Source organism: Salvelinus namaycush, chromosome 23 (assembly GCF_016432855.1).
Source record: "Salvelinus namaycush isolate Seneca chromosome 23, SaNama_1.0, whole genome shotgun sequence".
Lineage (NCBI taxonomy): Eukaryota > Metazoa > Chordata > Actinopteri > Salmoniformes > Salmonidae > Salvelinus > Salvelinus namaycush.
Window position 1 is genome coordinate 24,776,123 of NC_052329.1, and position 288,358 is coordinate 25,064,480.

Genomic DNA, 288,358 nt, shown 5'->3' on the forward strand with positions numbered 1-288,358 from the left:
TGTAAGACATTTCACACACACACACGTGCATTCTGAAAGTATTCTGACCCCTTGACTTTTTCCATATTTCGTTACGTTAAAGGGTAAGACTTTAAAATTGATTAAATATGTTTTTCCCTCCTCAATTTACACACAATACCCAACAATGACAAAGCAAAAACAGATTTATACATTTTTGTTAATGTATAAAAAAATAAAATAATGGAAATATCACATTTACATAAGTATTCAGACCAAAGACTCAATACTTTGTTTAAGAACCTTTGGCAGCAATTACAGCCTTGAGTCTTCTTGGGTATGATGCTACAAGCTTGGCACATCTGTATTTGGGGAGTTTCTCCCATTCTTCTCTGTAGATCCTCTCAAGCTCTGTCAGGTTCGATGCGTCGCTGCACATCTTTTTTCAGGTCTCTCCAGAGATGTTCGATCGGTTTTAAGTCCGGGCTCTGACTGGGCCACTCAAGGACTTTCATTGACTTGTCCCAAAACCACTCCTGCATTGTCTTAGCTTTGTGCATAGGGTCGTTGTCCTGTTGGAAGGTGAACCTTCGCCCCAGTCTGAGGTACTGAGCGCTCTGGAGCAGGTTTTCATCAATGATCTCTGTACTTTTCTCCTTTCATCTTTCCCTCGATCCCCACAGCATGATGCTGCCACCACCATGTTTCACCGTAGGGATGGTGTCAGGTTTCCTCCAGACATGATGCTTGGCATTCAGTCCAAAGAGTTCAATCTTGGTTTCATCAGACCAGAGAATCGTGAGAATCAAAGTCCTTTAGGGGCCTTTTGGCAAACTCCAAGCGGGCTGTCATGTGCCTTTTTCTGAGGAGTGGCTTCCGTCTGGTCACTCTACCATAAAGGCCTGATTGGTGGAGTGCTACAGAGATGGTTGTCCTTCTGGAAGGTTCTCCCATCTCCACAAAGGAAATTTGTCACTGTCAGAGTGACAATTCCTTCGACCTCATGGCTTGGTTTTTGCTCTGACATGCACTGTCAACTTTGGGACCTTATATAGACAGGTGTGCCATTCCAAATCATGTCCAATCAATTGAATTTACCACAGGTGGACTCCAATCAAGTTGTAGAAACATTTCAAGGATGATCAATGGAAACAGGATGCACCTGAGTTCAATTGAGTCTCATAGCAAAGGGTCTTACGTAAAATAAGGTCTTTAATTTTTTTTAAATACATTTTCAAAAATAAATCTAAAAACCTGTTTTTGCTTTGTCATTAAAGGGGTACTGTGTGTAGATTGATGAGGGATTTAAAAAATGTAAATACATTTAAACAAATCAAATATATATTTTATATTTGAGATTCTTCAAAGTAGCCACCCTTTGCCTTGATGACAGCTTTGCACACTCTTGGCATTTTCTCAACCAGCTTCATGAGGTTGTCACCTGGAATGCAGGTGGGCCTTGTTAAAAAGTTAATTTGTGGAATTTCTTTCCTTCTTAATGCGTTTCAGACAATCAGTTGTGTTGTGACAAGGTAGGGATGGTATACAGAAGATAGCCCTATTTGGTAAAAGACCAAGTCAATATTATGGCAAGAACACCTCAAATAAGCAGAGAGAAACGACAGTCCATTATTACTTTAAGACATGAAGGTCAGTCAATGCGGATCATTTTAGGAACTTTTCAAGTTTCTTCAAGTGCAGTCGCAAAAACAATCAGGCGCTATGATGAAACTGGCTCTCATGAGGACCGCCACAGGAAAGGAAGACCCAGAGTTACCTCTACTGCAGAGAATAAGTTCATTAGAGTTACCAGCCTCAGAAATTGCAGCCCAAATCAATGCTTCAGAGTTCAAGTAACAGACACATCTCAACATCAACTGTTCAGAGGAGACTGTGTGAATCAGGCCTCCATGGTCGAATTGCTGCAAATAAACCATTACTAAAGGACACCAATAATAAGAAGAGACCTGCTTGGGCCAAGAAACACGAGCAATTGATATTAGAGCGGTGGAAATCTGTCCTTTGGTCTGATGAGTCCAAATTTGAGGTTTTTGGTTCCAACTGCCGTGGCTTTATGAGACGCAGACTAGGTGAACGGATGATCTCCGCATGTGTGGTTCCCACCGTGAAGCATGGAGGAGGTGGTGTGATGGTGCTTTGCTGGTGACACTGTCATGATTTATTTAGAATTCAAGGCACACTGAACCAGCATGGCTACCACAGCATTCTGCAGCGATACGCCATCCCATCTCGTTTGCACTTAGTGGGACTATCATTTGTTTTTCAACAGGACAATGACCCAACACACCTCCAGGCTGTGTAAGGGCTATTTGACCAAGAAGGAGAGTGATTGAGAGCTGCATCAGATGACCTGGCCTCCACAATCACCCGACCCTCAACCCAATTGAGATGGTTTGGGATGAGTTGGACCGCTGAGGAAAAGCAGCCAACAAGTGCTCCGCATGTGGGAACTCCTTCAAGACTGTTGGAAAAGCATTCCTCATGAAGCTGGTTGAGAGAATGCCAAGAATGTGCAAAGCTGTCATCAAGGCAAAGGGTGGCTACTTTAAAGAATCTAAAATATATTTTGATATATTTTACACTTTTTTTTAACTACATGATTCCATACGTGTTATATCATATTTTTGATGTCTTCACTATTATTCTACAATGTAGAAAATAGTAAAAATAAAGAAAAACCCTTGAATGAGTAGGTGTGTCCAAACTTTTGACTATATACACACACACACACGACCGATTGGGTGAGAACCCAAACTTTCTAAGGTACAGTAGAGCACATTATCCTGCACACACACACAGTACACATATATACACACACATTATTTCATAGATGTGTCACTTCTTTTTGGCTATCATTCAATGGACCTTGTGTGTGTGAATTGTAAATGCCTGTACCTCAAAACAGAAGAGCTGGGGAAGTGTATTTGGTCAGATCTCTTAGGTAGAGTACAGGCATAAGGTACAAGGTCTATTGGCCACAAAGTGTGTATTTATATGTGTGTGTGTTTGTATGTGACTGACATCCTCGCGCTCCCGGCTTCGCTACAAGATGTCTTATGTATCTCTCTGTGTGTGTACGTACGTGTGTTCATACATCCTGCTCACCCTCTCGAATACTCAAGGACATCTCATCCATCTCTGCCATTATCTCTTCTCCCTCCCTTCCTTCCTTCCTACGTCTCCTTCTTTCCCTCTCCTTGCCCTCTACTCTCTTTACAGTCCGTGGGCGTGGGTGTACTACTCTTGAGGAAGTCAGACCTCAGCAGGCGGTAGAAGAGCACTATATTCATGGCAGTCATAATGGCTAGCCCTACACTCCCCGCTGTGTAGCTGAACAGGGGGATGTTGTCCCGGTTCAGGACCAGCCAGCGGGTCATCCAGGCCAGGGTGTTGATCCGGAACACCACATAGGTACCTGGAATAATATGTTGTTCGTCATTATCAGCACTAAGAACAGAGATCCTATTAAATTACACAGAACAGAGATCCTATTAAATGACACATGTATTTCTATATGTAATTCTATGGGGCTAACAATTGTATAATCTACTTACTACAGTGCTTTATGACAGTTGAAAGGTCATGTAACCAAACCACTTAATGGCAACACCTCATGATGTGAAGTTATAGATAATAAATGTCTAGCACAAGCTAGCTGTTCATAAAAAATATCCTTTCATCATTGAAACCTTATGAACGTGACAGTACCTAGGTTGACCATGCTGTTGATGCGGTAGAGGTCGCCCTCTGCTAGGCTGGCCATGCGTAAGATCTGCCGCAGGTGGAGGAACACAGAGTTGATCTCAACCAGGAGGGCCACCACAGCAAAGCCCACGTAGCGACCGGTCAGGACGGTGATGCCGAAACAGCTGATCACCTAGGAGGAAGAGAGAGAGAGAGAGAGAGAGAGAGAGAGCGAGAGAGGGAGAATGAGAGAAAGTTAGACACCAAGTGGCAGTGATTTAGTCAAATTCCTAAACCTAGAGTTTGACTTAAGTCCTAAGTCCCTAGCTTTCGAGTCCAGGTCTGAGTCAACTCACGAGTCCTAACATAACAAACAACCTACTCATCTACCCAGAAGTCACATGGTTAACCATCATCTCATGAGGTAGTGGTGGGATGACTGGGATCTCATGACTTAGGTCATGTCCACCATATTAGCCACGGTGCAAAACGCACCACATCCTGTGACCATCTGACTCAAAGCACTACAGACTTTTTTTGTATTTATGATAAACATTGTATTATTTCCAGGAAAATTTCATGCAGTTAGATTATCATAACAAGCCTTTGTTTGTTTTTCATTTATTTGCTTGTCAGATACATGCCTTTGAATGTCAAACACTGACTACTCTTTACTTAATTACATTGAGGAAGGTCATTATGCTTATGAAACATCTGCAAGGTCATGGTTATGAAATGAAAGTCTGAGGTTACAGCGTATCAGACAGTCTTTGTAGTAGCGTACTAGAATCAATAGGTGGCACCCAATGCCAGTCTACAATAGAGCCACTACAGAATGTGTACATACTGCTCTGTTATACAATAACTTCAGGGAAATATTTTTGAATAATCTTTTATTAGACTGCAGCTGCCTTTACAACGTCTGTATTGTGTTGTGTGTCAGAGTTAGATCAGTAAATCTCACATCCATCTTAGTTACTGTAGCAGACTGGAGGGCAGATTTATGTTTTCCCCAAAATATCCCATTGAGAACAGCAATGCCCTAGTAGTCCAATGACCCCTGTCCACACTGTTACTAACCCGAACCTTTCTCAAAACTCCTGTCACTACTCTCAATTCAAACCACTGAATTACTCAGTCTGTCTCCCAAATGGCACCCTATTCCAAATATAGTGCACTGTGTGTGTGTGCACAAAAGTAGCAAACTACATAGGGAATAGGGTGCCATTTGAAATGCAGCTTTAATTCTGGGAAGCTGTAGACCATGTTACATAGCAGTTACTGGCACACCAATGTAGTGATGTAAAGCACAAAATCTCTTGTTAGGACACTCAAACATCCTCAATGGCTCAGTTGTGCAACTGAGCTTAACAATTAGGCAGGACCCAATGGAAGGGCTTTCAGTGTGTGTATGTGTGTGGCCCCAGGGGTGAGGCTGGAGTCAACAGACGAGGTGCCGTCCCTAAACTGACAAATGGTGATGGGATAAACAGCAGCACACACACTGAGGTCTAGTCTAAAGGTCAGCACACACACTGGCTAGTGGCTACCCCCTAAAGAGGAATAAAAAGACAGAAAGAGACACTTACATGTAGCAACTCAGGTCCAAGCATGTCTGAATAATAAAACCTATTTAGCCAGACTACCAGTAGGCCAGCACTGACGTGAGACACAGCATTATGTCCTATCTCCTGCTGCAGGTTGTGTGTATGTGTGTGTATATATAGAGGCCCTAATCCCATGCTGCTCTTAGCCAATAAGGTGTGTGTGACTCTTTCCCCAGGGAGAGAGAAGTCCCAGGTAAACACCCCAGTCTTTCATACATACACACTCACACTAAACTTCAACCTGTCTTATCGTTCCTCCAGGTCACACATCTCCTCCCGGACACTCAAAACAGGAACTGTGGAGGTCAAATAAAAGCCTTATAAAATGCTCTGATAAGAGACCTCATGGCCAGGATTCTGTTTACATGATTATCTATCACCTTGTAGCTCTCTCTGTGACGTCTTGTATGAGTGCTGTATGGTCTCTCAACGTTGATCCTTGGCACTCACTGTGTAGGCTGGTTCTCACTTCAGCTGAACATCAAGACAGACACGTACTAACTGTATGTATTAAGAATAAGTGCTTGGTTAATTAGAACAAACATTTTTGAATCACTTATTTCAGAAATACTGTTTGATATTCAGAATCCATTTTGGTTACTTATCTGTGATACTTCAAATAGTAGAATTTGACCATGGATTATTGGTTGAAATAAAAAGCCTGCATACATAATGATTCCTGATGACCCTGGGACAATAGACTTAGCAGACTCATTGGAGATCCTACTATGTGTGTTTATGTCTGCTTGTATGGCCATGGCTTCCTCGATGATGTTTGAGGAGCGTCGTTAGTGAGAGGTATCTTCAGTAGAGACACTGATTGTAGTTTCCTCCCTGTCCTTGGGAAGGGAGTGGGTAATCAGAGCCATGTATATAATGACTGACTGTAATCATTGATAGAAGTGGGTGAGGAGGCACTCACTTAATAACCCCTTACACAAGCTCTACACTACAAAACCTTTATTCCCTACTATGATCCAGCGAAGCAGTCAGGCCATAATCAGGAGATGGTAGCCTCAAATCGCCACTGAGAGAGACAGGGGGACGTCACTTGCCCCAAGCTCAGGCACGTGGCTCTTTTTGTGGGGTATAATTAGGACCAGAGACCATAGCATAGGTCCTGGCTGGGTCCTGTCAGTTAACCAAATTAAATCAAACCATGAAAGGGGATGAACCCCAAAACCTTGCCCGACAGTGAGCCCCCCTGGCTGGGGTTGAAGCTACTGTAATCCTCTCTCCCCTGTATCAGACAGACAGATAAGACAGCCCTGGACCATCAGAATGATTCAGCATTAGCAGGCTATCCCCTGCTAAGCCAGGGTCAGGCTTGGCAGCGAGCTGCTGGTAGCCTATTAACAGTGCCACAGACAGAGACACATAGTGGATATACACAGGGCCAGGAGGATGAGACTGCTGGCAGGGGACCCAGTCTGTGACAGCATGGATGGGAAAGTGGGCACGGTGAGGTTAGCCTTGCTCTTACACTATGTGCTGCTGTGTCATGTTCAGTAGGGTACAACGTAGCAAAACGTTTTGAAATGGAAAGCAAAAATCAGCAGTAGAACCCTAGTTTCAAAGCATTTTCTCTCGTTTTGTGTATATTGAACTGGTTGGGGGTAAAGGAGAAAGGGTGAAAACAGCTTGTGTTTGCGTGTGTTTCCTTAACCACAGTGAAGAATGGCAGATAAGGGAAAGATAGATCAAAGATGGCCGATATTGTTAAGAAAGACCCAAGGTGGCACACAGCACTGGCAGAGCGACAATGGCAGAGGATAAAAACAAAAGTGGCCTAGATACTCAATTTCTAGGAATAACAGATAATTGGCTTGGGTGTTGATAAGCATTTAGATGCAACTTCATCCTACTAAGATTTGTAGAGTCATGGGCAAGATGGCAGAAAAAGATAAGGCAGCAGAAAAAACAAAAATGTCAGCCTGGTGGGAATGGAACGGAGTCAGTCCATCTGTAGAGCATTGACCTCACTCTGAGCCCCGAGAGGTTAACGCACCTCAAACCAAACCTGTTCCCCTGGTTACAGATGAAAAAAAAAGGCCTCCAGAGTGAATCTTGGTAGCCTGAGCAGCCTGTTCTGCAGGTGATGAAATGAAGACAGTACACACACACACACCACCTAGAAGGCGGAGACAGAACAGGGATCGAGAGACTGATAAACAGCTTCTATCTCCAAGCCATCAGACTGTTAATCAGTCATCACTAGCCGGCCTCCGCCCAGTACCCTGCCCTGAACTTTAGACACTGTTACTAGCCGGCTATGACCCGGTTACTCAACCCTGCACCTTAGAGACTGCTGGCCTATGTACAGTTGAAGTCGGAAGTTTACATACACTTAGGTTGGAGTCATTAAAACTCGTTTTTCAACCACTCTACACATTTCTTGTTAACAAACTATAGTTTTGGCAATGCGGTTAGGACATCTACTTTGTGGATGACACAAGTCATTTTTCCAATAATTGTTTACAGACAGATTATTTCACAAATAATTCACTGTATCATAATTCCAGTGGGTCAGAAGTTTACATACATGAGGTTCACTGTGCCTTTAAACAGCTTGGAAAATTCCAGAAAATGATGTCATGACTTTAGAAGCTTCTGATAGGCTAATTGACATAATTTGAGTCAATTGGAGGTGTACCTGTGGATGTATTTCAAGGCCTACCTTCAAACCCAGTGCCTCTTTGCTTGACATCATGGGAAAATCTAAAGAAATCAGCCAAGACCTCCACAAGTCTGGTTCATCCTTGGGAGAAATCTCCAAATGCCTGAAGGTACCACGCTCATCTGTACAAACAATAGTACGCAAGTATAAACACCATGGGACCACGCAGCAGTCATAGCGCTCAGGAAGGAGACGCGTTCTGTCTCCTGGAGATGAATGTACTTTGGTGTGAAAAGTGCAAATCAATCAGACTTTTTCTATTGTGTTATTGACTGTATGTTTGTTTATTCCATGTGTAACTCTGTGTTGTTGTTTGTGTCGCACTGCTTTGCCTTATCTTGGCCAGGTCGAAGTTGTAAATTAGAACTTGTTCTCAACTGGCCTACCTGGTTAAATAAAGGTGAAATAAAAAAATATATAAAATATATAAATATACAGTGTGTGCAAATGTTGTAAGGAGGTAATGCAATAAACAGGCCATAGTTGAAGTAATTACAATTTAGCAAGTTAACACTGGAGTGATAGATGTGCAGATGATGATGTGCAAGTAGAAATATTGGTGTGCAAAAAAGTAAATAAAAACAATATGGGGATGAGGGAAGGTAGTTGGATGGGCTATTTACAGATGGGCTGTGTGCAGCTGCAGCGATCGGTAATCTGCTCAGATAGCTGATGCTTAAAGTTAGTGAGGGAGAGATGTCTCCAACTTCAGCGATTTTTGCAATTCATTCCAGTCATTGGCAGCAGAGAACTGGAAGGAAAGGCGGCCAGAGCAGGTGTGGGCTTTGGGGATGACCAGTGAGATATACCTGCTGGAGGGCGTGCTATGGGTGTTGTTATGGTGACCAGTGAGCTGAGATAAGCTGGAGCTTTACTTAGCAAAGACTTATCGATGACCTGGAGCCAGTGGGTCTGGTGACGAATATGTAGTGAGGGCCAGTCAACGAGAGCATACAGGTTGCAGTGGTGGGTGGTATATGGGGCTTTGGTGACAAAACGGATGGCACTGTGATAGCAAACTGGATGCAGTCTGAGTAGAGTGTTGGAGGCTATTTTGTAAATGACATCGCCGAAGTCGAGGATCGGTAGAATAGTTAGTTCTACGAGGGTATATTTGGCAGCATGAGTGAAGGAGGCTTTGTTGCGAAATAGGAAGCCGATTCTAGATTTAATTTTGGATTGGAGATGTTTAATATGAGACTGGAAGGAGAGTTTACAGTCTAGCCAGACACCTTGGTATTTGTAGTTGTCCACATATTCAAAGTCAGAACCTCCCAGAGTAGTGATGCTAGTCGGGCGGGTGGGTGTGGGCAGCAATCGGTTGAAAAGCATGCATTTAGTTTTACTAGTGTTTAAGAGCAGTTGGAAGCCACAGAAGGAGTGCTGTATGGCATTGAAGCTCGTTTGGAGGTTTGTTAACACAGTGTCCAAAGAAGGGCCAGAAGTATACAGAATGGTGTCTTCTGCGTAGATGTGGATCAAGGAATCACCCGCAGCAAGAGTGACATTGTTGATATATACAGAGAAAAGAGTCGGACCAAGAATTGAACCCTATGGTACCCCCATAGAGACTGCCAGAGGTCCGGACCCTTGAATGAGTAGGTGTCCAAACTTTTGACTGGTACTGTATGTAACAGTCCAAGTTGGTGTTGGGGTGTGTATATATGACCGATGGGGTTAAAACCCAGACTTTCTAAGGGACAGTAGAGCACATTAGCCCGCTAAGCTGAAGTCTAGGCATTCACTTAGGGAGCCAATGCAACTAAATTAGGTCTCTGGCAAGTGTACTCATCATGCGAGCGTGGTTACCCAAAGACCTACAGTTGAAGTCAGAAGTGTACATACACCTTAGCCAAATACATTTTTTTTTAAATATTTAAAAAAAAAAAAGTGTTATCCCCTTTTCTCCCCAATTTTCGTGGTATCCAATCGCTAGTAATTACTATCTTGTCTCATCGCTACAACTCCCGTACGGGCTCGGGAGAGACGAAGGTCGAAAGCCACGCGTCCTCCGAAGCACAACCCAACCAAGCCGCACTGCTTCTTAACACAGCGCGCCTCCAACCCGGAAGCCAGCCGCACCAATGTGTCGGAGGAAACACCGTGCACCTGGCCCCCTTGGTTAGCGCGCACTGCGCCCGGCCCGCCACAGGAGTCGCTGGAGCGCGATGAGACAAGGATATCCCTACCGGCCAAACCCTCCCTAACCCGGACGACGCTAGCCCAATTGTGCGTCGCCCCACAGACCTCCCGGTCGCGGCCGGCTGCGACAGAGCCTGGGCGCGAACCCAGAGACTCTGGTGGCGCAGCTAGCACTGCGATGCAGTGCCCTAGACCACTGCGCCACCCGGGAGGCCCTAGCCAAATACATTTAAACTCAGTTTTTCACAATTCCTGACATTTAATCTGAGTAAACATTCCCTGTCTTAGGTCAGTTAGGACCACCACTTTATTTTAAGAATGTGAAATGTCAGAATAATAGTAGAGAGAATGATTTATTTCAGCTTTTATTTCTTTCATCACATTCCCAGTGGGTCAGAAGTTTACATACACTCAATTACTATTTGGTAGCATTGCCTTTAAATTGTTTAACTTGCGTCAAACGTTTTGGGGAGCCTTCCACAAGCTTCCCACAATAAGTTGGGTGAATTTTGGACCATTCCTCCTGACAGAGCTGGTGTAACTGAGTCAGATATGTAGGCCTCCTTGCTCGCACATGCTTTTTCAGTTCTGCCCACAAATTTTCTATAGGATTGAGGTCAGGGCTTTGTGCTGGCCACTCCAATACCTTGACTTTGTTGTCCTTAAGCCACTTTGCCACAACTTTCGGAAGTATGCTTGGGGTCATTGTCCATTTGGAAGACCCATTTGCGACCAAGCTTTAACTTCCTGACTGATGTCTTGAGATGTTGCTTCAATATATCCACATCATTTTCCAGCCTCATGATGCCATCTATTTTGTGAAGCGCACCAGACCCTCCTGCAGCAAAGCACCCCCACAACATGATGCTGCCACCCCTGTGCTTCACGGTTGGGATGGTGTTCTTTGGCTTGCAAGCCTCCCCCTTTTTCCTCCAAACATAACGATGGTCATTTTGGCCAAACAGTTCTATTTTTGTTTCATCAGACCAGAGGCCATTTCTCCAAAGAGTACGATCTTTGTCCCCATGTGCAGTTGCAAACCGTAGTCTGGCTTTTTTATGGCGGTTTTGGAGCAGTGGCTTCTTCCTTGCTGAGCGGCCTTTCAGGTTGTGTCGATATAGGACTCGTTTTACTGTGGATATAAACACTTTCGTATCTCTTTCCTCCAGCATCTTCACAAGGTCCTTTGCTGTTGTTCTGGGATTGATTTGTACTTTTTGCACCAAGTGAATTATAAAAGTGAAATAATCTGTCAGTAAACAATTGTTGGAAAAATTACTTGTGTCATGTACACAGTAGATGTCTTAACCGACTTGCCAAAACTATAGTTTGTTAACAAGAAATTTGTGGAGTGGTTGAAAAACATGTTTAAATGACTCCAACCTAAGTGTATGTAAACTTCCGACTTCAACGGTGTTACACTAGCGTGCCTGGGGGTTAATTTCCTTAAGGGGATGTCAGGCAGGATAGGAACCTGATGAGGAAGGCTGGCTGGAAAAGGTAAACAGTCAGATTCTGATATGTCTTAATTTCTTGTTGTTTCTTTATTTGTTTTACTTTTGGATTATGTGTGTGTTGTTATTGTATTGCTAGATATTGCTGCATTGTTGGAGAGATAACATCTTCAAAACTGTGCAGGCGACCAATACATTTTGATTTCTTTTGACAAATACCCCCCCACGCCAAATTGTGTGTGTCTCATCTCAGTGCCGAGTGAAAGGTGAAGGTAAACAGCATTTGTGATGGCCAGTCCTCAATGCAGCGCAGTATGTGTAATGTAAACATGGGGGGATATTACAATATCCCCAGTGGGGGATATTGTAAGGGAAGGGAAAATGGGCTAGGGAAGTCTATGGTAAGGAACTAAATGGGAAAGCCTATGGAAACCATCCTGTCTTGTATAAAGCAGGGCCAGGGTGTGGTTCAGGAGAGGACGTTTTATGTACAGTATGTAAGTGTAGCGAGGGGTCAAAGTCTACACGTAAAAAATATGTGTATGAACCATCATGTTCACACAAACCCCCCACCCCCCCACATGAACACAAACCCCCCACCCCCCCACATGAACACAAACCCCCCACCCCCACGTTACAGAAAACAACCCACATCCGCAGTAGTAGATACTGTGATGACCCTTCTAGGGCTGATCAGGGTTAATGCCACGGTGAACGAATGACGATAGATTTAGAAAGAAAAAAAAACATTGTGTGTATGCTGGGCATCCACGGTTAGTAATGGTAAACTACAAAAAAAGTTGTGTTTTCATCATGAAATGTGTTTCGAAAGGTCGCTGTGACATTCATACTCAAGTCACTAGTCCTCACTAGTGGTTGCCAGGTGATAGGTGTGGAAGTGTCAATTGGTTTTGGTGACTCACCTCACCTAACTTTCTCCTAGATGTTGATTAGTATAGAAGCTACTTCAAAAACAATGTACCTACACTACTCAGTGACCACTTGGCTGTATATGTACACTACAGACTACTGTCAGTGTAACAATACATTTATCCTATGAATACTTGTGCTTTACATTTTGAGCAAATTCAAATGTTTCCATAACTACCCAGCATACATTTAAATGGTGTGTTTTTTGAACTACTGTAACTGAGCTAAATATAGGAATTTCCCTATACACATGTTGGAATCTGGGATTGTCTTTTGAGTACATCCTCTCCTCCCAAGACTGCACACACTCCATAGTTGCTGGAAAACCGTAGACATAAATGCTTTGGAATTCACAGCTATCCTTCTGGCTGGCAGCCAAGTCTCTCTCTCTCCCGCTCCCTCTAAATAAAATACAATTTAATTGGTCACATACGTGTTTAGCAGATGTTATTGTGGGTGTAGCAAAATTCTTGTGTTTCTAGCTCTGACTGTGCAGTAATATCTAACAAGAAATATCTAACAATTTCACAACATATACCCAATACACACAAATCTAACTAAAGGAATGGAATTAGGAATATATAAATATATGGACGAGCAATGTCAGAGCGGCATAGACTAAGATACAGTAGAATAGTATAGAATACAGTAATACATATGAGATGAATAATGCAAGCTATGTAAACATTATTAAAGTGACTAGTGTTCCATTTATTAAAGTGGCCAGTGATTTCAAGTCTATGTATATTGGCAGCAGCCGCTATGTGCTAGTGATGGCTATTTAACAGTCTGATGGCCTTGAGACTGAAAAACAGCTTCTCTCTCGGTCCCAGCTTTGATGCACCCGTACTGACCTCGCCTTCTGGATGATAGGCAGTGGCTCGGGTGGTTGTTGTCCCTGATGATCTTTTTGGCCTTCCTATGACATCGGGTGCTGTAGGTGTCCTGGAGGGCAGGTAGTTTGCCCCCGATGGTGTGTGGGCAGACCGCACCACCCTCTGGAGAGCCCTGCTTCCTCCTATAGCGTCACCTTGACTACAGTATGAAGTCACTAAAGACCAACTCCCTCATTCTGTTCTCCCTGGGCCTGGCTCTCTGTTTTCTGAACGTAGCGGATTCCTTGAAGAACCACATTCCTGGTTGCCATGCCAACATCTCACAACAGTCACTCTGTTTAAGCACATCTGGATTTCCTGCCCAACCTCTTAGCAACAGAATAATGTTTATGACAATGTGGGTTCTTCCTGACAATGTGGACACTTCATAACAATGTAGGGACGTTATGACTTCGCAGAGATTCTTATTGTCAGGCCCTAGGCACAATAATTATGTTTCTGTCCAATACCAGTGTATAACAAAATGTTAAAAAGTTTACTGTTGAGGTATTTATTTATTTAACTAGGCAAGTAATTTAAGAACAAATTCTTATTTTCAATGACGGCCTAGGAACAGTGGGTTAACTGCCTTGTTCAGGGGCAGAACGACAGATCTTTACCTCGTCAGCTTGGGGATTCCATCTTGCAACCTTTCGGTTACTAGTCCAACGCTCTAACCACTAGGCTACCTGCCAGAAGATTTACTAGCACTTTGAGAATTTTACTCATCTGCCCTGCATGTTTTTTCGTTGACTGGTTTCTAGTTAAGAGGCTGGTTCAATCTATGTGTGGATATTGGATGAGAGGGGTCTTAGATAGGCTGGTATCATTGGATGAGTAGTTTACTGTATGGAACGACACTGAGGAATGGAAACAAAACGTTTTACAAAAGAAGAACACTGGACCTAGATGAAAACATGCACATAACTAACTACAGATCCCCATCGGTCTGTTGCAATGAGAAGGGGCAGAGGCTGTCTTGAGTGAGTGGATTTGGGGTGGATGGGGTGCTGTTTTGACTGTTTGGGTGTATGGGATATGGGGGTGGAGATCTGGGCTGAGCGTGTGTGAGAGGGGGTTCATGTGGAGACCAGATTTCTTCTGTCTGGAAACACATGCTGAGGAGAGAGGCAGAGGGGTTTCCCTCCTCCAAAGAGATGTCGGCTGCAAAACACACCACAACTCTCCCGCCAAGAATCTATAGACACATTCTCTGCCTCACCCCACTTTCCCTTTCCTCTCCTTCACACTCAATCTCTCACTCAATCACATTATCCTTCTCTATTGTACTTCACAGTAGGTGGTGTGGGCTTGGGAGAATGGCAGCCCAACTCAAAGTTGGTGTTCTCACTTTGGTAATTGTAAGTTCTAATAACATCCATGGAGTGATAGGGCTAAAACACATGAGGTTATAGCTCATAGCTCTAGGTTTAGGCGACATGTTGAAAGAACTGAAACTTGCGCAAAAATAAATAGAAAGCGATACTCCTTCTGCCTCCTCAACCCACAGAGTAGAACCCTGGCCAAAAGAGGAATGTCTGTGGAGCACATGAAGATCTCTGGAATATTTATTTGGCAAATACATTCAGCAGCCTGCTATACAAATGAAACTGCTCCTACTGACATTGCTTCTTCAAGTCCAGGGACATTTTAGTGGTTTGTGAAAAGCAAACCACAATTTCACAAACCACATATTACAGAAAATGATGTTCATGAATTTACTTCCAAAGCAAATTCGAAATTATAACTCAACATGCTTTTTTTTGCTTTTAGAGTACACTTAAGAGAGAGTAGGGATGAGAATGTTCAATAACTTTGGAATGAAGAAGCAGAATGCATGGCATGTACTACAGCTTTGGCGGCTGCTGTACTAAGGCTATATTAGGTGGCGAGTCAGTGGAATCTGACAGAACGAGGGGACATGGACAAAGACTGGTCTGCAGGAGCGGGAATATCAGGGTCTTTTGAGAAGAAGCTGGGGGGAGAGAAAGCGAGAGGACAGGAGATGAAAGGAGAAGAGAAGATGGCAGGCAGTAGGGGCATATTTGGAAAGTATTCAGACCCCTTCCCTTTCTCCACTTTGTTACATTACAGCCTTATTCTAAAATGTATTAAATAAAACAAATTCTCATCAATCTACACACAATACCCCATAATGGCAAAGAGAAAAAAATGTTTTTTAGACATTTTTATAAATGTATTAAACCTAAAACCCAGAAAAATCAGATTTACATAAATATTCAGAACCTTTGCTATGAGACTCAAAATTGAGCTCAGGTGCATCCTGTTTCCATTGATCATCCTTGAGATGTTTCTCCAAATTGAATGGATATGATTTGGAAAGACACACACCTGTCTACATAAGGTCCCACAGTTGACAGTGTATGTCAGAGCAAAAACCAAGCCATGAGGTTAAATTAATTGTCGGAAGGGTACCTGGGGAAGGGTACCAAAGAATTTCTGCAGCAATGAAGGTCCCCATGAACACAGTGGCCTACATCATTCTTAAATGGAAGAAGTTTGGAACCACCAAGACCCTTCCTAGAGCTGGCCGCCCGGCCAAACTGAGCAATCGGGGGAGAAGGGCCTTGGTCAAGGAGGTGACCAAGAACCTGATGCTCACTCTGACAGAGCTCCAGAGTTCCTCTGTGGAGATGGGAGAATCTTCCATAAGGACAACCATCTCTGCAGCACTCCACCAATTAGGCCTTTATGGTAGAGTGGCCAGACGGAAGACATTCCTCAGTAAAAAGAACATTACAGCCCGCTTGGAGTTTGCCAAAAGGCTCCTAAAGGAGCCTAACTTCCTATTGAAGTCTTTTAACCGAATGCCAAGTGTCACATATGGAGGAAACCAGACACCATCCCTACAGTGAAGCATGGTGGTTGCAGCATCATGCTGTGGGGATGTTTTTCAGCAGCAGGAACTGCGAGACTAGTCAGGATCGAGGGAAAGATGAACAGAGCAAAGTACAGAGAGATCCTTGATGAAAACCTACTCTAGAGCACTCAGGACCTCAGATCCTAAGCACACAGCCAAGACAACGCAGGAGTGGCTTCGGGACAAGTCTCTGTATGTCCTTGAGTGGCCCAGCCAGAGCCTTCAGGAGAGACCTGAAAATAGTTGTGCAGCGACGCTCCCCCTCCAACCTGACAGAGCATGAGAGGATCTGCAAAGAAGAATGGGACAAACTCCCCAAATACAGGTATGCCAAGCTTGTAACGTCATACCCAAGAAGACTCGAGGGTGTAAACGTTGCCAAAGGTCCTGCAACAAAGTACTGAGTAAAGGGTCTGAAAACTTATGTAAATGTAATATTTCATTTTTAATACATTTCTAAAAAACAGTTTTTGCTTTGTCATTGTGGGGTACTGTAGAAATAATCAATTTTAGAATAAGGCTGTAACAAAAAAAATTGGAAAAGGTCTAGGGGTCTAAATACTTTCGAAATGCCCTGTAGATACAGATGTAGTATGTAAGGGAATCGATGATAGTATATCTCAAAGATGGAACACAGCAGTCAAAATAACAGTTTGAGAGTAGCGCATGACACTCGCTTCCCTACCAGCACTAAGCACTACTAATAAGCAAACTCAATAATACGTAACGAGACAGGGATGAAAGCAATTTGTGTTGGAGGGAAACAGCAAACACTGTTGAAACCTTCAAAAACATCTCAGTCAGAGAGCGGTTGAATTAAGAGCGCAGCTATAGCGACTGCAATTAGAAAAGCAACTAGAGTCAAATTACATCTCCCCTGCTGACCTAAACATCTTAAATGAACTGCATTAGGCTCAATTCCATTTTCTAAATGCTTCTTTCATTAACTTCTGCAGCAGTGGTCTAGTATCTACTCACCCTCGTTCATAGCAACCTCAATATTTCCAACTGTCATGGCCAACTGGGGCAGCCTACATACAAGGAGGAGAGGGGAGCTTTTTACGGTAAATGTTTCCTTGTTTTTCCATGAACCCAGTCAAAGGCAGTGGCAACTCCAAAAATGTTTTTTTTTTTTTTTTTCACCTTTATTTAACCAGGTAGGCCAGTTGAGAACAAGTTCTCATTTACAACTGCAACCTGGCCAAGATAAAGCAAAGCAGTGTGACACAAACAACAACACAGAGTTACACATGGAATAAACAAACATACAGTCAATAATACAATAGAGAAAGTCTATATACATTGTGTGCAAATGAGGTAGGATAAGGGGGGTGAGGCAATAAATAGGCCAAAGTGGCGAAATTATTACAGTATGGCAAATTAAACACTGGGGTGATAGATGTGCAGAAGATGAGGGTGCAAGTAGTGGTACTTGTGTGCAAAGGAGCAAAATAAATAAAATAAATAACAATATGGTGATGAGGTAGTTGGATGGGCTATTTACAGATGGGCTATGTACAGGTGCAGTAATCTGTGAGCTGCTCTGACAGCTGGTGCTTAAAGCTAGTGAGGGAGATATGAGTCTCCAGCTTCAGTGATTTTTGCAGTTTGTTCCAGTCATTGGCAGCAGAGAACTGGAAGGAAAGGCGGCCGAAGGAGGAATTGGCTTTGGGGGTGACCAGTGAGATATACCTGCTGGAGCGCGTGCTGCGGGTGGGTGCTGCTATGGTGACTAGTGAGCTGAGATAAAGCGGTGCTTTACCTAGCAACGACTTATAGATGACCTGGAGCCAGTGGGTTTGGCGACGGATATGAAGCGAGGGCCAGCCAACGAGAGCATACAGGTCGCAGTGGTGGGTAGTATATGGGGCTTTGGTGACAAAACGGATGGTACTGTGATAGACTGCATCCAATTTGCTGAGTAGAGTGTTGGAGGCTATTTTGTAAATGACATCGCCGAAGTCAAGGATCGGTATGATAGTCAGTTTTACTAGGGTATGTTTGGCAGCATGAGTGAAGGAGGCTTTGTTGCGAAATAGGAAGCCGATTCTAGAACTAATTTTGGATTGGAGATGCTTAATGTGAGTCTGGAAGGAGAGTTTACAGTCTAACCAGACACCTAGGTATTTGTAGTTGTCCACATACTCTAAGTCAGAACCGTCCAGAGTAGTGATGCTGGACAGGTGGGTAGGTGTGGGCAGCGATCGGTTGAAGAGCATGCATTTAGTTTTGCTTGCATTTAAGAGCAGTTAGAGGCCACGGAAGGAGAGTTGTATGGCATTGAAGCTCGTCTGGAGGTTAGTTAACAGTGTCCAAAGAAGGGCCAGAAGTATACAGAATGGTGTCGTCTGCATAGAGGTGGATCAGAGACTCACCAGCAGCAAGAGCGACATCATTGATGTATACAGAGAAAAGAGTCGGCCCGAGGATTGAATCCTGTGGCACCCCCATAGAGACTGCCAGAGGTCCGGACAACAGTCCCTCCGATTTGACACACTGAACTCTGCCAAAGAAGTAGTTGGTGAACCAGGTGAGGCAGTCATTTGAGAAACCAAGGCTGTTGAGTCTGCCGATAAGAATGTGGTGATTGACAGAGTCAAAAGCCTTGGCCAGGTCGATGAATAGAGCTGCACAGTATTGTCTCTTATCGATGGCGGTTATGATATCGTTTAGGACCTTGAGCGTGGCTGAGGTGCACCCATGACCAGCTCGGAAAACCAGATTGCATAGCGGAGAAGGTACGGTGGGATTCGAAATGGTCGGTGATCTGTTTGTTAACTTGGCTTTCGAAGACCTTAGAAAGGCAGGGTAGGATAGATATAGGTCTGTAGCAGTTTGGGTCTAGAGTGTCTCCCCCTTTGAAGAGAGGGATGACCGCGGCAGCTTTCCAATCTTTGGGGATCTCAGACGATACGGAAGAGAGGTTGAACAAGCCAGTAATAGGGGTTGCAACAATTTCGGCGGATAATTTTAGGAAGAGAGAGTCCAGATTGTCTAGCCCTGCTGATTTGTAGGGGTCCAGATTTTATGCTCTTCAGAACATCAGCTATCTGGATTTGAGTGAAGGAGAAATGTGGGAGGCTTGGGCAAGTTGCAGTGAGGGGTGCCGGGCGGTTGACCGTGGTAGCCAGGTGGAAAGCATGGCCAGCCGTAGAAAAATGCTTATTGAAATTCTCAATTATGTTACTGAAACTACAGCAGAAAACCCCTTGAAACAAAAAGCACCCCTGACAACTTCTGCAAATGCAAATATGGTGCTTGTCAGAATGTCTGTTTCCAGACCCTGATATCTTCTGTTATGAATCTTCCATATGCTCTTTCATACATATGACAGTACCTCCTCAGTCAGATCTGAGTGGGGCAGTTTTGTGTTCATACGGACGCCCTATTACTGGCACAGACGGCAGGACTTCCTGTTTCCCAAAGGAATGGAGGGGTCAGGGGTTGTTTGGGGGCTATACGAGGAGTATCCGTGTTGCTCTGTGTCAAACTGCCAGTGGAGTACCCATATGTCATTGTAAGATGACTCACACCTTTCTAACACAGTGAGCTCCAATAAGAAACCCTAGTTTATGTTTTACATTGCCCAACCATTCTGCTATGATACTGTATGCCCTGATTAATACGAGCCTGGTCGACGACTACTGGAACAACTACCAAAGCTTTGCCTTATGCTAACTCTTTAGCGTCAGTCCTTAGCTTGAGTCTTTGGTGTTGTTATGTCTGCATTTCAGAGAAACCCATCTACAGCATTACAAAGTGAGTGACTAACCAAAATTACTTTCAGAGGATGAGGGGGTACGCCAAATAAAGGCTGTTTTTTCCACAGACCGTAGAAATTGTCAACAAGACCAATGAAATGCTCCATTGAGATCTCAGATTCAGAAGAAGAGTTTCTCTCCCTTTACTTCTCACAAAAAAACACAAAACAATGTTCTTATTTATCATTACTGCCAGGCCCTGACCCCATCAGTAAACCACAGGGGGAGAGGAAAAGAGAGAGTGAGAGAGAGGAGAGATAGAATAAAGAAAGACTGATAGAGACACAGGAAGAGAGCAGGAGACAGAAAGGGACCACAACACAGACAAAAAGGATGATGTGAGAGAAGGAGATAAAGTGGAAGTCTCAGTTCCTCCCAGGCCACAGTCATGGACTGTGTATTTGTCAACACTCATCCAGACCTCCTCCTCCTGTCCTGAATGGAGCTTCCAGGAATGAAGGGAGCGAAGAAGAAGAACAACAACAACACCTCAGAATGGGGGACTGACTGGCTGGCTGCTGGCCCTGGAAGAGGAGAGGATGAGAACCATAGGGTGACGTCAGGGGAGAATGAAGTCCATGGAGGGACTGAGCCAAAATACACTGGGCCACTATCCTTCCAGGGCCAGAGGCATGTGGAGCTGCCTAACAAGCTGAGCTGAATCCAGTCAGCCAGTCATTTAGTTTAGATATGGAGCTGCCTGCAGACTGAGTCCAGTCAGTCAGTCTAGATATGCAGGGCTTTCCCTGGACAGTGTTGATACATTGACGAGGAACAGCCAGCTGTGAGTCATACATACACGAGAGGCTGAGTGTGAATACTGTACTACTCACCAGCATGTGTGCGCGAGATATAGAGAAACACACACTTATAGAGGCTCACACATATAAATAGGCATGTGCCCACATACACTGGCTCAACTTCAGACGCCTATACACAAACATTAGTTATATAAGTATAATACATCTATTAGAAAAGCAGACATGGACAGACTTGACAAAATTCTACAAATTCAAATCTACACAAATCCTCTTCTAACCACCCATCTAAAAATGTACATCAACATCACAAACCGGTCCTCAAAATAAAAAGGTCTTCAAAAGCTCAGTATTGCCATGAAAATGGGTCAGGCAGAAGAGCCTTGGCATATGCCATGGTCAGTTTAGCATTTGGTTAAAGTTAGGATGGGGGAGGGCAAACTGATCCTAGATCTGTTGCCAACAGGCAACTTCATACCCTGATGCAAAGCCTCAAGCAGCATTCTACAAAGACGAGAAACCCATTCTCAAGGGAATGAGAACAACACTATGAGGTCTTTCTCAAGAACACTGGTGAACAATGAACATTTTTCTCAAAAGGACAATGATGAACAACGACTCTTCACCAGGTGCTCTCACTTGAGGCCTATTACGTAGCACTGGAGCTGTCTAGCCTTGATGGGAAAGAGAACGATAATGAGGGGTAGTTCCTAGCTAGTGTGTCTCCTGACCCCTCCTGTCTCAGCCTCCAGTATTTATGCTGCAGTAGTTTATGTGTCGGGGGGCTAGAGTCAGTCTGTTATATCTGGAGTACTTCTCCTGTCTTATCCGGTGTCCTGTGTGAATTTAAGTATGCTCTCTCTAATTCTCTCTTTCTTTCTCTCTCTTGGAGGACCTGAGCCCTAGGACCATGCCTCAGGACTACCTGGCATGACGACTCCTTGCTGTCCCCAGTCCACCTGGCCGTGCTGCTGCTCCAGTTTCAACTGTTCTGCCTGCGGCTATGGAACCCTGACCTGTTCACCAGACGTGCTACCTGTCCCAGACCTGCTGTTTTCAACTCTCTAGAGACAGCAGGAGCGGTAGAGATACTCTTAATGATCGGCTAAGAAAAGCCAACTGACATTTACTCCTGAGGTGCTGACTTGTTGCACCTTTGACAACTACTGTGATTATTATTATTTGACCATGCTGGTCATTTATGAACATTTGAACATCTTGGCCATGTTCTGTTATAATCTCTACCCGGCACAGCCAGAAGAGGACTGGCCACCCCTCAGAGCCTGGTTCCTCTCTAGGTTTCTTCCTAGGTTTTGGCCTTTCTAGGGAGTTTTTCCTAGCCACCGTGCTTCTACACCTGCATTGCTTGCTGTTTGGGGTTTTAGGCTGGGTTTCTGTACAGCACTTTGAGATATCAGCTGATGTAAGATGGGCTATATAAATAAATTTGATTTAGTGTGACCGATGGGGTTAAAACTCACTTTCTAAGGGACAGTAGAGCACATTAGCCTGCTAAGCTGAAGTCTAGGCATTCACTTAGGTTGCCAATGCAACTAATCAGGTCTCTGGCAAATGTACTCATTGTGCAAGCGTGGTTACCCAAAGACCTCTGTTACACTACCGTGCCTGGGGTTAACTTCCTCAAGGGGGATGTTAGGCAGGTTAGGAGCCTGATGAGGAAGGCTGGCTGGAAAAGGTTAACAGGAAGGTCTTCATTTTCTTGTTTTTTATTTATTGTAGTGTATTTTTATTTTTTTAATTTTTTTTCACCTTTATTTAACCAGGTAGGCTAGTTGAGAACAAGTTCTCATTTGCAACTGCGACCTGGCCAAGATAAAGCAAAGCAGTGTGACACAGACAACAACACAGAGTTACACATGGAGTAAGCCAATAACACAATAAACAAGTCAATGACACAGTAGAAAAAAGAAAGTCTATATACAGTGTGTGCAAAATGCATGAGGAGGTAGGCAATAAATAGGCCTTAGGAGCGAATAATTACAATATAGCAGATTAACACTGGAGTGATAAATGAGCAGATGATGATGTGCAAGTAGAGATACTGGTGTGCAAAAGAGCAGAAAAGTAAATAAAATAAAAACAGTATGGGGATGAGGTAGGTAGATTGGGTGGGCTATTTACAGATGGACTATGTACAGCTGCAGCGATCGGTTAGCTGCTCAGATAGTTGATGTTTAAAGTTGGTGAGGGAAATAAGTCTCCAACTTCAGCGATTTTTGCAATTTGTTACAATCACTGGCAGCAGAGAACTGGAAGGAAAGGCGGCCAAATGAGGTGTTGGCTTTGGGGATGATCAGTGAGATATACCTGCTGGAACGTGTGCTACGGGTGGGTGTTGTTATCGTGACCAGTGAACTGAGATAAGGCGGAGCTTAACCTAGCATAGACTTATAGATGACCTGGAGCCAGTGGGTCTGGCGACGAATATGTAGCGAGGGCCAGCCGACTAGAGCATACAGGTCGCAGTGGTGGGTGGTATAAGGTGATTTGGTAACAAAACGGATGGCACTGTGATAGACTGCATCCATTTTGCTGAGTAGAGTGTTGGAAGCTATTTTGTAGATGACATCGCCCAAGTCGAGGATCGGTAGGATAGTCAGTTTTACGAGGATAAGTTTGGCGGCGTGAGTGAAGGAGGCTTTGTTGCGAAATAGAAAGCCGATTCTAGATTTGATTTTGGATTGGAGATGTTTAATATGAGTCTGGAAGGAGAGTTTACAGTCTAACCAGACACCTAGGTATTTATAGTTGTCCACATATTCTAGGTCGGAACCGTCCAGGGTGGTGATGCTAGTCGGGCGGGCAGAGGCGGGCAGCGAACGGTGGAAAAGAATGCACTTGGTTTTACTTGCGTTTAAGAGCAGTTGGAGGCCACGGAAGGAGTGTTGTATGGCATTGAAGCTCGTTTGGAGGTTAGTTAGCACAGTGTCCAAGGAAGGGCCAGAAGTATACAGAATGGTGTCGTCTGCGTAGAGGTGGATCAGGGAATCGCCCGCAGCAAGAGCGACATCATTGATATATACAGAGAAAAGAGTCGGCCCGAGAATTGAACCCTGTCGTACCCCAATAGAGACTGCCAGAGGTCCGGACAACATGCCCTCCAATTTGACACACTGAACTCTGCCTGCAAAGTAGTTGGTGAACCAGGCGAGGCAGTCATTAGAAAAACCAAGGCTATTGAGTCTGCCGATAAGAATACGGTGATTGACAGAGACGAAAGCCTTGGCCAGGTCGATGAAGACGGCTGCACAGTACTGTCTTTTATTGATAGCGGTTATGATATCGTTTAGTACCTTGAGCGTGGCTGAGGTGCACCCGTGACCGGCTCGGAAGCCGGATTGCACAGCGGAGAAGGTACGGTGGGATTCGAAAATGGTCAGTGATCTGTTTATTAACTTGGCTTTCGAAGACTTTAGATAGGCAGGGCAGGATGGATATAGGTCTGTAACAGTTTGGGTCTAGGGTGTCACCCCCTTTGAAGAGGGGGATGACCGCGGCAGCTTTCCAATCTTTAGGGATCTCGGACGATACGAAAGAGAGGTTGAACAGGCTTGGTAATAGGGGTTGCAACAATGGCGGCGGATAGTTTTAGAAAGAGAGGGTCCAGATTGTCTAGCCCAGCTGATTTCTACGGGTCCAGGTTTTGCAGCTCTTTCAGAACATCTGCTGTCTGGATTTGGGTGAAGGAGAAGCTGGGGAGGCTTGGGCGAGTAGCTGCGGGGGAGGCGGGGATGTTGGCCGGGGTTGGAGTAGCCAGGAGGAAGGCATGGCCAGCCGTTGAAAAATGCTTATTGAAATTTTCGATTATCATGGATTTATCAGTGGTGACCGTGTTACCAAGCCTCAGTGCAGTGGGCAGCTGGGAGGAGGTGCTCGTTCTTCATGGACTTTACAGTCTCCCAAAACTTTTTGGAGTTAGAGCTACAGGATGCGAATTTCTGCTTGAAAAAGCTAGCCTTTGCTTTCCTGACTGATTGCGTGTATTGGTTCCTGACTTCCCTGAACAGTTGCATATCGCGGGGACTATTCGATGCTATTGCAGTCCGTCACAGGATGTTTTTGTGCTGGTCAATGGTAGTCAGGTCTGGAGTGAACCAAGGGCTATATCTGTTCTTAGTTCTGCATTTTTTGAACGGGGCATGCTTATCTAAGATGGTGAGGAAATGACCAGGCATCCTCGACTGACGGGATGAGGTCGATATCCTTCCAGGATACCCGGGCCAGGTCGATTAGAAAGGCCTGCTCGCAGAAGTGTTGTATTGTTATTGTATTGCTAGATTTTACTGCATTGTTATAGCTAGAGACATCGCAGGTGCAGCAAAATGCTTATACCAATAAAATATGATTTGAGCTCTGCTGTATGCTAACAGGGGCCAATGACTGTGGGGGTTTTGTGTGTAAAATGTGTGTGCACTGTGTGATGCTTTCACTGCTTCAGTATTCTCTGGTGGGTGTTTTAGCTAGATAATGAGGTTGAGACAGAGATTCTAGGCTATGTTTCACCTAACCGCTGATACAGGGTCAGATATTTATCAAGGTTATGGTGAGTGAGGTCAGGTAACCTGATCCTAGATCTGTGGTTGTACATAACGTGTACCTCAAACCTTGTAGATGCTACCAGGGCCACTTACCACTGTGTGATGGAATAGGAGCTCCCATGATAGGATCATCTTCTGGTTGAGCACCATATCAAGGAAGTCATAGATGAAGTAGCCTGTTGAACAAAACATGGAAAAGGCATATTCTAGCTTAGAACCAAAACAAAGGAATGGAGATTGATAGAACAAAGGTTTTTTCAGTGGAGGAGCATTTGGCATATCAAGTATATTTAGTGGGGACCCCTCTTGCCAGTCGCTTCCATGACGACACCAAGGATGGTAACCAAGATGTCAGTTAAAGAGCGCTATTTAGATCAGTCCCCTGCTATGGGTGTAACCATGGAGACGGCTTTTCAGAATGGTGGAAAAATAATGAAGCATTAAAGATAGTCGGGTGTGTGTGTATGTAGCGGAGGGGGTCCTCCTCTAGGGCAGACTAGAATTAACCCTAGTCTGTGTTCCTCCTACATATTCTATTTGACATTCAACACCAAACGGCTTCTGTAAACATTGTGATAAGACGTGTCCCTTTAGAGCATCCTCAGCTGCTATATGACAAACACATGCTGAAGAAACAACGGATGTTTACTTAACCAAATTGTCCAAGTTGAATCCCAAAAATAATTCTTACTGTGCATTGGGAATTGATTTTGACTGAATAGGATCCATATTAGATTTTAAAAGTGTCATCCATTCATCATTCCTAGACGTGTATAAAGAAAAGCCATTTTACAACCAGCGAAGACCGTCAACCTAGGTCAAGCTCTCACGTTATTGAACCATGGTGGCATGTGACCAACTGTCCACCCGTTGGCCTTCCAACAGGCTCTCTTATCATTATGACACTGACTGTGTTCCAAAAGGAATCATTGGTTCGGTCTCTCTCTGTCCCTCTCTGTGTGCCTCTGTCCCCGTCTCACACCCTGCCCCTGTCCTGCCCCAGTTTCTCACACCTTTCTGTACCACCACACGTGGCTGAAAATGTATTTAAAAAATTGTAGTGTTTAAATTCAACAGCAGCATAGCTCTACATGTTATCTCAAATGGCTGGTGACTGGAGCCAATCTCTCCCGTTCTGTGGGTTTTGGGCAGTGACTGTCCAACGACATGGTGATCAAACACAACTTGTCTATACACTGGCTGACAGCCAAACCCTGGATGTTTGGTTGAGATGAGTCTACATCAGAAAATCTTTGACAGATTACAGTTTCTCAAAACAAAAATATTCTTAAAAATGAACTTAACGACACACCCAATAGGAGAGTGGCACTTCATGATAGTGTCATGTTTGGTGTGTAACACTCCATTTACCTTTGGTCAGCCTGGGAGGGTACCTACTGCAACTGTTATGCATTCCAAAATGTCAACACCTTTGCCTTGGCCTGACATAATCAAGTCAGCCCACAGACAGAGGCCCAGACTAGTGTTTGTTTGGTCAATCAGAGCGAAAAACAAACAAAACATTTTAAATATAGCCTCTGAACATACAGTAGGTTTCTACTATGTGGCCAAGCTGCCATGTCAAAATTGCCTATAGTGAAAATACTTTGTCTTTCTAGCTTTGCATAGTGGCCTGATAGTGACGACCGTACTATAGGCTCAGTGTCACTGTCACGCCACATTGTTGTAGGCAGGTCTCAGAGGAAGCACCATCCACCATCCCTCCTCACCCGGACTCCCTTCTGTGTTACTTCTCTGTTATAGATGGCATTTGACCCGGGCAGGCTGCTGCGGCATATATCAACAGCCTACTTCTCAGGCGCTACGGCCCATTCTAGGGTCACGCAACCTACAGGGGTAGGTCCGGAGCAGTGCCTGGGACGAAGCATCATAATGCTCCCCATTGATTCTAGAATTCCGGCAACACTAACAACACTGACAGGCAGCATTCAAGGGTGGGTGGATTCTCTGGGAGAACGCTAACAATCCTTGGAATTCTAAGGGAGCCCTTGTTAGCCAGGCACAGATCCAAAACATTAACAGCTTATAGAGTGTAAATTAGCTCAATACACGAGCCAATTAGAGAGCATGAAGTCAAAATAGAGGAATTTTTATTTAAAGGGGCTGTACTGCTGGGGTTTACTTTAAGCTCCGTGTTGGACTAGTAACCGAGAGGTTGCAAGATCGAACCCCCGAGCTGACAAGGTAAAAATCTGTCATTCTGCCCCTGAACAAGGCAGTTAACCCACTGTTCCTAGGCCGTCATTGAAAATAAGAATGTGTTCTTAACTGACTTGCCTAGTTAAATAAAAATAAAGATTTTGTCCATCTAGCCGAGACTCCTAACCAAGTGAAAGCTATGGTCTGCTGTTTGACTTAATACTCCTTCTACAGACCAATTTTTGCTGTCAGACACATGAAGCGTGTTGGGGAGGTCAGTGGAGGGGTATAGGCTGACACACACACACACACACTATTGCTCTAAGTCATATGAGAGATAGACAAGGTCAGGTGGCATATTCTACCAACGGGACATTAAATACTGTAAAATCTTATGTTTCACCGAGTCGTGGCTGAACGACGACACGGCTAATATAGAGCTGGCGGGATTTTCCATGCACCGGCAGAACAGAGAAGCTACGTCTGGTAAGACGAGGGGTGGGGGTATGTGTCTTTTTGTCAATAACAGCTGGTGCGCGATGTCTAATATTAAAGAAGTCTCAAGTTATTGCTCGCCTGAGGTAGAGTACCTTATGATAAGCTGTAGACCACACTATCTACCAAGAGAATTATCATCTATATTATTCGTAGCCGTCTATTTACCGCCACAGACCGATGCTGGCACTAAGACCGCACTGTTCATTCACAACTGCATGACCAAACACGACTCCAACATCATCATTAAGTTTGCTGACGACACAACAGTGGTAGGCCTGATCACCGACAACCAACTCTAGGCCATAAGCAAACAAGAAAATGCTCATCCAGAAGTGGCACTCCTAGTGGCCGGGGACTTTAATGCAGGCAAACTTAAATCAGTTTTACAATTTTTACCAGCATGTCACATGACTGTGTGATAACGCTCTCAGTAGCCGATGTGAGCAAGATCTTTAAACAGGTCAACATTCACAAAGCCATGGAGCCAGACGGATTACCAGGACGTGCACTCAAAGCATGCGCGGACCAACTGGCAAGTGTCTTCACTGACATTTTCAAGCAGACCACCATAGTCCATTTGCCCAAGGAAGCGAAGGTAACCTGCCTAAATGATTACCGCCCCGTAGCACTCACGTTTGAAGCCATGAAGTGCTTTGAAAGGCTGGTCATGGCTCACATCAACAGCATCCTACCGGATACCCTAGACCCACGCCAATTCGCATACCTCCCCAACAGATCCACAGATGTCGCAATCTCAAACGCACTCCACACTGCCCTTTCCGACCTGGACAAAAGGTACACCTATGTGAGAATGCTGTTCATTGACTACAGCTCAGCGGTCAACACCATAGTGCTCACGAAGTTCATCATTAAGCTCAGGACCCTGGGACTAAACACCTCCCTCTGCAACTGGATCCTGGACTTCCTGACGGGCTGCCCCCAGGTGGTAAGGGTAGGCAACAACACATCTGCCACGCTGATCATCAACACTGGGGCCCCTCAGGGGTGTGTACTTAGTCCCCTCCTGTACTCCCTGTTCATCCACAACTGCATGACCAAACAACTCCAACATCATCATTAAGTTTGCTGACGACACAACAGTGGTAGGCCTGATCACCGACAACGATGAGACAGTCTATAGGGAGGAGGTCAGAGAACTGTCAGTGTGGTGCCAGGACAACAACCTCTCCCTCAATGTGAGCAAGACAAAGGAGCTGATCGTGGACTACAGGTAAAGGCCATTAACACCCCATTAACATCGACAGAGCTGTCGTGGAGCGGGTCGAGAATTTCAAGTTCATTGGTGTCCACATCACCAACGAACTATCATGGTCCAAACACACCAAGACAGTCGTGAAGAGGGCACGACAAAACCTTTTCCCCCTCAGGAGACTGAAAGGATTTGGCATGGGTCCCCAGATCCTCAAAAAGTTCTACAGCTGCACAATCGAGAGCATCATGACCGGTTGCATCACTGGTATGGCAACTGCTCGGCATCTGACCGTAAGGCGCTACAGAGGGTAGTGTGTACGGCCCAGTACATCCCTGGGGCCAAGTTCCTGCCATCCAGGACCTATATAATAGGCGGTGTCAGAGGAAAGCCCATAAAATTGTCAGAGACTCCAGTCACCCAAGGCATAGACTGTTTTCTCTGCTACCACACGGCAAGCAGTATCGGAGCGCCAAGTCTAGTACCAAAATGCTCCTTAACAGCTTCTACCCCCAAGCCATAAGACTGCTGAACAATTAATCAAATGACTACCAGACTATTTACATTGACCCCCCCCCCCCCCCCCCATTTGTCTTGTACACTGCTGCTACTCGCTGTTTATTATCTATACATTGTCACTTCACCCCTACCTGCATGTACAAATTACCACAACTAACCTGTACCCCGCACACTGACTCGGTACCGGAACCCCCTGTATATTATTGTTATTGTTATTTTATTGTGTTACTTTTTATTATTTTTTACTTTAGCTTATTTGGTAAATATTTTCTTAACTCTCCTTGAACTGCACTGTTGGTCAAGGGCTTGTAAGTAAGCATTTCACGGTAAGGACTACACTTGTTGTATTCGGCGCATGTGACAAATAAAGTTTGATTTGAACTAGGCAAGTCAGTTATTAAGAACAAATTCTTACTTACAATGACCGGCCTAACCCGGCCGGAATGGAATTATTTTAGTTATCTAATGGTTAAAGTGGAGCTCTCGGGGAACTGTGAGGGGGATCTTGGAGGGCTGGTGGCCTGGCGGTTGGGAGTTTGGGCCGGTGGCTGACAGGTCGCTGGTTCGGGTCCCCGTTTTTGACCTTGTGGGACATCTGTCGACATGCCCTTTTTGGTATTTTGGTATTTTATTAGGATCCCCATTAGCTGTTGCAAAAGCAGCAGCTACTCTTCCTGGAGTCCACACAAAACATAATACAGAATGGCATAATACAGAACATCAATAGACAAGAACAGCTCAAAGACAGAACTACATACATTTTTAAAAAGGCACACGTAGCCTACATATCAATGCATACACACAAACTATCTAGGTCAAATAAGGGAGAGGCGTTGTGCTGCGAGGTGTTGCTTTATCGTTTTTTGAAACCAGGTTTGCTGTTTATTTTAGCAATATGAGTTGGAAGGAAGTTCCATGCAATTAGGGCTCTATATAATACTGTACGCTTTTTTGATTTTGTTCTGGATTTGTGGACTGTGAAAAGACCCCTGGTGGCATGTCTGGTGGTATAAGTGTGTGTGTGTCAGAGCTGTGTTGACTATGCAAACAATTAGGGATTTTCAACACATTAATGTTTATTATAAAAAGAAGAAGTCATGGAGTCAGTCTCTCCTCAACTCTTAGCCAAGAGAGACTGGCATGCATAGTATTTATATTAGCCCTCTGATTACAATTAAAAGCAAAACGTGCTGCTCTGTTTTGGGCCAGCTGCAGCTTAACTAGGCCTTTCCTTGCAGCACTGGACCACACTGTGCAATGTGAAACTGTGTAGATGTGCGTTCTTTGACAGCTAAGCTAGATATAACATTGACGATGAAGATGGATGAATTCAGCTTACCACCACCAGCACCATTCCTCGCCGTGCCTGGCGAACCTCCAGTCACGTGGAGTAACTGGCTTGAAAGTTTTAACACTCATCTCGAAGCTATGGACTTTTCTAAGATCTTCGACAAGCGGAGGACAGCACTGCTCCGTCACTGCCTCGGTACAGAGGATTTTCAGAGCGCTTGGATCGGCTCCTACATTCACCGCTGAGGTCAGCCTCCTACGGAACCACTTCGCCAGGAAAGAGCGAATGCTCCTCCGACGCTACCGGTTACGGAAAAGACACCAACGTCCGGGTGAGTCCATTCAAACCTACGTGGCTAATCTGAGGGATTTGGCTAGCTCTTGTAACTACGGGACACTTCAGGACGAGATCATCAGGGATCAGCTAATAGAGGGGACGTTATGTGAAAAGACAAAGGAGAAACTGCTTTTGGAATCGGATAATTTACAACTTGATGGAGCTATTAAAATAGCAATCCAGGTTGAAGCGGCTTTGGAATGCTCTACTATGCTAACAGACAGCTCTGCAGCATACACTCGGCCCCCTGCCATTCTCACACAGCAGCTTCAGCCCGAGCAGGCGCACTACAACGATCACTTACTGCACACGCCCTCTCACATCGATAGCTGCATGGACACAGACACCGGCATGCCCGTGCAGCAGGCACACAGACAAACAAACAGAAGTAGCTGTGGCAACTGTGGGGCTAGCTCTCACAATTCAAGGGCTTCAAACTGCCCAGCCCGTGGGAAAATATGCAAGAACTGTTCAAAATACAATCACTTTGCTAAAGTGTGACGTTCTGCCCCAACTACTAGCTCCACCCAGAACAGGCCCTTATTTTCATCTCGCTCTCAACATGAACACATTGAACTCCAAAACGTCTTCACCAACCATGTGGCATTCAAGACATGCACTGTGCAGCTGGGTGAGGTGGATTTGCCTTTGCTACTGGATACTGGCGCTGCGGTGTTGTTGCTCAACCTTGCAACTTACTACAAGGGTTTCAGTCACCTACCACTCCAACAGCCCTCCACTGCCGTGTGTGGGTATGGTAGATCCAAGATAGACATTGCAGGCACCCTCCAGGTCCCAGTGCACTACGGTGCCAAGCAGCTGCCCTCATTCACATTTCACGTTACAAAGCAGGGTGCCAACCTTCTGAGCCTCGACCTCAGCACAGGCTTGGGGTTCACACTGAGAGATGACGGTGGATAGCTGACCCACTAAGTAACCGGCACATAGCAACAGAGCTGGCCAAGTCTGTTTGATGGACTGGGCTGCCTCACAGCTTTTACTCATAGGCCCCTAGTGAACCCGGACATGACCGCAGTCATGCAGCCTCTGCGGCGCATTCCCTTTGCACTGCGTGATGACGACACAAAAGATCTCCAGTCACAGTTGGAAGGCAGGCATCATCGAGCCAGTCAACGCTGTGTCCTGGATTTCAAACTTGGTCATCGCAACCAAAAAGTCAGGTGGAATCCGGACCTGTGTGGATCTCCGTGCTGTGAACAAGGCTGTTGTCTTACATGCTGTTGTCACACATGCTGGTGTGTTCAGATATACACGCATGCCTTTTGGACTTCGCACCGCCCACCAGCTGCTTCCAGAAGGTGATGAGAACCATCCTCACTGGAAAACCCGGGGTGGCAGTCTATCTGGACGACATCGTGGTCCACAGCCCTGACCTCCACATCCATCGACTCCACAGAGTATTCAGTGCTCTACTACAGAACAACCTGACCCTGAACGGTGGAAAGTGCTCCTTTGCAGCTCCAACCATCGAGTTTGTGGGTTTCCGCCTGTCGGCCAAAGGCATTGCCCCACTCATTTCAAACATTGAAGCCGTCCTCCGCATCCCGGAACTGACATCAGCCTCTCAGGTGGCCTCATTCTTGGGTATGACAGCCTATTACCTCCGGTTTCTGCCCCACTACTTTCAGACCAGAGTGCCCCTGCGCCAGCTTCTCAAGAAGGACGAGCCATGGGTCTGGACAGCAGCCTGCTCAGACGTGGTCCGCTTCCTGAAGAGCCAGCTCACCACAGCCCCAGTTTTGGCTAATTTTGACGTTGTCTGCCCCACCATTGTCACCTGTGATGCCTCAGATGGAGCACTAGGAGCTGTCCTCTCACAGCTGCAGAATGGCATTGAGAGGCCCGTCGCCTACGCCTCAAGGGCCCTGAGCCCCACTGAACAACGGTACTCTGTGGGAAAACGAGAAGCACTGGCCTGTGTCTGGGCATGCAAAAGGTGGCACCTCTAACTATACAGCCGGCTGTTCATACCCCGAAATGACCACCAGTCCCTCACAACGCTACTGTCAGCATCAGGAACTGGCCACAAACCACTTCGGCTGCACAGATGAGTCGACCGCCTCAGACAGTATGACTATCAGCTGAAGTTCACTCCGGGGAGGGATAACATGGTGGCAGACCTCCTCTCACGCTCCTTTGACGCTCCTACTCCGACCGTCTTGCCAGACGACAACGAAACAGAGCTCGTACAAATGCTCTACGCACCCGTTCAGTCAGCCGTCTCACTGGAGGAGCTGAAGCAAGCATCGGAACAGGATCCCACACTGTCTACCCTGCGCACCTACATACGCACTGGATGGCCAGCACGTGTCCCGGAAGAGCTGGCGACTTAAGCCAGGGTGAAGCACAAACTTTTTTGCTGGGAAGAAGTCTGTGTCTCTCGAGGGTTTTGCACTGTGGTCCTGAGTGGCCTGCGTGCGAGTGTTCTATCAATTGTGCACAAGGGTCACTTGGGCATAGTGAAGGTCAAGCAGTGATGTCGAGACCTTGTGTGATGGCCACGCTTCGACCACAACATTGAAGCCCTGGTCAGGGATTGTGCTGCATGCCTTCTCAGTGGGAAAACAGGAAAGTCAGCCCCCCTCCCTGCAGCACCACGTGTTGCCGTCCCGCCCCAGGGAGCACATCCAGCTGGACATCTGTGGCGAGATCAATGGGCACGCAGTCCCTCACAATCAGAGCTTCCTGGTAGTGGCATATGACCTCCACTCTAAGTGGCCAGAAATGGTTCCTGTCGGAACTGTCACAACACAGGCCATCGTGGACATCCTAGACAGCCTGTTCACAAGGTGGGGCCTACCCCTCACCCTGGACAATGGGCCCCAGCTAACCTCTGAGTTTTCCTCCACTCTCAGCAACAAGGGAATCAAACACATCCGCATGGCCTACTACAACCCACAAGCTAACGGAGGGGTGGAACGCTTAAACCAAACACTGAAGAACGGCATCAGAGCGCACCAGGTCCAGAGGTGCATGTTCCAAACTACTTTGAACCAAACACTAATGTACTACAGAGCAAGCAAACACAACAACACAGGTCTCCCCGGCATCTCTCATGCTAGGTCGTGAGATGGAACTGCCACTGGACAGACTCAGAACACAGAGAGTAGCAGAACCGGCGACTGGGCGCACCCAAGAAAAGCAGGCAGTGACCAATCACCAAAGAGCAATGAAACAGTGTTTCGACAAGGCACACAGAGTAAAGAAGCCAATCATTCAAGTGTCAGACTGGGACCGAGCCTGACGACCTCAGCGGCGCAACAAAATGGCCTCAATCTGGTCGGACCCCTTGCAGGTCAGTCGACAACTGGGGCCCGCCACCTTCAAGCTGAGCAATGGATCACGCTGGCGTGCCAGCCACCTCAGAAAAGTCCCTACCCCTCAAGGAACACAAATGCCCACAAAACTGACTTACAGGCCAGAGACGCCACCTGGTGGACCTCCTCCACTTCTACCACCCGAACCCCAGCCTCTGTGGGCTCCCCAAGGGCCAGAGCCACAAGTGGAGGCGGCTGACGAACGGCCTATGAGGGCACAAACTCACCCTGCTCATCTGGGGGACTACTTAATCTCCTTTCATTCTTAGGCTCCGTTAGGCATCTTAGTCAACCTCCAGGTTAATGGACTGAACTGACTAGTTGGGAGAGTCGTTATTTACCTCTTCCGTTTAAGGGTTAATGTTTCTTTCTTACAGGTATCACTCTAGGTTCTTGCCCTATGGACATTTTTATACAGTTGAAGTCGGAAGTTTACATACACCTTAGCCAAACACATTTAAATTCCGTTTTTCACAATTCCTGACACTTAATCCTAGTAAAAATTCACTCTCTTAGGTCAGTTAGGATCACCACTTTATTTTAAGAATGTGAAATGTCAGAATAATAGTAGAGAGAATGATTTATTTCAGCTTTTATTTCTTTCATCACATTCCCAGTGGGTCAGAAGTTTACATACACTCAATTAGTATTTGGCAATAGTAGCATTGCCTTTAAATTGTTAACTTGGGTCAAACGTTTCAGGTAGCCTTCCACAAGCTTCCCAAAATAAATTAGGTGAATTTTGGCCCATTCCTCCTGACAGAGCTGGTGTAACTGAATCAGGTTTGTAGGCCTCCTTGCTCACACACGCTTTTTCAGTTCTGCCCACAAATTTTCTATAGGATTGAGGTCAGGATTGACCTTGGGGTGGCAGGTAGCCTAGTGGTTAGAGTGTTGGACTAGTAACCGGAAGATCAAATCCCTGAGCTGACAAAGTAAAAATCTGTCGTTCTGCCTCTGAACAAGGCAGTTAACCCACTGTTCCCAGGCTGTCATTGAAAATAAGAATTTGTTTTTAACTGACTTGCCTAGTTAAATAAAGGTTAAAAAAGGGCTTTGTGATGGCACTCCAATACCTTGACTTTGTTGTCTTTAAGCCATTTTGCCATAGATGTTATATCCTTGTATTGCTACTGCTGCATCATCAAATTAATTATCTCTATAGTCTTCGAAATGGCTAATATATGAATGTTGTTATCTGATGGTAGCAAGTTATTGATTTCATGAACCTTATTTCTAAGGCTACATATATTAAATACGGGCTATTTGCAGCCCTTTCCTGTGTAACTTATCAGAGATAGACATAATACTGAAAAGAGCAAACAAAGCAAGAGAAAAAAATATACATTCATCAGTCCATTAATCAATTGGTGTGTGTGTGCGCTGCGGGGTTGAAGCTACGAACCCATAGGCTTGGCTCTCTCATCCCTTCCAGGCTTCTGGGAGGGAGAGTGGACAATGAGCCTGTCATAGCAGATGTAAGCAATGTACCCACGCACTCTGGCAGCTTTCATAGCTGGGATCAGTTCTTCCCTCTTCTAGCGCACAGCTTCAGGATAGTCCTCGTTGAGGAAGATATAAGTTCCTCTGAAGTTCTTGGCTTTTTCCACAACAGCTACCTTGTCCTTGAACCTCAGGAACTTTACCACTATTGGCCTGGGCCTGTCACCTGGGCCGGTGGTGGGTTTTCCAGTCCTGTGGGTGCTCTCCACCTCAATCTTCCTGTGGTCCATCTTCAATTTTTCTGAGATAATATCCCTCACTTTGTCCTCAGACTCTGTCCAGGTCTAATGTGGAGATTCTGCAATTCCTTCCACAACCATGTTGTTCCGCCTTGATTGTCCCTCAAGATTGTCCCTGATTTATCTGTCATTGTTATCATGGATTCACACATAGAAATTGATGTCCTCTCTCAATTACTTACAGATTGATGTCATCTTGCCGTTCTCCTGTTTCAACTCGTTGAGGTGGCCCTAGCCCTCACCCTCCGATCCAACAGGTCCCAGACGTGCTCAATGGGATTGAGATCCAAGCTCTTCGATGGCCATGGCAGAACACTGACATTTCTGTCTTGCAGGAAATCACGCACAGAACAAGCAGTATGGCTGGTGGCATTGTCATGCTGGAGGGTCATGTCAGGATGAGCCTGCAGGAAGGGTACCACATGAGGGAGGATGTCGTCTTCCCTGTAACGCACAACGTTGAGATTGCCTGCAATGACAACAAGCTCAGTCTGATGATGCTATAACACACCGCCCCAGACCATGACGGACCCTCCACCTCCAAATCGATCCCACTCCAGAGTACAGGCCTCGGTGTAACGCTCATTCCTTCGACGATAAACGCGAATCCGACCATCACCCCTGGTGAGACAAAGCCACGACTCGTCAGTGAATAGCACTTTTTGCTAGTCCTGTCTGGTCCAGAGACGATGGTTTTGTGCCCATAGGCGACGTTGTTGCCGGTGATGTCTGGTGAGGACCTGCCTTACAACAGGCCTACAAGCCCTCAGTCCATCCTCTCTCAGCCTATTGCGGACAGTCTGAACACTGATGGAGGGATTGTGCGTTCCTGGTGTAACTCGAGCAGTTGTTGTTGCCATCCTGTACCTGTCCCGCAGGTGTGACGTTCGGATGTACCGATCCTGTGCAGGTGTTGTTACACATGGTCTGCTACTGCGAGGATGATCAGCTGTCCGTCCTGTCTCCCTGTAGCGCTATCTTAGGTGTCTCACAGTACGGACATTGCAATTTATTGCCCTGGCCACATCTGCAGTCCTCATGCCTCCTTACAGCATGCCTAAGGCACGTTCACGCAGATGAGCAGGGACCCTGGGCATCTTTCTTTTGGTGTTTTTCAGAATCAGTAGAAAGGCCTCTTTAGTGTCCTAAGTTTTCATAACTGTGACCTTAATTGTCTACCGTCTGTAAGCTGTTAGTGTCTTAACGACCATTCCACAGGCGCATGTTTATTAATTGTTTATGGTTAATAGAACAAGCATGGGAAACAGTGTTTAAACCCTTTACAATGAAGATCTGTGAAGTTATTTGGATTTTACGAATGGTCTTTGAAAGACAGGGTCCTGAAAAAGGGACATTTCTTTTTTTGCTGAGTTTACATATGAGATGAGTAATGTCGGATATGTAAATATTATTAAAGTGGCGTTATTTAAAGTGATTAGTGATACCTTTATTAAGTCAATTTCTTAGTGGCCAGAGATTTGTTGGCAGCAGCCTCTCTATGTTAGTGATGGCTGTTCAACAGTCTGATGGCCTTGAGACTGAAAAACAGATTCTATCTCTCGATCGACATCGTGACATCGGGTGCTGCAGGTGTCCTGGAGGGCAGGTAGTTTGCCCCCGGTGATGTGTTGTGCAGACCGCACTACCCTCTGGAGAGCTTTGCGGTTGAGGGCGGTGCAGTTGCTGTACCAGGCGGTGACAGGATGCTCTCAATTGTGCATCTGTAAAAGTTTGTGAGAGTGTTTTAGGTGACAGGTCAAATTTCTTCAGCCTCCTGAGGTTGAAGAGGCACGGTTGCTCCTTCTTCACCACACTGTCTGTGTGGGTTGACCATTTCAGTTTGTCCGTGATGTGTACGCCGAGGAACTTAAAAAACTTTCCACCTTCTCCACTACTGTCCCGTCGATGTGGATTGGGGGGTGCTCCCTCTGCTGTTTCCTGAAGTCCACGATCATCTCCTTTGTTTTGTTGACGTTGAGTGAGAGGTTATTTTCCTGACACCACACTCCGAGGGCCCTCACCTCCTCCCTGTAGGCCTTCTTGTCATTGTTGGTAATCAAGCCTACCACTGTATCATCGTCTGCAAACTTGATCATTGAGCTGGAAGCGTGTATGGCCACGCAGTCATGGGTGAACAGGGAGTACAGGAGAGGGCTGAGAATGCACCCTTGTGAGGCCCCAGTGTTGAGGATCAGCAGGGTGTAGATGTTGTTTCCTACCTTCACCACCTGGGGGAAGCCCGTCAGAAAGTCCAGGACCAAGTTGTCTCGAGCTTAATGACGAGTTGAGGGTACTATGGTGTTAAATGCTGAGCTGTAGTCAGTGAACAGCATTCTTACATAGGTATTCCTCTTGTCCAGATGGGATAGGGCAGTGTGCTGTGTGATGGCGATTGCATCGTCAGGGGACCTGTTGGGGCGGTAAGCAAATTGGAGTAGGTCTAGGGTATCAGGTAGGGTGGAGGTGATATGATCCTTGACTAGTCTCTCAAAGCACTTCATGATGACAGAAGTGAGTGCAACGGGGCAATAGTCATTTAGGAACAGGAACAATGGTGGCCATCTTGAAGCATGTGGGGACAGCAGACTGGGATAGGGATTGATTGAATATGTCTGTAAACACACCAGCCAGCTGTTCTGCGCATGCTCTGAGGACACGGCTAGGGATGCCGGCAGCCATGCAAGGGTTAACACGTTTAAATGTTTTACTCACATTGGCCACGGAGAAGGAGAGCCCACAGGCTTTGGTAGCGGGCCGTGTCAGTGGCACTGTATTGTTCTCAAAGCGAGCAAAGAAGTTGTTTAATTTGTCTGGGAGCAGGACGTCGATATCCGCGACGGGGCTGGTTTTCTTTTTGTAATCCGTGATTGACTGTAGACCCTGCCACATACGTCTCATATTTGAGCCTTTGAATTGCGACTCTACTTTGTCTCTATACTGACACTTTGCTTGTTTGATTGCCTTACGGAGGGAATAGCTGCACTGTTTGTAATCAGTCATGTTTCCAGTCGCCTTGCCATGATTAAAAGCGATGGTTCGCGCTTTCAGTTTTGCGCGAATGCTGCCATCAATCCACGGTTTCTGGTTAGGTAAGGTTTTAATAGTCACAGTGGGTACAACATCTCCGATGCCCTTGCTAATAAACTCGCTCACTGAGTCAGAGTATACATCAATGTTGTTGTCTGAGGCTATCCAGAACATATCCCAGTCCACGTGATCGAAGCAATCTTGAAGTGTGGAATCCGATTGGTCAGACCAGCATTGGATAGACCTGAGCACGGGCGTTTCCTGTTTTAGTTTCTGTCAATAGGCTGGGAGCAACAAAATGGAGTCATGGTCAGATTTGACAAAGGCAGGGTGGGGGAGGGCTTTGTATGCATCGCGGAAGTTAGAGTAGCAATGATCGAGAATGCAACCAGCTTGTGTCGCGCATTTAATATGATAGAATTTAGGAAGTCTTGTTCTCAGGTAAACTTTGTTAAAATCACCAGCTACAATAAATGCAGCCTCAGGATGTATGGTTTCCAGTTTACAAAGAGTCCAGTGAAGTTCTTTCAGGGCCGACGAGGTATCTGCTGGGGGGGGGGGGGGGGATATACACGGCTGTGACTATAATCGAAGAGAATTCTCTTGGAAGATAATGCAGTCGGCATTTGATTGTAAGGAATTCTAGGTCAGGTGAACAAAAGGACTTGAGTTCCTGTATGTTGTTGTGATTACACCATGAGTCATTAATCATAAGGCATACACCCCGCCCTTCTTCTTACCAGAGAGATGTTTGTTTCTGTTGGCGCGATCATTCACAAGTGACAATATATAATTCACACGTGATACTGTCACGCCCTGACCATAGAGAGCCCTTGGTTCTCTATGGTGTAGTAGGTCAGGGTGTGACTAGGGGGTGATCTAGTATATCTATTTCTATGTTGGTGCTAATGTGGTTCCCAATTAGAGGCAGCTGTTTATCGTTGCCTCTGATTGGGGATCATATTTAGGTAGCTATTTCCCCACCTGTGTTTTGTGGGATATTGATTGTTTGTTAGTGTGTTTGGGCACTACGTCCTCACGGTCTTTGTAAGTTTTCTTGGTTTGTTTTAAGTTTCACTAAAATAAAGATGTGGAACTCCAATCACGCTGCGCCTTGGTCCGTCTCTCCACACGATCGTGACAGATAGGCTAATATTGTCACCCATCACACTATTCTTGATTTAATCTTGTCTTTACATATACTAAAGAATATATGTGTGAAATTTGTTTAGAATGGACCATTATCATGCACCTGTACCAAAACAGGGGCACCCGGGAAAAAATAAATGTCATCTATGCACTTAAATAGCGAATGGAGGAATATTTTCATGTGGTTCATTTTCATGCCAGCCAGGTAGGCTATACTCCTGTTGTAAAGAGAAGCAATGTGCTTAATATTAGGAAAGTTGAGAAATAAATATAGTAGGCCTAGCCTATAGAAAGCTGATGGGATCCTCCTCCTTTTAATAGAGTTGAATCAAAACTCTGTTTTCTCACGCAGTTGCATAGCCTATAGAAATGTTGGCAACATGAACTTATGGGCTTTCATGTGTTTGATTAGATTTTCAAATACATTTGCATTGATGTTAGAGTGATTAGAGGGACAATAGAGTGCTGAGTACCAGGCAGTTAGCAAGTTTGGTAGGCTCCTAATGACCATCAGCAGCAACAGAGCTTGGAAAAGCCTAATTACCGTGACTAAATGGTCACATGGAATTTTACTGCCGTCATGACTCGTGACCGCCGGTGTGGCGGTAATAAGGTCACCATAAGAGCCCTAGTTTAGAGTTTGTTTTTCTATTTAAACCTGCGTGTCCTGATCTTGTCTGGTGTGGATGGACAAAATCAGCATGGACGCGATGGCGGATGCAGGCGCGTGCCCACTCTAGTCAGCATGTAAGCTTCTCTTCATTTATATTTTTTAAATATTAATATCACAGTGGACGCCTAAGCCTACAGGCCTACGCATGCCTTGCCCTGATGCATTTAGTGCTCAAATCTCTGACAGCTGAACCGTAAGGAGGATAATTGTTGTTTTATGAAAGTATAAACCAATAGGCTATAAAGTTTTGCATATGCTACACACACACACACACACACCAATTTCAAAGATTTTACTGAGTTACAATTCATATAAAGGAAATCAGTCAATTGAAAAAATGTATTAGGCCCTAATCTATAGATTTCCCATGACAACGGAGGCAGTTTATGGTAGAAATTAACATTCAATTCTCTGGCAACAGCTCTGGTCGACATTCCTGCAGTCAGCATGCCAATTGTATGCTCCCTCAACTTGAGACATCTGTGGCATTGTGTTGTGTGTCAAAACTACACATTTTTATGTGACCTTATAATTGTCCCCAGCACAAGGTGCACCTGTGTAATGATCATGCTGTTTAATCAGCATTTTGATATGCCACCCGTCAGGTGGATGGATTATATTGGCAAAGGAGAAATGCTCACTAATAGGGATGTAAACAAACTTGTGCAAAAAAATTGAGAAATAAGCTTTTTGTGCATATGGAAAAAATTAATTCAGCTCATTAAACATAGTACCAACACTTTACATGTTACGTTTATATTTTTCTTCAGTTGAGTATAGCTACAAAATAAACTTTCCAGTAACACTGACTCAATGATGAAGATAGATAGCATAGGCTACTCACCGGTGATGGCCGATGTGCTCATGCCAATATCTCAAGTTAAGATACTTTGAAAAGCAGTGCTGTTCGCTCAGAATCGCTCAAAAGTTGAGAAACAAATGTGTTAGCGTCTACAGACAGATTAGTCTTCTCTTTTCAGCAGTAGGCATTTTCTTTCCAAACGGTAGACCTACGTTTTTCTCGTGATTGTATTTTGCGAAAGGAATAATGACAGCCGCAACCAACCACACAAATATAATCCATAGATGGCAGTTCCCATTCAAGTCTGGACTGGCAGCCATTGCTAGTGTGCCCATGAGTTCAACAGTCAAAGTGGCAGAGTTAGAGGTTCCAAAATCTTTCTATGGATTATATCTATTTGTATTTATTATGATTCCCCATTAGCTGCTGCCTTACTCTTCCTGGGGTCCAGACACATCACACAACTAAACCAAAAAAATGTAATAAAAGTACATCTTATAACATCATTACAACACAAAATGTATAATACCACCATATAACAATATTGAAATGTGCGTGTGTATAGTGTGTGTGCTAGCGTGTGTATGAGTATGCGTGTGTCTCTTCAGACCGCGTTGGCCACAACGGAACAAACTGTTCTATATTTAGCGAGTGTATTGGCCAAATTGCAACCTTCCCAACTGTAAATACTCGTGATAAAACTTAATCCACTGCTATTTTTTAAAAGACATTGATCCTCTGTAGCTAAATTATGCTCTCTGGTGTAGTATTTGGAATAATTGTACTTATGTCTGTTTAGACTGGTGTAACTTTGGGGTAAATTATTTTTATATCCTGATTTCTGAAATTATTTTGATTGATCAGGGGTGCTTCCTGCTGCTATGTGTGGAAAGCTCACACACCGCTTCCCTTTCCCTCTGCCCATCCACACACTCACTCACCAATTGATACAGAAACCAACGTGTGCGAGAACACAGAATGGGTTCCTATCAAATCTTCGGCCATCTGTGGGTGTACGAAAAAGCTGCAGGGGAAAAACAGACACATTCATTTGAGAGAATAACCAGAAAGCAATTAAAATGGATATATTATTCAAAGCAATGAAATCGTTTTTTGTATTATTGGGAGAGAAAGTTGGAGAGAATTAGCATAGTGAAAAAGGTGTAGGCTAGATAAAATTGATTCTGAAGCATTCTATATGACCATAGGTTAATTGATTTAACATTCCACAATTCAGTCCAGAATAAAACATTATGTTACCTTACCCTACAAAAATCAAAATTTTTACCTTTAAATTGTAAAAATGTATTATAAACCCTATTATCAGTTACTACCCTGTAAATGTGTAAGATAATTGAAAACAATTGATCTTTGCATGTCAAGCATCAAGGCAGTGGAAAACGACTCACCATAGTACAGCCCATATCCCAGTTATCAGACTGTGGGTGAAAGATGTGCAGATATTTCTCCATTTCCAGGCGTTTCTGCAAGCAGTTTTAGGAATATGGAGTTTACTGACACCACAGTTGACAAGTTTAAAAAATCCAATAGAGCCACCCGCAGTCAAAAGCACTGAATTCAACTCCATGGCGACGACAAACTCCTTTCTGTGTCCTACTCCACTTGAAGAATTCAACGTTAGAAAATTCGCGCGCTGTAGTTGTTCAAGATCGACGCGCTCGCTCTCCCTGCTCGCGATTGATATTTACACTGTCAAAGCAAACATACTGACTTTACTTTGGAGTTCCGTGTTAATTCATCCCAAAGCGATAAATGTTCTTCCGACTCCTGATGTCAGTCGACTCAAATGTAGGCAATTTGATCGTTTTGTCTCATAAATGGAAGGTGAGGCGTGGACGTCAATGATGATCTATTCTATTCTATGATTTCAGGTTGACCATTTTTATTGTAGTACCAGCCAAAGGAGAATACATAATTGCTTTCTCGGACGCATGTGCTGAGCGTGCGAATTGATGTAAAAGTTGTGAAATGCTCCTATTATAAAATGATCCTTGCTTGTGTAACTTGTGCTGTGGAGTTACCAAACACAGACAATACCCGCCCTACTATAAGGGGGCGCAGCTAGAACGATTAAAAGTATACGTCATGAATGTATCACTCCGCCTCCGTTCATTCATAAAGGGTTATGGGAATAGTAGTTTCATGAAATAAACCAGACAACATAGACGCACGTAGTTTTTTTCTGTGGGCCAGGACACGACGTGTATCTTTTATGACACGCAAAGACCCAAACGGCGTTCCATGCGATGCAGATAGTTGTCTCGCCTAGTGCTGGTCATAAAAGAAAGCTAGCTAGCTCATGGACGCAAACAATGTTCTTCCCCAAAAACACAGCAAAACGACATCATCTGTTTCAGTAGTACTATATAGCTAGGTGTCGTCATCTAAAATAGCCCTCATTTGTAAAACAGTTCTTATTTGATTAATGGTGGTCGGTTCCATCTATGTGAACATAGCCATAATAGTAGACTTTGCGGTTAGCCTTCAAAATAAAAGTATGCCATTGACAGTGATGCAAATTAATACAATTATAATTATGCCATAATTGAATAGATCATGCTAAACGAGGTTGAAATGTTGTTATATAAAATCAACAAATACAATAATTTGTTTATTTGACAAAAAGCTGTTGAAATCACACTGGATGTATTAGACTTTAGAATTGCATTGGGGGCATACTTATTTTATATATTTTTTATTTTTTTATTTCACCTTTATTTAACCAGGTAGGCTAGTTGAGAACAAGTTCTCATTTACAACTGCGACCTGGCCAAGATAAAGCAAAGCAGTTCGACACATACAACAACACAGAGTTACACATGGAATAAACAAACATACAGTCAATAAAACAGTAGAAAAAGTCTATATACAGTGTGTGCAAATGAGGTAGGATAAGGGAGGTAAGGCAATAAATAGGCCATGGTGGCGAAGTAATTACAATATAGCAATTAAACACTGGAATGGCTGATGTGCAGAAGATGAATGTGCAAGTAGAGATACTGGGATGCAAAGGAGCAAGATAAATAAATAAATACAGTATGGGGATGAGGTAGTTGGATGGGCTATTTACAGATGGGCTATGTACAGGTGCAGTAATCTGTGAGCTGCTCTGACAGCTGGTGCTTAAAGCTAGTGAGGGAGATATGAGTCTCCAGCTTCAGTGATTTTTGCAGTTCGTTCCAGTCATTGGCAGCAGAGAACTGGAAGGAAAGGCAGCATAAAGGAAGAATTGGCTTTGGGGGTGACCAGTGAGATATACCTGCTGGAGCGCGTGCTACGGGTGGGTGCTGCTATGGTGACCAGTGAGCTGAGATAAGGCGGGGCTTTACCTAGCAGAGACTTCTAGATGACCTGGAGCCAGTGAGTTTGGCGGTGAGTATGAAGCGAGGGCCAGCCAACGAGAGCGTACAGGTCGCAGTGGTGGGTAGTATATTGGGCTTTGGTGACAAAATGGATGGCACTGTGATAGACTGCATCCAATTTGTTGAGTAGAGTGTTGGAGGCTATTTTGTAAATGACATCGCCAAAGTCAAGGATCGGTAGGATGGTCAGTTTTACAATGGTATGTTTGGCAGCATGAGTGAAGGATGCTTTGTTGCGAAATAGGAAGCCAATTCTAGATTTTAGTTTGGATTGGAGATGCTTGATGTGAGTCTGGAAGGAGAGTTTACAGTCTAACCAGACACCTAGGTATTTGTAGTTGTCCACATATTCTAAGTCAGAACCGTCCAGAGTAGTGATGCTGGACTTGCGGGCAGCGATCGGTTGAAGAGCATGCATTTAGTTTTACTTGCATTTAAGAGCAGTTGGAGGCCACGGAAGGAGAGTTGTATGGCATTGAAGCTCGTCTGGAGGTTAGTTAACACAGTGTCCAAAGAAGGGCCAGAGGTATACAGAATGGTGTCGTCTGCATAGAGGTGGATCAGAGGATCATCAGCAGCAAGAGCGACATCATTGATGTATACAGAGAAGAGAGTCGGCCTGAGAATTGAACCCTGTGGCACCTCCATAGAGACTGCCAGAGGTCCGGACAACAGGCCCTTCGATTTGACACATTGAACACTGCCAGAGAAGTAGTTGGTGAACCAGGTGAGGCAATCATTTGAGAAACCAAGACTGTTGAGTCTGCCGATAAGAATGTGGTGATTGACAGAGTCGAAAGCCTTGGCCAGGTCGATGAATACGGCTGCACAGTAATGTCTCTCATCAATGGCGGTTATAATATCGTTTAGGACCTTGAGCGTGGCTGAGGTGCACCCATAATCAGCTCTGAAACCAGATTTCATAGCGGAGAAGGTACGGAGGAATTCGAAATGGTCGGTATCTGTTTGTTAACTTGGCTTTCAAAGACCTTAGAAAGGCAGGGTAGGATAGATATAGGTCTGTAGCAGTTTTGGTCTAGAGTGTCTCCCCCTTTGAAGAGGGGGATGACCGCGGCAGCTTTCCAGTCTTTGGGGATCTCAGACGATACAAAAGAGAGGTTGAACAGGCTATTAATAGGGGTTGCAACAATTTTGGCAGATAATTTTAGAAAGAGAGGGTTCAGATTGTCTAGCCCTGCTGATTTGTAGGGGTCCAGATTTTGCAGCTCTTTGAGAACATTAGCTATCTGGATTTGGGTGAAGGAGAAATGGGGGAGGCTTGGGCGAGTTGCTGTGTGGGGGGAGGGGGCAGGGCTGTTGATCGGGGTAGGGGTAGCCAGGTGGAAAGCATGGCCAACCGGAGAAAAATGCTTATTGAAATTCTCAATTATCGTGGATTTATCGGTGGTGACAGTGTTTCCTAGCCTCAGTGCAGTGGGCAGCTGGGAGGAGGTGCTCTTATTCTCCATGGACTTTACAGTGTCCCATAACTTTTTTGAGTTTGTGCTACAGGATGCATATTTCTGTTTGAAAAAGCTAGCCTTTGCTTTCCTAACTGCCTGTGTATATTGGTTCCTAACTTCCCTGAAAAGTTGCATGTCACGTGGGCTATTCGATGCTAATGCAGAACGCCACAGGATGTTTTTGTGCTGGTCAAGGGCAGTCAGGTCTGGAGAGAACCAAGGGCTATATCTGTTCCTGGTTAAAAAAAAATTGAATGGGGCATGCATATTTAAGATGGTGAGTAAGGCACTTTTAAAGAATAACCAGGCATCCTCTACTGACGGGATGAGGTCAATATCCTTCCAGGATACCCGGGCCAGGTCGATTAGAAAGGCCTACTCGCTGAAGTGTTTTAGGGAGCGTTTGACAGTGATGAGGGGTGGTCGTTTGACCGCAGACCCATTACGGATGCAGGCAATGAGGCAGTGATCGCTGAGATCTTGGTTGAAAACAGCAAAGGTGTATTTGGAGGGCAAGTTGTTTAGGATGATATCTGTGAGGGTGCCCGTGTTTGCGGATATGGGGTTGTACCTGGTGGGTTCGTTGATAATTTGTGTGAGATTGAGGGCATCAAGCTTAGATTGTAGGATGGCCGGGGTGTTAAGCATGTCCCAGTTTAGGTCACCTAGCAGCACGAGCTCTGAAGATAGATGGGGGGCAATCAATTCACATATGGTGTCCAGGGCACAGCTGGGGGCAGAGCGTGGTCTATAGCAAGCAGCAACGGTGAGAGACTTGTTTCTGGAAAGGTGGATTTTTAAAAGTAGAAGCTCGAATTGTTTGGGTATAGACCTGGATAGCAAGACAGAACTTTGCAGGCTATCTCTGCAGTAGATTGCAACACCGCCCCCTTTGGCAGTTCTATCTTGTCGGAAGATGTTGTAGTTAGGGATGGAAATTTCAGGGGTTTTGGTGGTCTTCCTAAGCCAGGATTCAGACACGGTGTCAGGTGTGTGCATACTGGAAGCGAAGTCAGGTGCAGGAGAGCAGAGATTTGTGAACAGGCGCACACTTTATTGAGGCAAAAGTGCAAAACGCACAAAACAGTTACAAGAATAATGTTTAACAATAAACATCTTTGTGAAATATCACGTAAAAAACTAACCAGTCTGGCGTGTCAACAACAAAGACGTAACACAAACAATCTTACACAAAGACATGATGGGGAACAGAGGAATAAATACATGTAGATTGATTGGGGAATGAAAACCAGGTGTGCAGGGAACAAGACAAAACAAATGGATACATGAAAAATGGAGCGGCGATGGCTAGAAAGCCGGTGACGTCGACTGCCGAACGCCGCCTGAACAAGGAGAGGAGCCGACACCGGCGGAAGTCGTGACATACGGCTAGGACATCCGGGTTGGCAGAGTGTGCTAAAGCAGTGAATAAAACAAACTTAGGGAGGAGGCTTCTAATGTTAACATGCATGAAACCAAGGCTTTTACGGTTACAGAAGTCAACAAATGAGAGCACCTGGGGAGTAGGAGTGGAGCTAGGCACTGCAGGGCCTGGATTAACCTCTACATCAACAGAGGAACAGAGGAGGAGTAGGATAAGGGTACGGCTAAAGGCTAACAGAACTGGTTGTATAGTACGTTCGGAACAGAGAGTAAAAGGAGCAGGTTTCTGGGTGTGATAGAATAGGTTCAAGGCATAATGTACAGACAAAGGTATGGTAGGATGTGAGTACATTGGAGGTAAACCTAGGCATTGAGTAATGATGAGAGAGATATTGTCTCTAGAGACGTTTAAACCAGGTGATGTCACAGCATATGTGGGAAGTGGAACTAAATGTTTGGTTAAGGCATATTGAGCAGGGCTAGAGGCTCTACAGTGAAATTAGACAATAATCACTAACCAGGACAGTAATGGACAAGGCATATTGATATTAGGGAGAGGCATGCGTAGCCAAGTTATCATGGGGGTGCAGTGAGTGGTTGGGCTGGCTGGAGACATGGCGATTCATACAGCTAGCAGGCCGGGGCTAGCAGGCTAGCAGAAGGACGTCGCGACGGAGGAAAGTCTGTTTTAGCCTCCGCGTGCGGTGACGTCGTTAGACCAGTCGTGATGGATTAGTAGGGTTCCCGAGTAGCAGAGGGGTCCAAGTCCAATTGGCAAAATAGGTATAGTGGCCCAAGAAATTGGCCGATGGATCTATTCAGCTAACAGTCCAATATGCTCTACACAGCTAGCGGGCCGCGTCTAGCAGCTAGCGGGCCGTAGCTAGCAGGCTAGCAGATGGGCATTCAGGAGACGTCGCGGCATAGGGGCCAGTTGAGTACCTCCTCGAGCTGGTTACGTCTATCAGAGAAGTAGTTGGTTTCACTGTACAGCCTTACCTGTGGATTGTGGATCAATGACATAGGGTATCAGTCTACTTAGTGACACCCAGAGAAACATTAGCGTCATAGCTCTTATTGCGGGAATCTGAAACAACTGAATTGAGCCACATTTATTGTCAACCCATGTGTATTGAACACCATTCCCGAGGAAAAACAATACTGCGTGGATGTTTTGGAGTCTGAATACTCTGAGGAGGACGTTGGGAAAAAATATCTTGGGTATTGAGTAGACTGATACCCCATTTAATTGATCCCCAATCTTTAGGTAAAGCTGTACAGTGCAATATGAACGTCAATACACACAATAGGCTGACCGGGGAGGAGATTTCACACAGTCACAGTCACAGTCCCGCAATAAGAGCTACAACACTAATATTTGCGTAAACTCTTCACAGTTGTGTTCTGTGGGTGTCACCAAGTAGACTGGTAACCCATTTCATTGCTTCACCTTGTTTAACATTATCTAGTCTAAACATGGCATGATTCCACCAATTGTAACCTTCTGCATCACTTTCAAATAGGTACTTTTTTTTTGAAGGCAAACCGCAAATTCCACTATTGTGCCTAATCCTTATTGTGGCTAGCTTCACAACACAAAACCTGGTCCGGTCGAGACTCACTAGCCAGATGAAGCTAGCTGGCTGCTTATAACGTTATCTTTGGGCATTAGTGAGGTCGTGCACTGATGTTGGGCGATTAGGCCTTGCTCGCAGTCAGCGTTCCAATTAAGTGTTCGATGGGGTTGAGGTCAGGGCTCTGTGCAGGCCAGTCAAGTTCTTCCACACCGATCTCGACAAACCATTTCTTTATTGACCTCTCTTTGTACAGAGGGGCATTGTCATGCTGAAAAAGGAAAGGTCCTTCCCCAAACTGTTGCCACAAAGTTGGAAGCACCGAATCGTCTAGAATGTCATTCGATGCTGTAGCATAAGATTTCCCTTCACTGGAACTAAGGGGCCTAGCCCGAACCATGAAAAACAGCCCCAGACCATTATTCCTCCTCCACCAAACTTTACAGTTGGCACTATGCATTGGGGCAGGTAGCATTCTCCTGGCATCAGCCACACCCAGATTCGTCCACTGGACTGCCAGATGGTGAAGCATGATTCATCACTCCAGAGAACGCATTTCCACTGCTCCAGAGTCCAATGGTGGCGAGCTTTACACCACTCCAGCTGACGCTTGGCATTGTGCATGATGATCTTAGGCTTGTGTGTGGATGGAAACCCATTTCATGAAGCACCCAACGAACAGTTATTGTGATGACGTTGCTTTCAGAGGCAATTTGAAACTCGGTATTGATGACTATTGCAACCGAGGACTGACGATTTTTACACGTTATGTACTTTAGCATGCGGCGGTCCCATTTTGTGAACTTGTGTGGCCTACCACTCCGGGCTGAGCCTTTGTTGTCCCTAGATGTTTCCACTTCACAATAACAGCACTTACAGATTACGGGGCCAGCTCTAGCAGGGCAGAAATTTGACAGAAAAATTCCAACAACTGACTTGTTGGAAAAGTGGTATCCTATGATGGTGCAGCGTTGAAAGTCACTGAGCTCTTCAGTAAGGCCATTCTACTGCCAATGTATATCTATGAATATTGCATGGCTGTGTGCTCGATGTTATACACCAGTCAGCAACCGGTGTGTCTGAAATAGCCGAATCCACTAATTTGAAGGGTGTCCACATACTTTTGTTTATATAGTGTATCTGTGACCGCAAACATTGAGGGGATTCTATTAATGTTTCCGATTAACCGGTTTAGCACTGCTTGCATTCGTTTTGGAACAGGGCTGCCTCCCGGGCATGAACCGGTTGCCCCGTTTTAAAGTCGGTTCAAAACAAAAGTGAAGTAGGTTAAGCACTTGGAGTAATGAGTAGGATTATGTGTTTGTGCACATGCAAAAGCGACTGCTTTTGATAAAAACGCTTTATCTGCCTTCCCAATGAAAACTAGTTTAAACATTCGAACATATGTTCTTTGGAAAATAGATGTTGTAGGCTATGTTTATGAATTATGCATTACGCTGCCTTGTTGACAACATGACCAAGCGGCGCAGATTAGGCTCCCTCACTGTCTTTGCCCGTACGTACCACGGGCCATGTCCCAGTGCACCTAATCGAACTCCCTTACCGTGGGTATGGAAATTGAAGAGTTCCCTAGCTCCACCACTATCACATTTCTGCTTAGTCACTCTCACTGAGTGTTTTGTTTGCCCAAGTGATGACTGTATGGGTGATTTCAGTTATTTATTTTGTCGCAAACAGCCTACAGCCTTGGATAAGATAAGACGAATTCAGCTTTGGTTCTTTTGGTGCTGCTGTCGGTAGAAAAGGTCGCCGAAGTCTTGGGTCCATCTGCACAGTGACAGACTGCACTATCATCGTGATACCGCGTGACAGTGGCTTGGGATACACGCGCGAACGACTCTTTGGTTGAAAAATAAGGCGACCGGCGGTATTGTACAGAGATACGGTTCACGTTTCCTTTTCTCGGGGACCAGTGCATTGTCTGGCAGGAAAACAGGTGAGCAAAGTTGGTTATTTAGCAAATTAATGGGCTGTTCTAGGAAACTATGTTCATAATTTTGACAGCAACCGTATAGCCATCGGTTGGAAAACACAGAAGCCATCGGAGAGAATAGTTCCCCATTTGACAGCATTTGCTTAAAAACCTCTTAAGGATCGGAGGATCACCTAAAATGACATACCCAAATCTAACTGCCTGTAGCTCAGGACCTAAAGCAAGGATATGCATATTCTTGGTACCATTTGAAAGGAAACACTTTGACGTTTGTGGAAATTAATGTAGGACAATATAACACATTAGATCTGGTAAAAGATAATACAAAGAAAAAAACATGCGTTTTCTATTTTTGAAATGCAAGAGAAAGGCCATTATATGATTTAGGAGTCTAGGCGCAATTTAGATTTTGGCCACTAGATGGCAGCATTGTATGCGCACAGTTTTAGACTGATCCAATGAACCATTTCATTACTGTTCAAAATGTTGTATCAAGTCTGCCCAAATGTGCCTAATTGGTTTATTGATACATTTAAGTACATAACTGTGTACTCTCCTCAAACAATAGCATGGTATTCTTTCACTATAATAGGTACTGTAAATTGAACAGTGCAGATAGCTTAAATTTCTGTTAATCTTTCTGCCCATATCAGATATGTTTATGTCCTGGGAAATGTTCTTGTTACTTACAACGTCATGCTAATCACATTAGCGCATGTTAGCTCGGACACCAATCCTATAGAGGATAAAAACCATCCCCTTTGCATTATCTTCTTTTTGGGAAAAAACTACAGAGATAAACTTCCTTTTATATTTTCCCTGCGCAATATGATTTTCTTCCTTGCAGATATGAGTCAAGGCCAGGGTCAAGCTACTACAGGTCAGGACCAAGATCAGGTCACTGGGATGGTGTGTCTGGAGTCTGACCTGCAAGATGGACAGTAAGATTTTATCACACACCCATCACACAATCAGATAGCTTATTTATATTATAGTACTTCTGCTGCAAATGTAAGATACTAAGTATATTATTCCATAGTAGGCCTAAAGGTAGAGTATTACACACTGACATGCAAGTATTCAAATAACATTATTACGTTCATGTCATTACCCATAACTGGATGTTAGAGGCAATATGTAAAATACATTCACACAACTTTATTTGATCCTTTCCATGTTCTTCTTATATTTGTCAGCTATCTAAATGTGACTATCTGTTCTTGTCTATAGGATGAAGGAGGTGGAGGTGGATGAGCAGAAGATTCTATTGGTCCGTACCCAGGGCCTGTACAGTGCTGTAGGGAGCAAATGTTCCCACTATGGCGCTCCTCTCATCAAAGGTATTATCTACACACACACACGCATGCACATGTAACGGATGTGAAATGGCTAGCTAGTTAGCGGGTACGCGCTACTAGCGTTTCAATCAGTTACGTCACTTGCTCTGAAACCTAGATGTAGTGTTGCCCCTTGCTCTGCAAGGGCCGCGGCTTTTGTGGAACGATGGGTAACGACGCTTCGTGGGTGTCAGTTGTTGATGTGTGCAGAGGGTCCCTGGTTCGCGCCCGTGTCGGGGCGAGGGGACGGTTTAAAGTTATACTGTTACATTGATGCTGTTGACCCGGATCACTGGTTGCTGCGGAAAAGGAGGAGGTTGAAAGGGGGGTGAGTGTAACGGATGTGAAATGGCTAGCTAGTTAGCGGGTACGCGCTACTAGCGTTTCAATCAGTTACGTCACTTGCTCTGAAACCTAGATGTAGTGTTGCCCCTTGCTCTGCAAGGGCCGCGGCTTTTGTGGAACGATGGGTAACGACGCTTCGTGGGTGTCAGTTGTTGATGTGTGCAGAGGGTCCCTGGTTCGCGCCCGGGTCGGGGCGAGGGGACGGTCTAAAGTTATACTGTTACACACAGAACACCCGTCCACATGCACGCACACTCGCAGTTGGGTAAGCAAGTCATTACATGTTCATGGCTGGGCCATGAGTTAACAGTTATTATTTATTCTAAACCATTGTGTTGAAAATTGGGTCAACCCATACAGGCTTGTGTTCATTCATGTAGAGTGTATTTACATAGAGAACACTGTATTCAAAACTCTGTCATGAAAAATGTAATCTGTCAGGCTTGTTGACAGTTCCATTGATGCAAGTGTACAATAATGGCATTTGTCAAGGTGTGTCATTCACCATGCTCTGTGGATGCTGGCTATGCCCTTTTCATACGTCTCACATTACAATCTGATTGGGTGCAAAAAACGTCAGTTAGTCATTAACAGGGGTCAAAGTAGGCCGGTACAGTCCGGTGTCCTGGTAAGTAAATCGTGGGGGTAATAAACACAGTTATTAGTCACATTGGAGAGTGGAGAGAATATTGTGACTACTGTAGTGTTTTGAACAATGAAAATGCCATGCTCTTTCACGTCACAGGAGCCTTAGTCGGGGACAGAGTGAGATGTCCCTTTCATGGTGCATGCTTCAACATCAAGACTGGAGATATTGAGGAGTATCCTGGCCTGGACTGTTTGCCTAGTTATAAGGTATTAACTTGCTTTATATTAATAATGCAGTTCAATAACTGAGGAACAATAACTGTGAATCAATGGATACTTTGTCTTGAATGTGTTGACTGTCACCTACACTAACTCATCTTTATTTTCTAAGGTCAAAGTTGAAGATGGTAAAGTTTATGTGTCAGTAAACAAAAAGGTCAGCAAGACTGCATGATTTTCTCAACATAGTCTCTCTTTCCTAAATGTACATGTAGCTTACTGAGTACATTTGATGCGTAGATGGACCTTATGACTAAAGTATCCACGATCTCCTCAGTCTCTGAAGCTGTACAAGCGGGTGAAGGATATGAGCTGCAGAGTGTCAGGGGTCAGGCACACCATCCTGCTGATAGGAGGAGGTGAGGATTGGGCCTGAAATGTCAGGAAAAAGGGGAGGCTTCTTCAGGGAGTGGAGACCTCAAAACTAAATTATGTGTGTGTGTACAGGACCTGCCTCTTTGCTGTGTGCCGAGACTCTGCGACAGAACCGCTACGAAGGTCGAATCGTCATGGTGACCAGGGACACCCTGCCACCCATTGACAAACCTAAGCTCAGTAAAGTAAGGGTGAAAGGTCATGGGTCAGTTGAAAGCTGGCATGACCACCGCTGTTCCAGAACACTTCCAAAAAGAGCATCTTTTGAGCCCACAGGGGTGTGACGTTATTTTAGTATCCACAAAGTTTGTAATGCCCCTTCTCTTCCTCTCTTGCTACTCCTCCTCAGGCAATGCATTTGGAGAGTGCTAGCCTCCTCCTTCGGCCAACTGACTTCTTCCAGCAGCATGACATAGAGCTGTGGATGCAAAAGGAGGTGAGACCAGGGGCAGGAATAATGTGTCAATAATTAGCCTGTTGACATAGCCTACTGGAGTATCTTTTTATGAGTTGCTAGCCCACACAATGTATTGAAGCCATATAGATAATGTAGCATACTGTCTTTGGTCAGTAGCACCATGTGATCTAACTTGTGATCAAAGCCCTGGCGTAATCTAAATGTGTGTGTGTGTTTGCCTGAGTTGTTTGTAGGTAGTATCTGTGAACCCAGTGGAGAAGACAGTGAAGCTGAATGACGGCTCCTTGCATTACTATGACCAGCTGCTCATATCAACAGGCTGCAGGTCAGTGGCCTGTTACTGTTACCCCTCCCTTATCGAACGCCGTTTGGGTCCTTGTGTGTCAAAAAGATCCACGTTAAATTATACTATTTGACGTGCCGATTAACAAAATTCTATTATAGAATATTGTGTGCGCTGACTTTGCTTGTGCAGGCCAAGCACCACCACTACAGTCAGTTGCACTGTCAAAGCTGTAAAAAAAAATTCTGCAAATAAGCACACACACCGGCCCCTATTGATGTGTTTACAATACTGCGTTGGTAATAAGCCATAATTTGTTCAACTGAATGGGAAAGCAGTGTGAACAGCCTTCTATACTCCGCTTCCATTGTTTTGATCACGCGGAATGGTATATGTTCAGAATAGCTTCAGAAAGTAATATCGACACATATACCGAAACGGTGAATGAGTTTATCAGGAAGTGCATAGGGGATGTTGTACCCACTGTGACTATTAAAACCTACCCTAACCAGAAACCGTGGATAGATGGGAGCATTCGTCAAAACTGAAAGCGTGAACCCTCGCATTTAACCAGGGCAAGAAAACTGGGAATATGGAAGAATACAAACAGTGTAGTTATTCCCTCCGCAAAGCAATCAAGCAGGCTAAACGTCGGTATAGGGACAAAGTTGAGTCCCAGTTCAACGGCTCAGACATGAGACGTACAGTGCCTTGCGAAAGTATTCACCCCCCTTGGCATTTTTCCTATTTCGTTGCCTTACAACCGAGAATTAAAATAGATTTTGGGGGGGTTTGTATCATTTGATATACACAACATGCCTACCACAAATTTTCTATGGGATTGAGGCCAGGGCTTTGTGATAGCCATTCCAATACATTGACTTTGTTGTCTTTAAGCCCTTTTGCCACAACTTTGGAAGTTTGCTTGGGGTCATTGTCCATTTGGAAGACCCATTTGCGACCAAACTTTAACTTCCCGACTGATGTCTTGAAATGTTGCTTCAATATATCCACATAATTTTCCATCCTCATGATGCCATCTATTTTGTGAAGCGGACCAGCCCCTCCTGCAGCAAAGCACCCCCACAACATGATGCTGCCACCCCCGTGCTTCACGGTTGGGATGGTGTTCTTCGGCTTGCAAGCCTCCCCCTTTTTCCTTCAAACATAACGATGGTCATTATGGCCAAACAGTTCTATTTTGTTTCATCAGACCAGAGGTCATTCCTCCAAAAAGTACGATCTTTGTCCCCATGTGCAGTTGCAAACCGTAGTCTGGCTTTTTTATGGCGGTTTTGGAGCAGTGGCTTCTTCCTTGCCGAGCAGCCTTTCAGGTTATGTCGATATAGGACTCGTTTTTACTGTGGATATAGATACTTTTGTACCCGTTTCCTCCAGCATCTTCACAAGGTCCTTTACTGTTGTTCTGGGATTGATTTGCACTATTCGCACCAAAGTACGTTCATCTCTAGGAGACAGAACGCGTCTCCTTCCTGTGCGGTATGACGGCTGCGTGGTCCATGGTGTTTATACTTGCGTACTATTGTTTGTACAGATGAATGTGGTACCTTCAGGCATTTGGAAATTGCTCCCAAGGATGAACCAGACTTGTGGAGGTCTACAACTTTTTCTTCTGAGGTCTTGGCTGATTTCTTTTGATTTTCCCATGATGTCAAGCGAAGAGGCACTGAGTTTGAAGGTAGGCCTTGAATTACCTCCACAGGTACACCTCCAATTGACTCAAAGGATGTCAATTAGCCTATCAGAATCATCTACAGCCATGACATCATTTTCTGGAATTTTCCAAGCTGTTTAAAGGCACAGTCAACTTAATGTATGTAAACTTCTGACCCACTGGAATTGTGATACAGTGAATTATAAGTGAAATAATCTGTCTGTAAACAATTGTTGGAAAAATGACTTGTGTCATGCACAAAGTAGATGTCCAAAACGACTTGCCAAAACTATAGTTTGTTTACAAGAAATTTGTGGAGTGGCTGATAAAGTAGTTTTAATGACTCCAACCTAAGTGTATGTAAACTTCCGACTTCAACTGTATGTGTAAACTGCGCTCCACTATTCTACGGTATCTTAGTCACTTTTAAATTGTGTTTACATATTGCATCACCCATTTCATATGTATATACTGTATTGTATTCTATACCACACCACTGACTGTTAAACAGCCATCTCCAGCACATCAGAGGTTGCTGCCTATAGACATAGATTAGGAATCACTGGTCACTTTAAGGAAATTAAACACTAGCCACTTTAATAATGTATCCATATCTTGCATTACTCATATGTACATATGTGTAAACTGTACTCTATACTATTCTACGGTATCTTAGTCACTTTAATTGTTTGTAAATATTGCATCACTGCTACGTTCATTGAAAGATGGATTGGACCAAGGTGCAGCGTGGTAGGCGAACATCTTACTTTATTTAAAATGAACACCGAAAAAATACAAACCGAACGTAAAGTTCTGCAAGCTACACAGCAACTATACAAAATCAAGATCCCACAAACTAAGGTGGAAAAAAGGCTGCCTAAATATGATCCCCAATCAGAGACAATGATAGACAGCTGCCTCTGATTGGGAACCATACCAGGCCATCTCATGTATATACTGTATTCTATACTTTGCCACTGTATCTTAGTTCAATGCCGCTCTGACATATATGTATATATATTCTTAATCCATTCCTTACTTAGATTTACCTGTATTTTGGGTATATGTTGTGAAACTGTTAGATATTGCTTGTTAGATATTACTGCACTGTCGGAGCTAGAAGCACAAGCATTTCTCTACACCCGCAATAACATCTGCTAAACACGTGTATGTGACCAATAACATCTGCTAAACACGTGTATGTGACCAATAACATCTGTTAAACACGTGTATGTGACCAATAACATCTGCTAAACACGTGTATGTGACCAATAACATCTGTTAAACACGTGTATGTGACCAATAACATCTGCTAAACATGTGTATGTGACCAATAACATCTGTTAAACACGTGTATGTGACCAATAACATCTGCTAAACACGTGTATGTGACCAATAACATCTGTTAAACACGTGTATGTGACCAATAACATCTGCTAAACACGTGTATGTGACCAATAACATCTGCTAAACACGTGTATGTGACCAATAACATCTGCTAAACACGTGTATGTGACCAATAACATCTGCTAAACACGTGTATGTGACCAATAACATCTGCTAAACACGTGTATGTGACCAATAACATCTGCTAAACACGTGTATGTGACCAATAACATCTGCTAAACACGTGTATGTGACCAATAACATCTGCTAAACACGTGTATGTGACCAATAACATCTGCTAAACACGTGTATGTGACCAATAACATCTGCTAAACACGTGTATGTGACCAATAACATCTGCTAAACACGTGTATGTGACCAATAACATCTGCTAAACACGTGTATGTGACCAATAACATCTGCTAAACACGTGTATGTGACCAATAACATCTGCTAAACACGTGTATGTGACCAATAACATCTGCTAAACACGTGTATGTGACCAATAACATCTGCTAAACACGTGTATGTGACCAATAACATCTGCTAAACACGTGTATGTGACCAATAACATCTGCTAAACACGTGTATGTGACCAATAACATCTGCTAAACATGTGTATGTGACCAATAACATCTGCTAAACATGTGTATGTGACCAATAACATCTGCTAAACACGTGTATGTGACCAATAACATCTGCTAAACACGTGTATGTGACCAATAACATCTGCTAAACACGTGTATGTGACCAATAACATCTGCTAAACACGTGTATGTGACCAATAACATCTGCTAAACACGTGTATGTGACCAATAACATCTGCTAAACACGTGTATGTGACCAATAATATTTCATTTGATTTGATTTATCGTCCCTAGAGTGAATACAGTACTTGTCAGCACTAAGCAAGAGGATGATATTTTTAGGTCCTTTTGTTGACTACAGTAATCAAATATGGGCACATTTTAAAGAATCAGTCACACTGGTCCCCTGCCTGTCTTGGTATATGCTACCTAGACAATGTCAGAGCCAAAGCTATAGGCCTACAGCGTTTGTCACCAAATTCTCCATGACAATCACATTCTCATTTGAATTGGTGACCTTTTGAATTCTAGATGTCAAACTCTACTGAATCTGTATGCCTATCTAATGCTCTGTCCAATGCTAGCATACTAGCCGTTTTACCCACGTCTCCCTCTCTTTCTGCCTCCTTGTAGGGCGAGGCCTCTGAGCTGTCCTGGCTCTGAGTTGGAGGGAGTGAGGATACTGCAGAGCTACGAGGACGCCAAGGAGATCCACCAATCCTGTGTGGGAAAGAAGGCTGTGGTCGTTGGCGCCTCCTTCATAGGTTAACCATAAAGAGATCACTTCATACTGTACACTGAGGAAAAGTCCTATTTTTTTAAATTTAATTTATAAACGAAATGTATAAGTAGTTTATTAACTATAGGTTTGTGACTTGGTTGCTTACAGTAAGTTGAGGTTGTTGTATTTGATAAGACTTTCATTTGATTTGTGTGCCTCAAAACCAAGTTTTCCCTCCTCCATTTTTACATCATAGGTATGGAGGTGGCATCCTACTTGGCAGACAAAGCTGCCAGTGTGGCGATGGTTGGCAACGGCTCATATCCCTTTGAGAGGTCTCTGGGCCCAGAGATTGGGAAGATGACAATGCAGGTCTGAGACAATGGTTATCATATGTAATGTACTCTACCTGATACAACACCCACCACTAGGCTACAAACGTTTATGAATATTTAACTCCCAAGTTTTGATAGTATAACTCAAACATGAGTGTGTGTTTCTCCTCTGTCGAAGATGTTGGAGGAGAGCAAAGTCAAGTTCTACATGAATGACGGAGTGGTGGAGATCATAGGGCAGAATGGCAAGGTCAAGTAAATCAATAATCACCCAGCAGCAAACATCACCACAACTTATATAACTGTAATACACGTTATGGACATTCTCTCAAGACCCATAGAGATGATTAAGATGGAAAATTGTTGTTTGTATAGGTGAAAGAGGTTGTTCTGAAAAGCGGTGCGGTCGTGGAAACGGATGTGGTGATAGCAGGGATCGGTAGGTAATCTGATACTTCTGCATATCCTTAAAGATCTATAAAGGATCCATTAGAGTTTCCATCAGCTCACACTTTCCCTGTTAAATCTCTCAACATGGTCTCTGTGGAACTTTCCCATCCTATTTCCACCATTTGTTTGAATTAACCAGACCTAGGTTCAAATAATATTCGGTGTCCGGCAAGCTCAGTCAAGCAGAGCTGAAATATTTTAATGGAAATAAATACTATTTGAACCCAGGTCTGATAGATGGGGTTTCACAATGTTGGAGTTATTGATGTAACCATCATGGTTTCTCCTTAGGTGTCATCCCTAACTCTGACTTCCTGAAGGAAAGCCAGGTGGAGGTGGATTCTAGAAAGGCTGTCATCATTGATAAGGTAACCATGATGATGGTTATCATTAACAAGCTATAGTAATGTTGAGGTAATAACTATGGTACTAATGGTTTACACTCCCCAACAAATTGCTGCTTCCCTACAGTTCATGAGGACCAACATTCCAAATGTTTTTGGAGCAGGAGACGTGACGTCCTTCCCTCTCACCATACGGAAAGACCAGAGGGTCAACATTGGACATTGGCAGTTGGCATCAGCTCACGGTAAAATCTAATTTTATTTGTTACATGTTTTGTAGAAAAAAGGTGTAGATTAACAGTGAAATTCTTACTTACGGGTCCTTTTCCAACAATGCAGAGTTAAAAATAAGATAACATGTAGATAGTGACATGAGGAATAAATACCCAGTGAATAATGAGTTGAAATAATGAGTAAAAATAACATGGCTATATATAGGGAGTAGAATATAACATGGCTATATATAGGGAGGAGAAAATAACATGGCTATATATAGGGAGGAGAAAATAACATGGCTATATATAGGGAGGAGAAAATAACATGGCTATATATAGGGAGGAGAAAATAACATGGCTACATATAGGGAGGAGAAAATAACATGGCTCTATATAGGGAGGAGAAAATAACATGGCTACATATAGGGAGGAGAAAATAACATGGCTACATATAGGGAATACCAGTGCCTACTAGATGTGCAGGGGTACAAGGTAATTGAGGTAGCTATGTACTGTACAATACTGTAGGTAGGGATAAAGTGACTAGGCAACAGGATAGATAATAGACAGTAGCAGCAGCGATGTGGTAAGTGTGTGTGTGTTTGTGTGATGTCATTATGCATGTGTGTGCATGTTATATGTGTGTGGGTGTATGTAGTGTGTGTGTTGGGGTGTAAGTATGTGTGAGTGTGTGGGTAGAGTGTGTGCACAGAGTCGGTGCAAGAGAGTTAGTGCAAAAAAGAGTCATTGCAGGTAGTTTGTGAAGCCATTTGATTAGCTATTTAGCAGTCTTGTTTAGAAGTCTTCTGGCTTGGGGGTAGAAGCTGTTCAGGGTCCTGTTGGTGCTAGACTTGGTGCATTGGTATTGCTTGCCGTGCGGTGGCAAAGAGAACAGTCTATGACTTGGTTGGCTGGAGTCTTTGAGAATGTTTTGGGCCTTCCTTTGACACCGCCTGTATAGAGGTCCTGGATGACAGGGAGCCCTTTTTGAGGATCTGAGGGCCCATGCCAAGTCTTTTCAGCCTCCTGAGGGGAAAGAGACGTTGTCGTGCCCTCTTCATGACTGTGTTGGTGTGTTTGGACCATGATAGATCCTTAGTGATGTGGACACCGAGGAACTTGAAGCTCTCGACCCACTCCACTACAGCCCCGTCAATGTGAATGGGAGCATGCAAGGCCCTCCATTTCCTGTAGTCCACAATCAGCTCCTTTGTCTTACTGACATTGAGGGAGAGGTTGTTGTCCTGGTACCACACTGCTAGGTCTGACCTCCTCCCTATAGGTTGTCTTATCGTCGACGGTGATCAGGCCTACCACTGTCGTGTCGTCAGCAAACTTAACATGGTGTACAGGAGGGGACTAAGCACGCAGGAGGGGACTAAGCAGGCACCCATGAGAGGCCCCCGTATTGAGGGTTAGCGTGGCAGAAGTGTTGTTGCCTACCCTCACCACCAGGATCCAGTTGCAGAGGGAGATGTTCAGTCCCAGGGACCTTAGCTTAGTGATGAGCTTTGAGGGCACTATGGTGCTGAACTCTGAGTTGTAGTCAATGAACAGCATTCTCATGTAGGTGTTCCTTTTGTCCAAGTGGAAAAGGGCAGTGTGGAGTGCAATAGAGATTGCGTCATCTGTGGATCTGGCGAGGTATGCGAATTGCAGTGGGTCCAGGGTGTCTGGGATGATGGTGATGATGTGAGCCATGACCAGCCTTTCAAAGCATTTCATGGCTACAAATGTGAATGTTATGGGGCTATAGTCATTTAGACAGGTTACCTTGGTGTTCTTGGGCACAGGAACTATGGTGGTCTGCTTAAAACATGTAGGTATTACAGACTGGGTCAGGGAGAGGTTGCGGCCTTGTGAATGTTAACCTGTTTAAAGGACTTACTTACATCAGCTACGGAGAGCATGATCACACAGTCGTCCGGAACAGAAGGTGCTCTCACGCATGATTCAGTGTTGCTTGCCTCGAAGCGAGCAAACAAGGCATTTATCTCGTCTGGTAGGCTCGTGTCACTGGGCAGCTTGTGGCTGGGTTTCCCTTTGTAATCCATGCCAGTTTACAAGCCCTGCTACATCCAATGAGCGTCAGAGCCGGTGTAGTAGGATTCAGTAGCAGGATTTCTTATATGCGTCCGGGTTAATGTTCGGCACCTTGAAAGAGGCAACTCTAGCCATTTAGCTCAGGGCGGATGTTCCCTGTAATCCATGGCTTCTGGTTAGGATATGCACATACGGTCACTGTGGGGACAATGTCATTGATGCACTTATTAATGAAGCCGGTGAGAGAAAAAAAGACTGCTATGCCTGTATTCTTCATTCATGATCCTGAAGCTTTTGTCCCAGCCTATCACTAACACACCTGATTCAGCAGAAAAAAACAGAAGTCAACCACTATGGATATGGCAACGAGAGAATGTCAATTGGTTGGATGTTAGAAATAAAATTAACATTTTTAATGTGTTTGCTTTTTCCTCAGGAAGGGTTGCAGCACTGAATATGTTACAGAAGCAGATTAAGATCGATTCTGTTCCTTTCTTCTGGACAGTGCTGCTAGGGAAGAGTGTCCGCTACACAGGTGATAATCCGAGATGAGATAGTGATACCTCTAAACTCTTAGAAAAAGGGTTCCAAACGAGTTCCATGTAAAACCCTCTTTAAAATGTTCCACATGGAACCCAAAAGGGTTCTACCTGGAACCAAAAATGGTTCTTCAAAGGGGTCTCCAATGGGGACAGCCGAAGAACCCTTTCAGGTTCTAGATCGCACCTTTGTTTCTGTTTCATTCTACACTCTTAGAAACAGTCACTGTTCAATTAACTTATAGTGCATTCGGAACGTTTTCAGACTACTTTACTTTTTCCACATTTTGTTACGTTACAGCCTTATTCTAAAATGGATTACATCATTTTTTCCCTTATCAATCTACACACAATACCCCATAATGATGAAGCAAAAACAGGTTTTTAGAAATGTTAGCACATTTATAAAAATATATATATTTTTTTAAATATCATATTTACACAAGTATTCAGACCCTTTACTCAGTAATTTGTTGAAGCACCTTTGGCAGCGATTACAGCATAGAGTCTGTTTCGATATGACGCTACAAGCTTGGCACACCTGTATTTGGGGAGTTTCTCCCATTCTTCTCTGCAGATCCTCTCAGGCACTGTCAGGTTGGATAGGGAGCGTCGCTACATGGCTATTTTCAGGTCTCTCCAGAGATAGTCGATCGGGTTCAAGTCCATGCTCTTGCTGGGCCACTCAAGGACATTCAGAGACTTGTCCACTCCTGCATTGTTTTGGCTGCGTTCTTAGAGTCGTTGTCCTGTTGGAAGGTGAACCTTCGCCCCATTCTGAGGTCCTGGAGCAGGTTTTCATCAAGGATCTCTCTGACTGTGCTCTGTTCATCTTTCCCTTGATCCTGACATGTCTCCCAATCTCTGCCACTGAAAAACATCCCCACAGTATAATGCTCCTACCATGCATCACCATAGGGATGGTGTCAGGTTTCCTCCAGAAGTGACACTTGGCATACAAGTGTCCAAGCGGGCTGTCATGTGCCTTTTACTGAGGAGTGGCTTCTGTCCGGCCACTCTACCGTAAAGGCCTGATTGGTGAAGTGCTGCAGAGATGATTGTACTTCTGGAAGGTTCTCCCGTGTCCATAGAGGAACTCTGGAGCTCTGTCAGAGTGACCATTGGGCTCTTGGTCACCTCCCTGACCAAGGCCCTTCTCCCCAGATTGCTCAGTTTGGCCGGGCGGCCAGCTCTAGGAAGGGTCTTGGTGGATCCAAACTTCTTCCATTTAAGAATGATGGAGGCCATTGTGTTCTTTTGGACCTTCAATGCTGCATTTTTTTGGTACCCTTTCCCAGATTTGTGCCTTGACACAATCCTGTCTCGCAGCTCTACGGACAATTCCATCGACCTCATGGCTTGGTTTTAGCTCTGACATGCACTGTCAACTGTGGGACCTTGTATTGACAAGTGTGTGCCTTTCCAAATCATTTCCAATCAATTGAATTTACCACAGGTGGACTCCAATCAAGTTGTAGAAACATCTCAAGGAAGATCAATGGTTTAATTTTGAGTCTCATACCAAAGAGTCTGAATACTTATGTAAAAATCTGTTTTTTATTTTTAAGAAATTTGCAAAAAATGTATGACAATTTTCACATTGTCATTATGGGGTATTGTTTGTAGATTGATGAGGATTTTTTATATATAATACATTTTAGAATAAGGCTGTATCTTAACAAAATGTGGAAGAAGTCAAGGGGTCTGAATACTTTCCGAATGCACTGCATGTTGTCCTATTTGTCTCTCATACCTATCGTTTCCAAGGCTACGGTGAAGGATACACAGAGATCATATTCAAGGGCAAAGTTGAGGAGAGGAAGTTCCTAGCTTTCTATATCAAGTAAGTGACAATGCATTGCTTTACATTCCCTTTCTGTTTTGGTCGGTAGTTTTGTAAATGTCATATCTATGCCTAAGATGCATCGTGTGTAGTTGGTCACAACGTAGGAAAATGTTTTGCAGCGGAAATTAAAATGAGCGTTCTTATTGGACAGGACAAGTTCTGTTTTAATATGTTTCCTGGGGGCCTTCCGAGTGGCGCAGCGATCTAAGGCATTGCATCGCATTGCAAGAGGCGTTACTACAGACCCGGGTTCATTCCCAGGCTATGTCACGTGGCTGGAAGTCCCATAGGATGGCGCACAATTGGCCCAGCGTCGTCCGGGTTTGGGGAGGGTTTGGCCTGGGGGCTTTACTTGGGTCATCGCGACTCCTTGTGGCGGGTCGGGTGCCTGCAGGCTGACCCCGGTTGCCAGTTGAAAGCTGTTTCCTCCGACACATTGTTGCGGCTGGCTTCCGGGTTAAGCTGACGGGTGTTAAGGAGCGCGGTTAGTCGGGTCATGTTTTGGAGGACACATGACTCCACCTTCGCCTCTCTCGAGCCCGTTGGGGAGTTGCAGCAATGAGACAAGATTGAAAAAAGGGGGGTAAAAATAGAAAAAGACAATTTAAATAAATATAATTTTCCTTGAACACAACTCTGAAAGCATACATATGTGATAACCAGGGATGATCAGGTGGTGGCAGCAGCCAGTCTGATGTTTGACCCTGCTGTCGCTCGACTGGCAGAGATGATGTCAAACGGATTAGTCATAACCAAGGCACAGGCACAGTGAGTTACCATTTTATATGTACACAAGCAAGAGAAATATATGAGAGAAAGAGGCAGTGTGTTCATGCCTTAGAATGGTGTTAAGTTAATCAAAATGTTGTATTTCCCACATAATCTTAGTTTACGTCTCTTTTGTAGATCTGATGACCTCAGTTGGTTGCAAATGTAAACCTCCTCTTCCTGCAACACTCCATGGTCAATGCCCGGTCCGACGGTACCTCCTTTAACCCTCAAATCAATAGATATAATAAAAAATAAAAAAATTCTTACTCTTCTCTCTGTTTCCTTATCACTCTTTATTCTTTCCCCTCATGCCAAAGTGGATTTTTCCATTAAAACCAAACCAAAGGCCATTCAGATCTGTCCAAGGCACTGTAACCATGGTTACAGAGTACTTTGATTCCATTCTTGTTCCCTGGCCTGTGTGCCCTTTGATGACACATCAAATTAGCAAGAAAGACTCTGTAATATACAGTGAGTGGGAACAGCATATTAAAATTAACACAAATGGCAACAATTCATACTTTATTGAAGGCTTTGAGATGTAGAGACTAGACTGCTGCTGTTACAACAGCCAGAGAGAGATGGACAATGGATTAAATGATCTGAATAACTAAGACAGTAATCTGCTAGTTCGTTAAACATGGTACTGTTACTGTACAATAAAAAGCCAAATGGTCTCAGGATTATGTTTGCTGATCGAAAACTACTGGGTGTTCTGTGTGATCTGTAGTTTTTTAAATCTTCTTTGGAATAAAAGGACTATTCAATGACATGTCTTCATTGCCTTTGAATGTCTTTACAGTTAAGGTATTTGGAATAATGGTAGTCTATCACACCTTTTCTCAATACACAATAGACCTATGCTCCATATGCTGTGGTTCAGGTGGTGAGAAATAAGAGTAGCTGCCTCGGGATATCACGGTCCTCCAGTATCCCAGAAGTATCCCAGAAGCCTCAGCCCGCCCTAATATTGAATGTGATGTGTTGCCTGTCAGGAATGGAGTGGGGGGAAGATAGAATGGTGTTGAAAAAGCACTGTTAAGGTCATCACTGGATTATCGAAGTGTAACAGCATATGAAACAGCAGCTCAGACATCTTTTAAAAAGATAGATGTAATCCAGGCCCAGTTGTAAGTGAACATTTAAGAACACAATACTATGCCTTCTTGAATATATTCACAGATGGATCTAAGGACCCTAAAACAGGGAGGACAAGTGCAGCTTGTAGTGTTCCTGAGTTGGCAGTGACAAAAGAGCAACAAATCATTTATCTGTTTACACAATGGAGTTGATGGCCATACTCTTGGCTGCAGAGTGGCTGGAGGAGACAGGGTAGTCATCTACTCTGACTCTGGTGTAGCATGGATTACCTTAAATTAATTTGTGTCTCAGAGCAGACAGGATGTATTATATGAGGTTTTGTAAAGGGTGGTTAAAAACAGTGGTTAGAAGCAAAGGGAGGTCCTCAGGCCGCGAGAGAAGGGAGGAAAATGTAATCACAAGGCTGAGACTGGGACACACAAGGCTCAATAATAATGTAACGACCCTGGGTTTATAAGCACGGAAATCGACTCTGCCGCACGAGCATGCTTTTGCGGCACAGTCGATAGTGCGCCGGACCTCGGGCTAGGGGGTCGAGGGTTCCAGACCTGCTCCCTGCTGTTTCATTACATTGGTGTCAGAAGTGATCGGGCCTTGCATCCACGACAGTGCGTGTGCTTGGCCGGTGAGCGCGTTCCTGTAAGAGGTAGAGTCGCAAGCTAGTGTGAGGATGTGCTCTTTGAAAGGAGGGAGTAGTGTAACGACCCTGGGTTTATAAGCGCGGAAATCGACTCTGCCGCACGAGCATGCTTTTGCGGCACAGTCGATAGTGCGCCGGACCTCGGGCTAGGGGGTCGAGGGTTCCAGACCTGCTCCCTGCTGTTTCATTACATTGGTGTCAGAAGTGATCGGGCCTTGCATCCACGACAGTGCGTGTGCTTGGCCGGTGAGCGCGTTCCTGTAAGAGGTAGAGTCGCAAGCTAGCGTGAGGATGTGCTCTTTGAAAGGAGGGAGTAGTGTAACGACCCTGGGTTTATAAGCGCGGAAATCGACTCTGCCGCACGAGCATTCTTTTGCGGCACAGTCGATAGCGCGCCGGACCTCGGGCTAGGGGGTCGAGGGTTCGAGACCTGCTCCCTGCTGTTTCATTACAATACATTGAATTTGGTGGGGAAACATCCAACTGGGAGGTGTGGTCATTGTCAGGAGGAGATGGAGACAGTGGAACACATTCTATTTCAGTGCCAGAAATATTGGAGGGAAAGGGAGCAATTGTTATTAGGTTTGAGGAGTAATGAGGTTGAAGAGACAAGATTAAGTGCACTCCTGGGGAAATCTTCAGGGGGATGTAGTATTTAATTATGTATTTCGTTTCCTTAAGGAGATGAGAATATTGGGTAGGATTTAGGCCTTCTCTGGTTCACACTCCAGTCCAGTTGGTGGCGGTAATGCACCTTAAAGTTGGTTGCTAACCGCCATGTAAAATCTCCAAAAGAAGAAGGAGGCAAAGACCTGGCTCTGCTTTCTGCGGTAGCTAGCTAGTTGTTCATGATGATGGAGGAGGAAGAATTGGAATTTGCGGAGGATTTGGAGGCTATTTTGCACCTTACTCCAGAGGTGCAGTTGGCCATCGAGCAGGTAATCGTGTGCTAAGTGGGATAGTTTCTTATCTACAATGAAAATAGTAATCTGTATTCAGGCATGAGCTAGATAGCTAGCTTACCTAATGTTAGCTGTGTTGTTATCCTAGTTAGCTACATTAGGCTTGTTAGCTGTTTTAGGGACCTTTGCTTACAGCTAGATAAGTTATTTTCAATACATGTAAACAGTCATTGTCTCCGAAGTTTTGTATTTCTAGCTAGGTAACGTTAACTGACTAGCTAGCTTTGTCTAACAACAGCACCCTCCCATTTGGTAAAAGCCAGACAGGTTGCCACCCCGGCCTTACTGGCGGTACCTGTCATTGAAACTGACACTAACACGGAACCCAAACCGGCAGCGCGTGTGTGCCATCGTGCATAAATGTATTTTGTCCCCCCCACACCAAACGCGATCACGACACGCAGGTTAAAATATCAAAACAAACTCTGAACCAATTATATTAATTTGGGTACAGTTCGAAAAGCATTAGACATGTATGGCAATTTAGCTAGCAAGCTTGCACTTGCTAGCTAATTTGTCCTATTTAGCTAGCTTGCTGTTGCTAGCTAATTTGTCCTGGGATATAAACATTGAGTTGTTATTTTACCTGAAATGCACAAGGTCATCTACTCCGCCAATTATATTTTACCTGAAATGCACAAGGTCATCTACTCCGCCAATTAATCAACACAAAACTGTCAACCGAATCGTTTCTAGTCATCTCTCCTAGGCTTTTTCTTCTCTTGACTTTATATTGCCCTGAGGCACTGTGCGGTCACCCATAAGTGATGGTTGCGCTTTGGGTGCAGGTGGTGGGAGTTGAACCACCGTTGAAGAGGCCGAATATGGAGCAAGCCCAGGGGAATCAACAAGGCAGGTTTGGGCAGATACCACCCACCCCTGCCGAGAGTGGTCGAGGCAAGATAAGATCGCCTGAATGCTGCTGGTGGGCAGGCGTGCTCTCATGAGAACGGAGTCCAGTTCCATGCCAATGAAGGCGATCCTCTGGGTGGTTGTCAGACGACTCTACTTGTCGTGTACAATAATGCCCAGGCCACTGAGGTGGGTCAGGAGCATGCCTCTGTCTGACAGGACCTGGGTCCTGGTCGGGGCACAAATCAGCCAATCATCCAGGTAATTGAGGATCAACAATCCTCGGGATGTGAGAGGTGCCAGGACAGCGTCCATGCACTTTGTGAAAGTGTGGGATGCCAAGGAGAGGCCGAAGGGAAGAACCATGTATTCGTAAGCCCTCCCTTCGATAGCGAATTGGAGGTACTGCCAATGAGCTGGGTGAACAGGAACATTGAGGTATGCATCCATCAGGTCCAGCGTCACAAACCACTGGTCCCTGGACACGGCCTGCAACACGCGGCTGGGGACAGCATGTGGAACCTTAATACCTTCAAGTACCCATTGAGGTTGCGGAGGTCCAGAATCTGTTGAAACCCTCCGTCTCTTTTTGGGACCACAAAACAAGTGGAGTAGAACCCACTTAGCCGTTCTGATGTCTCAATCATGCGGATGACACCCTTGTCCAGGAGTGAGGAAATCTCCAGCCGCAGTGTTTTCTTCAGGGGGTCGGCCACTGTGGTGACACGAAGGCCCCTGAAGGACGGAGGCCGGAATTGGAGTCGGTACCCCTCGAGCATTGAGGACAACACCCATGGGGACTCACCCATGGGGACTCACACACCTTTGAGACTTGGAGAAGCGGCCAGGGAAGGGTGTGTCAGGGGACCTGCCGGGGCCCACCTCTCCTCTGGCGCCCCGAGCACATGGGTCCCCCAGGCATGTCCCTATGGCGGTGACGGTTGACACCATCACACCTGTCACAAAGGGAAGCCATATGCTCAGCCAAGCCAACAAGGCCATGGAGCAGGGGTCCAACGCCCTGGGAGATTTTATGTTGTGACCTCCTTGGAGGAATAGGAACCCAGTGAGGGATAAACTACCCAGTACCTCTGCAAAAAACATGGAAGAACCGTGTGGGGGAAAAAGGCTGTTGCTTCACCTCACGCTCTGACCCTCCCCGCTGTTGTCCGTTAGCATGAGGCGATGGGGCAGGATAGGGACCCCACCGTCGTTCGGGTGCAGGTGGGTGGTGACGGGCCGTCTGCCTTGGACCCGAGGCCTGAGGAGGTGGCATGAACCGTCTCAGGGTCTCCCGGTCCCCACGAACCTTATCGGTCTGCTCTAGAACGTCAGCCTTGGGGTGAGCAAATGCTCTGGCACCAGGAGGTAACCACCTGCCTCATGGCCCGTCTGTTGGCGCAGGCCACATCCCTCTGGAGCAGGGAAAGCAGGCGAGACACATCTATCACTTCCCGGAGGAGCTCCTATGTGCCCTCTTGCAGCAAGGAAAACAGAGTCTGCAGGTAGGCCTGCAGCAGCATGGCCGTGTTGGTAAGGCGGCCAAGAGAGCAGAGGGACCCATATGTGGCTTTCAAGTCCGCATCAAAGACTCTGCGGGGGTCTTGCATTCAGTCGCGGGTTCCACCCTGGCAGAGGCCCAGATCTCCTGCAATGTCTCGCGGAACTCCGCAGAGATGGGGACAGATGGAGAGTCCTCACTGTCCACCAGTTGATGTCCAGTGCAGTGGCTACCCAAGTGAGTAGGCTCCTCATAGCCTCTCGAGCCGCTGGCGGCTTCTGATGACCTGTCAGCCTGGTAGCCCCACTCACGTGGTAAGCAGTGCCAGCATCGTCCCCCAGGAACAGCCTATCACTGGCCAACAGGGAACAGCTGTCATTGCCATCTAAGCTATCAACCTCCTGACGCAGGGCATGCGCCCTCCGTTCATGGTGGTCCCAGCGGTCTGACTCTGGGCCCAGTAGAGGGACTAACAGCTCGTTGCCGCACCACTCCTGAGGGAGGGAGCTCGTCCCCAGCCAGAGCCCCAGCCTGGCCGACCCACTTGCGCATGGCCTCCAATCGCGCCTGGTCCAGGCGTTCTAAGAACACCGCACAAAACAGGCATCCAGTATGGCTCAAACCCAGGTTGTGCATACACAAGGTATGTGGATCCCCAGGGGGATTCCACCATCACACCTGTCACAAAGGGAAGCCATAAGCTCAGCCAAGCCAACAAGGCCACGGAGCAGGGGTCCGACGCCCTCGGAGAGATGTTGTGAACCGGTTGGAGGTATAGGAACCCGGTGAGGGATAAATTACCCGGTACCTGTGCAAACACAGGGGAAAAACAGGCAGACAAAAAACAACAGTAATCAGGTAATGGATTTGATTTATGTATTTTTGTTTTATGCCAACTGCAATATTACCTAGCCGGTTTAATATCCAAGCAGAAAACAAAAAAGAGCACCATATGATGGAGTAACTCCACCAAGGAACTCCAAAGTAAATGTCTCAACGTAGTGGCAGCCCACCACCATACTCTTACATTCTGCAGGAGAAAGAACAAGAAAACCATGTAGGGGAATTTGCAGAGAACCCGTGCTTATAGCGCGGGGACAGCATGTTAAAGCAATTCACAACACACACAAAACAAGCCAGTCTGCAAGTTGTGTAAGGTAAATACAGTTTGTGGCAGCAAGAGCCACCAATATATTAATGGATGCACACAGAGTCGTAGTGTAACGCTAACGGAACACAAGCACGACAAACCACGGGCGGAAGATACAGATCAACCGCTTGCAGCGAGTGGAGCACTCAAGAGGAGGGGCAAGCCATGTGGCCAGCTGCTCCAGGCTGCAAACTACCAGTGAGTATACTTCCACGCAAGATATTACACTTACCAGTGACTTACCAAGCGAATTTCAAAAAGTTTGTACCTCAAACCATATGGACGTCCGCCGAGAAAATGAAAGAAAACGTGTCGCGGCCATGGCCGTGACACAGGTGTACACGGGAGTAAATCTCTAAATCCTCACCTCGGATGTATCCCTCAACTGTGGAGTGATCCAATATAGTGAAATATAAGCAACATGTTTTTAATGAGCCATATTTATATGCCTTAGGTTTTCCCCAGTCAAGACCCATTGGACAGAGCAGATTTTAATGCTGTGGAATACATCAATACATTGTTTCCTACTGAGCAGGTAAGACTGGAGTTCTTCACAGAAACTAAAGTCCCTTTATATTACACCAAGGCTTTAGTCTTTGATACTTATTTTTTATTTTTTTTATTTCACCTTTATTTAACCAGGTAGGCTAGTTGAGAACATGTTCTCATTTGCAACTGCGATCTGGCCAGGATAAAGCAAAGCAGTTCAACACATACAACAACACAGAGTTACACATGGAATAAACAAACATACAATCAATAATACAGTAGAAAAATCTATATACAATGTGTGCAAATGAGGTAGGATAAGAGAGGTAAGGCAATAAATAGGCCATGGTGGCAAAGTAATTACAATATGGCAATTAAACACTGGAATGGTAGGATGTGCAGAAGATGAATGTGCAAGTTGAGATACTGGGGTGCAAAGGAGCAAGATAAATAAATACAGTAAGCTATATAATTTCATACATATGTTGTTGTTACATGATGATACAAAGTTATAGTCTAGCAGCTGGCTGACACCAAACTCAGTCTTCCTGACTTCAGTCTGGAAAGGGACTTTGATACAGCTACGACCGAAAGTTATTTATTTTCACTAACCCTAAACTTTTTCCTAACATTAACCTAATTATCCTAATCTGCTGCGTTCATTCTGCTAACCTGCTGCGTAAATTATCCTAACCTGCTGCCTAAGTTCTCATAACCTGCTACAAAAAAGTCACTTACGGTCATAGTTGTATTGAAGTGGCGTGTTTACAGGGAATCTCGTCTGGAAAAGCTTCTTGATGTTGTAGGCACGATGCGTCGAATTACCGATTGAGGGGATTCATTTAGCTGCCCTCTGTTGAACCGGGCTATGGCTCCCGAGCACCGACCCCCTTCCAATACAACTGTTGAATTTTCAAATCCAAACAATGAGAGGTACTATTTCTTTATTGTCACAAACACGGGATAGGTGCAGTGAAATGTGTTGTTTTCAACCCCCCCAGGGGAAATCTCCCTGGGGGAAAAACGTTTGGGAGAACAAATCAAAGCTCAAATCAATTTGTGTGAATATGGAACCGACAAACTGACTCCTGTGAACAGACAAGTGCCACAGCTCTCCCTCGCTGTTTTCCACATGAGTCTCGTCAGCCAGGCTAAAAAAGGCCATACAAATGTAAAAATCTGAACCTCAAGCTTCCAGTAAAGCAAGACACAACTTCCTCTTGAATTATGGCTGAACAATCTCTTTTAGCCTCCGGAAGATGCTAAAATCTCTTGAGTAGGTCGCTATGTGTTGAAATAAAGATGCTTTAGTATTTTTAAGTGTCTACTTTTATTTTTTTGCTTGCTCTCCTGACTTTTCAAAAAATTAATTTAAACATGAAAAAAAGTGGGTATGGCCTAGCAAAACAAAGGTCTGATTGACCTAGTAGAAGGTAATAATCATGATGAAATGCCCACTAGATGGTGCTGCCTGCGTACCTTTTGTAACATTAGAAAAGGATCCTTCATCATACAAATCAGTCCATCCAACTTGGTTTTGTGTGAAGAATGGATTTTAGTTAATACATAATCATGATACCCCTGTGTTTCCTCAGTCACTGGCTAATATAGATGATGTGGTCAACAAGATCCGTCTGAAGATTCGGTGAGTGACCTCACTTTGTTATTATTATTATTCTTTTTTTCATGCGTTTAACAGAATATTATTTATTTTGTGTGTGTGTGTGTGTGTGTGTTCAGGTGTCTGGATGACAACATCAGGACGGTGGTGAGAGGCCAGACCAATGTGGGCCAGGATGGCAGACAGGTGAGTGAGGGGACCGTCTGGGATTACTCTTCAGTGTGCTACCTGTTGTTCTTGGATCATTTTCCTGGAAAATACCCCTGACTGTGTAAATACTTAGGTTGTTGGTTGTTATTTATGAGCTAATTTAAGGATTAAGGTGTGTGCATGTGTCAGCACATGTGTGCGTGTTTGGAAGGGTGGTATATATGTGTGTGTGTGTGTGTGTGTTTTGGTATGCTTGGTATGTAGCACTGGGCTCAGTGACAGAGTGCTTTGATAGATGAACAGCAGTAGCAGCTTACTGTGAGACCCAGTAGGGCCTTTTGGTGGAGAGAGAGGCAGCCAGTCAGTCTACACAACCCACAGAGGGTTGACTTTGTGGCTACAAGACTGTAGCATGTTGCTGCTACCTCAGTCTCACACTCTGTACACACCTGCTGTCTCTCACATGCCACTATACACACACACACACACACACACACACACACACACACACACACACACACACACACACACACACACACACTTTATCCATCCAACAGACTGGTTAACTGAGATGTTTTGCAACCTTTTCTCCAGTGTTATTACTCCTAACCCAGACAAATATGTTGGTGCTCCTCTTTCTGTTTCTCTGTCCTCACTAATGCCATGGAGAAGGAGAGGATGAGTCAGAACCATCCCGTTCCCTACTGTTAGAACTACTGTTGTCCTTCAGGGAATGATTCCCCTCCTTTATTCAGGGGTTACATTTGTACCTGTGGTTTGGTGTCCCGCCGTTTCTCGTCTGAGAACGTCGGAAAAAACATTGATGTACTGTAATGCAGATTCTCGCTCTGTCAGGGAACTGTGATTTTGAGGGGAACGTGACACCTGATGGGGGAGCTGTTTCAGTGTGTGTTGCGTGTTTCTGTGATGGTGGTCCGGTCCTGCTCTGTTACCGCTGGATTATCGGAAATGTTCTGGACAGAATCCACTAACCCATGGGGTTGGTAAGCACGAAAGCATGGTACTGTACCGTTGGGTTTCTGGTCTTGTGGTCTCGTAGCCGAGGGCCTCTGAACCATCCACATCTCCCACAGAGCTGAGGGAATCCTTTCTGCAGATGGAGAGGTGTTCATTGCAGCCAGAGATGGAGAGAGCGAGGACACAAAGTTGTTGGGTTGGGTGCACACTTGCCTGGCATGCTAGTTTGGCAGAGTGTGTCCCAAGGTGCCAAATCCACCTACTTAATTGAGCACTCCTAATGACAAAGGGCAAGACGGGGAACAGAGAGTTGACAAAAGATGGAGGAAAGAACGGAGGTAGAGAAGGGCTGGAAAGATTCCCCTTATATTTACTCTGTAGGGGCGGCAGACTGGCAGTGATCATCAGAGCAGGGTGCGGATGGAGATTTCGATGCCCAGGCCTCAGGGGAGGGGTAGATGAAATCGGAATGCCAGGGATATTTGGAGCAGATGGGGGGAATTTGGGTGTATGTATGTGGGTGCATATGAGAGTCCTAGGACTAGGAGGGGGCTCTTTGATGTTGTTGATTATGATGGAATGAATTACACACACACACACTGGAAAATCATTCCATTCAGTCTTCTCTAAGCAGTTCCGACTGGTTTGTTGTTTGCCAGCTCTTTTACTAAGCAGCTGTCAAAAGCAGCTACAAGTGGTCTGGCCAGCCCATCGTCATGGTAACATGGACCAGAAGGCCAAACATGTCTCACTGGTTCACTGCAATTTAAACTGCCTGAATCCCATTTAAGTCAACTCTAGTTGCTTCCATTCCTCCCCATTCTTTTTAGTCTTTACAATCTCACCGTAAACAATTTATAAGTGATGAATAAGTCGCTCTCAGACATACTATTGTTCTCCTGATTATGAAACTTTGCAGACAAAATAAAAAACGAAACTATTTCTTCCCTGAGGAAATTGATTCATTGTTCTCAACAAGCTTATTGTGGCTGCATTGAGTCCGTATGGAACAGTGAGTGGCGGAGGCTCAGTGTTGGAGGGAGGGTGGGGCGTTATAGGAGTGGGAGAGAGGCTCATTAACAAACCAAACATTTGTTATCAATTACATGTAGCCTAGCCATTCATGCCAGAAAATATTAACTGCATTGAGCTTGCATAGCTCAGTCACCATAACCATTATCCAGCTATACACTGTACATTTCCCATGTGCATCAGGTCAGCTGTGGGGCTTTATGGTCGTCAATGAGGCAGCGGATGGGGATCCGGCCGGCTAGCATGTGGATGGGTTATGGTTATTGTGTGTGCATGCGGATGTCTTACGTGTGTTTGTGTGTGTTGCAGACGTCTTACTGTAGCTCCTGGCATCTGGATGTACTTATTAGGAAGACTGAGATGGAATGGGAACCTCCTTGAGAAGCAAACATAACATAAATATTTAATCTAAGTTCAGAAAGGGAAGTTTACGGCTTCAAGTTGGGTTCTCTGCTCTTTCATCTGCTCTGTCTCTCAGTTTTTCATACCATGTACTTTATTGTCCATTTACATGGAATTTCATTTTGTGACCTCAGCATACAAATACACAAACACAACACAAATCAACAATATATTACATGCAGTACGGAAAACTCTCGGTCACTCTCTTCCTCTGTCATTCATCTCTCTCTCTTTCCGTCTCTCATTCTCTGATGTTCATCTCTGTTGATGTGTTGCTGTTGCTATCAGGGTCTTCAGACTATGGGCTCTACTCAGCGTGTGTGTTTTTGATATTGGTTGTTTGGGCCTCAGGCTGTTATGGAATTAGTATTCTGGTGGGTTCTTAAGGTGTTTAAAGGTAGTTTGTCTCTCGGGGCCTGTTTGAATCAAAATGACATCTGGAGGTCGACAGATTATGATTTTTCAACGCCGATCGATTATTGGAGGACTAAAAACAGCCGATGCTGATTTTTATATATGTGTGTGTGTGTGTGTAATAATGACAATTACAACAATACTGAATGAACACTTATTTTAACTTAATATAATACATCAATAAAATCTATTTAGTCTCCAATAAATAATTAATCATGTTCAATTTGGTTTAAATAATGGAAAAACAGTGTTGGAGAAGAAAGTAAAAGTGCAATATGTGCCATGTAAAAAAGCTAACGTTTAAGTTCCTTGCTCAGAACATGAGAACATATGAAAGCTGGGGGTTACTTTTAACATGAGTCTTCAATATTCCCAGTTAAGACGTTTTAGGTTGTAGTTATTATAGGACTATTTCTCTCTACCATTTGTATTTCATATACCTTTGACTATTGGATGTTCTTATAGACACCATAGTATTGCCAGCCTAATCCCGGGAGTTGATAGGCTTGAAGTCATAAACAGCGCTGTGTTTCAAGCATTGTTTAGAGCTGCTGGCAAACGCAGGAAAGTGCTGTTTGAATGAATGCTTACGAGCCTGCTGCTGCCTACCACCGCTCAGTCAGACTGCTCTATCAAATATCAAATCATAGACTTAATTATAATATAAGAAATACGAGCCTTAGGTCATTAATATGGTCAAATCCGGAAACTATCATTTTGAAAACAGAACGTTTATTCTTTCAGTGAAATACGGAACCGTTCCGTATTTTATCGAACGGGTGGCGTCCAAAAGTCTAAATATTGCTGTTACATTGCACAACCTTCGATGTTATGTCATAATTATGTAAAATTCTGGCAAATTAATTACGGTCTTTGTTAGGAAGAAATGGTCTTCACACAGTTCGCAACGAGCCAGGCGGCCCAAACTACTGCATATACCCTGACTCTGCTTGCACTGAACGCAAGAGAAGGGACACAATTTCCCTAGTTAATATTGCCTTCTAACATGAATTTCATTTAACTAAATATGCAGTTTAAAAAAATATATACTTGTGTATTGATTTTAAGAAAGGCATTGATGTTTATGGTTAGGTACATTTGTGCAATGACAGTGCTTTTTTCCCGAATGCGCTTGGTAAATCATCACCCGTTTGGCGATGTAGGCTGTGATTCGATAAATTAACAGGCACCGCATTGATTATTTGCAACGCAGGACAAGCTAGTTAAACTAGTAATATTATCAACCATGTGTAGTTAACTAGTGATTATGTTAAGATTTGATTGTTTTGTATAAGATACATTTAATGCTAGCTAGTAACTTACCTTGGCTCCTTGCTGCACTCGCGAAACAGGTAGTCAGCCTGCCACGCAGTCTCCTCGTGGAGTGCAATGTATTCAGTGTCCAAAAATGCCGATTACGATTGTTATGAGAACTTGAAATCGGCCCTAATTAATCGGCCATTCCGATTAATCGGTCGACTTCTAATGACATCCTCCCTTCCTCTGAGGTAATCACAGATCTGAGAGGGTTGGATTGGTGAAAGCAGTTACTGTAGAGACCTTGCTTTCACTTATTCAATCAGGTATAGATCAATCAATGGTAAGCTCAAGGAAGTGAGGCATTTTGTAAAGTATTCTAAGTATGTTGATGGTCCTGGCCAGTGGCAACCCTCAACAGGTCATGACCAACCAAGGTTCTCAGCTTCCTGCCCCTGACTTTCCTAGCTTTTTCCTGGTAACAAACTACATGGTTACTATTTATCAGAGCCTGCCCTGCATGCCCGCTGGTTTAACTGAGGGGTCTACCACTGCGTGTGTGTATGTCCCCACATACAGAGAGTCTGGCTGTGTGACCCTGTCATCATGCTAAACCTCTAAGCAGAATAGATGCTGCTTCCTGCAGAGACAAAAAGGAATCCATTGCTGTCAACAAGCAGATTGTGTGTGAGGAAGAGAGTGTGTGTGTTTTCCCTGTCCGTCTACTTTTGAAGAGCCTTGTAAAAGTGGTACATTCCTTAGGCAGCTGGTGCCGGCTGTTAGGATTCCATCTTTGTGAGGAGAGGAGAGCCCCCCCCACCCACCCACCCACACAGACAGACACACCCCACATTGGGCCAGTGTTAGGCCAGTTACCCCCAATTACTCTGGCATCAGATGGCAGTGCCAAAGCCCAACTCAGACCATCAAAGCCCAGCTGCGTGGCGTAAAATAGAAATATTAGATGGCAATTAGTTTACTTCTCTGTGAAAGAAGCCCCACTCTGTTCCCCACCCCAGTTGTTCCAAGAATTTGTGGCCAAACACTAGTCAATAGGATAACATTTTTAGAGGATTGGAGAGACTGTACATCTTTTGACCAGAGTTGCACTTTATTTGACATTTTGCTTGACACCCCTCTCTGAGCAATGCGATAACGCATGTCATGAGCAGGTCCTCTGGCTAGCCAGTCAGTCAGTCTATAACATGGGTTTTTGGGGTTCAAATACATGGCTATGGGGTTGGGAATGGGTAGTAGGATATCTCTCTGTGTGCAGCTGCTGGCAGGAGAGGGAGACCGCTCTTCTTACCTACTGGAATGTGAGAGCAAACTGTGGGAGAGGTTTCTCATCCCCACGCCGTTCCTTCTGGTTTCTCATCACGCTATTTTGTTTGGTTTTCCATTCCCCTGCTGGGGTGCCTATAAATACAACCTGACAAGGAAGAGAGGAGAATAGCATGACTCCAGAATGTCCCTGGTTCTTCCTACTAAACAAAGATGGGGTTGATTAGCCTGTAATCTTGAAACCTAGAGCCAAATTCTTACGTGAACACTAGCCTCTGGCCTGCTGTAAGGAGAGACTAAATAGCCTGGTCCCAGGTCTATTGTGCTGTCTTGCCAACTCCTATGGCCATTGTCACGCCAAACAGATCTAGTACCAGGCTAAGGGACGATAGAGAAGTTGAAAAGAATCCCTCTTTGCATTAGTTGCTAGATGTCAGCTACATCCCACTGTGTCTGAAGAGATGTCTGCCAGAAAGTAAACTTGTTTAGAGAGTCCTGGTACCTAAATTACCTCTTTCAACCCTGTCTCTCTCTCCTTTCTCTCCTTTCTCTCCCTCCCAGGCACTGGAGGAGGCTCAGGTAGCCATCGGCCAGCTCTTTGGCAAAATCAAAGACATTAAGGACAAGGCTGAGAAATCTGAACAAATGGTGAGTAAACAAACAAAACACAGCCAGACTCCCCCACAGGAGCCATCTTGTTTACCCTGTCTAAAGCTTCAGGGTGTCCCTGTTTGTGTGACTCAGGGTGCCCCCTGGGGACTCTGACATTCAATGTAGTGTTTTTATAAGTGGAGTTAAACCTCCTGCTGTGTGTGGGTTGGTTCTTCCTCTCCTTGTGGGGACCTAAATTCAATTTTAAGCATAGGGGTTAGGTTTACAATTGGGGTTAGAATTATGGTTAGGGTAAGGGGTTAGGCGTTAGGTTTTGGATTAGGGCTACAGGTTAAGGTTAGGGAAAATGATTTTGAATGGAAATTAATTTTAGGCCCCACGAGGATAGAAGAACAAAGTGTGTATGTGGGGGGGGGTCACAGGAAGGCTGCTGGGCTGGGTGGGTGGAGAGGGAACAATGGAGAGGAACCCCTCCCTCAATGGGTATGTTGTAGCAATTATGTCTCAACTCACAGATGTCTTATTACTCTTTCTCTTTCATCTCCTCGCCTCGCCCCCTCTCTCTCTGCTCCTCGCCCCCTCTCTCTCTGCTCCTTTCCTTCTATCCCCTCCTCGCCCCCCCTCTCTCGCTGCTCTTCGCACCCCCTCTCTCGCCGCTCCTTGCCACCCTCTCCTCACTCTTCTACCGCTTCCTCCACCCCTCCCTCTATCTCTTAGGTCAAGGAGATAACGCGGGACATCAAACAGCTGGACCATGCTAAGCGTCACCTGACCACCTCCATCACCACCCTCAACCACCTGCACATGCTGGCCGGTGGCGTGGACTCTCTAGAGTGGGTACTCACCGTGCCACCTATGGGCGTGGAGGGGAGTGCCAACGGTGGGCTGCGACCCATAGTTTGAAAAGCACCGATCTAGAAGTTACATAGGGATGACTCCAAAGTTAAATATTTGTGGGCGACTCAGACTTTCTTGTTATACATGCATTGATGTCAATGGAAGATTTGTGAAAATGTAGCTCTATGTGCATCTCAAGTTAGGAGTTGGCACATAAAAAGGAATACTAAAGATCATTGGAAACCATTGTGCACTGTTACTGCCTCAAGGCAAGGTGCTGGGTCTGTCTTAGTTTGGCACATATACGATTGACTAGATGTTGAAGTGGCTGCTCGTATGTGTAGCCACTATCCAGAACTCCAAGCTAGAACTGTCAGTGATGTGTTCTATGTGTGTCCCAGGGCAATGACGAGGAAGAGGCAGTATGGAGAGGTGGCTAACCTGCTACAGGGTGTAGTCAACGTCCTGGAGCACTTCCACAAATACATGGGCATCCCTCAAATCAGACAGCTCTCAGAGAGGTAACCATACACGCACACGCATGTACGCACACACCCCTGCACATGCACACACACGGGCAACACATTCTCTTTCTGAACTGACAGCCAGCCCAGGCCAGGCCTGTTGAGCCCAGAGGAATTCTGTTGTGCTCATCAGTTAGACCCTGTTTTATATTTACTGAGGAGAGGAGGCTGCAGGCTGCTGAAATACACAGGAAGGAGATGCACTGAATAGGAACTCCTTTATGCAGACATTTTCCACTGAGGGCTTGGGCTGTGCTTTCCTCTGGCTGGGTGTGTTTGAGAGAGTGTCCTTGTGTGTGCGGGCCAGAGGAAAAGTGTGTTTGAGAGAGGGAGAGTGTTTCTTTGTGTATGTGCTCTTGTTTGTGTGATTGAAAGAGTAGGCCTTTGTCCTCTCTCTTCTTTCCCCTCCACAGGAACAGTTCTGGGGTGTGTTAAGCACTAGTCCAGACCCCATACCATCACTACAGAGTAAGGTCTGTGTTCAGCCCTCAACCCAGCTAGTCCCTATGTCCCTCTGGCTGGGGGAGCTAGCTATGCTATCTGCTCTGTTTGCCTTGGAGTGGATGATAAAAACATGAATTTAGGAGAGTAAGGAAGTGTGTTTGTGTGTGTGTGGGAGGTGTCGTTGAATGTTTGTTGTTTTTTCCCCCACAAACTTATGTTTATCCAGAGTTGTGTGTCCAATGTCCATCAAAGCCACCCACACACTCTTACCACCACTGTTTTGTTATCTGGAAAAGGGTAAATGGAAAATACTGAGTCTTCAGAAGAAATTGACAAACTAATGGTGGGATGACCAGACAGAGGGACAGCTGGAGCATTAGTCTGACTGGTTGTCAGGGGCATCTGCAGGGCACTGCCCACCCTGTGGCATGGTATCCATCTTGTTTACTCTGGAAGGTTCTTCTTGTTGCTCTAAGATTGGACTCTGAATGCCCCACCAGATTCACTCTTCACATTTGGCCAGATGTTCTGGTTCCCACCATGGAACTATGTGCTGTACTGTGTAACCCAATAAACTCTTCTGGAATTTGTCTGTCCCAATGAGTAAACAAAACCACTGGCCAAGTCATGCCAGTTTTGCCACTGCCTTAAACCAGTCAGTCACAACTTACCAGTGGGTCACACCCAACCTAGTTACCATTTGGGAAACCGTTTAATGATGAAAATATCTACAGTTATGCTACACCAGCTCTAAACTCAGCTCCAGCTTTCACGACGGCAATGTTTTCTCAATGTTTCTCCACTGTTTGTGTCATCCACAGGGTGAAAGTGGCCCAAAGCGAGCTGGGGACTCAGATCCTGGCAGACTTTGAAGAGGCCTTCCCCGCTCAGGGGTCAAAGGTGAATGCCTTGTGTGATATATCTGCGTCATAAAACAATTGTATGTGTGACTATACATTATCTGTTTAATGTATATTATAATTGTATGTGTGTTAACCCAAGGTATTTTGTGTACTCTATATCCCCAGAGAGCAGGGGGGCCCAGTAACGTTCTGAGGGATGCCTGTCTCGTGGCCAACGTCTTGGACCCTCGCATCAAACAGGAGATCATCAAGAAGTTCATCAGACAGCACCTCTCTGAGTACATGGTGCTCTTCCAGGAGAACCAGGATGTAAGTTTCAGTTTATTGTACTGCTAAGCATTAAAGTGGAACTGACAGCATTTTAGCAACATTAAATATTATTAAAATCTGTTCATATACACTCCCAGGAATATGATATGATTCTGACAATCGAGAATTTGAATGTGGCCGTTTACATAAATTCATAGAATGTTTGGGAGTTATGTATAGTAAGGCATTTGTGAAAATTCTATATCAATATAGAGTGGCAAAGCGGCTGTGCGTTTGGACAATTAATAGACACTGCAGTAAATAAAATCTAATAAAAACATCGGCCCCTGTCCAGGACCGGAGTCTATGCAGACCGGTGCGCCATAGCCAATCAGAGCTACATTAGGCCTATATGCAAAAAAGCTATTTGCCACAAGGGCCTGCCATCATACACATCAAACTGGACTGTGTGTTTACAGGCAGTAGCAACAGTGCGACTTTAGATCATTAGAACGCATTCACCAAAAGCCACAAAATACACTTGAATGGATTTCTGCGAATGTGTAAATACCACTTGGGAGTCCTCTTACATCTGGCAACTTCACAGTCCTATTCATCAAACAACCACGAAAAGGTAGGCTATCTATACCTCAGTTGCCTATGCACATCAACAACAACAAGACCCAAAAACGAATGCTAGACAGAGCGAGATGAGCTAAAAATCTAACAAGGGAACATTAGGTAAACCCTCTCAAACATTTTAGGTTGTTGGCCATCAAAATTGCACTGATAAACGATGGTGAATAGTACCCTGCTCGTCGTTCTGCAGCTTGTCTGCCAATGCATGCTTGTCCTAACTCAATTTTGACAAGTAAATGTGAACTTGCCTGCCTGCCCATTAGATCGATGCCAAATTCATTTGATTGACAACTAAGAGATATGCTAACTGTAGATAAGTCGTTCAAGTTCAGCATAGCTAGCTAGCAAAGTGATTCACATTTCTTGCTAGCTAACCAAATGACACCTGTATCTATAGCTGTAGCCACCGAAAAACGATATGAGGGAAAAAGTCAATCACTCACCCTCTTATCCAATGACATGACATCCTCCCTGCAGTCAGCTAGCTAGCTAACGTTAGCCTCTGTGTTTTTAGCGTGCTAAATAAATAGCTAGCTACATAAATAGATATGCTAGCCCAGTGGTGTCAAACTCTATCAGCGCACGGGCCATATTTAAAAAGCACAATCTATTCGCGTGCCAGACATAGCCTATTTGTTTACACACAAAAAATGTGCAACTGCAACCCGACTAGGCAATTATTTTATTTGAAAAAAATACGTCCCTTTTATAATGTCCAATTATGTACACCGGATGCTGTATATAGCATTAAAACAAAAGATAATATAAATATTTGTCCAGCCTTTGCTGCTGTGCTTGCAGATGTGCATAATATGGTGCGAACCTAATCAAAAAGTATTTAATAACTCCAAATAACAAAATTCTTAGCTATAGGTTGTAACATTTCAACTGAAAACGTATTTAAAAATGTTTTGCACTGCATGGATCACCGGTGCTGTTGAATGCAGCATTGCTATATGGTGCACTCAAAATGTATTGTACTGTAGTTGAGTAGCCAGCCTAGGCTACTTCTCAAATGTTGCTGAATTCACTGATGCCAGCGCATCAGGCTGTAATTTCATAAAGTAGATGACTCAACTGTTATACTCGCTTGTGTGTCCTATTCGTTCCGCGGGCCTTGTTTGACACATGCGCTAGCCTATTAGCCACGTTATGACTGACTTGTTATCATTGCTCTTGCTAGTTTGATTGTATTGACATTCCCAGCCTTAGTTCAGTCGTCCGTTTATGTTCTAAATATTTAGTTATTGAAACTGAAGCGGTGCGACCCAAATGGGTGGAGGCAGCAAACAATGTACCAGGCCAGCTGTGATTTACAACCTGAGCAATATTTTTTGGAGTACCAAGAAATGTATTGGTGAATTATATTGAACTGCAACAATGCACGTCATGGAATTAAAGTAAAATATAACCTATTTTTAAAACCTCTTATAAATTTGGTTTTGAAGCATAAACTGGGTATTTTTTTTTTTTTACTGATATGATTGTTTCACATCTGCGAAGTAGTTAAAACGCTGTCTGTTTGACTTTAAACTAAGGCAGCCATTTTGGGTCCATTACACAAGGGATTTTCAGTAGGTACAAATGGGGATAATGAACACAAAAATATATTTTAGTTTGTGGTCCAAACACAAACTAGTATTTCTTCCTTTGTAGATCATGTGAATCATCATTGAGATGTACATTGACTGATCTTAAATAATGCTAGTGTTGTAACAGTGTGTCTGTGGACCCTCCACCTGAAAGTGTGTTTGTCCACTGACCCGACTCAGGTAGCTTGGCTGGATAAGATTGACCGGCGCTATGCCTGGATTAAGCGTCAGCTGGTGGACTATGAGGAGAAGTACGGACGCATGTTCCCTGAAGAGTGGTGTATGACTGAACGCATCGCTGTGGAGTTCTGCCACATCACCAGGTACACACACACACACCCTGTGCTGGAAACTGTTGACAGCCAGTGCCTCACTGTCATCACATTCTATCAACTGTTGTAATAGTTGTGCTCCTATCATCCGAACACTATTCAGTATACAGTTGATTTAGTCTTTGTTAGCCTACATGAGCACTGACCTGCTATCACAATCATTCATGCTGCAATGTGACATGTTGACAACCCTATGTGTCTGTGTGTCATCCAGGACAGAGCTGGCCAAAGTGATGCGGACGCGGGCCAAAGAGATCGAGGTCAAGCTGCTTCTGTTTGCCATTCAGAGGACCACCAACTTCGAGGGGCTGCTCGCCAAGCGCTTCTCTGGGTGCACCCTCACTGACGGGCCCGGGGTTAGACACACACACACACACACACACACACACACACACACACACACACACACACACACACACACACACACACACACACACAATCATTATCTTCGGGCCATCATTGCTGACTGTAGTGTTGTTTTCAGGTGAAGAAGCCGGAGACACCACTGGAGTCCACCAACCCTTTCCTGGAGGACGAGATTGGAGAGGATGGGTCAGAGATGGAGGAGGATCTGGATAGGGTAAGACATGTTTGAGATGGCCCTGTCTGAAAATCGACCTTGATAGGTATAGGCTGACCTACTGAGGTAATTTCCTGTGTCATGGTGACTCATGATGGGAATATCTCTAGAAGGATCTCGATAGGACCTTTTACGGGATGACTTTGGAAAGAAAATACTCATCCCCAAGAGAGAAATCATGAGTGGTAATTACATCTTACATTGTTGACCACTTTCCGCTCCCCAGCCCAAGAAGCACAAGGCTCCTGACAACCCCTTCCATGGCATCATTTCCAAGTGCTTCGAGTCTCACCTCTATGTCTACATCGAGTCTCAGGACAAGTGAGTTGTGTGTGATGTAGTGTGTGAGTGATGTAAAGATCTGGCACAGATTTGTGTGCCCAGAACTTTTCCTTTCTCCCTCATCAGCCACCCCCCTGTCGTTCCCTCTCTTGTTTCTGTTTCTTTCTGTTTCTCTCTGCTGGGGCTGAAAACGGTTCCTATGAGCTGCATGACCACAGACGCTGAGAAAGAGGGATTGAAAAGTGGTGCTGCAGCAGATCGTTCTTCTCCTTCTCTTCCTCCCTCTCTTCCTTTTTTTCTCTCCCACTCTCTATTTCTCTCTCTCTCTTTCCTCTCCCTCACCTCCTTCCACCCTCCCCCCTCAGACGTGGGGTCTCCCCAGAAACAAGGCACTTATCTGGGGCTTGTCGGTCTCGCGGCAAACCCTAGTATTGGACCTCTGGAGCATTTAGTGTTTGTCAGTCTGACTGGGACTTACATTATCTGGTTATGGCTTCCTTTCACAACAGACATGGCCAGACGATTCTACATTAGGCGTTTCCAAAGCAGCTTGTCTCAATGGAATACAACAGGAGAGAGAATAGTGACCTGATTGTTCATACAAAGTGGATTTAGTTTTTTGTCCTTGGCTTCATTTTACAGTAACAGTGGGGTAAAGTACTTGACCATAACAGCCGTTTAGACATTGATATCAAAGTACAGTGAAGACAGCCGCAATTGAGGGAGAATCTCATACCCTGTCTGTCTCTCTTCCATTTTATCATCACTGAACTGTGTGTGGCAGGTTGGCGTTTGTCATGAATCTTGCTCTGGAGGCAGCTCTGCAGAGTGGTCACTTGCTGGCACAGCCACAAAGCCATAACATCTGATTTTTAAACCTATCCCTAACTACACTGCTAACCCTAATGCTAAACCTTAAATTAAGACCAAAAAGCTAATTTTTGTTTTCATGAATATTTATGGTGAAGCCAATTTTGAATTTCCAGCTGGCCCATCTAGTGTAAATCGCTCAGTTCTGCCTCCAGGGCAAAATTCATGGCAATAAACGTCAACCTGCGTGTGTGTGCTGGTATCTGGGGCTCATCACTGAACTGTGTGTGTTACTGTTCTCAGGAACCTGGGGGAGATGATTGACCGTTTTGTGTCAGACTTCCGGGCGCAGGGCCCCCCCAAGGTGGGCACGGAGGACGGTGGAGCGGTGCTGCCCAGCTGTGCTGACCTGTTTGTCTACTATAAGAAGTGCATGGTGCAGTGCTCTCAGCTCAGCACAGGGGAACCTATGATTGCCTTCACCACCATCTTCCAGAAGTACCTCAGAGAGTATGCCTGGAAGATACTGTCTGGAAACCTGCCCAAGTAATTTATTACAGCCTAGCCTAATGATGATCAGATTTATTTGTGTGATGTAGGTCTAGTAATTATTTAGTAAGTGCTTTTTATTCATGCTGCTCACATACTGTATTGGGCCCTAGAACCAGGGTTGCAGTACTTCCCAGTACGGGTTCTGGAAGACCACTGTGTACTGTGGTTTTCATTCAAACCATTTTTTGGGTGGTTTCTGGCTTTGCTAGGGAAAATATTCTAACACAAGTGGAACTATGACAACCAGTATAAACTGTGGCCTGCTAGGAGCTGGACTGGGACAAATGCTTCTGTCAAAGCAAGGTAAAAATTCTGACGGATGATATATGCTGTCATTTGCTTCAATTCCCTTTTGATGAAGGAATCTGCCAAAGTTAGTTTGTTCATTCAGAAGAGTGATCCGTCATTCTCCGGGGTTTGTTTGATAGTCTGGGTTTGCATGTCATGTGGTGATGGAGATGTTTACATCGCGGTGAGGACTAATACTTCATGAGCGAAAACATCTTTGGCTCGCTGGCCACATTATAAGACCTATTATTCACTGTGGTTGATAGACATGCACACACACAGACCTCTTGTGTGGTGTGTATTGGTTTGTGGAGTTTTAAAGGGGGCCCTTTGGGGGTTGGAGCTGTGTTGTGGTTTTCCCAGAAATCTCGGCTGTGGCGTTTATTAATGAGAGGGGGGTGTTTTAGTCATGGTAACCATGCCCGTCTGTGTATGTCTCTTGCTGTCTCAATTATACAAAACTTGCTTTGAATTATAACCTGTAACTAGAGACAGAAATTTCTCCTTGTCAGTTCACACTAGGTTTATGAGCTCCCTTTAGAGCTCATGTGAGCAGACTTCTGTCCCTAATTCACGAGAGAACTATTGACTCTTTTTCTCAATCTCTCTCTCACACACTCTCTGTCTCTCAGGACTAGCAGTAACAGTGGAGGACTGACCATCAAGAGTCTACTGCAGGAGAAGGAGGGTTCGGAGGCAGCTAAGTTCACTGTAGAGGAGCTGTGTCTCATCTGTAGCATCCTCAGTACTGCAGAGTACTGTCTGGCCACAACACAGCAGGTTAGAACACACACACACACACTCAAACGGGCCTAGACTTCATGTTAAACTATTCTGTATCTGTCAGTTGGAGGAGAAGCTGAAGGAGAAGGTGGATAAGACCCTGGTGGAGAGAATCAACCTGACTGGAGAGATGGACACCTTCAGCAAGTACGCACCAAATCCTAGGAGCAACTTCTGCCAACTCAAAATGAACAATAGTTTGAGATAAAGTGGAATAATTGGATGTGAAGTCCCATGACGGTAAACTCTGTCTCTCTCTGTGTCTATCAGTGTGATCTCCAACAGTATCCAGTTGCTTGTTCAGGACCTGGATGCTGCCTGTGACCCTGCTCTCACTGCCATGAGCAAGGTGTGACACACACTGCATTCGTCTCCTCCTTACACTGTCATGTTCTATTTTCACTTTCAACCATTCCCTCACTGTCCCTCTTGGTCTCCTTCCCTCTAGATGCCATGGCAGAGCGTAGAGCATGTAGGTGACCAGAGTCCCTATGTGACGTCAGTCATCATGCACATCAAACAGAACGTCCCCATCATCAGAGATAACCTGGCCTCCACACGAAAATACTTCACCCAGTTCTGCATCAAGTTCACCAAGTGAGTTACTTCCCTCTTCACTGTTCGTCAATGTGTGTGAGGAAGACTTGGTACTCCCATTGACAAGACAATTGATTCTGAGATTTTAAAGACATTTTCAGAAATGCTAAATTCTATATTGTTTTCAATTAATTTATATTCCATCTTGTCTTTTTTTCCCCTCAGCTCTTTCATTCCTAAATTCATCAACCACTTGTTCAGGTGTAAGACTATCAGCATGGTGGGGGCTGAACAGGTAAACATACTTACCCTTTTATTTCATTAGCCTTTACCTAAGTAGAATTATGCTTACGGTCTCCGAAACGATACAAACTTTTTGACAATTGTTTGTTTGCTACCTGTAGCTGATAATTCAGCTAGTTTTATTGGTAACTTTTAGTTTTTTTTCTTCTGCTTTGTTCTACAGCTCCTCCTGGACACCCACTCCCTGAAGACAGTGTTGTTGGATCTGCCCTCTATAGGGTCTCAGGTGGTCCGCAAGGCCCCAGCCAGCTACACCAAGATAGTCGTGAAGGGGATGACCCGCGCTGAGATGATCCTCAAGGTGAGCCCTGTGACACTAAAGCATAATTTAGAGTCTACAGACGCCGAGACGCGTTAGTCCGACGTCCCATTGTGACAGATACATGGCTCTAAGACCACCAGCTGTGCGAGACGCACAGCACCTCCCCAAAATTCCCAACCAACGCAGCTCCTCTATTATTTGAATGTGTTGACCGTTGAAGTTGCATAAGCCGCACTGAGAATTCTAAAAGTATGAAAGCCAATGGTCCAATGTTCTAGAACACTGCTGCGTGTATATGTACACGTTTTAGACACTGATAGGTGCTTAACACTACCATGCAACAATGTTTCTCTTCAACCATGCTACAACATTTCTGTACAACTACGCAACAAAGTTTCACTACAGCCACTTCTATCTAATCCTACCACTTAATTGACCCTAAAGCCTAACCTTAACCCACGCCTCAAGGTTAATCCTAACCAGTAACCTCTACCCTTTAAATACACTGGCTTGGTTAAACATGACTATAGCCACTGTTCATTCCTGTGTTTTGGCATTAAATAATAAGACTAAATACAGGCTATTGTCTTAAGTTTTGTGCAGTTTGACCTCTGAGCCAAGTATGAACATTGTCTGACTTGACCAGATTATCGATTTAAGTTTTATTTTCATTGAATAACTGCTTGTTTACAGGCTAATTCTTTCTTTTTAACCCGACTAAGGAAAGAGTTTTATGCCGAAGTTCCCAGTAGAAGGCCACCTCACATTAGGTACCTGAGGAATAGGAACTGAGCTGTACCCCTGGATTTTAATGAGAGAGACAGGAGAGGAAGGCAGGCTTTAAAACACATATACGGACGTGCACGCACACACACACACACAGCGTGTCGGCCAGCTGAAGCCAAGAGAGGTGTGAATGGTTAGGGAATGCAGGCATCCGCGTATACTCACGCAAGCAAACACACACACACACACTTTTGGGAATGCTCACACGCATCAGACACATGTATCCATGGCTTGTCTCTTCTACAGAGTAAATACAGTCTGATTGGTTGACCTTGCCCCAGGGTTAACCAATAGAATGCAGAAAGACAATGGCACACACCGGTCTTCTCAGACAAACCCCACCCTGCCCTAGAGCCTATCCCCTCACCCTGCCCTAGTCCAGTTACATCTGCCCCCAAGGCTTGTGACCCGATCCCAGAGGAAATTTCCCTCACTTGTCACACACACACACACACACGCTTAACTGCCTGCCTTAATGGAATGCAGCCTCGATGTCTGTCTAATGGGCTGTTTTAATGGTCAGCCTTGGACCTGCTCTAATGGTCAGACTGATCTGTTTTATTGGTCAGCCTGGAACCTGCTCTAATCATGCTACCTACATCAGCCACAGCCATCAGAGCCATTAGGACCTATTTTAATCTATTCTGAGCACAACCAATAGGACTACTGAAGATGCAAGCATAGCCTCATCTCCCTTTCTGTGTTTCTTGTCAAGATTATATATCAGATTATTTTATACAAATCAACTTCTAGTTACCAGATATTCAGTATATGTGGCCCTTCTTTTCTGCTTGTACGATAAACATGCCAATCCACAAAGCAATAATTTGCCCTGAATTACACATCTTGCTTCACACATTTCATCTATCAGCCGTTACAGACAGCGCTTCAAAATGTCCACCCGCTCGCCCATAGTGCTTTGCAACAACTTCAGACATTCACAACTGGTAAGTGGCCTCCTCAGTGTCGTCACCCGGGATGTGTATGGATGATTCCACATGTGAAACACACAAGGCTGTTAGTCCATAGAGGAATGTCTTGACTATGTTTACATACAGTAATGGGCGGCAGACGAAGGGGAATGTGTGGAAGGCCTTGAACAGTCATACAAGATTTGTAGAGTTGTTCTCTTCAAACTTTTTTATTTCACCTTTATTTAACCAGGTAGGCCAGTTGAGAACAAGTTCTCATTTACAATTGCGACCTGACCAAGATAAAGCAAAGCAGTACGACAAAAACAACAACACAGAGTTACACATAAACAAACGTACAGTCAATAACACAATAGAAAAATCTATGCACAGTGTGTGCAAATGTAGAAGAGTAGGGAGGTAAGGCAATAAATAGGCCATAGAGGCAAAATAATTACAATTTAACATTAACACTGGAGTGATAGATGTGCAGATGATGATGTGCAAGTAGAGATACTGGGGTGCAAAAGAGCAACAAACAAAAAAATAACAATATGGCGATGAGGTGGTTGGGTGTGCTATTTACAGATGGGCTGTGTACAGGTGCAGTGATCTGTGAGCTGCTCTGACAGCTGATGCTTAAAGTTAGTGAGGGAGATATGAGTCTCCAGCTTCAGTGATTTTTGCAATTCATTTTCAGTCATCGGCAGCAGAGAACTGGAAGGAAAGGCGGCCAAATTAGGTGTTGGCTTTGGGGATAACCAGTGAAATATACGTGCTGGAGCGGGTGGGTGTTGCTATGGTGACCAGTGAGCTGAGATAAGGCGGGGCTTTACCGAGCAAAGACTTATAGATGACCTGGAGCCAGTGGGTTTGGCAACGAATATGTAGCGAGGGCCAGCCAACGAGAGCATACAGGTCGCAGTGGTGGATAGTATATATCCAAAACGGATGGCACTGTGATGGACTACATCGAATTTGCTGAGTAGAGTGTTGGAGGCTATTTTGTAAATGACATCGCCGAAGTCAAGGATCGGTAGGATAGTCAGTTTTACTAGGGTATGTTTGGCAGCATGAGTGAAGGAGGCTTTGTTGCGAAATAGGAAGCTGATTCTAGATTTAATTTTGTATTGGAGATGCTTAATGTGAGTCTGGAAGGAGAGATGAGCATTTCAGCCTGGTGAGCAAGTGCCTCTGGGAATTGTTTCCATGTTGGGCCAGGCAGGGCCTACAGATGCTGAAAGTCCAGAGAAATTAATCGGCTGTGTCCCAAATGTTACCCCATTTCCTATTTACATTTAAGTCATTTAGCAGACGCTCTTATCCAGAGCGACTTACAAATTGGTGCATTCACCTTATGACATCCAGTGGAACAGCCACTTTACAATAGTGCATCTAAATCTTTTAAGGGGGGGGGGGGGGGGGGGGGGTCAGAAGGATTACTTTATCCTATCCTAGGTATTCCTTAAAGAGGTGGGGATTCAGGTGTCTCCGGAAGGTGGTGATTGACTCCGCTGTCCTGGCGTCGTGAGGGAGTTTGTTCCACCATTGGGGTGCCAGAGCGGCGAACAGTTTTGACTGGGCTGAGCGGGAACTGTACTTCCTCAGTGGTAGGGAGGCGAGCAGGCCAGAGGTGGATGAACGCAGTGCCCTTGTTTGGGTGTAGGGCCTGATCAGAGCCTGAAGGTACTGAGGTGCCGTTCCCCTCACAGCTCCGTAGGCAAGCACCATGGTCTTGTAGCGGATGCGAGCTTCAATTGGAAGCCAGTGGAGAGAGCGGAGGAGCGGGGTGACGTGAGAGAACTTGGGAAGGTTGAACACCAGACGGGCTGCGGCGTTCTGGATGAGTTGTAGGGGTTTAATGGCACAGGCAGGGAGCCCAGCCAACAGCGAGTTGCAGTAATCCAGACGGGAGATGACAAGTGCCTGGATTAGGACCTGCGCCGCTTCCTGTGTGAGGCAGGGTCGTACTCTGCGGATGTTGTAGAGCATGAACCTACAGGAACGGGCCACCGCCTTGATGTTATTTGAGAACGACAGGGTGTTGTCCAGGATCACGCCAAGGTTCTTAGCGCTCTGGGAGGAGGACACAATGGAGTTGTCAACCGTGATGGCGAGATCATGGAACGGGCAGTCCTTCCCCGGGAGGAAGAGCAGCTCCGTCTTGCCGAGGTTCAGCTTGAGGTGGTGATCCGTCATCCACACTGATATGTCTGCCAGACATGCAGAGATGCGATTCGCCACCTGGTCATCAGAAGGGGGAAAGGAGAAGATTAATTGTGTGTCGTCTGCATAGCAATGATAGGAGAGACCATGTGAGGTTATGACAGAGCCAAGTGACTTGGTGTATAGCGAGAATAGGAGAGGGCCTAGAACAGAGCCCTGGGGGACACCAGTGGTGAGAGCACGTGGTGAGGAGACAGATTCTCGCCACGCCACCTGGTAGGAGCGACCTGTCAGGTAGGACGCAATCCAGGCGTGGGCCGCGCCGGAGATGCCCAACTCGGAGAGGGTGGAGAGGAGGATCTGATGGTTCACAGTATCGAAGGCAGCCGATAGGTCTAGAAGGATGAGAGCAGAGGAGAGAGAGTTAGCTTTAGCAGTGCGGAGCGCCTCCGTGATACAGAGAAGAGCAGTCTCAGTTGAATGACTAGTCTTGAAACCTGACTGATTTGGATCAAGAAGGTCATTCTGAGAGAGATAGCAGGAGAGCTGGCCAAGGACGGCACGTTCAAGAGTTTTGGAGAGAAAAGAAAGAAGGGATACTGGTCTGTAGTTGTTGACATCGGAGGGATCGAGTGTAGGTTTTTTCAGAAGGGGTGTAATTACACCTATGTAATGCACTACTTTTGACTACTTTTTTATCAATCCAAACACATAGGTCAGTGTGGGGCCTCAGGCCTTTACAGATGGACTGTTCCTGGTTGAATGTTTGTAGGATGCCCATGGATGATCAAGGTAGGGCTGACCCCATTTAGTCGATTGTTTGGTTGATAGGCTGTTGGTCGATCGAGATTTCTTTAGTTGAGCAGTGGCAAAAAAACATGTATATATTAAGTATGCACCGATATTACATTTTTGTCCGATACAGATGTGATATTTTCCTTGCAAATAGAAAAATGATACCGCTAACCGATATTACATTTTTTTGCAGCCTTTTAAGCATTCTAGTACAGTTAAATCGTTGAAATACACACACACACCCTGACAAAAAGTTATTTTGTTGGCGTTTACGTATGTCCCCATTACCAGTAAAACATAATCAAAATCTATTTATTTTACTTACTTGCTGTGTTTCGTTCATTTGTTCAGTCTCAACCAGGATTTCATCATACATGTCAAGCAGTGAAGTTTCAGCTCTGTCTGTCCGTGGCCTCTCTTCCTCGGTGCGCACTGTCACTGTGTCCGTTTCCAGCTTGTCCTGCTGTGTGTAACAATTCACATAAACCCTGTTTCTTGTCTGCATCGAAGTAGCGGTCCTTGTACCTAGCATCGAGCATGTTGGCGACACAGTAAAGCGGCTCAGAGAATTCCACCGATTCACTTGTTCACAGCCTCGAGTACTTTTGCAAGTTTTAACCTCACGGTCTGTGTCGGCAGTTTTGTTGTTGAGCAGGTGTTTCAATGCCATGACAGAGGGTATCACGTCTGCTGCAGACGCAGTTGATGAGCTTATTTCTCCAGTCAGTTGTTCGAATGGCACTAGGAGTGTGTTCATGTTTCCAATTTTCAAACATGTTGTCAAATGCCATTGAAATGGCAGCAGCGGTATGAGAACCAGCAAATTCTTGAGCATGCAATACGGCTTTCCTCAGTACGAAATCCTCGTCGACCCGCTGTGCTGTCAGACTCAGCATGCTCATGGGGCTGACGTCGCTGGTCCAAATGTCAGTCGTGAAGCTAATGGCAGTGACGCCCATAGCATGTAGCTCATATATGTGCGTTTCAACAATACTGTGTGACTCCGGTAGGGCAACATCTGAAAAATATCGCCTACTTGGTAGGGTGTACCGGGGCTCAAGGTGCTCGTCCAGTCGGCGAAAGGCAACATCATCCACGACAGAACTGTTGATTGTCAAGGGCAATGAATTCCATTATCTTTATTATTCCATTATTATTTAGTGTTGTTTCTTCTGACCGTTTGGAACAATGTAATTATATTGTTATGTAATATATAATTATATTGTAATCTAATAGCACCTAATCTAACAGCACTTTACCTTCTTTTTTTTGATCTCCAGTATTTTCCACAACTAGTCAAATTAATCAACACATCTGACTTTACCTTTTACCTCCTGAGCAACCAGTAAACATTCCCAGTTTCGAGTTTATTTGGCACGTCCTCTGCAGACATTTTGGTGTTACGGTGTTGTTTGTTATAACCAATTTATTGATGTGATTATGATATGCTATTGGTCAGGCCTTTTTGTGCCCTATTCGAATGGGATTAGTTTTACTGGGGGACGTTGGGTAACGTAATTATGTGTACAACACATCTGTAATTTTAGTTCCCGTCCGAATTTGTCATGTCAGTAATTTTTACATGACAGGAGAGTAACAATTCCAGCCAGAATAACCTACTGTTTTATGGCGAACTCCAAGGTCCTCTGATAATACTAGTCCCGTGTGAATCGACATCTGTGTGTTTTGAGAGAAATGTCTGAGTTTGACAGGTGTTGCTTGCGGTTTGCGCAATAAAACAAGAACTGATTCGATAAATGAACTAAGTGCTGCGCATAAGCTATATATGAATAGGCTACATGTAGGCCATTCATATATCAACTTTCACAGTGAATGCTTTTGTTTATGTTTTATGCGTATGAATTGAATATTGCCAAATGCATCAGTAAAAAATATTGAGCTTATTTAATGCAACCCTTACTGTTAATAGATCGCAAAGCAGCATACAACTGACCTAAACGTTTGGAAATGATAAGTTAACTTTCTCATCCATAGCCTTAAAACGCATCTCAAGTGTAATTGCACTGTTTAGCTCACATCTGAAGGCTGGGGGGCATTTGGAATGTACTGCGGATCCCACATGTCCTCAAATCAAATATTATGTCAGCACTATACCAAAGATGGTTTGGTAGGGTTTAGAAACTTGGGAAACAAGCTTGAGTCATCAGTGTGGGCCCATCACCTGAACATGTTGTAATACAGGTATCGTCACGCCTAGAATGAAAACCTCCAGGCTTCCATCATAACTGAACATTTTATTTTTTTAAACAATTACAGGGGGCAGTTTGGAAAAAACGAATTCCGGCAGAATTGTTCTCTGTAATAACGGATATTCTGGAGTAATAATTACATAACCAACGTTCTCTACTAATACTAGTCCAGTTGTGAATAGGGCTTTGGTCACGTGCATGCGATGTGTTCATGTGTCACGTAAAGAGAGCAGGGTGGAGGGAATAGGGAATGTTTTTCCCAATAAAATGAGGGATTTTGGTAAAATAACTTTTCAGTCAGAAATGGCTGTAATTATGTTGCAGCTTCAGCAACACGGGCAGCGCGATGAACAATGTTGATGTTGTGTGGTGGTCACTGCAGCAGAGAGGAGAGAGACAACGGGTGCTTGTTTTAGTCACTCGCTATTTAAAACATAATAATACACAGCGCAGCAAGTCTGAGCCCGGCCCGGCACAGTCAAATCAGTTGCTGGTCGGACTCCCTCTAGTCATTTGTGTGTCTTAATTAATTTAATCAAAGAGTGTGCTTAAAGCATCAGTCAAGCTCAGTGAATATAGTTGATTTGATTAAAACACATAGGATGTGTCATTATATGGAAAAATACACATCTTAAAATGTCTACCAATCGGTCCAAGAGCAGATGACTCTTAGTCAACCAAGTTTTTTGTTGTTGTCTGGGACAACCCTAGAACAAAGTAAAGGTTATGGTGATGATGACTATGTAGTAAAGTAGATTAGGCTGTCTGAGTATAATGTAGACCTGTTCTGGTTAGTCTGTCTGTAGGTTGTTTCTGTCTCTGGCTCAGTTAGCCCTCGTTGGCCTGTGAGATGTGGTTGTTTTCCACGCTCTCCAGCCCTCTATCCACCCACCCCAGCCCTCTTCCCCACCACCAGAGCGTTCTTCTGGGGAGGGAGTGGAAAGGCTTCAACACCCCTCCACCCACCTCCTTTTAGCCTGGATGTTTTTTTCCTCTCACTCTCCCCTTTTCCCTCTTTTTCTTTCTCTAGTTTTTACGAGCTAACTACAACACAGTCCCTCCAGGCTTTCCCTGGGCCTCCCTCCAGGACAGTTGCTAAATAAATCACTCTGACCAGAGGGGAAGGAACCTCAAAAATTCCAGACAATCCACAGCGTTCCATGTCCTGTCTCTCCTCTCTATCTCGCTCTGGTTTCTCTCTCTTATATGTATTTTGGCCCACACCCCTTAGGCACAGAGAGAGGGCGGGAGGGCTTGGATATTGGTGTGTGGGTGAGGGAGAAATGTTTTGGGTGGAGAAAAGGAGCTTTTGAAGGGTTACGATTTTTTATTTTTTATTCATTGGGACCTGTCAACCATGTTTTTCTGCCTGCTCTGTAGCAAGCAATTTCAATCAGTCTCAATGCTAAGCCCATACTACTTTTGACAAGAGCCCTATGAGAGGAATATAATGCAATTTTGGATGCAGTGAGTGTAATGTTGGAGCTTTGTTTGCAGCTTTAACTACTTGCACACTGTCTGGTCTGATAGTGGACTGACTCTGGGGCCTGTTTGTTCTTATGGGCCACACACACACTTATCACACACATGCATACACACAGAGTTTATGAATCAGTTTATGAGTTTGCTGGGAGTTGGTCGTCCCATCATGGCTCTTGGGAACGGGGGATCTAAAAAACCCACGCTGCACTTCAGTATTAAGACGTGAATGTATGAGCAACACTGATGCCCCCCCCCCCCCCCCCCCCCCTCTACAGGTGGTCATGGCCCCCCATGAACCCTCTGTGGTGTTTGTGGATAACTACATCAAGCTCCTTGCTGACGGGAACCCAGAGACCTTCCAGAAAACTCTGGATATGAAGGTAAGGGCCACTTCGATTGGGTCCACTTGTTTTGTCTCAATGATGTCACCTGTTTTCAATTGTTATCTTCTACTTCCTCTGTCTTGTTTCCTCTTGCAATAACTGGTGTGTGTGTGTGTGTGTGTGTGTGTGTGTGTGTGTGTGTGTGTGTGTGTGTGTGTAGGGGTTGAAGCGCAGTGAGCAGAGCAGCATGTTGGAGCTCTTCAGACAGAGGTTACCCACTCCACCCTCAGGGACCGACGGAGGCCCCTCTCTCTCCTTCAGCACCCCCACCCCCGAGCAGGAGAACTCGCGCATACGCAAACTGGAGAAGCTCATCAAGAAGAGACTCTGAGTGTACACACACACTTGCACTCACACACATCACCATACCACACACAAATTATTCCAGTAATTCATCGAATACTTTTTCCTGCTCTGTTTAATCATAACAGAGAATTGCAGGCAGAGTAAAGACATGATTGTCTCATTTTTGTTAGGAGCATTAATATGAACCTCATGATTTCAAAGTCAACTGTCGGGTTATGAAGACATGTCCTCAGCTGCAGAGCTGTTGGCACTTATGACTAATTTACTTCTGTATTTCTTTTCTGCTTCTCTTTTTATGACACTAAATAACCAAGCTTTGTAAATGTCGTTAAATGTAGACTATATCATACACACACTATGCATATTAGCAAAATGTGTTTGCACTTAAGACAGAATCGAGAGCTACTAATTAAAAATGGCTTTAGGAGCAATTTGTTGCCGCTTTGGCACCTATCCTCCCAGTTCCAGACTGAGAACAAGGAACTTCAATGTGTTTGAAGCTAACATTTTCAGAATGTTCTCCTAATGTTTTCAGAATGTTCTCCTAGTGTTTTCAGAATGTCATTGTTCTCCACCTCTCCAGTCTGGTGTCTTTCATTGACTTCTGGGAAAACTAGTAGCATTTCAATCTTTGATGGATCAGTGTGACTAAAGGTACAATTTGGAGTACAGTGGCATATCCCATCCCTGCATTGAGGTATGTTTTCCGACCCATATCTCGTGCCGGCTCCACGGTGTCTTAATGAAACCATGATTGTGTTCCGACCTCAGTGCAGCTCAGTGTAAACCCACATCTCTCAAGCCTAGTCCAGAGGTGTATTCATTAGTCCAAACAAAAACAATAGTTTATTTTAGACAAATTTAGGTAGATCCCTCCCCGTTTCGTTCAGTTTGCTCCCGTTTTAAGAAACATTTTGCAACAGAATCGGCCTAATGAATAGGCCCAGTTGAGGTTAAACTTTTACCAGGATATTTTTTTCCAGGGGGAGGCGAAGGGGAGTTCCCATGTTTAGTTTTGTTGCCTTTCATGTTTCCTCTCCAATCAGCTGTGAGGGGGTGTTTCCTTTCCTCTATTTCACTGCAAAACAATGAAACCCTTTGAAGGTAGCGAAATTTGAAGACAGGCTGGCGGGACAATCCTCAGTCCCTTCTATGTTCTTTTTAGGGTTGGTATCTTCTGGCAAGTTTTAATTATGATTGACAGGTAATCTAGGCCTGTCAGTGTCAAACACAGGGGCCTGGAATAACTGAACAGAAAATAAAAAGGTTTAGACAATACATCATAAATAGAAAACTATATAATTGTGTGTAATATATCCTTGTACAACAGTGAACATATGAGTTCCTCTGTTAGACAGGGAATTACACTGAGAAGTTAGCACAATGATGCTAGTGGAGAACAAGAATATAATATAAGGAACACAGTTCCTTTAAATACTGTCATTGATCTAATTATTTCTACTGTTACCTGCTTCAGATAAAGTAGTTATTGCACGTTAACAGCAAATAGTCTGGATCAGTGATCCTTTGAATCGGTTCATATATACAGGAAAATTCATAATTTGGTGTAGCACGAGAATAAGGATAGGGTTTAAATAATGTGTGTGTGGTCAAGTATCTATTGTAAATCATTGTAGCTGGGGCATGAACGATTGGTGTTGGATTTCATCCTTGGAAAGCCTTATTATCCCCTCTCGAGAGTCCTGCAAATTGATAAATGTATGTATAATATATTAATGCTATTATGCTTTTGATGTACACATTCCTGCCTTCAGTTAATAAGAAGATAAACATGTTATTTTGTATTGTCAGAGTAATAGGCTACTGTAATGGTAACTGGTGAAAAACACTAATACGAGGGCTCCCGGGGGTGTAAAAAACTGCATCTTAGTACTAGAGGAGTCACTACAGACACCCTGGTTCGAAACCAAGCTGTATCACAACCGGCTGTGATTGGGAGTCCCATGGGGTGCCGCACAATTGGCCCAGCGTCGTTCGTGTTTGGCCAGTGTAGGCAGTCATTGTAATACGAATTTGTTCTTAACTGACTTGCCTAGTTAAATAAAGGTTATATAAAAAAAAGTTTGCTGTCATGTTTTCCTTGTTTTTTGGAATGTATGTATCACACACACCCCTCTCTCGCTATCTCTATCCTAGTCCAGGGGTGTAATCATTTGTCCAAAGAAAAGCAAGAGTTTCTATTGGACAAATTCGGGTCGATCACACCCCGTTATGCTCAGTTTGCTCCCGTTTAAGAAACGTCTTGCAACAGAATCGGCCTAATGAATAGGCCCAGTTGAGGTTAAACTTTTACACGGGTATTTTTTTTCAAGGGGGAGGCCAGAACGAGAGTTCCCATGTTTCGTTTTGTTGCCTTTCATGTTTCCTCTCCAATCAGCCGTGAGCGGGCGTTTTAAAAGGCGTTTCCTTTCCTGTAGTTCACTGCAAAAACAATGAAACCCTTTGAAGGGATATACATTTTAAGACCGATATAGACATTTGAAGACAGATAGACAGGACAATGCGCTGTGCCTTCTCCTGTGTTTTTTTTTTACGTCAGTGCCTGTGACACGTAGCTTGAGTTCACTATTTCATCAACTTCAAAGCCACAACGATTTATGTTGAATCTCTTATTTCGAAGGGCAAAACAGAATTAATTTTAGAAATGTTCGTTGACTTATTAAGGATTTAAATAGCATGCTGTAAAATAGTAAGATATTTTGTTTAGACGCGCGACAGTCGTAAACCGTAGCCTATTGCCAAGCAATAGAAGTTGATGCAAGCAAATTGCCGTCGGCAGAGTTGATTGGTCATTGGGAAGTTACCCGACGTGGAGGATCGATTGCATTCAAGGAAGGACACCCCTATGAGTTGGAAATTAAGTTTAACTACAGTTCTGCAAACTCGTCGCGCAGTAGGCTAAAATTTTGTTTGGGAGCGGGTTGTTTAACTTGTTTTTAAGGACTTTTTTGTAAAGCAATGGTGGGCAGACTAAACTTGCTGAATGTATGTGACGACGACCCATTGGACATGAGCTGCAAAGCCGAGCGGGGACTTGACAGCCCGGACTCCGGACTACCCCCCAGCCCCAGTCCGAGCCATTGGCTGCTGCCTGACTGCAGGGATAAAGGTGCCATAAGCCCGGTGTCTGAAGACGAGAGCAGAGGGTCATCCTTGGTACGTAGGCTGTCGCACGTGTGTTACAGTAACTGCGAACATCCTGCTATGAAATTGTGAGGCTAAGTTAAAACATTGTTTCCGAAGTATATAGCCTCTGAATGCGTTTCCCTGCATGGCCCATAGTGAATCTGAGTCATGTCAGTAGTAAATTGGGTCAGTAGTCCAAGCCAATCAGGTTCACGACATCAACCAATTATTTGCTCCTTATGTTAGTGCTGACTATTCTTGCAGGTTCCCATTTTATCGATTGGATCTGTTCCTCGGCTGCACACCTTGTCCTACGGGGAGGGCATAGTACTTGATCCACTACTGACCAAGGAAATACGGTATGCTGTTTTGAGTTACTGCATGTAGGCTATGAGTGTGTGATTTTGAAATTGTCTTAGCACTCCACCGTGTGTTGTCCACGATTTGTATAAATACCATTAAACAAATGTGGTGGACCACAGATCAAACGTTGCCATTTCTAAAACTATATCTAGCTGAACATGCAGTGAATTGACACTTGTCCAAATGTTGTCATTCCTAGATACACATCGTCTGTCCACTATGACTCAGAGCGTCACTTTATCCATGACATGGCCATGCAGCCCAGAGGCCTGGGTCTGGAGAACTGCAGCCAGATGGTCCTGGCTGTCCCTCACAGCACCTGGAGACACTACAAGACCCAGCTGGACTTCCAGCCTCGCCAACGGGCCCAGCGCTTCCAGAGCACCACCATCGTCTACCCCAAGCACGCTCGCACCATCTACACAACCGAGCTGAGCTACGACAGTCGCCGGCTTGCCAGGAGATTCATGTCGCGGGTGGAGCTGGAGGCTGCTGACCGGAGTAGGCTACCCCAGTAGGTTAGGGGAAGGCTGGGCACGGCCTGGGGGAGAATTCCCTGGGCCCTGTGGGGCCCAACCATCCACCAGGCTGACACCACCCATGGACCCAGTTTACAGACAGTCATCTATTGGTTTAGATTGGAAAGCATTGTAGCCCACGTTTTGAGTACCAGTCTCAAGAAGAGGGAGGAATCTGATCTGGAGTATCAAACAAATAGCAGGGACATCTGTGTGAGGCTGCCATCTACCAAAGGGTTTATCCATTAGTGACTAGTAAAGATATTTCTCTGGTATGTCAAAGTTGGATTCATTTTAATGCAGAGTGTTGAACTGTTGACTGAGACCGATGATAGTGTATACTATCACTGTGGAGGAACTTGTAAACCAGATTTGGAAGTGAAGGATTGTTAGGGAAGTGTAGTCCGGACCATCACTGTCAAAACATTGTGTTTATGCCTAACCATTGCAGTGGGGCTCAATGAACAATGACCCTACATTGTAAGATTCTAAGGCAATAGTGGAGTTTCCATGTGGCTTTTGTAAGTATTCACATTTGTAGACACACAGGGAGTTGTCAAATTACTGTCTATGACTGGGCTTTAAAATGTCTCTTCAAATCACAGGGTATTATGGGGTATTGGTTGCACAACATTACTTACCACAAGCAGAATATCCTAGCCTAGATAGTGTAACACCAAACCCCATCTTAGTCTTGCCTAAACAAACACATTGTCATCTACTGTAAGTATGGTCATGGAGCAGAAAGCCAGTTTTTTTTTTCTTTTTTTTTCTTTTTTTTTCTCTCCAAATTGTGTAAAAGGGTTGCAAATTAGAGCAAGTTCTGTGTTGAACGTTGGGACATTTTTTTCTCCCCCACAGAGATCATTGCAAATTGATGAAGTTGGTATTAGTTGGTAATGAGTAGCAAGAGATTATCCAATGTGTCATTATTGTTCTGTTATAACGTTTTAGCATTTTCCTAATAGTGAAGTATTGTTTTTACTAACATCTTGTGAACTGTCCCTCAACTGTTCATTATCTTTGCCTATCACCTTCTGGTTGCTTCCATAGGTTTTGTTTTATGTATTTATTTGATGCTCATCAACTCCTTTTGGTAGCCTAATAGTAATACACGGGTATCTTCCCTCAAGGTCCTACAAGGATGCTTATCTAGAGAACTTGAACTGTCTTGAGATACCCAAAGTGCCTTATTGAAGTCAAATGTTATTGCTTTTAAGCTCTGTTTTATTGCAGATTTGAGAAGTTAAAATAATTTTTTTATGTACTCAATGCAATACTGACAAGACTACATTTTGAATTGATGTATCAGGATTTTGTTTTGGTTATCAGTTAGGGATGTTCCTAGATGAGTAGATCTACAACTTTAGTGCAATTACACCAACTCTGATTGAGACAGCTATGCCATCTGCAGGATAGAGAAAGTGCTGCACATAACCAGAATTATTAGTTTGATAACAGCCCCACCTAGACGTGGTGGCGTGTAATGACACCACTGCTCTCCAAGTGTCCCTTGAACAGCCCCAAGCAGTCCATCACCCCATGCTGTGAGGCCAGGTAGCATTTCCTCCGGTTGGGCTTGGTGGGTACCAGCATCTGGACATGTCAACGGTGTTTCCTCCTTGTATTTCATTGCCTCTCGCTGGGATTTATTGGGGCAGAGGCTGGTCAGACTCCTGGCCTTGGTCTTTTTGCCGTTGTAACCCTTGAATATGGGTTTGGACTGTGTGGAGGAGTCTTTGATGACCTGTTGCTACTCAGTGTTGGTGTGTTAATCTGCTGTGAGTGCATGATGGCAAATTGGGTGAAGTTGTTTTGATTTCACAGCACTATCACTCAACACATCTGTGTTTAAAAAAAAAAAATGAAGCTTTAAGCTAATCATTGTTTTATTAAGAGTTGACAGGTAGCCTAGCGGTTAAGTGCGTTGGACCAGTAACCGAAAGATTGCTGGTTCGCATCCCAGAGCCGACTAGGTGAAAAATCTGCCGGTGCCTTTGAGCAAGGCACTTAACGCTAATTGCTCCTGTACGTCGCTCTGGGTAAGAGCGTCTGCTAAATTACTGAAATGTAAAAATGTGCAGTACGTATAAGTCGCTCCACAATTGTCTTGGTTGCTAAAATGATAAGTTAACCTAATTTCCGTTTGACAAAACAATGCATAGTGTTGAGAATCATTGTACCATCTAAACTGCTGTGAAATACAATATATATGTAAAAGTATGTGGACCCCTTCAAATGAGTGGAGCCACACCCGTTGCTGACGGGTGTATAAAATCGAACACACAGCCATGCAATCTCCATAGACAAACATTGGCAGTAGAATGGCTTTACTGAAGAGTGTGGCAACAGTTTGGGGAAGGCCCTTTCCTGTTTCAGCATGACAATGTCCCTGTGCACAAAGGGAAGTACATACAGAAATGGTTTGTCGAGATCGGTGTAGAAGAACTTGACTGGCCTGCACAGAGCCCTGACCTCAACCCCATCGAACACCTTTGGGATGAATTGGAACGCCGACTGTGAGCCAGGCCTAATCGCCCAACATCAGTGCCCGACCTCACTAATGCACTTGTGGCTGAATGGAAACAAGTCCCTGCAGCAGTGTTCCAACATCTAGTGGTAAGCCTTCCCAGAAGAGTGGAGGCTGTTATAGCAGCAAAGGGGGGACCAACTCTATATTAATGCACATGATTTTGTAATGAGAAGTTCGATGAGCAGGTGTCCACATACTTCTGGTCATGTAGTGTATCTTCAATAACCAAAAATATTGTATTTTCAACTGTTTGAAGCTTATGTTCAAAACCGAAAGTTAAAGATGCAAAAACTAAAATTAAGAATGGGAAACATCGAAATAGCCAGTGGTGACCTGTCATGTTTTGAACACCCCATCTGTTTTGCATGTTATTTTGGAATTAATACATGACACATATCAATTTGCAAACACTGTAAAAACCATATATTTTTTCTTCTTTTTTTTCAAGAAATCAAGTTAATAAAGTTGCATACAAACATGGTCTCTTTTTTGCTTTCTTGATTATAGAAGCTCCAAAATGCAGGTGTTTCAGCCTAGCTCAGTGCTTTCTGTGGTGGTGGGGCAGCCAGCAGAAAATACGGTGCGTAGGGGTTCGTAGTGTTCTCCAGTTGCGCCGTGATTGGCTCAGTGTTTTTTTGTTGTTGTATTTTACCCCCTTTTTCTCCCAATTTTAATTATGATCTTGTCTCATCGTATAACCCCCCAACGGGCTTGAGAGAGGCGAAGGTTGAGTCATGCGTCCTCCGAAACATGACCCACCAAACTGCACTCCTTAACACCCACCCGCTTAACCCAGAATCAGCTGCACCAATGTGTCAGAGGAAACACCATTCAACTGACGACTGAAGTCAACCTGCAGGCGCCCGGCCCACCACATGGAGTCGCTAGAGCACGATGAGCCAAGTAAAGGCCCCTCCCCTAACCCGGACGATGCTGGGCCAATTGTGCGCTGCCCTATGGGACTCCTCACTCATGGGGACACAACGTCACCGCAAAATCTACGGGGAGAGCTGAAAAATTCAAGCCCCCTGGGTACTGCCATAGAGTTACATTAGAAGTGCCCATCCAAGAAGGCTCAAGGTCATTGCCCACAGATAAAATGACGTCAAATTACATTATATCTACAGTAGCTTTGATTGGACTGATCATGTCAACATCATACTTTCAAAATCTTAGCTAGCAGTCATCATTATGAATCAAGTCAACAATCTACTAGCAAATCCTTGTCATATGAAGAGAAATTATAGATAAAACGGATCGGTGCTCATCGGCCATTGGACATAAACATTTACAAGTTGGAAATCACAAATTCAATATTGAGTAGTTTGGAAGGATTCAGGGGCTAACTGCAAGCACTGCAAAGCAATCACTGACGCCGGAGGAGATGGCTGCCGTTTTACAGTCCCCTAACCAATTGTGTTGTGTTTTTTCACGTTATTTATAACTTATTTTGTACATAATGTTTCTGCCACCGTCTCTTATGACCAAAAATAGCTTCTAGATATCAGGGCAGCGATTACTAGCCCCGTACTGGAAGAAGATTTTTTCTTTAACTTCTTATGGGTACCTGGGACGCTAGAGTCCCACCTGGCCAACATCCAAGGAAATTGCAGAGTGCCAAATTCAAAAATACTCAATTCAAATATTTAACATTCTTGAAAATATATGTGTTATACATAAAAATAAAGCTTAACTTCTTGTTAATCCAGCCGCCGTGTCAGATTTCAAAAAGGCTTTACGGCGAAAGCAAACCATGCGATTATCTGAGGACAGCGCCCCGCATACAAAAGCATAAATCGTATTTCAACCAGGCAGGTGCGACACAAAAGTCAGAAATAGCGATATAAAAAATGCCTTACCTTTTGATCTTTGTATGGTTGCACTCACAAGACTCCCAGTTACACAATACATGTTTGTTTTGTTCGATAAAGTCCCTCTTTATATCCAAAAACCTCAGTTTTGTTGGCGCGTTTTGTTCAGTAATCCAATGGCTCAAAGGCAGTCACAGCAGGCAGACGAAAAATCCAAATAGTATCCGTAAAGTTCGTAGAAACATGTCAAACGATGTTTATAATCAATCCTCAGGTTGTTTTTAGCCTAAATAATTGATAACATTTCAACCGGACAATAGAAAAACAAGAAAGGTGCGCTCTCGGTCGTGCGCAGGAAACGGGTCTGGCGACTTCCCAGGGTCCACTCACTCAAAGTGGTCTTACTCCCTCGTTTTTCAGAATACAAGCCTCAAACTATTTCTAAAGACTGTTGACATCTAGTGGAAGCCATAGGAAGTGCAATTTGAGTCCTAAGTCAATGGATACTGTAATGGCATTCAATAGAAAATCCCACTTCCTGGATGGATTTTTCTCAGGTTTTCGCCTGCCATATCAGTTCTGTTATACTCACAGACATTATTTTAACAGTTTTGGAAACTTTAGAGTGTTTTCTATCCAAATCTATGCATATCCTAGCTTCTGGGCCTGAGTAGCAGGCAGTTTACTTTGGGCAAGCTTCTCATCCAGATGTCGAAATACTGCCCACAAGCCATAACAAGTTTTAACGAGTCGGACGCGAAGGAGTTACTTCTGACACCCGATAAGGCCCTCATCCCCGTCATGCGCAGGAGAAAGAGACGGAGATATCCAAGGACGTAGGTCTGGATGCCTTGTAAGGATCCGATGGCGAGTGGGTAATCTGCCTTTACCATCTGGGTCCTATTAGCCAACGTACAATCATTGGATAATAAAATAGATGAACTACGAGCACGTAAATATCCTACCAATGGGACATTAACTGTAATATCTTATGTTTCACTGAATCGTGGCTGAACGACGATATAACAAATAGCTGGCGGGTTTTATGCTGTTTTGGCAGAATAGAACAGCCAGCTCTGGTAAGACAAGTGGTGTGGGTCTATGTATATTTGTAAACGTCAGCTGGTGCACGAAATCTAAGGAAGTCTCCAGGTTTTGCTTGCCTGAGGTAGAGGATCATCATGATAAGCTGTAGACTAAACTATTTACCAAGAGAGTTTTCATCTATATTCTTCGTAGCTGTCTATTTACCACCACAAACCGATGCTGGCACTGAGACCGCACTCAATGAGCTGTATACGGCTATAAGCAAACAGGAAAACGCTCATCCAGAGGCGGCGCTCCTAGTGGCCGGGGACTTTAATACAGTGAAACTTAAATTTGTTTTACCTCATTTCTACCAGCATGGTAAATGTTTAACCTAGAGGGAAAAAACTCTAGACCACCTTTACTCCACACACACAGACGTGTACAAAGCTCTCCCTCGCCCTCCATTTGGCAAATCTGACAATTATATCCTCCTGAATCCTGCTTGCAAGCAAAAACTAAAAGAAGGAAGCAACAGTGACTCTATTAATAAAAAAATGATCAGATGAAGCAGCTGCTAAGCTACAGGACTGTTTTGCTAGCACAGACTGGAATATGTTCTGGGATTCTTCCGATGGCATTGAGGAGTACACCACATCAGTCACTGGCTGATGACATCTCCACAGTGACTGTATGTACATACCCCAAGCAGAAGTCATGGATTACAGGAAACATCCGCAATGAGCTAAAGGGTAGAGCTGCCGCTTTCAAGGAGCGGGACTCTAACCCGGAAGCTTATAAGAAATCCCGCTATGCCCTCCGTCGAACCATCACAGGCAAAGCATCAATACAGGACTAAGTTTGAAATGTACTACCCCTGCTCCATCGCCCGTCGGATGTGGCAGGGCTTGCAAACTATTACAGACTACAAAGGGAAGCACAGCCGTGAGCTGCCCAGTGACACAAGCCTACTAGACGAGCTAAATTACTTCCATGCTCGCTTCGAGGCAAGTAACACTGAAACAGGCATGAGCGCATCAGCTTTTCCGGACGACTGTGTGAGCACGCTCTCTGTAGCCGATGTGAGTAAAACCTTTAAACCAGTCAACAGTCACAAGGCCATAGGCAGAGTTGCAAAGAAAAAGCCATATGTCAGACTGGCCAATAAAAATAAAAGATTAAGATGGGCAAAAGAACACAGACACTGGACAGAGGAACTCTGCCTAGAAGGCCAGTTATCCCAGACTCGCTTCTTCACTGTTGACGTTGAGACAGGTGTTTTGCGGGTACTATTTAATAAAGCTGCCAATTCAGCAATTGTGAGGCGTCTGTTCCTCAAACTAGACACTTTAATGTACTTGTCCTCTTGCTCAGTTGTGTACTGGGGCCTCCCACTCCTCTTCTGTTCTGGTTAGAGACAGTTTGCGCTGTTCTGTGAAGGGAGAAGTACACAGCGTTGTACGAGATCTTCAGTTTCTTGGCAATTTCTCTCATGGAATAGCCTTCATTTCTCAGAACAAGAAAAGACTGACGAGTTTCAGAAGAAAGCTCTTTGTTTCTGGCCATTTTGAGCCTGTAATCAAACCCACAAATGCTGATACTCCAGATACTCAACTAGTCTAAAGAAGGCCAGTTGTATTGCTTCTTTAATCAGCACAACAGTTTTCAGCTGTGCTAACAATTGCAAAATGGTTTTCTAATGATAAATTAGTATTTTTTTAAATGATAAACTTGGATTAGCTAACACAACTTGTCTTTGGAACACAGTAGTGATGGTTGCTGATAAAGGGCCTCTGTATGCCTATGTAGATATTCCATAAAAAATTTGCCGTTTCCAGCTACAATAGTCATTTACAACATTAACAAAGTCTACACTGTATTTCTGATAAATTTTATGTTATTTTAATGGACAAAATGTTTTATTTTCTTTAAAAAACAAGGACATTTCTAAGTGACACAACTTTTGAATGGTAGTGTACATATTACCTCAATTACCTCGACTAACCGGTGCCCCCGCACATTGACTCTGTATCGGTACCCCCTGTATATAGCCTCGCTATTGTTATTTTACTGCTGCCATTTAATATTTGTTACTTTTATTTTTTACTTGTCTATTTTTTACTTCACTTATTTTTCTTAACTGCATTGTTGGTTAAGGGCTTGTAAGTAAGCATTTCTCTGTAAGATCTACACCTGTTGTATTTGGCGCATGTGACAAATAACATTTGATTTGACTAGCCTGATCTTCAGTGGAGTGGATGTGTGGTCCAAGTCTGGGTTTAAGGGTCTCTTTTCCAAGCCTAAAAGGATAAACGTTCAACATTGGCCATGCTGTCAATCCAGCATGATTTCTGCAGCTTTCAAAACAACTGCAAACTCGGAACTGGGAGTTGAAGACAGTGAGTTGAGTGAGTTGAAGACAACTGGGAACTCAGAAAAAACCGAGCTCCGACTGGGAAAATACGTTTTGAAAGGTCATCCACCTTTGAATTCCAAGTCGGGAACTCAGGCCTCTTTCTAGAACTCCGACCTGAAGATCACTAATGTCATGTCATAACCTGCGTCCGTAATGGGTCTGCGGTCAAACGACCACCCCTCATCACTGTCAAACACTCCCTAAAACACTTCAGCGAGCAGGCCTTTTTAATCGAACTGGCCCGGGTATCTGCTGTCACAGTTACCAGCCCTTTCAAGCTTAACATCCTTATTATTTATCGCCCTCCAGGTTCCCTTGGAGAGTTCATCAATGAGCTTGACGCCTTGATAAGTTCCTTTCCTGAGGATGGCTCACCTCTCACAGTTCTGGGTGACTTTAACCTCCCCACGTCAACCTTTGACTCATTCCTCTCTGCCTCCTTCTTTCCACTCCTCTCCTCTTTTGACCTCACCCTCTCACCTTCCCCCCCTACTCACAAGGCAGGCAATACGCTTGACCTCATCTTTACTAGATGCTGTTCTTCCACTAATCTCATTGCAACTCCCCTCCAAGTCTCCGACCACTACCTTGTATCCTTTTCCCTCTCGCTCTCATCCAACACTTCCCACTCTGCCCCTACTCGGATGGTATCGCGCCGTCCCAACCTTCGCTCTCTCTCCCCCGCTACTCTCTCCTCTTCCATCCTATCATCTCTTCCCTCTGCTCAAACCTTCTCCAACCTATCTCCTGATTCTGCCTCCTCAACCCTCCTCTCCTCCCTTTCTGCATCCTTTGACTCTCTATGTCCCCTATCCTCCAGGCCGGCTCGGTCCTCCCCTCCTGCTCCGTGGCTCGACGACTCATTGCGAGCTCACAGAACAGGGCTCCGGGCAGCCGAGCGGAAATGGAGGAAAACTCGCCTCCCTGCGGACCTGGCATCCTTTCACTCCCTCCTCTCTACATTTTCCTCTTCTGTCTCTGCTGCTAAAGCCACTTTCTACCACTCTAAATTCCAAGCATCTGCCTCTAACCCTAGGAAGCTCTTTGCCACCTTCTCCTCCCTCCTGAATCCTCCTCCCCCCCCCCCCCCTCCTCCCTCTCTGCGGATGACTTCGTCAACCATTTTGAAAAGAAGGTCGACGACATCCGATCCTCGTTTGCTAAGTCAAACGACACCGCTGGTTCTGCTCACACTGCCCTACCCTGTGCTTTGACCTCTTTCTCCCCTCTCTCTCCAGATGAAATCTCGCGTCTTGTGACGGCCGGCCGCCCAACAACCTGCCCGCTTGACCCTATCCCCTCCTCTCTTCTCCAGACCATTTCCGGGGACCTCCTCCCTTACCTCACCTCGCTCATCAACTCATCCTTGACCGCTGGCTACGTCCCTTCCGTCTTCAAGAGAGCGAGAGTTGCACCCCTTCTGAAAAAACCTACACTCGATCCCTCCGATGTCAACAACTACAGACCAGTATCCCTTCTTTCTTTTCTCTCCAAAACTCTTGAACGTGCCGTCCTTGGCCAGCTCTCCTGCTATCTCTCTCAGAATGACCTTCTTGATCCAAATCAGTCAGGTTTCAAGACTAGTCATTCAACTGAGACTGCTCTTCTCTGTGTCACGGAGGCGCTCCGCACTGCTAAAGCTAACTCTCTCTCCTCTGCTCTCATCCTTCTAGACCTATCGGCTGCCTTTGATACTGTGAACCATCAGATCCTCCTCTCCACCCTCTCCGAGTTGGGCATCTCCGGCGCGGCCCACGCTTGGATTGCGTCCTACCTGACAGGTCGCTCCTACCAGGTGGCGTGGCGAGAATCTGTCTCCGCACCACGTGCTCTCACCACTGGTGTCCCCCAGGGCTCTGTTCTAGGCCCTCTCCTATTCTCGCTATACACCAAGTCACTTGGCTCTGTCATATCCTCACATGGTCTCTCCTATCATTGCTATGCAGACGACACACAATTAATCTTCTCCTTTCCCCCTTCTGATAACCAGGTGGCGAATCGCATCTCTGCATGTCTGGCAGACATATCAGTGTGGATGACGGATCACCACCTCAAGCTGAACCTCGGCAAGACGGAGCTGCTCTTCCTCCCGGGGAAGGACTGCCCGTTCCATGATCTCGCCATCACGGTTGACAACTCCATTGTGTCCTCCTCCCAGAGTGCTAAGAACCTTGGCGTGATCCTGGACAACACCCTGTCGTTCTCAACTAACATCAAGGCGGTGACCCGCTCCTGTAGGTTCATGCTCTACAACATTCGCAGAGTACGACCCTGCCTCACACAGGAAGCGGCGCAGGTCCTAATCCAGGCACTTGTCATCTCCCGTCTGGATTACTGCAACTCGCTGTTGGCTGGGCTCCCTGCCTGTGCCATTAAACCCCTACAACTCATCCAGAACGCCGCAGCCCGTCTGGTGTTCAACCTTCCCAAGTTCTCTCACGTCACCCCGCTCCTCCGCTCTCTCCACTGGCTTCCAGTTGAAGCTCGCATCCGCTACAAGACCATGGTGCTTGCCTACGGAGCTGTGAGGGGAACGGCACCTCCGTACCTTCAGGCTCTGATCAGGCCCTACACCCAAACAAGGGCACTGCGTTCATCCACCTCTGGCCTGCTCGCCTCCCTACCTCTGAGGAAGTACAGTTCCCGCTCAGCCCAGTCAAAACTGTTCGCTGCTCTGGCACCCCAATGGTGGAACAAACTCCCTCACGACGCCAGGTCAGCGGAGTCAATCACCATCTTCCGGAGACACCTGAAACCCCACCTCTTTAACGAATACCTAGGATAGGATAAAGTAATCCTTCTAACCCCCCCCCCCCCCCCCTTAAAAGATTTAGATGCACTATTGTAAAGTGGTTGTTCCACTGGATATCATAAGGTGAATGCACCAATTTGTAAGTCGCTCTGGATAAGAGCGTCTGCTAAATGACTTAAATGTAAATGTAAATGTATCCTGGAAGGATATTGACCTCATTCCGTCAGTAGAGGATGCCTGGTTATTCTTTAAAAGTGCTTTCCCCACCATCTTAAATAAGCATGCCCCATTCAAAAAATGTTGAACCAGGAACAGATATATCCCTTGGTTCACTCCAGACCTGACTACCCTTGACCAGCACAAAAACATCCTGTGGCGTACTGCATTAGCATCGAATAGCCCCCGTGATATGCAACTTTTCAGGGAAGTTAGGAACCAATATACACAGGCAGTTAGGAAAGCAAAGGCTAGCTTTTTCAAACAGAAATGTGCATCCTGTAGCACAAACTCCAAAACGTTCTGGGACACTGTAAAGTCCATGGAGAGTAAGAGCACCTCCTCCCAGCTGCCCACTGCACTGAGGCTAGGAAACACTCACCAACGATAAATCCACGATAATTGATAATTTCAAAAAGCATTTTTCTACGGCTGGCTATGCTTTCCACCTGGCTACCCCTACCCTGGTCAACAGCCCTGCACCCCCCTCAGCAACTTTCCCAAGCCTCCACAGCTTCTCCTTCACCCAAATCCAGATAGCCAATGTTCTGAAAGAGCTGCAAAATCTGGACCCCTACAAATCAGCCAGGCTAGACAATCTGGACCCTCTCTTTCTAAAATTATCCACCGCAATTGTTGCAACCCCTATTACTAGCCTGTTCAACCTCTCTTTCGTATCGTCTGAGATCCCCAAAGGTTGGAAAGCTGCCGCGGTCATCCCCCTCTTCAAAGGGGGAGACACTCTAGATCCAAACTGTTACAGACCTATATCTATCCTACCCTGCCTTTCTAAGATCTTCGAAAGCCAAGTTAACAAACAGATCACAGACCATTTTGAATCCCACCGTACCTTCTCCGCTATGCAATCTGGTTTCCGAGCTGGTCTTGGGTGCACCTCAGCCACGCTCAAGGTCCTAAACGATATCATAACTGCAATCGATAAGAGACATTACTGTGCAGCTGTATTTCATCGACCTGGTCAAGGCTTTCGACTCTGTCAATCACCACATTCTTTTTGGCAGACTCAATAGCCTTGGTTTCTCAAATGACTGCCTCGCCTGGATCACCAACTACTTCTCAGACAGAGTTCAGTGTGTCAAATCGGAGGGCCTGTTGTCCAGACCTCTGGCAGTCTCTATGGGGGTGCCACAGGGTTCAATTCTCGGGCCGACTCTCTTCTCTGTACACATCGATGATGTCGCTCTTGCTGCTGGTGAGTCTCTGATCCACCTCTATGCAGACGACACCATTCTGTATACCTCTGGCCCTTCTTTGGACACTGTGTTAACTAACCTCCAGATGAGCTTCAATGCTATACAAATCTCCTTCCGTGGCCTCCAACTGCTCTTAAATGCAAGTAAAACTAAATGCATGCTCTTCAACCGATCGCTGCTCGCACCTGCCCGCCCATCCAGCATCACTACTCTGGACGGTTCTGACTTAGAATATGTGGACAACTACAAATACCTAGGTGTCTGGTTAGACTGTAAACTCTCCTTCTAGACTCACATTAAACATCTCCAATCCAAAATGAAATCTAGAATCGGCTTCATATTTCGCAAACAAAGCATCTTTCACTCATGCTGCCAAACATTTTTATTTTATTTTTTTATTTTTATTTCACCTTCACCTCTAGCCTCCAACACTCTACTCAACAAATTGGATGCAGTCTATCACAGTGCCATCCGTTTTGTCACCAAAGCTCCATATACTACCCACCACTGCGACCTGTACGCTCTCGTTGGCTGGCCCTCGCTTCATACTCGTCGCCAAACCCACTGGCTCCAGGTCATATATAAGTCTTTGCTAGGTAAAGCCCCGCCTTATCTCAGCTCACTGGTCACCATAGCACCCACCCGTAGCACGCGCTCCAGCAGGTATATTTCACTGGTCACCCCCAAAGCCAATTCCTCCTTTGACCGCCTTTCCTTCCAGTTCTCTGCTGCCAATGACTGGAACGAATTGCAAAAATCACTGAAGCTGGAGGCTCATATGTTCCTCTCTAACTTTAAGCACCAGCTGTCAGAGCAGCTCACAGATCACTGCACCGGTAAATAGCCCATCCAACTACCTCATCCCCATACTGTTATTTATTTTTTTGCTCCTTTGCACTCCAGTATGTCTACTTGCACATTCATCTTCTGCACATCTATCACTCCAGTGTTTAATTGCTAAATTGTAATTATTTTGCCACTATGGCCTATTTATTGCCTTATCTCCCTTATCTTACCTCATTTGCACACACTGTATATAGACTTTTCTATTGTGTTGTTGACTGTATGTTTGTTTATTCCATGTGTAACTCTGTGTTGTTGTTGTTGCACTGCTTTGCTTTATCTTGGCCAGGTCGCAGTTGTAAATGAGAATTTGTTCTCAACTGGCCTACCTGGTTAAATAAAGGTGAAATATATATTTTTAAATAAATGATTCGACCTTGTTTTTTCCAGTTCACGGTTGTCTTGAAAGAACCATAAATCCAGAGAATTCTAGATTTTGATGACAACGTTTGAAGACTAAATTTGCCCACGAAGGACCGCTGAGTCACCTTCCTGTTCAAGTGAGCACAGCACAACAAAGTGAGTCCAAAAATGTCTTGTATGGCTAAATTATGTAATATGCCAGGGAGATACAGTTGAAGTAGGAAGTTTACATACACTTAGGTTGGAGCACTCCACAAATTTCTTGTTAACAAACTATAGTTTTGGCAAATCGGTTAGGACATCTACTTTGTGCATGACACAAATAATTTTCCAACAATTGTTTACAGACATTATTTCCCTAATTATTCACTGTATCACATTTCCAGTGGGTCAGAGGTTTACATACACTAAGTTGACTGTGCCTTTAAACAGCTTGGAAAATTCCAGAAAATGATGTCATGGCTTTAGAAGCTTCTGATAGTCTAATTGACATAATTTGAGTCAATTGGAGGTGTACCTGTGGATGTATTTCTAGGCCTACCTTCAAACTCAGTGCCTCTGCTTGACATCATGGGAAAATCAAAAGAAATCAGACAAAGACCTCAGAAAAAAATGTTAGACCTCCACAAGTCTGGTTCATCCTTGGGAACAATTTCCAAACGCCTGAAGGTACCACGTTCATCTGTACAAGCAATAGCACACAAGTATAAACACCATGGGACCACGCAGCCGTCATACCGCTCAGGAAGGAGTGGTGTTCTGTCTCCTAGAGCTGAACATGCTTTGGTGTGAAAAGTGCAAATCAATCCCAGAACGCCAGCAAAGGACCTTGTGAAAATGCTGGAGGAAACTGGTACAAAGTATCTATATATAAAGTATCAGTAAAACGAGTCCTATATCAACATAACCTGAAAGGCCGCTCAGCAAGGAAGAAGCCACTGCTCCAAAACCACCATAAAAATGCCAAACTACGGTTTGCAACTGCACATGGGGACAAAGATCGTACTTTTTGGAGAAATGTCCTCTGGTCTGAAGAAAACAAAAATAGAACTGTTTGGCCATAATGACCATCATTATGTTTGGAGGGAAAAGGGGGAGGCTTGCAAGCCGTGAAGCACGGGGGTGGCAGCACCATGTTGTGGAGGTGCTTTGCTGCAGGAGGGACTGGTGCACTTCACAAAATAGATGGCATCATGAGGGAGGAAAATTATGTGGATATATTGAAGCAACATTTCAAGACATCAGTCATGATGGTTAAGCTTGGATGCAAATGGGTCTTCCAAATGGACAATGACCCCGAGCATACTTCCAAAGTTGTGGCAAAATGGCTTAAGGACAACAAAGTCAAGATACTGGAGTGGCCAGCACAAAGCCCTGACCTCAATCCTATAGAACATTTGTGGGCAGAACTGAAAAAGCATGTGCGAGAAGGGAGGCCTACAAACCTGACTCAGTTACACCAACTCTGTCAGGAGGAATGGGCCAAAATTCACCCAACTTATTGTGGGAAGCTTGTGGAAGGCTACCCAAAACGTTTGACCCAAGTTAAACAATTTAAAGGCAATGCTACCAAATACTAATTGAGTGTATGTAAACTTCTGACCCACTGGGAATGTGATGAAAGAAATAAAAGCTGAAATAAATCATTCTCTCTACTATTATTCTGACATTTCCCATTCTTAAAAAAAAAGTGGTGATCCTAACTGACCTAAAACAGGGAATTTTTATTTGGATTAAATGTCAGGAATTGTGAAACTGAGTTTAAATGTATTTGGCTAAGGTGTATGTATACTTTCGACTTCAACTGTATGTATACTGTAGCTAAGAAAGTAATACTAAGTGTATGTTGTGTGGTAAGCTGTTAGTAGCCCATGTGCCTCACTTTAATAATTTGTTCCCTTTAATAATAATAATTTTCCCCCTTTAGAGAAATGTAACCATCAAATATTGTAAGAGCTTCCATTGTCTGTTTATATGCCCCCTTTATTTATCCTAAGGTTCTGACTTGGTGTACAGGGAGAATACTGCAAGAACGGCCCATGTTCTGAATTCTATTGCTGTACATTTCAAAAGTGCTGAACAAATAGTTATATTGACTACGTCCATCCCAGCTCGCTCATTAATGTCTTAATCAAAGTTACGGATTGCCTCTTATCTGCTCGTTGTCCCCTTATGCCATAGTCTGTAAACTCAGCAAAAAAAGAAACGTCACTTTTTCAGGTCCCTGTCTTTCAAAGATAATTCGTAAAAATCCAAATAACTTCACAGATCTTCATTGTAAAGGGTTTAAACACTGATTCCCATGTTTGTTCAATGAACCATAAACAATTAATGAACATGCACCTGTGGAACAGTCGTAAAGACACTAACAGCTTACAGATGGTAGGCAATTAAGGTCATGGTAATGAATACTTAGGACACGAAAGAGGCCTTTCTACTGACTCTGAAAAACACCAAAAGAAAGATGCCCAGGGTCCCTGCTCATCTGCGTGAACGTGCCTTAGGCATGCTACAAGGAGGCATGAGGACTGCAGATGTGGCCAGGGCAATAAATTGCAATGTCCGTACTGTGAGACGCCTAAGAAAGGGTGACAAGACGGACAGCTGATCATCCTCGCAGTGGCAGACCACGTGTAACAACACCTGCACAGGATCGGGACATCCGAACATCACACCTGCGGGACAGATACATGATGGCAATAACAACTGCCCGAGTTACACCAAGAATGCACAATCCCTCCATCAGTCCTCAGACCGTCCTCGATAGGCCGAGAGAGGCTGGACTGAGGGCTTGTAGGCCTGTTGTAAGGCAGGACCTCACCAGACATCACCGGCAACAACGTCGCCTATTGGAACAAACCCACCGTCGCTGGACCAGACAGGACTGGCAAAAAGTGCTATTCACTGACGTGTCGTGGTTTTGTCTCACCAGGGGTGATGGTCAGATTCGCGTTTATCATCGAAGGAATGAGCGTTACACCGAGGCCTGTACTCTGGAGTGGGATCGATTTGGAGGTGGAGGGTCCGTCATAGTCTGGGGCGGTGTGTCACAGCATCATCGGACTGAGCTTGGTGTCATTGCAGGCAATCTCAATGCTGTGCGTTACAGGGACGACATCCTCCCCCCTCATGTGGTACCCTTCCTGCAGGCTCATCCTGACATGACCCTCCAGCATGACAATGCCACCAGCCATACTGCTCGTTCTGTGCGGGATTTCCTGCAAGACAGGAATGTCAGTGTTCTGCCATGGCCAGCGAAGAGCTTGGATCTCAATCACATTGAGCACATCTGGGAACTGTTGGATCGGAGGGTGAGGGCTAGGGCCATTCCCCCCAGAAATGTCCGGGAACTTGCAGGTGCCTTGGTGGAAGAGTGGGGTAACATCTCACAGCAACAACTGGCAAATCGGGTGCAGTCCATGAGGAGGAGATGCACTGCAGTACTTAATGCAGCTGGTGGCCACACCAGATACTGACTGTTACTTTTGATTTTGACCCCCCCTTTGTTCAGGGACACATTATTCCATTTCTGTTAGTCACATGTCTGTGGAACTTGTTCAGTTTATGTCTCAGTTGTTGAATCTTGTTATGCTCATACAAATATTTACACATGTTAAGTTTGCTGAAAATCCACGCAGTTGACAGTAAGATGACGTTTCTTTTTTTGCTGAGTTTAGATCTCAATTGTCAGTAGAAACCACATTTGTTTAAGCAAGTCAGACATATCAGCTATCTGTTTTTAAAATGCATTAAATTAGACTGAATTAACTGTTTTGCTGCCAGACAAGGCTCTTCTGATAGCCATGTGTAGCTGTGGTAAGGTGTTGGGACTTTGCTGTTGGGACTCTTCTGTTGAGACAGCTTTACATTGCCTTGCAAAAGTATTCACCCTCCTTGGCGTTTTTCATATTTTGTTGCATTACAACCTGAATTTTTTATTTGGATTTCATGTTATGGACATACACAAAATCGTTCAAATTGGTGAAGTGAAATGAAAATAATTACTTGTTTCAAAGAATTCTAAAAAATAAAAAACTGATAAGTGGTGTGTGCATATGTATTCACCCCCTTTGCTATGAAGCCCCTAAATAAGATCTGATGCAACCAATTACCTTCAGAAGTCACATAATGAATTAAAGTCCACCTGTGTGCAATCTAAGTGTCACATGATCTGTCACATAATCTCAGTATATATACACCTGTTCTGAAAGGCCCCAGTGTCTGCAACAGCACTAAGCAAGGGGCACCACCAAGCAAGCAACACCATGAAGACCAAGGAGCTCTCCAAACAGGTGAGGGACAAAGTTGTGGAGAAGTACAGATCAGGGTTGGGTTATAAAAAAAATATCAGAAACTTTGAACATCCTATGGAGCACCATTAAATCCATTATTAAAAGTTAAGAATATGGCACCACAACAAACCTGCTCAGAGAGGGCTGCCCACCAAAGCTCACGGACCAGGCAAGGAGGGCATTAATCAGAGAGGAAACAAAGAGACCAAAGATAACCCTGAAGGAGCTGCAACGCTCCACAGCGGAGATTGGAGTATCTGTCCATAGGACCACTTTAAACCGTACACTCCACAGAGCTGGGCTTTACAGGAGGGGCCAGGGGAAAAAAGCCATCGCTTAAAGAAAAAAAAAAGAAAACACGTTTGGTGTTCGCCAAAAGTCAGGTGGTAGACTCCCCAAACATATGGAAAAAGGTACTCTGGTTACATAAGACAAAAATGTTGCTTTTTGGCCATCAAGGAAAACTCTGTCTGGCACAAACCCAACACCTCTCATCACCCCGAGAACAACATCCCCACAGTGAAGCATGGTGGTGGCAGCATCATGCTGTGGGGATGTTTTTCATCGGCAGGGACTGGCAAACTGGTCAGAATTGAAGGAATGACAGATGGCGCTAAATACAGGGAAATTCTTGAGGGAAACCTGTTTCAGTCTTCCAGAGATTTGAGACTGGGACGGAGGTTCACCTTCCAGCAGGACAATGACCCTAAGCATACTGCTAAAACAACACTTGAGTGGTTTAAGGGGAAACATTTAAATGTCTTGAAATGGCCTAGTCAAAGCCCAGACCTCATTCGAATTGATAATCTGTGGTATGACTTAAAGATTGCTGTACACCAGCGGAACCCACCCAACTTGAAGAATGGGCAAAAATCGCAGTGGCTAGCTGTGCCAAGCTTATAGGGACATACCCCAAGAGACTTGCAGCTGTAATTGCTGCAAAAGGTGGCTCTACAAAGTATTGCCTTTGGGAGGGTGAATAGTTATGCACGCTCAAGTTTTCCGTTTTTTTGTCTTATTTCTTGTTTGTTAAACAATAAAAAAATATTTTGCATCTTCAAAGTGGTAGGCATGTTGTGTAAATCAAATGATACAAACCCCCCCCAAAAAATCAATTTTAATTCCAGGTTGTAAGGCAACAAAATAGGAAAAATGCCAAGGGGGGTGAATACTTTCGCAAGGCCCTAACAGTTTGTGCACACCGTTTGTCAATGTTGTAGTCCAATTAATGTGTTGTGTAGTGGCTTTGCTGGGTTTGCCCCACTGAGATGTACATGCCACTGGAAATAGTGCACAAAGAACAGATAGATCTACCAGTTCTTAGACTTGCTTTCAATGAGAAGGACAGATCTATAACTGCATTTCTATATTAATTTGATCAGGTCGCCCAAAAGTTACATATTGCAGTTTTAACAAAATCTATGGCAAAAACATTAAACAGATCTGTTTTGGGGCTACAATGATAATGTTATGGTAAAACAGTTGTAGGCCTATGCTGGGCATTTAAAACTAGATTTTGTGAGCATCAAACCAACCTGGTTCATCGCCAGAGTTTTTTAAAATTGATTTATTATTATTATTATTTTTTTACCCCCTTTTCTCCCCAATTTCGTCGTATCTAATTACTATCTTGTCCCATCGCTACAACTCCCGTACGGGCTCGGGAGAGACGAAGGTCGAAAGCCATGCGTCCTCCGAAACACAACCCAACCAAGCCGCACTGCTTCTTAACACAGCGCGCCTCCAACCCGGAAGCCAGCCACACCAATGTGTTGGAGGAAACACCGTGCACCTAGCTACCTTGGTTAGCACGCACTGCGCCCGGCCCGCCACAGGAGTCGCTGGTGCACGATGAGACAAGGATATCCCTACCGGCCAAACCCTCCCTAACCCGGACGACGCTAGGCCAGGCTGCGACAGAGCCTGGGCGCGAACCCAGAGTCTCTGGTGGCACAGCTAGCGCTGCGATGCAGTGCCCTAGACCACTGCGCCACCCGGGAGGCCTCATCACCAGAGTTTAAAAGCAAGCTCTGACCTTTTCTCGTAGATCCACGCTTCTTTTTATATTTTGTTTTGTCCTTTCTCTTATTTCTCTTGCTGTCCTTTTATTTGAAAGAAACGGTGGTTTAATTGACCCTGGTCAGTCAGTCAACTGCTCTTCCCTCAGCTAAAGGCTGGCAGACTCAACGGTTAATCCGTCAACTTCTAAGTGAATCTTTGTTTTCATTTCAACAATTTACTATCTGTGATGTGCTACTATCTGTGATGTGCTTGCTTAATTAAGATTGATGTAAAAAATGTGATCCATTTCTGCTGCAGCTCTCTGCCCCCCTGATTGCTAAATCATTAACACATATTTTTAACATTACGATTATGTCTGGTACTATCCCCAAGGTTTGGAAGGCGGCCCATGTACTCCCCCTTCACAAAGGTGGTGACCCTTGTGACCTAAAAAATGATCATCCTATTTCTAAACTTTCTTCCCTAGCTAAAATATTAGAATCCTTGATTAATTCTCAGCTAAGATCTTTCTTATCTTTGAAATGTATTATAAATGTAAACTATAAATGTAAAATATAAACATCCCTAGTTATAAAGGATGTGGTTTACTGTATGGCTAAAAGGCAACATTGTGCTGCACTCTGCATTGACCTGTCAGACTTTCGATACTGTTGATCATTCACTGCTAATTCAGAGGCCTTCCTCAATTGGCCTAGACAGGCTGCATGTAACTGATGGTGTTAAATCAGGTTTCCTGGATATTGGCCCTCTTTCATGTGACGTAGGTTGATACATGGCCATGTTTTCATTTATAAAGCCCTTTTACAAAACGTCCCACTGTACCGAACATCTTTACTAAACTTTAAACATACGAGTTACCACACCCAGTCTCAGGGATGGTTAACTCTGGAAATTACTTTGGTCTCTACTGAGTTAGGTAAATCAGCTTTTAGTTTTCTTTCACCTTTATTTGTTGAACAATCTTCAAAATGTTCTTAAATGTGATGTTTTGGTGCCTTTGGGGCAATTCAGAAGGCTGATTGATGAATGTGTTTGTTTTTTATGACGATGTTCTTTCTCCTTGCATTTTGTATTTATATTGATGTGTGTATTTTCTGTAATTAATGTAATTCAGGGCTCATCAGGGGGGGAAAAAACCCCTGATCTCAGTATGACTCCTTTAAAAAAAATAAAGGTTAAACAATTCTATCGCTCTCGTTGGTAGACGTCAACGCTTCCTGACTCCATAACACCGTATCAACGTTTATGCTGTGTTTCATTCTCTACAGACTCTTGGGCTAAGTCGATACACCATCAAACTATTGCTAGTTAAATAAAGATTACACTTTTTTTTGTTAATACATCGTTTGTCAACTGCTTTATATCGAAGCATACATAGCACTACACTTTTTACAAAATATAAAACAAGACACCATATTTTGTTAGTAACCAATCGCTGCAACACTAGTTACTCGCGTGTGATCCTCCACAGAAACGAACCAATGAGACACGATCTAAACAATACTGACGTCAATGAGGGGTGTGACTTCGCTCCAACAAGTCTGGGCAAAACAACTGCGTAATACAATTGTCCATTATTGTCAGGTCCAATAATGAACATTATTTGACTACGCGTAATTATGAGTTTAAGAATCAGTCTTAGTCTATTAACGCACTTTCACTTTTTACAATGAATTCAAAAACAACTCCAAGGGACGATCCATTAGATGACGGGTGTGATTTAAGGGATGCACAACTTCTCAGGATACAGTCGGAGCGTCTCGGTGAGTATGACTGCTTATTGACGAGACGAGATGCATGCCCAATGGGATTATTGAATACTATGAACTGTTTTCATGAACTGTATTGTCTTGCGTGTCTCTTCTCTTCTGTATCTTATGCCTGAATGTACATTACAGCAATACAGTGCCATAGTTTATACACTACATTTTAAAAAGTTGTCCATAGGTCAATAATCTATACAGTTAATAAAATACAGTATAACTATTACTTCTCTGAAGTTCCCTTACTACAGTATCTTTCTTATATTTCATCTACTCTAGCCCCGTCTGACCAACCTAGTTTGACCCCCCCTGCTGGTACCAGTTTGACTCCCGCTGGTACCAGTCTGACTCCCGCTGGTACCAGTCTGACTCCTGCTGGTACCAGTCTGACTCTTGCTAGTGGTACCAGTACCAGTTTGAGCGCTGGTGCTGATCAACACAGTCCGACACTGGGTGTGTGTGTGGTCGATGATGGCCAGTCCCTTGCCAAGAAGGAGGAGAGAATCGATGGTCAAATTAAGAAACGGTAAACCCACTCAAGTATATTATGCAAAGTTTAACCTTTGATAACAGTTCTCAACACTGCAGTGCCATACAGAGATATTTGACTCGGGTTCCCTTTATATGATGTGTGACGACATAGAAAAAGCTCAAACTAAGTTTATTCAATTACTGGGTCATACAGCTGCAAAGACAAAGCATGATTACACAAGCACATATATTTATAACCTACTAATAGGCGGGGTCAACTCCTTACACATCTAGACAGCCAATACATCTCTGTAGCTCGGCAGGAACTTAATTGGTTCCTCTCACTGGTGAAGTCATGGCTCTGCCTGATGCTAGAACCTGCGTGGAAGTGTATGTGTGTGAGATAGGACTGTTGTGGCGGGCCCCTCTGGTCCCCCTCCCAGAGGTTGCTTCTCACTTCATATGTTGATTGATGAAGTCCTCGCTCCTCCCTAGTTCTGCAGCTGGCTTGCCTTATCAGAGACTAACTATTAACCCTGCCTCCCTCGTTAGAAACATGGTACAGAATATTAACTTTATGAACTTCCCCTTGTCTCCCACTTTCCATACACCAAATTCCTATCCAACCTTCATTGACCCCAACATATACATTCCTTATACATGTAATCAATAAGTTATATTAATGGTAACAGGAATAACAATATTTCAAGCTAGAATCCAACAGATGCTTTTATGCAACCTAGAGGGGGGCAACATAGAGGGGATCAGCAACTTCTGTTCTGTGTGTGTGAGAGAGAGGGATGATCAACAGCTCCTGTCTGTGTGTCTGCGTGTGTGCATGTACATTAGGGTTGGGAATTGCCAGGGACATCACGAAATGATATTATCACGATACTTAGGTGCCGATACGATATGTATTGCAATTCTCACGATTCTATATGTTTTGCGATTTATGTATTGTTCACTATACAGTATGTCTGCTGCAGAGAGACAAGAGAGCCATGATAAAAACGAGTTTTGATCAGTCATGGAAATAAGTGCTGAAAACATGTTGGCTCACTATTTAAAAAGAAGATGGAGAACAAGCTACTGTATAGGATGAAAAATACCCGCTTTTTGGCACAAGTACAGCTGTCTAGTGCTAGCTAACGCTACCTAGCAAAAAATATTTGTATTACAAATCGATACTCAAAGTACCAATATACTATCATCCAAAATAATATTGCGTTATGTAACTATCGATTTATTTTTTATTCCCCCCATTACTAATGTGTCCGTCCATCAGGGGTCACGTGGCCGTGGCCCCGTTCGAGAGGCTGAGCAACAATAGGAGCACTGTTACCCTGTCAGTCCCAAACCAGAGTCCAATGGAGAGGTTCAGTAAGCATCACCTGAATGTTACTCAGCTGTGTGAGCAGTCATGGTGTGAAATTAAAGTGGTCTATGGGTTCCTCAAGCCTCATATGAAGAGGAGAGAGATGAGAAGGACTGCAGTGACGACAGGGGCCAGTATTCATCTTGCTAGAGGTAAGCAGCATGTTGTGCCCTAGAAAGTAATCATATATTTCCATAACCATAATGAACTACTTCATGAGCCAATCCTGAATGGAAGAAGGCCATTGGCCCATAGACTGCTTTCATGTAACAGAAGTAATTTTGTAACTTCAACTTTCCCCATAACATAAATCCCTGTGAGTTCATGTGTATGCTTGAACTCTTTATGGATGATGTGGAGGTAGTTAGTGATGATAACCTATTTCCTGTCCTTGTGTATATGTGTCTAGAACTGGAGGCAAACCCAGATGCTGTGACTGTGGTTGTTCATACCAGAGAGGACAGGGAAGCCTTGAAACTCATCAACCTGATACAGATGGTCCCAGCTCTGGAGGCAGGTATGGTGGTACTGATCAGGTTTGATAGAATACCGTAATATGATCATACTGTAATGATGACAAAAGATGATAAACTGTTGCAAATAGCCATCTTAGAATCTGTTTGTGTGTGTGTTTCCCAGGCCAGCTTGTGCGGGAGTTTCCAGTGTTAGGTTTGTTGGATGGGGTGTTTTTCCTGGGTGTGGTTGATGAGCTCTATTGTAGTAAGTCTGGGGATCTGGTCCTGAGTGAACTGAAGACCCGCAGTCACAACTCCCTGCCGCATCCTGCCCAGGCCAAGGGACACTCTCTACAGGTAGGCTACACAAAGTGCCGGTCCGGCCAATAAATGACATAAGAGGCCGCTAGCGGGACTGTCATACCAAATAATGTCCCCCGGCCAAAAAGCTCCCCCCTCTGCGTCAATGGGATTCGATCAACTATTAGCGTCCGTTGCTATATCAACGGTGTGATGACCTAATGATTCGAATTTTGGAGATCATTACAGCCTAAATTACGTTCTTTTTATCATCGCTATGCAAACACCCGGCTAGAATTTCTCTGAATGTTGCGCCTCTTGTCGATCAGTGGTGCCTTCATAGTGCTTCGCCTGGTTGGAAAGATAAAAGAAAATCTCCTTGAGGGATGCCATTGAAGTGCAAGCTACATACTCAAACTGGACAGAAAACTACAATAACAGGTACAGTAGCTAGCTAAATAAAACTGGTTAGCTAGCCCGCTATTGTAGCTGGCTAGCTGACTTATTTATTTAACCTTTTATTTAACTAGGCAAGTCAGTTAAGAACAAATTCTTATTTACAATGACGGCCTACCAAAAGGCCTCCTGCAGGGACGGGGGCTCGGATTAAAAATCAAACAATTATAAAATATACAGTAATCCCTCGTTTATCGCGGGGGTTACGTTCCGAAAATGACCCGCGATAAGTGAAATCCGCGAAATAGAAAACTTTTTTTTTTTTTACAATTAGCAACTATTACATGTATACAAATACAGTGACTCACGTGTAGGCCGTTTCGTCGACATTATGGGTTTAGGAGATGTTCGAAATTACAAGATAATTTGGCCAACTTAATGTAAATTTGCCAAGCTGTTTTATGTACGTACACATAACTGCACGAGACGACAAAATGATAGCACAATTCGTAGCATGTTTTGATACAAGAAGCGGGAGTGAGTTTTTAGCGAATCAGAATGCAGAGCACAATGCACCAAAAAAAAAAAAAAAATGCATTATGAAAATCCGCGAAATAGCGAATCCGCGATAAGTGAACCGCGAAGTGGCGAGGGATCACTGTATATATATATAGGACAAAAGACACCACGACAAGAGAGACAACACAACTACATAAAGAGAGACCTAAGACGACAACATGGCAAGGCAGAAACACATGACAACACAGCATGGTAGCAACACAACATGACAACAATATGGTAGCAGCACAAAACATGGTACAAACATTATTGGGCACAGACAACAGCACAAAGGGCAAGAATGTAGAGACACCAATACATCACACAAAGCAGCCACAACTGTCTGTAAGAGTGTCCGTGATTGAGTCTTTGAATGAAGAGATCGAGATACAACTGTCCAGTTTGAGTGTTTGTTGCAGCTCGTTCCAGTCACTAGCTGCAGCGAACTGAAAAGAGGAGCGACACAGGGACGTGTGTGCTTTGGGGACCTTTAACAGAATGTGACTGGCAGAACGGGTGTTGTATGTGGAGGATGAGGGCTGCAGTAGATATCTCAGATAGGGGTGAGTGAGGCCTAAGAGGGTTTTATAAATAAGCATCAACAAGTGGGTATTGTGACTATACACAGATGACCAATTTACAGAGTAGTATAGAGTGCAGTGATGTGTCCTATAAGGAGCATTGGTGGCAAATCTAATGGCCAAATGGTAAAGAACATCTAGTCGCTCGAGAGCACCCTTACCTGCCGATCTATAAATTAAGTCTCTGTAAGCTAGCATGGGAAGGATGGTAATCTGAAACAGGGTTAGTTTGGCAGCTGGGGTGAAAGGGGAGTGATTATGATAGAGGAAACCAAGTCTAGATTTAACTTTAGCCTGCAGCTTTGATATGTGCTGAGAGAAGGACAGTGTACCGTCTAGCCATACTCCCAAGTGCTTGTATGAGGTGACTACCTCAAGTTCTAAACCCTCAGAGGTAGTAATCACACCTGTGGGAAGAGGGGCATTCTTCTTACCAAACCACATGACTTTTGTTTTTTTGAGGTGTTCAGCACAAGGTTAAGGGTAGAGAAAGCTTGTTGGACACCAAGAAAGGTTTGTTGTAGAGAATTTAACACACATTCCGGGGAGGGGCCAGCTGAGTATAAGACTGTATCATCTGCATATAAATGGATGAGAGAGCTTCCTACTGCCTGAGCTATGTTGTTGATGTAAATTGAGAAGATCGTGGGGCCTAGGATCGAGCCTTGGGGTACTCCCTTGGTGATAGGCAGTGGCTGAGCCGATTTTCTGACTTCATGCACTCTTTGAGAGATGTAGTTAGCAATCCAGGCCAAAGACCCCTCAGACAACAATACTCCTTAGTCAATACAAGAATGGAATGGTCTACTGTATCAAAAGCTTTGGCCAAGTCAATAAAAATAGCAGCACAACATTGCTTAGAATCAAGGGCAATGGTGACATCATTGAGGACCTTTAAGGTTACAGTGATGCGTCCAAAACCTGAGCGGAAACCACATTGCATACCCGAGAGAATGCTATAGACATCAAGAAAGCCGGTCAGTTGATTATTGACAAGTTTTTCCAACACTTTTGATAAACAGGGTAAAATAGAAATAGGCCTGTAACAGTTCGGACCAGCTTGATCTCCCCCTTTAAATAAAGGACAAACCGTGGCTGCCTTCCAAGCAATTGCAACCTCCCCAGAAAGGTGAGACAGGCTTGGCGATGATAGGTGCAGCAACCTTAAAGAAGGGTCTAAACATCTGACCCAGATGTTTTTTTTGGAGTCAAGTTTAAGGAGCTCCTTTAGCACCTCGGACTCAGTGACTGCCTCGGACTCGGTGACTGCCCCGACACTTTGTAGCGGGGCAGGGGAAAAAGAGGGAGATTTGGAAATGTTGGACAAGCAAGGAAGCATGGCTGAGTCAAATAAGAATCCTGACTTAATGAAGTGGTGATTAACGAGCTCAGCCATGTGCTTCTTGTCAGTAACAATCACATCATCAACATTAAGGGACATGGGCAGCTGTGAGGAGGAGGGTTTATTCTCCAGGTCTTTAACCATTTTCCAGAACATCTTGGGGCTAGACCCACAGAGAGGGAACTGCTCCTTAAAGTAACTAACTTTGGCTTTCCGGATAGCCTGAGTGCACTTATTTCTCATTTGCTTGAATGAGAGCCAGTCAGCCTGCGTATGCGTGTGCCGAGCCTTTCGCCAAATGCAATTCTTGAGGTAGAGTAACTCTGCAAGATCACGGTCGAACCAGGGGCTGAACTTGTTTTTAATTCTACATTTCTTTATGGGGGCATGTTTGTTAACAATACCACTGAAAATATGAAAAGAGAAGGTCCAAGTGTCTTCGACAGAGCTGATTTTATACCATTTTAAAGAGGCCAGTTCATGAAGGAAGGCTTGCTCATTAAAGTTTTTTAGCAAGCCTTTATGGCAAATCAAAATCATGCTTAAACCACCTGACCAAGTCCTAAAACAATGGGACTCCCTAAATCTTTCTCAGATTATTACCAATCCCACAAGGTATGACTCCAAAACCCCAGTTTAGCTGCTCTAAACTGGGACATGCTTATACCACCTGACCAAGTCCTAAGGTACAGGCCGGTGCTGATGGAGGACATTAGCACCCAGAAACAGTCAACAAAGAGCTATTTGAAAGTTTAATGCTTAAAACCAGCAAATCAAATTGTTTGGGGACAGACTTTGTGGATACAACCGAACACTGAAGGTGATCCTTGGTAAAGATTGCCACTCCCCCACCTTAGGAAGATCTGTCTTGCTTGAAAAAGGTTAACCTTTCTGGTTATAACATCAGTATTCAAAACTCTTCCATGACCATATCTCAGTAATGACCAACACATCTGGATTGGAGCTGTGAACCCACACTTTCAATTGATCCATTTTAGGTAATAAGCTTCTAGTGTTAACGTGCAGAAAACCCAGGATTTTACGAGAGCAGAAATCAGTGAAGCAGATATCAGAGCACAAGTCAGAATTGGGCCTAGCAACAGTAGATGGGCCAGGGTGTACATGCACATGTCCAGATATCATCAACAGTAATACAATCAAGGCACGGCAGAGGACAGGGAGAGCTCTGCAGTGCTGATTTATGACATCTGAATGTGCATCAGATGGCAACAAGATCATATTGTACAGCAATTTCATCAGGTAACATGAATTCAAAGCCGGCAAGGGGTGGTTAGAATAGGATGGGAGGCCAAAAGTCTGTGTAACCAATAGTGAGAGTCCCAAGTGTGGGAACAAACAGTCTGTCCCACGGTTGGGTAAAGAAAGTTTGTAGTCAACAAAGCATGCAGGAGTCATGATGCAAATAGAAAAATGCACAAGACATTTTTAAAATATATAGCCATTGTAAGTTCAGAGTTTCTCGCCCCAACAGTATGTGTGTGCTGGAGGTGAGCGAAAGCTCGGGAGAGGGGGGAGTGTGGTGGTGGTACCTGTACCAGACAGGGGGAGACAGGCCAGGGCAGACGGTGAACAAATCGCCAGGTGGAATCCAAGCAGCAGTGCAGCAAGCAACGGGAGTAGGTGTCACACCCACCTGGGAGAAGCTTTTATTTCTGGAAGCAGATTTCTTGTAGAAAATGTCAGTGAATGGTCTTTGAACAGCAGGAGGAGGCTTCAAAGGGTGCTACAAAGACTCCTGCCACTTGTTGGTCCCAAACACAACACCTTTTACTTCACACCTCAGTGCTAATTGAAGTTGTATCTGGTCTGTCCTTGCAAGCCTGGCAGCCTTAACTCAGCATTCAGTCCCCATAAACTCCGTTCCAGGTTGGAGGGTGTCCTCAGGTCTCTGCTGTTTGTTTGCTAGAACACCCTCTGTATAGCTTGGAAAAAGGGAACATTGGTAGCAGTAATCGCTCCGGTTAATTTTGGTCAAAATTAGGTTGTAGGTTTGGAGTTTTGATCTGGAGCGAAGGCCATTCTGTGGTGGGTAGCATCCTGCATATGTCCCTGCCGAAAAATTCAAGTTCATCTAACTCCAAATCTATCATTTTGTAAAAAACTTTGAATTATGTAAGAGCTCACATGCAGCTGTGTCTCTCTGAGGGAGGTGGGTGACTAGGCAGGCCGAGGTAAATTAGGATAGTAGCTAGTAACGTTAATCTAAAAACAAGTTAAATTATTTCTTCCTATTTAACAAAGTGTGTTCTCTTTCCAGTCTTTTTGGTCCTCTGAAGCAGCAGGTAGCCAGCAGGTTGTCACCGTCAAAAATACCGTCCTTGGAGAGCAATTCTGAGGTATTAATTTTGCGCGGACTGAGTGAGCGCTTATAAGGTGAACTAGAACTACCCGTGTCCTCCTTCCTTCGCGACCTCTACAAGGTAAAATATAACCAAGCAACCAGTATAGCAACGGACGCTTTGGTTTATTACGTAATCAGGTCAGAATTTTGCAAGTTCTAGCAACAGCCCTAGTGTAACGGATGTGAAATGGCTAGCTAGTTAGCGGGTACCCGCTAGTAGCGTTTCAATCAGTTACGTCACTTGCTCTGAAACCTATTAGTAGAGTTGCCCCTTGCTCTGCAAGGGCCGCGGCTTTTGTGGAGCGATGGGTAACGATGCTTCGTGGGTGACCGTTGTTGATGTGTGCAGAAGGTCCCTGGTTCGCGCCCGTGTCGGGGCGAGGGGACGGTTTAAAGTTATACTGTTACATTGATGCTGTTGACCCGGATCACTGGTTGCTGCGGAAAAGGAGGAGGTTGAAAGGGGGGTGAGTGTAACGGATGTGAAATGGCTAGCTAGTTAGCGGGTACGCGCTAGTAGCGTTTCAATCAGTTACGTCACTTGCTCTGAAACCTATTAGTAGAGTTGCCCCTTGCTCTGCAAGGGCCGCGGCTTTTGTGGAGCGATGGGTAACGATGCTTCGTGGGTGACCGTTGTTGATGTGTGCAGAGGGTCCCTGGTTCGCGCCCGAGGTCGGGGCGAGGGGACGTACTAAAGTTATACTGTTACACTAGCAACAGAAGCTAGAACTCATCGAATCCCATTGTGACGCGGGGGGAGGACATTTTTTGGCAGGGGGACACTATTTGGCATGAGAGGTCCCCAACCATCTACACTGTAAACAAAAATCAAGTTTTAACTAAATATTATTAAGTAACTGGTTCCACAACCTTTTTTTAGTTTACTCAACTTTTTGGTCAAAGAGTTACCAGAACTTAACATTTGTAGTTGGCCCAAACTTAGCTCCAACATGAGAGAACTTAGGCAAAAATGTGGTCAACTTAAAATGTGTTTTTCTCAATGTCATGTTCATTTAGTTTGAAATTGTTATTTGGGCAGCTTACCTAAAAAAAAGAATGTTACACACACAGTGATTTTAACATACAATGTTTTCAACTTACATATTGTACATGATTACATTGTGCATGTTCATTTATACAGTAATTCATATTCAACTTGTCCTCACCTGGGATTTGAACTCACAAACTCTTGGTCCACAGCATTCCAATAATCTGGAGCTAAGTTTGGGCCAACACATTTCTTTTAGTTCAGGTAACACTAGGACCGAAAAGTTGAGTAAGCAAAAGAAAAAGGCTCTGGAACCAAGTGTAGCACTTAAACTACCGTTCAAAAGTTTGGGGTCACTTAGAAATGTCCTTGTTTTTCAAAGAAAAGCACATTTTTTGTCCATTTAAAATCAGAAATACAGTGTAGAATTTGTTAATGTTGTAAATGACTATTTTTGCTGGAAACAGCACATATTTTATGGAATATCTACATAGGCGTACAGAGGCTCATTATCAGCAACCATCACTCTTGTATTCCAATGGCAAGTTGTTAGCTAATCCAAGTTTCATTTTAAAAGGCTAATTGATCATTAGAAAACCCTTTTGCAATTATGTTAGCACAGCTGAAAACTGTTGTGCTAATTAAAGATCAATAAAACTGGCCTTCTTTAAACTAGTTGAGTATCTGGAGCATCAGCATTTGTGGGCTCGATTACAGGCTCAAAATGACCAGAAACAAAGAGCTTTCTTCTGAAACTCGTCAGTCTTTTCTTGTTCTGAGAAATTAAGGCTATTCCATGTGAGAAATTGGCAAGAAACTGAAGATCTCGTACAACGCTGTGTACTACTCCTTTCACAGAACAGCGCAAACTGGCTCTAATCAGAATAGAAAGAGGAGTGGGAGGCCCCGGTGCACAACTGAGCAACAGGACAAGTACATTAGAGTGTCTAGTTTGAGAAACAGACGCCTCACAAGTCCTCAACTGGCAGCTTCATTAAACAGTACCCGCAAAACACCAGTCTCAAAGTCAACAGTGAAGAGGTGACTCCGGGATGCTGGCCTTCTTGCAAAAACAAGGACATTTCTAAGTGACCCCAAACGTTTGAACGGTAGTGTATATCTCAATGCCTTCGTAATTTCTATCTTTCATCCGGGGCTTTCTTGCAGTCTTCGTGGTATTAATATGCAGGGAGCATAAATTGTAAAATTGTTAACTAACAAATACTTTTTTTCAAGTTAGAACCCATGTATATTAGTTAATATACAGCACCAACTACATACATATATGTTAGGGACCATTATCTGCTACCTGGACTTTATTCATAATTCGTTTAAACAAGTTTTTTTTACAGTGTAGCTTAGGGCCCCCAAAAGGCCCTATGCTACACTACCACACCACACACTATGTCTCTCTGATGTTTCGCTGACCTCTTTGGTGTCGCTCTCTCTTTGACCTTTCTCTCTCTTTCTGGTCTCTCATTTATCTGTCCCTCTGGTCTCTGACTCTTCTCTGATCGCTCTCTCTCTGATCACTTTCTCTCTCTGATCTCTCTGTCAGGTGGGTGTGTATAAGCTGCTGTTTGACTCCATGGTTCAGGGTTCTATGAAGAGGGATCAGCTCCTCCACTTCCTCAAGCTCCGGCCCCACCAGGCCTTTGGGTCAGAGCTCCAGAGCTATGCCCAGAAATTGGGCCTCCTGGCAGTCACCTTCGGAGAGCTTGTGGACCACCTGTTGGTTGTGCTACATTTCTCTAACCTCCAGCCCATTGACAAGCTATGCCTGGAATACAGACATCAGAGCTCCGGAGTCCTCATAGGAAACAGGGAGGTAGAGTTTGAGGAGACCCAGCTAAGGGCTGAGCTCAGGGACTACCTGGCCTTCTGGAGGGGGGAGAGGGAGCCCCATGGAGTGGATATTGAGGATATAGAAGAGGCTTGGAAGTGTAGGATGTGCCCCTATGAGGAGAGCTGTGATTGGAGGAGGAGTAGGTTGCAAGAGATGATGGTTGATGGCAGTAAGAAAGCCAAATTGGATGGTTCTAAATCAGACTCCCCCAATTCAAGTCGGAGAGTCCCAAATTGAAGTTTGTCAGGTCTGAGAATCCAAAATGGGAGAGTCCAAGGTTGGATAGTCCAACAGTGGATAGCCTGACATCGGCATGACTTCCGTCATGATTTTATGGGTTTACAATAGGGTTGAATAGCGGGGAGGGGCCTCCCGAGTGGCGCAGTGGTCTAAGTAGCTGTGCCACTAGAGATTCTGGGTTCGAGTCCAGGCTCTGTCGCAGCCGGCCATGACCAGGAGACCCAATTCCAGTGGGTCAGAAGTTCACATACACAAAGTTGACTGTGCCTTTAAACAGCTTGGAAAATTCCAGGAAATAATGTCATGGCTTTAGAAGCTTCTGATAGGCTAATTGACATAATTTGAGTCAATTGGAGGTGTACCTGTGGATGTATTTCAAGGCCTACCTTCAAACTCAGTGCTTATTTGCTTGACATCATGGGAAAATCAAAAGAAATCAGCAAAGACCTCAGAAAAAAATTGGAGACCTCCACAAATCTGGTTCATCCTTGGGAGCAATTTACAAATGCCTGAAGGTACCACGTTCATCTGTACAAACAATACTACGCAAGTATAAACACCATGGACCACGCAGCCGTCATACCTCTCAGGAAGGAGACGCATTCTGTCTCCTAGAGCTGAACGTACTTTGGTGTGAAAAGTGCAAATCAATCCCAGAACAACAGTAAAGGACCTTGTGAGGATGCTGGAGGAAACGGGTACAAAAGTATCTATATCCACAGTAAAACGAGTCCTATATCGACATAACCTGAAAGGCCAATCAGCAAGGAAGAAGCCACTGCTCCAAAACCGCCATTAAAAAAGCCAGACTACGGTTTGCAACTGCACATGGGGACAAAGATCATACTTTTTGGAGAAATGTCCTCTGGTCTGATGAAACAAAAATAGAACTGTTTGGCCATAATGACCATCCTTATGTTTGGAGGAAAAAGGGGGAGGCTTGCAAGCCGAAGAACACCATCCCAACCGTGAAGCACAGGGGTGGCAGCATCATGTTGTGGGGGTGTTTGCTGCAGGAGGGACTGGTGCGCTTCACAAAATAAATGGCATCATGAGGGAGGAAAATTATGTAGATATATTGAAGCAACATCTCAAGACATCAGTCAAGAAGTTAAAGCTTGGTCGCAAATGGGTCTTCCAAATGGACAATGACCCCAAATATACTTCCGAAGTTGTGGCAAAATGGCTTAAGGACAACAAAGTCAAGGTATTGGAGTGGCCATCACAAAGCCCTGACCTCAATCCTATAGAACATTTGTGGGTGTAACGGATGTGAAATGGCTAGCTAGTTAGCGTTGGTCCGCGCTAATAGCGTTTCAATCGGTTACGTCACTCGCTTTGAGACCCTGAAGTAGTGGTTCCCCTTGCTCTGCAAGGGCCGCGGCTTTTGTGGAGTGATGGGTAACGACGCTTCGTGGGTGACTGTTGTTGATGTGTGCAGAGGGTCCCTGGTTCGCGTCGGGGCGAGGGGACGTACTAAAGTTATACTGTTACATGGGCAGAACTGAAAAAGCATGTGCGAGCAAGGAGGCCTACATATCTGACTCAGTTCCACCAGCTCTGTCAGGAGGAATGGGCTAAAATTCACCCAACTTATTGTGGGAAGCTTGTGGAAGGCTACTCAAAACGTTTGACCCAAGTTAAACAATTTAAAGGCAATGCTACCAAATACTAATTGAGTGTATGTAAACTTCTGACCCACTGGGAATGTGATGAAAGAAATAATTACTATTATTCTGACATTTCACATTCTTAAAAAAAAAGTGGTGATCCTAACTGACCTAAGACATGGAATTTTTACTCGGATTACATGTCAGGAATTGTGAAACTGATTTTAAATGTATTTGGCTAAGGTGTATGTAAACTTTCGACTTCAACTGTATGTGATTTCTAAATCTGTCTTCTCTACTATCTGAATGATCAATCATCAACGCTCAAGGTGGGGACAGGCAGCACATCTCAGTACGGAGTGCAGTTCACAATGCATGCATCATCTCATTGTAACTTTTTTCGTGTGAAAGTTAAGACCCCATTCGCTGTAGCATAGCCTATGCTACTGTAAATATGCATTTTGTTTTTCATTGCAGCTGCAGAGTTTTAAAACAGCCTATCACTCAAATATCATTGCTTTAAATCAATGTGCACTCGAGCACTCACCCAGTCTTTCTCTCCATCAATTCCATATGGAATCATGTAGTAACCAAAAAAGCGTTAAACAAATCAAAATATATTTTAGATTCTTCAAAGTTGCCATCCTTTGCCTTGATGACAGCTTTGAACACTCCTTGCATTCTGTCAACCAGCTTCATGAGGTAGTCACCTGGAATGCATTTCAGTTAACAGGTGTGCCTTGTTAAAAGTACATTTGTGGAATTTCTTTCCTTCATAATGGGAGTTTGAAAGAAGAGCGAAAGCGCGATGGTGGTAGGATATACCAGTTATTTATTCAGACCCATTACCATTCAATCTTCATGAAGAGAAATGACAGCCGTCTGCATCTTATTCTAGTCCTATGTTATTCAAGCATGACATTATAATGATGAAGGTATGGACAACAAAACTTATTTCATTCAGGGGTGCAACAATCACTGTGGACATGGGGGGTCATGTCCCACACATTCTGAAATTGCATGTTTGTCCCCCCCCCCCAGTTTTCTCATTGCAATGTGATACAAAAAGTGTCAACAGTGTGCTTTAGGACCATGCGGACGCCTCAGCACGGTCGGCTGGATTTTGGACCATGTGGACACCATAGTGGTCTGTCAGGCAGTGTGAAGGCCAAGCTTCTGGAAGCCTGGCTTTTTACTTGTTCAGTTTGTCATACTTTTGTTTTTATCTTATGTTTGTTTATTTTTTATTTTTTTTTCCTGTAAAGCACATTGTGTTGCATTCCATGTCTGAAATGTGCTGTATAAGTAAAGCTTGATTTGACCAGTTTGTGAGTAGTTGTTCCATTTGTTATCCTTTTGTTTTTGTAGTAAATATTTCAGCTTTTATTTTCATTGTTTTTTCCTGTAAAGCAAATTGTGTTGCATTCCATGTCTGAAATGTGCTGTATAAATAAAGATTGATTTGACCAGCATAGTTCAGTGTGTTGTGTATGTGTTGCCCTCTTTCACAGAGTTGTAAAAGCAAGCAGAGCAGAAACTTGGCTACTCTTTTAGTTGACTGATGTAGCTGGCAAGGTAACTGCTGTTTAAAACGAAACTATTGTTTATTCCCAGTGCTGAGCTATATTGTAACTGACATGTAAAGTTAGCTAATGTTTCATCCCCTCACGAAGCTAGTAGCTAGCCTTTGTTTTGTCTGGTTTCAACAGAAATAAATTAACTTGGCTAGCTTTTGCCAGTTGATTTACCATTACAGAGAGCTGGTTAAAAGTTGGCTAACGTTACTGTGGCTATTCTTTTTTCTTCAATCACAGTAGACCTGAGTCAAAACGATGAAACCATCGACCAAATGATTGAAAGCCGATATTCTGACGTTTTTCAATGCAATGTGAGTTTATATTAGTCAGTATGGCATGTAACATTATTGATCTGTCAGTTTCCCTAGCTAATTCCCTACTTTTCACGGACACAGTAATAAACAGCTCTAATGTTAAAGGCTTCACTGTTATGATGCACAGTATAGATTTGCGCTGTACCAATTTTTTCATACCCCTCCCGCCCGCCCGCCCGCCCGCAGTTTTTCATACCGCACGCACTAGCTTTCTTCCCGACTCCCACCCGCTACCGCAAGAAATGGTCCCAAACCCAACCACAGTCCTGCCATGTTATTTTAGGCGTATGTGACGCAGCCCATTTGCCAGCCAACGATGTTGCGCCCTATAGGTAATATCAAATGCGCAAAAATAACTTGAAATAGGTTAAATTACCAGAGATTCTCACATGGCCCTTATATTAGGCTATCTGTATTACTGGGCTATATCAGTGACCTTTTATCCACCTCTGTACTTAATCAGCTTCTTGATATGCCACACCTGTCAGGTGGATGGATTATCTTGGCAAAGGAGAAACGCTCACTAACAGGGATGTAAACACATTTGTGCACAACATTTGAAAGAAATACGCTTTTTGTGTGTTTGGACAATTTCTGGGATGTTTTATTTCCGCTCATGGAACATGGGACGAACACTTTACATGTTGGGCTTATATTTTTGTTCAGTATATTTTATGGGTTACCTTGAAGGAGTGGGAAGATTTTCAGACGGAGAAATATGGGTGATCAACATTTATTTCTAGGCAGTGTAGTAAACTATAGCATAATCATAGGTCTATTTAGGAAGTACATTTCCTTGGAAAAATAACTGCCCCGAGCTTCTCCGCCCATTCATAGGCTATATAGCCTACTCTATTTAATTGATACCAAACGCGCACCTGATCTCGCAGGTATGGCTACTGAACTTGAAGCAGTAAGAATGATGACAGCGACACTTGCTACGTTTTGCGTAGACCTATAAAATATCCAGTGCTTAATTTTAGCCGGATCCTGTGGGAACAGGATCCAGCACCTCTCAGATTTGATTTAAATTTGTTCCGGCACCTATTTTCCCGGATGCAGTACCTCTCGCGGCAATATGTATTAATTGTTTCACTGTTCGCACTGTAAACATTCTAATAAAAGCAATCAGCTAAATCAAGTTCCCCCCTCATTATTTCTCCCGCCCCACAGAAAAACCATCACATAAAAGCACGGGGATCCTTCTGTGTAATCATCCTGTCCTGCAACACTGATCACAGATCTGCTCTCTTATTTGTAGACATAGAGGTTATGGGGAGGGCCTGTGTGGAAAGTAACTGATCTTGGCACAGGTCTTGTCTTGGTAGTGGTGGTCTGCTAGTGAAGGTCCCTACGTAAATCACGGAATGTAGCTAGTCTAGTCGTCTCACTACTGAATTTGAAACGTGGGAAAGCCAAATAAAAAATGGATGAGAAAAGGCAATCGAGTTTGATAACGTTTTTTTTCAAGTCCACAAATCCAGAGAAAGATGATGATTTGAACCCTAAACGACCCAGAAAACTGCCAGTGGCGGAGAAGAGGAGGGAGGGGAAAACCGCTCCTGATGGCAACGCTTTAGCTAGCAGCTAATCCCGCCAGTTCAGCATCACTACCGGCACCTACACTAGCTAGTAGCGAGTCATACTCAGCGGGAGGCAGGGTCAGTTCAAGAACAAGCAAATTTATAACCCTGGCTTTTCGTGCAAAATTCAAAACTGGGCTGTACAACAACAGGCCCGCTAATGGCTTTGAGCAAGAAAATGACTTTGAGCAATACTTTTACTTTCAGGAGTTAAATGATCTTGACATGGGGAGAGTCATTGTGGGAGGTATTGAAAACTTATTCTGTACTGTGAAGTTAATAGTTAACTAAATGGCGCCGGAAGAAATGGCAGCAGATTTACGGGCGCCCAACCAATTGTGCTATTATGTGTTTTTTTCACGTTATTTGTAACTTATTTTGTACATAATGTTTCTCCAACCGTATCTTAAGACAAAAAAGAGCTGGATATCAGGACAGCGATCACTCACCTCGGATTAGACAAAGATCTTTTCTTCAACAAGCAAGACCCACCGGACATTCATCAAACACCCGACAGGGCCAACATCCCTGTTATTTGCAAGAGGAAGCGACGCAGGTACAGAGGACAAAGAGCCGGATGCCTGGTCAGGACCCGGAAAAGGCGAGTGGGAAAGCTGCCGTTACTGTCAATACTATTCGCCAACGTGCAATCATTGGACAATAAACTAGATGAGGTACGATCACGAATATCCTAACGGGACATCAAAACTGTAATATCCTATGTTTCATGTAATCGTGGCTGAATGACGACATGGATACTCAGCTAGCGGGATATACGCTGCACCGGCAAGATAGAACAGCACACGAGGGGGGGGTGGTCTGTGCATATTTGTAAACAACAGCTGGTGCACGAAATCTAAGGAAGTCTCTAGATTTTGCTCGCCTGAAGTAGAGTATATTGTGATAAATTGCAGGCCACACTACTTGCCTAGAGAGTTTTCAGCTATACTTTTCGTGGCTGTTTATTTACCACCACAGACAGATGCTGGCACTAAGACCGCACTCAGTCAGCTGTATAATGAAATAAGCAAACAGGAAACCACTCACCCAGAGGCGGCGCTCCTAGTGGCCGGAGACTTCAATGCAGGGAAACTTAAATCAGTTCTACCAAATTTCCATCAACATGTTAAATGTGCAACCAGAGGGGAAAAAATTCTATATCACCTGTACTCCACACACAGAGATGCGTACAAAGCTCTCCCTCACCCTCCATTTGGTAAATCCGACCACAACTCTATCCTCCTGATTCCTGTTTACAAGCAAAAATTAAAGCAGGAAGCACCAGTGACTCAGTCTATAAAAAAGTGGTCAGATGAAGCAGATGCTAAACTACAGGACTGTTTTGCTATCACAGACTGGAACATGTTCCGGGATTCCCCCGATGGCATTGAGGAGTACACCACATCAGTCACTGGCTTTATCAATAAGTGCATCGAGGACGTCGTCCCCACAGTGGTTGTGCGTACATACCCCAACCAGAAGCCATGGATTACAGGCAACATTTGCACTGAGCTAAAGGGTAGAGCTGCCGCTTTCAATGTGCGGGACTCTAACCCGGAAGCTTACAAGAAATCCTGCTATGCGACGAACCATCAGGCAAAGTGTCAATACAGGGCTAAGATTGAATCATACTACAACGGCTCCGATGCTCGTCTTATGTTGCAGGGCTTGCAAACTATTACAGACTACAAAGGGAAGCACAGCCGCTAGCTAACAAGTGACACGAGCCTACCAGACAAGCTAAATCACTTCTATGCTCGCTTCGAGGCAAGCAACACTGAGGCATGCATGAGAGCATCAGCTGTTCCGGACGACTGTGTGATCACGTTCTCCATAGCCGACGTGAGTAAGACCTTTAAACAGGTCAACATGCACAAGGCTGCGGGGCCAGACGGATTACCAGGACGTGTGCTCCGGGCATGTGCTGACCAACTGGCAGGTGTCTTCACTGACATTTTCAACATGTCCCTGATTGAGTCTGTAATACCAACATGTTTCAAGCAGACCACCATAGTCCCTGTGCCCAAGAACACAAAGGCAACCTGCCTAAATGACTACAGACCCGTAGCACTCACGTCCTAGACCCACTTCAATTTGCATACCGCCCAAACAGATCCACAGATGATGCAATCTCTATTGCACTCCACACTGCCCTTTCCCACCTGGTCAAAAGGCCTTATGTGAGAATGCTATTCATTGACTACAGCTCAGCGTTCAACACCATAGTACCCTCAAAGCTCATCACTAAGCTAAGGATCCTGGGACTAAACACCTCCCTCTGCAACTGGTTCCTGGACTTCCTGACGGGTAGGAAGCAACACATCTGCCACTCTGATCCTCAACACTGGAGCTCCCCAGGGGTGCGTGCTCAGTCCCCTCCTGTACTCCCTGTTCACCCATGACTGCATGGCCAGGCACAACTCCAACACCATCATTAAGTTTGCAGATGACACAACAGTGGTAGGCCTGATCACCGACAACAACGAGACAGCCTATAGGGTGGAGGTCAGAGACCTGGCCGGGTGGTGCCAGAAAAACAACCTATGCCTCAACGTAACCAAGACTAAGGAGATGATTGTGGACTACAGGAAAAGGAGGACCAAGCACGCCCCCATTCTCATTGACGGGGCTGTAGTGGAGCAGGTTGAGAGCTTCAAGTTCCTTGGTGTCCACATCAACAACAAACTACAATGGTCCAAACACACCAAGACAGTCGTGAAGAGGGCACGACAAAGCTTTTTCCCCCTCAGGAAACTAAAAAGATTTGGCATGGGTCCTGAGATCCTCAAAAGGTTCTACAGCTGCAACATCGAGAGCATCCTGACTGGTTGCATCACTGCCTGGTACGGCAATTGCTCGGCCTCTGACCGCAAGGCACTACAGAGGGTAGTGCGTACGGCCCAGTACATCACTGGGGCAAAGTTGCCTGCCATCCAGGACCTCTACACCAGGCGGTGTCAGAGGAAGGCCCTAAAAATTGTCAAAGACCCCAGTGTCGTGTCTTTGGCTATGCCGGATTAATTGCTATGACATGCTATTCTATAAAATACTTTCTCCGTAATTAATATCACCTGATTGAGCTAATCGGGTAAATGTAATTAACTAGAGAGTCGGGCACCACAAAATAATATTTATAGAGCTGTTATCTTCCGAATAAACTCTTAAAGATTTAGCAAAATTTTACATCAATAGCAGTCAACATTAATCGTCATCTTACTTCAGTCTCATATTCTGAAAGTTGTAAATTCTTGGTTATCTGCAAGAATCCTGGCTAACAAGTAGAATCAGCAATACAAAATTGGGTTTAGTTATTTATTTACTAAATACCTAACTAAATCACACAGAATTACATATACACAATTAAATCATAACTTGATTACAAATTGCCGTCATAAAGGAAAACGTCCCTAGCGGGCGGAACAGATATGACAGCTTGTTACACAAAGGAAAAGGGGCTGGGTTTTAGTGAAAGAGCGGGAGACTGGAACAGAGGCGAACCTGTGCTATCGTAAATACAGTATCTTATGCATTCTAAATTACCGCCCATTTGGAAAAGGAAAATGCAATAAATATTTACTCTGAGCTGCGCTTCAGTAGGTTGGTGGTAGATGGAAAACTGTGTTGCCAAACCGAGTCCTCTGTCCTTTGAAGAATGTCTCTGGTGGTCACTGGATACGTTGTAGTAACGTCGTTGTGTAGTAGACGGGATACTCTGACTGTCCTTCCCAACCTGCGTTTGTAGCAGCTGTTGCTAACTCAACGGCTAGGAGGTATCACTTCTGTAGTGAATACGAGTTCAAAGTTCATACCATTCACAACCAAAGCTCATGCTGATGTTGGCTTAGTTCTGTAGTTATTATCTGAACCATTCTGACATAGGACCGTCGTCCTCATCCTCGGAACAGAAGGTTATATTTTCGTCAATGGCTTATATAGTGGAGGGAGAGGGGTGTGTCTGAAAAGTTTATAACCCATGTCTCTTCACAGGGGCGGGCCACTGGTTGAGCAGAGACCCAAACTTATGAAAACCCAAATCTCTCATTTGGAAGCTAAAATTACATTTCATCTCCTCACAAATAATTTCATATTCAAACATTTGAATTAAACAACAATTCCATGTGAATCCGATACCTCTGATGTTTAGACTTTCCACAGTAGAGTTTATGTCATTCTATCATTGATGAGAATGTGTCAGAGGGCAACCGAACTGACATAATATACCTTAAGTACCACCGCATATGTTCAGTTGGTCGGATTACCAGAATATAGTTAATTTCCCCCCAACTTCTGATGTTCCCAGAATCTCTATGTTAACCAAGGGTTTTCTAATGTCACATCAGTAGAATAGAGAGAGAGGAAAAAGGGGGGGAAGAGGTATTTATGACTGTCATAAACCTACCCCCAGGCCAACGTCATGACACCAGCTACCCCAGTCATAGACTGTTCTCTCTACTACCGCATGGCAAGCGGTACCGGAGTGCCAAGTCTAGGACAAAAAGGCTTTTCAACAGTTTTTACCCCCGAGCCATAAGACTCCTGAACAGGTAATCAAATGGCTACCCGGACTATTTGCATTGTGTGCCCCCCCAACCCCTCTTTTTACGCTGCTGCTACTCTCTGTTTATCATATATGCATAGTCACTTTAACTATACATTAATGTACATACTACCTCAATTGGGCCGACCAACCAGTGCTCCCGCACATTGGCTAACCGGGCTATCTGCATTGTGTCCCACTCACCACCCGCCAACCCCTCTTTTACGCTACTGCTACTCTCTGTTCATCATATATGCATAGTCACGTTAACCATATCTACATGTACATACTACCTCAATTAGCCTGACTAACCGGTGTATATATGTAGCCTCGCTACTTTTATAGCCTCGCTACTGTATATAGCCTGTCTTTTTACTGTTGTTTTATTTCTTTACCTACCTATTGTTCACCAAATACCTTTTTTGCACTATTGGTTAGAGCCTGTAAGTTAGCATTTCACTGTAAGGTCTACACCTGTTGTATACAGCGCACGTGACAAATAAACTTTGATTTGATTTGAATATGTGCTTCATATTTTCATAGGCAGGAGGCCTATATATTCTCGTATTCTGCTGTGGCCTACATTGATTTATTTTATTTGAAATTATATTCCCAATATTGTTCTACTGCTACATTGATGTCTTGAAAATTATATGAAATTCGGGTCTTGTAAGCCCCACAGCTGAGTATGTGTGCATATGCATATGGCAGGTGTTCTGCAGTTACGTCTAAAAATGTTGCTGTACATTGATGTCTTGAAAATTCGGTTTATAAGGAATTCGGACTTGTGTAAGCCCCACAGCTATACTCGAGGATGTGGGCATACTACAGGCTCTATAGCCTACGTATGGCGGATGTTCTGCAGTGACGTCTAAATTGCTTTGAATTAATCAGCACCTTGGAGAGTGCTGTCCGTTTCACCACCATAGATAGTAGGCTACTTGGCTGTCTGCTGCACTGCTAAATTGTGTTTGACACTTTTTTCTCATGAGCCCCCGGATAACCCCACCTCTCGCCCTCATTATGTGTTCCGGGACCTCCCGATTTACAAAATAAGCACTGGATATGGCCTGCCCTAGGATGACGATATCCAGGCAGATACAAATACATGCGTAATCAATACTTATTGAAATTTAAAAGGCGCAAAGCTCGCTCACCATAGTAGCCTAACAGCAGAGAATCCCCTCCTGGATCAAGAGCCTTGCTGGCTAATATATGTTTTGTGCAGCAAACTGTGAGTAGCATTTTTTTAGTTACTTGTATACTTGTATAGTTTAGGTCAGAAATTGTACAAAATATTCACAATGCGCTCGTTAGCATTTAGTTAGTATTCTCAATGGGATTTTATATGTACTTGTTAGCATTTTCTAACCTTCGGATTACAGTGTATAAATGGGGTTTGAAAATAGCCCCCCTTGTGTTCGGTGCCGGTATTACCAAATATCCAGTAATGGCACAAGGTCGGTATTAAGGTATGACAGTTTGGGTACCGCCCAAGCCTAATAGAGAGAGGAAGTATAGGCTTATACACATGTCGCACAACATTAGGGAAACAATTATGAAAGGGAGCCTATGTATGCATCAGCCTACTAATTATAAAAATGTAAACTATTTTGGGCTTGGGACATGAAATGTCTTTAATATAGGTCTCATAAAATGTATGGCTCATCAGGCTCAGGTAGAATCAGGCTTGGATTTTCATGCTGATCAAAGCTCTAATCAAATCCAGGCATATTTATATGCTTTATATGCTATGCTTTAGAATGACACTTCTGGTTTTGGAGGGAAATACCAGGTTACCTGGGAGAAAAGTGATTTATTCTAGGGATGGAACATTTGTAAAATACCTGGAAAATATTCAACACTAGTGTCTTATCTTTTTTTTTCTTTTTCTTTTTTAAAATAATTATTTATGACAAAAGACACAAGGAAGGGGTAAAATTAAAGTATTAGAACATGAAGGACAAACAATACAGTATCAAGACACTATCAAACATGTATCAGTCTTTCCGCAACAGAGCCATCCTTATGTGTGAGGGTGCGTGTGCATGATAGTGATATAAAATATATGTCATAGTTTCCTTTACCACGATCACCATCCAAGATCCCCCCACAGTTCCCCAATAGCTGTCCCTCAACCATTCGCAGTTCTTTCCCTCTCGCTCACTCAAAGACATAACACAGACATAACACAAGATAGAAAAAAACACAAAAGACATAACACAAGATAGATATTGGTCTCCACCATGACATACAGTACAACTGTATCCGAAATGCAGCCGTAATCTGCACCTAAACTATAGCCTACCTGTAACCTATCAAATCTGATTTTCTATTAGATATGATAACTTTTTTTAAAATGATCAAATCCTCCTGCCTCAAGATTATTTTACTCCTGCGACGAAACTGGTCAAATTAAGATGTAACATCTCTAGTGTGAAGTGTGGTTCAGGAAGCTTCTACCGTAGCCTTAAGCCAGTAAACCTATTAAGCAATCAGATGTGCAATAACCACTAAGAAGGGTACATTTCTTTTTATAACAATATGTTTCTATATAAATATCTGTTCTACATGTACAGTGTCTTCAAAAAGTATTCCCCCCCCCTTGACTTTTTTCACATTTTGTTGTTACAGCCTAAATTTAAAATTGATAAAATTGAGATTTTGTGTCACTGATCTACACACAATACCCCATAATGTCAAACTGGAATTATGTTTTTACTCCACAATACTGACATAAATTACAGAGTGAAAAGAAGGAAGCCTGTACAGAATAAAAAATATTCCAAAACATGCATCCTGTTTGCAATAAGGCACTAAAGTAATACTGCAAAAAATGGGGCAAAGAAATGAACTTTTTGTCCTGAATACAAAGTTTGGGGCAAATCAACACAACACATCACTGAGTACCGCTCTTCTGGCAGGCTGACAGATGAATCTGGGTTTGGCGGATGCCAGGAGAACGCTACCTGCCCCAATGTATAGTGCCAACTGTAATGTTTGGTGGAGGAGGTATAATGGTCTGGGACTTTTATGGTTCGGGATAGGCCACTTAATTCCAGTGAAGGGAAATCTTAATGCTGCAGAATACAATTACATTTTATACGATTCTGTGCTTCCAACTTTGTGGCAACAGTTTGGGGAAGGCCCTTTCCTGTTTCATTTACATTACATTTAAGTCATTTAGCAGACGCTCTTATCCAGAGCGACTTACAAATTGGTGCATTCACCTTATGATATCCAGTGGAACAACCACTTTACAATAGTGCATCTGTCACGTTCCTGACCTATTTATGTTAGTTTGGTATGTGTGTTAGTTGGTCAGGACGTGAGGTTGGGTGGGCATTCTATGTTTTCTGTTTCTGTGTTGGTTTTGGGTAGCCTGGTATGGCTCTTAATTAGAGGCAGGTGTTTGGCGTTCCTCTAATTAAGAGTCATATTTAGGTAGGCGTTGTCACAGTGTTCGTTGTGGGTGATTGTCTTCCGTGTCTGTGTCTGTACACCACGCGGGACTGTTTACGGTTTGTTCGGTTTGTGTAGTCTATGTTTTCCTATTCGTGCGTTCTTCTTGTTTTATGTAAGTTCGTCGTTTAGGTCTGTCTACACCGTTTGTTGTTTTGTTAGTTTAGTCAAGTTCGTGTTTTCATTAATAAAATATGTCATTTCACTACGCTGCGCCTTGGTTCCCTCAATACTCCTCCTCTTCAGATGAAGAGGAGGAGGACTGCCGTTACAGAATCACCCACCAAGAATCCAGAACCAAGCAGCGTAATTTGGAGCAACGGGGAAGTATACAGGACTTGTGGAGTTGGGAGCAAATATTTAACGGAGAAGGACCATGGGCTAAAGTGAATCACCGTCCATGGGAACAGCTGGAGGCAGCTCGGAGAGAGGAGGAAAAGAGAGAGAGGAACTGGAGTTATGAGGGAACGCGTCTTGCACGGAAGCCCAAAAAGCCCGTGAGTAACACCCAAAAATTTCTTGGGGGGGGGCTAAGAGGTAGTGGGCCAAGGGCAGGTAGGAGACCTGCGCCCACTTCCCAGGCTTACCGTGGAGAGCGGGAGTACGGGCAGGCGCCGTGTTACGCAGTAGAGCGCACGGTGTCTCCTGTACGAGTGCATAGCCCAGTGCGGGTTATTCCACCTCCCCGCACTGGTAGGGCTAGATTGGGCATTGAGCCAGGTGTCACGAGGCTGGCTCAACGCGTCTGGTCTCCAGTGCGTCTCCTCGGGCCGGCATACATGGCACCTGCCTTACGCATGGTTTCCCCGGTTCGCCTACATAGCCCGGTGCGGGTTATTCCACCTCCCCGCACTGGTCGGGCAACCGGGAGCATTCAACCAGGTAAGGTTGGGCAGGCTCAATGCTCAAGAGAGCCAGTACGCCTCCACGGTCCGGTATTTCCGGCGCCACCTCCCCGCCCCAGCCTAGTACCTACAGTGCCTACACTACGCACTAGGCTACCAGTGCGTCTCCTGAGCCCTGTTCCTCCTCCACGCACTCTCCCTGTAGTGCGTGTATCCAGTTCGGTGCCTCCAGTTCCGGCACCACGCACTAAGCCTCATGTGTGTCTCCAGAGCCCTGTACACACTGTTTCTTCTCCCCCTACTAATCCTGTTGTGCTTGCCCTCAGCCCGGTGCCACCAGTGCCGGTACCACGCACCAGGTATAGAGTAGGCTTTGAGAGTCCAGTGTGCCCTGTCCCTGCTCCCCGCACTAGCACGAAGGTGCGTGTCCTTAGCCCGGTGCCTCCAGTTCCGGCACCACGCACCAGGTCTACAGTGCGCCTTATCCGGCCAGAGCCATCCGTCTCCCCAGCGCCATCTGAGCCATCCGTCTCCCCAGCGCCATCTGAGCCATCTGAGCCATCCGTCTCCCCAGCGCCATCTGAGCCATCCGTCTCCCCAGCGCCATCTGAGCCATCCGTCTCCCCAGCGCCATCTGAGCCATCCGTCTCCCCAGCGCCGTCTGAGCCATCCGTCTGCAATGAGCCTGCAAAGCCGCCCGTCTGCCATGAGCCTGCAAAGCCGCCCGTCTGCCATGAGCCTACAGAGCCGCCCGCAAGACAGGAGCCGCTAGAGCCGCCCGCCAGACAGGAGCCGCTAGAGCCGCCCGCCAGACAGGAGCCGCTAGAGCCGTCCGTCAGACAGGATCCGCCAGAGCCGCCAACCAGACAGGATCTGCCAGAGCCGCCAACCAGACAGGATCTGCCAGAGCCGCCAACCAGACAGGATCTGCCAGAGCCGCCAACCGGACAGGATCTGCCAGAGCCGTCAGCCGGACAGGATCGTCGAGAGCCGTCAGCCTGCCATGAGCGTCGAGAGCCGTCAGCCTGCCATGAGCGTCGAGAGCCGTCAGCCAGCCATGAGCGTCGAGAGCCGTCAGCCAGCCATGAGCGTCGAGAGCCGTCAGCCAGCCATGAGCGTCGAGAGCCGTCAGCCAGCCATGAGCGTCGAGAGCCGTCAGCCAGCCATGAGCGTCGAGAGCCGTCAGCCAGCCATGAGCGTCGAGAGCCGTCAGCCAGCCATGAGCGTCGAGAGCCGTCAGCCAGCCATGAGCGTCGAGAGCCGTCAGCCAGCCATGAGCGTCGAGAGCCGTCAGCCAGCCATGAGCGTCGAGAGCCGTCAGCCAGCCATGAGCGTCGAGAGCCGTCAGCCAGCCATGAGCGTCGAGAGCCGTCAGCCTGCCATGAGCGTCGAGAGCCGTCAGCCTGCCATGAGCGTCCAGATTCGTCAGTCAGCCATGAGCTGCCCTTCAGCCAGAAAAGGCTATATACCCAGAACTGCCCCTCAGTCCAGAGCTGTCTCTCTGTCCGGAGCTGCCTTTCAGTCCGGAGTTGCCCCTCTATCATGATCTCCCTCTCTATCTTGATCTACCTCTTTATTCTTATCTATCCCTCTGTCTGGTGCTATCCCTCTGTCTTGATCAATCTCTCTGTCCCGGTGCTGTCCCTATCAGTGATGTTACTAAGAAGATTTTGTGGGGGTAAAAGGAGGGTGGACATTCTTAGGGGGAGATGGAGGCTAGGATGGATTATGGTGGGGTGGGGACCTCGCCCGGAGCCTGAGCCACCACCGTGGTCAGATGCCCACCCAGACCCTCCCCTAGACTTTGTGCTGGTGCGCCCGGTGTTCGCACCTTATGGGGGGGGTTATGTCACGTTCCTGACCTATTTATGTTAGTTTGGTATGTGTGTTAGTTGGTCAGGACGTGAGGTTGGGTGGGCATTCTATGTTTTCTGTTTCTGTGTTGGTTTTGGGTAGCCTGGTATGGCTCTTAATTAGAGGCAGGTGTTTGGCGTTCCTCTAATTAAGAGTCATATTTAGGTAGGCGTTGTCACAGTGTTCGTTGTGGGTGATTGTCTTCCGTGTCTGTGTCTGTACACCACGCAGGACTGTTTACGGTTTGTTCGGTTTGTGTAGTCTATGTTTTCCTATTCGTGCGTTCTTCTTGTTTTATGTAAGTTCGTCGTTTAGGTCTGTCTACACCGTTTGTTGTTTTGTTAGTTTAGTCAAGTTCGTGTTTTCATTAATAAAATATGTCATTTCACTACGCTGCGCCTTGGTTCCCTCAATACTCCTCCTCTTCAGATGAAGAGGAGGAGGACTGCCGTTACAGCATCTAACTCTTTTAAGGGGGGGGGGGGGGGGGGTTAGAAGGATTACTTTATCCTATCCTAGGTATTCCTTAAAGAGGTGGGGTTTCAGGTGTCTCCGGAAGGTGGTGATTGACTCCGCTGACCTGGCGTCGTGAGGGAGTTTGTTCCACCATTGGGGTGCCAGAGCAGCGAACAGTTTTGACTGGGCTGAGCGGGAACTGTACTTCCTCAGAGGTAGGGAGGCGAGCAGGCCAGAGGTGGATGAACGCAGTGCCCTTGTTTGGGTGTAGGGCCTGATCAGAGCCTGAAGGTACGGAGGTGCCGTTCCCCTCACAGCTCCGTAGGCAAGCACCATGGTCTTGTAGCGGATGCGAGCTTCAACTGGAAGCCAGTGGAGAGAGCGGAGGAGCGGGGTGACGTGAGAGAACTTGGGAAAGTTGAACACCAGACGGGCTGCGGCGTTCTGGATGAGTTGTAGGGGTTTAATGGCACAGGCAGGGAGCCCAGCCAACAGCGAGTTGCAGTAATCCAGACGGGAGATGACAAGTGCCTGGATTAGGACCTGCGCCGCTTCCTGCGTGAGGCAGGGTCGTACTCTGCGAATGTTGTAGAGCATGAACCTACAGGAACGGGTCACCGCCTTGATGTTAGTTGAGAACGACAGGGTGTTGTCCAGGATCACGCCAAGGTTCTTAGCACTCTGGGAGGAGGACACAATGGAGTTGTCAACCGTGATGGCGAGATCATGGAACGGGCAGTCCTTCCCCGGGAGGAAGAGCAGCTCCGTCTTGCCGAGGTTCAGCTTGAGGTGGTGATCCGTCATCCACACTGATATGTCTGCCAGACATGCAGAGATGCGATTCACCACCTGGTTATCAGAGGGGGGAAAGGAGAAGATTAATTGTGTGTCGTCTGCATAGCAATGATAGGAGAGACCATGTGAGGATATGACAGAGCCAAGTGACTTGGTGTATAGCGAGAATAGGAGAGGGCCTAGAACAGAGCCCTGGGGGACACCAGTGGTGAGAGCACGTGGTGCGGAGACAGATTCTCGCCACGCCACCTGGTAGGAGCGACCTGTCAGGTAGGACGCAATCCAAGCGTGGACCTTGCCGGAGATGCCCAGCTCGGAGAGGGTGGAGAGGAGGATCTGATGGTTCACAGTATCAAAGGCAGCCGATAGGTCTAGAAGGATGAGAGCAGAGGAGAGAGAGTTAGCTTTAGCAGTGCGGAGCGCCTCCGTGACACAGAGAAGAGCAGTCTCAGTTGAATGACTAGTCTTGAAACCTGACTGATTTGGATCAAGAAGGTCATTCTGAGAGAGATAGCAGGAGAGCTGGCCAAGGACGGCACGTTCAAGAGTTTTGGAGAGAAAAGAAAGAAGGGATACTGGTCTGTAGTTATTGACATCAGAGGGATCGAGTGTAGGTTTTTTCAGAAGGGGTGCAACTCTCGCTCTCTTGAAGACGGAAGGGACGTAGCCAGCGGTCAAGGATGAGTTGATGAGCGAGGTGAGGTAAGGGAGAAGGTCTCCGGAAATGGTCTGGAGAAGAGAGGAGGGGATAGGGTCAAGCGGGCAGGTTGTTGGGCGGCCGGCCGTCACAAGACGCGAGATTTCATCTGGAGAGAGAGGGGAGAAAGAGGTCAAAGCACAGGGTAGGGCAGTGTGAGCAGAACCAGCGGTGTCGTTTGACTTAGCAAACGAGGATCGGATGTCGTCGACCTTCTTTTCAAAATGGTTGACGAAGTCATCCGCAGAGAGGGAGGAGGGGGGAGGAGGGGGAGGAGGATTCAGGAGGGAGGAGAAGGTGGCAAAGAGCTTCCTAGGGTTAGAGGCAGATGCTTGGAATTTAGAGTGGTAGAAATTGGCTTTAGCAGCAGAGACAGAAGAGGAGAATGTAGAGAGGAGGGAGTGAAAGGATGCCAGGTCCGCAGGGAGGCGAGTTTTCCTCCATTTCCGCTCGGCTGCCCGGAGCCCTGTTCTGTGAGCTCGCAATGAGTCGTCGAGCCACGGAGCAGGAGGGGAGGACCGAGCCGGCCTGGAGGATAGGGGACATAGAGAGTCAAAGGATGCAGAAAGGGAGGAGAGGAGGGTTGAGGAGGCAGAATCAGGAGATAGGTTGGAGAAGGTTTGAGCAGAGGGAAGAGATGATAGGATGGAAGAGGAGAGAGTAGCGGGGGAGAGAGAGCGAAGGTTGGGACGGCGCGATACCATCCGAGTAGGGGCAGTGTGGGAAGTGTTGGATGAGAGCGAGAGGGAAAAGGATACAAGGTAGTGGTCGGAGACTTGGAGGGGAGTTGCAATGAGATTAGTGGAAGAACAGCATCTAGTAAAGATGAGGTCAAGCGTATTGCCTGCCTTGTGAGTAGGGGGGGAAGGTGAGAGGGTGAGGTCAAAAGAGGAGAGGAGTGGAAAGAAGGAGGCAGAGAGGAATGAGTCAAAGGTAGACGTGGGGAGATTAAAGTCACCCAGAACTGTGAGAGGTGAGCCATCCTCAGGAAAGGAACTTATCAGGGCGTCAAGCTCATTGATGAACTCTCCAAGGGAACCTGGAGGGCGATAAATGATAAGGATGTTAAGCTTGAAAGGGCTGGTAACTGTGACAGCATGGAATTCAAAGGAGGCGATAGACAGATGGGTCAGGGGAGAAAGAGAAAATGTCCACTTGGGAGAGATGAGGATCCCAGTGCCACCACCCCGCTGACCAGAAGCTCTCGGGGTGTGCGAGAACACGTGGGCAGACGAGGAGAGAGCAGTAGGAGTAGCAGTGTTATCATTGGTAATCCATGTTTCCGTCAGTGCCAAGAAGTCGAGGGACTGGAGGGAAGCATAGGCTGAGATGAACTCTGCCTTGTTGGCCGCAGATCGGCAGTTCCAGAGGCTGCCTGAGACCTGGAACTCCACGTGGGTCGTGCGCGCTGGTACCACCAGGTTAGAGTAGCAGCGGCCACGCGGTGTGAAGCGTTTGTATGGTCTATGCAGAGAGGAGAGAACAGGGATAGACAGACACATAGTTGACAGGCTACAGAAGAGGCTACGCTAATGCAAAGGAGATTGGAATGACAAGTGGACTACACGTCTCGAATGTTCAGAAAGTTTAAGCTTACGTTGCAAAAAATCTTATTGACTAAAATGATATAGTACTGCTGGCTGGTGAAATAGGCTAGCTAGCAGTGGCTGCGTTGTTGACTTTGTTTGAAAGTGTAGCTGGCTAGGTAACCTCGACAATTACTCTAGACTACACAATTATCTTGGATACAAAGACGGCTATGTAGCCAGCTAAGATCAAACAAATCAAACTGTTGTACTGTAATGAAATGAAATGTAATACTACCTGTGGAGCGAAGCGGAATGCAACTACTCGCTCCAACCCGGAAGTGCGTATCATAGAGGGAGAGGCAATAGAAGTGTTGTTTCTTGTATTATTGTCTTTTGTGTCTTTAGAGGACTGCTTCACCTTAATGTCCCCTTTCCCTTTTCTTCTGTCCTTATTTTGTCCCACTTTGTCCCTTCTTTGTCCCTTCTTCTCTTCTGCCAACTAGACACTCCTTGTTAGCTAGCTAGCTTCTTCCAGGAATGTCCCTAGCAACTGCCTAGCAACAGGTAAACAACTTAGCTAGCTAAGAAAACGGTATAATTTTATGAAAAAATTGTTACTTTTTCAAAAGCCTTTCTTCTTTGTTAGCTGCTTGTTTGGTCTCCTATTCAGTTTGCAGTTTTCTTTTGATTTTTTTCGATGTACTTTACTCTAAAAAAACATTTAAATTTCAATATTTGTAGGAGCTCATCTTTTCAGCTGCTGCTGCTTAATTTGGAACTCCGGAAGTGTTTCAGCATGACAATGCCACCGTGCACAAAGCGAGGTGGCATTGTTTGGTATACTCAGTGTATGTCTATCTACTCCCCAAAAATGTATGTGAAGTATATCATATCAGGTCATGGAGAGCAAGAACTCCTGGTCTGGCACCTACAATCACTAATTTCCACACAGCCTAATTTAGTCAGATGCTTACGTGGTCTGTCCACGAGAGATTATCTGTTTGCTAACGTTCACAATTTATGTTTTAAAAACTGTGATTACTTCCTATAGTGTGAAAAATATCTAACTGTGAAAATGACATTTTATATTTTGAAAAGAAAATATAATTATGAATACAAAACCTACATGAAATGTCATTTTTATATATACAGCACCTTGTAGGCTCGACCCTAATTGATGTGCTCTCTGACACCTGGAGTTGCATGGCAAATGGTCCAGGAACACAAAGGAAGCACAAAGGACAATGCCAAAGGATTATTCAGCCCTTCCCCCCTCAGAGGGTTCAAATTGTATCTGTCTGTTACAGTATCCAGAGGACTGACCATTGAATGTGTGATACAGTAGATACCAGACATGGATACCATAGTGTTATTCTATCTGAAAGTTGTCCCCTAAAGAGGATTTGGAAGCTATCTATGCGTATGTTACACGCATTTGGAAATTATTAATCAATATGCACACAATACCCCATAATAACAAAGGGAAAAGAGTTTTATAAATGTTTGCAAATTTATAAAAATAATAATAATACCTTATTTACATAAGTATTCAGACCCTTTGCTATGAGACTTGAAATTAAGCTCAGGTGCATCCTGTTTCCATTGATCATCCTTGAGATGTTTCTACAACTTGATTGGAGTCAATCTGTGGTAAATTCAATTGATTGGAAATGATTTGGAAAGGCACACACTTGTCAATACAAGGTCCCACAGTTGACAGTGCATGTCAGAGCAAAAACCAAACCTTAAGGTCAAAGGAATTGTCCTTAGAGCTCTGAGACAGGATTGTGTTGAGGCACAGATCTGGTGAAGGGTACCAAAAAATGTCTGCAGCATTGAAGGTCCCCAAGAACACAGTGGCCTCCATCATTCTTAAATGCAAGACGTTTGGAACCAGCAAGACTCTTCCTAGATCTGGCCGCCCGGCCAAACTGAGCAATCAGGGGAGAAGGGCCTTGGTCAGGGAGGTGACCAAGAACCCGATGGAGACTCTGACAGAGCACCATCTCAGTGGAGATGGGAGAACCTTCCAGGACAACCATCTCTGCAGCACTCCACCAATCAGGCCTTTATAGTAGAGGGGCCAGACGGAAGTCACTCTTCAATTTAAAGGCACATGACAGCCCGCTTGAAGTTTGTCAAAAGGTACCTGGTGCCTAAAGGACACTCAGACCAAGATTGAACTCTTTGGCCTAAATGCCAAGCGTCACGTCTGGAGGAAACCTGGCACCATCCCTACAGTGAAGCATGGTGGAGGCAGCATCATGCTGTGGGGATGTTTTTCAGTAGCAGAGACTGGGAGACCAGTCAGGATCAAGGGAAAGATGAATGGAGCAAAGTACAGAGGGATCCTTGATGAAAACCTGCTCCAGAGTGCTCAGGACATCAGACTGGGGCAAAGGTTAACCTTCCAACAGGACAACGACCATAAACACAGAGCCAAGACAATGCAGGAGTGGCTTCGGGACAAGTCTATGAATTTCCTTGAGTGGCCCAACCAGAGCCCGGACTTGAACCCGATCGAACATCTCTGGAGAGACCTGAAAAGAGCTGTGCAGCGACGCTCCCCATCCAACCTGACAGAGCTTGAGAGGATCTGCAGAGAAGAATGGGAGAAATTCCCCAAATACAGGTGTGCCAAGCTTGTAGCGTCATACCCAAGAAGACTTGAGGCTGTAGTCGCTGCCAATTGTGCTTAAACAATTTACTGAGTAAAGGGTCTGAATACTTATGTAAATATGATATTTCAGTTTTTTTTATATGTACATTTGCATGCATTTCTAAAAAACTATTTTTGCTTTGTTATTATGGGTTATTGTGTGTAGATTGATGAGGGGAAAAAACTATTTCATCCATTTTAGAATAAGGCTGTAACGTAACAAAATGTGGAAAAAGTCAAGGGGTCTGAATACTTTCTGAATGCACTGTATGTATGATCTCTGTGGTAACTTGTGAACTCTAAATTACTTTATAGAAAGGGGTTTTATGGTTAATTTCTGGGATCTTTTATTTCAGCTCATGAAACATGGGACCAACACTTTACGTGTTGCATTTATATTTTTGTTTAGTGTATCTTTATGGAGTCAGATAAACATTTTAATAGGTTAATTGCTTAGTCTTATTATGAGCCGCATGTGAGGTACAGTGTATATATAATATGCATATATGAAATATTGCCCCACCACAACCTCTTCAACCTCAGGCGGCTGAAGACATTCGGCATGGCCCCTATGTCCCTCTACTTGAAAATCAGAGGCAAAGTTTGAATACTGCTGTCCATCAATGACTCCCACCCACATTTACTGAGCTTGAGCAATTTTAACAAAAACAGTGGACAAATGTTGTCCTAAGAGTTGTGCAAAGTTGGTAGAATGATATTCAAAATGATTCCCAGCTGTAATGGCCACCAAAGGGTTTAAGACATACTCAATCAAGACATCTTTGTTTTTGGAAAATTTGTAAAATGTTCAAAAATGATTCTTTAAATTTGATCATGTGGAATAGATTGTCTAGATTGGTAGGGGAAAAAATCTAATTTATAATTTTTTAAAATTTAATTTTAAGTCAGCAAAATGTGAAGACTATGCAAACTTTCACTAGCTTCTCTATTATGTTAGAGGTAGGAAAGCACAGAATAAGGTCTTGCATGTGAAGTATCAACAAAACCCCTGTTATTTCTCCCACCAGGTGGTGCCAGTGTATAAGACATAGATGTTTTTAACTGATCCTTATGATTATGAATTATTCTTTTATCTTTATTTAACTAGGCAAGTCAGTTAAGAACAAATTATTATTTACAATGATGGCCTACCCCGGCCAAACCAGGGCCAATTGTGCGCCGTCCTATGGGACTCCCAATCATGGCCAGATGTGATTCAGCCTGGATTCAAACCAGGGACTGTAGTGTCGCCTCTTGCACTGAGATGCAGTGCCTTAGACCGCTGCGCCACTCGGGAGCCCAAATGTTCCCAAGCAGTAATTTTGTATGCCAGTTTTCATTATTCATAATCTATCAATCAATCAAATGTATTTATAAAGCCCATCAGCTGATGTCACAATGTGCTATACAGAAATCCTGCCTAAAACCCCAAACAGCAAGCAATGCAGAAGTAGAAGCACGGTGGCTAGGAAAAACTCTCTAGAAAGGCAGGAACCTAGGAAGAAACTAGATAGGAACCAGGCTCTGAGGGGTGGCCAGTCCTCTTCTGGCTGTGCTGGATTGAGATTATAAAAGTACATGGCCAAGATGTTCAAACGTTCATAGGAGGCACCTAGGATTTGGTTGCCATATTACCTGGCTCTGTACTATGCAATTCGCTTCTCTTTAAAATCCTGAAAGTGAGTTTCCTAAAATTAATCTTAATTTTTATATAAATGTATAATTACTAAATTAATAAGGCCTGTTTCTCTCTCTTTTATTGGCAGTCAGAACACAGCATACTATGCAGAGTTCAATCCAGGTTAATTTTAGCCTGGTCCCAGATCTGTTTTTGTACATGACGGTGACCATAGTTCACAGATCTGTGACCAGGCTAGATTAGTGTATCAGTGTATTGTTATTGAGTCAAGATTGGGCAGTGGGGTTGGTTGATTTTATATTTGGCTGTCAGAGACATGGAATGCGACTCAAATGGAACCCTATGCACTATATAGTGCACTACTTTTGACCAGAGCCTATGGTAGTACACCATATAGTCAATAGGGGGCCATTTGGGACACAGACAAGGGCACATGGTGTCTGGACTGCATCCTCGTTATCGGCTATGACACATTAGCGGGCTAACGCTTCACACGTCTGGCATCATAAACAGCCACATTAGAGACTTCACAACTCCTCTGAGACACAAAAACATCTACACAAGAGCTCGAACAAAACATGTAGCAAAATGACGTGTTTAGGAAATGTCCCTGGTATTGAGGACTATGTGATCAAATGGTATTAGAGCCTGAATTTTACTATGACTTGTAAAAGCTACTAATATCCCCCCAGTGATGAATAAAGTTATTCTATTCTGTAGAACTCTCCTCTCTTGCTGCTGGATAAGCTTGTTGTTGCAAGCTTTTTTTTGTTCTAGCCTACAGACATGTTTCTGAAATGTGGGCTTGAATCTGTGACCAGATGGCTTGTTAAAAAAAAATATTTCTCTGTATTGTTACTCAAAAAGGGGGATTTTTTACAGACACGGCTGGCATAGGCCTCAGTGGTTTAGGTACAGGCTTTTAGTGAAGTGTATGGTCAGTAGTGATGCAGTACAAATAGAGTACGTAGGCCTACTGTATGCTTATGTGTTTACCTCTGAAGTACTTCCTTATTTTTTTCTCCATCGGATCTGTCCATTCTGATTATCTATTAGATGAGAAATGGCAAGCTCTGGTATGAAGGCCGCCTGTGTGCCATTTGTTAGATATTGTATTTTTACCAAAGCAATCACTGCAGGATTTTAGTATAGCATCGTAACACTGCCATACAAAATAGAGTACTCTTTATGTTCATGTTTTTACCTCCAGATAATTACTTTTCCTGTCAATCAAAAGACCATCTTAAATCAGATTAAATCTGTCTGCCAACTGTAAGGTCTTCTTACCAAACCAATTGCTGCCTGTGGAAAATAAATTATCTCTGATGGTCCCCATCAGAATACATGGCCTCTAGTTTCTCTGATGGACTCCATCAGAATACATGACCTCTAGTTTCTCTGATGGACTCCATCAGAATACATGGCCTCTAGTTTCTCTGATTGACTCCACTTCAGCCCTCTGTCTGTAGGTCAATGGAGACATCCTTTACATCCATATTGACTGTTTGGAGCTGAAGAGTCAACAGTTTAATGTGTCTGTCTAGCGCCGGTCCTTTACTATGCCGACAATGAGGCCACAGTATGTGTGTATGTGTCTATCTGTCACACACACACTCACTCACTCACGCACGCACGCACGCACGCACGCACGCACGCACGCACGCACGCACGCACGCACGCTCGCACGCACGCACGCTCGCACACACACACACACACACACACACACACACACACACACACACAGACACACACACACACACACACACACACACACACACACACACACACACACACACACACACACACACACACACACACACACACACACACACACACACACATCCCCCCAAATGGAATGGGTAATGCATCCATCCAGCTGTAAATCAGAAAGCCTGATCAGGCAGTAGTCAAGTGAAGGTCTGCTCTACTCTATGGTCCTATATAACCAGCAGGGCAGTGGCTAATGGCCATCTCTGTGAAGTGTTTGCGCTTCTCTGATGTAAATAGGGTGGTTTTACCTCTCCCTCTCTTCCCCCCACTTCCTTTCTCTCTGCCCTCTGCACTCTCCCCCACCCCCCACCTGCCACTGGTCTGCTCTGCAGTAAACGGGTGGTTTAAAAAAGATATACAGTACCAGTCAAAGGTTTGGACACACGTACTAATTCCAGGGTTTTTCTTATTTTTTTTATTTTTTCCATATTGTAGAATAATAGTGAAGACTTCAAAACTATGAAATAACGCATATGGAATCATGTAGTAACCAAAAAAGTGTTAAACAAATCAAAATATATTTTATATTTGAGATTCTTCAAAGTAGCCACCCTTTGCCTTGATGACAGCTTTGCACACTCTTGGCATTCTCTCAACCAGCTTCATGAGGTAGACACCTGGAATGTATTTCAATTTAAAAGGTGTTCTTTATTAAAAGTACATCTTTGGAATTTCTTTCCTTCTTAATGTGTTTGAGCCAATCAGTTGTGTTGTGACAAGGTAGGGGTGATATACAGAAGATAGCCATATTTGGTAAAAGACCAAGTCCATATTATGGCAAGAACAGCTCAAATAAGCAAAGAGAAGCAACAGTCCATCATTACTTTAAGACATGAAGGTCAGTCAATCCCAAAAATGTCAAGAACTTTGAAAGTTTCTTCAAGTGCAGTCGCAAACACCATCAAGCGCTATGATGAAACTGGCTCTCATGAGGACCGCCACAGAAAAGGAAGACCCAGAGTTACCTCTGCTGAAGAGGATAAGTTCATTAGAGTTAACTGCACCTCAGATTGCAGCCCCAAAAAATGTTTCACAGAGTTAAAGTAACAGCAACATCTCAACATCAACTGTTCAGAGGAGACTGCATGAATCAGGCCTTCATGGTCAAATTGCTGCAAGGAAACCACTACTAAAGGACACCAATAATAAGAAGAGACTTGCTTGGCCCAAGAAACACGAGCACTGGACATTAGACCAGTGGAAATCTCTCCTTTGGTCTGAGTCCAAATCTTAGATTTTTGGTTCCAAACTGTAGGTGAACGGATGATATCCGCATGTGTGGTTCCCACTGTGAAGCATGGAGGAGGTGTAATAGTGTGAAGGTGCTTTGCTGGTGATACTGTCTGTGATTTATTTAGAATTCAAGGCACATTTGACCGGCATGGCTACCACAGCATTCTGCAGCGAAACGCCATCCTTTCTGGTTTGCGCTTAGTGGGACTATCATTTGTTTTTCAACAGGACAATGACCCAAAACACACCTCCAGGCTGTGTAAGGGCTATTTGACCAAGAAGGAGAGTGATGGAGTGCTGCATCAGATGACCTGGCCTTCACAATCACCCGACCTCAACCCAATTGAGATGGTTTGGGTTGAGTTGGACCACAGAGTGAAGGAAAAGCAGCCAACAATTGCTCAGCATATGTGGGAAGTCCTTCAAGACTGTTGGAAAGGCATTCTTCAGTAAGCTGGTTGAGAAAATGCCAAGAGTGTGCAAAGCTGTCATCAAGGCAAAGGGTGGCTACTTTTGAAGAAGCTTTTTTGATTCCATGTGTTATTTCATAGTTTTGATGTCTTCACTATTATTCTACAATGTAGAAAATAGTAAAAATATAGAAAAACCCTTGAATGAGTAGGTGTGTCCAAACTTTTGACTGGTACTGTATATATATATACGTATATGTTTTATTGTAATATATACCGGATAGGTGCAGTGAAATGTTTATTTTACCTCACCCTCTCCCCCCACCAGGGGTAGGGGGCACTAATGAAGTTACTCCGGCCCTAACGACTCTCCAGGGAACACTAATGAAGTTACTCCGACCCTAACGACGCTCCAGGGGCCACTAATGAAGTTACTCCAGCCCTAACAGTGCTCATTTAGGCCCTTAAAAGCCCTGCCACAGCCCGAGATGATGGTGCTAGCCACTGCAAAGTGCTCCCTGCCGCTCGCCCTTCACCCTCATTCACCTCAGCAAACACCCCTTCACCTGGAATTAGACTGCACTCACCACTAATGTGCCAATTCTGGCTGGGGCTTCTGGTCTTTCTCGTTTTCGCTCTCTCTCTTTTTTTCTCTCTCATGATCTTTTAAAGTTTGTCTGTCTTACTATCTCTCCCTGTCTGTCTCTCTATACTGTTTTCTCTCTCCCTCTTTCTCTCTCTCTTTGTCCATCTGTCTCAGCAGATAGCACAGCTTAGTCCCAGGTCGGTCTGATTATAAACCTGTTGAAGAGACATGATGAGACAACTGCTTACACAGCAAGTGACAAACAAGCCCATTAACAGAGAGATAAAATATGTCTTAAACACATTCTCTTTGAAATATGTCTATAAAGAGATAAAAGAGAGAGATAAAAGGAAAAGGTTTGTGTTCACTATGGATCTATGGATAGTGGAGTAAAGAGTCAATATTTTTGCTAGCTTCCTTAATGAAAACCAGTGTTTCATTCTGAGGGTATCCCAAAATAATTTGGACTAAGGGTACACACTTCCCTTCTCATCTGTGTCCCTTTAGCAATAACTACATTTAACAAGGATAAACTGCTTGACTGGCAACCGAGGAGTAATACGGTATAACTAAACTAACAACGTAAGCTCTGTGTTGCTAGTGGGGACCAATAGGAATTTACAACTGCCAGCTGGAACTGGGCCCAGATTCACAAAACACTTCTTACGCAAAAACGTAGGAACCTTCTTAAGACAAAAAAAAAAGCTCATAATATTGTTTGTGAGTGCAATTCCTCAATCATTTCTTAAGAATTCATGATTTTCTTACGAACTTCTCAAATATATTCTTATGAACTTCTTAACAATCTTCTTAAGATGATTATCCCTAGGCAACCGAGCTAGCTAGCTATCTAGCTAGCAAGGGAAATCGTGTTTGCATATTTCTTACATTAGCGGTGTCTAGACTTGACAGTTCATGCAGCTTTTGTATTCTGATAATGGAGTTCTGATCATGGAACTGCGAACACATAATGCGTCTACATTAACATGTTAATGTGTCCACCATGTCCACACTGTGTCTGTTCCCACGCTATAGTCAAATGCCAGTATGCATTCTACAAACGGTGGAATAGGCTAAATATGATAACAACAGCTAATGCCGTAGCTAACTACTGTAGATAAGTAACCAGCTAATCTCTGTAGCTTGCCAGCAAGCTAGCAAGCAACGCTAAAGGAAATGAAAATGAATTAGCATAACTCTAGCCTCCCCCCCCAAATATTCTAGATATTAGCTATCTGGCTAGCATTTATCAGGCCAACAAACAGGTTCTCCACACGCTAGGAACATATTTCCTCCAACTTTATAATGAAAAGGTGCCTCTCAGTCCCAAAACACACGTTTTCTGCAGACTTATGAGAGGAGTGCGAATGACGTTGCCCACTGTATGCACTTTTGGTAGGTCTGATTGTGTCCAAAAAGACCACAAAGCGACTTTTGTGCGTCTAGACCCATCTTTTCAATGCTAGCTTTGTATTCTGATAGCAGAAGTCGCATGTAATTGTCAAGTGTAGACACAACCTGAGTATACTGGTAAAAAAAAAATGGTGTATTTAAAACAATCAATACTCAATGAGTTTGTGTGTGATTTAAACATGTTCAACTGTTTTCATTAGCTTGTTTTCTCACTTCCATGAGTTTAAGACAAAGGTTTAGCTATCTTGGAATTGAGAACATTTCCAAGAAGAAATCCAATAACTTTATTTTCAAGAATTTATTTAAACCTCTTAGCGCTAGGGGTCAGAATATTTTTTTTTTTTTTTTAAATAACGTGCCCAATGTAAACGGACATTTTCTCTGGCCCAGATCGTAGAATATGCATATAATTTACAGATTAGGATAGAAAACACTACAAAGTTTCCAAAACTGTCAAAATATTGTCTGTGAGTATAACAATACTTATTCTGCAAGTGAAAACCTGAGAAAATGTAACCCGTTTCCTGGCCCGTCTAACCTCCATTTAAAGGGGTATCAACCAGATTCCTTTTCCAATTGCTTCCTCAGGCTGTGACCAGGCTTTAGACATAGTTTCAGGCTTTTATTTTGAAAAATGAATGAGTTTTTTTAAAACTAGTCAAGTGTCCTCCGAATAGTTCCTGCGCGCGCGAGAGGAGCTCACCATTTTCCGTTTGTCTCGTATTGAATAGGTAATGGTCCGGTTGAAATATTATCGATTATGTTTGTTAAAAACAACCTGAGGATTGATTATAAAAAACATTTGACATGTTTCTACGACCATTACGGATACTTTTTGGAATTTGTCGAACAGAACACGGCTTTGATTTTCTGAGCATAATGCGCAAACCAAATGGCGTTTTTTTATGATAAAAGTAATATTTATCGAACAAAAATAACATTTGTTGTGTAACTGGGAGTCTCGTGAGTGGAAACATCCGAAGATTATCAAAGGTAAGCGATTAATTTCATTGCTTTTCTGACTTTCGTGAGCAAGCTAACCAAGCTAATATGAGGCTAGCTTGTTGTAGCATTGAAAGCTACACTCACAAAAGCTTGGATTTCTTTCGCTGTAAAGTATATTTTCAAAATCTGACACGATAGGTGGATTAACAACAAGCTAAGCTGTGTTTTGGTATATTTCACTTGTGATTGCATGATTATAAATATTTTTAGTAATATCTTTTAATCTGACACGTTTGGGAATTTTCTTCTTCCTTTCAGGACCGGAACGAGGCTGTAGTTTTCTCAGCATAACGCGCAACCCAAATGGCGTTTGTTGTGATAAAAGTAATATTTATCGAACAAAAATAACATTTGTTGTGTAACTGGGAGTCTTGTGAGTGGAAACATCCGAAGATTATCAAAGGTAAGCGATTAATTTCATTGCTTTTCTGACTTTCGTGAGCAAGCTAACCAAGCTAATATAAGGCTAGCATGTTGTAGCATTGAAAGCTACACTCACAAAAGCTTAGATTTCTTTCGCTGTAAAGTATATTTTCAAAATCTGACACGATAGGTGGATTAACAACAAGCTAAGCTGTGTTTTGGTATATTTCACTTGTGATTGCATGATTATAAATATTTTTAGTAATATTTTTGCATTTGGCGCCCTGCAATTCTAGCGGTTGTGTAGGAAAGTGATCCCGTAAAAGGGATCCGTAGCTGAGAGAAGTTTTAAGAAACTATTTAAGAAACTATTTTCTTAGGAAGGAACATAAGAAAAAACTTAAGAACATTTGAAAGAACTTTATTTAGGAATGCCAACTTTTCGTAAGTTTCTTTGTAAGTATAACGTTAAGGAAAAAATGGCACTTAAGAAGAAATGTCTTCTTAAGATGGTTTTGTGAATCTGGACCCTGGGCCCAGGGGCCGGATTCACAAAACATTACTTACGAAAAAACTTAAGAAGCTGCTTAAGACAAAAAATAAGACGTTCATAAGATAGTTTGTAAATGCAATTCCTCAAAATGTTCTTAGGAATTCGTTGTTTTCTTAGGAACTTCGTAAATATCTTCTTATGTGGCATTGACATTAGTGACGTGCTTGAATTTAATAAATAAGCCTATGTGACAGGGATGATAGGATTTGGCCCACTATAATAAAGTGTTGATATTTACATTTTATTACATTTATTTTTTTGCATTATGTCTTCCGAGAATAAAAATGTTTTACTTGGCTCGCAAACCCTTTATACACACACAAAAAAACATTATTTTTCACACATTATAGCCAGACTAACGTTAGCTACTGTACATCAAAATAAAAAATGGATAACTTCTTCGGGCTAGGGGGCAATATTCGGAAGTTTGGATGAATGAGGTGCCCAAAGTAAACTGCATGTTACTCAGGCCCAGAAGCTAGGATATGCATATAATTGATAGTATTTGATAGAAAACACTCTAATTTCCAATCACTCTAGTTTCTAAAACTGTTAAAATAATGTCTGTGAGTATAACAGAACTGATATAGCAGGCGAAAACCTGAGGAGAATCCATCCAGGAAAATATTTTTTTTCGCTCACCACTCATTATAACGTCTGTCTATGGGAATATAAAAGGAATACCTCCCAGATTGCAGTTCCTATGGCTTCCAGCAGATGTCAAAAGTCTTTAGAAAGAGTTTCAGGCTTGTTTTTTGAAAAATGAGCTAGAATTTCTAGTTTTTGTAAGTGGCTCCCATTTTGGCAGTAGTGTTGTGGTGCGCGTCGGTGAGGGCGCGCACTTCGTTATTTATCTTCGGTAATGAACATACTATTCTCCGTCTTAAATTTTATAGTTTATTTACATATTAGGGTACCTGAGGATTGTTTAGAAACATTGTCTGACTTGTTTGGACGAAGTTTATTGGTAACTTACGGGATTCATTTGTATGCATTATGAACGAGGGAAACCGGTGGATTAGTGAGTCAAGTGCGCCAACTAAACTGACTTTTTTAGGATATAAAGAAGGACTTTATTGAACAAAAGGACCATTTGTGATGTAGCTGGGACCCTTTGGATTGCAAACAGAGGAAGATCATCAAAGGTAAGTGATTTATTTTATCGCTATTTCTGACTTTCGTGATGCCTCTGCTTGGTTGGAAAATGTTTGTAATGCGTTTGTATGCCGGGCGCTGTCCTCGGATAATTGCATGGTGTGCTTTCGCCGTAAAGCCTTTTTGAAATCTGACAAAGCGTCTGGATTAACAAGAAGTTAAGCTTTTAAACGATGTAAGACACTTGTATTTTCATGAATGTTTAATATTACAAATTTTGTATTTTGAATTTCGCGCTCTGCAATTTCACCGGATGTTTTCGAGGTGTGCCGCTAGCTGCACGCCTTTCCCAAAGAGGATGGATAACTAAGTTAAGCGCAATAAAGAGCTTGAAGTGATGGTGGAGGAAATAGCAGCCAGGAAAAGGTTGCTGTTGGGGAGACTTGATAACTGCGGGGTCACTGCAGACACCAAAAAGAGAGGATGGGCGAGAGTGGCCGAGTCTGTCTCTGCCATCGGGGGTATGGCAAAGGACAGTGACGCCGTAAAAAAGAAGTGGTCCGATATCAAGTCGGCTGCTAAGAAGAAGGGAGCTGAGAGACCATTAATGTGGACCAGCTGGAGGAGAAGGTGTTGTCCATGATTGGAGAGATGGTGGTAGAGGGACTGCGCAACCGGTAAGTTAGATAGCTACCTTAGCTAGCCAACGCGTCCAGACATTATAGCCAACAACATAGCTAACGACGTTAACATTAGCTAAGTTAGCCAAGTTCTTCTTTGCAAATTGATGAGATAACGCTAGCCATTTAACACTTCTAGAATGTTGTAATATATTGTTGATTACTAGCTAGCTAGATAATGCACATTTAATTTGTTTTCTTGCTGTAGTTAAATATCTGGTAGCCTGTGGTGTCTGTGGTGCAAGAAAACGTTCATGTTTACAAAAGTATCCATTCGTCTCAGGACAAGGGTTTAGCTGTCCTAAAGTTAAGTACATTTCCAAGAAGAAATCCTAAAGCATTATTTTCAAGAATCCCATTTCTTCTTAACTTTTTTCTTAGGAAGAAACTTAGGAAAAACCTTAAGAACATTTTCTATAAGTATCAGCAATTACATTTACTATTGATACTTAAGTATATTTAAAACGTGATAAAAGTGATATTTTACTGGTTGACTTTCACTTTTACTTGAATCATTTTCTATTAAGGTATCTTTACTTTTACTCAAGTAGGACAGTTGGGTACTTTTTCCACCACCATCCATAGCCTTAAACTGTATGACGACAGCATCTGCAGTATACCAACCCGTAACGTGCAGTAGTTATTTGCAAGCTGACAAGGCTACTGCAAGGCACACCTCCCCACCAAGATCCTGTAAGTATAAATCTTCTACAGTATATGTAATGCTATGCCCAGCCCATTTAATTTGCAGGGGTACCCAGAGCTAAAAAAACAAGGCTTGGGTAAGTAAGGTACACCCTCAGCCCAACCCTCCTCTTTCTCCTTCTTTACTATTCAATTCCCATAGGATACCTAGTGCTGAGCTGAGTGTGAGTGAATAAACTTAAAGCATTTCTTTCTAGGTATTTATATGTGAAGTGGTGAGAGAGAATAGATAGTTCCTCAGTTCAGAATCCGACACTTCCATCCAGCCATTCCAGAACCCAAGAACCACAGTATGGGACTGAGTGTGCCAGTGGAGTCAGCTAGATAGTAAAAACATATTTACCCTGCTGGTGGCTCGGGCTTCTGTCCCTCCCCATTCCCTCCCTGGCCTCAGCAATCCCTAAAAACTGGGACCCAATCTTGGGAACAAATGTGAAAATGTCTATACCAACTAGGAAACCCCTGGGAAATCCCAGGTCGTCCAATCTCATCCTTTCTTGTCAAAATAAAAGTCATCCCCTTTAGAGCCCTGGCTGAAATGAGGTGGCCTATCTCTAAGCCTCATGCTTAGTTTGCACTCACAGTCAGCATAAGAAGAGAACATCCGTAGACTACCTGTTTATCTTGCTAATGCGGATGCACTTATGGTGTATTTCTCGGAACATAGTCAGGATGTCTGGGCCATTGCCTCTGGCTGATAGGCCTTTTACAGTAGTCCATTTGCTAGACACCACAATCAGTTACAGTCCATTTAGTCACTTTCGCTACAGGCATCTTTTCAGTGCTCATTCACTCATCCATGTGCTGTGGTTGTAGATCTAACAAGAAGAGTTGGAGAGAGTATTACACAATTATGTTTAGGACAATTATCAGTGGTGTAAAGTACTTAAGTAAAAATACTTTAAGGTACTACTTAAGTAGTTTGAAGTTCTGTACTTTACTATTTATATTTTTGACAACTTTTACTTCACTACATTCTTGAAGAAAATGTACTTATTACAACAAATTTTCCCCGAAACCCAAAAGTTCTCATTACATTTTGAATGCTTAGCAGGACAGGAAAATTGTCAAATTCACTCACGTATCAAGAGAACATCCCTGGTCTTCCCTATTGCGTCTGATCTGGCGGATTCACTAAACACAAATGCTTTGTTTGTAAATTATGGAGTGTTTGAGTGTTGGAATGTGCCCCTGGGTAGCATTCTGGTTTGCTTAATATATGGAATTTGAAATGATTTATACTTTTACTTTTGATACAAACTTTTAGACTTTTACTCAAGTATTATTTTAATGGGTGTATGACATGAGGTTGGACCCAGGTGCAGAGAAGAGACCAGACGAGGAATCAGTGGTTAAGGATAAACATAATACTTTACTGTGATACTTCCGATACCTTTTCTCAGTAACAAGCTTCAGGAAAGGACTACAGAAAACACACCTCTTTTAACAGGGAAATCATAATGAGTATATAGGACACATCGTCAATGTCTCTAGGACGGTCTCTGCCGCCCTCTGGTGACAGGTGGAACCATGACAGTAGGAGCGGCTCCAGCCAAGGGGGCCAGGGTGACCACCACGTAGTTGGTTGAGTCTCGGATCCAGGATGTCCCGGGCTGGCATCCACACACACTCCTCGGGGCCGTAGCCCTCCAGGTACTGCAGGGGGCCTTGGACCCGACGAGCCGAAACAGACCCGACGAACAGACACTGGACAGTGCAGGCTGGGCGACCATCGACAAGTCGAGGGGGCGGAGGGGCAGGTGTGGGGGGAGAGAAGGGACTGGTCCTTGCCAACGTGAGACAGTAGACATGGAAGGATGGACAAACCCTCATAAACCTGGGAAGCTGGAGACGATAGGTGACCAGGTTGATGCGACTCAGGATCTTGAATGGTCCTATGTAGCGGGCAGCGAGCTTCCATGAGTCCACCTTTAAGGGAAGATCACGGGTGGACAGCCACACTCGTTGACCCAGTCGGAGGAGCTGAAGAGGCCTTAGATGCCAGTTTGCCTGGTGTTGGTGTCGGGCAGATGAGCGGAGCAAGGAGGATTGCACTCTGATCCAGGTGTGGTGACAACGTCGAATGAGCGCCTCGGTTGATGGCACCCCCACTTCGGCCTTTTGTTCAGGAAATGGGGAGGGGGGGGCGACTTGCTTCAATTGCTGGCCTGGGTGGAGACGAAACAGCGTAGGAACTTCTCCAGCTCATGGTTGGCCTGCTCCGTTTGCCCATTCGACTGTGGGTGGAACACCGAGGAGAGACTCACCGACGCCCCCAACAGGGAGCAGAAGGGATTCCAATACCGTGTGACGAACTGGGGCCCACGATCCGAGACAATGTCCTGGCAAAGTCTGTGTAGTCGAAAGACATGGGTAATCATGAGATCAGCGGTCTCCTTCGACTGAGGGCAACTTGGGTAAGGCAATTAAATGGGCTGCCTTGGAGAACCGATCAACGACCGCCAGGATAGTGGTAAGCCCTTGGGATGGAGGTAACCCTGTGATAAAGTCTACGGACAGGTGGGACCAGGGCTGGCTAGGGATGGGCAGAGGTTGGAGCAACCCAGCCGGTCGCTGTCATGAGGGCTTGCTTTGGGCACAGGTAGAACAAGCCGCAACAAAGGATTTCACATCCTCAATCATGAGGGGGCCACCAGAATTTCAGCCTCAGGAACGCCAATGTCAAATTAACCCCCGGATGCCCAGTTAATTTAGAGGAGTGTCCTGATTGTAGCACTCGAGAACGGGCTGATTGCGGAACATAAAGTCTGTTAGTGGGACCCCTGCCGGGGTCAGGTTCTCGGGTCTGGGCTTGTCATACCATGGTCTCTATACTCCATAACACGAGGGCCACAGTGCGGGAGCTGGGGATGATGGGCTCGGAGTCCCTCTCCTCGTTAGAGAAATCGTGTTGGCGGGACAGGGCATCTGCTTTCTGATTATTGTATCCCGGGTGATTGGCTAGAGTGAAGTAGAACCTGTTGAAAAAAAAACAGAGCACACCTAGCCTGGCGAGCGTTCAACCTCCTGGCTTCTTGAATGGAGACCAAGTTCTTATGGTCCTTCCAGATAATGAAAGGATGAGGTGCCTCCTCTAACTAGTGTCTCCACCCCTCAAGGGCCCACTTGACTGCCAAGAGCTCCCGATTGCCTACATCGTAGTTGCGATCCGCTGGCGAAAATCGCTTGGAAAGAAAGGCACTTGTGCATTCTCTTGTCCCCCTCGTTCCACTGTGAAAGGACCGCCCCTGCGCCAGTGTCCGAGGCGTTTCCACCTTTACCACGAGGGATGAGTAGGTTCAGGATGAATGAGGATGGGTCCGGAGCTGAAACGTCCCTTGAGCTCCATGAATGCCCTGCCTCAGGAGTCCAGCCAAAACGAGTCTGGGAGTTGCGGGTTAGGGCCTTGAGAGGCACTGCCACCTCACAAAAGATCCGTATAAAACGGCTGTAAAAATTGGTAAACCCGAGGAACCGCTGGACTTGTTTGAGTGCAACGGGACGGGTCCAGTCAGTGACTGCCCTAACCTTAACAGGGTCCATTTGGATGCCGGCAGTAGAGATAACATGGCCCAGGAAAGAGACTTGGGATACATGGAACTCACTTTTCAATCTTGACGTAGAGTTGACTCTGCAGGAGGCATCTCAGGACTTGGCGGTCGTGCAGGATGTGTTCCAGAAGGGTCTTGGAGAAGATCAAGATGTCGTTGAGATAAATAAAATTGAACCGATTCAACATATCACTAAGAAGTGTCATTGGCCAATGCTTGGAAGACTGCCAGTGAGTTCGATAACCCGAATGGCATGACTAAATACACTAGGGGTGTTAAAGGCAGTTTTCCATTCATCTCCCTCCCTGATTCTCACCAGATTGTAAGCGTTGCGGAGGTCCAGTTTGGTGAAGAATTGGGCCCCCTGGGCCAGCTCCAAGGCGGTGGACATCAGGGGTAGAGGATAACGGTTCTTAATCGTGATCCTATTCAGCCCTCTGTAGTTGATGTAGGGACGCAGACCTCCATACTTCTTTCACACGAAGAAGAAACCTGCTCCAGCTGGGGATGTTAAGGAGCGAATGAAACCTGCCTCCAGCGACTCCCGGATGTACTTGTCCATGACTGCAGCTTCAGGGATCGAGAGGGAGTAAAGACAGCCCCGGTGAGGGGTGGAGCCGGGCAGGAGTTATATGACGCAGTCGTATGGACGATAAGGAGGTAGAGTGGTGGCTTGAGGGTGGTGGCTCCCGGAGGTCGAAGTTTTCGGGAGGGAGAGTGGAGAAGTCTTGGTCTTCCATGGATGCAGGGGGATGCGGCGAGGCTCTAGGTGGGGGTCTTAGACATTTAGTCTGGCAGTTCTTACCCCAGTCTAGAAGGTGTCCCGTGGACCAGGAGAGTAGTGGGTTATGTAGTGCTAGCCAGGGGTACCCTAGGATTAGGGGGTTCTCGGGAGCCGTGATCAAAAGAAAACTAAGAGTCTGAGTGATTCACCCCAACCTGTAGTGGAATAGGCTTGGTCTGATATTCCACCTGGCCGGAGCAAATGGGGCATCCATCGAGGTCTTGAATCTGCAGAGGGATGGGACATTTCACTCAGGTGATTTGTAATTCTCTGGCGAAGTTTTGATCAATGAAGTTCTCTGCGACCCCGGAGTCCATGAAGGATTGAATCTGGTGCTGACGGTTGTCGCAGTAGAGGGTTGCATGTAGTGACAGACGGTGACTGGGTATCCGGGAGGTAACTGCACAGCTTGTCAGGGTCTCCCCTTGTCCTGGCGAGCCCTGGCATTTCCCGTCAGCTCTGGGCATGTAGCACGGATATGGCCGAGACCTCCGCAGTAGAGGCGGCAGCCTTCGTGCATGCGCCTGTCACGCTCATCTGGGCTCAGACGTGTGCGTCTCAGCTGCATGGGCTCCTCAATGCTGGGTTCGGGGGGCTTGGGGTGCTCAGGAAACTGGGATGGTGTCAGAAAAGCGCTGTCTCACGCATTCTCGAAGGCGGTTTTCGATCCTGATTGCCAGCATTATCAGAGAGTTGAGGTCCACTCCCAGTTCCCGAGAGGCCAGTTCATCCTTGATGGAGTTGGACAACCCCTGGTGGAAAGCGGTGACCATTGCCTTCGTATTCCACCCACTCTTGGCGGCGAGGGTACGGAACTCAATGGCAAAGTCAGCCACTGGTCTGGCCCCTTGGCGGATGTTGAACAGTCGGCTGGCTGCTTCTCATCCGCCTAATGGGTGGTTGAAGACTCGTCGCAGCTCGGCAGTGAAGGCTAATATGGAGCTGCAGGATGGTAGCTGCTGTTCCCACACCGCCATTTCCCACATCAGGGCCTTCCCCGAGAATAGAGAGATTATATAGGTGATCATGGCCCGATTGGTGTGGAACGAGGAGGGCTGTAGCTCGAACACCAGGGAGAACTGGGTGAGGAAACCCTTGCATCCTCCCGGGTGGCCGTCACACCGCTCGGGGCCTGGGATCTTGGGATTCCGGTGCAGGTTCCCTGGAGGAACTACGGCGACACCTGTAGCACTGGGTGATGAGACTTGGGCATTGGTTCCTCTTTGGTTGGGATTGGACTGTGGTTGGAGGGAGTCGGAAAGTGCCCGGAGGGTTTCTGATATCTGGAAGAGTTGTTTTTGCTGCCACCCCAGTAGTGCTCCTTGGTGGGATACAACATTCTTGATCTGGGTGATCTCTGCTGGGTCCATGTTGTGAGCTGAAGCTTGTTGTGACAAGAGAGAGAGAGAGAGAAGAGACCAGACGAGGAATCAGCGGTTGAGGATAAACATAATACTTTACTGAGCCATGGTAATGGATGGATCACAGTAACACTGGGAAAGCAACAAACACTAAGTCTCGAAAACTCACAGAGGAAACAAACGCACACAGCACATAATTCAAGCTTCAGCAAAGGACAACAGAAAACACACCTCTTTTAACAGGGAAATCATAATGAGTAAATAGGACACACCTGAGTGTCGTCAATGTCTCTAGGACGGTCTCTGCCGCCCTCTGGTGACAGGTGGAGCCATGCCAGGGTGACTCACTTTTACTTGAGAAATGTTCTATTAAGTTATCTTAATAGATATCTATGATATCATAGTCGTGTCCAATATCTTGTTCTATGTTTGAGTGAAACAGAGGTCAAATCTGAAATGTCTCCCTACCCTATTCCCTAGCAATAAAGGGAATAGGCTGACATTTTGGACCCAGCCAGAACCTTGGATAGGCTTTCAGGCTGTCTGCAGTGAGAGAGACGTCATGCTACATGGCTGCTTACTGAAGTGGGAAAGGATAGGGTGTGTGTGTGAGAGTGTTAATATTATTTGCATGTGTGCACTCATGTATGCCCGAAAAGGAAGTACGGTTAATTGGGTCGTTGATTCAGTATGTTGGCCAATTAATATGATTTAATGTCAGCAGTGTGTCTGGAACTCTGACAACCAGAAACTTTTCATCTGGCGCCCATCGCCAACACACCTATAATCCTCTGGGAGTGTGGTTTGACGCCATGCTCTGAACATTATCACCTGCCTAAGTAGTTCTTACACCACTCTGGGTGTCATTTTCCACACGCAAAACAGCAGTGACCTGTGTAAAAACGTATTGTGTTGTTCCCAGCAGTGAACAGGGAACAAAGGTCTATGAATATGAAGTCGATTATCATGTGATGGTTATGTAGATGTTCCACAATCATCATGTATCAAGTGAGTTCTTTTCAGCTGTGGTGTCAACAGGGTGTGTGTGATATGTTATGGTGGGCCAATTGGGACAGATTCTCTGGCAATCAATAGATGACAGGTTTTGTGGCTATCAATGTAAGGATGATCTCTGTCTGGACTTCACTTTAGCTCTCAACAAATCAATAAAGCCTCATTTACCAAACATTGATTTGCTGCAGCATGAATGACGATGAGTCATGTAATCATTATATGATTTCAAACCCATCTATCTATGATATCTTCCCCATCTCTCTCTCTACCCCCCCCCCCCCCCCCCCCCCCCCCCCCCTCTCGTTCTCTCTCTGTCTCACACACACAGCCTCTTAGTACTGTTTTACTTATTCTCTCCGAGGCTAGAGGGCTGAATTAATTAGCTATTTTTGGAAAGTTGAGCTTGCCAGCCAGCCATCTCTCCAAGACATTAGAGAGAACATCAGGCCATTTAGAACCGTTTGCGTGGCATCGGGTGATGGATTGAACAGGATATATAGCCTCTGTATAAGAGGGAATTCAGAGTGAATATGATTGGAACAGAACAGGTCTGCCTTTGTGATGACAGTCTCTTCTTCCTTTCATTTTCCATTTTACTTGTGCTAACTCTGGAGTTCATCACCAAAACACGTCATTTAATTAAGGTCATTCTGTTTTCCTTTTTCAATTTATTTTCCCTGACCATCACCTTTTCCTTGCGTGTTCACTGGCAGATAGAAACCTAATGAAAAAATGCTCTATTATGTTTGTCATTAAACTGGGATTCGTCTTGTGTGAATCAATGCTTTCCCCCTGTATGCTATGTGTACACAAATGAATTAGAAAAATTATTAGTGACACTATTCCCTTTCCCGTTAGTTTGGCAAATGTTATCCATCTTATTTCAGCGTCCAGTTTATCTTAATTTCACGCCAGGTTAGGCTGCTGCTAGACTCCAAGAATACAGCTGGCGCTTTGACCACAAAAACAAGACCCAAAGAGTGTCTGTTTCCTGGACAACACAGTGTTTTTAAATCATTCATTAATGGTAGTGTGTGGATCAAGTGACATGCAGTCTTTGTACTATTTATTAGGACTTTAGTGTCGGGACCAACAGACCTGAGATCAAATACTATTTGTATTTGCTTTAGCCTGCCTGGAGTGGCAAAGGGGTGGAGTTTTCACTTTTGTGATCACTCTATTGGTTCCTTTGCTCCAGGCAAGCTCAATCAAGCCAAGCTAAAGTATTTGAAATTATTTCAAATAATATTTGAACCCTGGAAGCCAGTATATTTGAATAAAACTGAGTAATAAAATGTGGCCTGGACCTTGTCATTATTCATAACATTTGTCAAATATCCTGACTGTTCTCACTGCTTATAAACAAGAGAGGATACATGGGACATTTTTGGGCTCGCTATCGTGACCTCAACCGAGGACTCGCTAGTCCAAATAAGGCTGTATTTCTTTCTTTTTCTGTCCTTTCACATTCTCTGTGTGTCCCTTTCTCCTACATCTGTTTCCTTCTATCTCTTCATCTCTCCCTTTTTTTCACTGTCTCTCTTTCTCTTCATCTCTCTCTTTTTTTCACTGTCTCTCTTTCTCTCCCTTTCTCCAGCCCTCGCCTTCCTTCCCTCCACACTGCCAGTTCTTGCCCTTGGGTGAGTCATATGAACATTGAGAGCAGCTCAATTCCAATTCCATTACCCGGTGTGTGTCTGCTAGCGTTCAGGGTGCTCTGTGCTCGATGTCACAATGTCCTCTGCTGATAATCTTGAATGTTCTTATGAAATTACTTACCTGTTAAATTAGTGTTCTAATTCCTAATTCTATGGTTCCAATCACATATTGACTCCTCTCCACATCATCATAGTCACAGAGATCCTGGAAAATAGACTAACAGGAACAAAACAACCAGAGATGCTTTCTGGTCTCATCATCACCATTATTCCTGATGATGCCATTGCCTGGCTGGTTGGCTGGCTCACGTCAGTCTCATTATCCCCAATGTTCTTTCCTACAATGTTGCAATTAAAAAACAAACCATAACATCATCAATTTGGTGCATTCTGAAAAATCTGAATTTCTGGTCCTTGCCTCTGATTTCTCAGTATACGTTCAGTAGCTGGGTCTCAGTCTCAGTTGTTTACGTAGCTAGGAACATTGTGAACCAGATAACCTGATATTGATGAGCCTCATATTCCCATGCCAACCTAACATATATACCAGTGAAATGGAGTCTGACACAGCAGGGGTTGGTGGTGGGTGGCAGACTGGCATTTAAAGGTAGACAAAGGCAGATGGATCGGCAGAGGTGTTGTGCTGATGGTGTACCATGGTGGGCAGCAGCGTTGTTCACATGTGGAGGTGTGTGACTGTGAAATTATTAAGGATAACTATTGGCTTATTGTGTGTGTGTGCGCGTGTACTTGTGTGTGCCTGTTTGTGTGTGTGCCGGTCTTTCTGTGTGCATGTCTCTGTATGAATTTGATGAACCATAAAGTATAAAACAGTATGTAAATGGTGTTGGAATCACGTTGTCAGGGTTGCTGTGTTCCCACTGCTTCAGGAGTGACAGCAGAACAAACAAACACACACAAACACACACACACCTGGGGGGCTCTTCTACAGACCTTTATTTATAGACCTCCTTCTCGGTAGTCAGTCTTTCCGATGACGGGAGAGCAGTGGTGGCAGAAAGCCAGAGAGATGGATAGATTTGGTATCCGACTGGAAGCCCTGTGCCCATTGGAGAAGTTCAGTCACCTCTGTGCAGGAACACTGTTGTTGTTGTTGTCCTGTCTGGTCTCGGGACTTATAGGAACTGTCTGTGTGGACTTAAATTGAGATCGGCTGAAACTACACCGGATGATGTGTGTTGTGTTTGTGTGCGTGTGTCTACATCTTTCCATGGAGTCCACCCTTTATTGTTAAGTTAAACAAACCCCCGAAAGAGAGCAGCTGTCTGAATGCATATAGTTCTGTATATTTATGTACCAGGTTTAACTGGGAGTCATATGGTGCACCCTCATACTGTAGCAGTATTTCCTAGAGGGCAGAATCTGTGTGTGTGTGTGTGCATGCGTGTTTGTTTGTGATGTCCCAGGAAGTGGTGATCACTGAGGCAAGTAGCGAAGAAGCAGCACGAACCACCAGTGCGTCACACACACCGTGTGTAACCACCGTCAGACAGTCCCCATTCAGACCTGGGATGTTCTGTAAAACCATGAGTGAAAATGCTTTAGACAGGAGACATGATTCCTTTCCCATTTTCATGAACCTTTATGTATCCAGGTTATACTCACTGAGATCAAATGTTTTTCACAACCTGGGTTGCCTCCTGCTCAGCATCGTTCTGTTTCTCCAGACATCACATTTTGAAGTTAAGGTCTTGGATAGGGTTCAAACTTGAAGGGCTCTATTCAATCAGGTCTGCTTTAGCTGACATCTGCATAGCGGGTGTTTTGGCGGTGTTGGAGGTGGAACTGCGTTGGAGCCGCTATGCGGGGTCTGCTATCCACGGTTAACGCTTGATCTGATTGAGTATAGGCTTACGTTTAGGCATTCATTCCGAATGGTTAAGTTAAGGGTTAAGGTTTGTGATAGGGTTAAAATGAAAAATAGTCTACCACTGGGATTTCTCTAGTGAAGCATAGCATAGTGGCGGATAGAATGAGAGTGCTTAAACAGAAAAGTGCATTTAGGAGAGAGAAGCTATGTCTTTCCTCTTTAGCCTCAAGGTTCTGAGACTCATTCTCTCCATCCAGTTCAAACCAGGGTAAACAGGTTCAATGAAATAAAGTTCCTGAGGAAACCTCATTATTTACTGAAAAAAAAGTTTCTGGGGAAATTTCAATGTTCAATTATTTTTGCTGTATAAAATGGTGGCCTTGGTCTTTTGTTGTTCTTTATAATGGGATGTATGTTATCCTTGGCGTTGTGTGTCTGTAGAATGGGCTTGTGCGGGTCTATTCTTTCCAGAGGAGAGACTGTTAAAAACTTCTTCTGGCTGCAAGCCCGACGTCGGTACACTTATGACAACAGCCAGCTCAAGTGCAGGGCGCGAAATTCAAAATATATATATTTTTAAATATTTAACTTTCACACATTAACAAGTCCAATACAGCATTTGAAAGATAAACATCTTGTGAATCCAGCCAACATGTCCGATTTTTAAAATGTTTTACAACGAAAACACCACGTATATTTATGTTAGCTCACCACCAAATACAAAAAAGGACAGACATTTTTCACAACACAGGTAGCATGCACAAAGCCAACATAACTAACCAAGAACCAACCAAACTAACCAAGAAACAACTTCATCAGATGACAGTCTTATAACATGTTATACAATAAATCTATGTTTTGTTCGAAAATGTGCATATTTAGAGCTGAAATCAGTGGTTACACATTGTGCTAAGGTAGCATCTTTTTCCCAGAACGTCCGGATATTTTTCTGACTCTCACATATTCTGACCAAATAACTATTCATAAACATTACTAAAAAATACATGTTGTATAGGAAATGATAGATACACTAGTTCTTAATGCAATCGCAGTGTTAGAATTCTAAAAATAACTTCATTACGACATAAGGCTTACATTATGGCGAGCGAGTGCCCAAAACCTGGGCGCAAAACTAATAGTACACAGTTCGACAGATATATGAAATAGCATCATAAAATGGGTCCTACTTTTGATGAGCTTCCATCAGAATGTTGTACAAGAGGTCCTTTGTCAAGAACAATCGTTGTTTGGATTTAGAACGTCCTTTTTCCCTCTTGAATTAGCAAGCGCACTAGCCAAGTGGCGCGAAGCTCTCCTTCCTGAACAAAGGCACACAACGCAACACGCCTAACGTCCCGAATAAATTTCAATAATCTAATAAAACTATATTGAAAAAACATACTTTACGATGATATTGTCACATGTATCAAATAAAATCAAAGCCGGAGATAGTAGTCGCCTATAACGACAGCTTTTCAGAAGGCAATTCCAGGTCCATCCTCGCGCTTTCCAGAAAACAGGAAATGGGTGACACGTCATTCCAAGAGGATTTATTCCACCTTAGACCAAGATAAACACTCCATTTCTTCTCTCACTGCCTCTTGACATCTAGGGGAAGGTGTATGACGTGCATGTATACTAATACGTATCATGCCCATTTATAGGCAGGACCTAGAACAGAGCATAGTTTTCAGACTTTCCACTTCCTGGTCAGGAAGTTTGTGCCAAATGAGTTCTGTTTTACTCACAGATATAATTCAAACGGTTTTAGAAACTAGAGAGTGTTTTCTATCCAATAGTAATAATAATATGCATATTGTACGAGCAAGAATTGAGTACGAGGCCGTTTGAAATGGGCACCTTTTATCAGAGCTACTCAATACTGCCCCTGCAGCCAGAAGAAGTTAAGAGCACCAAGGATGCCTTTTTTCTCTGTCATTCACTGTTGTGATTCACTTTATTTTGAGAACTCACTAAAGCTCTTGGGGATAGATTTGTCTATTCCTGGCTGGCGAAAGCAAGACAGGAACAATGACAGCTCTAGATGCAAGGTTCACATATTGTAGTTTGCACTCAGAAATAAGCTAGAGAGTATCTATCATGTTGTAACAGGTTTTGTGCATACCCTCTATATACTGTGCATAGCATGACTGCCTGACGCTTCTTACAACACGTCAGTATCAGCACGTAAGGATCATAGGTTCTGTCACTGACCCAGCCTCCATGGAAGAACCAGAGAACCTAGATGATCTCCAAGAGGTCAGAACACAACATATTTTGTAGCGGAACAAATGAGAAGTAAGTAATTCCAATGATATGGGTAATACTCATATCCAGTGGCGATTTTAGCATGTAAATCTTGGTGGGGCCAAAAAAATTAAAAGTGGGATGCATGCCAGCAAAGCCACTACACAACACTAAACAATGCATTTATTTCACTATAATGGTGACAAACGGTGCCCACAAACTGTTAGAGCCTACATAAAGCTGTCCCAACAGCAGTCCCAACATCTTACCACTGCTACACCTGGCTATCAGCGGAGCCTTGTCTGGCAGCGAAACAGTTCATTCTACCTCATTTACTGCCTTTTAAAAAAACATAGCTGACATGGCTGACTTACTTAAACAAATGTGGTTTCTAATGACAATTGAGATGTACAAACTATGTCATAAGGGGACAACAAGCAGATAAGAGGCAATCCGTAATTTAGATTAAGACATTAATGAGCGAGCTAGGATGGACGTAGTCAATATAACTATTTGTTTAACACTTTTGAAATGTACAGTGACAGAATTCAGAACATGAGCCATCTTACAGTGTTCTCCCTGTACACCAAGTCAGAACTGTAGTATAAATATAGGGGGCATACTGTATAAGCAGACAATGAAAGCTCTTACAATATTTGATTATTGCAGGCTACATGTGCAACACCAAGTCAGAACATTAGGCGAAATTAAGAGGGATAAATAGACCAAATTATTAGGGTGAGGCACATGGGCTACTAACATCTTACTAAACAACTTACACTTAGTATTTCTTTCTTAGCTACAGTATACATTTCTCCCTGGCATATTTCATAATTTATGCGGCAGCATACAATACATTTTTGGACTCACCTTGTTGTGCTGCGCTCATTTGAACAAGAAGATGGTGTGGCGGTCCTTCGTGGGCAAATTTTGTCAACAAAGTCTGGCATTCTCTGGATTTATGGTGCTTTCAAAACAACTGGGAACTCGGGGAAAAAACAAGGTTGAATCATGATGACGTCATTGATCTTCAGGTCGTAGCTCTAGAAAGAGGCAGGATTTATAATTCCGAGTTGGATGACTGTTCAAAACTTATTTTCTCAGTCGAAGCTCGTTTATTCCCGACTTCCCAGTTGTCTTGAACTCACTGAAGTCAAGTTTTCGCAGTTCCAAGTTAACAGTTGTTTTGAGCGTGGCTCAAATCATGTTTCATTGACAGCATGGCTAGGCTGAAACACCTGCATTTTGTAGCTGCCTTACTCAAGAAAACAAAAAAGAGACCATGTTTGTATGCGGCTTTAACTCAATGATATATATTTTGTACATTGTTTGCAAACTGATACGTGACATGTATTAATGCCAAAATAACATGCAAAACAGGCAAAGCCCCCCAATTTTTTTGTTGCTAAAAATGTGGGGCTTAAAGAGCCCCACTTGCCCTGAATGACGGGTTGCCACTGCTCATATCCTTCCCTGCTCTGCTCTCATTGTCACGCCCTGACCTTAGAGAGCCTTTTTTATGTCTCTTTTTGGTTTGGTCAGGGTGTGATTTGGGTGGGCATTCTATGTCCTTTATTTCTATGATTTGGTTTTCTATCTTTGGCCGGGTATGGTTCTCAATCAGGGACAGCTGTTTATCGTTGTCTTTGATTGGGAATCATACTTAGGCAGCCCTTTTTCCCACCTGTGATTGTGGGTAGTTAACTTTGTTAGTGGCACTATAGCCCTCGGAAGCTTCGCAGTTGTTTATTTTGTTTCTTGTTTTGTTGGCGACATTTTAAAATAAAATAAAATGTACGCTCACAACGCTGCACTTTGGTCCAGTTCTTTCGACGGCCGTGACGCTCATCTACTGTATGTGTGGGGGAGAGGGAAAGGGAGAAATACTGGAAGTCAAATGGTACTCCAACATTTAGAGAATGGAAGAATCAAATGCTTTATTGCTTTAAAATATGGTTTTAGACAGAAACAACATAACACAATTTGAAGTCATGTGGGACGGTCTTACAAGCATTTGAAGTAACATTGGGTGTGGGTATAGTGGGAACATGTGGGTCTGAGTAAGTGTGATAATTCATGTTTGTTGAAATTTATGTATGTAAAAATAAAATGTTTTATTTTTGTCTATGTACATTTTTGTTTATTGCCCCCCCCAAAAAAAGGAAAGGGAGAGGGAGTGAGAGAGGAAGAGTGGGAGAGAGGGATAGTAAACTGAAAGACAAGCCATCAGGAACGGAGGTAAACAATTATGTCTGTGTGGGTTGAAGGAGTGGAGAGAAACGTGGGCAATGATAGAAGAGTTGGTTACAGCATAAGCACATACAGTGTAGGCTAATACAATGCTGTGTGTTGGTTGAGGTAGAGGGGAGTAGAAACCATGATGACTGAGTGTAATATCTGTTTTTCCACATTCCTCAGTTTCACACCAGAGGATTCCTCTCAAATATTCAAGAGGAGAGTGGATACAGTGTAGAGCACAGCATGTTCTGGCCAGTGGAGCTTAGTAGGTCGTTAATAGGGGTATCTCGAATGTCTGTCAGTGTTAAGACAGTAATGCTCAAAAGAACATCACCTAAAACATTTCCAAGGAGGCAGTTATTCTTCAAATACAGTGCAGCCTTATTCTAAAATTGATTACATTTTCTCATCGATCTACACACAATACCCCATAATGACAAAGTAAAAACATTTTTTTCACAAAAATAAAATAAAAATCACATTAACATAAGTATTTAGACCCTTTACTCAGTACTTTGTTGAAGCACATTTGGCAGCGATTACAGCCTTGAGTCTTCTTGAGTATGGCACTACAAGCTTGGCACACCTGTATTTGGGGAGTTTCTATTCCTCTCTGTAGATCCTCTCAAGCTCTGTCAGGTTGGATGGGGAGCGTTGCTGCACAGCTATTTTTAGGTCTCTCCAGAGATGTTCGATCGGGTTCAAGTCCGGGCTCTGGCTGGGCCACTCAAGGACATTCAGAGACACCTGTGTTGTCTTGGCTGTGTGCTTAGGGTCATTGTCCGGTTGGAAGGTAAACCTTTGGGTCAGTCTGCGGTCCTGAGCGCTCTGGAACAGGTTTTCATCAAGGATCTCTCTGTACTTTGCTCTGTTCATCTTTGCCTCAATCCTGACAATCCACTGAAAAATATCCCCACAGCATGATGCTATCACCGCCATGCTTCACCGTAGGGATGTTGCCAGGTTTCCTCCAGACGTGACGTTTGGCATTCAGGCCAAAGAGTTCAATCTTGCTTTCATCAGACTAGAGAATCTTGCTTCTCATGGTCTGAGAGTCTTTATGTGCCTTTTGGCAAACTCCAAGCGGGCTGTCATGTGCCTTTTACTGAGGAGTATCTTCTGTCTGGCCATTCTACCATAAAGGCCTGATTGGTGGAGTGCTGCAGAGATGGTTGTCCTTCTGGAAGGTTCTCCCATCTCCACAGAGGAACTCTCGAGCTCTATCAGATTGACCATTAGGTTCTTGGTCACCTCCCTGATCAAGGCCCTTCTCCCCTGATTGCTCAGTTTGGCCGGGCAGCCAGCTCTAGGAAGAGACTTGGCGGTTCCAAACTTCTTCCATTTAAGAATGATGGAGGCCACTGTGTTCTTGGGGACCTTCAAAGTTTATAATATGTTTTTAATTTTAAAAAATAACTTTTTACCTCCTTTTTCTCCCCAATTTTGTGATATCCAATTGGTAGTTACAGTCTTGTCCCATCGCTGCAACTCCTGTACGTACTCGGGTGAGGCGAAGGTCGAGAGCCATGCGTTCTCCGAAACATAACCCTGCCAAGCCACACTGCTCCTTGACACACTGCTTGCTTAACCCGGAAGCCATCCGCACCAATGTGTTGGAGGAAACACCATACAACTGGCGACCGAAGTCAGCGTGCATGCGTCCGGCCCGCCACAAGGAGTCGCTAGAGCGCGATGGAACAAGGACATCCCGGTGTGACCAAACCCTCCCCTAACCCGGACGACGCTGGGCCAATTGTACGTCACCTCATGGGTCTCCCGGTCGCGGTCGGCTGCGAACATTTCCTTCGACCTCATGGCTTGGTTTTTGCTCTGACATGCACTGTCAACTGCGGGACCTTATATGGACAGGTGTCTGCATTTCCAAATCATGTCCAATCAATTGAATTTACCACAGTTGGAATCCAATCAAGTTGTAGAAACATTTCAAGGATGATCAATGGAAACAGGATACACCTGAGCTCAATTTCGAGTCTCATAGCAAAGGGTATGAATAATATGTAAATAAGGTATTTCTGTATTTTATATTTAATAAATATGCAAACATTTCTAAAAACCTGTTTTTGCTTTGTCATTGTGGGGTGTTGTGTACAGATTGCTGATGATTTAAATTTTTTAAAATTTTTAAATTTATTAAGGCTGTAACTTAACAAAATGTGGAAAAGTCAAGGGGTCGGAATACTTTCCGAATGCACTGCATGTATAGTCTAAAGTGTATGTGTGTCTCTCTGTTGGGGAGAGAGAGAGCTTTAACAGAAGCTGGGTGCATGAGAAACAAAGTGCATCGTGGGAACATAGATTTTTGAGCATTGCCAGCTCTGGAACCTTCCATCTCCCATGGCAAACCTTCCCTTGGGTCCTCAGCACTGAGAGACCTGCTTCCCAGAGGTCATCATAGAAATGTATAATATAAATAGAATAACCAGAACCAACAACAACAACAGGTTCTCAACTCAAGTCACTTTGGATAGACCAAATGTATTTTGCTGAACAGTACTTCACTGTTGTTTCATGCTCATTCCCCACAGATTCATGATCTGACTGGCTAGTCTTTCCCCTCTGATTCTAGTTCTAGCTTTCAGCCCCCACCCCCCACCCTTTCCTCCGCCCCACCATACACAAACACGCACACTCCTCTCTCTCTCTCTCTCTCTCTCTCTCTCTCTCTCTCTCTCTCTCTCTCTCTCTCTCTCTCTATCTCTCTCTCTCTCTCTCTCTCTCTCTCTCTCTCTCTCTCTCTCTCTCTCTCTCTCTCTCTCTCTCTCTCTCTCTTGCCAGGGTTGCTCCATCACTGTCCCCACACAGCATCATAGTTTGATCCCCGTGGCCTTGCAGATAGTCAGGCCTCTCTCTGAGGAGTGTAGGGCCACAAGGTTGTGTTCTGTTTACCCTACATTCAACACACACACTAAGCACCCCGACAGTGCCAGGACACACACACATTCTCAGAACATTATGCCCTCAATGGTGACCCGCTTAGCTACATTTTCTGTAAGTGAGTGGCAACCGAGAAGAACGTACACAAAGAGGGTCTGTGTGTGCGTGTGTTAACAAAGCAGGTCGCCTAGCTTCATGTGTCTGTATGGATTTGGCAGGAGTTCAGCATCTAAACATATGGGTAGGTGCTGTAAATGCTCCTCTGACAACAGTCGTCCATGATTAAGCCACCATTGTTATGGCTGCCTACACTGTTATTATCCATAGCCTGATGTGCATCATGGTGCAGATATAAGCTGTCACAGAGCACTGATATAGGGAAAGGCTTGCCGTTTAATGATATAGTTCAGTATTGGGGCAGGGAAAGCTAAACATTAGAGTGGTGGAATGGAGAGCTAACTTTTGCTAATATATTTATAGTGTTTTCAATTAGCTTTCAATTTGCCCTGAAGTGAACATTCACTAATGTGCTCTAAAAGTCTTACAGGTGTGATTCAAAATAGAACACTGCTCTACCAGTCCTCAGACTCATCCATCACTCTGGTGAAGATTATCTCTCTCTTGGGACCAAGTGGGTACACAGAGTACATGGAGGTAGAGCTATCATTAGCTAATGAAGACTCTGCTACACACACGCGCACACACACACACACACACACACACACACACACACACACACACACACACACACACACACACACACACACACACACACACACACACACACACACACACACACACACACACACACACACACACACACACACACACACACACACACACACACACACACACACACACACACAGACAGGGGAGTGGGAGCTTAGGTAGTTTAGCCTAACAAAGTATAGTCATATATTCTTCCATTTGACCTTTAGGCAGACAATGCAACATGTTATGAACAGCACAGAAGTTTTGTTTGTTTGTTAGTTACTCTAGTGTCACTGTCATGTAGCTGCCATGGAGGAGAGTGGACCGTATATTCAACTAGCTCAACTTATACAGTAGCCTATGGTGCTTCAATGGGATTTTTCAATCACTTGACTGATCTCTATGTCTGCAGGTGTTCAGACATGCTCTGGGTTTTGCATTGTGAACAGTTGGCAGGCACGCTGTGTTTGTGATGGAAACGTTAACAAACAAACAAATACTTGCATTTTAGCCAACTCATCCCCAGGTTGTTAAGGGTCCGAGTCTGCCCCCCACCCACTTCTGTCCCTTTGTCTTTGTTCTGTCTTCAGTCCACCACTTTGCCTAGCAAGTGAGATGAATTAAAGGGTAAAAATAAAACGTATCAGAAACTGTTACTCTACTCAAGATGTCCGACATTACCCTTGATCACATTACATCCATTATGACAATGTAATGGTTTGCTTTGTCTTTACCAGTCACGATCAGTTATGTCATTCATGTAACAGTGTTATGACAAGACACTCCAGAGATTCTATAGAATACACCCTCTGTGGTAGTATATCCATAGGGGTCTCTCTCTCTAGAGATACTTCCCTTCTCCCTCCCCCTCTCTATCATTATCTTCTTACCTCTCCCATCTCTCTTCCCTTCTCCCTTCCCCTCTCTATCATTATCTTCTTACCTCTCTCGTCTCTCTTCCCTTCTCCCTCCCCCTCTCTATCATTATCTTCTTACCTCTCTCGTCTCTCTTCCCTTCTCCCTCCCCCTCTCTATCATTATCTTCTTACCTCTCTCGTCTCTCTTCCCTTCTCCCTCCCCCTCTCTATCATTATCTTCTTACCTCTCCCGTCTCTCTTCCCTTCTCCCTTCCCCTCTCTATCATTATCTTCTTACCTCTCCCGTCTCTCTTCCCTTCTCCCTTCCCCTCTCTATCATTATCTTCTTACCTCTCCCATCTCTCTTCCCTTCTCCCTTCCCCTCTCTATCAATATCTTCTTACCTCTCTTGTCTCTCTTCCCTTCTCCCTCCCCCTCTCTATCATTATCTTCTTACCTCTCTCGTCTCTCTTCCCTTCTCCCTCCCCCTCTCTATCATTATCTTCTTACCTCTCTCGTCTCTCTTCCCTTCTCCCTCCCCCTCTCTATCATTATCTTCTTACCTCTCTTGTCTCTCTTCCCTTCTCCCTTCCTCTGACTCACAAACTGAATATTTCTCTTTCATTCCTGCCATTCTATCCCTCTCGCTATCTCTCTCCCTCCCTTTCTCTCCTGCTTTGATGTCATACCCCAACTTTCTCTGAGGAGTCAGGATGTAGAAACATTGAACTCTCAGATTAGCTTCTGCTATCCTGGCTGCGTTGAGGATTCAGGACAGACAGAGCTGCAGGCTTTGTCATAGTACAGCTACACTATGAGGTAGCTAGTTTATTCCCATTGGTGAAACTGGGAATATACTGTGGTACTTAATGTTACAAGACAAACAGCCTCATTGTTTGTCAACTATTTGTATCAGATGAAAAATAATGGCACAGCATCCCTGCTGTTGTCCTTTTGTATGCTTCTAAATTAGTTTTACAAAATGTTTGTCTCTTTTATAAACACTCGCTGACTGACTGACTGTACAGCTTATCCTCAACTGCCTGTAATGAATAACCGAATAACATGTGTCAATCAATAGTACTGTACTTTAGCATTTCAGCTGAGGTCAGGGCCATCACGGACATTGCTATCGAGGCTGTCAGTCAGTGGAGCAAATAACTCCTTATTATAGTGCTGTGGTACAGTATACAGTCTAGAAGGAGATGCGAGAGATTGTCTGATATTTGAAGTTTACATACACTTAGGTTGGAGTCATTAAAACTCGTTTTTCAACCACTCCACAAATTTCTTGTTAACAAACTATAGTTTTGTCAAGTCGGTTAGGACATCTACTGTGTACATGACACAAGTATATTTTCCAACAATTGTTTACAGACAGATTATTTCACTTATAATTCACTGTATCACAATTCCAGTGGGTCAGAGGTTTACATACTAAGTTGACTGTGCCTTTAAACAGCTTGGAAAATTCCTGAAAATTATGTCATGGCTTTAGAAGCTTCCGATAGTCTAATTGACATCATTTGAGTCAATTGGAGGTGTACCTGTGGATGTATTTCAAGGCATACCTTCAAACTCAGTGCCTCTTTGCTTGACATCATGGGAAAATCAAAAGAAATCAGCCAAGACCTCAGAAAAGAAATTGTAGACCTCCACAAGTCTGGTTCATCCTTGGGAGCAATTTACAAATGCCTGAAGGTACCACGTTCATCTGTACAAACAATGGTACGCAAGTATAAACACCATGGGACCACGCAGCAGTCATACCGCTCAGGAAGGAGACGCGTTCTGTCTCCTAGAGATGAACGTACTTTGGTGCGAAAAGTGCAAATCAATCCCAGAACAACAGCAAAGGACCTTGTGAAGATGCTGGAGGAAACAGGTACAAATGTATCTATATCCACAGTAAAACGAGTCCTATATCGACACAACCTGAAAGGCCGCTCGGCAAGGAAGAAGCCACTGCTCCAAAACCGCCATAAAAAAGCCAGACTACGGTTTGCAACTGCACATGGGGACAAAGATCGTACTTTTTGGAGAAATGGCCTCTGGTCTGATGAAACAAAAATAGAACTGTTTGGCCAAAATGACCATTGTTATGTTTGGAGGAAAAAGGGGGAGGCTTGCAAGCCAAAGAACACCATCCCAACCGTGAAGCACAGGGGTGGCAGCATCATGTTGTGGGGGTGCTTTGCTGCAGGAGGGACTGGTGCGCTTCACAAAATAGATGGCATCATGAGGGAGGAAAATTATGTGGATATATTGAAGCAACATCTCAAGACATCAGTCAGGAAGTTAAAGCTTGGTCGCAAATGGGTCTTCCAAATGGACAATGACCCCAAATATACTTCCAGAGTTGTGGCAAAATGGCTTGAGGACAACAAAGTCAAGGTATTGGAGTGGCCATCACAAAGTCCTGACCTCAATCCTATAGAAAATGTGTGGGCAGAACTGAAAAAGCGTGTGCGAGCAAGGAGGCCTACAAACCTGACTCAGTTACACCAGCTCTGTCAGGAGGAATGGGCCAAAATTCACCCAACTTATTGTGGGAAGCTTGTGGAAGGCTCCCCAAAACGTTTGACGCAAGTTAAACAATTTAAAGGCAATGCTACCAAATACTAATTGAGTGTATGTAAACTTCTGACCCACTGGGAATGTGATGAAATAAATAAAAGCTGAAATAAATCATTCTCTCTACTATTATTCTGACATTTCATATTCTTAAAAAAAAGTGGTGATCCTAACTGACCTAAGACAGGGAATTTTTACTCGGATTAAATGTCAGGAATTGTGAAAAACGGAGTTTAAATGTATTTGGCTAAGGTGTATGTAAACTTCCGACTTCAACTGTAATTAGCTAAGGTAGTATACTGTTAATGCTTTTGTCTGTTAGTGTTATGTCTCCTGGTTGGGGATTGTTTTCAGAGGGACAGGAAGTAAGCCTCAGAGGATGTGGTTGCACGATTTGACGCATCACCCCACACCTCTGAGTCATTGGTGTGTCGTACCACCAGTGTGCACTGAACCAATCCAGTGTACCACTTCTGTGCGTCAAGCAGGTTTACAGCAAACCACTGCTTACTGCTTACCCAACAACAATCGACCAAACAAACGGTGTCTATTACATTTCAGAGTGCTGTCTGTGCAGATATGGCTAGACATACTGCACAGTGTGTGTGCGTTTGTGTGTGTGTTTGTGACAAATGGAGTGTGAGTAGAGGACTTGTTGCCACTAGCATTGGGCTAGATGAATTCCCAGAATTTATTCTGGGAATTAATCTAAGTAGAAAAGTGTTAAGATGTTTTGAGCTGTTTACGGCTTTTCATTCATTCCAACAGTGGTTCACAAAGTTTTTATAGTCCTGTACCCCTTCAAACATTCAACCTGTTGTTTTTTGCCATCATTGTATGCCTGCCACACACACACTATACGATACATTTCTTAAACATAAGAATGAGTGTGAGTTTTTGTCACAACCCGGCTCGTGGGAAGTGACAAAGAGCTCTTATAGGACCAGGATACAAATAATAATAAAAAATGTTGCTCTTTATTTAGCCATCTTATATATAAAACCTTATTTGTTCATCAAAAATTGTGAATAACTCACCACAGGTTAATGAGAAGGGTATGCTTGAAAGCATGCACATAACTCTGCAATGTTGGGTTGTATTGGAGAGAGTCTCAGTCTTAAATAATTTTCCACACACAGTCTGTGCATGTATTTAGTTTTCATGCTACTGAGGGCCGAGAATCCACTCTCACATAGGTACGTGGTTGCAAAGGCCATCAGTGTCTTAACAGCGCGATTTGCCAAGGCAAGAAACTCTGAGTGCAGACTTATCCAGGGATCGGGCAGTGGCTTCTGATTAAATTACATTTTCACAGAACCGCTTGTTGCAATTTCGATGAGTCTCTCTTATTCAAATATCGGTAAATGGACTGGAGGCAGGGCATGAAAGGGATAACGAATCCAGTTGTTTGTGTCGTCCGTTTCGGGAAAGTACCTGCGTAATTGCACACCCAGCTCACTCAGGTGCTTCGCTATATCACATTTGACATTGTCCGTAAGCTTGAGTTCATTTGCACATAAAAAAAGCATACAATGATGGAAAGACCTGTGTGTTGTCCTTGTTAATGCAGAGAGAGAAGACCTCCAACTTCTTAATCATAGCCTCAATTTTGTCCCGCACATTGAATATACTGTAGTTGCGAAGAGTCCCTGTAATCCTAGATTCAGATCATCCAGGCGAGAAAAAACATCACCCAGATATGCCAGTCGTGTGAGAAACTCGTCATCATGCAAGCCGTCAGACAAGTGAAAATGATGGTCAGTATAGAAAACTTTAAGCTCATCTCTCAATTTAAAAAAAATTGTCAATACTTTGCCCCTTGATAACCAGCGCACTTCTGTATGTTGTAAAAGTGTTACATGGTTGCTGCCTATATCATTGCATAATACAGAAAATACACGAGAGTTCAGGGGCCTTGCTTTAACAAAGTTAACAATTTTCACTGTATTTTTAGTGTCCAAAATGTATTTCAAGCTGTCAGGCATTCCCTTGGCAGCAAGAGCCTCTCGGTGGATGCTGCAGTGTACCCAAGTGGCGTCAGGAGCCACTGCTTGCACGTGCATTACCACTCCACTATGTCTTCCTGTCATGACTTTTGCGCCATCAGTACTAATACCAAAGCTGTCCAGTACTTTAAAAACATCCTCTCATGTCCTGGTTTCCAGTGATTTGCAGCAGAGGATGTCTTCCTTAATTGACCCCCCATAACCATAACGGACATATACCAGGAGCTGTGCCAGGCCCGCCACGTCTGTTGACTCATCCAGCTGTAACGCAAATAATTCACTGGCTTTAATGCGAAGCAATTATTGTTTCAAAACATCTCCTGCCATGTTACTGATGCATGGTGAAACAGTGTTGTTTGATGAAGGCGTTGTCTGTATAGTTTATGTTGGCGTTTTCCCCCAGCATTGTCCCAGCCATATCCGCGGAAGCATAAAGAATGAAGTCCTCCACAATAGTATGGGGCTTGCCTGTCCTAGCCACTTGGTAGCTCACCATATAAGATGCTTCTAGCCCCTTCTTGTTAATGGTATCTGTTGAGGTTATACATGTCTTACTACTCGAAAGTCGTCTTTATTCTCGCTCAAAAAACTCCTGTGGCTTATTTTTCAAATTGTCATGTTTCGTTTCTAAATGTCTGCGAAAGAGTGAAGGTTTCCCACGAGAGAGTAATGGTTAATGTGATTGGATGTTAATTATTTGACTAGGCTACCTGTATTTGACATTGTGTTGTTATTTCGCTGAACACTAGATGGTTTCATTTTATTTTTGACAGTGAAACGAGGCTACTCAGGCGAGAAAAAAACCTCGCCCAAATGTTTAGCCCCGTTGGAAAATATAAATGGACTGTTTGAAAATGGGAATAAAAAATCTATTAAAAAAATGGGAATCACATTTTTATTTGGCGTACCCCCGACGGCATTGCGCGTACCCCAGTTTGGGAATATCTGCATTAGAGGATAACAGTTGAGGCTGAGGGGAGGGTATGAGGGGAGGATGGGATGAGGGAAGGGTGGGAGGGATGAGGAGAGGGTGGGAAGGATGAGAGGAGGGTGAGAGGGCTGAGCGGAGGGTGGGAGGGCTGAGGGGAGGGTGGAAGGGAGGGATGAGGAGAGGGTGGGAGGAATGAGGAGAGGGTGGGAGGGATGAGGAGAGGATGGGAGGGCTGAGTGGTGGGAAGCGTACACAAGGGCAGGCAGTGTTGAGATGATAGTTCCCAGATGCAGGAGGGAGAACACATAAGGGGAGCACAACACAGTCCTAATGGACAGCCTCTGACAGTACTATAATTTCAGTCTTCCACACTACAGCTGGTTTCCATCCCAATCGGGGAGGCAATGAGATTTAGAGAGTGGGGAACATTTGTTTAACCAAAGCCGCGCAATTGGTTCTCTACACATGAACTATGACTATGACTGAGACATGAGGCCTCCCACAGTTCTTTCTCTCCTCACTCCACCCCTCTCCCTCTTTATCCAGCTCACCCTCTCATTGGTGACGTCATACTGTATCTGTGGCTGGAGATTAAGCTTTTTCCAATTAAACCAATTAAAAGATCAATATCAGTTGATCATGTAGAGTAGACTATAGAGATCAGCTGTCAAAATCTGTATTTAGTGCACCATCATCAAGCACTAAATACTTCATCATAAATCTATTATAAATCTATTAACCTGTTTGGGATAGGGGGCAGAATTTTCACGTTTGGATGAAAGCGTGCCCAGAGTAAACTGCCTGCTACTAAGTCTCAGTTGCTAATATATGCATATTATTAGTAGATTTGGATAGAAAACACTCTGACGTTTCTAAAACTGTTTGAATGATGTCTGTGAGTATAACATAACTCATATGGCAGGCGAAAACCTGAGAAAAATCCAACCAGGAAGTGGGAAATCTGAGGTTTGTAGTTTTTCAACTCTTTGCCTATCGAATATACAGTGTCTATGTGGTCAAATTGCACTTCCAAAGGCTTCCACTAGATGTCAACAGTCTTTAGAACCTTGTTTGATGCTTCTACTGTGAAGTGGGGGCGAATGAGAGGGGATTGAGTAAGGTCTCTCCGAGAGTGCCATGAGCTGACCATGTGCGTTCACGTGAGAGGTAGCTTGAGTTCCATTGCATGTCTGAAGACAAAGGAATTCTCCGGTTGGAACATTATTAAAGATTTATGATAAAAACATCCTAAAGATTGATTCTATACTTCGTTTGACATGTTTCTACGAACTGTAATATGACTTTTTTGACTTTTCGTCTGAGCTAAGCGATCGCGCATTGAGCATTTGGATTACTGTGCTATACGCGCGAACAAAAAGGGGGTATTTGGACATAAATTATGGACGTTATCGAACAAATCAAACATTTATTGTGGAACTGGGATTCCTGGGAGTGCATTCTGATAAAGATCATCAAAGGTAAGTGAATATTTATAATGCTATTTCTGACTTCTGTTGACTCCGCAAGATGGCAGGTATATGTTTGGTTTGTTTTGGTCTCTGAGCGCCGTACTCAGATTATTGCATGGTTTGCTTTTTCCGTTAAGCTTTTTTGAAATCTGACAAAGCGGTTGCATTAAGGAGAAGTATATCTATAATTCTGTGCATAATACTTGTATCTTTTATCAAAGTTTATTATGAGTATTTCTGTAAATTGATGTGGCTCTGTGCAAATTCACGGGATGTTTTGGAGGCAAAGCCAAATGTAAACTGAGGTTTTTGGATATAAATATGAACTTGATCGAACAAAACATACATGTATTGTGTAACATGTTGTCCCGGGAGTGTCATCTGATGAAGAATATCAAAGGTTAGTGATTCATTTTATCTCTATTTCTGCTTTTTGTGACTCCTCTCTTTGGTTGGAAAATGGCTGTATGCTTTCTGTGACTAGTTGCTGACCTAACATAATGATATGTTCTGCTTTCGCCGAAAAGCCTTTTTGAAATCAGACACTGTGGTTGGATTAACGAGAAGTTTATCTTTAAAATGGTGTCTAATACTTCTATGTTTGAGAAATTTGAATTATGAAATTTCTGTTGTTTGAATTTGGTGCCCTGCAATTTCATTGGCTGTTGGCGAGGGGTTCCCACGACACACACACACACACACACACACACACACACACACACACACACACACACACACACACACACACACACACACACACACACACACACACACACACACACACACACACACACACACACACACACACACGTCAGGGCTCTTCTTATGTCAGTTAGAGTGAATCGGGTCATATTCTCTATGGCCCCGTTTCTCTTATCGGTATCCTTTGGTGTGTGCTTATGTTCCCAGACCTCTCAAGGACCACAGCCCCTGTCAAGGACCATTCCCCACCAGTTGCTTTGTTCAAGTGGTACACTTCAGTGTGTGTGTGTGTGTGTGTGTGTGTGTGTGTGTGTGTGTGTGTGTGTGTGTGTGTGTGTGTGTGTGTGTGTGTGTGTGTGTGTGTGTGTGTGTGTGTGTGTGTGTGTGTGTGTGTGTGTGTGTGTGAGACGTGGGTGACTGCGCGTGTTTCCAAAACCTTGGGTCATGCGGAACAATTTGTCATCCCTAAACAAAACAATAAAGGGTGTGCGCTTGTTTTTCGATATCCTGTGACGTTCCTAGAGGGAGTGTGTGTGTGATGGGCAATAACGTGTGTGTGATGGGCCGTAACGTGTCCTGAGAAGCAGGTGTGTTGAACTGTATATCACGATGACCTCCAGGCTTTATAACCTCTATTCTTACTCTACATCAACTCTCTCTCTCTAGATCAACTATCCTCCGTCTCACTCATCTTGGTCTCTTCCTCCTTTTCACTTTATTCCCTTTCTTTTTAATAACCATCCCTCGCTCCACAGACTTAGAATATAATATATTTTCATGACTATTAAAAAGATGACTGAGGCCAAAGTTCTGTTCTGTTCATTTCTTATTTCTCTTTGGTTCAGCCTCATGAATATCATTAGCTGTTGGCTTCTTGTATCTCACCAAACCACAATACAACACACACACACACCACAATACAACACACACACACACACACACACCACAATACAACACACACACACACACACCACAATACAACACACACACACCACAATACAACACACACACACACACTACAACACACACACACTACACTACAACACACACACACTACACTACAACACACACACACACACACACTACACTACAACACACACACACACCACAATACAACACACACACACACCACAATACAACACACACACACACGCACACCACAATACAACACACACACACCACAATACAACACACACACACACACACACACACACACACACACACACACACACACACACACACACACACACACACACACACACACACACACACACACACACACACACACACACACACACCACAATACAACACACACACACCACAATACAACACAACACAGCACACATACCACAATAGAACACACACACACACCACACACACCACACACACCACACACACACACACACACACACACACACACACACACACACACACACACACACACACACACACACACACACACACACACCACAATACAACACACACACCACAATACAACACAACACAGCACACATACCACAATAGAACACACACACACACACACACACACACACACACACACACACACACACACACACACACACACACACACACACACACACACACACACACACCACAATACAACACAACACAGCACACATACCACAATAGAACACACACACACACACACACACACACACACACACACCACACACCACACACACACACACACACACACACACACACACACACACACACACACACACACACACACACACACACACACAACAGAACACAATACAACACACACAACACAAGTAGATTCAAGCCATGTATATGCTACGTGTATTACCTATAACAGTGCCATTTATTCAACACATTCTCTAGGAATCCCAAAAGATGATGGGCGGAAACCTTTTATGAAAGTCGATGACTAAACTTCTCTAGAGAAAGAAGCAACAATCACAGACAGTTACCAAACACAAGAGGCACACGTTTCTCTTTCTGTACTTTACAAAGACCTAACTAGGTGTTGAATAAAGCAAAATAAATTGCCTCTTGTCTTCTCCAAGTATTCAATTTGCTTGGTAGGTGACATCAGAGATATCCTAGTACCTGGTGATTGGCAAGAGTTTATAGCCAATCCTTAATCATAATTGCCATATGCAATGCAATGCATCTGCCATTCTGCCATTTGATTGGTTTTCCACTCCCAAGTCACAGGACAGGAAGGGTGTTACTGTGAACGGTGTGTGTGTGTGTGTGTGTGTGTGTGTGTGTGTGTGTGTGTGTGTGTGTGTGTGTGTGTGTGTGTGTGTGTGTGTGTGTGTGTGTGTGTGTGTGTGTGTGTGGTGTGTGTGAAACAAGGTGACAAACACAATGTTCTTCTGTCTTGTCGATTTCCATCTGAATAGTTAATTACACTGATTCATCCACCACAGGTCCTCATCATCAGTTCTCCCTGACAGGCTACAGCTCTCTGTCAGTCTGGTCCTCATCATCAGTCCTCCCTGACAGGCTACAGCTCTCTGTCAGTCTGGTCCTCACCATCAGTCCTCCCTGACAGGCTACAGCTCTCTGTCAGTCTGGTCCTCATCATCAGTCCTCCCTGACAGGCTACAGCTCTCTGTCAGTCTGGTCCTCACCATCAGTCCTCCCTGACAGGCTACAGCTCTCTGTCAGTCTGGTCCTCATCATCAGTTCTCCCTGACAGGCTACAGCTCTCTGTTAGTCTGGTCCTCACCATTAGTCCTCCCTGGCAGGCTACAGCTCTCTGTCAGTCTGGTCCTCATCATCAGTTCTCCCTGACAGGCTACAGCTCTCTGTCAGTCTGGTCCTCACCATCAGTCCTCCCTGACAGGCTACAGCTCTCTGTCAGTCTGGACCTCATCATCAGTTCTCCCTGACAGGCTACAGCTCTCTGTCAGTCTGGTCCTCACCATCAGTCCTCCCTGACAGGCTACAGCTCTCTGTCAGTCTGGACCTCATCATCAGTCCTCCCTGACAGGCTACAGCTCTCTGTCAGTCTGGACCTCATCATCAGTCCTCCCTGACAGGCTACAGCTCTCTGTCAGTCTGGTCCTCATCATCAGTTCTCCCTGACAGGCTACAGCTCTCTGTCAGTCTGGTCCTCACCATCAGTCCTCCCTGACAGGCTACAGCTCTCTGTCAGTCTGGACCTCATCATCAGTCCTCCCTGACAGGCTACAGCTCTCTGTCAGTCTGGACCTCATCATCAGTCCTCCCTGACAGGCTACAGCTCTCTGTCAGTCTGGTCCTCATCATCAATCCTCCCTGACAGGCTACAGCTCTCTGTCAGTCTGGACCTCATCATCAGTCCTCCCTGACAGGCTACAGCTCTCTGTCAGTCTGGTCCTCATCATCAGTTCTCCCTGACAGGCTACAGCTCTCTGTTAGTCTGGTCCTCACCATCAGTCCTCCCTGGCAGGCTACAGCTCTCTGTCAGTCTGGTCCTCATCATCAGTTCTCCCTGACAGGCTACAGCTCTCTGTCAGTCTGGTCCTCATCATCAGTTCTCCCTGACAGGCTACAGCTCTCTGTCAGTCTGGTCCTCATCATCAGTCCTCCCTGACAGGCTACAGCTCTCTGTCAGTCTGGTCCTCATCATCAGTCCTCCCTGACAGGCTACAGCTCTCTGTCAGTCTGGTCCTCATCACCAGTCCTCCCTGACAGGCTACAGCTCTCTGTCAGTCTGGTCTTCACCATCAGTCCTCCCTGACAGAAAATAGCTCTCTGTTAGTCTGGTCCTCACCATCATTCCTCCCTGGCAGGCTACAGCTCTCTGTTAGTCTGGTCCTCACCATCAGTCCTCCCTGGCAGGCTACAGCTCTCTGTTAGTCTGGTCCTCACCATTAGTCCTCCCTGGCAGGCTACAGCTCTCTGTTAGTCTGGTCCTCACCATCAGTCCTTCCTGGCAGGCTACAGCTCTCTGCCAGTCTGGTACTCAGCATTAGTTCTCCCTGGCAGGCTACAGCTCTCTGTTAGTCTGGTCCTCACCATCAGTCCTCCCTGGCAGGCTACAGCTCTCTGTTAGTCTGGTCCTCACCATCAGTCCTCCCTGACAGGCTACAGCTCTCTGTTAGTCTGGTCCTCACCATTAGTCCTCCCTGGCAGGCTACAGCTCTCTGTTAGTCTGGTCCTCACCATTAGTCCTCCCTGGCAGGCTACAGCTCTCTGTAAGTCTGGTCCTCACCATCAGTCCTCCCTGGCAGGCTACAGCTCTCTGTCAGTCTGGTCCTCACCATTAGTCCTCCCTGGCAGGCTACAGCTCTCTGTTAGTCTGGTCCTCACCATCAGTCCTCCCTGGCAGGCTACAGCTCTCTGTTAGTCTGGTCCTCACCATCAGTCCTCCCTGGCAGGCTACAGCTCTCTGTCAGTCTGGTCCTCACCATCAGTCCTCCCTGGCAGGCTACAGCTCTCTGTTAGTCTGGTCCTCACCATCAGTCCTCTCTGGCAGGCTACAGCTCTCTGTTAGTCTGGTCCTCACCATCATTCCTCCCTGGCAGGCTACAGCTATCTGTCAGTCTGGTCCTCACCACCAGTCCTCCCTGGCAGGCTACAGCTCTCTGTCAGTCTGGTCCTCACCATTAGTCCTCCCTAGCAGGCTACAGCTCTCTGTTAGTCTGGTCCTCACCATCAGTCCTCCCTGGCAGGCTACAGCTCTCTGTCAGTCTGGTACTCACCATTAGTTCTCCCTGGCAGGCTACAGCTCTCTGTTAGTCTGGTCCTCACCATCAGTCCTCCCTGGCAGGCTACAGCTCTCTGTTAGTCTGGTCCTCACCATCAGTCCTCTCTGACAGGCTACAGCTCTCTGTTAGTCTGGTCCTCACCATTAGTTCTCCCTGGCAGGCTACAGCTCTCTGTTAGTCTGGTCCTCACCATTAGTCCTCCCTGGCAGGCTACAGCTCTCTGTTAGTCTGGTCCTCACCATCAGTCCTCCCTGGCAGGCTACAGCTCTCTGTTAGTCTGGTCCTCACCATTAGTCCTCCCTGGCAGGCTACAGCTCTCTGTTAGTCTGGTCCTCACCATCAGTCCTTCCTGGCAGGCTACAGCTCTCTGTCAGTCTGGTACTCACCATTAGTTCTCCCTGGCAGGCTACAGCTCTCTGTTAGTCTGGTCCTCACCATCAGTCCTCCCTGGCAGGCTACAGCTCTCTGTTAGTCTGGTCCTCACCATCAGTCCTCCCTGACAGGCTACAGCTCTCTGTTAGTCTGGTCCTCACCATTAGTTCTCCCTGGCAGGCTACAGCTCTCTGTTAGTCTGGTCCTCACCATTAGTCCTCCCTGGCAGGCTACAGCTCTCTGTTAGTCTGGTCCTCACCATCAGTCCTCCCTGGCAGGCTACAGCTCTCTGTCAGTCTGGTCCTCACCATTAGTCCTCCCTGGCAGGCTACAGCTCTCTGTTAGTCTGGTCCTCACCATCAGTCCTCCCTGGCAGGCTACAGCTCTCTGTTAGTCTGGTCCTCACCATCAGTCCTCCCTGGCAGGCTACAGCTCTCTGTTAGTCTGGTCCTCACCATCAGTCCTCCCTGGCAGGCTACAGCTCTCTGTTAGTCTGGTCCTCACCATCAGTCCTCCCTGGCAGGCTACAGCTCTCTGTTAGTCTGGTCCTCACCATCAGTCCTCCCTGGCAGGCTACAGCTCTCTGTTAGTCTGGTCCTCACCATCAGTCCTCCCTGGCAGGCTACAGCTCTCTGTTAGTCTGGTCCTCACCATCAGTCCTCCCTGGCAGGCTACAGCTCTCTGTCAGTCTGGTCCTCACCATTAGTCCTCCCTGGCAGGCTACAGCTCTCTGTTAGTCTGGTCCTCACCATCAGTCCTCCCTGGCAGGCTACAGCTCTCTGTTAGTCTGGTCCTCACCATCAGTCCTCCCTGGCAGGCTACAGCTCTCTGTTAGTCTGGTCCTCACCATCAGTCCTCCCTGGCAGGCTACAGCTCTCTGTTAGTCTGGTCCTCACCATCAGTCCTCCCTGGCAGGCTACAGCTCTCTGTTAGTCTGGTCCTCACCATCAGTCCTCCCTGGCAGGCTACAGCTCTCTGTTAGTCTGGTCCTCACCATCAGTCCTCCCTGGCAGGCTACAGCTCTCTGTTAGTCTGGACCTCACCATCAGTCCTCCCTGGCAGGCTACAGCTCTCTGTTAGTCTGGTCCTCACCATCAGTCCTCCCTGGCAGGCTACAGCTCTCTGTTAGTCTGGTCCTCACCATCAGTCCTCCCTGGCAGGCTACAGCTCTCTGTTAGTCTGGTCCTCACCATCAGTCCTCCCTGGCAGGCTACAGCTCTCTGTTAGTCTGGACCTCACATCAGTCCTCCCTGGCAGGCTACAGCTCTCTGTTAGTCTGGTCCTCACCATCAGTCCTCCCTGGCAGGCTACAGCTCTCTGTTAGTCTGGTCCTCACCATCAGTCCTCCCTGGCAGGCTACAGCTCTCTGTTAGTCTGGTCCTCACCATCAGTCCTCCCTGGCAGGCTACAGCTCTCTGTTAGTCTGGTCCTCACCATCAGTCCTCCCTGGCAGGCTACAGCTCTCTGTTAGTCTGGTCCTCACCATCAGTCCTCCCTGGCAGGCTACAGCTCTCTGTTAGTCTGGTCCTCACCATCAGTCCTCCCTGGCAGGCTACAGCTCTCTGTTAGTCTGGTCCTCACCATCAGTCCTCCCTGGCAGGCTACAGCTCTCTGTTAGTCTGGTCCTCACCATCAGTCCTCCCTGGCAGGCTACAGCTCTCTGTTAGTCTGGTCCTCACCATCAGTCCTCCCTGGCAGGCTACAGCTCTCTGTTAGTCTGGTCCTCACCATCAGTCCTCCCTGGCAGGCTACAGCTCTCTGTTAGTCTGGACCTCACCATCAGTCCTCCCTGGCAGGCTACAGCTCTCTGTTAGTCTGGTCCTCACCATCAGTCCTCCCTGGCAGGCTACAGCTCTCTGTTAGTCTGGTCCTCACCATCAGTCCTCCCTGGCAGGCTACAGCTCTCTGTTAGTCTGGTCCTCACCATCAGTCCTCCCTGGCAGGCTACAGCTCTCTGTTAGTCTGGTCCTCACCATCAGTCCTCCCTGGCAGGCTACAGCTCTCTGTTAGTAATTTTCAGATGGGTCCAAAACAACAACAACAACAACAACAACAACATCACCATCACTCCTAAAAGCAGCAGTTTAGGAGCACAACCTAATATAGATTGCTTCCCAAATGGTGCCCTATTCCCTATAGTCCACTACTTTTGATCAGAGCTCTACGGCCCCTGTTCAGATGTAGTGCACTATAGTGAATGGTGTGCCATTTCGGACGCAGACATAATATAAACATGTTATGTATCCACCTAATATGAGGTATAGCACTTAGCCCCATATATCACCAATCAATGGAGTCAGCGACAAGCTACCTGGAAATGTTCTGAGTAAAATTCCAATTGAAGGTCATCCAATCCCCATGGAGAATACGTTAGGGAAAAACATTCAGATGATACAATTATTACTGACCTCATCCACTGCCCTGTCTTCCCTTTCTGTTTTTGGACAACACTCAGTAATTTACCATAAATCCAGCTGTATATCTTCTGCCTCCGGTTCTGTCTGCACTTCCTAGATTGTTAATGCATCAGTGGATGGGCAACATTATGTTTGGACTGCCTCTATAAGAGTTTTATTTGAGGGCCATTTAGTACATATGGAGCTTACATCCACTTAATGAAATGTATACATTGTAATTGTCACAATATGGCCCTAATGCATACACTGCAGTCTCTTGTTATACATTAATTATGCTTTCAATCCTCTACAGGCAGGCTTTTAGTGGTACAGACATTGTAGTTGCTATAGCTATCCTATCTATATTACCTTTGTGAAATACATTAATGGTGTTACTTGGATTCAAGATGTCCAAGATGTTCTATAATATAGAATCTATATGATCTTTGATGGAAGAACAATTGATTCTATAGTCTCAACTACCCTGGGTACAAATACAAATCTAGCCATAGTATTTCACAAATAAAGACTACATTGAAGAGAAAATGTAACTGTTCACCCATAACAGAATTGTATAGGAGATGTTTACGCCTGTGACAGTCTGACACCGAGGGTTTGTGTATGGGAGCTGGGAGGCTCCATTCTGAAGTTTCTCTTGCTCACTGCTGTTGAGATTGAGGAGCGAAGCTTACGCAGCTCTGCATTCAATTACTGACAATTCAAAGGCGCACGTCGAGAACACCATGTATCCCGATTTGGAACGACTTGGAGAGGGGATGTCCATGCCTTTCTTGTGGTGAAGGAGAAAACACTTTGCTTAATTTACCCAGGAATAGACGTAGAGGAAGGCAGCCCTTCTGGAGTGGAGTGCTTTGTTTTGAAACACAGTAGAGGCGACGGTGGGTATTCTCCAGTTTACAGTTACGATCAGCCATCGAAACTTCTGCTTCAAGAATCTGTTTTCAATGAGGATGGCTTCTGAACTGAAAACGTAATTAACCATATAAGGCTGGAGATATCACAGTTGACATGTTACTGTAGGAAAGAAAGTGGTGACCCTGTTGTGCGCATTCTGGTTTATCCCAAAGAAAGCAAGTAGCCTATATGGTTACGCGCACGTTGTGCTTTGTGAGAAGAGGACTTCAACCAAACGAAAATGGCCCGGATTATTCTTTGTGCTTTGATACTAGTTTTGGCTGACTTTAATTAAAACATAACTGTAGGCCTATTGAACATCCGTGGAATTGACCACACCGTCCAAATGCTTGAATGGCTCGTTGCTTTGTGTATTGGGATTCTGGTGGCCGTCATTTGGCCAGCTTCGAAATATTTTGGTACCCAGGGCGAGCCAGACGCACTCCTCCAGGGGCTCGGAATTTCACGGCGGCAGACGAAGGAGATGGTCTCAGAGAGGTGCGTCTCAGACCGGGGGGTCCCGGTGGACCGTGCTAATGCCCAGACATCGGACAGGGCAGGTGAGAATAAAGTCCCCGATGTTGCGCTGATATGCAAACCCTCGGCGCTGGCCAACTATCTCTTCAAACACTGCAGGACTTTCAGCAATTTCACAGCGTGCACTGGATGGACTTGGCGGGCGAGTGCGTTTCTTCAGACATTCTACGGCGCGTGCTGGCCGTACGAGAGCCCGGCGTATTTCGTGCGGGACTACCTGCAGTTGAGCGACGACGGTCTGGTGGCGCTGGACTGGGCAGTGTCGATGGCCGGTGCGTCGTACCAGAAACGGAGGAGAACCTCGAGTAATTCCACGAGCCCCATCCTCCTCATCATTCCCAACTCGTTTGGGAAAATCACTAGAAATGTGCTGAAGGTAGCCTAATTAATTAATTAATGATGAAATGTAATGCAATATTTGATCATAACCAGGCTTGTTCTTGTTCATCAAGTGAAAACACCCTCAGCCACAATGTGCCCAGTGCCCACCTAGGCCCTATTAGTCTTATGGTCTTAATGGGGGATACATTATGCTAGTTGTCTTGCTCCTTTTTACCTTTGAACTGACATCATAGCTGTTACTTAGAACATAGCGTACCGTTCTATGGATGTCTATTAGGGACTGTTGTGGACAGTCTCAGGGGCAGAAATAAGATTTACATCAACTCTAGACATCAGCTCTACACTGTAAAGGGGTACCTGTGAATTTGACAGCAGCTTACAGGCAGCTTGGTGGCAAGTAAAATGCAGTATTTCATATAACATTACACCTACTGTAATAATACGGTATCAAAGCAAGTACTGTATAATGACATACAGTACAATACAGTAAAATATACTAATACTATTTCACAGTATTTTACTGTAATTACAAGGCATTAGTGCAAGCAGGTTGGCTGCTAGGTAAAGTGTTCACACATTACAGCATATTAATGAATATTGTGTGTTTTATATCACTTGCACTTCTAGAGGCTTAACAAAGGCTTCCAAACTGGCAGCAACTACTTTTTTTAAATTTATTTTTATTTTACCTTTATTTAACCAGGTAGGCTAGTTGAGAACAAGTTCTCATTTACAACTGCGACCTGGCCAAGATAAAGCATAGCAGTGTGAACAGACAACAACACAGAGTTACACATGGAGTAAACAATAAACAAGTCAATAACACAGTAGGAAAAAAAAAAAAAAAAAAAAAAAATGAGTCTATATACATTGTGTGCAAAAGGCATGAGGAGGTAGGCAATAAATAGGCCATAGGAGCGAATAATTACAATTGAGCAGATTAACACTGGCGTGATAAATCCTCAGATGATCATGTGCAAGTAGAGATACTGGTGTGCAAAAGAGCAGAAAAGTAAATAAATAAAAACAGTATGGGGATGAGGTAGGTAAATTGGGTGGGCTGTTTACAGATGGACTATGTACAGCTGCAGCGATCGGTTAACTACAGGGCTAAAGAGACCAAAAGGACATAGTAAAATGCTCAACCATTTAAGGTTTAAGACTTGCTGCCATTCCAATCTGTCCCCGATACAAATTGATGAGGCACTAAACCCAGAAATTAGTTAAATTGTTACAGCATTCTCACTCACAGGTGCAACAAATATAGCCTCTTACAGGGCACCCCCAATATGTTAATACAACAACAATACCATGCACCCACTAGTGGTCAAAAGGTTTTTGGTGCTCCAAAGATACGGTACTGTACTATATTGTGTGGGTTGGAATTACGTTACTATTTGAAATACAGCAATTCTTTCCCCGCCCACAACATTTCCCCACAATGCACCATAATGTACAGTATGCTGTAACAAAATGTTTCAGACTATTTTACTGTTGATAATACTCCAAATGAACGTATTATTTACTGTTTTCCGTTACAGTGTAGTTATTATGACTTATTTCATAACATAACAAAACCTGTCTCATGGTCATACAATTCACTGCTATACCATTAATTGTTGAAGGTTCAATCTATGAAGATTTTTGTAATGGTGAAATTACATAACAGTGAAATTATGTCTAATTCATCATTGCAGTGGTGGGAAAAAAGGAGGTTGAACAAGATATGAGAAATGACCAGTGCCAATGCGTATTCCCATTGAGCATGGGGGGCATCTTGGTTCAAGTCAGTCTTGGCAAGCTGAGGAGGAGAGCAAGAAAGTGAACAACAAGAGCACAGTGCCATGCGATAAAACCAGGGCTTAAGAACAGTGATTGTTGTAATTGAGAAATGCTTTAAGAAGGCTTTGTTCTGCCTTGGCGGGCTGTGAGTGAAAGGATCACATCACTGCAGCTGCACTCCCAATAGTATAGTCCCAGATCATTTTGTGCTGTCTTGCCAACTCATACCATTATCACCCCTACTAAATAAATACAAATCAGCAAGACAGCACACACAGATCTGGGACAAGACTACACTCCAATGCCCGTTAGCCTTATAATGAGTCACTGTACCCTGCAGTCCAGACAATGTTGCCACATTCTTTGGACACTTTCTACCCAAACCAGATCAAAAACACCTGCCCAATCCACTATAAAGTAGCCCAATTGATTGTAAAACCGGCCAATCTGGCTTGCATTGTTCCAAGCCTGATTTATGTACTCTGTTACTTTTGAGAGCAACAATAAGTCACTACCTTGACTGCCTGCACCCCCTACTAGCCTAGTCTGTCAACAATAAGTCACTACCTTGACTGCCTGCACCCCCTACTAGCCTAGTCTGTCAACAATAAGTCACTACCTTGACTGCCTGCACCCCCTACTAGCCTAGTCTGTCAACAATAAGTCACTACCTTGACTGCCTGCACCCCCTACTAGCCTAGTCTGTCAACAATAAGTCACTACCTTGACTGCCTGCACCCCCTACTAGCCTAGTCTGTCAACAATAAGTCACTACCTTGACTGCCTGCACCCCTTACTAGCCTAGTCTGTCAACAATAAGTCACTACCTTGACTGCCTGCACCCCTACTAGCCTAGTCTGTCAACAATAAGTCACTACCTTGACTGCCTGCACCCCCTACTAGCCTAGTCTGTCAACAATAAGTCACTACCTTGACTGCCTGCACCCCCTACTAGCCTAGTCTGTCAACAATAAGTCACTACCTTGACTGCCTGCACCCCCTACTAGCCTAGTCTGTCAACAATAAGTCACTACCTTGACTGCCTGCACCCCCTACTAGCCTAGTCTGTCAACAATAAGTCACTACCTTGACTGCCTGCACCCCCTACTAGCCTAGTCTGTCAACAATAAGTCACTACCTTGACTGCCTGCACCCCCTACCTGCCTAGTCTGTCAACAATAAGTCACTACCTTGACTGCCAGCACCCCTTACTAGCCTAGTCTGTCAACAATAAGTCACTACCTTGACTGCCAGCACCCCTTACTAGCCTAGTCTGTCAACAATAAGTCACTACCTTGACTGCCAGCACCCCTTACTAGCCTAGTCTGTCAACAATAAGTCACTACCTTGACTGCCAGCACCCCTTACTAGCCTAGTCTGTCAACAAAAAGTCACTACCTTGACTGCCAGCACCCCTTACTAGCCTAGTCTGTCAACAATAAGTCACTACCTTGACTGCCAGCACCCCCTACTAGCCTAGTCTGTCAACAATAAGTCACTACCTTGACTGCCAGCACCCCTTACTAGCCTAGTCTGTCAACAATAAGTCACTACCTTGACTGCCAGCACCCCCTACTAGCCTAGTCTGTCAACAATAAGTCACTACCTTGACTGCCAGCACCCCTTACTAGCCTAGTCTGTCAACAATAAGTCACTACCTTGACTGCCAGCACCCTCTAGTAGCCTAGTCTGTCAACAATAAGTCACTACCTTGACTGCCAGCACCCCCTACTAGCCTAGTCTGTCAACAATAAGTCACTACCTTGACTGCCTGCACCCCCTACTAGCCTAGTCTGTCAACAATAAGTCACTACCTTCACTGCCAGCACCCCTTACTAGCCTAGTCTGTCAACAATGGGAGCATTCATAGAAGCTGATTCACTATAAACAGCCTGTCAGCAATCAGCAGAAAAAAGGGAATTAGACTAAGGTTTAAGTGAATGATTGTAGCCTAGGGAGATGAGGGAGGAAGATCAATTCTGTCAGATGTGTCAAATGTGACTACTATTTTCTGGGAGATGGAGAACTGAATCAAATCAAATCAAATTGATTTACAAAGCCCTTCTTACATCAGCTGATATCTCAAAGTGCTGTACAGAAACCCAGCCTAAAACCCCAAACAGCAAGCAATGCAGGTGTAGAAGCACGGTGGCTAGGAAAAACTCCCTAGAAAGGCCAGAACCTAGGAAGAAACCTAGATAGGAACCAGGCTCTGAGGGGTGGCCAGTCCTCTTCTGGCTGTGCCGGGTGGAGATTATAACAGAACATGGCCAAGAAGAAAAGGATTTAAAAATAAAAGTTCAAGTGAATGATTAAAGTCTTGCTGGCCTGGCTATACAGTATGAAAAGTATGCAAGGTGTGCGTGGATGATTTGTTAAAAGACAGTTATAGGTTTTAAAGCCCTCTCCCTCCCTAACGGCCCAGCTAGTTTGCGATCTTTCAGAGTTCCTTCTGACTAGGGCTTAATTTCCCAAACAGTTTTCCACTCCCATTAACTCCCGAATGCAGATCTGAGACTACTGGGTTTGTATAAGCATTGAGCTCCAAATACTTTTCACCCTATTGCTTTCACCCTATTGATTACTTGACTGTGATACCCCTCCAGTATGATTACTTGACTGTGATACCCCTCCAGTATGATTACTTGACTGTGATACCCTTCCAGTATTATGACTTGTCTGAATCCCTCCAGTATGATTATTTGACTGTGATACCCCTCCAGTATGATTACTTGACTGTGATACCCCTCCAGTATGATGACTTGACTGTGATACCCCTCCAGTATGATGACTTGACTGTGATACCCTCCAGTATGATTACTTGACTGTGATACCCCTCCAGTATGATTACTTGACTGTGATACCCCTCCAGTATGAGGACTTGACTGTGATACCCCTCCAGTATGATGACTTGACTGTGATACCCCTCCAGTATGATGACTTGACTGTGATTCCCTCCAGTATGATGACTTGACTGTGATACCCCTCCAGTATGAGGACTTGACTGTGATTCCCTCCAGTATGATGACTTGACTGTGATACCCCTCCAGTATGATGACTTGACTGTGATACCCCTCCAGTATGATGACTTGACTGTGATACCCCTCCAGTATGATGACTTGACTGTGATACCCCTCCAGTATGATGACTTGACTGTGATACCCCTCCAGTATGATGACTTGACTGTGATACCCCTCCAGTATGATGACTTGACTGTGATACCCCTCCAGTATGATGACTTGACTGTGATACCCCTACAGAATGATGACTTGACTGTGATACCCCTCCAGTATGATGACTTGACTGTGATACCCCTACAGAATGATGACTTGACTGTGATACCCCTCCAGTATGAGGACTTGACTGTGATACCCCTCCAGTATGATGACTTGACTGTGATACCCCTCCAGTATGATGACTTGACTGTGATTCCCTCCAGTATGATGACTTGACTGTGATACCCCTCCAGTATGAGGACTTGACTGTGATTCCCTCCAGTATGATGACTTGACTGTGATACCCCTCCAGTATGATGACTTGACTGTGATACCCCTCCAGTATGATGACTTGACTGTGATACCCCTCCAGTATGATGACTTGACTGTGATACCCCTCCAGTATGATGACTTGACTGTGATACCCCTCCAGTATGATGACTTGACTGTGATACCCCTCCAGTATGATGACTTGACTGTGATACCCTCCAGTATGATGACTTGACTGTGATACCCCTCCAGTATGATGACTTGACTGTGATACCCCTCCAGTATGATGACTTGACTGTGATACCCCTACAGAATGATGACTTGACTGTGATACCCCTCCAGTATGATGACTTGACTGTGATACCCCTACAGAATGATGACTTTGCCTCTGCATTTAACAGTTGTGGTATGACAGTGATGATGTCATTTCTGCAGTTGGTCGAGTCAGAGACAAATCCCTTTGGTCTTGTTCACAGAGCTGTTTTCAGGCTGAATGTTGGACCTTGAATATTTGAGGGAGTTTGTGAGAGTTTGACATAATTCATCTGAAGAATGTGGCAGTGTGTAAATGTGTTGCAGACTCATGTGTAGGAGTGTGTGTGGCAGGATGTACTGTAGGTGTTTGTGCTGGTGTGTGCATGCTTCTGAGTGACAGTGTGTAGGTGTGTGTCTGCAAGGCATGACTTTGTGTGTGTGTGGGCGTGTGCATGCTTCCGTGTTTCTCGAGTCTCTGTGACAAAAATTCCTCATTGGCTCGACACTGGCAGCATAATCGAGAGGGAAAACAAATGGAAGACTGAAGCAAAGTTAACCTGCTTTATACCTCATCATCCTTATGTTGGAAAACAGCTGTACTTCAATAGTGTAGCCGCATTAATACTGCTGTATTAGTAGGATGAATTGATTCAGAGAGGGAGAGAGACAGAGAGAGAGAGAGAGACAGAGAGAGAGATATATAGAAACAGAGAGAGAGATAGAGAGAGACAGAGCGAGAGAGATATAGAAACAGAGAGAGAGAGAGAGAGAGACAGAGCGAGAGAGATATAGAAACAGAGAGAGAGACAGAGCGAGAGAGATATAGAAACAGAGAGAGAGATAGAAAGAGAGAGGGAGAGAGGTTGAGAGAGAGAGAGACAGAGAGAGAGATAGAAACAGAGAGAGAGAGAAACAGAGAGAGAGAGAAACACAGAGGGAGAAAGGTTGAGAGAGAGAGAAACAGAGAGAGAGATATAAATAGAGAGTGGGAGAGAGGTTGAGAGAGAGAGAGAGAGAGAGAGAGAGAGAGCGAGACAGAGCGAGAGAGATATAGAAACAGAGAGAGAGATAGAAAGAGAGAGGGAGAGAGGTTGAGAGAGAGAGAGACAGAGAGAGAGATAGAAACAGAGAGAGAGAGAAACAGAGAGAGAGAGAGAAACACAGAGGGAGAAAGGTTGAGAGAGAGAGAGAAACAGAGAGAGAGATATAAATAGAGAGTGGGAGAGAGGTTGAGAGAAAGGGAGAGAGGGAAGGAGAGAGGTTTTTGAGAGAGACAGAGACAGAGAGAGAGAGAACTTCTGTTAGTGTAATGTTTACTGTTCATTTGTATTGTTTATTTCACTTTTGTATATGATCTACTTCACTTGCTTTGGCAATGTTAACATATGTTTCCCATGACAATAAAGCCCTTTGAATTGAATTGAGAGAGAGAGATAGAAACAGAGAGAGGGAGAGAAGTTGAGAGAGAGAGATAGAAACAGAGAGAGTGAGAGAAAGAAAGAAACGCAGAGAGAAAGGATAATATCCAGGTTTAAGTGCTCTTTCAGGTTTCTCAGCTCTGTAAATATTTAATGCAGTGATCTGTTACACCTCCTCTTGGTCTCTCTAGTCTCTCTAATCATTGTCTTCTTATAGCTCTGTGTAGCTGTTCATTCATACTCTGTGGGGGTGTTGGAAATGGCACCCTAAGGCCATTTCAGATGCAGCCTGTGTTGGTGTTGTTACAGTTCATAGTCAGTTGAAACATTCAATGTTGGATTAGATTTATGTAGGGCTTTTCCGAAGACCTCACATATTCTGATCTCACAGTTCATAGTCAGTCATGCATTAATGGATTCATGGATTTAAATAGTGCTTTTACATTGACCAAACACTATGTGAGCTCACACTGACCACTGTGTCACCATCTGTCTGTCCCTCCTCTACCTCCAGCTTTGATGATGTCACAGTTCATCCTGTAGTGAGGTGAACCAATGATTGATTGGACCTCACTGCTGTGTCACTTCAATTCAATAAAGGTCTATATTGTCATGAATTACATGATGTTCTGTTTCCTGTCCTTCAGCTCTGTGAGGTGGCGTTGTCCCACGGCTACCTCCCTGTGGTGTTTAACCGGCGCAGCCACAACGCCACCCCCCTCAGCACCGTCAAGCTGCAGCAGTTTGGCGACCCAGGGGACCTACGCGAGGCCGTGCGCTACATGCGCTACAGGCAGCCCGTGAGCCGGCTGTACGCGGTGAGCGAGAGCACGGGGTCCGGCCTCCTCCTCTCCTACCTGGGAGAGTGTGGTTCATCCAGCTACGTGACGGCCGCCGCCTGCCTCTCGCCAGTGTTCCGCTGCCAGAGCTGGTTTGAGAAAGGACCCATCTGGCCCCTACACTGGGCTCTGGTGACTTACCAGAAGATATGCCTCAACAGGTAAGGGATGGAGGGAGGGGAGAGGGATGGAGGGGGAGAGGAGAGGGATGGAGAGGGGAGGAGAGGAATGGAGGGGAGATGGAGGGAGAGGGGAGGGAGTGAGAGGGGAGGGAGGGAGGGGAGGGAGGGAGAGAGATGAAGAAGGGAGAGGGAGGGAGGGACAAACAAACAGGGTAGGGAGAAGGTAGGGAGAGATGGCGGGCGAGCAGAGGGTGGAGAGAGAAAGAGAGAAACCTGATTGAGAAGAGGAGAAGAAAGGGAATAATGTCACACCCTGATATTACAGGATTTGATTAAAATACAATACCATTATCATGGCAACCGCTGCCCACCATGCTATTGATCTAGCAGGACATCGGGACCCAACTTGTGGTTTCACAATCAATGCTAACAAGGATGTTATAGAGCCATTCAGCACTTATAGATTGATTTACTGATTGTACTGTTTGTGTGTGTGGCTGTGCGTGTGTTGTGTGTGTGTCTTTATGTTTATATGTGTGTGTGTGTGTGTGTGTGTGTGTGTGTGTGTGTGTGTGTGTGTGTGTGTGTGTGTGTGTGTGTGTGTGTGTGTGTGCGTGCGTGCGTGCGTGCGTGCGTGCGTGCGTGCGTGCGTGCGTGCGTGCGTGCGTGTGTGCGTGTGTGTGTGTCCTTGTCTGGGTATATCTAGGTACAGGACAGTGCTGGGTGAGACAGTGCACACCGATGCCCTTTTCTCAAGCTGTTCCATGCGTGGCCTGGAGGAGGTGCTGTTCTGCCAGCAGCCAGGCCCTAAAGGAGCCCCGGCCCTAGCAGCGGGCACCAGCAGCAGCAGTGGTGGAGCCTGGGAGGCCTACTGGGAACGCAATGAACCCCTCCGGGATGTAGACGAAGTCGCCATCCCTGTTTTGAGTGTCTGTGCTCAGGATGACCCTATCAGAGGAGACCCCCAGTCTACCCTACCCCTGGAACTCTTCGAGAGCAACCCCCACTTCTTCCTGCTACTAACCACCAGGGGGGGACACTGTGGCTTTAACACCCAGGAAGGGAGTGCTTTCTCTGGGGGAGGGACCTTTGGAGGGACACCTGGGACTAGCTGGAGCCACCGGGCCCTGCTGGAGTTCTTTAGGGCCACCACAGACTTCATTGCGGCAGAGGAGAGGGCTAAGCAGGCTGCCAGACGGAGGGGCCTGGGGGGTAGCAGCCAGGGCAAAGTCTTCAGACATCGTAGTGTCAGTAGCTGTAAGAGGCTGCCCGCATGCTCACATAATATACACACTATCTACAACTGGCAGAGGTCTTATACACGATGAGCTGGGTTGATGATATTGGATATTATGGATGATAAGGGATTTATATTATGGATGATAAGGGATTGATATTATGGATGATAAGGGATTTATATTATGGATGATAAGATATTTATATTATGGATGATAAGGGATTGATATTATTGATGATAAGGGATTTATATTATGGATGATAAGGAATTTATATTATGGATGATAAGGGATTTATATTATGGATGATAAAGTATTTATATTATGGATGATAAGGGATTTATATTATGGATGATAAGGGATTTATATTATGGATGATAAGGGATTTATATTACGGATGATAAGGAATTTATATTATGGATGATAAGGGATTTATATTATGGATGATAAGGGATTTATATTACGGATGATAAGGAATTTATATTATGGATGATAAGGGATTGTATCTGCAGCACAAGAAAGCTTTGCATTTAACGGGCTGAATATTAATCTGTGTGCAGCAGTCACCTGGGTAATTGATGGAACATGGTTTCATTGACACACACACACACACACACACACACACACACACACACACACACACACACACACACACACACACACACACACACACACACACACACACACACACACACACACTCTCTCTCTCTCTCTCTCTCTCTCAGAATTTAAGGATGAACACTCAAAAACACACTACGTGTAAACAGAAAAGCCTGTCCAAAAATTCCCGTCTGGACACTGGACTGCCAGTATTTCTCTGATGAGACAATCAGATTCAAGGGGAAACTATGTGTAATGATATGGTGATGTTCTGCTGAACTGGGTGGAACCGGTTGGGTTTGTGGCTTTTCACACATGTTGTAATTCAAACTCTGACTGGGGTTCATTGAATGTAGCTGCAATCTGCAACTTTGAATTGGCGCTGTTAGTGACATGATGATTTTCCTGTAGTTTTCTAAACAATGTTAAACTTGTGTTAAATGTGTTAAATGATCTGAATCATTGGGAAGGAACGATGTAATAAAAGAAAAAGAGGAGGGAACGTATCATGGAAGGATTTCATTTTGGTCACACACTGTTATCTTTTGTCCAGACATAATTACAGTAATGTTGTGTAACATTGTATGAATTTAACAGTCTTCAGTTACTGTATGTGGAACTTTATGTACAATACTGTATGTGTCATACTTAGAACTTTGTGACTATGTACAGTAGAGTTCTGTTTCTCTGAGGATTCATCAAACACATGGAGAGTTTTCCATTTAGACGTCTCCTAAAATAGCTCTATGCCCAGAGCGATACCACTGTCTTTGTGTGTGTGTGTGTCTGTATGTTTGTGGTGTGTATTCATGTGTGTGTATGTGTCTGTATGTGTGTGGTGTGTATTTGTGTGTGCATACGTGTGTGTGTGTCTGTGTGTGACCGTGTGATCTGATTAGATATCTCTCCACGGTGTGTCCCTACAGATCCTCATCCACACAGACAGCTGCTACTGCTGGACCACAGAGCCAACTCTACAGTTAGCATCAAGCCCTGACCCTTTACAAAATACACTACCTTTCCTCGGTGCCATTATTCCAGGATTACTAAAGCCGAATCTGTAATCCTACCTTACAATCGCTCCACTTTTGTAAACCTCTGCATCACAGTATGCAAACAGGCCTTATGGTTTTAATGTGCACCTACATTGTAATGACACTGCAACTACCATGTAAATACAGCTATTACATATGATCACAGTGCCCAGACAACTTCAGCACGGAACATAGCCACTGTTATTTGTTACAACAGTCTTTCTGGTTCTACAAATGACTATGAGCCGAAGCAGCCTGCCTAGAATGCTCATTCTTTTGTTGTTCATTTTCATTTAGTGAAATGTCAACTAGAGCAGACAGACATAGGGGCGACAGAAACAATAACCACCAGGCCTCTCAGTCTCTCGGCCCAATTAAGTTGTTAACATTGGATTGGCCTTTAACACGTTGCTTATTTAATTCCAGCCCCAATGTCTGCATCTGTCCAATTGCATTTGCATTGATTGATATTTCATTCGCGTTCATAGTGACCTAGTCCCTTGATATGATCAAGATATATTCATAGGTCAGTGAGAGAACCTGCTCTAGAATACAGAGGATATTATTATGGATATGTTTGATGACTAAGAGGAGGCTAGTGCTGTGTTGACGTACTGTAATATTTCACTAAGGTGAGGAGCGCCATCTTGTGGCTATTGGGTGCAAGTGACATTCCACAAGTTTTGAAAAACCAAATATAAATATATCTATATTTTTTACCTTTATTTAACTAGGAAAGTCAGTTAACAACAAATGCTAATTTGACGGCCTACCACGGCCAAACCCTAACTGGGCGATGCTGGGTCAATTGTGTGCCGCCCTATGGGACTCCAAATCAGCCTGGAATCAAACCAGGGTCTGGAGTGACGCCTCTAGCACTGAGTTGCAGTGCCTTAGACTGCTGCGCCACTCGGGAGCCCATAAAAAGGCTAGATAGCATTAGTGTCTTCTCACAGCCACTAATACAGCCTTGAATATAAGCTATGTTGTGATTCATGGATACTGGATTCATAGAGCACCACAGCTTCAGATAAAACTATCTTGATTTTCACATGATACTGTTTTAAGGAATGTTACAAAATGCTGGCAGTCACTTTTTACACATTATAATGCACTCAATGAAAAAATCCATTATTGTAATGATTCAAGGACTAACTATGATATAATTTTAAAAAAGAGTAACAAACATAAAACAACAGCAACATTAATACAGCATACGTTTCCACCCGTATGCACATGAGAACTTGTAATATTGTGTGAAGGGCAAATCGCCTAACAACCAGAGCAGAGCCATGTAAAGCCTTTATGGCTCTCCTATGACTTGTCTGCATGACCTACATTTCGAATGATGCTCTTACCTTGGCGTTATCGTCTGATCTATTTACCCATCACGATGACCTCATGAAGAATGGCAGCGTTTCCCAGCACTGGCAGGGTTTCTGAACGGGGGTATATCTCTCTCTCTCCCTCTCCCTCTCCCTCTCCCTCTCCCTCTCTCCCTCTCCCTCTCCCTCTCCCTCTCCCTCTACCTCTCTCTCTCTCTCTCTCTGTCTCTCCCCCTCTCTTTCTGAGAGACTGCCTAACAGACACAATGACGCAGCTATATCTCTGCTGTTTTGGCTGGGAAACTGGAGCACAGCACATTGAGGCCAGATATAGCCCTGGTTTAAAAAGATATCTGCACAGTCACAAGAAAATCTAATCAGGGAAGTGATACATTTATTTTGTGCCAGAAATGCACATAATTATGTATATTAAATCAAATCAATAAAGTCATGAGTACATATACTGTACTGTACTTATTAATCCAATATACAATATGTATGCAGAGGGGACATTATGGACTTGTAGTTATATCCAGTATTCAGCCTATGTCCACGCTCAAGTCAGATTAATAATGTGTGTAATGTGTGCTATTTCACATGGACCAGTGAATTTGACACCAATCACTTTGGGTCACTCTCTTACTGTTCTCATTTGCAGTGATGAAGAACAGCTTGGCCTATCCGAGGTAGCTCAGATTCCGAGTCTCTTCTCTAATCCAATATGTTGCCCTTACATGCCAATAAGTGCAGCAGCATAAACTTCTAAGAGTCTATGACTGCCAGCTTTGGCAGTACTTCTGAAAAACATCAATAAACACTAAAATCTCACAAAAGTCAGATCGTCAGTAAAAACATCTGCTCATCTGTTGCACGTCCTCTCTCCTACTCCTCTTCTCTCTTCCTCTTCCTCTTCTCCTCCACCCTCACTCCTTCTCTCTCCCCTCCTCTCTCACCTTTTCCCACCTCCTTTTCCCCTCCTTTCCTCCTATGTCTCCCCCCCCCATCCTCCCCCCCCCCCCCCCCCCTCTCTCCCATCCTCTCCTGACCCTCAGTGGGGTTGGGATGGTGATGTGTGAGTAACTCCATCTCAAGCAGAATATTTCTGGTAGCCTACTAGCCTTCAGCACATTCCTCTGCAGACACATGACATAGTCATATTGGGTGTGGTGTGGGGAAGGCTTAAGGAAGGGCTCACTATTATTCTTTATAGCAAGCTAGCACATTAAATCCTGGGTGTATATCCTCCATGGTTCATACTGGGTTTGATGGTATCTGCTAGGAAAATACATCACTGTTCTCTAAAGCTAGCTAGCTAGCTGGCTTGTACATCAAACCCTGTAGGCCTATCGTAAATGGCTCGGTTCTGTGTGGTTCATGTTGGGTGTGGTGATATCTCCTAGGAAAAGCTTTGCGATTCTCTATAGCTAGCTAGCACATCAGATCCTTTGTGGTAGCCCTTTACACTCGTATATGGGTTGAAAATTGCAGATTTGGACACTGATAAGTGCCTAAATTAGAACGCAGTGGCTGTACATGATGATATAACATGACATTCATGACGTCAGAGCTCAGTGTCTCTGCTTCAGAGCTCTGTATGTTTAAAAAAAAAAGGCTCTGTCTGGGTTTTGACTGACAGACGTTCTGAACTGCACCGTGCGACAAGTTGCCCCATTAATTGGGCCATTTTCCCAAATGTTTTGCTGTCTGAGTGAGGCTGTAAATTAAGAGGCCTCGATGTATTGTGAAAGATGAGACGTTAATAATAAACACCGCTTTGATGTCATACAAGCAAGCCGAACACAAATGTGCACTTCACATTTCCATATCATAAAACTCATGTCATATACAGCGTCAACGTTTATGATCACTATGTTTGATGTACACTTAGACATGGCGTTATATCCTGGGTTGTCCTGAACAGAATGAGCCTATATTTGTTGTATTTGGAAGAAAATGTTCCACAGAAAATGTTCCACATTACAATCTGCTTCTCTGAATTGCCTTGTGAAAGTCTAACACTGTAAGATCATATTTTATAATTTAGCTAGTCATGTCGGCAATAGAACAAGCTGTCTAATTATGTCCACCTGACCCAAATTGCAATTTATACTGGAGCGTTTTTGGATTGCGTAAACAACAACAGTAATTGTGTGATGGTGGGGATGCAGGGCTGTGTTCCAAACAAACATCTACAAGTGTGCTTGCTCTAGTTCCTCAACGGCACAGCTAGGAGAGCTTAAAAACGTATTTAGGTCGTAAAAGTGCATTGAAATTACTTAGGAATTGTGCACACTCCTAACATAATACTGTCTAATGTTTGGATTGTGCACAGTTGGAGAGGTGTGTGACCGCTTGGAGACACCAGTTTGACCTCTCACTCAAACACTTGTTATTTTTTTGTCTTATGTTGTATCTACCCCAAATTCTTCAAGAATATTCTTATCATGATGCTGAATGTATCCATCGTAGATTTAGTTATCAACAAATGCATGGAAAAACACAGTAAATGTAAAATGCACCTAAAAATCAACAGTGTAATGTTTGGATTCAGTCTTGTGTCAGGTGAACTGTTGTGTACTCACCTTTAGTCTAATAATTTCCACATTATCTCCAAGCTGTTCCCTTTCAATTGCTACCATGGTTACGCATATGCTTTCCATAATTTTATTCTGTAAGAAACCTTTCAATTTAGCCCTATCCATATAGGCCAATTCCCACGAGTGTAAAGGGTTAAATGGCTATGGTGCATATTGGGTGTGGTGTGGGGATATCTGCAAGAAAAAGTGTTGTTATTCTCTATGCTAGCTACTACATGAATTCCTGTTTGTAGGCTCTGTGGATCCGTGGTTGTCCTTGTAGTATCATGTGTTTCCTGTGTAGCTTAGGTTCAGGTTTAAGGACTTGTGTGTTAACGCCTGTGCCTGAAGCTAAGGGAGGGTAGCCAGACACTACGGGAGAGAACTAATGCCATGTGACAGCTAGGTACCCAGGTTGCACATAACGGTGTTCTGAGAACCATATGTTTCTAAGCGCCAGGGGTGAAAGTAAGCCGGTCCGGTACGGTCCAGTATGGCGTCCCGGCAAAATAAATAGTGGGGGTACGCCGTACTAGTAAATCATGAGACTCTCACAATAATTAAAACAACATTTCAAGAAAACTGTAGGCTTTTACACCATTATTTATCATGACCGCATGTCAGCCACATGAAAAATGAGGGAATGGACTTGAAAATGGCTGTTATATACACTCCAAAATGCTGCGTGGTTTAATGAGAACACTGACATTTTTCCAAGGCAGAGAGGACTGGCTGAGACTGAAGCACCCGGACAGCGGTAGACACATCAATTCAGGCTTCAAGTGTAAGCATAATGACAATTGCCGAGAGCACTGTTTGGCTGCTGGAATTAATTTGTGAGACGATGAACGTGCGCTGGTAGCCTACATGAGTCCTTGTTTTATATATATATATATATTATATATCTCTCTCACTCTCCCCCCTCTCTCATTCTCTCTCTTTTTCTCTCCCTCCCTCTCTCTCTCTCTCTCTCTGTCTGTCTGTCTGTCTGTCTCTCTCTCTCTCTCTCTCTCTCTCTCTCTCTCTCTCTCTCTGTCTCTCTCTCACACACACTACCCTCGCCCCCTCTCTCTCTCTCCCTCTCCCTTTTCCTCTCTTTCTCTGTCTCTCTTGATCTCGCTTTTTCACTACACCCCCGCCCCTCTCTCTCTTATTGTGGAACTCCCTTGCATTCTGTAACCCAGGCAGTGTGATCTGTGAGCACCTGGCTGCTGACTGTGGAGACTTCAGAAGTGCATGGGTCGGTCCCTAGGAACACAGGGTTGTTCCACCTGTTTCCACCAAACGTGTGTGTGTTTCCACCAAACTGGAGCAGTCCAGTTCTGTTAGCACCCTCTTCCCACGAATGCTATGACGAATTGGGCTGTGTCAAGCACACACATGCAGTCAGGCATGCACGCACCCGCTTGCTCGCACGAGCTCACACACATACACACACACACATGCCCTGGCCTCAAAGACGTCAGAAGGATAGTGTCTGTGCTGTAAGGATTGTGCCTTGTTCTAGTCGGCCTGTTTGTTTGGGCGTTTCACGGTGTTGCATAAGAGAAAAGCAGCACATGACCTGCTAGTTTCTCAATTGATCTCCACACACAGACACAAACATTCTTTTACAAACACACCTCATATGCACAATCTCTCTCTCTCTTTCTCTCTCACAGACAAAACAAATCTCATTTTCCCTAACCCCTAACCCTAACTCTTAACCAAACCCTAATCTTAACCCTAAACCCTAACCCCTAATCCTAAACCTAACCCCTAATCTTAAACTTAACCCATAAAATAAATTTCCTTGTGGGGACAGGCAAAATGTCCCTACTCGTCCGAATTTTCTTTATTTGACTATCGTTTTGAGGACTAGATAGTAAAACCAAAACCGCACGCACGCACGCACATACGCACGCACGCACGCACGCACGCACGCACGCACACACACACACACACACACACACTCAAATGCCCCCCACCCCAGACAGTTTTGCCAAGTCAGGCTGTCATACTGTATCAGTGGGATCCTCAGTCTCTTCCAGAGGAGAGTGCAGTGCCCTTGGCGCCTAGCAGCCCTGTCTCCACGTCTGTCTCCCTGCCTCCACGTCTGTCTCCCTGCCTCCACGTCTGTCTCCTTGTCTCCCTGTCTCCACGTCTGTCTCCTTGTCTCCACGCCTGTCTCCTTGCAGCCCTGTCTCCACGTCTGTCTTCCTGTCTCCCCGCCTGTCTCCCTGTCTCCACGTCTGTCTCCCTGCCTCCACGTCTGTCTCCCTGCCTCCACATCTGTCTCCCTGCCTCTATATCTGTCTCCCTGTCTCCACGTCTGTCTCCCTGCCTCCACGTCTGTCTCCTTGTCTCCCTGTTTGTCTCCCTGCCTCCACGCCTGTCTCCTTGTCTCCCTGCCTCCACGCCTGTCTCCTTGTCTCCCTGCCTCCACGTCTGTCTCCTTGTCTCCCTGCCTCCACGTCTGTCTCCTTGTCTCCCTGCCTCCACATCTGTCTCCCTGCCTCCACGTCTGTCTCCTTGTCTCCCTGCCTCCACGTCTGACTCCTTGTCTCCACGTCTGTCTCCCTGCCTCCACGCCTGTCTCCTTGTCTCCCTGACTCCACACCTGTCTCCTTGTCTCCCTGCCTCCATGTCTGTCTCCTTGTCTCCCTGCCTCCACGTCTGACTCCTTGTCTCCCTACTCCACGTCTGTCTCCTTGTCTCCTTGCCTTCACGTCTGACTCCTTGTCTCCCTGCCTCCACGTCTGTATCCTTGTCTCCCTGCCTCCACGTCTGCCTCCTTGTCTCCCTGCCTCCACGTCTGTCTCCTTGTCTCCCTGCCTCCACATCTGTCTCCCTGCCTCCACGTCTGTCTCCTTGTCTCCCTGCCTCCACATCTGTCTCCCTGCCTCCACGTCTGTCTCCTTGTCTCCCTGCCTCCACGTCTGACTCCTTGTCTCCACGTCTGTCTCCCTGCCTCCACGCCTGTCTCCTTGTCTCCCTGACTCCACACCTGTCTCCTTGTCTCCCTGCCTCCATGTCTGTCTCCTTGTCTCCCTGCCTCCACGTCTGACTCCTTGTCTCCCTACTCCATGTCTGACTCCTTGTCTCCTTGCCTTCACGTCTGACTCCTTGTCTCCCTGCCTCCACGTCTGTATCCTTGTCTCCCTGCCTCCACGTCTGTCTCCTAGTCTCCCTGCCTCCACGTCTGTCTCCTTGTCTCCCTGCCTCCACATCTGTCTCCCTGCCTCCACGTCTGTCTCCTTGTCTCCCTGCCTCCACGTCTGACTCCTTGTCTCCACGTCTGTCTCCTTGCCTCCACGTCTGTCTCCTTGTCTCACTGCCTCCACGCCTGTCTCCTTGTCTCCCTGACTCCACACCTGTCTCCTTGTCTCCCTGCCTCCATGTCTGTCTCCTTGTCTCCCTGCCTCCACGTCTGACTCCTTGTCTCCCTACTCCACGTCTGACTCCTTGTCTCCTTGCTTTCACGTCTGACTCCTTGTCTCCCTGCCTCCACGTCTGTATCCTTGTCTCCCTGCCTCCACGTCTGTCTCCTTGTCTCCCTGCCTCCACGTCTGCCTCCTTGTCTCCCTGCCTCCACGTCTGTCTCCTTGACTCCCTGCCTCCACGTCTGCCTCCTTGTCTCCCTGCCTCCACATCTGTCTCCTTGTCTCCCTGCCTTCACGTCTGTCTCCTTGTCTCCCTGCCTCCACGTCTGTCTCCTTGTCTCCCTGCCTCCACGCCTGTCTCCTTGTCTCCCTGCCTCCACGTTTGGCTCTTTGTCTCCCTGCCTCCACGTCTGTCTCCTTGTCTCCCTGCCTCCACGTCTGTCTCCCTGCCTCCACGTCTGTCTCCCTGCCTCCACGCCTGTCTCCTTGTCTCCCTGCCTCCACGTCTGTCTCCTTGTCTCCCTGCCTCCACGTCTGTCTCCTTGTCTCCCTGCCTCCACGTCTGTCTCCTTGTCTCCCTGCCTCCACGTCTGACTCCCTGTCTCCCCGCCTGTCTCCTTGTCTCCCTGCCTCCACGTCTGTCTCCTTGTCTCCCTGCTTGTCCTAAACTGCCCTGGATCTGTATTCACTCTCAGCTGGAAGCTGGAAGGGGGAGGGGAGGGCAGAGAGAGAGAGAGAGAGAGAGAGAGGGAGATAGACAGAGACAGAGAAAATGAAAAGGCGGGGGGAGCAATATAGAGAGAAGATGGGAGAGAGAAATAGAGAAAGGGAGATAGAAAGGAGGAGAGGATGAGAGAGAAAGAAGGAGAGAAAGATACATATAGATATGCCTTGAATCCATACAGACATCTGCCTTTCTCTTTGTCCCAATGCAACCTCCACAGGCCTTCACATTTCTGCTCATCTTCCCCAAAATAATGCAGAGGGCAGGGCGGGGCAGAACAGTCTGGATTGGGTGCACAAGTGGGAGGTATGTGAGTCGCTGTGTATGTGTATGTGTGTGTATGTGTGTGTGTATGTGTGTGTCTCTTATCTCCCCAACCTAGGATACGTTCTGTCTCATCAACATCCAATTCCCCCCCTCTCCCCAGTCCCCTCCTGCGTGCCATACTCCTCTCCTCCTCTCCCCCTCTTTCTCATTCCTTCTCTCCCTCCTGTCTGCTTCTTCCCTCCAGCCTGTTGATGCCAGCTGTGGGCATCAGAGGGAGATTGATAAAGAGACCAGATAGACCTTCAGACAAGCTGTGCAGCGGCTGAAAACCGTTGAGGAGAAGGGCATAGTTACAGTAAATGTAACACTAACCATGTAGCATAGGGGGCATATGAAACAAAACGTACAAATTCAAGGGTGGATTATAATGCAGTAGAGGGACTTTTCAAGCACACCTGTTGGCTTTAGAAAGGCATTGCGGTGTACCTCGAAAGCCATAGAGTGGAATGAGGTCCCAGTGAGACATAGGATGAGGGGTTCCTATCGTCAGTATGTTCCAGGAATGAATGATTGTTTATTTATAGCAGTTGGAAACACAAGATGCTGATGAGTCATACAGTTCTGCTATGCTAGATGCTAACTGACGCAGCAGCAGGAACAGCCCCACAGTCTCACAGTTAAACTGTGTCATATACAGTTCCTCTCTTTTCTATAAACGCTATCCAACACAGGCCCATGCCCACAGTCTCTATCAGAGGCAAGCAAATGGTCTGAAGACGGAGTTTGGCTCTTGGCAACATTCCATCTTTGAAAAGGTATTGACCAAAATATCTCCTCCAAAATACATATGCTTTGTGTTGTAGTCATGACAGAATCATTCCCTCTCTTTGATTCCCTATCTCCTCTCACCTCTTGAACCCAGACAGGACACAAGTCAGGATTCGTCTCACCTCTGAACCCAGACAGGACACAAGTCAGGATTTGTCTCACCTCTGAACCCAGACAGGACACAAGTCAGGATTCGTCTCACCTCTGATCCCAGACAGGACACAAGTCAGGATTCGTCTCACCTCTGAACCCAGACAGGACACAAGTCAGGATTCGTCTCACCTCTGATCCCAGACAGGACACAAGTCAGGATTCGTCTCACCTCTGAACCCAGACAGGACACAAGTCAGGATTCGTCTCACCTCTGATCCCAGACAGGACACAAGTCAGGATTTGTCTCACCTCTGAACCCAGACAGGACACAAGTCAGGATTCGTCTCACCTCTGATCCCAGACAGGACACAAGTCAGGATTCGTCTCACCTCTGAACCCAGACAGGACACAAGTCAGGATTCGTCTCACCTCTGATCCCAGACAGGACACAAGTCAGGATTTGTCTCACCTCTGAACCCAGACAGGACACAAGTCAGGATTCGTCTCACCTCTGATCCCAGACAGGACACAAGTCAGGATTCGTCTCACCTCTGAACCCAGACAGGACACAAGTCAGGATTCGTCTCACCTCTGATCCCAGACAGGACACAAGTCAGGATTTGTCTCACCTCTGAACCCAGACAGGACACAAGTCAGGATTCGTCTCACCTCTTGAACCCAGACAGGACACAAGTCAGGATTCGTCTCACCTCTGATCCCAGACAGGACACAAGTCAGGATTTGTCTCACCTCTGAACCCAGACAGGACACAAGTCAGGATTCGTCTCACCTCTGATCCCAGACAGGACACAAGTCAGGATTCGTCTCACCTCTGAACCCAGACAGGACACAAGTCAGGATTCGTCTCACCTCTGATCCCAGACAGGACACAAGTCAGGATTCGTCTCACCTCTGAACCCGGACAGGACACAAGTCAGGATTCGTTTGACCTCTGAACCCAGACAGGACACAAGTCAGGATTCGTCTCACCTCTGAACCCAGACAGGACACAAGTCAGGATTCGTTTGACCTCTGAACCCAGACAGGACACAAGTCAGGATTCGTCTCACCTCTGAACCCGGACAGGACACAAGTCAGGATTCGTTTGACCTCTGAACCCAGACAGGACACAAGTCAGGATTCGTCTCACCTCTGAACCCAGACAGGACACAAGTCAGGATTCGTTTGACCTCTGAACCCAGACAGGACACAAGTCAGGATTCGTCTCACCTCTGAACCCAGACAGGACACAAGTCAGGATTCGTCTCACCTCTGAACCCAGACAGGACACAAGTCAGGATTCGTCTCACCTCTGAACACAAGTCAGGGTTCCTCTCAGGTTGAGTCATGATTATTACCCAATGAGTACTTGTCTGGTCTCTGAGGTGGTTAGTTACGTTCCATGTTCGGTATGATCTTGGCTGTGGACTCACTCTTAAAAACAACACTCTTAAAAACAAAAGGTCTGTCTATAAAGTCTGCTGGCTTCATGCTTCAGTTTCCGCAGGATCTTGATTAAAGATGACTTTTCTTCACAATGTATTTCAATGGGGTGCTGCTGAAAGAGCAGAGTGCTTATGAACGATTTCAGAAACATCTATAGGCTTTATAAAGAGTTCATGAAGGCTTCATTAAGCCTTTAATGGGGTGGTGCTGCTAAAATAGTACTAGTGGCTCACTAACAGGACACATGCTGGTCCTAATCAGTTTATAGTAATTGTAGGTCCGACTGGTCGAGGTGGCATTCTCCCAAGATAGGCTTTACCTCAGGGGACTGTCACTGTACAGGGGAAACCCTGAGCCCTCATTGATGCTGTGACCGTCACATATTGACTATGAGTAGATGGTTGGTTCATGTTTTTCTAAAATAAAAAAAAGTCTACACAGTGTATGGTCCCGTGCTTTATTCCCCACCCACATAAACGTTTATGGAATACAGCAGTAATGCAAGAATATCATTTTATTATCTACTGTGAAACTGAAATTTGTCTGGGCTGCATTGGCAGGTTTTGAGTCCTGAGAGTTAGTGGACACAGAGAATTGTCTTTATGTTTTGTAAATGTCCTTTCCTGAAAAGCTTTGGGTGGTGCTGAACAGGTGTATGTGTTGTTCAAGATAAGGCTGAGTGTTTCTATAACACCAATGAAACAGTGTGACCCACAGGGCGGGGCAAAACGAAGGCGTATAAACCGAAGGCACAACAAAGTAGAAACACTAGCTACTTGGCTCATAATCAAGGTCATCTCACATCTCAGTAGTACTGTACAGCTACATAGCGGACTCATTTTTCAATAAAGTTACCCTCCATTCAAAATTCAGAGACCCTGAGAGAAGGATAGATTCAATGCTTCTTAGTGGCTTCCTATCATATGCTCTTTCAACTAATGCTAAGTGTGTGTGTGTGTGGCACGGTGGCAGCTAGGGCCCTGCCTGGCTGGTGACACCCCAGCCAGGCTCTTTCCATGAACGTCCCAACAGTTATGTCATGAGCCACTGACAAAACAATCTATATATCCCCTGCCTGCCTTCATAACGTAGCTTGTCACAGTACTGCCCTGAACCACTCTGCTTGGAGCTGCCTGCATATCTCTCTCTATCTCTGTTTCTCTCTCACTCTCGCTCTCTATCTCCCTGCTTGCCTGGGGGTTGAGGGTGGTGGTGGCGGGGGGAGGGCATAGGGGGGAGGAATGGGTGAGGGCAGAGGAGGAGGAAGAGGGGAGAGAATGTGGGTCATCATCCACATCCAAAGCTGCATCAGATTTCCCAGTCAGCTGGAATCCCATCTCCAGCCCAAACCGGCACCACGAGGCCCGTTATATAAGTGGTTATTGATCCATCAGAGAGAGTGTACTGCACGGGGGAAAAACACCACCGGAACTGAGAACAGGGACTGATGGGAGGGTGGAGGGTGGTTCAGTGATTTGGCTGCCTCGGAGGTGTTACAAAGTGTCACTATGACTCAGTGTCGAAAATCTAAAGCAGCCTGCCCTGTGCTTGAGGAGTGCTGTGCTAATGGGTGCATTGAGAAACAGCTACGACGGGCTTGTTCAGCCATTCAGGTTATTCAAATACTATAAGGCCAAGAGGCCTACATCATTTTTGGGGGAAATATATCTACTATAAGGTTGATCGCTTACTTAAATGAGGGTCAATCAATATTTGCGCTGGTTGCTATAGTAGGCAGATTTTTAGGAATATACTGAATGGTGAACAGTTTACCAGTGAACTTAATGGATTGAAAATACAGGGCTGACTCGCTAGTAATGATGAGTTGACATAGTGCGACTCTGAGTGCCTGAGAGTAAGCTGTCAGTATAGATAGGGCTTATTCAGGTCAGTGACACGTCTACTCCCAAAGTCTCCAATGTGGGATGTCATCGTTTTCAGCAACCCTGCAATTCTGTTGCTCCATCCACATCAGTGGCGGTCAATGCAGTTTAAGATTAGGGAGGATGGCCTTATTTCTATTACATCATATTGAATGACTGCCATTCATATTCCAGTCATCCAGTTCAATGTAACATCGATAGGTTTAGGCTTCTACATGATACTCTAATTTGCCCTATCTATACCCATCATGAGGTTGTTACAACCTACAAATGAAAGTTTATAACGTAGGTGCACAGTGACACATTCAATACCGCCTTGCACACTTTTGACTGTGTCTAGCTGATCTGGGGTGTAATCATTAGTCCAAACAGAGAGTTCCTACTGGGAAAATGCAGGTAGGTCCCTCCCTCTTTCGTTCCGTTTGCAACTGTTTAAAAAACAATTTTACAACAGAATCGGCGGAATGAATACACCCCTGATCACAGTTCACTTTCATATCAGCCGCATACAGCATCATTACTTTGCTTGTTGTAGAATTCATTTTCCCATCTACGCGCTCTCCTCCTCTCACCTTTTCTCTTCGCTTGTGGACTTCAGTGCACAACAAAACAGCTGTCTGTGACCAGCCGCAAAAACCTCTCCAAGCCAATCTGTCGTACCATAACCGTATACCGCTACACAGCCTACATCGTTGTCCCCATATTAAAGTTATAGCTAGTCAACAAACTAGAACTAACGTGTTAGTAAACCCATAATCCAATCCATGTGTACAACCACGCTGTACAGTGTACAGCAAGCAGTTTAGCATTTACATTGGCGGGCACCCGTGGCAATACATTAATAGACCGAAAGCTGACCTTGACTTGGAAGAGTTGCACTGTTGGATAGATAGCCTTAGCCAGCTAGCTAACATAAATTGCATTATGATTAGTAAGAAGAAAATACAAATAAATGTAGCTAGCTCTCTCTCGCTCCGCTGTTTGTTCGAAACAGTTCAACTATTGTCTCTCTCTCTGAGTAAACTACTCACCACACTTTATGCACTGCAGTGCTAGCTATCTGTTGCTTCTAATTTCAGTACTAGATTCATTTTATGATCCTTTGATTAGATGACAACATGTCAGTTCACACTGCAAGAGCTCTGATAGGTTGGAGGACATACTCCGGATGTCAAAATTACTGTGTAAGGCTATGGAAGGGGATGAGAACCAAGACCCACCTATGTTTTATATTTAAGTCAATGTACCCAGAGGAGGATGGAAAATATTTGTCCTCCGGCTACACAATGGTGCTAACCTAGAGGGTGCTTTTGAGGCTACTATAGACCTTCATTGCAAAATAGTGTATTTTAATCAGTTGATTGATGGCTTGTTGGTTCAAGCCACAAGCAGACAAATAAGGGTATTTTGAAATGCAGAGACAGAGAGAGAGAGAGAGAGAGAGAGAGAGAGAGAGAGAGAGAGAGAGAGAGAGAGAGAGAGAGAGAGAGAGAGAGAGAGAGAGAGAGAGAGAGAGAGAGAGAGAGAGAGAGAAGAGAACAGATCAGATCAGAGTGTCCAAGGATAGTGTGTACCCTTTACATGTACAAGGCTAATCATGTCTGTAAGTAGGCCTTGGCCTTGCCTCTGTGTGGCAACGCAGATAAATACTCTAAAACTTTTCTCTGACTGGCAGGCGTAGCGTTCACACTGCACAGGGTCAGAGTCCCCTGTCTCTATGCAGAGTGTTGAGGGGTGAAATGTGAAGTAGGGCAGATGTGGTAATACAAGGTAATAGATGACCATAAATCTATGACCGGCGGACATTGTACTGGGGACATGGCAGGGTAAAAAGAGTCCAATGGTTTCTCACTTATTTCTAGATTCCTGGAGATTAGGCTTAAGTGGTTAAAGTTTCTCTAGGAAATATTTTCTGTGTTACTGGAGTGGGTCTTTAAATGCTCCAAATGGTGTCCAAATGTGGGCTACAGAGAAAGCTTCAATCTGTGTCAGGCTCAGCAGTGCGGAGAAAGGCATTGATGAATGCTCTAGCTATAAATAATTAAAGTTACTGTTTTACCAATATAGAACTGACTCCATTCAATGTCTTCTCTCGAGATAGAAGTTCTATTCCAACATTAAATGGACTGCTTATCCTCTTATCCTCTGTAGTTACACTACATGTATATGAACAGGTGTAGTTGACATCATCATACCTTTGATATGCCGCTTACAAAACCACTGACAAGACAGAAAGAGAGCAAAAAGAACGAATGAAGGAAAGAGGGATCACAGATAATATAGATTGAAGATTGATACGGAAATGACTGATTGCTGCTCCAGGAAAAGTGGTGAAGATGAGATCTCTTAAAGTGGCAGGAACCGAAGTTCAAGTTATAATACAACTGTTATGTCAACAGTTAACCTGGAAGCAGAGGGCTGTGTGACAGAGCAAAGCTAGTAGGCTACAGTTCATGTAGAATGCACAGGGTCCACAGATTTCAATGAGCTGGTAACCTACCTTATCCAGTACTGGTACCTATTAGGGATATTTATAATTATGTCATTAAAACAATGGGTTACAGCAAGTAATGCAAATGGTTATTCACCCTAACCCTCCAAGCATGAATGTGAGACAAGAAGGCCTACATTTCTTAGAGCTCATTTGCTCATAGCACTAAAATATCCTTGTCTGACATGTTTTGCAGCAGTGTGATTAGTTGACAGAAAAACACCCTTTGCTCTCCTTTACCCTTCAGGCAAGGATAAGTCAAGCAAGACCAAATGATTGTGCATGCATGTGTGTGTGCGTGCATGAGGAGTGCAGTCATTTATCCAGATCCACTGACACGTTTCACACATACGGAACAGTACATGGAAGTAGCGTATCTAAAAAAAAACATGATTGTCAAAACATGAGTCACATCAGTTAAAGAACATTCTAGAATATTTTTGTAATCTAGAGGGGAATTTCCCCGCAGTAATGTTCAATTACTTTGCACCTATACTATAGTTCATTATACTGTACTACCGGTATTTATATTCTTACAATTCTTTATGTATTCTTAGAATCCTGAGAATCCAAGTTGTTTATCTGTAAGAGGCTCTCTGGCATGTCTTAGCGATGATTCACGACCCAAGAGATCTCGTCAGCAGCATACGCCGTACGGTTGGGCTGGCTACAGTATATATATACCCTGTGCCTTGCCACTGTAGCGTGCTGTGCTAACTGTTGCAGCCCTGTCCTGACCTGACCAGAACAATGCCCTGGACACCACTTGTACAGTATACCCCATGGAACTTTCCACTGTTGACTTCACCTCATACCATCTAACAGTACAGCTGGGGAGAGGGATCAGAGGGAGGAATCCGTACTATGCAAGTGTTTGTGTGTGTGTGTGCGTGCGTGCGTGCGTGCGTGTGTGCGTGTGTGTGTGTGTGTACGTGTGTGTTTGTCAGTGGCAGCCGCTGATTGGCTGAATACCTGGGGCGCGAGTGTCACGCTCTGACCTTAGATATCTATGATTTCTTTATATTTTGGTTAGGTCAGGGTGTGACGAGGGTGGGTACGCTAGTTTTTGTATTGTCTAGGGGTTTTGTATTGTCTAGGGTTTTTGTAAGTCTAGGGTTTTGTAGGTCTAGGTGATGTGTATGTTTATGGTGGCCTGATATGGTTCCCAATCAGAGGCAGCTGTTTATCGTTGTCTCTGATTGGGGATCATATTTGGGTAGCCATTTTCCCTTTTGTGTTCGTGGGTTCTTATTCTATGTTTAGTTGCCTGTCTGCACTATTCATATAGCTTCACAGTTCGTTTTGTTATTTTATTCAGTGTTCATTCTATTTAATAAAGAATAATGTACGCATATCACGCTGCGCAAAAGGACCAAGCAGTGTGTTGCACTTGCCGGGCTCAAGTGAGCATCCAGCCAGGACGCATTGTGCCAGCTCTATGCTCCAGATCTCCAGTGCGCCTCCACAGTCCAGTACGTCCTGTGCCTCCTCTCCGCACTCGCCCTGAGGTGCGTGTCATCAGCCCGGTACCACCTGTACCAGTCCCACGCATCAGACCTCCAGTGCGCCTCCACAGTCCAGTACGTCCTGTTCCTGTTCCTGCTCCTCACACTCGCCCTGAGATGCGTGTCATCAGCCCTGTACCACCAGTACCAGTCCCACGCATCAGGCCTCCAGTGCGCTTCCACAGTCCAGTACGGCCTGTGCCTCTTCCCTGCACTCGCCCTGAGGTGCATGTCCTCAGCCCGGTACCACCAGTTCCAGCACCACGCATCAGGCCTCCAGTGCGCTTCCACAGTCCAGTACGGCCTGTGCCTCTTCCCCGCACTCGCCCTGAGGTGCGTGTCCTCAGCCCGGTACCACCAGTTCCGGCACCACGCATCAGGCTTCCAGTGCGCTTCCACAGTCTAGAGCTTCCGGCGACATTTCCCAGTCCAGAGCTTCCGGCGACAGTACCCAGTCCAGAGCTTCCGGCGACAGTACCCAGTCCAGAGCTTCCGGCGACAGTACCCAGTCCAGAGCTTCCGGCGACAGTACCCAGTACAGAGCTTCCGGCGACAGTACCCAGTCCAGAGCTTCCGGCGACAGTACCCAGTCCAGAGCTTCCGGCGACAGTACCCAGTCCAGAGCTTCCGGCGACAGTTCCCAGTCCAGAGCTTCCGGCGATGTTTCACAGTCCGGAACCTCCAACAACGGGCCACAGTCCGGAACCTCCAACGATGGGCCACAGTCCGGAACCTCCAACGACGGGCCACAGTCCGGAACCTCCAACGACGGTCCACAGTCCGGAACCTCCAACGACGGTCCACAGTCCAGAACCTCCAGCGACGGTCCACAGTCCGGAATCTCCAGCGACGGTCCCCAGCCCGGGGTTTCCAGCGACGGTCCCCAGCCCAGGGTCTCCAGCGACGGTTCCCAGTCCGGGGCCTCCGGCGATGATCCGCAGTCCAGAGCCTCCCGCGATGATGCACGGTCCGGTTCTACAAAGGCGGCGGGATCAGCGTAAGGAGGCGGGGCTGCGTCCAGAACCGGAGCCGCCACCGAGGGTAGATGACCACCCGGACCCTCCCTTATAGGTTCAGGTTTGCGGCCGGGAGTCCGCACCTTTGGGGGGGGGGGGGGGGGGGGGGGGGGGGTACTGTCACGCTCTGACCTTAGATATCTATGTTTTCTTTATATTTTGGTTAGGTCAGGGTGTGACGAGGGTGGGTACGCTAGTTTTTGTATTGTCTAGGGATTTTGTATTGTCTAGGGTTTTGTAAGTCTAGGGTTTTGTAGGTCTAGGTGATGTGTATGTTTATGGTGGCCTGATATGGTTCCAAATCAGAGGCAGCTGTTTATGGGTTCTTATTCTATGTTTAGTTGCCTGTCTGCACTATTCATATAGCTTCACGGTTCGTTTGTTCAGTGTTCATTCCATTTAATAAAGAAGAATGTACGCATACCACGCTGCGCCTTGGTCCGATTCATACAACGAACGTGACAGCGAGGTTGTTGTAGTTGTCAACAAAGCATCATGACAGAAATATGATGCCAAGTTTTCAAACTAGGGGTATTGTTTTGGAAGATACAGTATATAAAGCGATCTGTGCATTTGAACAACTGAATAAATACACCTATTTCACTTTGCATGTCAAAAACTGAATGACCACTGCTGCACATGCTGCCACTGTTTTGAACATATTCAATTATACTATTGAGAATGAGCAGCCAACTCACCAACGAATGAGTGCACCAGGGAGAACTCAAGAAGCATGCAGATGCAATATGTGTAAACACATTCTCTAACTGGGGATAGCTAGCTAACAAATGTCACAAAGCATGATGCGCTAGCCAGTTAACTTTCATTTTGAAATAACTTAATAATTCAGAGTTAGAGTTCAGTGGTTAGTAAACCAGCAATGTCTAGCGCCGGAGCGGGAGAGCGGGAGTAGACTTGAAATTGGCATGGGAGCTAGAAGCTAGCAACCTACCAGCTAGCTATAGCTAGCTAGCTGCTTATCATAGGTAGATAACTGGTTAATTTGACCCAAAAAGCTACCAAACTATTTCTCAGTGTTGCTCAGAATTACGGTAGCTGGTTCATTCATTTCATCATACTTTGTGATAAACACGGTTTTATGCTGTTTTAGTCCACACAGCATGTCGCCCTGTCACCTACAACAGAACCTGATGAACAACATGGGGGAAAACAATAAGCCACCATCATGCTTTTTTTGTCCTACCAGATCCTCAATGAGAAGGTTCTAGCTAGTGTATCCCTCTTTCCTTCGACTCTTGCTAGATGTAGATTTATGGTTTATCAGGTCCCAGGCTCCCATGACTGTTATGACTTTTTATTTACAAGTTAATTACAATTAGCTTTTTGCTTTAGCGCCATCTGTACCAGATCTAGTCTCACGTGCGGAAGTCAGCCGTTTGGCGCGAGAGACATATTGGAGGGAGATTAGAGCAGACCCAGAAGTTGAATGCACATTTGAGCGACCCAGGACAGTCTATCTACTTTGTGCTGTTATAATTTATGCTAGCAGTTCCCCCTCATAGCAAGTAGCTGGCAAAACAATCCAAGCAATGTTCTCAAGGCCTATGCGCCCAGGACAAAGCTATGGATTTTATACATCTGTCTGTGTGACTTATACAACGTACCAGAGGTCAGAGGTCATCTTAGAGGCAGTCATGGTTAGCATCATGTCACCCTTTTCACTACACTGTGGACTACTTTTGACTAGATAGTGCACTATAAAGGGAATATGGTGCTATTTGGGACACATCGTCAGAGGACCCAAAGTTAAGACTAGTCAGTCACATGTCCCAGCCAGGGACTCTGGAGTGGAGTGAAGTAACATGGAATTTAATTTAAGTTGTTTACTGGTTGTGTTTCAGTCAGAGAATGGTATGTGCTGCATGGGACTGTTTTAGCCAATTATCCCTGAGTGGATTGGAGTGCCATTGTGGCGATTATGGCAGTTATGTCCTTTTCCATAGACGGGTTGTTGGTAGGAGGAATAGTTCAACAAACTTGTGTGACAATGTTGCATCCCAAATGGCACCCTACTCCCTATATAGTGAACTAGTTTTGACCAGAGCTCTATGGGTCCTGATCAAAAGTACTCCACAAATTTTTTTGATGCGGGCGATGCGTAGTCAGTGAACTGTAAAGCAGTGCTGAGTCACGATGCATCCCTTAGGGGGAAACACAGGCGTGGTCTCCTACTGAGAACCACTAACTCTGAAGAATACAGCATTGTCCTCACTCCTTTCCTAAAACCCTGCTGCTGCCTAGTTACAGCACTTTGAACCCGGGCCACGAACACAGTGTAGCGTGGGCAGGGAGAGAAGGAGGGAGGGAGGAGGGAGGCAACAGAACAGCTGGCCTGATTTTGAAAGTGCATTTTTCAGCTTCCTTCAGCCGGCCGGCATGCCGTGCACTGGCCCTTTAAATCTCTGTTAAGTGTCATCTTGCACGCACCCAACTGCTGAGTCATTGGGTTCAGGCTGATTTTGTAACCTCCGCCCAGCGGGGCTCCTCATTGGCTCTGGTCTCCACACAGCGGTCCGCGTGGTTGGTTGCCAGCACCACTAATCAGTTACTTTTTTCCAGAGGCAGCTCTTATTAAAGGGACAGTAGCGAAATGATTGAACCACTCCCCCCTAAATTACTTAATGACTGACTGAGTAACTGAATATCTAACTGATGGAATGAAAGGCTGGACAGTTGGCTGGCTGACTGACTGACTGACTGGCTGGCTGGCTTGTTGACTGGCTGACCGACTGTCACTAACTAATTGGCTGACTGGCTGGCTGACTCTGACTGACTAACGGACTGGCTGACTAACTGACTGAGACTGTGTCAGGGCCACTGGGCCACAGGGGTGGGGTCACAACACTGTCCGCGGATGAGGAAGACAAGAAAAAAGCCCTATTTCGAGAGAACGAGAATGAGTGAGTTAGGGGCTAGAGAGAAAGAGAGAGTGAGGAGGGGCTACAGAAAGAGAAAGATAGTGAGATGGAGAGAGATATGGAAGACAAGTGCTATAGAGAGATCTAGAGAGAGAGAGATAAGAGTGATGCACTCACTCATTGTCATGCTGTATCAACAAATAAGTAAATCTTGTGGAATCCCAGAAAGAAAAGACGGAAAAGCACTGAGCCCTCAGCAGATTGTGCAATGTGACTCAGAGTAATGCCTCCCTCATGACGAGCCTCTGACGCACTGGAAGTGTACCTACCACCTATTCACTGTAATAGTCACCTGATAACTACTTAACCTAGATCCAACCCTGTAATAGTCACCTGGTAACTATGTAACCTAGATACGTCCTTGTGATAGTCACCTGGTAACTATGTAACCTAGACACGTCCTTGTGATAGTCACCTGGTAACTACATTACCTCGATACAACCCTGTAAGTCACCTGATAACTACGTAACCTATTTTCAACCCTGTAATAGGTACCTGGTAACTACATAACCTAGATACAACCCTGTAATAGGTACCTGGTAACTACTTTACCTAGATACGACCCTGTAATAGGAACCTGGTAACTACATTACCTAGATACAACCCTGTAATAGGTACCTGGTAACTACGTTACCTAGATACGACCCTGTAATAGGGACCTGGTTACTACATTACCTAGATATGACCTTGTAATAGTCACCTGATATCTACATTACCTAGCTACAACCCTGTAAAAGTCATCTGATAACTACATTACCTAGATACAACCCTGTAATAGTCACCCGAGAACTACGTAACCTAGATATACGTCCATGTGATAGTCACCAGGTAACTACATTACCTAGATACAACCCTGTAAGTCACCTGATAACTACATAACCTAGATAAAACCCTGTAATAGTCACCTGATAACTACGTAACCTAGATACGACCCTGTAATAGTGACCTGGTAACTACATTACCTAGATACAACCCTGTAAAAGGTACCTGGTAACTACATTACCCAGCTACAACCCTGTAATAGTCACCTGATAACTACATTACCTAGATACAACCCTGTAATAGTCACCTGATAACTACGTAACCTAGATACGTCCCTGTGATAGTCACCTGGTAACTACATTACCTAGATACAACCCTGTAATAGTCACCTGACAACTACATTACCTAGATACAACACTGTAATAGTCACCTGATAACTACATTACCTAGATACAACCCTGTAATAGGTACCTGGTAACTACGTTACCTAGATATGACCCTGTAATAGGGACCTGGTAACTACATTACCTAGCTGCAACCCTGTAATAGTCACCTGATAACTACATTACCTAGATACAACCCTGTAATAGACACCTGATACCTACGTAACCTAGATTGGACCCTGTAATAGTAACCTCATAACGATATTACCTAGATACAACCCTGTAATAGTCACCTGACAACTACATTACCTAGATACAACCCTGTAAGTCACCTGATAACTACGTAACCTAGAAACGTCCCTGTGATAGTCACCTGGTAACTACATTACCTAGATACAACCCTGTAAGTCACTTGATAACTGCATTACCTAGAGACAACCCTGTGATAGTCACCTGATAACTACGTAACCTAGATATACGTCCCTGTGATAGTCACCTGGTAACTACATTACCGAGATACAACCCTGTAAGTCACCTGATAACTACATAACCTAGATACAACCCTGTAATAGTCACCTGATAACTACGTAACCTAGATACAACCCTGTGATAGTCACATGGTAACTATATTACCTAGATACAACCCTGTAAGTCACCTGATAACTACATTACCTAGATACAACCCTGTAATAGTCACCTGACAACTACATTACCTAGATACAACCTTGTAATAGTAACCTGATAACGACATTACCTAGATACAACCCTGTAATAGTCACCTGACAACTACATTACCTAGATACAACCCTGTAAGTCACCTGATAACTACGTAACCTAGAAACGTCCCTGTGATAATCACCTGGTAACTACATTACCTAGATACAACCCTGTAAGTCACTTGATAACTACATTACCTAGAAACAACCCTGTGATAGTCACCTGATAACTACGTAACCTAGATATACATCCCTGTGATAGTCACCTGGTAACTACATTACCAAGATACAACCCTGTAAGTCACATGATAACTACATAACCTAGAAACAACCCTGTAATAGTCAACTGATAACTACGTAACCTAGATACAACCCTGTGATAGTCACCTGGTAACTACATTACCTAGATACAACCCTGTAATAGTCACCTGATACCTACAATACCTAGATACAACCCTGTAATAGTCACCTGATAACTACATTACCTAGATACAACCCTGTAATAGTCACCTGATAACTACATTACCTAGATACAACCCTGTAAGTCACCTGATAACTACATTACCTAGATACAACCCTGTAATAGTCACCTGATAACTACGTAACCTAGATACAACCCTGTAATAGGTACCTGATAACTATGAACCTAGATACAACCCTATAATAGTAACCTGATAACGACATTACCTAGAAACAACCTAGTAATAGTCACCTGATAACTAAATTACCTAGATACAACCCTGTAAGTCACATGATAACTAAATAACCACCTAGAAACGTCCTGTGATAATCCCCTGTAACTAAATTACCTAGATACAACCCTGTAAGTCACATGATAACTAAATAACCTAGATACAACCCTGTAATAGTCACCTGATAACTACGTAACCTAGATACACGTCCTGTGATAGTCACCTGGTAACTACATTACCAAGATACAACCCTGTAAGTCACCTGATAACTACATAACCTAGATACACCCTGTAATAGTCACCTGATAACTACGTAACCTAGATACAACCCTGTGATAGTCACCTGTAACTACATTACCTGAATACAACCCTGTAATAGTCACCTGATACCTAAAATACCTAATACAACCCTGTAATAGTCACCTGATAACTACATTACCTAGATACACCCTGTAATAGTCACCTGATAACTACATTACCTAGATACAACCCTGTAAGTCACCTGATAACTACATTACCTAGATACAACCCTGTAATAGTCACCTGACAACTATATTACCTAGATACAACCCTGTAATAGTCACCTGATAACTACATTACCTAGATAAAACCCTGTAATAGGTACCTGGTAACTACGTTACCTAGATATGACCCTGTAATAGTCACCTGATAACTACGTAACCTAGATACGTCCCTGTGATAGTCACCTGGTAACTACATTACCTAGATACAACCCTGTAAGTCACCTGATAACTACATTACCTAGATACAACCCTGTAATAGTCACCTGGTAACTACATTACCTAGATACAACCCTGTAAGTCACCTAATAACTACATAACCTAGATGCAACCCTGTAATCGTCACCTGATAACTACATAACCTAGATACAACCCTGTGATAGTCACCTGGTAACTACATTACCTAGATACAACCCTGTAAGTCACCTGATAACTACATTAACTAGATACAACCCTGTAATAGTCACCTGATAACTACATTACCTAGATACAACCCTGTAATAATCCCCTGGTAACTACATAACCTAGATACGTCCCTGTGATAGTCACCTGGTAACTACATTACCTAGATACAACACTGTAAGTCACCTGATAACTACATTACCTTGATGCAACCATTTAATAGTAACCTGATAACTACATTACCTAGATACAACCCTGTAATAGTCACCTGACACCTACATTACCTAGATACAACCCTGTACGTCACCTGATAACTACATTACCAAGATACAACCCTGTAATAGTCACCTGATAACTACATTACCTAGATAAAACCCTGTAATAGTCACCTGATAACTACATTACCTAGATACAACCCTGTAATAGTCACCTAATAACTACATTACCTAGATACAACCCTGTAATAGTCACCTGATAACTACATTACCTAGATAACACCTGTAATAGTCACCTGATAACTACATTACCTAGATACAACCCTGTAATAGTCACCTGATAACTACATTACCTAGATACAACCCTGTAATAGTCACTGATAACTAATAACCTAGATACACCCTGTATAGTCACCTGGTAACTACATTACCTAGATACAACCCTGTAAGTCACCTGAATACCTCATTACCTAGATACAACCCTGTAATAGTCACCTGATAACTACATTACCTAGATACAACCCTGTAATAGTCACCTGATAACTACATTACCTAGATACAACCCTGTAATAGTCACCTGATAACTACATTACCTAGATACAACCCTGTAATAGTCACCTGATAACTACATAATCTAGATATGTCCCTGTGATAGTCACCTGGTAACTACATTACCTAGATACAACCCTGTAAGTCACCTGATAACTACATTACCTAGATGCAACCCTGTAAGTCACCTGATAACTACGTAACCTAGATACGTCCCTGTGATAGTCACCTGGTAACTACATTACCTAGATACAACCCTGTAAGTCACCTGATAACTACATAACCTAGATACAACCCTGTAATAGTCACCTGATAACTACGTAACCTAGATACAACCCTGTGATAGTCACCTGGTAACTACATTACCTAGATACAACCCTGTAAGTCACCTGATAACTACATTACCTAGATACAACCCTGTAATAGTCACCTGATAACTACATTACCTAGATACAAGCCTGTAATAGTCACCTGATAACTACATTACCTAGATACAACCCTGTAATAGTCACCTGATAACTACATTACCTAGATACAACCCTGTAATAATAACCTGGTAACTACGTAACCTAGACACGTCCCTGTGATAGTCACCTGGTAACTACATTACCTAGATACAACCCTGTAAGTCACCTGATAACTACATTACCTAGATACAACCCTGTAATAGTCACCTGATAACTACATTACCTAGATACAACCCTGTAAAAGTCACCTGATAACTACATTACCTATATACAACCCTGTAATAGTCACCTGATAACTACATAACCTAGATACAACCCTGTGATAGTCACCTGGTAACTACATTACCTAGATACAACCCTGTAAGTCACCTGATAACTACATTACCTAGATAGAACCCTGTAATAGTCACCTGATACCTACATTACCTAGATACAACCCTGTAATAGTCACCTGATAACTACATTACCTAGATACAACCCTGTAATAGGTACCTGGTAACTACGTTACCTAGATACAACCCTGTAATAGGGACCTGGTAACTACATTACCTAGATATGACCCTGTAATAGTCACCTGATAACTACATTACCTAGCTACAACCCTGTAATAGTCACCTGATAACTACATTACCTAGATACAACCCTGTAATAGTCACCTGATAACTACGTAATCTAGATATGTCCCTGTGATAGTCACCTGGTAACTACATTACCTAGATACAACCCTGTAAGTCACCTGATAACTACATTACCTAGATACAACCCTGTAAGTCACCTGATAACTACGTAACCTAGATACGTCCCTGTGATAGTCACCTGGTAACTACATTACCTAGATACAACCCTGTAAGTCACCTGATAACGACATAACCTAGATACAACCCTGTAATAGTCACCTGATAACTACGTAACCTAGATACAACCCCGTGATAGTCACCTGGTAACTACATTACCTAGATACAACCCTGTAAGTCACCTGATAACTACATTACCTAGATACAACCCTGTAATAGTCACCTGATAACTACATTACCTAGATACAACCCTGTAATAGTCACCTGATAACTACATTACCTAGATACAACCCTGTAATAGTCACCTGATAACTACATTACCTAGATACAACCCTGTAATAATAACCTGGTAACTACGTAACCTAGACACGTCCCTGTGATAGTCACCTGGTAACTACATTACCTAGATACAACCCTGTAAGTCAACTGATAACTACATTACCTAGATGCAACCCTGTAATAGTCACCTGATAACTACATTACCTAGATACAACCCTGTAATAGTCACCTGATAACTACGTAACCTAGATTTGAACCTGTAATAGTAGCCTGATAACGACATTACCTAGATACAACCCTGTAATAGTCACCTGATAACTACATTACCTAGATACAACCCTGTAATAGTCACCTGATAACTACATTACCTAGATACAACCCTGTAATAGTCAACTGATAACTACATAACCTAGATACAACCCTGTAATAGGTACCTGGTAACTACTTTACCTAGATACGACCCTGTAATAGGAACCTGGTAACTACATTACCTAGATACAACCCTGTAATAGGTACCTGGTAACTACGTTACCTAGATATGACCCTGTAATAGTCACCTGATAACTACGTAACCTAGATACGTCCCTGTGATTGTCACCTGGTAACTACATTACCTAGATACAACCCTGTAAGTCACCTGATAACTACATTACCTAGATACAACCCTGTAATAGTCACCTGATAACTACGTAACCTAGATACAACCCTGTGATAGTCACCTGGTAACTACATTACCTAGATACGACCCTGTAAGTCACCTGATAACTACATTACCTAGATACAACCCTGTAATAGTCACCTGATAACTACGTAACCTAGATACAACCCTGTGATAGTCACCTGGTAACTACATTACCTAGATACAACCCTGTAAGTCACCTGATAACTACATTACCTAGATACAACCCTGTAAATGTCACCTGATAACTAAGTTACCCAACTACAACCCTGTAATAGTCACCCGATAACTACATTAACTAGATACAACCCTGTAATAGTCACCTGATAACTACATTACTTAGATACAACCCTGTAATAGTCACCAGATAACTACGTAACCTAGTTACAACCCTGTAATAGTCCCCAGATAACTACATAACCTACATACAACCCTGTAATAGTCATCTGGTAACCAGTTAATCTTGATACAACTCTGTAATAGTCCTCTGGTAACTACATAACCTAGATACGACCCAATAATAGGCATCGGGTAACTAAAGTACATAACCTTGGTATGACTCTGTCATAGTCCTCTGTTAACTACATAACCTAGACACGAGCCTGTAATAGTCCTATTTAAGGATACATAGTACATGTAAATACAGATGCAGATTCTACTGTACACCATACTGAAGGAGTTCTTAGTGAAAGCCCACTTACTGTACAAGACCAACCACTCCCTGCCGTTCTCTAATACTGTCTATGGATGGATCATGTCTTCATCATAACATGCTACCACTATTACCTTATTTCCTCTCAACTCTGTCACCCCATGACCTTGCTCTCACTCATCCATAGAGGAAAGGTGCCCTCCTATTCCCTCCTATTGCTCTGTTTCCTAGATCAGTGTGGACTCCATGGGGCGAGGAAAGAGGAATAAGACATTGTATCTGTGGTTGAAAGGGATCCAAGCTGTTGCTTGCCTAGCAGAGGTGCTGATTGATTCCTGGAATATATTTAACGAGGGGGATTAATGTTGAGAGAGAGTGAGAGATGGAGAGAGAGTGAGAGATGGAGTGAGAGAGAGCGTGAGAGATGGAGATAGAAATGGAGAGCAAGAGAGAGAGAGAGAGAGAGAGAGAGAGAGAGAGAGAGAGAGAGAGAGAGGGGGAGAGAGAGAGAGAGAGAAGTAGCAGCTCCGAGTACAGTATCCACAGCCTGGATGTACTATATTAAGCTGGTGCAGTCAGAGTTAAAGGCTGCTATGTTCCTGAGCTGAGCTTTGAGAGCTTATTAAGGACACATACAGCCACATAGGAAGCTCTAATGCAACGTTTCCATCCCACTGAATATGGTTCATGTCATATAACATAACACAGCAGGATTCCCCCCACTGACTATGATATAAAACTCTCATAAGAGAAGACCAGGACCATGTCATGCTTTATTCAGTATGGTGACTCAGCCAATGACTTTATAAGGAAGAAACTCAGCCAAGTTGGAGGCGGTTCAATGGAATCACCACTAGAATCCTAATGGAAGGTGACGGGGCAGGCAACAGTGTCTGGGAGACAGAGAGATGGAGAGAATGAGATGACTTGTCAATAAGATGGACATACATAGTCATACTTCTTCATTAGATGTCCACTTACACAAAACAGCATTGTGGTCCAACAAAGCAACGTATTTACTGAGTTTTGGAGACATGGTGTGGAACGATCATCACACTTACATAGCATAATTGTTTTAGGGCGAAGAAGTTAACAATATCCTCACAGTTTTCTTCCAGTCTTCTTCTATTCAGCGCCTGCAGTGTCTAAACTAGCTCTGTTGTTCCTGCCTTGTGCCTCCTGTCTCCAATCATGGAGCCAGCGTCGCAGCACATATCTAGCATGCCTGAGGTAACAACACACTCTCTGAAGAGAGAAATCAACCAGGTCCATGAATTTCAATGTGGCACATGGAGGTTCATGACTTATTCAAGCTAGCTAGTGGTTAGCTTAGCTTAGCTTCCATGCTATTCCTAGACTACAAGTACCCTGAATCTCAATGCTGATCCACAGGATCCCAAGTTATTCAAGCCAGTGGTTAACTTAGCTTAGTTTAGCTTCCAGGGTATTCCTAAACTACAAGGCTGTGATGTGTTGTTGTCTTACCTAGCTATCTTAAAACTAAACATTTTAGCCATTTAGCAGACACTCTCATCCAGAAGGACTTACAATTAGTGCATTTAATGTAAGGCCCATGAATTTCAATGGCGATCTGGAAGATCATAAGTTATTTAAGTTAGATGTGAGCTTCCAGGCCAGGATATTATTCCTAGACTACAGCTCTCTATGGGTAGCAGTTGGTGCAATCCACTGCACCACAAGAATATGAGTGTAGGAGTGTGAGATGCGGAGGGATTTGGAAATGGGACACCCTGTTCTGACCATGTGTAACGGCAGCCTTCCTCCTCTTCGTCTGACGAGGAGGTGTAGCAGGGATCGGACCAATACGCAGCGTAGTTAGTGTCCATGTTTTAATAATAAACAACTGAACATGAACACAATACAAAATAACAAATGTGGCAAAACCGAAACAGTCCTATCTGGTGCAGAGAACACAAAGACAGAAAACAACCACCCACAAAACCCCAACACAAAACAAGCTACCTAAATATGGTTCCCAATGAGAGACAATGACTAACACCTGCCTCTGATTGACAACCATATCAGGCCATACATAAAAATGGACAAACTAGACACACAACATAGAATGCCCACCCAGCTCACGTCCTGACCAACACTAAAACAAAGAAAACACAAAAGAACTATGGTCAGAACGTGACACCATGTCTGTTTCCCAAATGGCACCCTATTCTCTACATAGTGCCCTTCTTTTGACCAGAGCCTGTAATGAGAAGATTCTACAGCAGGCTTCTTCCCAGGCAGCTGACTGGATGTTTCCATGTGTGTATGTGTATGTGTATGTGTATGTAAGTGTGTGTGTGTGTGTGTGTGTGTGTGTGTGTGTGTGTGTGTGTGTGTGTGTGTGTGTGTGTGTGTGTGTGTGTGTGTGTGTGTGTGTGTGTGTGTGTGTGTGTGTGTGTGTGTGTGTGTGTTGGAAGCACCCTCCCCAGGTCACTCTTTAGTCTAAGCCCCACAGGGACCAACCACTGCTGGGGGGAAGTGGGATTTATTTCCTGAACGAATGGTGCCTGTAGCGCATTCCTGCCCTGCTTTACACACACATACACACACACACACACACACACACACACACACACACACACACACACACACACACACACACACACACACACACACACACACACACACACACACACACACACAGCTCATTCCTGTCCTGCTTTGCAAATCATCCACCTAACTGAGGCTAAGGAATAAAAGCTGTGTCACTGTGCTGAGGCTGATGCCTTGCTTCTCATATTACTGCCTTTTTGATATGTGCAACAAGAAAGGGGTTGACAGGCCAGTGCCTGTCATCTGACTGCAAGGCAACTCTGCAGCGAACCTGAAAGGGGTGATATAAGGCTGTTTAAACTACTGCCTTATTCTGATTCCAGGCCCCAAGACACAAACACACACACTCTTACACGTGCAAGCAGGCGCGCACACACATGGATGTACACACGCACGTAGGCACACAAACACACTTATACAACCTCAAGCATCATGCTCACACTCGCACAAGTATACACACACATTCTCTCTCTCTTTCGCTCTCTCACTCTCTCAGAGAAATCTTCATAAAAAATACATGAGGTAGAAAATACACTCACGTTCTGCCTCTCCCCATGCATGCTAAGGTTTGAGGAGATGTTAGATATCTTCAATTATGTATCATCAGTCAGAGACGATTAGTATCAAAATCTGTATTCTAGCTGATGTAATGAGCAAAACATAATCTATTTTTTTTAAATGTAAACTCAGCAAAAAAAGAAACGTCCTCTCACTGTCAACTGCGTTTATTTTCAGCAAACTTAACATGTGTAAATATTTGTATGACCATAACAAGATTCAACTACTGAGACATAAACTGAACAAGTTCCACAGACATGTGACTAACAGAAATTGAATAATGTGTCCCTGAACAAAGGGAGGGTCAAAATCAAAAGTGACAGTCAGTAGCCATCAGCTTCATTAAGTACTGCAGGGCATCTCCTCCTCATGGACTGTACCAGATTTGCCAGTTCTTGCTGTGAGATGTTACCCCACTCTTCCACCAAGGCAACTGCAAGTTCCCAGACATTTCTGGGGGGAAATGGCCCTAGCCCTCACCCTCCGATCCATCAGGTCCCAGACGTGCTCAATGGGATTGAGATCCGGGCTCTTCGCTGGCCATGGCAGAACACTGACATTCCTGTCTTGCAGGAAATCACGCACAGAACGAGCAGTATGGCTGGTGGCATTGTCATGCTGGAGGGTCATGTCAGGATGAGCCTGCAGGAAGGGTACATTTACATTTACATTTACGTCATTTAGCAGACGCTCTTATCCAGAGCGACTTACAGTAGAGTGCATACATTTTATTACATTTTTACATTTTTCATTACATTTTACATACTGAGACAAGGATATCCCTACCGGCCAAACCCTCCCTAACCCGGACGACGCTATGCCAATTGTGCGTCGCCCCACGGACCTCCCGGTTGCGGCCGGCTGCGACAGAGCCTGGGCGCGAACCCAGCCCAGCCTGGGCGCAAACCCAGAGGCTCTGGTGGCGCAGCTAGCACTGCGATGCAGTGCCCTAGACCACTGCGCCACATGAGGGAGGAGGATGTCTTCCCTGTAACGCACAGCATTGAGATTGCCTGCAATGACAACAAGCTCAGTCCGATGATGCTGTGATACACCGCCCAAGACCATGACGGACCCTCCACCTCCAAATCGATCCCACTCCAGAGTACAGGCCTCGGTGTAACGCTCATTCCTTCGACAATAAACGCGAATCCGACCATCACCCGTGGTGAGACAAAACCATGACTCATCAGTGAAGAGCACTTTTTGCCAGTCCTGTCTGGTCCAGCGATGGTGGGTTTGTGCACATAGGCGACGTTGTTGCCGGTGATGTCTGGTGAGGACCTGCCTTACAACAGGCCTACAAGCCCTCAGTCCAGCCTCTCTTAGCCTATTGCAGACAGTCTGAGCACTGATGGAGGGATTGTGCGTTCCTGGTGTAACTCAGGCAGTTGTTGTTGCCATCCTGTATCTGTCCCGCGGGTGTGATTTTCGGATGTACCGATCCTGTGCAGGTGTTGTTACACGTGGTCTGCCACTAGGAGGATGATCAGCTGTCCGTCCTGTCTCCCTGTAGCGCTGTCTTAGGCGTCTCACAGTACGGACATTACAATTTATTGCCCTGGCCACATCTGCAGTCCTCATGCCTCCTTGCAGCATGTTCACGCAGATGAGCAGGGACCCTGGGCCTCTTTCTTTTGGTGTTTTTCAGAGTCAGTAGAAAGGCCTCTTTAGTGTCCTAAGTTTTCATAACTGTGACCTTAATTGCCTACCGTCTGTAAGCTGTTAGTGTCTTAATGACCGTTCCACGGGTGCATGTTCATTAATTGTTTATGGTTCATTGAACAAGCATGGGAAACAGTGTTACAAACCCATTACAATGAAGAACTGTGGCGTTATTTGGATTTTAAAAATTATCTTTGAAAAACAGGGTTCTGAAAAAGGGACGTTTCTTTTTTTGCTGAGTTTATTTTTTTAATTTTTTAATTTAACCTTTATTTAACCAGGTAAGCTAGTTGAGAACAAGTTCTCACTTACAACTGCGACCTGGCCAAGATAAAGCAAAGCAGTGTGACACAGACAACAACACAGAGTTACACATGGAGTAAACATTAAACAAGCCAATAACACAGTAGAAAAAAGAAAGTCTATATACAGTGTGTGCAAAAGGCATGAGGAGGTAGGCAATAAATAGGCCATAGGAGCGAATAATTACAATTTAGCAGATTAACACTGGAGTGATAAATGAGCAGATGATGATGTTCAAGTAGAGATACTGGTGTGCAAAAGAGCAGAAAAGTAAATAAAATAAAAACAGTATGGGGATGAGGTAGGTAGATTGGGTGGGCTATTTACAGATGGACTATGTACAGCTGCAGCGATCGGTTAGCTGCTCAGATAGCTGATGTTTAAAGTTGTTGAGGGAAATAAAAGTCTCCAACTTCAGCGATTTTTGCAATTCGTTCCAGTCACTGGCAGCAGAGAACTGTAAGGAAAGGCGGCCAAATGAGGTGTTGGCTTTGGGGATGATCAGTGAGATATACCTGCTGGAACGTGTGCTACGGGTGGGTGTTGTTATCGTGACCAGTGAACTGAGATAAGGCGGAGCTTTACCTAGCATAGACTCATAGATAACCTGGAGCCAGTGGGTCTGGCGAGGAATATGTAGCGAGGGCCAGCCGACTAGAGCATACAGGTCGCAGTGGTGGGTGGTAGGTGATTTGGTAACAAAACGGATGGCACTGTGATAGACTGCATCCAGTTTACTGAGTAGAGTATTGGAAGCTATTTTGTAGATGACATCGCCGAAGTCGAGGATCGGTAGGATAGTCAGTTTTACGAGGGTAAGTTTGGCGGCGTGAGTGAAGGAGGCTTTGTTGTGAAATAGAAATGCAATTCTAGATTTGATTTTGGATTGGAGATGTTTAATTAATATGAGTCTGGAAGGAGAGTTTACACTCTAACCAGACACCTAGGTATTAATAGGTGTCCACATATTCTAGGTCGGAACCGTCCAGGGTGGTGATGCTAGTCGGGCGGGCGGGTGTGGGCAGCGAATGGTTGAAAAGCATGCATTTGGTTTTACTAGCGTTTAAGAGCAGTTGGAGGCCACGGAAGGAGTGTTGTATGGCATTGAAGCTCGTTTGGAGGTTAGTTAGCACAGTGTCCAAGGAAGGGCCAGAAGTATACAGAATGGTGTCGTCTGCGTAGAGGTGGATCAGGGAATCGCCCGCAGCAAGAGCGACGTCATTGATATATACAGAGAAAAGAGTCGGCCCGAGAATTGAACCCTGTGGTACCCCAATAGAGACTGCCAGAGGTCCGGACAACATGCCCTCCGATTTGACACACTGAACTCTGTCTGCAAAGTAGTTGGTGAACCAGGCGAGGCAGTCATTAGAAAAACCAAGGCTATTGAGTCTGCCGATAAGAATACGGTGATTGACAGAGTCGAAAGCCTTGGCGAGGTCGATGAAGACGGCTGCACAGTACTGTCTTTTATCGATGGCGGTTATGATATCGTTTAGAACCTTGAGCGTGGCTGAGGTGCACCCGTGACCGGCTCGGAAACCGGATTGCACAGCGGAGAAGGTATGGTGGGATTCGAAATGGTCAGTGATCTGTTTATTAACTAGGCTTTCGAAGAGAGATAGGCAGGGCAGGATGGAAATAGGTCTGCAACAGTTTGGGTCTAGGGTGTCACCCCCTTTGATGAGGGGGATGACCGCGGCAGCTTTCCAATCTTTAGGGATCTCAGACGATACGAAAGAGAGGTTGAACAGGCTGGTAATGGCGGCGGATAGTTTTAGGAAGAGAGGGTCCAGATTGTCTAGCCCAGCTGATTTGTACGGGTCCAGGTTTTGAAGCTCTTTCAGAACATCTGCTATCTGGATTTGGGTGAAGGAGAAGCTGCGGAGGCTTGGGCGAGTAGCTGCGGGGGGGGGGGGGGGGGCGGAGCTGTTGGCCGGGGTTGGCGTAGCCAGGATGATAACAGTCCGCCATATGATAATCTACGATATAATAATCAGATATTTTTTCATCAGTTAATTTTTTGTACTTTTGGGTTGCTGCGTGCTATAATTGACAAGTGAATGCTGAGGGAATGGAAAGTTTGAAATGTAGAATTCCACCGTTTTTCCCTTTGAGAAGCAAGTGCTCTCATCCAAAAGTGAAATTTCTATGATTTCAGCAAGCCATCAATTAAGGTTTCCATCCACAAGATGGGCAATGGCCTGTTTGGTAATGGAGCCCCACTGCCTCGTACTACTCTCACAGCCTCAGGAGCGTATGTTGAAAAACACTGTATATGCAAAGAGATTTTATTGGGGGGACTGGGTTAATTGGGGTGACGTTTTCCTGTTTTTCTTCCTGAGTGGAATAGCACAATAAGGAGTAGAAGTACAGATATTGATTACTTATCGGCCTCGGCATAGATGATATAGGGATGAAGACATACAATGACAAACAGGGCTGTCCATTTAAGGGTGACGTAAGACAGCTATGGCAAAGGAATGCCTTTCTTTGTTACATAATACAGCAAATGTACTTAGCAGACATCCTTTAGGGGATGCATCTATTTTATTCACATTGGAGAAACATCTGTGATATAGACAGAGTCTATGTCCCAAATGGAACCATGTTCTCTGTAGAGTGCACAAAAGTAGGCCTAATGCACTATGTAGGGAATAGGGTGCTACAGTATTTGCAACGCACACAGAGTCATTATTCAGGGATGGTGTCGACAACAGAGATAATTCTTCCCTTGACACTTTGAGAACATTACCACAGTTTGGTGTTATTACAATGTAATAATCTAATAATGAAATAATGTAATAATGCAATATCAGAACAACATCTCAATCCTCTTCTCTCCTTTCTCATCTCCTCTCCACCTCTTTCTTCTCCTCCTCTCCTCCTACTCCTCTCTCCTTTCTCATCTCCTCTCCACCTCTTTCTTCTCCTCCTCTCCTCCTCCTCCTCTCTCCTTTCTCATCTCCTCTCCACCTCTTTCTTCTCCTCCTCTCCTCCTCCTCCTTTCTCCTTTCTCATCTCCTCTCCACCTCTTTCTTCTCCTCCTCTCCTCCTCCTCTCTCCTTTCTCATCACCTCTCCACCTCTCTCTCCTCCTCCTCTTCTCTCCTTTCTCATCTCCTCTCCACCTCTTTCTTCTCCTCCTCTTCTCTCCTTTCTCATCTCCTCTCCACCTCTTTCTTCTCCTCCTCTCCTCCTCCTCTCTCCTTTCTCATCTCCTCTCCTCCTGTGCAATTATGTCTAAATGAGAGAAGAGGAAAGGAAACCACCTTATATAGCCTACTACTAGAGATGCTGTAACCTCCTTGCAACACACACAGAGTCCTGCTCTATATTTTGAATGAAACCTGTTTTAACTAGAAAAGTTCACAGTACTCAACTACTTTACACAACCCTAACTATTGGTAAAACGTCTCTCCTGTATGCCACTCTTATTGGTAGGCATTTCTTGTTCACGCCTCCTTGCCCATAGTCACCCCCCTCAACATTTGTGAGAGCACCTGTCAATCAGGGTGCATAAGCAGTGGGAGTCGTCAGTGTTCTTTGACGTTGGAGTTTGATTGGCCAGCTGTTTCTATTGGCGTCACTGCGCCGCCAGCTGATCGCAGTGAGAAGCCGGTTTGAAGGGAGTTGGGCTAGAAAGAACCAAGACGCGGCGATAGAGCAACTTGCTGTTTGGGGAACCGCTAGGAAACTGGGAAGTGAAACTGGGGCGGTATCTTCGTTTTTACGGATTAAGTTACAATGTAGCGCGTCCTAATAGATACAAGAGTGGTAGCTGAATAGTTGTACGTGTATTTTAAACTAGATCTATAATAGATGCGTTTCGTCCATTACTAGAACTGCCAGATTTGATTGAGAGAGTTAAGGTGTGGCTGTCTTCAAAACGTTTTTTTCTTCTTCAAGGCTTTCCTCTGAACTAAATGCTTATAATAATAAAGCTTGACATTATTACAGTGAGAAGTAGCCTAGCTGATCGATTTTCAACATTAATGGCGCATTTGAAAAAGGAAGCATTCGTTTATACGACCTACAGTGCCACCTCGACAAGGATAATGTGCATTATTCTAAACATTACCGATGGAGTCTATTCGGCTATTATTTGGATGATTATAACAAATATTTAATAATCGTGTAGGTTAATTCGCTGTATAATGTTTTGAAATGGACGTAGCAACTTTACGTTAGTATCGCATTCTACATATGAAAGGCAAATCAACGGACCTGTGGGGGAGTAGGCCTAGTTGGTGATATAGAGCTATTCTCGCACGATAATCGATTTAAAAAAATTATCTTTAGATTTTTTTCCTTTATGATCAATGGCGATACTTGTAACTAGTCTACTGCCATTTTGAGTCCCACCGAGGAAAGAAGTTAGTCTAACCTACAGAAAAAAAGTAAGTGCGTCAATATTAATTTAAAAACGTTTAAATGTCTTTATGAGTGTGGAATAACCTTAACTGAATATAATAAAGTAATCTAGATAGGCTGCAATTAAGAGATACATTAGAGCGTCAAATGAACCCGGATGATTATATGCCTACTGAGAATATTGCCATAACTGTTACTAATGAAGCAAATTGAATGTTACAAATTATGTAATCAAATAGTTGACTTGCAGTTCCATTTGGACTATATGTAGTCCGCTGGTCTGTAGGCGATGCATTAATTACCATATTACTTAATTCAATACAGCAGTGAATTGAATATTAGATTTATGAGTTATTTCAAAGGCCATCTCATATAGGTTAAACGTTAAATGGATTGGATTATGGACACTTCTATTGCGTCCATTCGTGCCCTATAGAGTCTACGGGCGTGCCCATCAACTAGCCTACTTGTGAAGAAGAATGGGGCCAAAGGGGCCAGAATAAGATTCGGTCATATTTAAAACTTTTTTTAAATATGTAAAATATCAAGATCATTCCTGTACTGTAAAAACGTGTTAAAATACCTATTCATAGATCTGATGTTTGACTTATTAACCTTTAGCATTTAGTAGTAGGGTAGACTAAATACATAATGAATTTAACCTTACTCATATCTTTTCATTATTTAGTTACAGTAACTCACTGTAATTTGCTTTAATTCGATTTAAAGGAGAGAATTGCGGAGCGAATTCCTCAAGGCCCCACCCTTTACAGCGAAACATGGATGTGGATCACCATTTTCGCCAGAAGTTTCTTGTTTCCCTTTTTCCTCTCTCTAACTTTACGTTGCCAAGTGTGTAGCCATAGGCCCTGCTTTAAGTGGAGAGAACCTGTAACCTTCCATATAAACTGGCTGGCAACCGCCTAAAGATCAAGCCGCAGGATCTTCATTCAAACTCCAATGAGTCTCCCTTCCTTTGATCAAGGTAAGATATGAACAGTCTGACCTCATTATTGAATAAAATAAGTAGTCTATGATAGGCCTTGCTCTTTTAAATGAACTTTTTCCATTATTTACTTATTTTTCGGTGGAATTTTGTGACAGGGATTATGTAAGTATAGGAACAAGTATTTGCAAGCTCTCCAACTCATGCTTATGCAATCCCAGTTTGAAGATTTCAACACTCAGAGGAGAGCTGTTAGTTAAAATGTCCCAGCTCATCAAAGAAAGCTGCACGCCACTCTAAAGATTTGTCACTATGTCATCTTTTATTCACTCAATAACTGTTAAATGCACCTGAAATTCCTCAAGTCCTCAAAGCCTATCAATTTAATTCAACAATGCTCCCTTGCACACATAATATCCCGAGCACTATTCCATTCCACCACCACCAGACAATCGATTTATTCTGAATTGCAGTCAAGACCTCGTTGGATTCATCCTTTCTCTGAAGCCTCTTAGGCAAACAGCCTGCGGAATGGAATGGTGAATTCTTATCCATTTCTGTTGGGCAGTGACTCGTCTCTTCTCAGGTGTGACTTTGATGCTTCATCCTTATTCACTGGGGGTGGATGAATTCTTAAGGCCCAGGCTGGCTGAAAATAAATTGACCAGGCAGGCTACTTGGATGAGTTGCAAGGGGCAAGAGTCAGGCAGTAGTCTCCTTTTTGGTTTCCCATACACCTTCTAGTTTGATGTCTCTGGAGAGTGAAAGACTGTTTTGTCACGAAAGCAAGACCTCAGCCTCCCAAGTTCCTCAGGGCCACTTCCTCCAACAACCCCCCACCCCCCTCCTCCCCAGAGAACGCTTAGACAGCAATTATCAGCTGTTTGGAAATTAATTGTGTAACTTCTAGCCTAGCAAAACTAACAGCCACAGGCCATAGTCGATTGGCTCCATCCAGACTATCTGAATGCCACATTTTAACACTTAGTCCTTGAACCATTTTTGGAGAATTACATGGAAATGATGTCAGTGGCAGCTAAGTTAACGCCCCATTGTAACCTCAGATGGTTCAATGGTGTAACTGGAGAACAGTTGAACGTACATGGTTTAACGTACATGACATGTAGCCTACTGTCTCTCTATCTGAGGGACTCCATTGTCCGTCTAATGGACAATGAAATGATTCTGTATGAATGAATGCTGCACTAAGACCTACTTGGAGGATCTGAGATGGGTGCCTCCATAGGAACGGTTACAGTGAGGTCTGATTTAACCTACCTGTGATACCTCAGTTGTAAATCACATGAGATAACATTGATTGGGGGATGACCGAGGGGGTGTGGCTTTATGGATGGAGGGGGTGTGGCTCACAATCTAATTGAATTAAAAAGGAATGGAGCACAACCCAGATAAGATTCTTTTTACTTATTACTAAATCCAATGGATCACATCAAAGTCTTCATAAAAGGGACCTTTTTATTTACAGCTACAGAGACAAACCCTCAAGACCGTAAACAACATAGTATCTTTCCATCTCTGGCTGTATGTTTGTTATGTGTCCTGATTGTCTAGCCACGTCACACTGACCTGGCTGTGTGTGTGTGTGTGTGTGTGGTTAGCGAGCAGTGTCTTTATCTCCACATGACTGGATTAGATTAAAACAGATTTCCACAGAGCCGCTCCCCAGAATGACACACAGAACGACAGACAGACAGAAAGACAGACGAACAGAAAGACAGCCCTGCTGGCTGGCAGGATAGGCAGACTGGCAGGCCAGGTGGACGGACGGATGGACTGGCAGGCAATCAGGCAGGCAGACAGACCGACAGACGGATTGTATGGGCGTATATGAACAGAGGGATTGAGAGAGATTGGGAGAGGGAGGATATGATGAAAGAGAAGAAGAATTGTAATTCAAGGTCTTTCTCTCCAGTCCTGTGTTCCCTTTGCCCTACTCCCGTCAAATTATTGTAGTCATAGCAAAAGTTGTGACGATATGTGTGTGTGTTTATGTGTGTGTACATTCGTATGGTAAGTGTGTATGAGACATAACATTCTCGTTAGTCCTAGAAATCATCCACTCCCTCACATGAATGGTATTAAACCATTATGATCTATTAATAAAATAATAATTCATTTCATTTGACAGACATCTTACAGGACACTTAAGGATACCTTACATTAAAAGTACATACATTCAAGTGCAGGTTAAATTGGATTTAACCATTGGATTACTTGCATTGATCCTATCCTCTGAAAAAAAACGAAACAGTTTAATTTCACCAGAAGCCAATATTACTCTAGTTTTGACATTAGCGTGCTAATGCAGCTCTTATTGAGTAGCATAGTTGGGCTGTTCTGGATTCTGGATTGCACATGGACAGTTATTGATGGGCTATCAGAGTATTCCCAGTGGGTGAGGAACTGCAGTGAAAATGCGCATTCTAGAATGAGGTTGCACGTTTCAGACAGGGCCACACCCTATGGCTATAGATGTATACACTGCATCACACATCAGAGTACACACTTTACTTTACACTCTAATTGTAAATTGGTTCTTTCTTGGTTTGTTACAATTAATCCCTATGTAACCAAAAACTATACCTAGGTAATAATTATTTTATAACACTTTTATCGTTTTAGTTTTGACAAAATTCCAAACACTTAGGTGAGCGTGGAACCAGATCAGATGAGAATTCACAAGCAATGTTAGTTGCCTTCTTTTGAAATGGCATTATACTGAGAAGTTAGCAACAGACATTGAGTGGGCTGAGTGGGTTCTACTTAGTAGGTGCTGTGGTGGTGTGTATCAGACAGACATGGGCTCTGTGTGTGGGACTGTGTGTAGGAAGGCAGACATTGTCAGTCTGTAATCTCAATAATAACAGACAGACTTTAAAAACCCATACAGCAGATGTTGATTTGAGATCCCAGTACTCCCATATATTCAAGACCAGTTCTCTATGAGCCTCAACTCTATCTCGAAGAGTCCAGCCTATTTGGTGCTTGGATCAATTCACTTGTGACTCAAGGCTGAGTTCAGACCCCTTATCTCTAAGGGCTGGGACTGGGATTGAGTCTTGTGCTCTTAGCGGCCTTGGGGTCTAGTCCACTCTCATCAGGGCTTAGGCTAGGACTGGCTCTAGTCCTCATAGTGCCTTGGTCAAGTTTGGACTGACAGTTAACAGTTTACAGCTCAACTAATTTAACTTCCATTGGTTCCATTTAATCTCCATGTTAAACAAGCAGTAGGAAATGAACCATTAAGGCATTTCCAGTACCACCAAGGAATAGCCAGAATTTGTATGTAACAGTAAACTTAGCAGTGCCAATTCAGCATGAACTAGTCCCATCCAGATATTGAAAACCCTGGGTGTGTCCAAATTGGCATCCTATTCCCTATATAGTGCACTACTTTTGACCAGAGCACCTGGTCAAAAATAGTGCACTAAATAGGGAATAGGGTACCACTTCCCCTGTGATGGAAGGAGTACATGGCGGGAGGGATGCTGTGTCATTGTGTAATCTCCTGTTGATTAAATGGACTGCCACAGGTTTTGTTTTTCCCACAGCCCTGTATCCCTGGCTCTGTAAGTGACCTAGTTAAAGATCCAGTGCTATTGTGCCTTGCCGAATTTCAGTCTCCCTATACGTAGTTGTACATGGTGAGGAAGGTAGACATACATACACACCAGTGGAAGCTGCTGAGGGGAGGACGGCTCATAATAATGTCTGGAATGGAGTAAATGGAATGGCATCAAACACATAGAAACCATGTGTTTGACACCATTCCACTGATTCCACTCCAGCCATTACCAGGAGCCCATCCTCCCCAAGTAAGGTGCCACCAACGTCCTGTGATGCATGCATACATACATACATACATACATACATACATACATACATACATACATACATACATACATACATACATACATACATACATACATACATACATACATACATACATACATGTAGACATACATTGGCTACTGTATGCATACACACAAGGTGGAAAAGTGAAAAGCGAGAGGTAGAATGAAAGCTAGAGAGACAGAGAGGGGGACAGACAGTGAGCGAGGTAGAGGAACAGGGTGGGGCCTGCGCGTGCGTGCTGTCTGTGTGTGTGCTCTGTGTTCAGACAGCGTGGACGTCTGGGGCCTCAGCAGACTGAATGGAATTTATACCATATGTACCAGGCATCCCAGGAATGCACCCTAGGCCCAAAGAGCTGACCAACGGAAAGAGAGGAGGGAGGGAGAGAGAAAGAGGTAGAGAGAGAGAGAATGGGAGAGTTTGATGGAGCTAGTTTGAGAGTGGGAGAGTTTGAGAGTGGGAGAGTTTGAGAGTGGGAGAGTGGGAGAGGTTGAGAGAGAGATCCATCCATTCTGCAGGAACAAACCTGTTGAGCGCATATTTTGCAAAATGGCTGCTTGCTGTGGACACATCTGTTTAACATGGTTGTATCTCTGGACCCTATGGGCCCCGGTCAAAGGTAGTGCACTATAAAGGAATAGGGTGTTATTTGGGACAGATTCCATATGCAACGATAAAGATGAATACACAGATTTTGCCCAACTAGTTATTGAAACGAGTTCTGCAATAACTATGTAATTACTATGTAGTTACACCAAGGCAACCCCCAAAATATGAACAATTATATTTAACTACATGGTATACAGCGCATTCGGAAAGTATTCAGACGCCTTCACTTTTTCCACATTTTGTTACGTTGCAGCCTTATCCTAATTTTTTTTAAATAGTTTCTTTCCCTCATCAATCTACACACAATACCCCATAATAACAAAGTAAAAACAGGTTTTTAGAGATGTTTGCAAATGTATTAAAAATAAAAAACTGAAATATTACATTTACATTAGTACTCAGACCCTTTACTCAGTACTTTGTTGAATCATCTTTGGCAGCGATTACAGCCTCGATCTTCTTGGGTATGACGCTACAAGTTTGGCACACTTGTATTTGGGGAGTATCTCCCATTCTTCTCTGCAGATCCTCTCAAGCTCTGTCAGGTTCGACTTGGAGCATCGCTGCATAAATATTTTGTAGGTCTATCCAGAGATGTTCGAAATTCGTTCCGAGTTCTGGCTTGGCCACTTAAGGCCATTCAGAGACTTGTTCCGAAGCCACTCCTGCGTTGTCTTGGCTGTGTGCTTAGGGTCGTTGTTCTGTTGGAAGGTGAACCTTCACCCCCAGTCTGAGGTCCAGACCGCTCTGGGTCAGGTTTTTATCAAGGATCTCTCTGTACTGTCACCACCATGCTTCACCGTAGGCATGGTGCCAAGTTTCCTCCAGACGTGATGCTTTTTTCCCAAAGAGTTAAGTCTTGGTTCCGTCAGTCCAGAGAATCTTGTTCCTCATGGTCTGAGAGTCCTTTAGGTGCCTTTTGGCAAACTCCAAGCGGGCTGTCATGTGCCTTTTACTGAGGAGTGGCTTCTGTCTGGCCACTCTACCATAAAGGCCTGATTGGTGGAGTGCTGCAGAGATGGTTGTCCTTCTAGAAGGTTCTCCCATCTCCAAAGAGGACCTCTGGAGCTCTATCAGAGTGACCATCGGGTTCTTGGTCACCCCCCTGACCAAAGGCCCTTCTCCCCCGATTGCTCAGTTTGGCCAGGCTGACAGCTCTAGGAAGAGTCTTGGTGGTTCCAAACTTCTTCAATTCAAGAATGATGGAGGTCACTGTGTTCTTGGGGACCTTCAATGCTGCATACATTTTTTGGTACCCTTCCCCAGATCTGTGCCTCGACACAATCCTGTCTCTGAGCTCTACGGACAATTCCTTTGACCTCATGGCTTGGTTTTTGCTCTGACATGCACTGTCAACTGTGGGACTGTAACGCTCTAGGTGTCGGGGGGTGTGAAATCAGACGCAGGAACAGCAGAGCTTCAATACGGTGATTTTAATTCCCAACCGGCAAACCAAAATGTCCAACACGGACTTACTGGGTGTCATAAACACCTGTCTACAAACACGGAGACAAAACCAGTACATAATACACGAACCACTCCCGAAATCCAAAGTAACAGACGAACAATCCCGCACAAAGAAGCAGACAGGCTGGCTGACTAATAAAGCCACACTAATTACCAATTCCCTCAAACCAGGTGATACAAATAAACACATAAGGAGGGGGAGGAAAAAGAGTCAGTGGCAGCTAGTAGGCCGGTGACGACGACCGCCGAGCGCCACCCGAACGGGAAGGAGAGCCTGCCTCGGTTGAAGTCGTGACAGTACCCCCCCTCTGACGCGCGGCTCCCGCAGCGCGCCGACACCGGCCTCGAGGTCGACCCGGAGGACGAGGCGCAGGGCGATCCGGATGGAGGCGATGGAAATCCTTTACCATAGATGGATCCAACATGTCCTCCACCGGTACCCAGCACCTCTCCTCCGGACCGTACCCCTCCCAGTCCACGAGGTACTGCAGGCCCCTCACCCGGCGTCTCGAGTCCAGAATGGCCCGTATCGTGTACGCCGGGGACCCCTCGATGTCCAGAGGGGGAGGAGGGACCTCCGGTACCTCACCGTCCTGCAGGGGACCAGCTACCACCGGCCTGAGGAGAGACACATGAAACGAGGGGTTAATACGATAATAGGAAGGGAGTTTTAATCGATAACACACCTCGTTTATTCTCCTCAGGACTTTGAAGGGCCCTACACACTGCGGCCTCAGCTTCCGGCAGGGCAAGCGGAGGGGTAGGTTTCGGGTCGAGAGCCAGACCCTTTCCCCCGGTACAAACACGGGGGCCTCACTGCGGTGGCGGTCAGCGCTCCTCTTCTGCCTTCCAGTAGCTTGTTGAAGGGACTCCCGGACGGCCCTCCAGGTCTCCTTGGAGCGCTGTACCCACTCCTCCACCGCAGGAGCCTCGGTCTGGCTCGGATGCCATGGTGCCAGAACCGGCTGGTACCCCAACACACACTGAAAGGGGGACACATTAGTAGAGGAGTGGCGTAGTGAGTTCTGGGCCATCTCAGCCCAGGGAATGTATCTCGCCCACTCCCCTGGCCGGTCCTGGCAATACGACCGCAGAAACCTACCCACCTCCTGGTTCACTCTCTCCACCTGCCCATTACTCTCGGGGTGATACCCGGAAGTCAGGCTGACCGTGACCCCCAGACGCTCCATGAACGCCCTCCACACTCGGGACGTGAACTGGGGGCCCCGATCAGAAACGATATCCTCCGGCACCCCGTAGTGCCGGAAGACGTGAGTGAATAAGGCCTCCGCAGTCTGTAGGGCAGTAGGGATACCGGGCAACGGGAGGAGACGGCAGGACTTAGAAAACCGATCCACAATTACCAGAACCGTAGTGTTTCCCTGAGAGGGGGGAGATCGGTCAGGAAGTCTACAGACAGATGAGACCATGGCCGTTGTGGAACGGGGAGGGGTTGCAACTTCCCTCGAGGAAGGTGCCTAGGAGCCTTACTCTGAGCGCATACCGAACAGGAGGAGACATAAACCCTAACGTCTCGAGCTAAGGTAGGCCACCAATACCTCCCCCGAAGGCTCCCCACTGTCCTCGTCACCCCAGGGTGACCCGAGGAGGGTAGGACATGAGCCCACCGAATCAGTCGGTCCCGAACACCAAGCGGTACGTACTTACGGCCTGCCGGACACTGAGGAGGCGCGGGTTCCGTCCGTAGCGCCCGCTCGATGTCCGAGTCCACCTCCCATACCACTGGCGCGATCAGCCTCGAGGCGGGGATGATGGGAGTGGGTTCAGTGGTCCTATCCTCCGTGTCGTAAAGGCGGGACAGTGCGTCTGCCTTTACGTTTTTGGAACCGGGTCTATAGGACAACGTGAACCGAAACCGGGTAAAAAACATGGCCCACCTTGCCTGACGTGGGTTCAGTCTCCGAGCTGCCCGAATATACTCCAGATTCTGGTGGTCGGTCCAGATGAGAAAAGGGTGCTTAGCCCCCTCAAGCCAGTGTCTCCACACCTTCAGAGCCCTGACCACCGCTAACAACTCCCGATCCCCCACATCATAGTTACGCTCCGCTGCACTGAGCTTACTAGAGAAGAAAGCGCAGGGGCGGAGTTTTGGTGGCGTACCCGAGCGCTGTGATAGCACGGCACCCACCCCAGCCTCGGACGCGTCCACCTCCACTATGAATGCTAAAGAGGGATCCGGATGCGCCAACACGGGAGCATCCGTGAACAGAGCCTTCAACCTGTTGAAAGCTCCGTCCGCCGGCGCTGACCACCGCAACCTCACCGGACCCCCCCTCAGCAGTGAGGTAATGGGAGCCGCTACCTGGCCAAAACCCCGGATAAATCTCCGGTAGTAGTTGGCAAAACCCAAAAACCGCTGCACCTCTTTTACCGTGGTCGGAGTCGGCCAATTACGCACGGCCTTTATGCGGTCACTCTCCACCACCACCCCCGAGGTGGAAATGCGATAACCCAGGAAGGAGACGGCTTGTTTGGAAAACACACACTTCTCAGCCTTGACGTATAAGTCATGCTCCAGCAGTCTGCCAAGCACTTTGCGTACCAGAGATACATGCGCGGCGTGAGTAGTTGAGTAGATCAGAATGTCATCGATATACACAACTACCCCCTGCCCGTGCAGGTCCCTGAGAATGTCGTCTACAAAGGATTGGAACACGGCTGGAGCATTCTTTAACCCATACGGCATGACGCAGTACTCATAGTGGCCCGATGTGGTACTAAATGCGGTTTTCCACTCGTCTCCTTTCCGAATACGCACCAGACTGTACGCGCTCCTGAGGTCCAGTTTTGTAAAGAACTGCGCTCCGTGAAATGATTCCACCGCCGAAGCGATGAGAGGTAGTGGGTAACTAAACCCCACCGTGATGGCATTTAGACCTCTATAATCAATACACGGACGCAAACCTCCCTCCTTTTTCTTCACAAAAAAGAAACTCGAGGAGACGGGTGAGATGGAGGGCCGAATGTACCCCTGTCCCAGAGATTCCGTGACATATGTCTCCATAGCCAACGTCTCCTCTTGGGACAAAGGGTACACGTGACTCTTAGGAAGCGCAGCGTTAACCTGGAGATCTATCGCACAATCCCTACCCGGTCGATGTGGTGGTAATTTCGTCGCTTTCTTTTTACAGAAAGCGATTGCCAAATCGGCATACTCGGGGGGAATGCGCACCGTGGAACCCTGGTCTGGACTCTCCACCGACGTGGCACCAATGGAAACTCCCAGACACCTTCCAGAACACTCCTCTGACCACCCCTGGAGAACCCCCTGTCTCCACGAAATATTGGGATTGTGCCGGGCCAACCAGGGAATACCCAGCACCACTGGAAACGCAGGCGAATCAATAATGTATAGACTGATACGTTCCCTATGATTCCCCTGCGTCACCATGTCCAGGGGAACTGTGGCCTCCCTGACCACCCCTGACCCTAATGGCCGGCTATCTAGGGAGTGAACGGGAAAGGGAGAATCTATCGGCACAAGCGGAACGCCCAACTTAAGGGCGAGTCCGCGATCCATAAAGTTCCCAGCTGCACCTGAATCGACTAGTGCCCTATGCTGGGAAGAGGGGAAAAAATAAAGGAAAAAAATTGAGACAAACATGTGACCAACAGGGGGTTCTGAGTGAGTTTGGTGCTGACTCACCTGGGGTGATCGAGAAGCGTTCCGCCTGACATCTCGACTCCCAGACAGACCCCCCCAGCACCGATCGACCGTGTGTCCTCTCCGACCACAGCTGGTACAGGGGGGGCCTCCTCCTCCGGTACCCCTAGGCGCGGCCCCTCCCAACTCCATCGGGATGGGAGCCGGGACGCTGGGTGGTGGAACGCACAGGACCCTCTCCGAACGCCCGCGGGCAGCCAGCAGATTATCCAGTCGGATGGACATGTCAATAAGCTCATCAAGAGAAAGCGCGATGTCCCGACACGCTAGCTCCCTGCGGACGTCCTCCCGGAGACTACACCGGTAGTGGTCAATAAGGGCCCTGTCGTTCCACCCTGATCCCGCGGCCAAGGTCCGGAACTCCAGCGCGAAATCCTGTGCGCTCCTCTTCTGCCTGAGAGATGAAATAGTCTCTCACCCGCCGCTCGGCCGTCTGTGGGGTGGTCAAACACGGCACGAAAACGACGGGTAAACTCCGGGTAGTGCTCCTTCGCGGAGTCCGGGCCATTCCAGACTGCGTTGGCCCACTCCAGAGCACGACCCGTTAGGCAGGAGACGAGGACACTCACCCTCTCCGCTCCCGAGGGAGTGGGGCGAACAGTGGCCAGGTATAGCTCCAGTTGGAGTAAAAACCCCTGACAACCTGCCGCTGTTCCATCATAATCCCTCGGGAGCGTAAGACGGAGCGCGCTGGAGCCGGGGGATGGAGAGTCCTGGGGGGGGGGAGCCGAAGGTGGAGAGAGGAGCCCACTCCTCTCCCATCGCTCCATTCTCTCCATCATTTGGTCCATGGCTGATCCGATCCGATGGAGGACGGTGGTGTGGTGGAGAACCCGTTCCTCCATCGATGGGAGAGGGTTAGCTGCTGCTCCTGCTGACTCCATTGTAAGGTGCGGGATTCTGTAACGCTCTAGGTGTCAGACGCAGTGTGAAATCAGACGCAGGAACAGCAGAGCTTCAATACGGTGATTTTAATTCCCAACCGGCAAACCAAAATGTCCAACACGGACTTACTGGGTGTCATAAACACCTGTCTACAAACACGGAGACAAAACCAGTACATAATACACTAACCACTCCCGAAATCCAAAGTAACAGACGAACAATCCCGCACAAAGAAGCAGACAGGCTGGCTGACTAATAAAGCCACACTAATTACCAATTCCCTCAAACCAGGTGATACAAATAAACACATAAGGAGGGGGAGGAAAAAGAGTCAGTGGCAGCTAGTAGGCCGGTGACGACGACCACCGAGCGCCACCCGAACGGGAAGGAGAGCCTGCCTCGGTTGAAGTCGTGACAGGGACCTTATATAGACAGGTGTGTGCCTTTCCAAATCATGTCCAATCAGTTGAATTTACCACAGGTGGACTCCAATCAAGTTGTAGAAACATCTCAAGGATGATCAATGGAAACAGGAGGTACCTGAGCTCAATTTCGAGTCTCATAGCAAAAGGTCTGAATACCTATTATGTAAGTAAGGTATTTTTGGTTTTTATTTTGAATACATTTTCACAAATGTCTAAACTGTTTTTGCTTTGTCATTATGTGGTATTATGTGTAGATTTTTTAATTTATAATTTTAGAATAAGGCTGTAACGTAACAAAATGTGGAAAAAATAAAGGGGTCTGAATACTTTTCGAATGCACTGTATGTGTGACCTCTTTTCCACCTCCATGAGTCAACATATTCTTGTCAGAAACATTAGTTGACTGTAGTTCTCAAAAAAATCTATGATTTCTCGACTGTAACACTTTCGCTGAAAGACTACCGTACATTTGTTAGCAATTACTAAGCAATGAGCTGCTTTGCTTTGTTTTATGACGTCCATATCATGTCTGAGGTTCTTTTTACAGCTCAGTTGTCTGTGGTACATTCATGTGGTAACTGACACTATGTTGAACATGCTTCATATAATAATTGAGGTTATCAGATACATGCTAATGCCATAACTGGTCTATGTTCGAGCTGATCAGGGAGGAGAGAGACGGAACAGTTTGGCTGTGTGTGTGTGTGTGTGTGTGTGTGTGTGTGTGTGTGTGTGTGTGTGTGTGTGTGTGTGTGTGTGTGTGTGTGTGTGTGTGTGTGTGTGTGTGTGTGTGTGTGTGTGTGTGTGTGTGTGTGCCTATGCCTGTTGGAAAGAGACGGTGAACTGATTTGAGCATGTGTATGTGTAAATTGAATGAGACAGCAAGAGTGAAAAGACATGTATGTCTGTGTTATGTGTGTGTGTCCAGCATTTCATCAGCTGCAGGCTGCCACATACACAGATGTACACAGATAGCCTGGGAGTATATTCCACGCAGGGAACATTCTGGAAGACTGAGACACAGTGAGCAGATAATTTCCACTCGGAACTTAAACTATCTCCTACTAACCCGCAAAGACTGTCATTACTTAGAGTATCTACCTACCTTATGACCCCCCCCCCCCCCCCCCCCACACACACACACACACACACTGTCCTATGGTGTAGTCTGTTATCCCCACAGTCACATCTGTGAGGTGAGGTGTATCTGGAAACGTGGTCAACCGCTAGTCAACAACTCTCATTGACAAGCACACCACTGTGAGACTAGCACTGTTCTTTATGAAGAAACAAACATCTTCTGTCCTATGGGGAAATGGATCCATGCCCTGAATGTGTGTTTTAAGTTATAAGTTCACATGGGTTAGGATGGATGGAAGGATAGGCACAATGGTAAAGGCCACAATTCATGCAGCCCTGTTGGCCCAGTTGAGGCTTCCTCCTAGGCCTCCTCCCTTCTCCTCTGGTAGTACTTTTTGATTTGATTTTACAGCCCAGTCATACAGGCACATCTGTGTGGTGCGTTTTCATACTGTATAGTGTACATTGGGTCCATTGCAATTCATTGGTGTATAAACCCATTGAAAGAAGGGGCTTCTACCCTCCCGGCTTCCCCCTCCCTCTGCCCTGTACTTGAGCTTGGGTGTGGCTACTACTCTCTTTCCCTCAACTTTCATCATTACACATTCAAGAAGAAGTATAACTCCTTCTCTCCTCTCTCTCTCCCCCCTTCCACTGCCTCCCTCCCCCTCCTTTCTCCCTCTCTCAGCCCATTCTCCCTCCTTTTCCTCCCACCACCTCTCACCTCCTCCCCCCTATTCCAATCAGGGAATTAGTTAGGAGATTACGAGAATTCCTGAGATGGTTGAGCAGTTTCCGTGTTGCCCCACAGTCCTCTCCATTGTATAAGGGCCATGGAATCTCCCCCCCCCCCTCTAGCTCTCTCTCTCTCTGGCTCCCTCTCTCCCTCCCTCTCTCTCTCTATCAAACTGTTTTGTTTGCTTACTTGTCTGTTTGCAAGCGAGTGGCCAAAGGAATTTCGTTTTCAGCACTGATGGCAAAGTTCACACATGAATGGAAAGGTAAGGAAGTTTGAGGAGCTTGAAGGGGAACATGCACACATGAACACACACAGATGGAAACACGCATTCACACACACATACACACACGGAAGGACACACACACACACACACACACACACACACACACACACACACACACACACACACACACACACACACACACACACACACACACACACACTCACATTCATACGGACAGAAACAACGTTTTTATTCACACACACTCCTATATCCGGGAAGGGAAGGGCGATGGCTAGACTGGTCCAGCCTGGCTCTCTGTCTCTCTCTTGTTCTCTCTCTCTCTCTCTCCCTCAATCTCTCTCTCTCTCTCTCTCTCTGTGTCTATCTCTCTCTCTCTCTCTCTCTCTCTCTCTCTGTGTCTATCTCTCTCTCTCTCTCTCTCTGTGTCTATCTCCCTCTCACTATGTCTCTCTTTCTCTCTCTGATTCTCTCTCTACCTCCCTCTCTCTCTCCACACTTATTCCTCTTTTGGTTTTAGAAGAGCAACATTAACGATGTAGCTAGTCATGACACATTGTTGATAACCTTACAGCCCCCTTCGTTCGTTCATTTTCCCTTACAAAAAATGTATCAACCCCTACTAAAAGGTCCATGAATTATAATCCCCATAAAAATTCCTATGTCCTGTTGCTGCAGGAATATTTTCCTGCTTTAGCAAACTGTCTCAAATTTAAGAGGACTAAAGAAAGATTACAGGAAGAAAAGGATCAGTGCGTGTGAAGCTGATGACCCGAGATGCCATACAAATACATAGGCAGACACAGACAGGCACACAGCCTTGATGATCAGCTAATGACACACACACAGCTGTCATACAGGATGAGTGTGTTGCGGTGTGTGTGTGTGTGTGTATGCTGCATTGTGGGAAAGTTTGGGGCAGGATGTCTGCCTCTGTCCCTCTGACGTCTGGGAGCCGGATACCCCCTGACACACACTTCCTGTTTACCTCCATAACACACACACACACACACACACACACACACACACACACACACACACACACACACACACACACACACACACACACACACACACACACACACACACACACACACACACACACACACACACACACACACACACCATAACAACTAATTAACAACAAAATCTGAGTTGTTTCCCGGCTACAGGTGTTCTTTCATAACACGTAACCGTGTCATAGTGCTAATTCCTGTCCCTTTCTTCCAGTTCCTCCTACATCATCACTTCCTATTCAGGGGTGTAGATGCATATGAATTAAATCAGTGCTATCAAGCAGACAGCAAAGAGCTCAAAGCAAGCTGTGTGTGTGTGTGTGTGTGTGTGTGTGTGTGTGTGTGTGTGTGTGTGTGTGTGTGTGTGTGTGTGTGTGTGTGTGTGTGTGTGTGTGTGTGTGTGTGTGTGTGTGTGTGTGTCCACACCAGATGACTCACCGTGGCATAATTGCTGTCAGATTGATGTTGTCGGAGGTGGTTTGGTAAAATGGCAACGCTTACAGTAGCTGAGATCAGATGTCTACAGCATTTGCTCAAACGCATTCACACACACACACACACACACACACACACACACACACACACACACACACACACACACACACACACACACACACACACACACACACACACACACACACACACACACACACACACACACTAACATGCAAACACTATAACATATGTTGAAACAACATGTGTAGTGGGTAAGCGCATGCAAGCAACCAACCACATACACACATGCACACATTGAAAGGATGTAGACAAACATTGGAACATTGAGACATACACACACAAGCAAGCACACAGACTCTCTCCTCCTCAGTTAGCAGTGAGTGGACATGGTTCCTGGTTGATGCATATGCATGGTGCTCTTATGAATAATTCACTGAAGGCCTGTGTGATGTTGCAGTGAATTTCTAATGGGATAGTTTGGAAAGTGTGTGTGTGTGTGTGTGTTTGTCTCAGAGATCCATATGACCACCACTGCTGCTGCTTATGCCTCCAAGGCCTACTCACCATTTTTATGTCCTGTTGCTCTTCTCACTCCCTATATTTCTATCACTTTCATCCCTTTCTTTTTCTCACCTCTCTCTCTGCTCTCTCTCCCTCTCTATGTATCTTTCTCTCATCTTTTCCTCTCTTTCTCTTTCTCTCTCTGCTCTCTCTCCCTCTCTATGTATCTCTCTCTCATCTTTTCCTCTCTCTCTCTCCCTCTCTCTCTCTCCTCTGCATCACTTATTTCGGGCATTAGTTGACAACCTCTACACTACAGAGCGAAAAATACTAAGTAATATTTCCCTCTGGGGAGTCATTTTATATAATAAATAAAATATATATTTATATATTTCTTCATTGTCTTTGAATTTATGAGAAGTTGTTATATTGGTGTCACATTACTGCCATAATGTTGTAAATGAACTGAACATGAGTGGAACATAAGATAATTTGCAACATAAGATATAAATCCTATGGGATGTCAAAACACATCCGGTTGCAGTAACAGTGACATGAGACAGAGAGATGTTTCCCCCGTTGCAGTGACTCGTCCCTCTCCTCCTTCGTTAGCATTGTCAACTGGCATTTCATAGCCCAAATGGATTGTGTGTATTCCCAGAAGGCTCGGCGGTTTTCCCTTTCAGAGATGACTTCCTGCAGTCAGTTAGAGAAGAGAACACTGGTTCATAACTCAAATCACATACACTGTTATTCACTACAGAGAGAGAGAGGGGGAGCGTGAGGGGGAGGAGAGAGAGAGTGAGGGGGGAGGAGAGAGAGATAGAGGGAGAGTGGGGGGAGAGAGGGGGGGATGGGGGGGAGAGAGAGGGGGATGGGGAGAGTGTGGGGGGGGGGAGAGAGAGAGGGGGAGGAGAGAGAGGGAGGGGGAGAGAGAGAGAGGGAGGGGGGGAGAGGGAGGGAGTGTGGGGGGGAGGAGAGAGAGAGGGGGAGGAGAGAGGGGGAGGAGAGAGGGAGAGGGAGAGGGGGGAGAGAGAGGGAGGGGGAGAGTGTGGGGGGGAGGAGAGAGAGAGAGAGCGAGGGGGAGGAGAGAGAGGGAGGGGGAGAGAGAGAGGGGGGGGGGGGGGGAGGAGAGAGAGAGAGAGTGCACTGCCAATGCCTCCAGACAACTGGGTGTGGCTCCTGGTCTCACGCACTCTCTATTTTATGCATGCATACTCTGTCATTCTCTCTCACTGTCTCTCTTCCTGTCTCTCCCATTCGCGCTCTCTCTGTCTCTCTTCCTGTCTCTCTCATTCTCTCTCTCTCGGTCTCTCTTCCTGTCTCTCTCTGTCTCTCTCATTCTCGCTGTCTCTCTTCCTGTCTCTCTCATTCTCTCTCTCTCTGTCTCTCTTCCTGTCTCTCTCATTCTTTCTCTCTCTGTCTCTCTCATTATCTCTCTCTCTGTTTCTCTCTCTCTCTTCCTGTCTTTCTCATTCTCCCTCTCTCTGTCTCTCTTCCTGTCTCTCTCATTCTCATTCTCTCTCTCTGTCTCTCTCATTCTCTCTCTCTCTGTCTCTGTCATTCTCTCTCTCTCTGTCTCTCTGTCTCTCTTTCTCTCTCTCTCTCTGTCTCTCTTCCTGTCTTTCTCATTCTCTCTCTCTCTTCCTGTCTCTCTCATTCTCATTCTCTCTCTCTCTGTCTCTCTTCCTGACTCTCTCATTCTCTCTCTCTCTGTCTCTCTTCCTGTCTCTCTCATTCTCTCTCTCTGTCTCTCTGTCTCTCTCATTCTCTCATTCTCTCTCTCTCTCTCTCTCTGTCTCTCTCATTCTCTCTCTCTGTCTCTCTGTCTCTCTCATTCTCTCATTCTCTCTCTCTCTGTCTCTCTGTCTCTCTCATTCTCTCATTCTCTCTCTCTGTTTCTCTTCCTGTCTCTATCATTTTGCAAGAAAGGAGCATCTCCACCAGAGTGTGTCGTATTCTTGATGCATGGCTCTGTTCTGGTGAACAAGCTGTTAAGACAGACAGAGCTATAGGAGCTGGGAGTGGTTCCTCCTCTGTAATATACAGTTAATCCACAGTCAGGCAGAGAGAGAGGCAGACAGACAGAGGTTTTAGTTGAAATACAGTCCCTTTCCTCTTCCTAGTAATTCTACTGGGAGGCGAGGGAGCCAATGACTAATATATTGATCTCCCATTGACTTGAAAGCAATTTATGAGGGTTAGAGGGTGGGAGGTGGTGGTGGTGAGGGACGTTATTTACAGTGGTATGGCGGCCTGGGCCTGAGGGTGGTGTATGTGTGTGTGTCAATGTGTGTGTGTGTGTGTGTGTCGGTGTGTTGCAGTGATTTTTTTTAAATGGGAGATCACAGAACAGCAGTGCGTGTTTATATATGTATGTAATTCCCTCCTTAAACACACACACACACACACACACACACTCAACTTTTGATGACTTGCCCTTTTCACCGGTCGTCCAGCAGTGTTTGACGTCAGAGGGCCGTTGTTCCGATGAGTGGTCACTGACTCCCCTCCTCACCCAGGCAACCATGCACTCCCCAAGTGGAGGAAAGTTGAAGGGGGTGAAATATGAAAGTGTGTGTGTTGTATAAAGTGTGTCTGTTGTGTAAAGCGTGTGTGTGTTTTTCTGCATAGTACAGGACATCACTGTGAGTAATAATTGTATTTAGAGGCCACGGAGGGACTCACTTCATAACGTGTGTGTGTTACTTAGGTCCGGGGGACACACTTTCAAATACAGTGTGCGCACACACACACACACACACACACACACACACACACACACACACACACACACACACACACACACACACACACAGACAGTTGAAGTCGGAAGTTTACATACACCTTAGCCAAATACATTTTAACTCAGTTTTTCACAATTCCTGACATTTAATCCTAGTAAAAAATCCCTGTTTTAGGTCAGTTAGGATCACCATTTTATTTTAAGAATGTGAAATGTCAGAATAATAGTAGAGAGAATTATTTATTTCAGCTTTTATTTCTTTCATCACATTCCCAGTGGGTCAGAAGTTTACATACACTCAATTAGTATTTGGTAGCATTGCCTTTAAGTTGTTTAACTTGGGTCAAACGTTTTGGGTAGCCTTCCACAAGCTTCCCACAATAAGTTGGGTGCATTTTGGACCATTCCTCCTGCCAGAGCTGGTGTAACTGAATCAGGTTTGTAGGCCTCCTTGCTCGCACACACTTTTCCAGTTCTGCCCACAAATTGTCTATGGGATTGAGATCAGGGCTTTGTGATGGCAACTCCAATACCTTGACTTTGTTGTCCTTAAGAAATTTTGCCACAACTGTGGAAGGTTACTTGGTCATTGTCCATTTGGAAGACCCATTTGCGACCAAGCTTTAACTTCATGACTGATGTCTTGAGATGTTGCTTCAATATATCCACATATTTTTCATCCGTCATGATGCCATCTATTTTGTGAAGTACACCAGTCCCTCCTGCAGCAAAGCACCCCCACAACATGATGCTGCCACCCCCTTGATTCACGGTTGGGATGGTGTTCTTCGGCTTGCAAGCCTCCCACTTTTTCCTCCAAACATAACGATGGTCATTTTGGCCAAACAGTTCTATTTTGTTTCATCAGACCGGAGGACATTTCTCTAAAAAGTACGATCTTTGTCCCCATGTGCAGTTGCAAACTGTAATCTGGCTTTTTTATGGCGGTTTTGGAGGAGTGGCTTCTTCCTGAGCGGCCTTTCAGGTTATGTCGATATAGGACTCGTTTTACTGTGAATATAGATAATTTTGTACCTGTTTCCTCCAGCATCTTCACAAGGTCCTTTGCTGTTGTTCTGGGATTGATTTGCACTTTTCACACCAAAGTACGTTCATCTCTAGGAGACAGAACGCATCTCCTTCCTGAGCAGTAGGACAGCTGCGAGGTCCCATGGTGTTTATACTTGCGTGCTATTATTTGTAGAGATGAACGTGGTACCTTCAGGCATTTGTAAATTGCTCCCAAGGATGAACCAGACTTGTGGAGGTCTACAATTTATTTTCTGAGGTCTTGGCTGATTTATTTTGATTTTCCCATGATGTCAAGCAAAGAGGCACTGAGTTTGAAGGTAGGCCTTGAAATACATCCACAGGTACATCTCCAATTGACTCAAAGGATGTCAGTCAGAAGCTTCTAAAGCCATGACATCATTTTCTGGTATTTTCCAAGCTGTATATAGGCACAGTCAACTTAGTGTATGTAAACTTCTGACCCACTGGAATTGTAATACAGTGAATTATAAGTGAAATAATCTGTCTGTGAACAATTGTTGGAAAAATTGTGTCATGCACAAAGTAGATGTCCTAACCGACTTGCCAAAACTATAGTTTGTTAACAAAACACTTGTGGAGTGGTTGAAAAACTAGTTTTAATGACTCCAACCTAACTGTATGTAAACTTCTGACTTCAACTGTACATACACAACACACACACCCATACAGAGTCCTGATGCAGAATACACTGTTCCAGAGGTGTGTGTGTGTGTGTGCATGCGTTTGCCTGTGTGTGTGTGTGTGTGTGTGAGAGAGAGAGATGATGTAAGAATGATAAACATGGTGTCTATGATTCTAGGGGGTGAAATTGCATCGAGAAGAGAACTACTGGTATCAGACCATTATCCATAATTCTCAGTACCTGTGTAGGTGTTATGCAAACGGATGCCTGTGTCGACTCTTTGTGGAGGAACTGGTCTCATAGAAGGGGAAAGAGGGGTCAACGAAAGCACATAGCACCTTGTCACCAAGGGTTGAATAATATTCTATTGCGCTCTCTTTTCTCCCTCTTTCTCTCTCTCTCTATACTGCTCTCCTCCATGTCTAATACTAATAACACAACTAATAACACAGCCCAAACACACTTAAACATGCACATGAAGTATGACGTTATGTTCCATGTCAATGCATGCGGGAGCACATGCACACACTTTAAGATGAGGTCAGTAACAGCGGGAGCTACAGGTGTGTTGTGATGGCTGAGTGCTGTACTATGCTCTGTCAGAGCCTCTCTGGAGAGTCTGCAGGTGTGTTGTGATGGCTGAGTGCTGTACTATGCTCTGTCAGAGCCTCTCTGGAGAGTCTGCAGGTGTGTTGTGATGGCTGAGTGCTGTACTATGCTCTGTCAGAGCCTCTCTGGAGAGTCTGCAGGTGTGTTGTGATGGCTGAGTGCTGTACTATGCTCTGTCAGAGCCTCTCTGGAGAGTCTGCAGGTGTGTTGTGATGGCTGAGTGCTGTACTATGCTCTGTCAGAGCCTCTCTGGAGAGTCTGCAGGTTTGTTGTGATGGCTGAGTGCTGTACTATGCTCTGTCAGAGCCTCTCTGGAGAGTCTGCAGGTGCAGGAGGACACTGACTGACTTACTGCTCCGTGTCCTTTAACAAACACTACTGTACTGTAGATCAGGACAGTAGGCTGGCTAATGCTAGTCCTCATTCTAATGGTACTAGAAGATTCTGAGGCTGGCAAATGGTAATAATGCTAGCAGTGAAAGCCTTGCCATCTGAATCTTGACTACCTACATTGCTAGCTACATTAGGATGCTCTAGCTACGCTATAATAGCTACAGTACATTGCGTGTTATTTTATCCAGAAATAAAGTTGAGTTTAATTTTGACTCGGATACTTGCCCAAAGGTACAGTAGCTGGATTACATTATCTAGATATCTACCTTATGTTACCTTATGTTAGCTACATATCATACTATCTATTTCCACAGTAGGGTAGAAGTTAAGTTAGCCCCTGGCTAGTTCTGTACACTATACAAGTCACATTAGGGATTTAGGACAGTCACCAGTCAGCTCCCCCTCAGCGCTACTCACTTCTCTTTGGTTCGAATGTGTTAGTGGATTAGTGTAGCCCATCGCTCTAATTTCTTGTCCTTTTCTCTTTCGACCTTATTTTCTCTTGTTCTCTCTCTTTCTCTCCCCCTCTCTTTCTCTCCTTCTCGCTCTCTCTCTCTTACTTTCTCTGTAACAGTACTCTCCTGGATCTCCTTGACAGCTAGCTACTGTATTGTTCCTGTTGAACACTGGAGGAATCTTCTCTGTCCAGCTCTGTCTGCAAACAAATGCCGATTAGGGGAGGTGTGGTAAGCTTAGTGTAAAATAATACATTTAAAAAATATATATGTATTGTGGATTGGAAATGATGCAGACAGCTACATTGATAGAAGCCACAATCTATCTGCAATATTAAAGCTGAAAAAAACAAAGGCTGATTCCGCCAATCAGGTGTCCCTGAAGAACTAGTTTTAACACGTGCACACATCCAAAATGGATCCATTAGATCCACTACCTTACTCTGCTCAGAGGTCCTGTGCTTGGCTAGCCTCAGGAGGAAGATGGGTCTGAGGCGGCTGTATCTAAAGGGACTCAGCGCTTTGGCAGAGCTGGCTACTTTTCCTAGGCTGGGTCGCATGTGTGTGTGGGCAGTGTGTGGGTTCGTTGGGTTTACAGAGTCGTTGGGTTCGCTGGACTGCTAAGGGATAGCTTTGCCCAAAACCCTGTCCTTGAACTGTGACAAATCTGTCTGCGCTGCCTGGAAAATATGCATCTAGGAAGAGGCATTTAAACAGCATAACAAGAATAGTTTTCATATACTACATCACATAGCGAGACTTTAATCATATGTTCAGCGAAAAGGCTAACCATACACTGACTGAACTAAATAGGCCTTACTATGTTACTGGGTATATATTTACAGTTGGTGGTTCTCTGGGTGTTTTTTTGGTTGTTTTATGGGTTTTACTAAAGGACATAAGTTATTTATAACAATAAAAAAATCAACATAGATGGAACACTCAAGTATAAGAGTTGTTTTAGCATTGTAACTAACTTTCAACACTTTTTGTCTAGGCTAAGGCTGAAAATGCTGCACAGCTAAGCTCCATTCTTTATCATTGATGATAACGTGTTGTAATGAGTATCTCTTGAAGGTTTCACAGCCCTCCTGGCAGTTCTTTGGGATTAATCTGACATGAATTAAAGTGAACATTTCTGTCCTTTGGTGACACTCTCTTGTAAGTAAGACACCATGTTATTTTTCAATTTCGATAGTTTGTTGTAGAAACAGTTGAAGACTCGCGGGAACAGTAGTGCCTAAAATAAATGCAAACTCTGTGAAATGGCACCATATTCCCTATGCAGTGCACTGCTTTTGACCAAAGCCCTGCCAAAAGTAGTTTTGATGTCTTCACTATTATTCTACAATGTAGAAAATAGTAAAAATATAGAAAAACCCTGGAATGAGTAGTTGTGTCCAAACTTTTGACTGGTACTGTATGTCGTACTGAATATTGTATTTTAGCACGAGTCTGTCAGACATACATTCTAATGTTTCCCTCTCTCTCCACCCTCTCTTCTCTCTCTCTCTCTACAGATTCCACCTCTGCCCACCCTGATGGCCAAAGATGAAGAAGATGTAGCCTAGTGTGTGTGTGTGTGTGTGTGTGTGTGTGTGTGTGTGTGTGTGTGTGTGTGTGTGTGTGTGTGTGTGTGTGTGTGTGTGTGTGTGTGTGTGTGTGTGTGTGTGTGTGTGTGTGTGTGTGTGTGTGTGTTTATATGTGTGTGTTTTTGTGCATGTTGCGTCGGTGCTCACTGGCTGACCCACAGCAGTTCTTCACTGGCAAGCTTTATGTCCTTGTGTACCAACTAAAGCTGCCAGCTGAAGAACTGTTGTGGTTGGCTCTTTCCTGCATCCCACACAGAAGACCAACAGACGCCTTCAAGAAATGTGTGTGTGTGTGTGTGTGTGTGTGTGTCCAGATGCCATGCATCGGATCAGTGAATTCTCCATCCAGATGTTCCATTTTGCAGCCAATGGTAGCAGTGTACAGTATGTTTAGCTGTAAATACAGCACACGTGAAGATTAGGCTAAACAGAATAGCTAGCTATCCAAGACATCTGATATGATGCAATAGGTCTCAGTTAAAAACACATGAACCCACTGCACTCAAATGTAATGTTTTCATTAAGTCTTCTGCTCATGTTAGAGCTAATGAAGGCTACAAGTATGAAAAATGCTTACAAACTATGAAATATGTTTACTAAGTATGAAGTTTGCTTACTAAATATCAAGTATGGTCCCAAAGTATGAAGTACGCTTACTTGAAGTATGCTTACTGAAGACAGATTTTACTATATGTGTGCTGTATTTTGCTCTATTTACACTATTGTATTTAGTTTTATGTATGTATACTCAACAGAGTTGTATGTATGCTTTCATGTACAATGTGAGCTCTTTTAAACCACACTATCAGCATCAACTGCCCCCCAAAATGGCTGCTTTATTCTACTCAGGCATTAACAAAGACGACTGCACATTGATGCTACTGTAAAGACGACTGCACATTGATGCTACTGTACATGCTGAGTCAGCCAACATTCCACACCCCAGCCAGGACCCGCCTGCTGCCCTTATATGGATTGAAGCTGCATGGTGGGGCATCATGGGTGCTTCATTGTATATCAGAACAAAACATCTCTAGAATAATTTCTTATGCTACTCAAAAACAACAAAAAGTAGAAGGATAGGAAGGTAGATGGACTGGCTACTCGAAAGCTGGAAGTATGTAAAGCATAGGATGATTGAATGATACAGTATGATAGATTGGGGAAAGGTTAGGAGGATATATGGAGGGAAGGTTAGGAGGATAGATGGAGGGAAGGTTAGGAGGATAGATGGAGGGAAGGTTAGGAGGATAGATGGAGGGAAGGTTAGGAGGATATATGGAGGGAAGGTTAGGAGGATAGATGGAGGGAAGGTTAGGAGGATAGATGGAGGGAAGGTTAGGAGGATAGATGGAGGGAAGGTTAGGAGGATATATGGAGGGAAGGTTAGGAGGATAGATGGATGGATGAAAGGGAAAGGAGGGAGGGAGAACAAGGCAAGGACATACGACAAACAGCTGGACAAAACCAGCCTCCTGACATGCTGGTAAAGGCAATTTGTGGCATTGTTCTAGACTTAGCTGTGCTGTTTGTCTCAAACCATGACTGCTCAGGCCCTCTCTGTTCCCTTTCTCTCTCCCTCTCTGTTCTCTTTCTCTCTCTCTACTCACTTTCTATGTGTGTGTCTCTCTCTAACTCTTTCTATTTGACTCTTTCTCTCTCTTTCTCTCTCTGTGTCACACACCCCCACATGCGCACACACACACAGCATACCATAAATCTGACTTCAAGGGCGGTGTTGGCGTCGGCAAGAACAGGATATGAGAGCGTGTCCCTCTAAAAACCTTCCCCTCCAGATGAGAACAAAGGTAGAGAATGTTCCAGATTCCCTGGCCGCTGCAGTCTAGGAACATGTGGAGCCAATAGTTGGCCAACGAGCAGTCCTTATCTTTTCCCCCTTCTTTCCATGCATTTTCTCTCTGTTGTCTAGCTTGTCCATCTCTCTTTTTGGCCTCTTGGTAAGCTAGCTTTTTGTTTCGTACTATTATCTCTTTGTTAGTGCATCTGCTTCAATTACATTTACATTACATTTAAGTCATTTAGCAGACGCTCTTATCCAGAGCGACTTACAAATTGGTGCATTCACCTCATGATATCCAGTGGAACAGCCACTTTACAATAGTGCATCTAAATATTTTAAGGGGGGGGGGGGGGGGGTTAGAAGGATTACTTTATCCTATCCTAGGTATTCCTTAAAGAGGTGGGGTTTCAGGTGTCTCCGGAAGGTGGTGATTGACTCCGCTGTCCTGGCGTCGTGAGGGAGTTTGTTCCACCATTGGGGTGCCAGAGCAGCGAACAGTTTTGACTGGGCTGAGCGGGAACTGTACTTCCTCAGAGGTAGGGAGGTGAGCAGGCCAGAGGTGGATGAACGCAGTGCCCTTGTTTGGGTGTAGGGCCTGATCAGAGCCTGAAGGTACGGAGGTGCCGTTCCCCTCACAGCTCCGTAGGCAAGCACCATGGTCTTGTAGCGGATGCGAGCTTCAACTGGAAGCCAGTGGAGAGAGCGGAGGAGCGGGGTGACGTGAGAGAACTTGGGAAGGTTGAACACCAGACGGGCTGCGGCGTTCTGGATGAGTTGTAGGGGTTTAATGGCACAGGCAGGGAGCCCAGCCAACAGCGAGTTGCAGTAATCCAGACGGGAGATGACAAGTGCCTGGATTAGGACCTGCGCCGCTTCCTGTGTGAGGCAGGGTCGTACTCTGCGGATGTTGTAGAGCATGAACCTACAGGAACGGGCCACCGCCTTGATGTTAGTTGAGAACGACAGGGTGTTGTCCAGGATCACGCCAAGGTTCTTAGCGCTCTGGGAGGAGGACACAATGGAGTTGTCAACCGTGATGGCGAGATCATGGAACGGGCAGTCCTTCCCCGGGAGGAAGAGCAGCTCCGTCTTGCCGAGGTTCAGCTTGAGGTGGTGATCCGTCATCCACACTGATATGTCTGCCAGACATGCAGAGATGCGATTCGCCACCTGGTTATCAGAAGGGGGAAAGGAGAAGATTAATTGTGTGTCGTCTGCATAGCAATGATAGGAGAGACCATGTGAGGTTATGACAGAGCCAAGTGACTTGGTGTATAGCGAGAATAGGAGAGGGCCTAGAACAGAGCCCTGGGGGACACCAGTGGTGAGAGCACGTGGTGAGGAGACAGATTCTCGCCACGCCACCTGGTAGGAGCGACCTGTCAGGTAGGACGCAATCCAAGCGTGGGCCGCGCCGGAGATGCAATCTCCTTATCTTGTTGTCTTGTCACTCTTCTCATTCTTTCTCCCCTCTTCTGTCTAGCATCCCTCTTAAAACACACACAAAGACACACATACATAGAGGTAAAGAGAGACAAACACACACACACGCACGCTCACACACTCAGCGACAGAGAGCGACACACACACAGAGACAGAGAGCGACACACACGCACAGAGACAGAGAGCGACACACACACACACACACACACACACACACACACATCCCTCAGACAGGATTATCCCACTCTCACAAGTTGATCCTCCGGTAAGCGCTGCCAGTCCCCTGTGAGCATGTAACAGAAGCACTGCAGTCAGGGCAAGGCTGTGACCTAGAGAGTAGTGTGTTTGTGTGTGTGCGTCTCTGTTTGTGTGTGTGTACTCCTCTGTGTGTTTGTGTGTGTGTGTCTCCCGCTGTGTGTTTGTGTGTGTCAGGTCACAGGCCAAGGTATCCTACCTGATCCGCTCTGAGGGAATCGGCCTGCGAGTACATTAAGAGATTGCGGTGGGACGCCGAGCTGAGGCTCACTGGCTCGACTTAAAGACATACACACATAATCCTGGCTGCTCTGCTCCACCTAACAAGGATACACGTGGCAGGTGTGTCTTTCAGGGACTGTGTGTGTGTGTGTGTGTATCAGTGTGTTTGTGTGTATCGTCTCTGAGCTTTACCCAACCTATGCCCTCTCAGGCGTGCCCCTGTCCTTGGGCACCCTTACCCGCCCTAAAGTTACTTCATCTGCCAACTGGATAAAGATAGAGAGGGGTACACAGAGACGAGAGAGAGGAGTACACAGAGACGAGAGAGAGGGGTACAGAGACGAGAGAGAGGTGTACACAGAGACGAGAGAGAGGGGGAGAGAGAGAGACCGACAGATGGAGGGAGAGAGGGAAGCAGACAGTAGAGAGAGGTGACAGGACAGAGGTTACCCCACACCATCATGCCATCCTGCCCAGCCTGATCACACAAAGCACAGTCAAAGCACACCAACACCTAACCATGCACTTTAACTATGGAGGCTTGAGATCTGCAAGTGTATGGTATGTGTTTTGGTATGCTATAAAATGCTATGTATAATAAGGTATGCTACGTAATTCCGTGGACTGTTCATTTTGATGTGATAATAAATTGAATTGCATGGAGACAAAACATTCTTTGTGTTTGTATTATTTGAACTGTGAGTAGATATACACCACCGTTCAAAAGTTTGGGGTCACTTAGAAATGTCCTTGTTTTTGAAAGAACATCACATTTTTTGTCCATTTAAAATAACATCACATTGATACGAAATACAGTGTAGACATTGTTAATGTTGTAAATGACTGCTGATCTTTAATGGAATATCTACATAGGCGTACAGAGGCCCATTATCAGCAACCATCAATCCTGTGTTCCAATGGCACGTTGTGTTAGCTAATCCAAGTTTATCATTAAAAAGGCTAATTGATCATTAGAAAACCCTTTTGCAATTATGTTAGTACAGCTGAAAACTGTTCTGATTAAAGAAGCAATTAAACTGGCCTTCTTTAAACTAGTTGAGTATCTGGAGCATCAGTATTTGTGGGTTTGACTACAGGCTCAAAATGGCCAGATAAGCTTTTTTTCTTCTCTGGGAAAATGGCTGCCCAGTATGATTACATGGTGGTGTTTAGACTTCAAAAGATACCCATAACACAGGACGACCTAATCTCCCCCTCTCCTGTTCCTAGAAGAAATGTCACTGACACTCTGTGGACGCTATTAGTTAATAAGAAGTAAAGGGGGGGAAGGGAACACACACACACACACACACACACACACACACACACACACACACACACACACACACACACACACACACACACACACACACACCATTTCTCCTCAATGGCTCAATCCAGCCATACTGAAAACCACAGGGGAAGAAGGAGGAAAGGAGAGGAGAGGAGGAAGAGGTGTCAATGCCAGCAAGAGGCCAAGCCTGGCTCTGCTCTGAAGAGGTTTACAAACCTTTCCTAACTTCCCCTTAGCCTCGTGAAATCGTCTGTGAAAGCTTCTTAGGGTTAGGATTACCCCTATGTGCCGGCTGACGGGTGGTAGATCACCGCTGCACCTGACAAAAACACTGCCGGTGTGCAACTTAACCCAAACCTGACCTATCCCAAGCCCAGACTGACCTAGCACATTCCAACAATGCACCCAGACCTTTACCAAGGGGGCCCAGCAGAGGCCTGTGGCCACTCACATAAGGCAGGCCACCTAAGGACTGTACCTGGGAACGTATATGGCTCTCTCTCTTTTTAAGGTTTGTCACTAGTTAACACAGCCACAAAGTCATAATTATGGCTAAACTCTGCCTATTGTCCCCATTTCTCTTCTTATTTGATTGTAAACCTAACCCTAATCTTAACCACACTGCAAACCTTATGCCTAACCTTAACCACACTGCAAACCTTATGCCTAACCTTAACCACACTGCTAACCTTATGCCTAACCCTAACCTTAAATTAAGATCAAAACGCACATTTTTGTAGCCAATTTTGACTTTGTGGCTATCTAGTGGAAACCTTCTTTAAGCAGGAGATGTGTGATACATCCTGACTCAAATAGAGAAGAGATATTAACAATATATTTTATGATCTTTATGATTATGATTATGATTTTATGATCAGCAGGTCTGGGACAAGTAGCACGTCCGGTGAACAGGTCAGGATTCCATAGCCGCAGGCAGAACAGTTGAAACTGGAGCAGCAGCACGGCCAGGTGGACTGGGGACAGCAAGGAGTCATCAGGCCAGGTAGTCCTGAGGCATGGTCCTAGGGCTCAGGTCCTCTGAGAGAGAGAAAGAAAGAGAGAAAGAAAGAAAGAGAGAAAGAAAGAATTAGAGAGAGCATACTTAAATTCACACAGGACACCGGATGAGACAGGAGAAATACTCCAGATATAACAGACTGACCCTAGCCCCCCGACACATAAACTACTGCAGCATAAATACTAGAGGCTGAGACAGGAGGGGTCGGGAGACACTGTGGCCAAATCCGACGATACCCCCGGACAGGGCCAAACAGGCAGGATATAACCCCACCCACTTTGCCAAAGCACAGCCCCCACACCACTAGAGGGATATCTTCAACCACCAACTTACCATCCTGAGACAAGGCCGAGTATAGCCCACAAAGATCTCCGCCACGGCACAACCCAAGGGGGGGCTCCAACCCAGACAGGAAGATCACGTTAGTGACTCAACCCACTCAAGTGACACACCCCTCCTACATTTTTGGACTCACCTTGTTGTGCTGTTCTTACTTGAACAGGAAGGTGGCATGGCAGTCCTTCGTGGGCAAATTTTGTTATCAAACTTCGTCAAGACAACTGGGATCTCTGAACACTGAAAAAAAACAAGGTTGAATCATGAAGTCAGTGATGTTCAGGTTGGAGCTCTAGAAAGAAGCTTGAGTTCCCGGCTTGGAATTCCGAGTTGGATGACCGTTCAAAACGTTTTTTCCCAGTCGGAGATCGTTTTTTTCAGAGTTTCCAGTTGTCTTGAACTCATTGAAGTCTGAGATTTCCCAATTCCGAGTTTCCAGTTGTTTTGAACTCGGCAGAAGTCATGTAGGATTCACAGCATGGCCAATGTATTCAACCTTTTCTGACCCATCTAGTTGAATGTTTATCCTTTTAAGCTTTGAAAAGAGACCCTTAAACCAGACTTGGACCACACACCCACTCCACTGAATAGCAGGCTAGTGATTTCTTGGCAACGCTTGCAGTTAGCCACTGATTCCTTCCAAACCACTCATTGTTGAATTTGCGATTTCCAACTTGTTGTATAATGTTTATGTCCAATGGCCGATGAGCACCAATGCATTTTATCTATAAATTCTCTTCATATGGATCGAAAAGGATTTGCCTGTAGATTGTCGACATTATTCATGATGATGACCGCTAACTTGCTAGCTAAGATTTTAAAAGTATGATGTTGACATGATCAGTCCAATCAAAGCTATGGTAGATATAACGTGATTTGACGTAATTTTATCTGTGGCCTATGACCTTGAGCCTTCTTGGATGGGCACTTCTAATGTAACTCTATGGCAGCACCCAAGGGGCTTGAATTTTCAAGCTCTGTCAGTAGATTTTGTGGTGACGTAGTGTCCCCATGAGTAACAGAACACTAAGCCAATCACGGCGCAACTAGAGAACCAACCCCTACGCTCTGTATTTTCCGCTGGCTGCCCCACCACCACAGAAAGCACTGAGCTAGGCTGAAACACCTGCATTTTGGAGCTGCCTTACTCAAGAAAGCAAAAAAGAGACCATGTTTGTATGTGGCTTTATTAACCAAATTTGTTTTTTCATTGTTTGCAAACTGATATGTGACACGTATTAATGCCAAAAGAATATGCAAAACAGGCAACAATTTTATATATATAGTTGAAGTCGGAAGTTTACATACACTTAGGTTGGAGTCATTAAAACTTGTTTTTCAACCACTCCACAAATTTCTTGTTAACAAACTATAGTTTTGGCAAGTCGGTTAGGACATCTACTTTGTGTATGACACAAGTCATTTTTCCAACAATTATTTACAGACAGATTATTTCACTGTATCACAGTTCCAGTTGGTCAGAAGTGTACATACACTAAGTTGACTGTGCCCTTAAACAGCTTGGAAAATTCCAGAAAATGATGTCATGGCTTTAGAAGCTTCTGATAGGCTAATTGACATCATTTGAGTCAATTGGAGGTGTATCTGTGGATGTATTTCAAGGCCTACCTTCAAACTCAGTGCCTCTTTGCTTGACATCATGAGAAAATCAAAATAAATCAGCGAAGACCTCCACAAGTCTGTCAAATCAATGGTAGACCTCTGGTTCATCCTTGGGAGCAATTTCAAAACGCCTGAAGTTACCACGTTCATCTGTACAAACGATAGTACGCAAGTATAAACACCATGGGACCACGCAGCCGTCATACCTCTCAGGAAGGAGACGCATTCTGTCTCCTAGAGATGAACGTACTTTGGAGCGAAAAGTGCAAACCAATCCCAGAACAACAGCAAAGGACCTTGTGAAGATGCTGGAGGAAACAGGTACAAAAGTATCTATGTCCACAGTAAAACAAGTCTTATATCGACATAACCTGAAAGGCCGCTCTGCAAGGAAGAAGCCACTGCTCCAAAACCGCCATAAAAAAAGATCGTACTTTTTGGAGAAATGTCCTCCGGTCTGATGAAACAAAAATAGAACTGTTTGGCCATAATGACCATGGTTATGTTAGAAGGAAAAAGGGGGAGGCTTGCAAGCCGAAGAACACCATCTCAACCGTGAAGCACAGGGGTGGCAGCATCATGTTGTGGGGGTGCTTTGCTGCAGGAGGGACTGGTGTACTTCACAAAATAGATGGCATCATGAGGGAGGAAAATTATGTGGTTATATTGAAGCAACAGCTTAAGTCAGGAAGTTAAAGCTTGGTCGCAAATGGGTCTTCCAAATGGACAATGACCTCAAGCATACTTCCAGCGTTGTGGCAAAATGCCTTAAGGACAACAAAGTCAAGGTATTGGAGTGCCAATCACAAAGCCCTGACCTCAATCCTATAGAAAATGTGTGGTCAGAACTGAAAAAGCGTGTGCGAGCAAGGAGGCCTACAAACCTGATTCAGTTACACCAGCTCTGTCAGGAGGAATGGGCCAAAATTCACCCAATTTATTGTGGGAAGCTTGTGGAAGGCTACCCAAAACGTTTGACCCAAGTTAAACAATTTAAAGGCAATGCTACCAAATACTAATTGAGTGTATGTAAACTTCTGACCCACTGGGAATGTGATGAAAGAAGTACAAGCTGAAATAAATCATTCTCTCTACTATTATTCTGACATTTCACATTCTTAAAATAAAGTGGTGATCCTAACTGAACTAAGACAGGGAATTTTTAATTGGATTAAATGTCAGGAATTGTGAAAATCTGAGTTTAAATGTATTTGGATAAGGTGTATGTAAACTTCCGACTTCAACTGTATATATGAGCAAGCTATTTTATATATATTTCTACTGTACAATTGTTGCCTGTTTTGCATATTATTTTGGCATTAATACATGTCACATAACAGTTGGCAAACAATGTAAAAAATATATATATCTTTGAGTTAATAAAGCCGCATACAAACATGGTCTCTTTTCTACTTTCTTGAGAGAGAGAGAAAACATTTTTTTACATTTATTTTATAATAAGGCTGTGAAGTAACAAAATGTGGAAAAAGTCAAGGGGTCTAAAAACTACCATGCATTTGGAAAGTATTTAGACCCCTTGAATTTTTCCACATTTTGTTACTTTACAGCCTTATTCTAAAATACATTTAAAAAATAAATGTTCTCTTCAATCTACACACAATACCCCATAATGCCAAAGCAAAGATAGGTTTTTTGAAATATTTGCAAATGTATTAAAAATAAAAACAGGACAATGACCCTAAGCACACAGCTAAGACAACACAGGAGTGGCTTTGGGACAAGTCTCTGAAAGTCCTTGAGTGGCCCAGCCAGAACCCGGACTTGAACCCAATCAATCGTCTCTGGAGAGACCTGAAAATAGATCTGACAGAGCTTAAGAGGATCTGCAGAGAAGAATATGACAAACTCCCCAAATATAAGTGTGCCAAGCTTGTAGTGTCATACCCAAGAAGACTCGAGGCTGTAATTGCTGCCTTAGGTGCTTCAACAAAGTACTGAGTAAAGGGTCTGAATACTTATGTAAGCTTAATATTTCCTTTTTTTAAATTTAAATTTGCAAACATTTCTAAAAACCTTTTTTGCTTTGTCATTATGGGGTTTTGTGTGTAGATTGATGAGGGGAAAAAACGATTTAATCCATTTCAGAATAAAAATGGGGCTCAGAACTGGTGGAGCTCAAAACTGGTGGGGCACTCTTTAGCCGACCTAAAAATAAAATGTTTTGAGTGAGGTGACAATATAGAATGTGTTCTTTCTACGTTAATAGGCTCCTTTTTCATTTTTTATGATCCATGATCTTGGCTGTCTAACTTATGACAGAGTCAGAGCAGGTCTCTTTGCTGATGCTGCGTTTGACTTTGAATGTCAGTTTGCGTGACACCGGGCCAGTCCATCTTGGTAGGGACGGCCGGCCTTTGTCCACTGTATAACAGAGAAATTGCGCAAAAATCTTTAAAATAATCATCTTAACAGGCCCATAGGCCGCTGGCCATGTTACCTTTTTAATATTTAATTTTTATATTTAAAAAATCATTTTGAGTGTGTCAATTTCGACCATCCCCCCCAACTCAAAAATAGCTTAGCCCATTTGACATTTGACAGAATTGCCAGATGGCCAATCCACCCCAGCTGTACCTCGTCAGTCAGTCAGTGCTGACCATTGACCTGTATGTATGTGTTAATGTTCAATTTAGAGGGAAGTGGAAAAGTGTGCCCCCCCTCTCCCATACTGTATGTCTCAGTTTCCATGTTTGGACACCCTGGCTACTGTTGCTCCTTCCCTCCCTCCCTCTCTTCTCTTCTCTACTCCTTCAGTCTGATGACTTCATCAGGTGCCCCTGGAAAAACCAACCCACGTGGGTAGGAGACTGACGCCAGCCAGCCAGCCAGCCAGCCAGCCAGCCAGAGAGAGAGAGAGAGAGAGAGAGAGAGAGAGAGAGAGAGAGAGAGAGAGAGAGAGAGAGAGAGAGAGAGAGAGAGAGAGAGAGAGAGAGAGAGAGAGAGAGAGAGAGAGAGAGAGAGAGAGAGAGAGAGAGAGAGAGAGAGAGAGAGAGAGACATGTGCACACTGCCCACAAAAAGAGATTGAAACTGAGCTGCACTTCCTAACCTCCTACCAAATGTACAGTGGGGCAAAAAAGTATTTAGTCAGCCACCAATTGTGCAAGTTCTCCCACTTAAAAAGATGAGAGAGGCCTGTAATTTTCATCATAGGTACACTTCAACTATGACAGACAAAATGAGAAGAAAAAAAATCCAGAAAATCACATTGTAGGATTTTTAATGAATTTATTTGCAAATTATGGTGGAAAATAAGTATTTGGTCACCTACAAACAAGCAAGATTTCTGGCTCTCACAGACCTGTAACTTCTTCTTTAAGAGGATCCTCTGTCCTCCACTCATTACCTGTATTAATGGCACCTGTTTGAACTTGTTATCAGTATAAAAGACACCTGTCCACAACCTCAAACAGTCACACTCCAAACTCCACTATGGCCAAGACCAAAGAGCTGTCAAAGGACACCAGAAACAAAATTGTAGACCTGCACCAGGCTGGGAAGACTGAATCTGCAATAGGTAAGCAGCTTGGTTTGAAGAAATCAACTGTGGGAGTAATTATTAGGAAATGGAAGACATACAAGACCACTGATATTCTCCCTCGATCTGGGGCTCCACGCAAGATCTCACCCCGTGGGGTCAAAATGATCACAAGAACGGTGAGCAAAAATCCCAGAACCACACGGGGGGACCTAGTGAATGACCTGCAGAGAGCTGGGACCAAAGTAACAAAGCCTACCATCAGTAACACACTACGCCGCCAGGGACTCAAATCCTGCAGTGCCAGACGTGTC

The 288,358-nt window shown here is 44.9% G+C and overlaps 6 protein-coding genes and 1 long non-coding RNA gene across 9 annotated transcripts; 6 read left to right on the forward strand and 1 right to left on the reverse strand.

Moving 5' to 3' along the window:
* Positions 1–2,673: 2,673 nt before the first annotated feature.
* LOC120018854 (TLC domain-containing protein 2-like) lies at positions 2,674–44,019 on the reverse strand. The gene is made up of 5 exons (XM_038962073.1): positions 43,462–44,019; positions 42,994–43,076; positions 25,401–25,483; positions 3,688–3,856; positions 2,674–3,394 (listed from the first exon to the last, which is right to left on the reverse strand). Exons 1-5 carry the CDS (start codon positions 43,638–43,640, stop codon positions 3,153–3,155), a joined length of 756 nt encoding a protein of 251 aa, XP_038818001.1. The 5' UTR covers positions 43,641–44,019; the 3' UTR covers positions 2,674–3,152.
* A 7,417-nt stretch (positions 44,020–51,436) lies between these two features.
* Positions 51,437–67,118, forward strand: aifm4 (apoptosis inducing factor mitochondria associated 4). 2 transcript variants are annotated; one of them, XM_038961304.1, is made up of 19 exons: positions 51,437–51,812; positions 52,657–52,750; positions 53,040–53,149; positions 54,237–54,346; positions 54,471–54,515; positions 54,636–54,717; positions 54,806–54,918; positions 55,083–55,169; positions 55,385–55,476; positions 59,716–59,846; positions 60,060–60,175; positions 60,317–60,388; positions 60,514–60,577; positions 60,880–60,956; positions 61,060–61,177; positions 63,627–63,725; positions 65,497–65,572; positions 66,239–66,343; positions 66,482–67,118. In XM_038961304.1, the coding sequence occupies exons 2-19, from the start codon at positions 52,659–52,661 to the stop codon at positions 66,510–66,512; spliced, it is 1,620 nt and encodes a 539-aa protein (XP_038817232.1). In that variant the 5' UTR covers positions 51,437–51,812; positions 52,657–52,658; the 3' UTR covers positions 66,513–67,118. The 2 variants fall into 2 exon arrangements, with proteins under 2 accessions (XP_038817232.1, XP_038817231.1); XM_038961303.1 differs by lacking the exons at positions 66,239–66,343; positions 66,482–67,118 and adding an exon at positions 65,727–66,033.
* Positions 67,119–68,892: 1,774 nt separating this feature from the next.
* Positions 68,893–101,701, forward strand: LOC120018228 (vacuolar protein sorting-associated protein 53 homolog). Of its 2 annotated transcripts, XM_038961305.1 has the most exons (22): positions 68,893–69,025; positions 73,007–73,087; positions 74,637–74,686; positions 74,782–74,848; positions 80,741–80,827; positions 81,509–81,624; positions 82,030–82,149; positions 83,418–83,496; positions 83,625–83,768; positions 86,120–86,262; positions 86,486–86,627; positions 86,756–86,851; positions 87,078–87,172; positions 88,247–88,489; positions 89,416–89,563; positions 89,631–89,713; positions 89,837–89,915; positions 90,015–90,163; positions 90,329–90,398; positions 90,570–90,707; positions 99,294–99,398; positions 99,562–101,701. In XM_038961305.1, exons 1-22 carry the CDS (start codon positions 68,936–68,938, stop codon positions 99,730–99,732), a joined length of 2,496 nt encoding a protein of 831 aa, XP_038817233.1. In that variant the 5' UTR covers positions 68,893–68,935; the 3' UTR covers positions 99,733–101,701. The 2 variants fall into 2 exon arrangements, with proteins under 2 accessions (XP_038817233.1, XP_038817234.1); XM_038961306.1 differs by lacking the exon at positions 74,637–74,686 and having other exon boundaries at positions 68,915–69,025.
* An 825-nt stretch (positions 101,702–102,526) lies between these two features.
* LOC120018765 (refilin-B-like) lies at positions 102,527–104,010 on the forward strand. Its single transcript, XM_038961972.1, has 3 exons — positions 102,527–102,884; positions 103,119–103,213; positions 103,417–104,010. The coding sequence occupies exons 1-3, from the start codon at positions 102,687–102,689 to the stop codon at positions 103,733–103,735; spliced, it is 612 nt and encodes a 203-aa protein (XP_038817900.1). The 5' UTR covers positions 102,527–102,686; the 3' UTR covers positions 103,736–104,010.
* A 20,754-nt stretch (positions 104,011–124,764) lies between these two features.
* Positions 124,765–136,108, forward strand: LOC120018766 (exonuclease V-like). Its single transcript, XM_038961973.1, has 6 exons — positions 124,765–124,986; positions 125,266–125,512; positions 126,743–126,984; positions 127,242–127,349; positions 127,472–127,644; positions 135,373–136,108. The coding sequence occupies exons 1-6, from the start codon at positions 124,893–124,895 to the stop codon at positions 135,895–135,897; spliced, it is 1,389 nt and encodes a 462-aa protein (XP_038817901.1). The 5' UTR covers positions 124,765–124,892; the 3' UTR covers positions 135,898–136,108.
* A 68,095-nt stretch (positions 136,109–204,203) lies between these two features.
* Positions 204,204–215,591, forward strand: LOC120018229 (protein ABHD15-like). Its single transcript, XM_038961307.1, has 3 exons — positions 204,204–205,383; positions 212,937–213,289; positions 213,957–215,591. The coding sequence occupies exons 1-3, from the start codon at positions 204,817–204,819 to the stop codon at positions 214,576–214,578; spliced, it is 1,542 nt and encodes a 513-aa protein (XP_038817235.1). The 5' UTR covers positions 204,204–204,816; the 3' UTR covers positions 214,579–215,591.
* Positions 215,592–279,677: 64,086 nt separating this feature from the next.
* On the forward strand, positions 279,678–280,945 carry LOC120018767. The gene is made up of 2 exons (XR_005472252.1): positions 279,678–280,395; positions 280,487–280,945. It is a non-coding gene; the product is annotated as an uncharacterized LOC120018767 (long non-coding RNA).
* Positions 280,946–288,358: the final 7,413 nt, after the last annotated feature.

Bases quoted from the DNA above. Each gene is read 5' to 3' on its own strand.
- LOC120018854 (XM_038962073.1), bottom strand. From the start codon at position 43,640: ATGGAGTTGAATTCAGTGCTTTTGACTGCGGGTGGCTCTATTGGATTT. The intron at 43,077-43,461 runs GTGAGTCGTTTT...TTTCCCCTGCAG, and splicing joins GGGATATGGGCTGTACTATG to CTTTTTCGTACACCCACAGA. The intron at 25,484-42,993 runs GTGAGTGAGTGT...TTTGTTCAACAG, and splicing joins GTTGGTTTCTGTATCAATTG to GCTACTTCATCTATGACTTC.
- aifm4 (XM_038961303.1), top strand. From the start codon at position 52,659: ATGAGTCAAGGCCAGGGTCAAGCTACTACAGGTCAGGACCAAGATCAG. The intron at 60,578-60,879 runs GTAGGTAATCTG...GTTTCTCCTTAG, and splicing joins TGTGGTGATAGCAGGGATCG to GTGTCATCCCTAACTCTGAC. The intron at 63,726-65,496 runs GTGATAATCCGA...ATCGTTTCCAAG, and splicing joins GAAGAGTGTCCGCTACACAG to GCTACGGTGAAGGATACACA.
- LOC120018228 (XM_038961305.1), top strand. From the start codon at position 68,936: ATGATGATGGAGGAGGAAGAATTGGAATTTGCGGAGGATTTGGAGGCT. The intron at 87,173-88,246 runs GTGAGTTGTGTG...TACTGTTCTCAG, and splicing joins TACATCGAGTCTCAGGACAA to GAACCTGGGGGAGATGATTG. The intron at 99,399-99,561 runs GTAAGGGCCACT...GTGTGTGTGTAG, and splicing joins AGAAAACTCTGGATATGAAG to GGGTTGAAGCGCAGTGAGCA.
- LOC120018765 (XM_038961972.1), top strand. From the start codon at position 102,687: ATGGTGGGCAGACTAAACTTGCTGAATGTATGTGACGACGACCCATTG. The intron at 102,885-103,118 runs GTACGTAGGCTG...CTATTCTTGCAG, and splicing joins AGAGCAGAGGGTCATCCTTG to GTTCCCATTTTATCGATTGG. The intron at 103,214-103,416 runs GTATGCTGTTTT...TGTCATTCCTAG, and splicing joins CTACTGACCAAGGAAATACG to ATACACATCGTCTGTCCACT.
- LOC120018766 (XM_038961973.1), top strand. From the start codon at position 124,893: ATGAATTCAAAAACAACTCCAAGGGACGATCCATTAGATGACGGGTGT. The intron at 127,350-127,471 runs GTATGGTGGTAC...TGTGTTTCCCAG, and splicing joins GGTCCCAGCTCTGGAGGCAG to GCCAGCTTGTGCGGGAGTTT. The intron at 127,645-135,372 runs GTAGGCTACACA...TCTCTCTGTCAG, and splicing joins CCAAGGGACACTCTCTACAG to GTGGGTGTGTATAAGCTGCT.
- LOC120018229 (XM_038961307.1), top strand. From the start codon at position 204,817: ATGCTTGAATGGCTCGTTGCTTTGTGTATTGGGATTCTGGTGGCCGTC. The intron at 205,384-212,936 runs GTAGCCTAATTA...CCTGTCCTTCAG, and splicing joins TCACTAGAAATGTGCTGAAG to CTCTGTGAGGTGGCGTTGTC. The intron at 213,290-213,956 runs GTAAGGGATGGA...GGGTATATCTAG, and splicing joins CAGAAGATATGCCTCAACAG to GTACAGGACAGTGCTGGGTG.